The sequence below is a fragment of the Myotis myotis genome, unplaced genomic scaffold (assembly GCF_014108235.1).
Source record: "Myotis myotis isolate mMyoMyo1 unplaced genomic scaffold, mMyoMyo1.p scaffold_m19_p_20, whole genome shotgun sequence".
Taxonomy (NCBI): domain Eukaryota; kingdom Metazoa; phylum Chordata; class Mammalia; order Chiroptera; family Vespertilionidae; genus Myotis; species Myotis myotis.
The window spans coordinates 12,496,273-12,709,686 of record NW_023416325.1 but is presented as its reverse complement, the minus strand read 5'-3'; the positions used below and the strand labels follow the sequence as shown (position 1 = coordinate 12,709,686).

Here is a 213,414-nt window from a genome sequence, read left to right as displayed (position 1 = left end):
CTCAGAGAGGCAGATGGATGCACTGACCACCGACGGGATCTGGACAAAGCCCCCAAGGCAACACCCACCAGTGTCTACTTCTCCCTTTCAGTGAAAGGCCCGCCTTTCCACCAACCTGCCTGGGTAAACACACACCCAGACTCCTGGTCACCTTGGTAAACGCACACTTGTCTACCCAGGGAAGTGGCCCACCCACTCACCCGTGCACCTTGGTAAGCCTTCACCTGCCCCAGCCCCAGCGCTGCTGAAGCCTCCAACCCTCCAACAGTGCTTGGTATCTCCCTTGCGTCCCACCCCCACGCCCCATTTGTTCCATTGTCCACATCTGGACCTCCGCACTGCCCTCTTCTCAGTGCCAGCCACAGAGGCCTGCCACCTGTGCCCCCACCATGGCCGTCCAACCCACTCCTGGCCACTTTCTCCTCCTGACACCCTCTGCAAAGTGCCTGCTACAGAGGCAGTGATCTCTGCAAACACATCCAATCACGATGCTTCCCTGCTTCAAACTCTCAGGATCAGAGGATCAGCTGTCCATCTCTGTGGCCCCTCAGTCCTTGCACTCTGTCCATCTGCCCCATTGGGCCTCTGCCTCTTCTCTCCAGCCTCCAAGTCAGCTTCTCTGATTCGCACAGCTCACAGCCAGCTTGGCTCCTCTCAACCACCCTGGGGCTCAGTGCAGCCTCCAGAGGGGCCCGCCCAGCTTACTCCACCTGCCTTCCACCGGAAATCTCAGGCTTCCTCCATCTGCACACCCTCACTGACAATGCTAGCTGCCATCACTTCTGTTTCCCAGACTGAAGAGCAGGTCCAGCTGCTTCCAGGAATGGTCAAAGCGGGTCAGTGCCAAAAGGGAGGGGCAGGGCCTGCGGGGGGGGGGGGGGATGCTGGGTTTCGGAAGGGCTGGGGGACCACCAGGGGCCATGGAGGAATGGATGTGCAGTTTAGTCCTGAGAGACCACTGGCTTTGGACAGAGGCCAGGACAGAAAGGCAGGCCCAGCAAGGTCCAGGGTGGGTTTGGGGTTAGGTCCCAGCCAATGCAGGGGTGAGGCTAGAGGGGCGTGGGGTGTATGTGGTCCCTCAGCATCCAGCGGAGATGGCAGCCAGGATGGAGGTGAGGAGGGGGTCCTGGGTGCAGCTCAGGGCTGTGGAAGGAGCACAGACATGGGATGGAGGTGGGGAGCTAGGGATGCCCTCTGTTCTTGGGGGCCTCCTCCCTCCTTCTCCCGCCCCCTTCTTGGCCCCTCTCTCCCACCTTCCTCTGCAGCCTGCAGCAGGCGATGCCATCAGGATTCCCCTGATTGCTTTCTTTCATCCCGGTGCCTTTCTCTGCAGCAAACGGTCGGCTAATGCCTCCTTTATCACGGAATTAGGGGATTTAGGACCTATTTCACAAAGAGGCCCTCGATAGCGGCCCTAATCAAATGCCAATCAGCCCCATCTCCAGCGGGACTGGAAAGAAAGCGAGCCAGAGCTGGAGATTAGCGGAGACCAGCGGCCAGGCCCGCAGGGCGAGATAGCATCGCCCAGCCACGGGGCTGAAGCCGCCAGGGAGGCTGGCCGAGGCCTCGGAGAAAGGCCTGAGAAAGGCCGGCTTAGCTGCTCGGCGCTGGGGATTCTGAAGCCATTAGAGGGGATTAGCACCCGGGTTAATCTACTTTGGCCGCTCAATTGTCCGCAGGGAAGGGGAGGTAGACCCCTCAGCGGAGCAACCATGGGACCTGGGGCTGGTCTCGGTTTCCCCCTCTGCCACCAGCTAAGCCCTGTCCCGAGGACAAGAGGGAGGAACGGACACCACGGTTGGTCAGGCCAACGCTGACATGTGGACCCAGCCCAGCAGGTGTGAGTGAATCCTGGCTCTTGGCTCCAACCTTTGCAAACCCCGCCAGCCTTCCAAGGAAATCAGGGTTACCTCTGCCCCTCTGCCCAGGCACCCCTGCCTTCTCCTGGCCAGCAGGAGGAAGGACACCCCCCTCTCCCCACCCCACCGTTGTGGGTCCGTGTCAGCCTACCCTCGGAGCTTGGGCTCCTCAGCAAGGCATACACCCGTCCCCGTCACACGCGGCCAGGAAGCAGGTCCCAGGCTCGGGGTGCGGGAGGGTGACAGATACCGGCACGGAGCCACGGCTTGCAGACTCTCCGTCTTTCCCTAAGGGACATGTTTGGTGAGGACCCCTAAGGGGCACATTCTCTGACCCACTAGCTGACAGCTGATTAATGCTTCCTGCATCCCCCCCCTCCCCCACTTGTCTCCATCCACCTCTCACCAGGTGGGCTGTGCAAGCCTGGGCTCCCAGAGCTCCAGATGGGTCCCTCGTGTGTGCCTGGGCTTTCCCATCTGAGAAATGGGGCTGGCTGAGAGGAGGAAAGGTCTGTCCAGCAGGTACCGCTGTCCAGTTGCGCGGCCTGTGCTCACTGCTGCCTCCTGTAGGGACCCACCCGCCCCCACTCCTCTTGGGTGGAAATGACAGACTCCCACGTGGGGGACTCAGAGGGGTGACCCTGCACTACAGGGCTCCCCGGGCCTCCTCCGTGGGGGTGTGGCAAGCCCACTGTGCCTCACATAAGCCCACGGAGGGCAACAGGGGGCCTGCCTGGAGCCGGCCAGTCAGGCAGAGCGGGGCGGGTCCGCGGCGGAGAGGGGCTGATGGAGCCCCCTGGCCCCTGGCCCTCTCCGCTTCCCCCGGCTGAGGCTGGGGACACGGGGGAGGAGACACAGCTGGAGCCCTTCCTTCCCGCACTGAGCAGCCCAGGCCCCGTGGAGGGAAAGGCTGAGCCACAGACAGGCGCTGCCCGCTGGGAGCTTAGGTCCGAGGAGCAGGAAGGGGGCGGTGGGGGGGCTGAAGGCAGTAACTGCAGGTGAAAGGTCGAGGGTGAGGGGAATGCTGGGGGGACGGAACGGGGGCGTCGCGGCCGGGGAGCGGCGGCGGAGGGGGTGTCCCTCCAGGCGGGCGCGTCGGGAGGGAACCTTGGCGCGCCGGCGCGGGCGGGCGGTCGTCGGGGCGCGGGCGGGCGGTCGTCGGGGCCGGCGCCATGAGTGACGCGGAGAGCGGCTGGCGCTGGGGGGCTGCAGGAGGGGTGGGGGGCACTGTTGCTGAAAAGCGAGGACCAGGGGCTGGAGGCAGTGACCGCACCCCGCCACCCAGCCCAGGGCCCGAGCGCGCGTCCGTGACGTCATCAGCGCGCGCCGCCCCCGGCTTCCGGGCGAGCCGTGGCTCCCCAGGCTCCTCCCGAGCGGACCGGCCGGGGGAACGGCCGTGGAAATCCGGCTCCTTCCTCAGAAATGGCCCCGGGAAGCCTCCTGGGCACCTCCCGCGCCCACGGACCCCGGTTTCCGGAGCCCCGAACCGGGGGCTGAGAGAGGCTCTGATGGTGCGGCCTTTCGCAGCGGCCGGGGTGGGACCCTCCCCGCAGCCCCGACAGGCACAAGCCCTTTCCCGCCGCCCGGTCCCGCCCGCAGGATGAGCCTCAGGCCACAATCGCGGGCAGTGGATTGACCTTCCCCGCATCACAGCCCGGGGGGTCTCCTAGGCACCAGGGCAGGGGCGCCGCCAGGTCCCGGGCAGCGGAGGAGGGGGCTCGGCGGCGCGGGCTCCAGGCCGGTGAGCCTGCGGAACCGCCCGGGCCAGCAGCTCCCCGAGGCCTCGTCGCTCCCCGAGGCCGCGCTTCCCGCCCGGTGGCAGCAGCCACCGCAGGCACCCGAGTGGCGGAGGGAGTGGCGTGGTTTATCCCTTGAGGTCACTCCAGGAGAGGACACTCCTGTGGCCAGTGGGCCTCCAGGTCAGGCCCGGGCCAATGGAGGGTTAAGTGGCGGTGGGCGTGGCTGGCGGCGGAGGCGCAGGTGACAACAGGGAGGGTCGGAGGTCAGGGCCTGGCCCAATCCGAGCGGAGGCGGCGAGGTTGCTCTCAGGGATATTTGCCGGGTGGGTGTGGGGAGAGGGGAGCTGCAAGGCCACACCAGGGACCGCCTTGTTTTCATCGATCACCCACATTGTTGGCCTGGTAGGCTATGGATCCCGTGCCTCCCAGGGTCCTTTGCAGCCAGTTCTCCACTGTGCCTGCATCTCCATGCTTGTCCTGGTGAGCCCAGTCCCTCTTCCAGATCTGGAGGAGGCAGGAACTCCTTAGGCTCCCTAATTCTGTGCCTCTTACAACCCCCGTCCCTACCAGGGAATCTGTGAGAACCTGTAGAAAGTCCAGAGAAAATACTCTGGCATCAATTGAGATCATGTCTGCTGTGAAGGCTGAGGGCACAACTTGGAAAACAGAATTCTCTGTTGACTAAAAGCAGACCATCTGTCAGGAGCGACTGTGTGTGTGTGTGTGTGTGTGTGTGTGTGTGTCTACGTACTAAGCTCTGATTGCCATGCATCACCTACACAAGGATATGGGGAAACCCAGGGAACACCTGTGCAGCAGTGTCACCCAGGGAAGGAGGGGTCACGGAAGGTGAGGTGGGGAACTAGAGGGCAGCTGCCTGAAGGCCTTGCCTAGAGAGGAGCCACATTGCAGTGAGGACTGGGCTGGAGGCTGGCCAAGCCCTGCCCCAGAGGCGGCCCCCACCCACCCTCTTCCTTTGCCCTGTCTCTGCAGCCATTGTCCTTCCGGAGCACATTCTGTGATCCGAGGGGAGACTGCCAGATGGCGAAGGTTGCCTGAGGCTGAATGGAGGCTGGCTGCGGCTTCCAGATGGGCACAGAGGGTCTGGTTGTGGAAGGAATATGGTCTTCACACTCCTCAGCTCACAGCTCGCCTGATAGACACAGCCGCCCTGACACTGGCCTGTGACCAGGCTGGAAGTCTAGTTTGTTCTGTTTCCTGATAACTTGAAGGTCTGCCCACGTCTCTGCTCCTTTGCCCCTGTCGTCACAAGGGCAGGCAATGGTTCTAGTCCCAGTGGTCCCATGTCTACACTGGTCCCTGCCATTGGCCTCCTCTCTGCAGCCTTTGGGGTCGTGGCAAATGTAGCTAGATTTTCTCCAGGTCCTCACTTGCCTTTCCAGCTGCTCTCCCTCTGCTACTTCCCTCCAGCCTTTATGGCCCTCAGCCGAGACACAAGCTCTCTCCTGCACACAGGATACCTCTCCTGCCCCTCCCCCCTGCTTCCCTCAGGTCTCAGCCACAAGAACTGAGGTTGCCTAACTCTGCAGGCAGTGCCCAACAGGGAGTTCCAACAGGGCAGGTGGCAACTCTGCTCACAGCCCCAGGGGACTCAGACCCAGCTCAATCAACTTTCCTAGCTGGGCTGCCTACTTTCTGTCCACATTGTGGTGTGAGGCATAGTAGGGGACCCTGAAGCTATGGCAGAGTTCCCGCCCCTCCTGAGTACAGGTCCCCATGCCCTGCTGTTAGCCAAGGGTCGCCTTGGTCCCTTCCTCCCTGTGAAGGGGGAGAGGGACAGGACTCTGGGGCGCTCGTGAGCAATGAGTAAGTGGATACCATTCCAGGAGATGAGTGTTCAGGGGCATTCAGGCCCCTCAGGGTCCAGCTGCTGGGCTCTGCCCACTCTAGGGACTACTTAGAACCAGAGAGACTACAAACTACCTCTTGCAACCCAAAGACAAAGCTACCACATGTAGCTTACTGCATTAAGCGTTGTTCTAAGCACTTTACACGATTTATATAATTTCGTTCTCATAACCCACTGGAGTGGGTTCCTGTGTCACCTCATGTTACAGGTTAGGGAATTGAAGTTAGGTGACTTGCCTCAGGTCACACAGTGAGCAGATGAGGAGCCAGGGTCCTGCCCTCTCACAGGTCACAGATGCTGTGTCCTGGATAGCAGCTGCCTGGGCGCTGTGTGCCCCTCTAGCCTCAGTAGCCTGTGCTGTGGGTCAGTGCTGCCCATCACCTGCTTTCATGCCCACAGTAAAGCTTCTGAGGCTGACCTGGTAGCCTGAGGTTGAGGCCCCAGCCCTAGTGCTCCCCCAGAGTTCCTGCACTCTGGTGTGTGTACATGTGGGGGGACGGCCCTTGACCCATGTGGATAGGCAAGCTTTGCTGCTTGGGCCTTCTCCTGTCGTGGCAGATTGGTAAGACTCCTGTGAACACCAGGAGCACATGGCCCAACCCTTCTAAAATCTGTGTTATCTGTGTTCCTTGCTCTCCAAGCCCACACTTGGCCCTCAATTCTCCCCCAGAATTTTCAGACCCAGGTGTTGTGTGAGGTTACGAGGGGTGCACTCTCCCCCAGAAGCAGCAGTTTCAGGGAGAGGACTGTCCTATTGGGAGGCTTCTGCTGTCAAGTTATTGTCCAGCCCCAGCCTGAGCCAACCCTTTTCATGACATCTACCCATGAGTCACCTGGACAGGAAGGCGCCTCTGCCTCCACACAGCCAGGGAACTGGTTCACCCCATCCTGCTCTGGGTCTCCTCCACTTGGCTGATGGGTGGTGGTTCCAGCTCCTGATATGAGGGGGGTGGGAAGAGCCCTGGGGATCCTTCAGTTCAGAGCTCTGTATCCCCCAACCTGTGCCTGGATCCTGGGATTCCGGCAAGAGGCACACCTTCCTCTGAGGGGTGAGACACCCTAGGGCCCTGGTCAGGCAGCTCCACCTATTCCTGCTCCAGGCCTCCCAGTCCCAGTGGAGTGAGAAAAGGCCCCGTGCTCAGAGCCTCAGGGGACTACGTGCCCCACAAAGCCTTTCACCTCAGACCATTTCTCAGAGAAGCCGGGAGGGAGGGAGGGAGGGGCCTGATCACAGGCTGAAGGATAAGAGCCCAGGAGCACTGTCTCCCAGGCCCAACCAGCAGCATGGGCAGCTCTCTGTTCTGCCCACTCAGTGCTTTCTTCCAAGTGACCCTACAGGATCTTGGCCACAGGCCACAGGCCAGGCCTGGATGAGGCCCAGATGTTCCCTGGCCTGGTGTCAGGCGTGAGGGTTGACACTGGCTACTGCTGGCTTGCCCACCTGCCTGCCAGCTGCCTGGCTGCCCTGGCCCCCCTGCCTATATCCTCAGAAGGCCCTGACCTTCACAGAGGCTTGGCCATCACTGCCCACCCACAAATGGGCCCACACAGGGACAGGAGGCTGTGACAGTATCCGGTTTATTCTACCTTGGGAGGGTGGTCCTGAGAGCGGCGGGTGCCACCCTGTCCCAGGTGGAGGGAGGGCCCAAGGGCCAGTTAAGGCCAGTGGCAGGAGAAGCGGGGGGCATGCAGCCCCTGGAATGCAGTGAGGCCAGGCTGAGGCCCGGAGGCAGCTGTGGTATGCAGGGGTGGGTGCACCTGCTGCCCAGGGTGGAAGGCACCGGGCTGGGACCAAGCTGTGGTGACAGGGCTGTGGACCCAGGCAACACAGGCACCCTGGGAAGTGGGACATGGGGTCACAGAACACGAAACACAGGCACATGGCACTGAGTAAGAATATGGGCAAGGGGGCCAGAGGGACACCCAGCCTCTGCTGAACACAACACAATGGTGGTGTCATTTGGACCATGAGGGACACAGTACTATGGGACATATGGACTCAACGGCTGTGGGGAATAGGCCCAGGCCACGGAATGCAAGGGACAGGAGTAGGCCTTTTGGCACGACTGCACTGGAATCATGAGAAGAGGGTGGAGGGGGTTGGTCCGGAGATGCCTGAGGGCAGCCCCAATGCAGACCCTCGGGGCTCAGTCTGTCGGCCACACTTTGTTGAGCAGCTTCACCACTTCGTCGTAGATGATGAACACGATGGCCACATCCGCACAGACCCGGCCCAATCGGGGGACAGTGCCCTTGTAGAACCTGGGGTTGAGTGGGAGAAAAACCCAGGTGAGGAGGGAGATGGAGGACACTGCCCCTGGACAGGGTGGCTGGGTCCAGACATTGGAGGGGCAAGAACAGGGACCTAAAGGTAAGGACTTCCTAGGGGATGGCCTGAGGCAGGCAGGGGTTTGGGGGTGAGGCCTAGGGAAGCCAGGGAGGGCCTGGGGTGGGGACAACAGCCCTGTCTCTCCGTCACTCACGCCTTGAGCCCCTCATTCCTCAGAATCTGCATGCCGCAGTCCCACGTGTTCCGGTATTTGTGTGCCTCTAGGCCCTGCAAGACACCAGCACACCACAGGACTCAGCAGCCAGCCCCTGTCCCACACTCCCCTCCCCTTCTTGGCTCTACCCCACCTGCATCCGGGTTTTGATCACGTCCAGAGGAGTGTTCCCGAAGACACTGGCTGCACCCGCAATAGCTCCAAACACCCCGGTGATCAGCGGGTTCATGGGCTTGTTGGGGTTGTCCCCTGGATGGGGGTGGGGGTTGCATTCAGAAAGCGATGGGGAGGTAAAGGGCTCAGCTCTGAGGGCTGGGGAGGAGTGTGGACTAGGGCTGATGCGGTGGGGTCTCGGGGCAGCAGACACACCTCGATACCAGTTGCGCAGGGAGGTCATGACGAAGAAGCGGATGGCCTGGTTGGAGCCCTGCTTCAGCACGGTGGCTGTGAGGCCCTGGTATGTCCCCTTCAGCCCTGGGGGCAGGCAGGAGTGGAGGTTACACCTGCACACAGGCCCCAGTGGGGACTGGGGGAAGCTGCACACAGGAGGGCCAGGGCAGAAGGAGGAAGGGCCCCTTCATTCTGGCTGAGGTCCCTGATCCTACCTGAGGAGGAAGGCCCAGTGGCTCACCTTGTTCCCGCACAATCTCCCTGACCCCGTGGAAGAATCCTTTGTACTTGGGGTTGGGAGAGGTCTGGTCATGGATGAACTTCACCTGTGAGAGGGAAGCAAAGGTGCTGGCTCCCAGAGTGCCATGGGAAGGGCACCCTTGGCCGCTTGGCTTGCAGGTCCAGAGCCCACCAAAGTCAGGCCAGGGCTGTAGATACAGATCTTCATCTGGAAGCAGGGCCAATAAGGCCCCGGTGGGACTTGAGGCCAAAGAGGCAAGAGGGCCCGCCTCACTAAGTTGTGTTTGTGGTGTTGCCTGTATCTTAGGCAGCAAACATGCATTGTTTTGTTTATAAAAGTGTTTTTTAAAAATTTACCATCTTCCTACTGCTTTCAGGACAGAGTCCAGCCTCCACAGGAGGCCCATCCTGCAGGCCTCCCGCACTCAGCTCCCCACTCACCCCTTGCCCCTCCTGCTGAACCCTCCCACCCCAGCGTCTCCATTGGACACAGGGACACAGCACCCCCCAGGCCCCACCACCTCCTCCCCGCTGCAGGCTTTGTTCCCACGGGGAACCTCCCCACCTTAACGGTCTCCATTGGACACACGACCACCACGGCCTCGGCCACTCCTGCGCCCAGGCCGCACAGCAGCCCTCGAGTGCTGTCCAGCCGTCCCTGGGCGTCCCGCATGTGGTTGCTGAGGAACTCAAACATGCCGAACCTTGGGGCGGAAGGCAGCGGGTGAGAGGGGCCGCCGCCACCCCTGCCACCTTCCAGAGACCGCCCCCAGCCGGGCCCGCCTCACCTAACGGCCGCCTTGGGGATGGAGCCGTAGAGCAGGGAGCTGAGGCCTCGGTACAGGCCCAGGACGCCATGGCTGCGCACTGTCTGCCGCACACAGTCCCCTGGGGAGGGGGGTGGTCAGCGACTCCAGCCCCCCGCCCCCCCGGGGCTCCCCGCCGCGGCCCCTGCTCACCGATGCCCCGGTAGCGCGGCGGGTGTGCGCGCTCGTCCAGCTGCAGCTGCGTCTTCACGTACTCGGTGGGGAAGGTGATGCAGATCTCGATGCCGCCTGCCAAGCCGCCTGCGGGAACCGGGGCTCGCGGTCTGAGACCCCCGCCGCGCCCCTCCCCCGCCCCGGACTTTGTCCGGCCGGTCCCTACCCCACCCCCTGCCCCGGCGAGGCTCCGGGGGGTGACACGCAGGGCGAGCTGCAGACCAGCGCCGCGCCCCCCGCCCCACCCGGAAGTGGGGAGGGGCCTGGGCGTCCCGGGACGCCCGGAAGCGCGGCGGGACCGGCCGACCGGGGGTTCGCGCCCCCGGGGAGCCCACCTGCCAGGATCGCCTTCCCCGGATGCGTCAGTTTGGCCTTTCCGGGCGCGGGCGCAGCGGCCGCCAGAGCGCGAGGCGCCGCCATGGCGGGGAGGCGGGAGACGAGAGGCGGGCGCCCGGCGCTGGCCGCGGGTCCGAGCCTCCGGTGCTCCGCGCAGCCTGCGGAGGTGGCGGCGGCTGGTTATGTCCGGGGGCGGGGCGGCCGCGTCAGCTCCAGGGCTCCGCCCCGCGTGGTTCGAGCCGGGCCCCGCCCCCGGTCCGCCCCGTGTGGGCCGGGAAACTGAGGCCGGGGCGGGGACGGCAGCCCAGCCAATGGAAGAGCCCGACCCCCGGGCACCTCGCTCGGCGGGGCCGGGGTCCTCGGTAGGCGGCGCTGCGCCGGCCCGAGCTGTGGGTCAAAGTGCAGCCTCCGGGCCGGTCTGGGCCTGGAGCGCCGCCGGGCGCGGGGTCTGCATTCCCGACGTGAGCGGCAGGGCCCCGCGGAGGGCGGCGGGGAGGCGCGTGGGCCAGCCCCCTCCTTGCTGAGGGTTTGGCCTTCCCACACCTGCGGGCTCGGCGGTTACCACTCCCCTTCCGGGACCTAGAGCCCCAAGCAGTGCCCCCTTAGACCCCCAACACACCCGGCTGTATCTCCCGGGGCGGCTGCCCTGTGGGGAGGCAGGTCCCCCAACCCCAGAGGACCCAGCAGATTTCGTGCCCTCCGACCCACACCAGCACCAAGCAGGGAAGCTTTGCTTGATAAACCGACTTTAATGTTCATGATCGGCAGGAGGCTCAAGGCCAGATCAGACGGGTGGACTAGGGGCTCGCGTCAGCTGTGTCTGCGAAGTGACCCGGGAGGGCAGCTCGCCAGTGCCGGCGCCAATGGAGAAGGCGCCCCTCCCCCAGGTGCTGGGGGCTCATTGCAGACAACTCCTCAGGATGCTGGCGGGGCTGAAGACTTGAGCTGACCTCCCTGCCTGGCACCTGGGGAGCTGGTGGTCTTAGGGAGTCAAGGGTTACGTTGACACCCCCAGGTTCTGGGATGGCTCAGTGGCTGCAAGCATTGGGTCTCAGCAAAAATAACATCCAGGTGTCTCCACCTTGTATCCGGGTCCTCTGTGCTCCTTGAAGAGGTTAAATCGGTAGAGGAAGTGTTGCCACCAAGTGGCCACTACAGGCTGAGGCCATACACAGGAGGCTGGGCAATGGCAGGAACAGCCATAGGGGGAGCCAGGGGGCTCGTCCAGTAGGAGGGCCTGCTGTCAGCATAGCTGCAGGCTTGCAGAGGGAGAAGCCAAGGATGAGCAGGGCTCCTGCTGCCCCCAAGTGGCCAGGGTCCCAAGGAGCAGGGTTGCAGCCTAGCCCTAACGATCCAGAGCAAGCATGTCAAACTCGAGGCCCACAACGAATATTTTTGCAGGCCAGGCAATATAACAGTATGTAATGTGGGGCGCGGTTACGGTGTTCTGGCCAGGTTCAAGCCTCGGACTAATGAAAGGACAGGGTCCTCTCATTGCCACGTGCCAGTCCCAGATGGAGGGCAGGGCCCTCCCCCCTCCCAGCACAATTATAGCCAACGGCTGTGGTTGTAAGCTTGAACCTATGGTCCAAACACGTGGCCCCACGTGCCTTGTGGTAGAATTCAGGTGCATACAGTTGAGTGAGGTTGGAACTCACAAGAATGCTGTAAACAACGTGATCACGCCCCTACTTTGCCTCGTGGCATCTGCTATAAAATAAAGACACGGCTTGTGAGCGCTGTCATTGCCTCCTCATCAGGGAGGCAGAGTCCCACCGAGACCAAGCTACAGTGGGGCCTTGACTTACGAGTGTCCCGACTAACGAGTTTTTTGAGATACCAGCTCTCTCCTCCGATTTTTTTGCATTGAGTTGATAGTAATTTGAGTTAACCAGCTCCTTAACGAGGTCAGTCTCAGAACGAAATAAACTCGTAAGTCAAGGCCCCACTGTATTATTGTCTGTCTTTTCTCAATCCTTTCACACCCCCACTCAGGGTCACTGAACCAGGCTGAGCTGGCATGGCACATAAAGTGCCCTGGGGCTGAGTATGCCATGGCCGTGCTGGCTCCCCACAATGTAAGAAACGTTTTTCTTTTTAATATATTTTTGATTTCAGGAAGGGAGAGGAGAGAGAGATAGAAACATCAATGATGAGAGAGAATCACTATAGGCTCCCCACACTGGGGATCAAGCCCACAACCAGGGCATGTGCCCTTGACCGGAATCGAACCTGGGACCTTTCAGTCCGCAGGCTGACGCTCTATCCACTCAGCCAAACTGGCTAAGGCTGTAAGAACCCTTTGAATAAAAATTTCATAACTTAATTTTTATAATATTGTTATACATAATAACGGACTACAACGTTCACTAATGACTGATTACTATAATGGTGTTGAATTCATTTTCCTTACACGCTTTATGCACAGGTGCACCATTTCTCTCCACTAATACTAGCAGCGAATATTTTAGCAGCCGATTGCCACGTCATTTGTCTTGGACTGACTTGTTTGGTGTGCGTAACAGGAAATATTTCACTTTTGGAGAACAAGAAAAATAGGTTTATCTGCGTTATGCTTACTTTGTGCAGTTATTCAACGTCTGGTAAGTTAATGTTCAAGAAAAAATAATTTTATTAAAATGTTCTATTATTTCATGTTAATGATTAGTCATTTATTTCAGCCCTTTGTATTCAGCATGTCTCTATTGAAATAAACCTGTTTCCATGAAAATTAAAGCTTTTGTTTTTTTGTGGCCCACATAAACTTAAACCTTATTTGGCCCGTGTTAGCCTTTGAGTTTGACATGCTTGATCCAGAGGCTGAGGCTCCAAAAGCAGATGCCGGAGGCAAGGACTGTGGGAGCTGCTGTTGTAGGGCCAGCTCTGGAGGGTGAGCTCATCCCCAAGTAGGGCACTTACTTAGCTAAACTGGCTGGGTCTCACCAATGCCCATCGATATCTAAAAAAAACAGACTGAAAACAAACAAACAAAACATAACAGTTTGCTATTAATGCCAGGTGGGCACCATGACCCCCAAGGAGCACACAGTTGGTGGAAGACTCACGTGTTGCGTGCTCACATTATACCCTCAGGCCTATGTTAGTCCAGCAAATGCATTCTAGGAACCATTAGCCTCTCTGTGCAGTGGATACCAAATGACCTGTCTACTGAATGGCCAGGCCATCTAGGCAGGTTCTCAAGTGCAAAGGCAACAATAGCCTGTCAGGGGCCAGACAGGTGCACACAGAAGTAGCTCCAAACAGGCCAGTTGCCAGGCACAAGAATAGACAAGGGCACTCCCACCAGAAGGTATTTGTCCTCAGAGAAGGGAGGACAGTGGTGGTGCCTCTTCAACATTCCTGGATCACTGACCTTCTGCTTTCTCTACATCTGGTAGCCATTGTGGTCCTCATCCCCCATGCTGTCCATTCCCACCCCAATCTGAATCCCAGCCAGGGACAGGGGACAGGAGCTATGGGATGCCACCTACTGAACAGGAGAGGGGTGGGCTCTACCACATACTTCTTTCACTTGTGCAGACTCTCTGAGGTGTCTAGTCTGTCCCTGCAAAGCAGAGCAAGAGGCAAGAGCATGTGAGTGCCTGCCTTACAGGCCACATGCAGTCTTGGCCTGGAGGTGAACTTGGGAGGCAAGCACATAGCCTCGAGGAGATTTAGAGCTGAAGATAGGCACACAGAACACTGCTGCACTGACAGTGACCACCACTTCATTCCACAAAACGAAGCCTAACTGGGTGGGGATATGAGTGCCCATTGGGGCCTCGATGAACCCAGGTGCTATTCCATCCCTGTACTTCCCAAGTGGACACTAGACCACCAGGTGCACTGGAGCAGTGAGCTGTGAGTGGGCCATGACTCACAGGGCTGAGTCCTCCTCTGGACTAGGGACACTGCTGAGATAATGCAGCAGCTCTGCTTCTAGGGTCCAGGCTGCTCACCCCTTCTAAGGATACTGGTCACCTTACACCTGGGACCCTCCACCTGGCAAAGAGGATGCTCCATCTGAGAGGCAGGGCTGTGATAGCCATCTGAAGACACACTGCACTTTGCCTTTCTTTGAGGCTTCACCAGGTGCAGTGCCCACAGGCTGGAACAGACAGATGGAGAGGGAATAGAATGAGGTGGTGCCATGGGGGATGTACTGTGCTAGAAGGAGTGACAGCAACTGCGTGTCTGGAACCCGCCCCCCGCCCCCCCTGCAAACAAGCACATGGGTAAGAACGGAGAAACAATTATGTGCCCTGTGTGCACTCAGGTCTGGGAGAGCTCAGGCAAGGCACCAGAAACCTAGCAGAGACAGCTCTGATGCCAGCCCGCTGCTCCTTTTCCTCTTCCCTCCATGGGATCTGAGCTAAGGAAGGAGCAAGAAAGCTGTCCTCTCACAACTTGTCCTCTCTGCCTTCAGCTGGCTGTACTGGGAGAGCCCTGGGGAGCAGACGGTTCTCAGCGAGGGATGGCCACTGAGCTTCTCAGATGAGACAAGAGGCCTGGGACCAGGATCTCTAGTCAGGAAGGGGCTGTGGCATTCCTGTCTGGACCCCTCTGCCTCACAACAGTGTCCAGTCTGCTGGGCCCCAGCCCCCAAGAACCAGCTACACTCTACCACTGCCAGAGATCCCTCGTGAGCACCCTCCTCTCCCCACCAGGTGACAAGGCATCTGGCTGGGGGCCAGCAGAGGCATGTGGGGCAGGACTGAGGGCAGGCACCATGGCATCTCCTGCTTTCCAGGATTAGGGAAGGTGTCTGGGGACCCTGGGCCAGGAACCAGGGTCCTTCCAGCAAGAAGGCACACTTTGTGGGTCCCTCCTCCTGCAGCATGGCCATGGCCTTGAATGGCCCTGAGATGGCCCAGAGGAAGCCCTTGCAGGCCAAAGCTGGTAGCACCAGGCCTCACACCCTCCGTTGTTCCCTAACCCCCACACTAACCCTGGGAGGCTCCTCCCTTCCATGCACACTGGGAGAAGCCTTGGCCCGTGGCTTGTTGGCATTGTGGGCCTCCATCTGGCTGGAAGGAGGTTAGGAATGTGGCTCGATGGGCAAGTAGGCACTGCTGAGCGACTGCTTTTCTGCAGACTTAGAAACAAATCGGGCCAGATGACATGGGTCTCTGGAGATTGGCTACAGCTAGGCCCTAGACCAGTGATGGCGAACCTTTTGAGCTCGGCGTGTCAGCATTTTGGAAAACCCTAACTTAACTCTGGTGCCATGTCACATATAGAAATTTTTTTTTTTTTAAATATATATTTTATTGATTTTTTACAGAGAGGAAGGGAGAGAGATAGAGAGTTAGAAACATCGATGAGAGAGAAGCATCGATCAGCTGCCTCCTGCAAATCTCCTACTGGGGATGTGCCCGCAACCCAGGTACATGCCCTTGACCGGAATCGAACCTGGGACCCTTCAGTCCGCAGGCCGGCGCTCTATCCACTGAGCCAAACCGGTTTCGGCCACATATAGAAATTTTTTGATATTTGCAACCATAGTAAAACAAAGACTTATATTTTTGATATTTATTTTATATACTTAAATGCCATTTAACAAAGAAAAATCAACCAAAAAAATGAGTTCGCGTGTCATAGGTTCGCCATCACTGGCCTAGACAGTGACTCCTAGGGCTTCGACACACATGGAGTTGAAATTAGACACTGTCACCTCATTAAACAGCTCATCAACCTGCAAAGAAAGCCAGAATGGCACACTAGGGACACCAAGGGATATCTGGAGTGGCAGAAGTGATGTGCCAAGACATAAGTATGGCCTCTGGGCCAGGAAGACTTGTGTCTAAACCCTCCACCCCCTTCACCTGTCAGCTTTGGACCTGAACCCCAGTGTCTGCAGCTGTAGAGGGGATGACTGCTTCCCTCATTAAAGGCTTAAATCCATGTTCACATTCCTATTAAGTGCTCCTCCCATTGCCAATAGCTGGTGCTGAGAGGTAGCTGGGCCCTCTGGTGGTGGGTGAAATCACTGCATCCCCCTCAGGCCCCCCCCTCCACTGTGTGGAACAACTGTGAGGGCAAGTGCTCAGTTCTACCCAGCTCCCCACCACCCCACGGAGATTTTCTAGAAATAATAATACTGGGCAGAAAATCAAGTGTGAAGGCAAGAGGCTTCTCCCAACAGCAGCGTGGGCTGGTTGGGCAATCTGGGCTGGCCTCTGCAGACCAGAGCCAGAGTCACAACCAGGGGCCAAGGAGCCACACAAGGGCAGGCACTTACTTTGCTAAGGTACTCTCTCATCACCTGGGCGAAGCAGGTCATGGCCAGGTCCACCAGGTTGTGCCTCCAGGCCAGCTCCAACATCACATTCGGGGAGGCAGGTTGTAGCAGGTGAAGGGAGAGGCCGCGAAGCACTCCTGCTCGCCCTCCTCCGGGAACCACGGCAGCAACTTCTCAGCCATCTTGGTGTTGACTCTGCAGGGTGCTGCATGGCGTCCTGCAACTGAGGCAGATGCACAGCTTGGCCACCCTCCCTTTCTGGGCTGACAGGGTACAGGAGCAGTGCCAAGCTCCAGGAAGGCCCAGCCCTCATCCCCATAGGGTTCCCTGTGCTCAGTGGTTAGAGCATTGGTCCACAGACTGAAAGGTCCTGGGTTTGATTCCGATCAAGGGCGTGTACCTCTGTTGCAGGCTTGATTCCTGGTCGGGTCACGCGCAGGAGGCAACCAATCGATGGGGCTCTGTCACACTGATGTCTCTCTCTGTCTCTCCCCCTCCCTTCCATTCTCTCTCTTTTTTTTATATATTTTATTGATTTTTTACAGAGAGGAAGGGAGAGAGATAGAGAGTTAGAAACATCGATGAGAGAGAAACATCCATCAGCTGCCTCCTGCACATCTCCCACTGGGGATATGCCCGCAACCCAGGTACATGCCCTTGACCGGAATCGAACCCAGGACCCCTCAGTCCGCAGGCCGACGACGCTCTATCCACTGAGCCAAACCGGTTTCGGCTCTTCCATTCTCTCTAAAATCAATGGGAATGCCCTAGCTCCGTGGTCGGCAAACTGCGAATCACAAGCCACATGCGGCTCTTTGGCCCCTTGAGTGTGGCTCTTCCACAAAATACCACGTGCAGGCGCGTGTACCGTGCGATTGAAACTTCATGGCCCGTGCGCAGAAGTTGGTTTTCGGCCTGGGTGAGTCTATTTTGAAGAAGTACTGTTGACATTTGGCTCTGTTGACTAATGAGTTTGCCGACCACTGCCCTAGCTGGTTTGACTCAGTGGATAGAGCATCGCCTGTGGACTGAAGGGTCCTGGGTTCAATTCCGGTTGAAAGCACATGCCTGGGTTGCAGGCTCGATCCCCAGTAGGGGGTGTGCAGGAGGCAGCTAATCAATGACTCTCTATCATTGATGTTTCTATCTCTCCCTCTCCCTTCCTTTCTGAAATCAACAAAATTATATTTAAAAAAATCAATGGGAAAAATATCCTCGGGTGAAAATTATCCAAATAAATAAATAAATATAAAATAAAAATTTTAAGAATGGGCTTAGGGACAGTAAGTAGTTTATCTGAGAGAGTTACTGCTGTGTTTAAACAAGACTCTTGGTGAAAACACCAACTGACTATGGAAGAGCCAGAATACTTCAGGTGCACTGAACATCCCCCATGTTTTCATGCCTCTGCCTTTGAAGACGCTGGTCATTTTTCCTTTTGTATCTGTCTTCTTCTCAGGCTCATTCACAACCTTATCCCGGTGCCTAGCATGTTAAATAATTTACTAGGAAAGAAGTTACTTGTTTTAGGTAGTCAGATTTAGTTCATCTGAAGATATATTTAAGAAAATATATTTTTGCCAAAGCCGGTTTGGCTCAGCGGATAGAGCGTCGGCCTGCGGACTGAAGGGTCCCGGGTTCGATTCTGGTCAAGGGCATGTGCCTGGGTTGCGGGCACTTCCCCAGTGGGGGATGTGCAGGAGGCAGCTGATCGATGTTTCTCTCTCATCGATGTTTCTAACTCTCTATCTCTTTCCCTTCCTCTCTGTAAAAAATCAATAAAATATATTTAAAAAAAAAAAAAAGAAAATATATTTTAAACTTACCAGCAAGCTTTTCCTAGCTCAAAGAGGGAGCTTTGTAAATGAGGGCCTATGAAGAATGATGACACCAAGGTCTTTTATAGAACTTACTTAAAATTCTAGGACTAGAGGTCAATGGGGGAAAAAGGAGACATATGTAATCTATACAAATAAAAGTAATATGCTAATTAGACAGGGAGACCTTCCGGACATTCTTCCGGACAAAGCCAGGGGCTTGGCGGGCTTGCCCACTTCCCCCAAACGGCCCTAACCCCTCACCCAGGCCAGCCACACCTCCCGCAGGGACCCTCACCCCAATGGGGGCATGGCCAGCCTGAAAACAGCCCTCAGCCCCTCGCTCAGGCTGGCCCCACCCCCAGGAGAGACACCCCTCCCCATGGGGGTGTGGTCGGCCTGCAAGCCACCCAGGCCAGCCCTGCCCCCCAAGGGGACCCCATCCTGATCCAGGACCCCCTTCAGGGCAGACCAGCCGGCCCCCACCCATGCACCAGGCCTCTATCTATACTAATAAAAGGGTAATATGCTAATTAGACTGGGAGAACTTCTGGGAGCCCTTCCCGATGTCCTTCTGGACAATGTCATGGTGGCAGGGCTGAGGCGGTTAGAAGCCATCAGGCCAGCAGGGGAGGGCAGTTGGAGGCAAGCAGACTAGTGGAGGGGGCAGTTGGGGGTGAGCAGGCCAGCAGGGGGGGGAGTTGGGGGAGATCAGGCCAGCAGGGGGGGCAGTTGGGGGGGATCGGGCAGGCAGGAGGGGGCAGTTGGGGGCAAGCAGTCTGGTGGAGGAGGCATTTGGGGGAAATCAGGCCAGCAGGCAGAGTGGTTAGGGGCGATCAGGCAGGCAGGTGAGCGGTTAGGAGCCAGCAATCCCAGGATTGTGAGAGGTATGTCTGATTGCCGGTTTAGGCCCACAGGGATGGGGCCTAAACTGGCAGTTGGACATCCCCCGAGGGGTCCCAGATTGGAGAGGGTGCAGGCCTGGCTGAGGGACACCCCCCACCGTGCATGAATTTCGTGCACCGGGCCACTAGTACTTACAATAATAATAAAGAATTAAAAACACAAAAAATTATAGGACTAGGTTAGTTTAGGATAATTTAAAAACTACACTTTTATAGTGCTTTACAGAACCTCTCTCAAATTACACTACTGCAAGTTTTTTGTATTTTTTTTTTAATATATTTTATTGATTTTTTACAGAGAGGAAGGAAGAGAGACAGAGAGCCAGAAACATTGATGAGAGAGAAACATCGATCAGCCGCCTCCTGCACATCCCCCACTGGGGATGTGCCCGCAACCCAGGTACATGCCCTTGACCAGAATCGAACCTGGGACCTTTCAGTCCGCAGGCCGACGCTCTATCCACTGAGCCAAACCGGTTTTGGCAAGTTTTTTGTATTTTAAAACCAATACATAAGACCCTACCTATATTTATCCCTGTTAAATGTCAACTAGTTGGGTTCCAGCCTGTGAAAGATCTGTTGGGATTCTAATTTTGTCAATGAACTTTGCTATCCCAGCTCTGTGGCATCCTTATTGAAGCAGCCAAGAGTGATGGTAATCTCTCCCTGGCATGGAGGCCACCAGCAGGCCTCAAGCAAGAGCAGCAGCAGAAGAAAATGTAGAAGCAGAGACTGAATGCAGCACATTAGGTGAAGCAGCAAGGGGGAAAAATACAGGAAGACCAGGGGAAGCAAAGAAATACTTACAGGATGTGGGACAGGTTGACAACTATCGCCCCAGGAGGATATTAATAAATAATACTGTCAAACAGATGCTGTGATCTCTATGTGATCCTAAAAGAAAGATCTTTCAAACTATAATAAGTTACAAAGGCAAAGGGCAGGAGAATATTTATAGTAGGATTCTTTTAATCATTTTTTTAAAAATATAGTGGTGTCTACTGGAGAGAGAGACCCAGCATTTGAACAGAATTTATACTTAACTTATACTTTCTGTATGGGGCCATTCTCCCGTGTATATGTATTACTTGATAGTCTGTTCCAGATAGATTTTTGCCTCAGCTACAGAATGCTCAAGCTCAAGAACTGGCAGAACCCTAACCGGTTTGGCTCAGTGGAGAGAGCGTCGGCCTGCGGCCTGAAGGGTCCAAGGTTCGATTCCAGTCAAGGGCATGTACCAGTAGGGGGTGTGCAGGAGGCAGCTGATCGATGTTTCTCTCTCATCGATGTTTCTAACTCTCTATCCCTCTCTCTTCCTCTCTGAAAAAAAAAAAAAAAAATCAATAAAATATATTTAAAAAAAAATTAAAAGGAAAAAACTGGCGGAGAGGAACATTGCTAAAGATCTTCCTAGGACTTGAGAACCCAATTAACTCAAAAAATACTGGGAATCTTGTGCAGTTTAGGGATTTTGAACATTTAAACATGTTATATAGTGATGACTTGCTTTTCCAAGGAAGCCCTACTCAAATTCATTTAACATTTGGTCACACTCCATGCCACTGTTGTGGGCACTCTCACAAAGGCTCACCCTCCCACACATGCATGGTGAACAGGTGGTTCCTTTCCTCAATCCTATGTAATAAAGAGCTGATATGCTAATTCGACCAAACAGCTGAACGACCTTCCAGATGTCCTTCTGGAGGACCTTCCAGACACAGCCGGGGCTGCGAGGGCCGACCCGGGCTGTGAGGGGCTGCGAGGGCCGAGCCTCTTTTTTTTTTTTTTTTTAAATATATTTTATTGATTTTTTACAGAGAGGAAAGGAGAGGGATAGAGAGTTAGAAACATCGATGAGAGAGAAACATCGATCAGCTGCCTCCTGCACACCCCCCACTGGGGATGTGCCCACAACCAAGGTACATGCCCTTGACCGGAATTGAACCCGGGACCTTTCAGTCAGCAGGCCGACGCTCTATCCACTGAGCCAAACTGGTTAGGGCAGGGCCGAGCCTCTTGCATGAATTTCGTGCATCCGGCCTTGTAGTTTGTAAATAAGAAAATCTGAAGGTAAATGATTGGCCCAGTATCTCTTTCCAGAACAAGGATCATAAGTCTGCCAATAGGCAAAATTTCATAGATTACACAAGACCTTAAAAAGTTTTACATAGAGCCGAAACCGGTTTGGCTCAGTGGATAGAGCGTCGGCCTGCGGACTGAAAGGTCCCAGGTTCGATTCCGGTCGGGGGGGCATGTGCCTGGGTTGCGGGCGCATCCCCAGTGGGAGATGTGCAGGAGGCAGCTGATCGATGTTTCTCTCTCATCGATGTTTCTAACTCTCTATCTCTCTCCCTTCCTCTCTGTAAAAAATCAATAAAAATATATATATATATATAAAAAAAAAGTTTTACATAGAGAAGAGAGGAGCCAGGGACTGAGGGCGGAGGCCGACAGGTGGGGGTGACTCCCTGTTGCTTCCGCCTCTGGGGCGGATTTGGTGAGGTCTGCCTGTGGGCGGGAGGCGGGGACTGTGTGCCCCGGGGAAGCCCCCCTTGGCCAGCCTGTGTACCGGGCCCCTGTCGCACTCTGACCCGAAACTTTAATGTTTCTACTGAAGGCCCGACAGAGGGAGAGAGATCCAGAAGGTCATCATCACAGAGGCATTAACAACATCTTTAGCAAGCCCGTAAGGAGCAGGGCTCCTGACCCGGGCAGGAATGCAATTGGATGTGAATGTTGCCCTGAATGGCTGTAGAAGAGAAGCAGTATTGGACACTTTTTGAATTAGCCACAGATGATTAGAAATGAGTATCAGTGAATGGTAATAGTAACTAAACTATCTGGATTCTGAACTACTTTACTTCAAAAAAATGTTCCAGTTTTGGGTCAATTAAAAAAAAGTTTTACATAGATATACAACAATTTTAGGACATAATGAAACTGTTTGTCTCAGTATATCCAAAGCCATTTCACAAAATGAGATGCTACAAACACATACTGGGCTGTGGGTACAGTGTCACCTTTCAGAGTGACTTCCCAGGGGCCTCTACAGCAGACACAGGTGCTCAGGAACTGTTTTCAGTTCAAGCTCAAGCTACTCCTTAGAGTTCTGCCTTCCCCACTCACATGTAAGAGGGTTCAAACACCAACCTCTTTCTTTAATGATAAATAATGACCAACATCTAGATGACTGGCTCAACCCAGCTGCATGTGAAACTCATCTGGCAAGAAATGCCACAGTCCCACCCTCCCCTCTTAGAGATTCTGATTTAACTGAGGTAGGTGCCTGCGTGGGTGTTTTTAAAGTCCAGTCTGGCCTGAGAAGCACTGGTTAAGGCTAGTGACCACCTTGCTCCTATAATTTGCAGAGATTGCCTTGGAAGACTCTGTATCTATTTTTTTTTAAGACTCTATCTATAAAGAACAACATCTAAGAGATATGCTACATTATCAAACCTTAAGGGAACATGTTTATAAGTTCTCTGTGAATTGAGCTGTGCCATATTTCAGAACTCTTACAAACCAGCAGCTGCTTTTTGATATACCTGGGAGAAAATTCCCTAGGACTCATAAATGAATTTCTAGGCCACTGAATGGTTTAGCCATTCCTCTTCTGAATCAAGGTGTCATCAGTTCTTAGCTCTTTAGCATTTTTCCATTCTCAGATATCACACACAGCAACAACCTTCCAACTCAGATATCAGAATTTTTTTTAAAGTACCAATAATGTAAGAAAAAATATTTCTGCAGAACCAGCCCTTCTCTCAAAACCAGCATGACAGGAATAAATAAAGCTAATAAACTGCTACCATCTTAAACTGAAGTGGGAGGAATGTTGTATTACAGGGCACTATATTGTAAAAGTGCAGTTTCGCTCTAGGTGCATGCCTAAAAAGGTGATTGTAGACTAAAAATGTCCATACACTGGTTTCTATTTTCCCACTGGCCATTATAAAATTACTGTTTTTCTTCGGGGAGAAATCTGGCCTGAGAATTTTCACATGCAACAAACTGAAATTGAAATCAGAAAAATATTAATATTCTTGGAATGCGATTCACAAATGCAAAATGTCTAGAATTATTTTTCTATGCACGGCATGGGGACGAAGATCTAGAGAAAAAACAAGTTTAAATGAAGAGTACGGATGTTTTATCAGTCACTAGTTTATATTTCCCCCTTCCTAATAGTGTACAACTGAAGAACCGATTTCTACGTTTCTCAAGGAATTTTTGGTTTGGGGGACTGATCAGGTTGGACAGAGGAGAGGCAGAAACAAAGCAAAGTCAGTGATGGTCACAAGTGAGCAGTCTAGAGAGCCTGGAAAAGCCTACAATTCTTGTCAACAGACAGTCTACATTATAACTAATCAGTCACAAACATTTTATTATGAAATTGGCTTCAGAGATTTGAGGGCCTATTACATACAGGCCGTGTGAATACAACTGCAAGCAAGAGGAGATCCTGACCTCTCTGAGCTCACAATCCAGAAGGGAAAATGAGGGCCATCAAAATGGAAGTCCCAAAGGCCACAGGGACACAGAGGAAGGGCTCTGACACGTCAGGGACAGCTTCTGGAGAGAGTGTCATTTAAGCAGATACCAGAAGGCTAAGTAGGACTTGGTTGGGTAATGAGAGGGGTGAAGGGAGGATTGGGTTCTGGAAAGAGGCAACAGCATATTGAAAAGCCCATGAACAAGGGTATCGGAGTCCAGAGAAGGTCCTGGGGGACAAGAAGTGGGGCAGTGAGAGCTAAACACGTGCTGAATTTGGCAGAGCTTTTCAGAGCCTTTCACTGACAGACTAAGCAGCTGTTTATCTTTTGAGGTCTCTTTGCCTGTGTGCTAGAGAATGGACTGGAGATGGGCAGGCAAGCCTGGGGGCAGATTTCAGAGAGGAAGGGAGAGGGAGAGAAAGAAACATCAATGATGGGAGAGAATAATTGATCGGCTGCCCCCTGCACGCCCCACACTGGGATCGAGCCTACAACCTGGGCATGTGCCCTGACTGGGAATCGAACCGTGACCTCCTGATTCCTAGGTCGATGCTCAATCACTGAGCCACACCAGCTGGGCAATAAAAATATTTTTTTTTAAAAAGGAGAAAATATATTATTTTTAAAAAGTGCACTGTATTGTGAAAACATGACCTTTCAATCCATCACGTTCCTTGCTATACTGTCTAGTCAAAAAAGACCTGAGTCTGCCCTAGATGATTTTAGCTCAGTGGATAGAGCGTTGGCCTGCGGACTGAAGGGTCCCAGGTTCCATTCTGGTCAAGGGCACATGCCTGGGTTGTGGGCTTAATCTGCACAGGACGCAGCCAATCAATGATTCTTTCTCGTCACTGATGTTTCTATCTCTCCCTTCCTCTCTGAAATCAATAAAAATATATTAAAAAAAAAAAGACCTGAGTCTGAATCCTGCTCTTATTCAATGAATGACTGAAGACAAGTTACTTATTTAACATCTCTATGCCTGTTTCTTCAACAGTATCTTACGGACTGTAGTGATTTAACATAAAGCACTTGGGACAGAGCCAGTGGCTACTTCTATCCATCCAGCCCCATCTCACCCAGAAAATGAGAATTACAACACCCTTCACAAGTGTGACACATGCGTGTGATTGAGTGAAGCCCTGTGCACAGTGCCTGTACTGAACCGTTGTTCAAATACAGGCAGACCATGTTTATTTTTTCAAGGCAAAACTGTATGAGGACAGTTATAGGCAGAACAAACTAGAACCTCATTTAAAAAGCTAAACTTTGGGGGTGCTGTTGTATTGAAAGGATCTTATGATAACAAACCATAATACTTTGCCCTAACCAGTTTGGCCCTTGGATTGAAGGGTCCAGGGTTCGATTAAGGTCAAGGTCATGTACCTTGGTTGGGAGGCTCCCACCCTGTCAGGGCACATGTGGGAGGCAACCAATCCACGTCTCTGTCTCTTCCCCTCCCTTCCACTCTCTCCAAAAATCAATGGAAAAATTTCTGTGGGTGAGGATTAACCAAAATAAATAAATAATAAAAAAAAAAGTTGATTGTTGACCCTAATGAATATGCAATTATTCTATAATTAAAAAGGAATGATTTTCTTGTTTGGTCACGCAATTTGAAGATCCTTCCCCCATGAAGTCACCCTAGTGCAGTGGTTCTCAACCTTCCTAATGCCGCGACCCTTTGATACAGTTCCTCATGTGGTGGTGACCCCCAACCATAAAATTATTTTCGTTGCTACTTCATAACTGTCATGTTGCTACTGTTATGAATCGTCATGTAAATATCTGATAGGCAGGATGTATTTTCATTGTTACAAGTTGAACATAATTAAAGCATAGTGATGAATCACAAAAACAATATGTAATTATATATGTTTTCCGATGGTCTTAGGCGGCCCCTGTGAAAGGGTCGTTCGACCCCAAAGGGGTCGCGACCCACAGGTTGAGAACCGATGCTCTAGTGTAAGGATCACAAGATACAGAAAGGGAAATTTAGGACTGGATGCAGGTTTTGGAGTTACCAAGCTTGGGACAGAAATGTATGTGCATCTCTAGCCAGTCTAGTTCAGCGATTTTCAACCGGTGTCCCCACAAGAATTTTTAAAACACGCAACCCCCGACCAGTCAGGGGCACGGACCTCTTTTCCCTTAGATTGTAAAAAATAAATAAATAATAATAAATAAAATAAAAAATAAAATAGCCAATACAATAGCCGTCCCGTGTGAATGAAGCAAAGTTATACCTACTTTGTTGTCAGGTCGGCAAAAATATATCTATTGTGGATGTGCCGCAGAATTTATTTATTTTTTTAATATATTTTATTGATTTTTTACAGAGAGGAAGGGAGAGGGATAGAGAGTTAGAAACATCGATCAATTGCCTCCTGCACACCCCCCACTGGGGATGTGCCGCAACCAAGGTACATGCCCTTGACTGGAATCGAACCTGGGACCTTTCAGTCTGCAGGCCGACGCTCTATCCACTGAGCCAAACCGGTTAGGGCCGCAGAATTTATTAATTGATGTGAGCCAAGGCCTGCCAGCGGGTTTCGGGTCCCACCCCTGGAGCGCCCAGAGCGGCCGCCCGGACGCCCCGTCCCCGCCCCTCCCGAGCAGCACGTCTTGCGGTCCGCGTCTCCGGCCGCCCCAGCAGACGGGAACCGGCGCCGTCCCCACCGGGGTCGGGTCCAGCCGGGGGCTGGTCAGCGGCGCCCCCAGGTCCTCAGGGAGACGGGGTGGGGGTGGGGAGCGCGGCTGACAGGCGGAGCGCGCGACCTGCCCGAGAGCCCGCCGGGTCCCGGAGAATCGGTCCTCACCTGGCAGTGCTCCTGGAGCGGAGGGAGGACCTGCGCGAGGAAGGGCGCGGGGCAGAGGCGGCGGCGGCTCCTGTCGCGCGAGCGGCCCCGCGGACGGGCAGACGCGCAGACGGATGGGGTGGGAAGTGCGGGGGCGGCGGCGCAGGCGCACTGGCTCGGGCCGCGGGCGTTCCCTCCGCCGGCGGTGGCGGCACCCCTGCGCCCTCCGCCGAGGGTCCGCGCAAAGTAGTCCGCGTGTGGTCGCGCTTCCCACACCCCGAGACCCGGCGAGCGCGCCGCCCTGGGCAGGGCGCGGGGAGGTGGCGCGGAGGGGCCGGCCATGCTCTTGCTGCGGGTGAGCCTGGGCGCCAGACCAGGTGTGGGCTGCCCTCAGCAAGTTCGGGGAGTGATGGGGTTTTCAGGAGAGGTAAACTGAGTCACCGGCCGCCCTTGCCTAGGGCCTTGCATCTCTGCAGAAATCCCCTCAACTTCTGGGCAGTTGGGTTCAGGGACACTTTTCAGAAAGGCAGGGAGAGAAATAAAAACATCAATGAAGAGAGTCATCGTTGGGCTGCCTTCTGCATGCTGCACACTGGGGATCAAGCCCGCAACCCGGCATGTGCTCTGAACTGTGACCTCCTGGTTCCCAGGTCGATGCTCAATCACTGAGCAACACCGGCCGGCGGGTTCAGGGACAATTTCTAAAATTCAGTCAAAGATATGCCTAAAACTAAAAGGCGGCTTCCAAGTGTGTGTGTGTGTGACTGATGTGTTCCTGCCCCAGGCTCAGCACCTGCTCCTTTAGGAAGCATCCTTCATGGCTGATAGGATTTCTAGAGAATACTGTGTCAGAATATCAGTGTGAAGAGTCTGCAAAGATCGCATCTAGCAGCAGATGACCAACTGAGGGTCGCCTGGCTTGCTTGTGATTGCACAAGAATACATAATGGTGGCAGGTCCATAACTAGAAGCCACACCTTTGCCCAGCGGCCAGTTGATTTCAGAGGGACCACTTGAACATGCCTTCTGAATGCAGATGGCTCGGCTGCATAAAAGATGTTTGCCAGGGAAGGGGACGCCTTTGGCATTCTGCGTTGGCACTCCCACAGAGTGAGCGCTATCGTTCTTGAATGCTTCAGGTTGCTCACTGGCTATTTTCTACCACGAACAACACAGCGACGATGCGATTATCTGCACAATAGCTTTACAGTCTAGTAGCCAAAAATGTTAGAGAATAGACTGTTCACGTTCAAATTAAAATGGGTTTCCCTGTAGTACCTCTGCAGACTGCCCTTTCAGCATCCGTGTAGGCCCACCACCTAACAATAGAGTCGGTTTTTGCAGTCGTAGGGCTCATCTTGTTTGTTTTCCATCTCCCAGGGATCACTGTCCTTTGTTTTCTGATAACCAGTGTCTCAAGACCAGTAATTTGTTCTATGTATTTTGTTCCTTTGGTTGTTTCAGACAGGAGGGACAATTGGGCCCCTTACTCATCTCGACTGAAAGCAGAAGTCTCCAACTTTGTTTCTTGTCTTCCTGTCCAAATAGTAGTGTAAAAACACTGACTGCCCCAAGTTTTCAACAGAGCATTGCCAAGTGCCAGGATGTTGCCTACATGATCCCAGTTAGTTCTCACAACCATGTTTTCTTAACCTCAGCTCCATTTGACAGCTGAAAAGTAAGGCCCAGATTTTTGCTGATTCAGACCCCAGACAGGCCTGTCAGTTCTTCAGCCATGTGTAGCTTGTAGGCCCGAAGTTCTCAACGTCTCACTGCAGAGTTGTTAAGGGAGGTGCCTGGCCACAGAGCATCTTTGCTTCCTTACTCCTTGAAGAAAAGTTCACACTTGCAGCCTGGCTTTAGAGGTGTCTATGCCCATATCCGCCTGTGTGCTGGCCATGTCAGGCATGCATATGTGCCTGGGTCTCATCCAGCCACCAGACAGATGAGACAGGCAGGTAGATGGCCTCCAGGCAGGGAAGCAGTCAGAGAGATGCCAGTGGCCAGAGTCGCCTGGGCTTTCTGATCCCGAGTCCAGGCCTCCTTCCTCAGATTCAGGATCACACACGGCTGGCAGGGAGGTGATAATGAGGTCCATGACCCAGGGGTGAAGGTGCTCAGCCCTCACCAAATTTGAAGATTCTGTCATTCTAGCTCTCTCCTCTCCTGTGGGTCAGCTTCTTAGACCACTTCCTAAGAAACTCTCAGCTTCCAGATATAATACTTCAGAAAACATGAGTCTTTACTTACTGATATCCTTCCATGAAATCAGCAAGTCTGCCACAGTCCTTGGTGCCCAGCATGATCAGGGACCTGGGGCACAGCCCAGCCAGAACCAAGGACCTCGATGGCTGGTTTGGAAGAAGAATCATGCGAGGTGGACTGCCTGAGAGCCCCAGCTCTGTCTAAGATGCTGTATGACCAGGGGAGTGACCTCCCCTTTGAGAAATGAATTTCCAGAAGGAGGGGCTGGGGTGGGAGTGGTGGTATCAGATGACATCAGAGATCCCTTCTGACTATGATGTTCTGTCATGCTCCGTTTCAGGAGGGACCCACAGTTGTGGGAGAAGGTGGAAGTTGAAGGAAAGGCAGGGGAAATCAGGATGATTTGGTATCCAATGCGTGTTCATTTATTTTACACTTACAAAAGAAATCACCCACCCTCTGCCCTATCCCCCCAAAACAGTCTCTTTTTACAAACATTTAAAAATTAAAACCAAATGAAGATAGACAAGTTAATTTCAGTACAATTATTTTTCAATGTAGCTGTCATAATTAGAGTTTAAATTTTTTCCTACAAGTAACCAATGTTCAAGTGACTTATAGGGAAATCCTGATTATTGGCCAAAAGGAAAATTCCGTATTACAAGTTAGCAAATTCTAGTACAAAAATAGTCTTTGTGTTGGAATAGTCTTTCCTTTTACATAGGTCTCGGTCAGTCTACTGACTGCATAATACACTAATACATCTCAGGGCTCTCTCTTCACAAATGGCTCATTCGTCATAGCTGAAGCAGCACGGCACCTGCAGTGGCAGGGGCTAGTGTCCACCTCTGGACCGTGCTGAAGACGGTCGGTCTGGGTGTGCCTCGCTGATCCCAGGGCAGCAGGGCGGAGCCCCAGCCCCTGCTCGGCATGGGGGTCCTGGAGAGAGGGACGAGTTGCCAGCAGAGCTGCCTCCTTCCACGGGAGCAGCAACAGACCACCTCCTGCCAGTGTCTCCTTGTCCTACTATAGCCTGACAAGGTGAGAGGTGGCCCTGCCCTGGCTGCAGTTGGGGCAGATGTGGGCAGGCTACTTATCCCTTAGGATGTCGAGCTGTTCCTGACATTCGGTGAAGAGACGCTGGAAGCGGAGGTTCTGCCCGATGACTGGCAGCAGTTCCTTCAGCAGCTCCCTCTTCCGTAGACCCTGTGGGCACAGAAATGACGGCTCAGTGCAAGTGTAAGTGAGGAGACCTAGACTGTGGGTGGTTTCCTGGCCTAACAGAGACCCTTGTGCCTGCCCATCTGACCCCTAGGGACCCCTTGGAGAAACCAGAGATGGATGAGAAAAATTTCTCTGCATGCTAAGAAGCCCTGGGAGAGCTGAAAGGCTGACCTGGGCGTGTGGGGTGGGTGGCAGGGTGCAGGGGAAGGACACAGTGCAAGGATACTACAGAGAAAACCAGGGTGGGTCTGTGCCCCTTAAGTCTGCGGGCACAGTCACCACTAGCCTTCAACTGCACTGTTCAGTGACCACAGTAGCTTGGCCTTCCAGAGGTGGATGCAAGTAGAATATCAGGGTAGAGAGACAAGTAGATGGCCACCTGAGGGGGGCTGCTCCCTCATGCATATGCTCTCCAGGGGTCTGAGGTCAAGCCCAGGGGTGAGGTGGCACCTGGGAGTCAATGACTGGCTTTGGTTTTACAGTCCTGGGGGACGGTCTGCCCTTGGCTCTTGCCCACACCTCCTCCATGCCTGGGTGCACTGGTACCAAGGTCTGCCTGGACCCTTTGCAACATGCACTGCCAGGCAGGGTCTCCACTCTACAGAACCCCGAGGAGCACAGCTGCTGCAAAGGGAAAACCACTAACCAAAAATATTGACCATTAGAGGAGAAGGTCCAAATGTTAAAGCAGCATGGTAACCACACAAAGAATTTCAGAAAAGAACAAAGTGTAGGGATTAAGTTTGAGCAATACAGTGGCTAAAAGAGATGGAATTAGCAGGAGAATGGACCCTGCTGAAGACCGAGTCAAGTGGGTCAGATGGAAGAGCAGCCAGTGCTCGAGCAGGGGGGCATGCAGAGGGGAAACTATAAGGGAAGAGACTGTAAGATAAAGTAAGGGCAGATGAAGTATGGAAATGGGCCCAACATCTACAAGAATCCCACAGGAGAGAGACACAAAAGAGAGAAGGAAATATTTGAAGAAATAATATGGATAGATTTCACACAATTCAAGAAAAAGGAACTGCCTTAGGTTGAAAGGCTTCATTGAGTGCTGATGAAGATATGAAAGAAAAAAAAAAGGTATTTTAGATACATTAGAATGAAATACACAGAATCTATAGATATCAAACACAAAAAAATTCTGAAAAGTTCTAAAAAACAAGAGCATATCACCCACAAAGGAAGAGACACCAAGAGGCACAATATAGTATTTTAAATATACTGGGGGAAAACTCATAATCTACTTTTTCATCCAGCTAAGCAGTTATTCACATAAGAGGATGTAATAAAAAATAATCTTAGGCTTGTAAGACCTCAGAATGTTTACCACAGTAAAGATCCACCCTGAAAATGTTCTAGAAAGTACTCAAAAATAAGAAGAAATAAAGAGATGATGCTAAAAGAGATATGAAAAGTAATGTGATCAACCTCTTGCTAAAGTTTATGTTGGTCTTAAAAAAAAAGTAAACAAAAAATATAAATTATTTCAATTTGTGATTAAAAAATCCTCAGCTTGTCAGATTAAACAGAAGCCAGACACATGATGTTGGCAAAAAAACACATAAACATGGATACAGAAATGTTAAAAGTTAAAGATGGAGAAAGATTATGTTAGTAAATAAAAGTGTGTGTTTTACAATTATCAAAGTAGAGTTTGAAACAAAAACATCTTTGGAAAAAGAGAAAGTCAGGAGAGAGGGACAAAACTATGCTTATAGGGAGATTTAATACACACTTCATTAGGGATGTGTCCAGAAAGGTAATTCAGGTAACTCAAACCGAACATTCTGTAAACATGACCATTAGGGCATTAAGGCACTCAGAACTAGAGAACACAAATTCTTCTTTGGCACACATGGAAATATGAAAAATTGCTCTAAAAGCAAACCTCAACAAAATAACAGATCTCATGTAGATTGTGAATTGGCTTGGGCCAAATCCATCCTAACTATTTAGTGAATAATTTTATCAAAATGCAGACATACCTACCTATTTGTTTAGATATTATGCTACAATGCAGAGTTGAGTAGTTGTAAGTGATCATATGGATTTGCAAAGCCTGAAATGTTTATTCTCTGGTCTCTAATAAAAATGTTTGGGCTTGGCTGGTGTGGCTCTGTGGCTGAGCTTCAACCTATGAACCAGGAAGTCAAGGTTCAATTCCTGGTCAGGGCACATGTCTGGGTTGTGGGCTTCATCCCCAGTGTGGGGTGTTCAGGAGGCAGCTGATGACAATTCTCTTTCATCATTGATGTTTCTATCTCTCTCTTCCTCTCTGAAATCAATTAAAAAAAATCACCAAGAAATTAAAAAAACAACAAAAAAAATTTAAATTAAAACCTGAAAAACTCTATTTAAAAAAATGAAAGGAGCCCTAACCGGATTGGCTCAGTGGATAGAGCGTCGGCCTGCAGACTCAAGGGTCCCAGGTTCGATTCTGGTCAAGGGCATGTACCTTGGTTGCGGGCACATCCCCAGTAGGGGGCGTGCAGGAGGCAGCTGATCGATGTTTCTCTCTCATCGATGTTTCTAACTCTCTATCCCTCTCCCTTCCTCTCTGTAAAAAATCAATAAAATATATTAAAAAAAGAAAAAGAAAATGAAAGGATATCAAATAAACTGCTATTAGCAAGTAAAAATTTCAGATGGTCTATAGCACCAGGGTCAAGCTACAAGAGGGTCTACCTGGCCTGAAGGCTGGTTTCAATACCAACAGCCATCAAGTATCATCTCCTACCCAGGGCTCAGTAATAGGTGATGCTCCTCACTGTTTCAGGCAGCAGCCTGGAAACAGCTCATCACCCTCTCTCTGGCCAATGACACAGGTCCTACAATAAAGACCTTTGCAGAGGGGCTTCCAACAGCAGGCCCTGGCTGAAGAGATAGTGGTGAGCACAGAGCTCAGGCACCTGAAGGATGGCTGCTTAGTGCCAACCCTCTGTTCCCACCTCCCTCCTATGCACACTGAGTCATGATCCTTGAGGGAAAGAAGACTGGATCTTTGGAGGCATACTAGCAGCTCATATCACAAAGAGTAATTTCCCTAATATATAAGAATTCCCACAAAGCAATTTCTAGAAATTTTGTTGTGGATTTGCCCACGCACTATGAGCAGACCAGCTATTTTAAGCAGTTCACAGGAAAAGCAAGTGGGACCACACTGACAGTGCTTCCTAGGAAGGAAGCCACAGACTCTCCTGGGCAAATCCCTAATAAGGCATCCTACTCAGAGATAGCAAAAACCACCAGCCGGGAGGAGGAGGCAGGGAGAGTGCATGGCCATGAATCAGTGGCCTGTCTGTGCTCCCTTTTGCCTGCACCACACTGGCCTAGAAGGCTTACCTTCAGGCTGTGACAGAGAACTGTTACGTAGAGCTCTTGCTGACACTTTGCCCTAAGGCTCCCAGAGTGAAGCCCACAGGAGTGGTTGGTTGGGCACTGGCCTACCTGTCTCCCACCTCAGCAGATAGCCCATCAGCCTGCCTAGAGGTGAGGTGTTCTTATAGGGAATTCAGAAAAACCTTTCCCACTGAGAAAGGGGACAAAGCTGGAAAAAGAGAAACAGACCTCAGAGAGCTCAAGTGCTAGCGGATTGAGCTGGAGTGTGGAGAAGGTAGAAATCCAGAGAGAAACACCTTTGCCTTGGGAACACTTATTATTTTATTTTATTTTAATTGATTTCAGAGAAGAAGGGAGAGAGAGAGAGAGAGAGAGAGAGAGAGAGAGAGAGAGAGAGAGAGAGAGAGAGAGAGAGAGAAACATCAATGGTAAGAATCATTGATTGGTTGCCTCCTGTACACCTCACATTGGGGATTGAGCACACAACCCAGGCATGTGCCCTAACCGGGAATCGAACCTGGGACCCTTCAGTCCACAGGCCAACGCTCTATCCACTGAGCCAAACTGGCTAGGGCTTGGGAACACTCATTGATGAGGAAGAGGCTGAGCAGAGCAACTATTAGACTTGAGGGCTTAGGGGGACCAAAGCAGGGGCACAGGACTCATGAAAAGTGGGGTCCCTGATAAATCCCCCTTCCTTTGTGCTAGTCTCCAAAGAAATGCACTCTAGAATAAGGGTAGACTGGTAGTAAACCAGTCCGTGCACTAATTAGTACCCAGCTTTGAGTCCCCAGGTAGCCCAGAAGACTTCAATCCCTGAATTGGTTGAGGGAGCCTTGTAGGGCTAGGGCCAAGAGCAAATAAAAGTGCTCTGTTGAAGAAGGTAACATTACTGAGGCTTCAAAACACTTCTACAAATAATCATTCAAATACCAAGTCTAGCAGACAGTCAAAACCAACCAGGCACATAAAGAGGTAAGACAATATAAATGAGGACTAGCAGAAATATTTATAGGAAATACAAACAGATCTATAAGGGCTCCTCATAGTAGAACGATGCTCAAGTAGATAAAAGACTAAATTGAAAATATGGGGAGAACTGAAACTATAAAAATAATGTAACAGATTCCAAAAAGAGGATATTATATTTCTCATGATGGGGAAAATGGAATATAATCAAAGAGAACCTAGGAAAATACACAGAATGAATGAAAGACATAGACTTAGAGCTTTGTGAAACTTCAAAACACCAAGTAAGGGTCGATCCCAAAATAATTTACAAAACAATGGAAATCAGATTCCTGGCAGTTTTTAGCAACAACAGTGGATGATAAAAGTCTGTGGCACAGCATAATATCTTCAAAGCTCTAAGATTTTTTTAGCCAACCAAATTAAGATCTATTGTAACACAATAAAAAGGGAGCCCTAGCTGGTTTGGCATAGTGGGTAGAGTGTTGGCCTGTGGAAAGGTCCCGGGTTCAAATCCAGTCAAGGGCACATGCCTGGGTTGTGGGCTCGATCCCCAGTGGGGGGCATGCAGGAGGCAGCTGATCAATGGTTCTTTCTCAATTTTGGTATTTATCTCTCTCTCCCTCTCCCCTCCTCTCTGAAATCAATAAAAAATATTTTTTAAAAAAGGGAATAAAAAGAGGAGACCAAGTATACACAAAGGTCTTTAGAACCTCGTGAGACTGACTCTCTCACTGCCACTCTGTTCAGCTGTTCCTCTTATGCTGCAAGACGCCCAACCCCAACCTCAGGGCCTTTATACTTGCTGTTCCCTCTGCCTGGATATTCTTTCCCCAAATATCTGTGGGGCTTCATCTCTCACCTTTTCCGGTCTCTGCTCAGTCAATTAGGTCTTTCTTGGTCACCCAATATATAAAATTGCATCCTGCCAGTACTCCCTTACCCCCGCCCTATATATATTTTTTTCCATGGCACCCACCCCCACCCAACACTTTGAATGTACTTGTTCACTTGTTTTGAATCTGCCTCTCTCCACAAGAATGAAGATCATAAAGGTGGGGCCCCTGTCAGCCTTAGTCACTGCTGCCTGCCCTGTGCCTAGACTACGCCTGGCCAGAGAAGGTGCTCCATCAGTCTTTGTCAGTGACTGAATGAAGCACTGAAGCTAACTCTTGGACCCACAACTTCTCCCATTCCTCACCAACCTGCTCCTTTTTCAATTCAATCAATACACTAGCCAAAAGAACCTTAGACCACACATTCACTTTTCTCTTTTCCTCAACTACTACATATCCAACCACCCAAACACCAAGTCTTTTTTTGTTCTGCCTCCAAAACACACCCTGAATCTGTTTTCTTTTCCCTCTTGATAGCCATCATATTGATCCAAGTCACCTGCATCTATTGCCAGAACTTTTGAAAAAACAAAACAAAAAACCCCCCACAAAAAATAAGCCCTGATCAGTTTTCTTTTCTTTTTTTAAAAAACATATTTTTGCCGAAACCGGTTTGGCTCAGTGGATAGAGCGTCGGCCTGTGGACTGAAGGGTCCCAGGTTCGATTCTGGTCAAGGGCATGTACCTGGGTTGCGGGCACGTCCCCAGTGGGGGGTGTGCAGGAGGCGGCTGATTGATGTTTCTCTCTCATCGATGTTTCTAGCTCTCTATCTCTCTCCCTTCCTCTCTGTAAAAAATCAATAAAATATATAAAAAAAATAAAAAAATAAAATAAAAAACATATTTTTATTGAGTTCAGAGAGGAAGAGAGAGAGAGAGAGAGAGAGAGAGAGAGAGAGAAACATCAATGATGAGAAAGAACCATTGACTGGCTGCCTCCTGCACACCCCACACTGGGGATGAAGCCTACAACCTGGGCATGTGCCCTGACTGGGAATTGAACCGTGATGACTTCCTGGTTCATAGGTCAATGCTCAACCACTGAGTCACGCTGTCTGGCCTGACCAGTTTTCTATGTTAGTTCATGTCACCTCTGCTGACTGGTCTTCTATGTCAGCTTACATCACATCTGTGTAAAATCCTTCAATAACTTCCGCTGCCTAGACGAAAACTCTGGATCTTCATAAGCCTTCTATGATCTGCTTCCTGCTCACCTCTTTTGCCTAATCTCTTACCCTCTTCTGCCTATTATGTCCCAATCACAGTGGCCTCGATGTACCAAGTCCTCTTTGCATGTACTACCACCTCCACCAGGAAACTCTCCCCAGGGCTCTGCAGAGCTGGCTCATCCTCAAAGTCCTCTTCTGAGGTCTTCCCTGGTCACCCTTCCCCAGGCATGCTTGTCTTACTGATCTGCTCATTTCCTTCTAAGCATAATCCATGTCTAAACCTTTCTTGTTGACTAAATTGCCCACTGGCTTATATCTGCCTCCCTATCAGATTGCAAGCTCCATGAGGGTAGGGAAGGATCTTTCACCTTCATTCCTGAACAAACCCACAGCCCTGCGCAGGCAGCTTTGCAGCTTTCCTCAGCACAAGTGCATGGGTGAACCCCCCTGAGGCCTCATGCTGAGGGCCCAGCTCTTGCTGGATTGTGCAGTGCAGGCATCTCACCTGCTCACTGATGCTGGGACCCAAGGCATTGTGCTGTAGACATCTACTGAGGAAGAATTCCAAAGCACTTTGGCTTACTTTTTAAATTTCCACCTTCACTTTTCAAGAGAATTCTTGTGGCAAGAATGAAAGAAGCACCTACCACTACCGTTGACTCCCACTGGCTTCCAGTGGAGTAGTGAACCGGACCCAGTAAGTCCTTGCATATTTCTCGGAGTCGGTATTCAAACCCTAATTACAGAAAAAAAGAAAAGAACAAAAACAAAACAAAACAAAACAGAAATAGGAACACATTACAAAAAGAAATAAAAAAATCAAGAATATGCTAAGTTGTTGGGTATATCAAAACAGACTGAACAAAGGCTTATTGTGTTGCCTATAATGGGCAAAATGCCTCTTGCATGCCTCTCAGTTTGGGGCACTGAGACTCATAATGACAGATTCTCACTCACTCACCTACTCCCTTGACAATGCATGCAGTGGCCCCTCTGTGCTGGGCCAACAAGAAAAAATGAGATGTGGCCAGTTTTGGGATGGACCCCCCAAGGTTATGGGAAATTGTAGAAGGAGGGGAGAGGGCTAGTCAGATTTGAGAGAAGACATCTTGGCAGCCAGTGTGAGAGGAGATCAGCAGGGTCAGCAGGTAAGAGATGGCGAGGGGATGAGTTTAGATTGAGGAGGTGGTGACCAAGCAGAGACAGGAGAAGCAGGCATGGGCCTATCAAGTCAAGGGTTATGGGCACAGCCAAGTGGTGTGCCAGAAATGCCAGAGGCAGGTCTGGAGTCTGTAGGCGCTGGGGGCAGCTGAAGCCACAGGAAATGGATGAAATCACCCAAAGATGAGAGTGGAAATAAGAGGATGAAGCTGGAATCTGAGGAATTTCAAGGAAAGGGGTCTCCTTTTAAAACCTGAGTTCTCCTGTTACAGTTAGGAAGCAAGGGATAAAGGAGGAGGTGACTTATGTATGGACACCGGAACAGACACGTGAAAGATGAAGAGGAGCGAGCGGCAGAAGTGATTTCACAAACGGGTGCAGGCCCAGAGGAGGCAGTGGCTTTATGCAGGGCATCAGGGTGAGTCCTGATCAACAGCCAGGATGAAGGAAACCGGAGGAGCCAGAGGAGGCATTTCCCTAGCAGAATGGGGTGTGAGGAGCATCCCAGAAAAGGGGGGAGGGCTTGCGAAGACTGAATATTTAGAAATGCCAGTGACCACACATGCTGGGCGACCACACAGACTGGAGAGTAAATATCAAACTCATTACTGGAGTCTGCTGGGGAAGGGAGAGGGGCTTCGAGTTGGTCAGTCATGCTTGTCCTCGGAGGTGTGTGCGTGTGTGTGTATAATATATATATTTATTAGAGGCCGGTGCACAACATTCATGCACTCGGAGGCGGGGGTGGGGGTGTGTTCCTCAGCTCGGCCTGTGCCTTTTAGCAGTCCAGGAGCCCTCAGGGGGTGTCTGACAAGCCATCAGTCGGACATCCTTAGTGCTGTCTAGCGCTGTCGCAGAGGCGGAGAGGCTCCCACCACCACCGCTGCTGTGCTCGCTAGCCAGCCATCGGCCAGCTTGTGGGCGAGTGAGCGGCGCTCCTCTTGTGGGAGTGCACTGATCACCAGGGGGCAGCTCCTGCGTTGAGCGTCTGCCCCCTGGTAGTCAGTGAACGTCATAGCAACCAGTCGTTCTGCTGTTCGGTCAATTTGCATATTGCCCTTTTATTATATAGGATTATATAGGATTGCAAGGTATATAGAACATGTAGTTGCATCAGAGGAAACATGACATACAAATTCTGGGAATAAAATTTGTAGAGGTTTGACCTTTTTTCCTGTCTTTTCTAGACTTCATTTTTACCCTCTAAATCATAAACAAAACGGAGAGGGTGATGGCAAAAGCAAAGCCAGGCCGGGAGAGGCTGTGCGGGAGGCTGCTTGGTAACCTGCATGGTGACACAGGGAGAACTTAGGGAGGGCCAGTTCCCAGGCCACATCTCTGGAGGCCATGTTCAAGGGGAAGGGAGAATGGTAAGGCGGACTCCATGCTTGCCTAGCAGAGAGGATGAGAGACTTTGGGAGGTCACCCTAAGAACAGGATGGTCACTTCCTGTAACACACCTTGCTTTCTGCTGAACAACAGTGCAAGTGTGGGTGGGCATATGCTGGGAAGGAGATGCAGGTGCTGAGAGCCCTGGCAGGGAAAGCTAGGCTGGAGGGACAAGGGGAGGTGCTGGACAGCAGGCCAGTCCTTCCAGGGCATGTGGGGGCGCAACGAAAAGGAAGAGGAGTGCAAGCACATTGGATGCTGCAAGACACCCTCCCTGGGGTCACTGACCACTGATGCTCCAAGGGTGTGAGGGAAGAACAGAAGTCTGAGCATCACATTTGCATGTCTTTCCACATATCCTCTGCCCTCACCCTCTCCTGCTGCCAATCTTGCTGGCCCTCAGGGAACACTCCCTTCAGGGCTGGGAGCCTGTAATGGGCTGGATGCCTGCTGAGCCTGATCACAGCTCAGGCTAGGAGATGGGGGTGGGGAGGCTGAGGGTGCATCATGTTGACAGGGAACTGGAGGCTAGGGCCTCTTGGATGACCATGGTAGACAGGGAGAAAGGAATGTAGGGAGCCCTAGGCCACTGTACCTCTTCCCTGACTCACAGGCTTTTAGGAGGGTTATGTTGGGACAGGGATTGAGCTGGGCCCAGGAGAATGGAGGAACCACCAGGGACCTCACCTTCGTTCACAAGGTACCGTGCGTAGAGGAGGAGCCAATGGCGATACTCATGGCTGGACTGCAGGGTGAGTGCTGCTGCCACCTGGTTTTCTAGGTAGGCCAGGGTCGTCTCCTGCTGCACCACGTGAGGCACAGAGAAAAGCCGGGCCGCCTGCCTCCCTGAACTGCAGAAACACATCATGAGGCAGTGGGTACTGTGTGGGCAGGAGGCTACCACCATGCACTCCAGGGCACCAGCAAGAAGCCAGCAGAGGGGCAGATGTCAAGCTCCACACTGGCCTACCCATCCCCATGTCTCAGTTGCAGACGTCCTGGATGCTCTGGCACCCCAGGTGTACCCCACTCTGTACCTCCCATTTAGATCCCTGAGGTAACAGACCCCCAAACAAAATACATGAGTGCCCATGACATGTGGCACCTCAAACTGCATCTGGGACCTGAAGTAACAGGGCTTGCATCCAGCACCCTGAGAAATTATCTGATGTGGGCCCCAAACTCTTGGCACCTACAATCTGCCTGTGCTGAGCAGCAGCTGAGCACAGGGGACAGCAATCAGAGAGCTGGCCTGCGTGGGACTGTACTTGCACAACCCAGTCACCTCTCCCGGCATTTGGGTTACCTACGTGGAGGCACGGCCCTGGACTATGGCTAAGGGTCCTGAGCACAGCATGGCGTCCTGGGGAGGCAGGCTGCTCCTGAAGTCCGCACACTGGGCCAGGGAGTCTTGCTTGTCAGAAACCAGGTTCCTGGGGAGGTAAAGGCAGGAGCTGAGCTCAGAAAAACCAGGAGGTCCAGCAGGGTAGGCTGGCAGTGAGGCTGCCGAGGAGCAAGCACCACAGACCTGTTACCAGAACACCAGCGAAGGCTGAGGGTCATTGCATTCTCACCACAGGTCTCTCACAGACAGCTTTCATTACAAGGGAACATTAATGACAGGGAAGGTCACCGACAAGGCTCCTGGGGCCAGGAGGCCTATGTGTGAAGTGGTCTAGTCCACGTGGCCCAGCCCTTCGAAGCTTCGAGGAATGCCAGCATCCAGCCTTCATGTGCTTCCACAGCATCCGAGACAGTCAGCTCTTTATCTTCTCCACACCCTTCACATCTTTGTGAAAACTTTCTTTACGCACTTTAAAGACAGCCAGGTGCCTTTGTAAACATGCCCAAAATACAAAGGGCCAACATTTTCCTTCTTAAATACCCGGCTTGTTTCCATTATTACAGTAATCACATAATAATACACAACATCTTGCAATATGGAAGAGCAGGCAGTGGGGAGTTTCTTCTTCTTCTTCTTTTTTTTTTTTTTTTAACTCAGGAAAGAGATCTCAGTATGGGATGAATTTGTGCCTGGCAACTCTGAACAGAAAAATGCCACAAGAACTTGGGTTTGAGGGACCAAAAGGTGCAGGCAGAAGAATTTCTCAGAGTGGCTGGTATACAATGCACACAGTTTACATGTTGGGGTTGAGATCTCTGATGTAGAAAGGATTTTACAAATATAAAAATGGGCTCCAAATTCTAAATGGGTGGAGGAAAGGTACAGACCACCACATCTGCTGATGGTGCAACCTTACTAATTTACAAAGTCGAAACTGCTACTGGACTTCAAAAACTGCTATGTGCTGGCGAAGGTATTGTGAAGCTGACTCACCGATGCTGATGATGGCTAAGGAAGCCAGGCTGGAAATATATATTTGCAACCATAAGAACTTTCAAATGCCTATTCCAAACAAAGTGATATCAGCAGACAAAGCAAAGCACCCCTGCACACGGGCTCTGAGAGCAGAGAGGCTGTGGGCCTCTAGCCTCTAATAGGGACAGTAGGGCCTATACAGGTGGGTTTGAGTTCTGTCTCCTCCAGCAGAGAGGAGACCAAGCAGTCATTGTGACCTCTACTCCAGGGCCCAACTCTCAGGAAAAGCCAAGCCAGGCAGGTCTGAGGAGCAAGTACCACATGACCTGTTACCACCTGGGACAGACACCTCCTCTGGGGCAGGGCCAGGGAAGGGTGGCTTGCTTACCATGTAGAAAGTGACGGATTAAAGCAGTAGGCCTTTCCATCGGACAGGTTCATAACTGGGATTCCATGCTGTGTAAGCAAGATCTGTGACACCGTCATATCACTTCCTGGGGAGACACCATAAGAATGGATTCTGGGTGTGTTCTGATCAGCCAGTGCTTGCACATGCACCAAGGGGAATCTGAACATGGCACCCAGTCCCAGAAACAGGCGCCTTAACGCTGACTCAGCAACTAGGGAGTATCTTCCCTGTGAGTGCTGTTTTCACCACCACCCACAGGTTCTTTGTCACCACACAGGGAGCCAATGAAATGCACCCCAGAGAGGGTGCATCTCCCTGCAACATAACTGTGACCCCTTGTCACACTGAGTACCTTGGGCTGAGCCAAGAGACTGGCTCTGGCTCTCTGTCTAGGCCAGTGATGGCAAACCTTTTGAGCTTGGCGTGTCAGCATTTTGAAAAACCCTAACTTAACTCTGGTGCCGTGTCACATATAGAAATTTTTTGATATTTGCAACCATAGTAAAACAAAGACATATACTTTTGATATTTATTTTATATATTTAAATGCCATTTAACAAAGAAAAATCAACCAAAAAAATGAGTTTGCGTGTCACCTCTGACACGCGTGTCATAGGTTCGCCATCACTGGTCTAGGCTGAGTGGAGCTTGGGACTTGAGCTTCACTGTCCCCTCCCTCATCAGGGCACCAGGGGCAGCCCATCGCCAGTTACCTGCCAGGATAGAGTGTAGAGATTCTTCTTTTACCACAACCACCTGTCTGTGAACATCCCTAGGAGGGAGATAAGAAGCAGCTTACTCTCCAATCTGAGCAAATGCCTGAAAGTGCGCCGCGGTGCTCAGGCCCCTACTCTGTGGTCTCTGTGCACACCCTGCCCCGGCCTCCCCGAGAGGAGCTCTGGGCCAAAAGAGGCTTCTGCTCCCCATGAGCCAGGTTACTTTCTCCACACGAGGCTGTAGCAGAGGGCTCAGGCAACAGAGCTGTGGGGCTCGTCGCTAATGCCATCCCACTTTGGGAGAAGCGTGGTCACACTGTGGCAGCTGAGATCCCATTCTGATGAACACACACATTGTGTTTTGGACCCTGGCACATTGTGTTTTGTCATGTGGTTTGCTCTTATAAAAGTGGTAGCAGGGGTAGGCAGCCTGCCCCACTTCCGCTTGCATACCTGCCCCCTCCCCTCCACGTACACACACATGTGCGGTGGCCATCACAAGCAGTGTCCAACTGCTTGGGTCTCTTTGCCTGTAAAGACCCCCATGCCAGCAGGGCCCAAGGGCATATCTGCTAGGCGGCTTCCTCCACTGCCTCCCCTGTTCCTGCAGTGAAGAGGAACCTATACAGCCCTATCCTGCCGTACCTGGAGCCCACCTCACCCCAGGCCTGTCTCTCACCAGACAGATAACGTGGCCGCAGCAGTGAGCGCCATGACGTAGGAGCCTGTGCAATGCAACGTGGAGATTGGGGATGACAGGAGGATGGGAGGGAGGAGGCGGCGACCACAGGTGGAGAACACTGACAGCATCCTCTTTTCACAGGCGACACATACCACATCACTGAGAAGGCAGAGAGGGGATAGGTGTCATGATGATCAGGTGCTGTGGCAGAGGTAGGAGCCCCAAGGCACAGAGCCTTCCTTCTACCTGGGCCTGAGCCTGAGTGGGTGCAGCAGCAGGAGAGGCAGGGAGAGGGCCGGCCAGTAGGACTGGGGGACGGTGGGACAGCAGGGCTGACAGAACTGAGATCTCTCATTAGAGACTATGCTCTCCTCCCCCACTAGGCTGCTCAAGCTTTTCCGAATTCACCCTAATGTTAACTTGTGACGGGGGGTGCTTCAGAGGACCACTGATGGTAACCCAGAAAACACACCTCCCTTGTCATATGAGGCCACACAGCGTCCACTCAACAGTCTACTGGCTACAGCTAGCTGGACTAGTCCTGAGAAGGTCTCTGCCGAGAAAGGCCAGAAGTGTGGGAATGACAAAGTGTCTCCATAAGGGACGCCAGCTGTGCGCTCAGAAAGCCTTTCTGGCTAGGGTGGGGGTGAATACAGGGACAGCTTCAAAGGATAGAGGCCCAGAAGTCCATTGTGAGACCTTGCGTGACTAACACTGAATTAAGGTCTCCCCTCAAAGTGCAGAATCTGAAAGGGGCTGGGCTGGGAACTCAGGGGGGACAGTCAGAAATCTATCTTGACTTCCTTGGATTAAAATTTGGGATCCAGAGAAAGAACCAGCCCAAGTCAGAGCCAGGCAGAGCTCAGCCTGGGACCTGAGACTTCAGGATTCTGGCCAGACAAGGGAATCACAACACCTGGGTGAAAATCCTGGCATGGGTGAGCCTCTAGGACTCAGTTTTCCCAGCTGTACCATGGAGGTAATGACGCCAACTTCACTGGGTGTTGCAGGGACCGAGATGATAGCTGCACACACACAGCCTAGACAAGACCTGCAGTCTCCGTGGGAGCTAGCACTTGGGGGGCAGTGCATCAGCACCACACAACACACATGTGGTGCTTGCTTTACATGAAATGCTGGGCCAGGTGAAGACCCTCACCCTTACCAGCTACCGGCAGCAGTGAGGATCCGGCTAGTGAGTACCGTCTCCCACTCCTTCCCTTCCCGGTTACACTTCAAGCGGCTCAGCTTCACTCCCCCAACGGCTGTCACTTCATTCTCCACCTCAATGTACATGGAGGGGTCGGAGCTCACCTGAATGGCGGAAAGTAAACACAATGTTCTTTCCGTGTAGCAGAGCAGAGAACTGGTGTTCGAGCTAGAGACTCCAGAGCTTCCTAACCCTACCATCTCCTTTCACAGGGAACATGCAGAGAAGGCATGTGGCTTGTCTAAGAGCACACTGCAAGCGAGGCCCACAGCCAGCTGGACACAGCTGGTGGGGAGATGTGGCTCCTAGTTGAATGTTTTCAGAGATCACAGTGCTTGGTAATAACCGAGGAAAAGTCTAGAAAACCCGAAGTCCTCTCTAGTTCCTTGCGTAGTGAGCCTCTGTCTGCTCATCTGAAACAGACCAGAGACACCCATTCTGGGCTAGCACCCATGCCAGACCTTTGCACACCCTGCACAAGGACATGAGGGCAACAGCATGGCAGCTGGGCAGTGTGGGAGATGTGGGGCAGGATAGGGCTGTATAGGTTCCTCTTCACTGCAGGAACAGTGGCAGGAAAGGGCCGACACCCCATGAGGACCAGTCTGGGTTGGGGCCGTGTGCAGCCTGTGAGAAATGACCAGCATATGGAGTCTGAACAGCTGGTTGGGAGGGAGACCACTACCACACAGTCCGATGGGCACTGATATGTACAGAAACACATCATGAGGCAGTGGGTACTGTGTGGGCAGGAGGCTACCATGGTGCCCAATGATATGGGCACTGAGTCTGAGGCTGCTTGGGACCAAGTGTGGAATGAAGGAGGCTTCCGGAAGGGACTCCTGAGACAATTCTGGAAGGAGCTGGCCATTCAGAAGATGGCGGCAGGGACTTTGAGGGCCAGTTGATATTTATAATTACAGTGTCCAGCCTACCCTGCTGGACCTCCTGGTTTTTCTGAGCTCAGCTCCTGCCTTTACCTCAGAGCAGAAATGTCCCTGAGCCCCTCCCAGCACTGTCGGGCAGTGTCAGGTACAGGCGAGTCACCCAGAGTCGCTACTCCAACCTCACGGGAGTGTCCCTAGAAGCGCATGCATATGCATGGAAGCGCTTAGTTCAGTGCCAGGCTCCACAATGGGCTCAACTTTGTCTTTTGTGTATGGGGAGATGACTGACAATCCGTATGAAAAACCAGGCAGAATGGCTGAACAGTTTGCACTTGTGTAGCCACATAAATGGGTTACCTGGGGCAGAGGGCCATATAGAAACCAAGAAGGGCTCCAAGCAGCACTCAGTGGTGAAACCCCCAGGGGAAGCTGGAGGAGTTTGGGAGAGGGGGTTGTGCTCCTTGCCTCTGCTCACATCAGCAACAAGAACAAAGCATGTGGGTCCCTATTCTTAGGCTCAGAAGGACCTGTGGCAGGAAAGGGCCGACACCCCATGAGGACCAGTCTGGGTTGGGGCTGCGTGCAGCCTGTGAGAAATGACCTGCATATGGAGTCTGAAAGGGTTTCCTATTGATATGCACCTGAGGAACAAAGGGCATGAAGTGACTGGGTGTGCAAAGGTCTGGCATGGGTGCTAGACTAGTGACTACAGGGCCTCTGCATATAAAGGATTATTTACTCTACAATAATATTTAAAAAACTGTGTTTTGAACAAGCACATGGTTAAAAGAGCCCTGATGCAAACCCTGTGCTGGGCCCAGTAAAATGAATAGGGCCAGTGGGCTGGTTGGGAGGGAGACCACTACCACACAGTCCGATGGGCACTGAGTCTGAGGCTGCTTGGGACCAAGTGTGGAACGAAGGAGGCTTCCGGAAGGGACTCCTGAGACAATTCTGGAAGGAGCTGGCCATTCAGAAGATGACGGCAGGGACTTTGAGGGCAAAGCCACAGAGAAAGAAGCGTGGTGGTGGTGGGGGCAGGGGCTGAAGGGGCTCCTGGAGAACAGACTAGTACTCTTGCTAATAAGACTGGTGGTTGCCATGATCAACTACAATTTCCCTCAGAGTATGATGGAGAACCACTGGGCAACAGCCCTGTTTCTGACAATTCAGGGTTTACACAGGGGGTTGGGGAAGGAGTGGGGCTGGGGAGAGAGAGAGAGAGAACACGCTTGTGAGGGAGAGGCAGGCGGCCGGCTCACCTGGAGGGTGAATGCTTTCTGGGGGCCCGGCATGGGCAGCTTCAGTGTAGGCGCTGGTACAGACAAACACACAGTGTCCTTTTCTGCGGTCAGAGCAGCTGGGGACTGCAAGAGCAGAAATGTCCCTGAGCCCCTCCCAGCACTGTCGGGCAGTGTCAGGTACAGGCGAGTCACCCAGAGATAAGGCTGGGCCAGTTCCCCAGGGATTTCCACCCACTCTGGGAGGACAGTACAGATGACTGCTCCAGTGATCCCACTTGACAGATGAGGTAGGCAATGCCACGGAGCTGCTCAAGGACTCTGGGTAGGTCAAGAGCAGGTCTGAGGGGGAGTGTGCCTCCATGCTAATCCAGGGGAGTGCATGTCTAACCAGCTGTTCCCACACTGATAAGGCACACTGTGTTGTGCAGGGCCTCCCTTCTCCCACTTGGGCACAAGCAAGCTCCAGCACTGAACCCAACAAGTGGGCTAGGGAAGCTAGCACAGACCTGCTGGCCTCACCTGGACAGACAGAGACATGGGCATGAGCCGTGAGTCCTTCCGAGGTCGCCCTTTCTTCTTTTTCTCCACTGTTTCCACCTCAAGCTCCAGTTTTCGCTTGGAGAGGGAGGAGGACTTGGCCACAGGAACCTTCTCATCGCTGTCACTGCTGCTCTCCAGGAGGTCCCGGGGCCTCAACTCTTTCACAAGGTTCTGCTCTTTCAACCTGCACAAACACAGATACCCATGGCTTTTTCCATATGATTTTTTTTTTTTAAATATATTTTATTGATTTTTTACAGAGAGGAAGGGAGAGAGATAGAGAGTCAGAAACATCGATGAGAGAGAAACATCGACCAGCCGCCTCCTGCACATCCCCCACCGGGGATGTGCCCGCAACCCAGGTACGTGCCCTTGACCGGAATCGAACCTGGGACCTTTCAGTCCGCAGGCTGACGCTCTATCCACTGAGCCAAACCGGTTTCGGCTTCCATATGATTATTAACTTATAATTATCAATAAAATCCCCCCAAACTGCAGCATTAAAAAAGTAGGTGAGGACTTCTGGTTTCAGTTCGAACATTCACACAAACTGGGCTCCATTCACACACAGTTATTCTCAGCACATCTCCCACTGCCCAGCTGCCACGCTGTTGCCCTCATGTCCTTGTGCAGAGCTGCTCTGTTCACCCCACGCTCCTTCCAGCAACCTTCCCACTTGAAGCAGCCACTCCTTTCTCCTTGAAACAGGGGCTCCCGAGTACAGAGAGACTGACGCCTGCTCCCCCAGGGAGGGCAAGCTGCTTGGTAGGAGAGAGGACGCTGCACTGCTGGCCTGAGGCTGCACTCACCTGGTCACTCTGAGCCCCACAGCCACCACCTACCTTTCTACGGCCGTCGGTGTCACACTTGTCAGGACAGGAGCACCAGGCGTGGCTTTGGACCGCTCCGTGAACCGGGAGTCAAACGCTTTCATGGGTTCAATCTTGGATGGGGTTGTTAACACAGAGGGGGATGATGCAGCAGGAGCCGAGGTAGCGTTCACGCTGGGGTGGGGAAGAAGATGGGAAATCATGTCAAGCACAATTCGTCAGGGATTTGGGAGTCTGGGATTTACATTACCTGGAGCCAAGTGAAAAGGGCACAAATATAAAACTTCTAAAAACACAAAAATTTCGAGGTACGATGTACTACTCCTATTTTAAAAATATTTTCACATGTTAAAATTCTGGAAGTTTGCCATGGCCAGGTAGCTAGAGCGTGTCCCAATGCACCAAGGTTGTGGGTTCGATCCCCGGTCAGGGCACACACTATAAGCAACCAATGAATGCATAAAAAAGTGGAACAACAAATCAATGTTTCTATCTCTCTAAACCAAATCAATAAATAAAAATGGTAAATATGAAAAAAGTAAACATTTATAAAAAAAATTCCCCAAGTTTGGCTATCGGAGAATGCACTCACATTTGCCCCACTGCATTGTTCTGAGAGCTTCGGGGGTTAGCATGAGGCCTAGAAAGTGGCTCTTGCAACCCTTTTCCGCTCACCATACGGCCCCATCTCCACAACTTGAATTCAGCCACCCATACCACTCCAACCACCAGCTTTTCCCACTTTGACAATGGGTCCTAGGAGAAAAGCCCCATTTGGGGTCCTGAAGCCACTGTCTATTCCTGGCCTTCAACCTCCTGCCCCGGTGGCCCCTCAATGTAACAATTTCACATTCTTCACACTCTCCTCCCAGTGTCCATCCCACAGCCTTTGCCTTCTCCTCCGAGAAAGGAGAGCCCGAGCATGAGCCTGCCAGCTACCCTGTGGTCATCTGCATCCCTCACACTGGGTCCCCAAACCACTGGGCCTCCCAATGACCAAATCCACCGGACTGGACCCGACACCAGATGCCTGGCAGGTATCCTAGATAGCCTCTCCTCTCCAGGGAACTCTAGGACCAACTATTGAAACATTTTGCAAATCTGGGGCTTTCTAACTGGTCAAGCTGTTCCCATCTACCCTCACACTTCCCTCAGCCACGGGACACTTGATACTTGGTGATGCCTCCATGACCATGACATCAGAGCTCAGGAAGGAGGAGGCTGTAACCAAACATATGGAAAAAGCCATGGGTATCTGTGTTTGTGGAGGTTGAAACCAATCAACCTCGAGCCCACGCCCCCTACTGGGATCGAGCCCACACAAGACCCTGTCCCCACCGATGGAGAATCACTCTGACAGTAATAGTTTCGTGTGCTGGGTGGCAGCTGTATTTGGGCACCAGTGCCTCCTGGAGTGATCTGTCTAAGGTGCAAGACCAGAGCCTTCTGTGTCTCCATTCTAAGGAGAAGCCCAGGGTATGTGATTCAGCAGCGAAGCCCAGCTTTCCCCCCTTTACTGACACTCCTCAGGGACTTGGGGTTCTGCTCTTGCTGCTGTCCCCTAACCCTTCCCGGGGTGGCCTATACGGGCCCTGGGTAGGGCATCCTCCAATAACCCTTCCCGAGACCTGCCCAACAAGCCCTCCCCCGCTTTGGATGGCTAGCCATTTCCACACAGGAGACCCGAGGAGCCACCCCTATGCCTCTGTGTTTGCCCCTTTCTCCACCAGCTGACACTCTCTCTAGGGACAAGGACCCACCAATCAACCCCATGTGGATGCCTGGGCACTCGCAGTGTGTAACCGAGGGCAGGTACTGGGTAAATGTTCACTGAGTGAATGGCTCCTGGCTCTTATTCATGCTCCTCTGGTTCTTACTGACTTCTAACTTGGTTTCCAGGTAATGGCTGGTGAAGACAAAGGCTCCTGGAGCAAACGTAATTCTGAGAGTGAAAGATGACCCTGCCCCAGCACTAGCGCTCTGCCTGAGATGACTGGTGTGGCGATGCTACCAACAATGCAGTGGAGGCTAAGCCACCTCCAGTGCAGACCTGCCAGAAGGTGAGTTGATCCTCTGGCAGGTGATGTGCCCCTGGCTGGTTCCCACCCTTAGGAGCCGAATCCTGGGACTGCTCTTCCCCCAGGATGTGGAGTCCTCACAGCCCTGTGCATCAGACTCAGCTGAATGAAGGCCTCCCTTCCGAACAGGCCCTCATCTGAAATCCAGCATCTCTTTTCTTTCTTTTTATTGAAGGGGCCATGAAGTGTCCCTGGAACTGTGTCCAAACCCAAACTTTCCCCAGGGACAGGAGGAAGCCTTGGTGCCCACTCACCTGTCCTTATTGACAGAATTGCCCGCAGGCCTGGTGCCGGCTACTGCCGCAGGTTCCGTGGAAGGCTTTGAGGTGCCGAAGGAGTTGGGGGTACTGGCGTCCAGTGGCAGCAGCTGTGGACTACTGTGAGAGGATAGCATGCTGCCTGCCAGGGAGCCTGAGAGTGGGATGCTGTTAAAGAACGCCGTGGAGAAGTCCCTGTGGTCAGAAAGAACAAAGTCAGCCTCAGAAATCAGATACCACATCAAGTACTTTATACAATTCTAAGTAACTTTTTTTCTGGATCCAAAGATAATTTATTTTCAAAGAAGAAAATTTGCAAAATTACAAAACTAAAATCATTCCATACACTCTGTTTAACTGACTCTAAGTTGAACTGATACTTTATGTACCACTAAGAAAAAACTGTTACCAAATATAATTGTCAGATGCATCCTGGTCTTAGAGGTGTTAAAATGTAAAAACATGTGTCTGAGAACTAATGAAAGACAGCATACAGAGTGGACCTCCCTTTTCTTATGGGCTATATGCATGTACCATAATTTACCTAACCAGTCTTTACTGAGGAACAACTGGGCTGGGCTGTCTCCCAGCCTGTTCAGTAATAGACACTGCGGCAACAGGAGGCAAGATACTGCAGTGTTAAGACTGAGGGCCCTGGGCCAAACCAGCCAGGTTTCACTCCTCTGCCATGCACCAGCTCTGGGACCTTGGGTGCTTCAACCACTCTGTGCTTCAGGTTCCTATCTGCAAAACAGAAAGTGACAGGACCTTCCCCATGGGGTTGCTGTCAGGACTGAAGTTGTTAGTGTAGCAAACACTTAGAACACATAGTCGCTGCTCAAAGATGTCCACTGGTGTAACGGTCACCACACCTGCTGTTTCACTTTTCACATGAGATAAACTCCTAGAGGTGGAATTCCAGCAGCCAATGAAATGTTCATTACTGATTTTTGGCAAATAGCTCTAAAGTGCCCTCCTCAGAGGTTTAAATTACAACCTGTCTATAAGTGTCTATAACCCCACACCCTCACTGACAATTTTATCAAATTTCTTTTTTTAAAATATATTTTTATTGATTTCAGAGAGGAAGGGAGAGGGAGAGAGAGATAGAAACATCAATGATGATGAGAGAGAATCATTGATCGGCTGCCTCCTGCACACCCCCTACTGGGATCGAGCCCACAACCCAGACATGTGCCCTTGACTGGAATTGAACCTGGGACCCTTCAGTCCACAGGCTGACACTCTATCCATTGAGCCAAACTGGCTAGGGCTTATCAAATTTCTTGATAGCAGATAGATGAAAAATAGTATTTTACTATAGTTTTAATTTGCAATTATTTTGATGCAATTATTTTATAATATTGAAATTTTTTCATATAGAAACACCTGATTTCTTTTTGTGTGAAATGTGTGTTCATATTCATCTATTGTTCCACTTGGTTATTGGTCTTTATTATTGATTTTTAAGGCTATAAACATATAAAACATTCCTTATATGAGCAGAAAATATTTCCCCCCAGAATATAATGTTTTGATTCTTTATTGTGTAATTTTCTTTGCCAAAAAAATGTTATTTTTGTGTGGTATAAATTTTGTCATTTATAGAAAATACTTTTTTACCTCAGAGATTATGAAAATATTCTTCTATGGACTCTTCTAAAATTTTAAACAAAAAAGTTAAACATTAAAAAAAATCTCTCAGCTGTTCAGAATTTTAAGTGAGGCAGGGCTCCAATTCCGTTTTTAGAGTATCAAATAGTCCTGACTCCCATTTATTGAAGATACTGATTCACCATGGATGCAAAATATTATCTTTATAAAATTTTCATAAATACCTGAGCCGATATGTGGGTTTTCTATTGCATACCAATGTTCTATTTTCCACCCCCCCTCACTTGAGGATATTTTTTCCATTGCTTTTCAGAGAGTGGAAGGGGGAGGGGGGAGAGAGAGAAAGAGAGAGAGAGAGAGAGAGAGAGAGAGAGAGAGAGAGAGAGAGAGATATCAAGATCGACTAGTTGCCTCTCACATGTGCCTAGACCGGTGACAGGGAGCGAACCCACAAGCCAGGTACATGCCCTTGACCAGATCTGAACTTGCAACCCTTCGATGTGTGAATCAACACTCTAACCACTGAGTGAAACTGGCCAGGGCTGTTCTATCTTTTTTTTTTTTTTTTTTTTTTTTTGTTAATCCTCATCTGAGGATATTTTTTCCATTGATTTTAAAAAAATTGATTTTAGAGAGGAAGGAAGGAGAGATAGAAACATCAATGATGAGAGAGAATCATTGATTGGCTGCCTCCTGCATGCCCCACACTAGGGGTTGAGCTCACAACCCGGGCATGTGTCCTGACCAGGAATTGAACCATGGCCTCCTGGTTCATAAGTCAATGCTCAGTCACTGAACCACACTGGCCAGGATCCATTGATTTTAAGAGAGGGTGGGAGGAAGGGAGGAGTAGAAGGGGGGAGGGGAGAGGTAGAGAGAGAGAGAGAGAGAGAGAGAGAGACATTGATTGGTTGCCTCCCACATGCATGCACCCCAACTTGGGCCAGGGCTTGAACCTCCAACCCAGGTACATGCCTTTGACCAGGAATCAAACTTGAGATACTTCGTTCCTCAGGCTAATGCTCTAACCATTGGGAATACTGGGCAGGGCCCAATGTTGTTTGTTTTCATGGGTCAGTACTTTAGTACTTCACTGCTTTAATTTCTGGTAGGGCTAGTCTTCCCTGATTTTTTCAAAAATATTTCAGCTATTCCTATTTCTTTTTCCACTTAAATTCAGAATCAGATTGTCTTATTCAGAAAGCTCCTGTGGTTATTTGTATTGACTCATTTTATATTTACAGACTGAGAGAAATCTGTCATCTTTATGATGTTGTCATCCTAGCTAATACATGGTATGCATTTTGTGTAATTTCTTTGAATTTCTTTTTAGGTCTCTCAGTAGGGTTTAAATTTTTTTCTCATAAATATCTACATTTCTTCTTACATTGAGGTATTGCATTTGTGAAAGTGATTTCTTCTTATCTTCTAAAAGTAGTTGGTGGTACTTGATCTCATCATGTAGGTTGTGTACAGTCGCCTTATTTTCTTCTTTTATTGTCTATGGCAGTTTTCCCAGTTGATTCTCTCATAGAGATCAAATCAGCTTTAGATAATAATACATTTACCATTTCCTATCCAATTTATTGTTTCTCTTGACCGAGCAAGGATCTCTAGAATGATGTTAAATTATAGCCACAAGAGTAGACATTTTAGTTCTTTAATTTAATTTGAATAAGACAGTTTATCAAGCATCCATCTATTCCTGTTTAAATGAGTTTTAAATAAGAATGATGTTGAATTAAATAAAAAAGCCTTTTAAGCATCTCTAGAAATGATATCATTTTTGGGATATATTAAAATGTAGAAGTAAATTAAGTTTTCCAAAATTTGAACTACTTTGCTTTCCCAAAAGAAACTTCACTTGGTCATAGGGCATTAACATTTTAACACATTTTAAGGTTCTGTTTGTTACTATTTATTTAGGATTCTGCATTGACATTCAGAAATGGGATTGATCAATAATTTATTATGTTCTATCTGTAGGTTTTGATGTAAATATTGTGTTCACTTCAAAGATAAAGATTTTGTAAGCTTTCCTTCCTTTTCTATGCACTAGAATGTTTTCAATAGTATTAGAATGATCTGTTCCTTCAAAGTGTTAGAATTTCCCTTCTTAGTCTGGTGGCTTTTGGCAGATTAACTCTTTGATAGTGTCCTCTATTTCTTCTATAATAATTCATCTGTACAGATTTTCTTCAGTTTGCTAATTTTATTTTCCTCAAAAGTCATCCATTTTCAAATTTATTTGCATAGAGTTCAGCAAAGTTTTCATCCTTTTAATTTATTCTTTATTTGTAATTATTTCCCACTTATTTCTACTTTACACATTTGTGCTTTTTTTCTTTCTTGATTAGCTAAGCTGATAATTAGCTATTCTGTTACTACTTGTTTTAATATGGGTATGAGGAGGGAAAGAAGCCTTGGAGACCAAGAGAATCAGATTCTGGTGCCAGAAAATGAGCCCTCTAGCAGAAAGCTGGCTCAAGGCCAGGCAGGAAGCCATCTACTCCCTCTGCCCCCTCACAAGGTGAGGCCTGGAGGGATCTACAAAACAAAAATGCCACCACCACCACCTCCACCACTTCCACGACCCTCACTCCCACAGTCTTGCAGTGTCATATACTTGGTCTGACTTGGTCCTAATAAAAGGTAGGCAGCCGGTGGCATGGGGAAAAGGCTTGATCAAAGGAAAACCACCCTCTGGGAGGAGCCAGGAAACTGGTACAGGCTCCACTGGGTCAAGTCTCTGTCCTCCAGGGCCTCAGAGGTCAATAAGCACATCGTATGACTAAACGTCTCTTTAGACTTGTAAGAAGATTTGGAGCAGGCTCACGGATGAGCAGTTGCAAGGTGCAGAGGACTACAGTGTGTGGTTGCCCAGAGTAGGCTGACTGCATGAGTATAACCCAGAGTGAATCACCTTTATGGGGGGGGGATCTATTTCTTTCATACTGGGCTTTATCATTCTTTGAATCAACATCCATCATTTTGGGAAGAATGGCCCTTATAAAAGCAAGCCTGACAACAGATGCTAAGACACAGCAAATGGTGACTGAGTCCACTTTCCTCGCCCCTCTGTGGGGCTGGTTAAGTAAATCATGGTGCATTCACAGGCTGGGAACCTGGACAATCAGCAAGGCAATGCTTCAGAGGACTATTTATTAAAATGGATGCAAGGTCACGATATAGGAACAAGTCGAGAAAAGACTGGAGATACAGATACCAAAATATTAACATTGATTATATCCGAGAGACTGCATTAAGGATAAAGTTTATGTCCTTCTTTGGGCCTTTACTATTTTCAATAATAAATATATGTATTACGTTCACAATAAAATTTAAAAAAGAAGACTATACAAGGGAAAAAAGAAACGGAAAAAAAAATCAGTCCAACTTCTCTACCTCAAGTTTTGTCATGCCCTGGCAAGATGAAGCAGGGTTGGCTGCGTAGACACGCTGACCCTGTGAAGGTGCCCTTGGCTGCTGGCCTGTCACAGGCCCTTCCCAGTCCACCTTCAGCATAAGTTTGCATAAGGGCTCTGTGAAGAGCACTGGACTTTGAGGTTGGTGGGAAGTTGGGCCCAACTCACTCACTTCCAGATTCTATGGGTCAGATCTGCCCAAGAGCCTGTGAAGATCCTAATTATGAAAGTGCTAAGTGGTGAAAGGCGAGAGGAAGAGCTCCCAGACAAGGCCACAGAAAGCTCGGTGAATGAACGAGTACCCGGTGTCCAGCTGTGCTATGCAGAGAGGTGTGATTCTTCTCCGACCGTCTGCTGTCCGAGTCTCAACTTGTTTCTTCAAAAGATTCTGGCAAAGTAGAATGATATAAATGAATGGAAACGTTTATGTGAACCATCTCCAATTACCAAAAAATAAGGTTTCTAAGGAAATGTATTCTAAATTGCCTTTCTGTAGTCTTCTGGTCCAACTAAACTAAACCACTCAATCAAAGAACAAATGTTTTTATCAGGGTACATGCTCCACTTCCGGCAAGAAAGGACAGAAAGCTCCCAGCTGAACCAGCTCAGCCCCTTCCTCTTCATCACCAGTACGCAGGCCTGGCCCGGTTCCATGGGACAGTAAGTGGCCATTGGGGGTCAACAAGAGAACTAACACATGAGACCTGCACCCATGAGCCACACTTTTGTCTCTATGCTGTGGTTGGCAAACTTTCTTCCACTAAAGCTCATAACCAAGGATCACACAATGTCTGAATCACCTGTGGAGGTTCATCACCCTTCACAAACTCCTAAAGATGGTTTAAGCACCCTAAGAAATTCTAACCTTCCTGCCCCATCTCTACCTTCCACCCCTCAGGGAGAAGAAAGAGGAGCCCACAGATGTTCTTAAGGGCAGAGACTGAAACTAATGTTCTCAGCACAGTAAATCCTCACTTAACGTCATCGACAGGTGCTTGGAAACTATGACTTAACATGGAACAACATATAAGGGAACCAATTTTACCAGAGGCTAATTGATATAAACAAGAATTAAGTTCCTATGACATATTTCTGGTCACAAAAACACCATCAAACTTCTAAGTAAAGACCCAAAATACTTTCAATATTCAATGCTGAAATATATGTGAGTTATATATACATTGAAGGAAGATTAATAAAAACAAGTACGGTGATTATTTTCCCACCCACTATTCAGTCACGGGTGGCTGGAGCCTATCTCGGCAGCTCGGGCATACCTTGGGCAGTAAACCTATCATGCACATCTTTGGGATGTGGGAGGACACAGGGGGAGAACGTGCAAACTCCACACAAGACTCAATTTTTAATTTTCTCATCAAGGTTGTAATGACAAAATGATGCTATTCAAGGACTAGCAGTATATATAGTATATACAGAATTCCCTAGAAAGGCCAAATTCCTATAAGAAATGACCCCTTCAGGGCAAAAAGGCCTTTTTTAAAAAAATATATATTTTATTAATTTTTTACAGAGAGGAAGGGAGATAGAGAGTTAGAAACATCGATGAGAGAGAAACATCGATCAGCTGCCTCCTGCACACCTCCTACTGGGGATGTGCCCGCAACCAAGGTACATGCCCTTGACCGGTATCGAACCCGGGGCCTTTCAGTCTGCAGGCCAACGCTCCATCCACTGAGCCAAACCGGTTACGGCAAAAAGGCCTGTGATAAAGGTGGATTAAGCACCGCTACTTCCTCATGCAATTGAGGGTAACGGGCTGAGGGGGCCCAAACTGGCTCATTCCTGGGTCCTACACCAGACCAAGCATACACCCACCTCCCCACCACTCATGTCTGTACCCTGTCCAGACTGCCTGTTCCCCTTGTCCTTCCCTGGGCATGTGCTTGCTGTGTTCTCAGTGCCATCGAGCCAAACCCTCACCTTCCTGATGTCTTCCAGACTCTCCCCATTGACGACACCAGCGACTGAGGCAGCTGAGCCCGTCTCTCTGGCCACGGCACTCTTCTGGTCCAGCTGCTGCTGTTGCTGCCTCCGCTGGTACTTGAGCATCTCAGGGTTCTCGATGACAGCTGTAGACAGCTGGGCCTCGGTCATGATAGCCAAGCTTTTCCCATAGGTGGATTGGTGAATGTGGCTCTAGAGAAAGCAAAGTACAACAAACCAGCTGTGAGCAGCCAAGTGAACTTGTGCTAGCTCTCCTGGCTCTGGGAGCAGAAAGGGCCCTGGGCAAGGGTCCCAGAGCACCAGATGCCAGTTCTCCATTGCCTCCCATCCTATTCTGCCTGTTGCCAATTAGATGACTCTGGAGCAGTCTTGTATCTTTCCTAGATGTTTATAGTCTCCCATGTATCTATACCTGGGGACAAAAGTGAATGAGTAACCCACTAGAAAAAACCTACTACATGTCTGATGCAGAACAAATGGCAAATGTTTGTTGAACTGAAGTTAAGACACTCAAATTGCTAACTTAAGGCTCTTAAATCACCCCAAGGACCCCAAACACTCTTTAGGAATCAGTTACTGAAACCAGAGTCTGCTTTCATTGCTCTTATCTACAGCCATCAGCCCATGTGGTTGGAGGTTGCCATGGGGCTGCTAACAGTGTTTCTAAGAACAAGGGGAGGCCTCGAACAGCTGATCTAGGGAAATCCTCTGTCCCTGCTGTCTCGATCCTTCTGAGAGGGCCCCTCTCTCCATCTTCCAAGTCTCACTGGTCGCATGCCAAAACAAGTCGGATGGGACCCCACAAGGGCAGGATAATGTCCACAGAAAACTGGAGTGACTGCTGCGATAAAGAACAGATTCACATAAGGATGCGCAATGACCAATGTGGAGGTCAGTAGGACATCTGCCTCACAGCAGAAGATGCTGGGTGGGGGAAGTGGCATCTTGGGACTCACTCCTGCAGGGCATGCTGTGCCTGTATGTGGCCAGGAACCTCCCTCCCTTACCACTCTGGCTCCTGTCCCCTTTCTCCTAAATCCCTCCCCTGGAATTTCGAGGCAGAATTCAGAGTTTGACCAATGTTTCCCTAGTGTTCTTCATACACAGGGTCCCTGCCTGTCATCTGGGAAATGGTAGCTAGACAGGTTATTACATGGCTCCCATTGCGACTCTCCAAGGGGGAGGGGAGTGCACAGTGGATCCCAGGTTACCTGAGGACTGTGAAAGGTGCAAAGAAGACCTGAGGCCAAGACACTCACCCTCTCATTGACAAGACACTTCCAGGGTGCCAGGCCCTATTCTAGGTGCTGTCAACAACTCAGACTCTTACCCCCAAAAGATTTACCTCACAGTGGGGGTGGGGGGGTCCCCACAGTAGCTTAAGAGGAAGCTTCTACAGTAATTGAATCACTGCGGGGAGAGCTGCTCACCTACTCTGAGCTTTCACAGGGGTCCTTTCAGACAAAGGCCATTTGTAGAAACACTGGTTCTAAGTCTAGGGTAGTGAGAGCAGAGCTGTTCCTGAAACCCTTGAGGAAGGGCCCATGGCCACACTGTCCTGGACAGAGCTCAGGGAGGAGGCCTGGCACAAATCAGTGGGCCTGGGTCAGGCTTCTGTTCTTTTTTTTCTTAAATATATTTTATTGATTTTTTACAGAGAGGAAGGGAGAGGGATAGAGAGTTAGAAATATCGATGAGAGAGAAACGTCGACCAGCTGCCTCCTGCACACCCCCCACTGGGGATGTGCCCGTAACCAAGGTACATGCCCTTGACCAGAATCGAACCTGGGACCCTTCAGTCCGCAGGCCGACGCTCTATCCACTGAGCCAAACCGGTCAGGGCCAGGCTTCTGTTCTTGTACCTAAAGGTCCTGTATGGTCTTGGCAAAGAGCCATACTATTTTCCGTGGCTTAGTTACCTCATTGATGAAACGAGTAAGTTCTGCCTTAAAGGGTTATATATTTTAAATAAAATATATGCAAACATATGGTCCAGAGACTGGTACGCAGTAAGTGCTAAAAAATGGTCAATATTACTATTTAGTTGCTGCTCCATGGCAACCTTGTCAGTAAAAGACAATGGGGAAAGTGAGGTGAGTGGGGACCCTTGGGAGCTCTCTCTCTCTCTCTCTGGCTTTTTCCCAGGGTGAAACCTCCCAGTGTGTGGCTAATTATCAGTTCAGGAAGAGATGCCCAAAATTGTTTTATTCTTCATTCCAGAACTGATTTCTGACATGAACCGAGATTCATTTTTAAATTAATCTATTTTCTAAAGAAGACAAGGATTACAACCTATAAAAGATGAACACCCAATAATATGTTAAGAAACAAAGTACGTATTCAACAATAAAGAATTATTAAAAAAAGAAAGAAAGAAAAGAAACAATGTATCTGTGTATGTCACAAGACGAGGGTCCAATTGAAGGGGCCTCTCCGAGCTATCATGGTCATGTCTGTGGCCTCAGAGCATGTGCAGCACATAGGTCACTAGCCCGCAGTATGTTATTCTCCTACCTTTTCCTCCTCGCTCAGGGGGTCTCCAAGCTCATCCTGGGAGAAATCTAGGAATGCCACAGAGCCATCCATGGAACACACCAGGATGCCCAGCCCGTTCAGAGTCCTGAAAGAGATGACCATTAGCAGCCTGGGAGCAAGCCCTGTGGTGCTCACGCATGCCTCAATGTTGGCCAAGAGGACAATAGGGCAGAGCTCTAGGTAGACAGTGAGAATCTCGGATTCCCTTTTGTGGCCTTGTGGGGATGGGGATGTGGATAGGGCAGACAATAGAGTCCCAGAAGGTTCTGGCACCCTTTAGTTCTAAGCACATGCACAAAGTATCTTTCATCATGTACTTTGTAAGAATTTTATTTTTCTTTATCTTATTTTTGAAACCATTAAAAAAAACACCATGTGGGGGAGTATAAATCTAAATGAGGTCACTGAGAGGCAGACTGTGTCTCCACACCTATGCTAATCTGGTTCATGCAAGGACAGAGTGAAGTAGAACCAAGATCACAGCATTCTCCTTTTCCTAAATACCAATTTGTTGGAGAAGGCATTTTCCAGGGCAAATCCCAACAGAGCTAAGAGCACAGCAGTATACTCTCCCACAAGCAGGACCACGCTGCCCTTTCTTGAATCGTGTACAAACAGCACCCTGGGGTCTACTCCAGTGTCAAACCTGGGGTGGGTCCCTGGCTACCTGACGCTAATCACATCCGGGGGGCTCGTGTTCCAATGTGTGGCTTCTCCTTTCCTAGCTTAATGTACATCATTACAGGAATCCACCTTACCAGGAAATATCCATGATGGATTTGTCAAACAGCTCATGGATGACAACCAAAGGTCGTTTAAGACACGTGAGCTGGAAAGAAAGCAGCAGCAAAGGTTAATAAAAGGAATGAAAACCATTTTTTGTTCACTCAGCTCAGTTAACATTATCAGTCCTAGAAGTCTTGGTCAGAATTTCAAACAGCAACGACCAAGATCCCAAACTATAGAAACCAAAGTTTGCCGAAATATGCAAACTAGAATGCTTGCTATCTGAAGGGCTCATTGTTTTCTGGTGCGGGGAGATGACTTCATACACAGACAACCAATGACGGAGTAGGGGTGTCTAGAAGGCCAGGACCTGAGCGGAGAAGGTCTGCCAAGCAGGGGAAGGCATGCTAGAAATGAGGCAGGAAAATAGTTCCAGAGAAAACGCAGCATATCTTCTCTGGGCCCAAGGAACTATGGTACACATTTGTACAAGGCTTGGTGTAAACGGCTACGTATGTCACACAGGCTCATTCTACACTGTGTGCGGATAGTTCAGAAACACACAAAAACAGTTTATGTTGCCCTAATCCAGACCCAAAGTTAACCACTATTACTGTTGGATGAGTTATTTTCTTCTGGTTTACAAAATAAGGCACATGGTTGTGCCTGCCTTTTCATTTAATACCTACTGAGCATTCATGAAATATCCTGTAAACTTCTGTTTTAGATGACTGCAGAACATTCACACGTGCATATTCATTATCTAGTGATTCTAATGTTGGGCCCTGCACTGTCTGCATGCTCCCACAGTTACACTGAGATCCACCTGTTGACAGGTCCTGGGGCCACAGAGTGGTAGGCTGGGTGGGAACACCTTTCTGCAGGGCTCCCACCAAGTACTGTGGAAGCTTCCAGGAGACTGGGACTGTTTTTATGGAAAAGGAGTAGCTTCGACCATCCTAATCCTGAGGAGAGGGCTGGCATCTGAGCTACTTGGAATCCACAAGAAAAATCTTGCCCCTACCCTAATTGTACTTCCAGAAAAAAGAGCCCTGCCCCTCATCCCAAAAATGTGTCTACAGACCCCTCAGAAACCTGGACCTGTGTGAGCAACTGACCTCAATTTTATAAGAAACATGAGCACACGAGCAGTGATGTTTTGGTCAAAGCACCATGAATGGAGCCCCAGGCCAGGAAGAACATGCCTGGAACTGCCTATGGCACTAGGGTCAGGTTCTGGAATGGATGTAACATGAGTACTGGGCCTGAAAAAATCACAGTGTACACAGCAATCAATTTCTGTGACAAATGACCACAATAAATGCATCAGAGGACAACCTCCAAACCTCTGCTTCTGGGGACATTAGTAAGGAACAAACTACCGTTTAATGTAACAGCATGCACGACAACACTGCCGAGCGAACGCAACACAAGAAAAAGTAAACACTGCACAACTCCGTTCAAATAAAGCTTAAAAACAGGCAAAACTTATCAGTGTGACAGGTGTCATTAGAATGGTTGCTCTGGCAGAGGGTTCTGGGGTGGTGGTGACATGTGTAAACATGTCATGACAATGCTCTGAGTTGTGTACTTCATCTAGGTTACATGTCGATACAGGGTTTTTAAATGAAGCAAACACAACATGCCAACTAAAGTGTTCCCTGAGTCTGGACACAAGAGCTGCTCTGGCTGGGCTGAGCCCCAGTCTTCAGTGCTTCCTTTAGGGGTAATAAGTGGGCCTGACCCAGGTACAGGGTGGAAGCAGGGGCCCTCTTCTTGCAGGCTGCCACACCTTCACCGGCCCTGTCTCCTGTCACCTTTCAGGAGCAGCAAAAGCTCATGATGGGGGGCTCACCCAGACAGAGAGAGAACGGTCCTTGCTGCCAACAGCACAGCAGCAGTACGGGCAGCTGGGCTTCGCAGAACTCCCATTCTTCTGCTTCTTTTTGAAGATTTTTGGGTTGAATTTCTAAAGCCAAATAACAAATGCTAAAATAATTGATCAAGCATCAAGCATGTACCCCATGCCAAGTATTACAAATATACCACAATTGCAGTCCATCGATCGGCAGTCCACACAGACATCTTCCAGGCCCAGGCACTCAGCATATGTAATTTGATCTTTACAACTACCCAGGAGGCATTTTGCTGAGGTTGAAGTGAGATTCAGAGAGGCCAAAACACATGTGCTGAGTCACCCAATGAGTAAGCGGTGAGAGGAGGATTTGAAACAAGCTCTACCAAATCTCCAGGCTGGGCCTACAGTCAGGGCCATGGCAAGGGAGCTACTGAATCCCTTGGCCTGGGCAGGACCAACTCTAGGACATGAACTTTAGGGACAAGGTCCTGAGGGGAGGCTGTTCAGGGTTCCTTTCCTTTCACTTTATTTCTTGCTCAGTCAATACTGTCTTACAAAGACTGATCAGCCCTGCTTTGACCTCAGGGCTGCTGGGCTTCGCAGAACTCCCATTCTTCTGCTTCTTTTTGAAGATTTTTGGGTTGAATTTCTAAAGCCAAATAACAAATGCTAAAATAATTGATCAAGCATCAAGCATGTACCCCATGCCAAGTATTACAAATATACCACAATTGCAGTCCATCGATCGGCAGTCCACACAGACATCTTCCAGGCCCAGGCACTCAGCATATGTAATTTGATCTTTACAACTACCCAGGAGGCATTTTGCTGAGGTTGAAGTGAGATTCAGAGAGGCCAAAACACATGTGCTGAGTCACCCAATGAGTAAGCGGTGAGAGGAGGATTTGAAACAAGCTCTACCAAATCTCCAGGCTGGGCCTACAGTCAGGGCCATGGCAAGGGAGCTACTGAATCCCTTGGCCTGGGCAGGACCAACTCTAGGACATGAACTTTAGGGACAAGGTCCTGAGGGGAGGCTGTTCAGGGTTCCTTTCCTTTCACTTTATTTCTTGCTCAGTCAATACTGTCTTACAAAGACTGATCAGCCCTGCTTTGACCTCACAAACAGGGATGATGGCTTCGTCAGGCTAAGTGTAACCAGGGCATCATTTTTTGGAAAGGTTAGAAGCACACACTGAGGTCCTTGCTGCTTTCCTGAACTGAAAAGGATGGGGAGCTCTAGACTCAGAGTTGAAATCTACTAAGCCAGGAAAACTGAAAGGGAAGGGTATGCCAGGTGGTCCAGAAGGGTTCTAATTCCAGAGGGCAGGCAAGAATGGCCAGGGGTGCACAGAGACTGGAGAACATGGAACCCAGAGGCATGTATTCTGGGCTTGAATTTTCACAACCATCTCACACAGTTGCTCCATGAGGTTCACTTGAGAGAGTCATGTGGAAGCAATATGCTAACTACGAAGCAGTGACTTTCAAACATTTTAGCAACATGGTCCTAGTTTCAAACAAGATCTTTCATGGACTCCAATACAAAAATATTAAAGAAGTGATATTTTATTTGTATAAATTTAAGTCACACTATACGGTATATATTATCACGTTAAACAATGGGAAGAAGGAACCCTTTTTTCATAAATAAAAAAACTGAGATCAGGGGCGTGGATAATCCTTCACATCTATCAGCCTTCGCCCATCAATCTATTGACTTAGTTGTGGTACCCAGTGTTGAGGAAATTCTGGTCCTCACAGTGTTTGCCTTGGGCACTCTCAAGACACTCTTCAATGAAAGTCATCCAAAAGCATAAAAAGAGTGTTATTCTCTGAAGCCTGAGAGAATAACAGTAGCTCACATCTTCTGGCACTCTTCCCCCCTCCACATCAAAACTGGGCAGACAGCTCCAGAATCAGACAAGGACTCCAGTGATCCAAAGCACAGCCTTGAAGCTACAGTGGCCACTGGTGGAGCCCCGGGATAAACGCACAGGCTCGATGGATGCACAAACTGCACCTGTGTCCTCCAGAGCCTGGTGGGTGGGGCACTTGTCAGGACCATGCGGGAGCACCCACCAGCAGACCCGAATGTGTAAAGAGGCTAGTGCAGAGCTAGTGTTACTAATCAAAGACTGATTTTGGTGATATTCATCATGTAAAGTTTGCCAATAAACACATGAGTACATATTCTATTTTTTAAATTGAATTTTTAAACACTGAAACATAAGTATTTAAAGTGAAACAAGAACATGACATGTGCTGAATCTCGGCCTTGGTGACCCAGCCTTGGTGAGCAAGGCACTGCGCAGGCTCTGAGGGGACCACTCTGAGCACACTCACCACGACAGTCACAGCTTTCCGGTGTCCGACAAAGTCCATGTTGGTCTTCCAGCCCTCCCGCTCGATGATTTGGGCGGTGGGGCCGGAGTTGTTCATGGCATGGGCAGACACCAGGTAATGTCCATCAGGTGACCAGCTGAGCCGCAACACATGGGTTGTCCCTCCACACTGAAAGAAACATCTGTGCTTAAAAGGAAATCAAGGCCAACCTTGTGACCAAAACTGGACTCAAGAATAAATTTGAGAATTGATTACAGGACAAGTGAGGCCCAGGCTGCAGGCGATTCGCGCCCACCTGCCCGCCTGGCTGCATTACCCCCATCCGGCAGACCCCACCCCAAAAGGTGACCAGGTGGTGGTGTTCTCTTTTTAAGTAAGATGTGGAACAATGGTCTTATTTTCTCCTGTTGACCTAGATTGGACTACGAAGAAGCAAGGAAGCCAGAATGGGAACCATAGTTTCAAAAAAAAAATTCTAAGATACCAAAAACTAATCTACACTAATAAAAGAGAAAGATGCAAATTGACTGTACCTTCATGACACCACCAGCCAATCAGGAGTGAGTATGCAAATCAACCCAACAAAAGATGGCGGGTTAATTTGCATACTCAGGCGCCCAGTGGCGGGGGGTGGGGCAGGACAATGTAGGCATTCCACACTGCCCCAGCAGCTCCAGGCCTTTGGGCAGCATGGGAAGGTGGAAAGGCGCTCCAGTCAGAGCGAAGGCGGTGCCAGCAGCCAGGGGAAGGCAGGCCCATTCTTGCACGAATCTTCGTGCGTCGGGCCTCTAGTAATAATAATAATAATAAATTTGAACTCTGATTTATAAATGTTTGATGGTGGAGCCTGTACCCAAGCTTCTGGCTACACAGACAGCTGTAACTCCAGCCTCTCCAGATGACATAACTAAAAAGACTGTCAGATGAGAGTTGGAGCCATGGCATACTCCACTCCCACAGGAGCTGAGCACAGCACAGTGGGGTAGGCCCTAAGGGGGTCTGCAGGACGGACAACTCTCTTCTAAAAAAAATTTAGTAATTCTTTTTTTTTTTAAAATATATTTTATTGATTTTTCACAGAGAGGAAGGGAGAGGGATAGAGAGTTAGAAACATCGATGAGAAAGGAACATCGATCAGCTGCCTCCTGCACACCTCCCACTGGGAATGTGCCCACAACCAAGGTACATGCCCTTGGCCGGAATCGAACCTGGGACCTTTCAGTCCGCAGGCCGACGCTCCATCCACTGAGCCAAACCGGCTAGGGCAAATTTAGTAATTCTTTATTGTTGAAAGTATTACATATGCCCCCCTTTCCCCTAATGACCGCCTCTAACCCCCCATCCCAGGCCTTCAGCACCCTATTGTCTGTGCCCATGGGTTACGCATATATGCTTACAAGGTCTTTGCTTGATTACCTCCCACCCACCCACCCTCCCCTGCCCTCCCTCTGAGAGTCCACTTGGATGGACAACTCTTTTAACCACCAACTCTGTATGGGCCAAATCTATCTGGCCACTGACCCCTTTTTTCCTGCTCAGCACCTTTTAATTACACTCCATGAGCTCTGTTAAGTCAGCTGGCCTGCAGTGGAAGTCAGTGAGCAAAGCCACAGCAGTCAGGAAAAATACAAGAGAGAACCACCTCCATCCCCTTGTCCTCCCATACATCCCATGGGCAGTGCAATATAAATGTCACATGATGAAAAATAGTTCCATCCATGTCTGCGGCAGCCAGCTGTATGGCACAAGGTTGTGGGGTATCTCCTTAGCTTTAAATTTAAAACTTTTAAATTCTTTTCACTCCAAAGGTGGACATTTGATAACATCTTTCATTTGAGAAATGAAAGATTTTCATCATCTGACTCTTAGGGCCAAAGTGTCCACCCTCTCCGAGAACCTTGACCAGTCTGCTCAGGCCACCGAATTCTGATTCACCCACAAAGCCCCCACCCCAGCCAGCTCCTCTGTGCACGGAGGCCAGAAAGGGTACTGGGCCTCATGAGCTCTCTAGGCTGTCTCATTACCTCATCAAAAGGCTTGGTGATGCTGGTCTCCAACTGCCAGTCCAGCGTCCTCCACACCTTTAGGCTGCGGTCATCAGCTTGAGAGGCAATATATTTACCAACAGGGTCCCAAGTCAACCCCTTTACCAAGCCAGAATGACCTCTCAGAGTAGCTAGAATTTCTGTGAAGAAAAATAAGAGATTGGAAAGGTGTTACCTAGAGAACAACGATGACTCTATATAGAAACATGAACTACAATCCATGGGCTATGGAATGGCAAACCAAGAGAAGGAACTTCAGGAGTGCAGCTTGGCCAGCCCTGCTCCTGTGCACAAGCAGAAGAGCCCCTAATCTAATTTCCACGAAGGCAAAACCCACCTCAAGACTGCACCAAGGAGGCGGGCATCATGATCACCCTTCACTCACAACTAACACTTGTGGGTTGGGCTGCATATGCCCCTGGAGGGGCAGGCAATCAGGGGCCTCGGCTTGGGCCAGAGCCATATTCTGCCCCTTTATCTTGTCTGTAGTTGGCGGTATTGCCTGTGGTTTGCCTTTCTAGATAGAAGCCCATGCTCACCTGGGTCGTCATATTGGCATTTCTGATGTGAACCTTCCTGTCAGCACAGGGGACTGGGCACTGCACTGAGTCCCCTGTAAGTCATCACTGAGGACAGTGTGTGAGACAGTACCTCCTAGAAATCCTCCCCAGCTCTAAATCTGCCACTTGGTGGCCAGGTTGAGTGTCACCACACATACTGGTGGTTTATAGGGAGAAAATTACTTGGATTAAGTCCATGGACGATGCTTTTCAGCCCATGAGGAAACCATATCCAGATATGAAGCAGGAACATAAGCAATATCTTACTAGGTATAAACTGCAGGTTATGCCATCTGTCATGACTTCAAACACATTAATATGAAAAATTAATCTTTTGCAAAACTGGATTTGCTAGCCTGCATCTGCTCAAGGGTGTCACAGAGGAGGTGGCAACTGAGCTGAGGCCAGAGCCCAGTGGTGGAACTGATACCCTTGAAGGCATATGTGTGGAGGAGATGCTGGGGTGCACATGAAGGCACAGCATGGGTGGGAGTGTCAGGGCAAGCTGAGCACGGTCCCCAACGCCAGTTGTCAATGTACAACCCTCATGATTTGTGGCACATCCATGTTAGCACTCAGTTACTATTTTTCTTTAACATAAACCTCTAAACAAATATAACTGATGAAGAAAAATAACTGAATATCTGACAAGACACATGAATCCCTGCCCACTGTGAGACACATGCTGCCACCAGCCAAAAGAGAGCCATCCTGCTCCAGACACCAACAGACAGCACAGATGATGAGCAACCCATTCCTGCCGCCACCCAGCCAGAGGAGCCCAGACCTGGGAACTTCACTGCATTCCAGATGACGACAGTGTTATCCACGCTGCACGAAGCCAGCCAGGCGTCATGAGGAGACCATGCTACGTCCATCACATCTGGAAGACAGAGGGCTGGCGTTGAGTCTCTTACCTGGAGTGCAGACTCGGCAAGGGGGTCAAAGCAGTACCACCCATTTGCCAGCTGGTGTCATGTTTGAGGAGACTTGACCTAGGACCATCATAAGTAGATTCTTTTTGTAACCATTTTGAAAAACTTCCCCACTAATGATTTTCAATTGGTCATAAATTTTGAAGGATCTAATTGATTCCTCGCTACCCCTTTCATACATGAGGCAACTAGGGGCACGGCTGAAAGCATGGCGTCTTGTGGCACTGCACCCACGTATTAAAACCACGGCTCTGATACCTATCGGGCCTGTGGCCTGGGGTTCGCTCCTCAACCCTGCTAAGCTTGCTTCCCCCATTCTAACTGGGCCTATCTCACACAGCCCTTTGAGCATTGCAGGTTCTACACTTAGTAGAGTGCTTGACACACAGTCAGAGCTTAATAGCTGCTGACTGAATGAGAGAAAAGCCACCTTCAGACCCTTTTCCTCATTAATTAGCTCTCATCTCCAAGATCCTGACAGGAATACCCCTTCCCTATGGAGCCCCCAAACACAATCAATCATGCTCATTTCTTTGTGACTCAGTTTTCACATCTGTAGAATGAGGATTTAAAATAGCACCTATGTGAAATACATGCATACATACATACATAAATAAGCAAGCAACTATCCTTAGAGGGTTGCTGTGAGGATTAAATGTGAGAAATTGCTGTAGGAAGGCATCAGGCACACTCCAAAGCATCTATAAAAATCAACGTGATGGTGACGATGCCCATCTCACATGCAGGTGTGACGGGCAAGGTCTTACTGATTGATCTACTCTCATTGCCTGATGCAGCGCTAGGCGTACAGAAGAATAGCTGGTGAGATGAAGAGAAACACAGCAGCAAGTTATTAGCTTTCGAGTCCTTTCCTCATAGGATTTTTAAAAAGAGGTGTAAGCAAAATATTCAAAATTTCTATTGTATTTTTTTTTCTAGTTAAAAAATCTTCAGTGACAGCTGGATGAATTTTCCACATTGTACTAACATTCCCATTTCACGCTGCATGCACTGGTATGCTGTTGGAACATTCTAACAGTGTATGTGATCTTCAGGGGTTATTTTGATTTGTTCTGCATTCTATGTCGTTGAGAGCATTCGCTACCATAAACAGACCTAATTTAACAATGAACTTTGACTGGGTTCCAGTTTTTCATATTAATGAGCATGTGGGTATGCCACTCTCCACATCCTGGATCGTTTGAGCCCATTACCCCAAAGTGGGAATCTGGGAAGAAAACTGAACATTTTCCTAAGCCTGGAGTCTCTTAACTCTGCAGACTGCTTTTCAAAGACCTCTATGACTTCACAGTTCTATAAGCAGAAGGTCCATTTCAAGACTCCCCTAATAACTTGAGGATTATGATCTTTTCCCTTTTAACTCGTTATATTTTAAATTTTACTTTGACTAGTAGTGAAATTGAAGGTTTTTCACATGTTTGTCTAGAGTTGTCTTATCCTTAGGCAACACTGCTCCTGTTTTTGACGAGCTCTCCTGTGCAGTGGTCTAACAAATACAAGGACCGAGAACCTCCTCTAGGAGCTGAGTCCAGGAGGACAGACATGTGAACCCCAGAATTTCACCGTGGTGCCTAAGTCCTAGAGCAGAGAAGTGGTTAGCTGGGAATCCAGAAAGGAGACGTGATTTTCTTTGCAATTTCCATGGACTATTTCTAAAAAATGTATTTTTAGGGATTTCAGAGAGGGAGAGGGAGATAGAAAAATCAACGAGAATCATTGATCGGCTGTCTCCTGCATGCCCCCTACTGGGGATTGAGCCTGCAACTCAGGCATGTGCCCTGACCGGGAATCGAACCATGACCTCCTGATTCATAGGTCGACACTCAACCACTGAGCCACACCAGCTGGGCTACATGGACTACTGATACTATAGGCATTAGCTGCAAATTCTATCAGTTTGCCTTCCTATATTGTAGAAGACTCACGTAGCAAACTTATTCTTTGAGACATCCTTTACTGCCTGTTAACCTTGAAAAACATTCCTTCTGCTAGAGGTTTGATACATATTCAATTGTTTTTCTTCTGTTTTAGTTATTTAGAATGTTTCTCTTTAATATCTGAAGTTTATTTTGGTGTATGCTGTATTTAGTGAGCTCTAAATTACTTCCCCCTCACCCAGGAACTGCTAATGGTTACTCTATCCCAATGGGGAATAACTCTTTCTATTAGGTACACTGTAGCCTACTTCAATGTTGTTAGTTTTAACCAGAAACTCACTCTGTGACAGTGTAGCTTCCACAACTTTAATTATTTCTTTCAGATGCCCTTTTGAGTCACTGCTGAGGTCTGCAATCCGGGACCCTTCGGGGGATGTAGGAGAGCTGGTTTCAGCCTGAACCCTGCAGGCCAGGCCAAGGGACCCCACTGGTGCATGAATCTGTGCACAGGGCCTCTAGTATGCATATAAGATCTTTGGTTAATATCTTCCTGCCCTCCCCTTTCTCCCCTCCCCTCTGAGATTCATCAGTCTGTTCCATGTTTCCATGCCTGTGGTTTCCGCTCCTGCGTTGAGCATCTGCCCCCTGCTGGTCAGTGTGCATCATAGCTACCAGTTGGACGGCCAAATGGTCGGCAGGTCACTTAGGCTTTTATATATATAGATATTCTAATAGGCTATTACTAGTGAAAGATAAATAATTACAAGTTTTCTTATATGAGGCCAATTCAATAACTCATTTTTATTAGCTCCAAGTGTTTTTCAAGGTTTTATGAGTTCTAAGAGCTTTCTTCCTTTGGGTTTTCTTGATATACAATACCATGCTCATATCGTTTCATTTTTGTCTTTTTTTTTTTTTAAATATATTTTATTGATTTTTTACAGAGAGGAAGGGAGAGAGATAGAGAGCCAGAAACATCGATGAGAGAGAAACATCGATCAGCTGCCTCCTGCACATCTCCTACTGGGGATGTGCCCGCAACCCAGGTACATGCCCTTGACCGGAATCGAACCTGGGACCTCTCAGTCCGCAGGCCGACGCTCTAGCCACTGAGCCAAACCGGTTTCGGCTCATTTTTGTCTTATTTCCAGTATGTTTATCTCCTTCTCATTTGCTTCATTGTGTTGCAGAAATTCCAAAGTAACAAATTAAATGATAGCACCCATCCTTGTCTTTTCTCAATATAAATGGGAACAAGGCTCAATTGTGAACTGTAATGCTTGCCACTGGTTAGAAAAAGACAGATGATTTTTATCATGTTAAGGAAATAACTTTCTATGGCCATTTTTTAAAAAGCATTTTTATTAGGAAATGATGCTGAGTTATCTGTCTTTCAGAATACCTCATCAGATGACTCCGTGCTTTTTCGCATTTAACCTCCTAGTATGCTGAATTATATTAACAGATTTCCTTTATACAAGCCTTCCATTATAAAACATATTTAGTCAAAATGAATTAGTTTTCAAATGTTATGAACTTGTGAGTATTCCCCTTCTGACTTTTCTATCTTCATTCATATTTGTCTATGCTTTTGTTTCACTGTTATTTTTATTACATTTGGAAACAGGGTTAGAGTTTCCAGAATAACTATTTCTATGTTTCAGAGTCATTATTCTTAAAAGCTTAAAACAATGCATCAAAAAATAATTTAGGACTAGGAATCATTTCTGAAGGTAGCTTCCAACTTCTTCATTGGTTACTACTTTGTTCAGTTTTTCCTAACCTTATGATATTAATTTTGAAAACATTTATTTTCTAGAAAATTATATCTATTTTAGTATTTTGTTTCGTTTTTTAAATTTTATACTATATTAACATTACATTTTGCACTCTTTGATGCTATTCTTCCTCTAGGTTAATTGTTTTTTGTTTTTTTAATCCTTACCCAAGAAGGATATGTTCTATAACTTTTTTTTTTTTTTTTTTTGAGAGAGAGAGAGAGAGAGACATCAATGTGAGAGAGAAACATTGATCAGTTGTCTCCTGTACACACCTCAACCGGGGATCGAACCCGCAACGTAGGCATGTGCCCTGACCAGGAATCAAAACTGCAACCTTTTGGTGTATGAGATTGATGTTTCAACTAATTGAGTCACCCAGCCGGGGCTAGGTTAAATGTTTTTTAAGACCTCTTACTTCTTTTTTTTTTTTTTTTTTTTTTTTTTTTAAATATATTTTATTGATTTTTTACAGAGAGGAAGGGAGAGAGATAGAGAGCCAGAAACATCGATGAGAGAGAAACATCGATCAGCCGCCTCCTGCATATCTCCTACTGGGGATATGCCTGCAACCCAGGTACATGCCCCTGACCGGAACCGAACCTGGGACCTTTCAGTCCGCAGACCGACGCTCTATCCACTGAGCCAAACCGGTTTTGGCATGACCTCTTACTTCTAATTTCACCTAGGTCTTCTTTTTTACCCATGGTCAAATATGCCAAGTGTATGTTTTTCACACTTAGACCCAGTGCTCTCTATTCATTTATTTCTTTTTCACTATTTTTTTCTTCTTAAATGGTTCTTCCCATACCTACTATCAGGACCACTGATTAAGAAGTGGCAGGTACCCTGTTGAAGGTGGGCAATCCTACCTGCCTGGTAAAGGAGAACCCTGGGGTACTGGGCCAGGAGAGAAGTCAAGGTTATGGCTCAGCCTGAGTCTCAGGTTAGGAGCCCCATAAAAGCCTGAGGCCCCACCACATGCTTGAACACCCTCATAGCCATATGTGCCAAAGTTCCAGAAACCCATCTAGATTCCACTGTGAGCAGCAAGAGTAAGTTACAGATTTTTACTATTATCAACAATAACAATAACAATATCAGCTTTCACAAATTTAGAATCAATCTGGTCACCAAGAGGTGGGTTTGTTCACCTTCAAAGTGTGTGCAGAGTATTTGCCGAGCATACACTGCCAACGGGTTATAGCTGATGCTTTCCAAGCCTCCCACTCCTGCCCCATGCTCCCCCAGAGCTCCAGGCTCAATGTCTCTTGACATTCTCTCCCCAGCTCCCTCAAACTTAGCCTACCCAACAATGAACTGGTGTCCATCCCCCTAAGCCTATTGTTCTTATGATTTCAGTAGAGTACAACCACTGGCTATTCATGCACCCAGCTAGGACTCTACTTCATCACTCCCCTTGCTCTATCCTAAGAATTTCCCAAATAGTCTCTTCCTCTCTGTTCCCATTATCATAGGCCTATGTCAGGCCCTTAAAGTTTTCATCCGAACCACTGACACAACTTTCTTTCCCCACAGCTGTCAGAATGATTTCCCTCTTGGCTTCAAAGCTTTTAATGACTCCCTGCCTCTTCCACAACAAAGGGCATCCTCATTAAAAGGTCCCTGCGCACTCAGCTAGCCCCACTCCGTGCTGCTTCCTGCCTTGTATATAAAGATCCAGCAGTAGTGAAGTGCTGCCTACTCCTTCACAGCAAACCTCTCACTTCTGCTGTCCTCCCTGCCTGGGAAACCCTCCAGGATATTCCTGGGCTAGACCACAGGCTTTCTGAGGTAAGACTAAGTGATATTTGCTCTGGCATCCCTCGTGCCTAACCAAGTGTACACCACATGGTTTTAGACTGCTATTGACTGACTGACCTTCCTCCTCTCCAGTTCAAATTGGCACAATGTGTCTTTCCATTCTAAATCTATTTACAACACTTTGCAAACATGCTCAGGGCCCCTGTATTCTAGTTTCTGTGGAATAAATAAAGTGCGCTTACGGACTTAGTGATCCACTGATGAAGGTAGTGACTCAGTTCACCAGGATAAACAGCAGAACGTGGGGAGTTCTACATTAAAAATATAAACATATACCCCATGAGGGCAGGAGTGGGGGCACTGAATGCAGCTGGAGGCAGGCAGTGGGGACGATGACTGCACAGACCTTGAGGGACAGGCAGGGTATGACCGATGGTGATGGGGAGGGGTGACCCAGACACAGAGCTGCTGAAGGTACTGCTGCTGGTCTCAGACAGCTGCTGGGGCCACCCAACCCAACAGGCAGCCCCACTCACCGCCTGAGTGACTCCGGAGGATGGAGACACATCGCCACTGCTCCACGTTGGCAAGCTTACCACTGGAGCCGAAGACAGTGCTGGGGCCGATGTACCTGTGTGAAAGAGGAATCAGAAAGGCACTCCAGGGAGGCTCTGGCACTGCACAGAGATGCTCACTGCAGCATGGCGTATCATGGCAGACAGAACAAAGCAGAAACAGACAATGGCTGGAAAGCACTGAATTGTTGAACAGCAGGAGCTGATTGGTAAATTATTTGCACTTGATGAAATACTACACAATTATCTACAAAGCTTGTGGTAAAAGACTATCCACTGCATGGGAAAATGTTCACAATATAAAATTAAGTGAAAGAAGCAGGTCACAGGACAGCATATACAATATATCACTATGTAATGAAAAAATTACATGTACGCATGGAAATGGATCAGGACACACATAAATAACACCAAAATATCAACCATAGCTTTCTTTAGGTGGTGGGATTATCATATTTTTCTTTTATATTTTTTTAGTTTTCCAAATTATATACTTAATATTATTTATGTTGGTTAAAGTAGCAGAATCAACAGTTTTTAAGCCCTCTTATAAAGAATTGAAGGCCTCAGCCTTAGCACCTGAGGCAGAGAAAGCACTCGAATCATAGGTTCTAGCTCCTGGCACTCAAGCAGTCACGTGGGCTCCCATGGAGGTGGTGCCTATACCACTGACATGCCTCTGTTGACAGACTTCGCTCCTGTAGAATTCTTCACAAACTCACAGAAAGACCTTGCTGGGGCAGCTGGGTGGGACAGTGTGCCTCTGCTCTCAAAGCCACGGCCATAGGGCCACTCTGGCTGAGCAGTGGATAGGTCTGAGTCCCCAGCTTGACTGGCCCCAGTCACCTGGGGAGCTGGTTATGGAAGAGTCCCAGGACCCCCCCTGAGAGAAGCTGCCTGGGTGTAAAGAAGAAGAGTTTTCTAGGTGATGGTTAGCTCACTATTGGTGCAAAGAAAGGGCTTTCAAGTGGGGACTCCTTAGAGGTCAGGGTTGAGCCAGACAGAAAATGAGGTGAATGGCTAAGAGGGTGGGCTCTGGACCCCTCCTCAGATCACCCTGACTTTTAACCACATTGCTTGTTGGGAAATCTCATTTGAAGAACAAAACAAAGGAAGCCACCAATGTCAGCATTGGAAGGGATTCGCCCTTAACCTTGTTGCCTGGCAAGGGACAGTTGAGCAGGTCACTAGGGAGGTTGGTGGCCTTCTGACTCCCTGGTCAGGCCCCAACTGCTCCTGGCCTGTGTGTACTTCCTGTTTCTTATGAAGCTGGGACTCTGGGAACGTCAGTGCCAGGGTAAAGAAAGTGACTGTGATAAAGACCAGCAAAGAAGCTTCTAAAAATAAAATGTGAAGAAAGGAAAATGATGCTTACGTAGCCCGCTTCCACACCATAATCAGTTTGTCATCTCCCCCAGAAGCTAAATACATCCCACTGTTTGACCACCGCACACAGTTCACACATGCTGGGAAGAAAAAAAAATAGGGTGATGAAAATCCAATAGTCATTTGTTTAAGCAGAGTTTGGCAAGATGCAAAAGGTTTATAAAGTCTAATCTATCTAATCTATTCAAGGCATCTACTGTGTGAGAGCCCTAGAAAAACAATTCAGTTCAAGCACTAATCTACTTGTGCTATAACAAAAAATGACCAGAATAGAGCCTGGGGGGTGAAAGCCTACATAACCTGAGAAGTGTTAGTGCTGGATGAAGTAGTCAGTAGGAGGAGGCTCACTGCCATGAAAACTGGTAAATACCTAAATCTCATTATTTAAAAAGGGCTGTCTAATGATGAGATGTATTTCTGAAGAGGGATAACTCTTGACCGGAAGACATGTGCTAAATAGGCCAAGATGCCTTCTCCAGAGCTTTCAGGGAGCAGCTTGGGTAAAACATAAAACTCTGACTTCTTTCCACCTGTCAGCAATTAAATTCGGATTTTTCCAAACTCATCAGCACTGCAGGTTGATTGATCCTGCACTCATAAACTGAGACCAACAGAAATCCCTCTTGGATCCTGTTGTGCTGCAGCCTCTGGGAGCACTCACAGCTCAACCTTTGGGAGCCCAGCAATATGAGGGACACTATCCAAGTTGTGGCCCACACCAGGCTGTGAGTGACTTGCGCTCCAAGTTGGAGGACGCCAAGAGACATGTTGGGAGAGCAAGAACATAATAGAGCAAAGGCAGGGGATGTAACCGTTATTGGAGCATTTCAGGGGAAGCAGCCAAGTACAGTCACCCTGATGCTCAGGGGCGGGAAACTAAGGCACTAATGCAGGAAAGAAAACCACATACTGTCCAGCAACCAAAAGGGTCCTGGTAGAGGGTCTCTGAGTGACACATTGGCAATCTGAGACATTTTGTAAGTTGTCTTTTACACACCCTTCCCAGAACCCTACTGCTTCCAGGTTGCTGGCCCCAAAGCCCCATGGAATCAGGCAGTAACGACTCATGAGCAGGAAATCACCAGAGGTACCTGCAGACTGTCCAAAGATGGTTCTGTGGGCGGGCCGAGTCTTCTGCCGAATAACTCACCCAGGTGTGCAGCCAACATCTGTGCCTTCAGACAGCAGGCCGAGGGGAGTTACCGCCGCACGGGGCCTTATCTTTCTAATTACAAACACATGTGCTAACCTTGGGCACTCTGCCAACACGAAAAGCCTGCAAAGGGCCACTCTGTAATACCTAAGTGATTGTCCATCTGGCAAAGCATCTTGGGAATATTTTCATCCTTCTCGTCATCCTCCTGGAGGACTGGAGACATATTCCAGATCACAACCTTCCCAGAATCCTGTCCTGGAACGAAGGGGCAGAAATAACTCAATGCACAAGGAGTAGACTATTAACTATGAGACACAGTCCTCACTTAGCTTTCATAAATCATAACTAACTAGATTGGGGGAGACTGAATTTGAATTACGAATATAAGTTACAGGAAAGATTAAGAAAAACAAGTGCTGATGGGGACTCAAAAAGTGTGGATTTAGTACTATGCAGAGGCCAACCTGACTTTATGAAAAGAACTCTAGACCAGAATCAAATGAGGACCAAGTTCTGGTCTGGCCTCTAACACGGATCCACCAGATACCCCCTAGAAGGTCCTCATTCCTGCCCAGTAACCACAAGGGACCTGGTAGAGGGCCTCCAAGTGACACAGGGGCCATGTGAGACATTTCATAAGTTGTCTTTTACACCCTTCCCCCAAACCCTACTGCTTCCAGGCCGCTGGCCCCATCTGTAAATGAAGAGGCTGGAAAAGCCTAGGCCCCAGCACCCTTTCAGGCCTCTGCATGGGCTTCTCTCCCTTTTCAGGTGCTGCCTGCAGTCCATGGCTGTTCTCACATGGGTGCTTTAAGACCCCGGTCTGAAATGTGCCTTAAACACTAGAAAAGGTCCTCATTATCTCACCGGCTCTTTGCCATCAACAGATGAGAGATCAACCAAAAGAGGGCATTTCGGGTGCCTGTGGTCATAGGCTGATGTAGTATTGGGCTAAAAAATATATCTATGCATTTCAGTAATGATTTCTCTTTCTAAGATTTCCATTACTGGTAACTAACAAAATCCAGCCCCTCATTTAACTTTCTGTTATAGAGGGGCCGATGCTCTATCCGCCGAGCCAAACCAGCTAGGGTGTAAACATATTTTTAAATCAGCTCTTCTAGAGTGTAGTATGCCGAGTAGGTCAGGAAGGTGTGCCTCTTCTTGTGGATGAGGAGAAAACTCTGTCACCCCAGCTAGGTCCACTGGTCCTAGGTGACGCCTGTGGGCACCTCTCGGGTGCAGCCGGCAGCACGCTGGAAGGAGATCAAGGCTTCCCTGTAAGCCCCAGCAGCAGGAAGTCTTCAGACAACCTGCTCTGCAGCACTTGCAGACCTGGACCTCCCAGGGGCACTCTCCAGTCCTGTCCAGGGAGGCCTCAGCCAGAGGGAGACCATGCTCTGTAGTGGAGCTGCCGGGGACTGGGCTCTGCGGGAATGCTACTTTGTGTGACCATATATACATCTTGGTGTCCTGGCCTCAAAAGTGACTTTGCCTTTCCAGAGTTGTTACTGCAATATTGCAGCAGGCACTGGGTAAAACACACCGACAATACCATGGATCATCTTTTCAAATGGTGTGCACATTTGTACTTGCGCTCTAACCCACTTGACTTGCTTTGAGCCTGGAGAATGGGCCTGATAACTACATGACTGACTCCAGAGGTTAACCATCTCCTCCCCCTTTACAGATGAGAAAACACTGCCAGAACCAAGATGAGGACCAAGAGCCCTTGCCTCTGGGGCTGGAGCTTTGTCCAGGAGACTACCTGCCACTTTTCATGCTCAATAAGCTTGGGCTCGGACATGCAAATTGATTCTAATATCAACCCAATAAACAGAAATTAGAAAGGTAAACCTGCTACCGAAATATCTATACAGAGCACACTCTAGTGCCAAAAACGGATTTTGATGTGACTTGTTCAGACTTAAACTGAGTCACATCTATACTGAAACCAGCAAATATTCTTTCTATAGCTCAATGGGTGGCCAGGAGAAGCAGAGTTAGGCGCAGGGCTGTGAGCATTCCTGTTATTCCATGAACATACCTTGTCCTCCAGTTGCGAACTTGGTCCCGTCAGGGTGAATATCAACTGAAAATATTGGCTTGCCTGGAAACAAAGAAAAAACACACACAACATCGCCTTGGCTTCTATTCACTTAAGAATAGCAACAGACTCAAACTTTTAAAATATTGGTTATTCAAACAATATCCCTAATTACTGATCCTAGGAAAAATACTAGTAATATACTATCATGTACACTCACCTGACAGTGAGGGCGGAGTGATATAAGTTTTAAAGTATAAACTGCTGGAACACTGTCCAAGTGACATTAACTAGATGAAAGTATAAAAGTGGGACTAAGCAATTCACCCCTAGAATGACTGAGCCCATAGGTCACCTCGGCATTTACACAGAGGTCTACTGGATAAGAGCTTGACACCTTCCGAGGATACATGTTTGTAAAGGCTATTCATGACAACAGCTCTGAGTCACAGGGGCTACTAGGATATACTAGTACATCCAGCCATCAGCCTGGACAAGGGATGCATGCCCTGGCTTTTCTGCTGACTGAGAGCTGGGTAGGGCCAGTGGTTGTCTGCAACACACTGCTTCCCTCATCATGCTTCTGCTTCCAAAAAGCTTCACCCCGATACATTTGTACTGCATCAATGTCCATGGAGAGTCGGCCTTCTCGGCATCTCTTTTTGCTGATCCTCCTTCCATGGTACGTGCCCGATGTCCAAATAGCTGTTCACTGGTGAGTGGTAGCTCAGTAATATTTGTTCAGTGACAAATTTAGATGGTGCGACAATGGATTGAGCACGAGCAATTGCTGTTGCCAAAGAGTCTCTTAATCAAGGATGCTCTATCGCTGTCACCCAAGGAAAGGTGGTATGGGCACTAGGACAAGAGTTACCGGCTCTAGAACTACAAGGTAGCAAGTGTGGGCAGTGGTTGCTTAAGAGCTGAAAGTCTTGCCAGGGCTCACATCCATGTGTGGAAATCAAAAGGCAATGCCAGCACTAGTCCTGGTGGCACCCTCTTCCCTCACTCTGGAGCCAGACCTCTCTGTCCAATCATGCAAGAGCTGCCACAGGCCAGGGGAAATGTGCTCCCTTCTCACTGGTCATTACATGCTAGTGGGAGACACAGCTGTGCCAAGCCAACAGGAAGCCGGTATAAGCACCCTATTTTGTCTTAGGGAGCAAGTAGAAACCTAGGAAAATTTGAAGATCACACCTCATGCTATTTCATCTCCAGTACTTACTGAATTCCAAAACAACAAAGGCTACCACAACAGGCCATGCTAGCAGCTCTGGCCTGGTCTCTGAGCCCCTTAGTTACTTCCAGGCCCACACCCAAGAGCCAGAGTTCTATAGCGACAGCCAAGTAGCGGCGGACTGCACTCTTGGAGCACTGCAGCGTGCTCAAAGCTGTCCCAAACACATGAAATTGCAGCCCTGGTCTTGCTCTGAGCTTTCATTCCAAGAGTTCACAAGACAAGCCCTGACACAGCTTGGTACTGCATGATCTCTGAAGGAGCCAGACCCAGCAGTGGAGTGCACTCACAGAGACCTGAAGAGGAAGCCTGCAAGTTATTATTCTCCAATAGCCTGGACAGGGCAGACCTGACCACTCCCACCTTCATCTTCAAGAAAGGACTCCAGAAAACGACTAGACAGAGTGGGCTAAAAAGGCAGGTGCTGAGAACACAGGTAAGGACTGAAAGTGCTCCAACTGGTCCTTCCATGCATGTGCACTCAGGCCCATGCTGGCACACCCACACCCTTCCCGGGCTTGGTGGCTGCCATGTGTGATAAGCCAGAGAGTCCCCACGCTGTGGCTGAGAATGTGCCACCTTTTTCCATAGGCTGAGGGTCTGGGAGGGAAACAGTTGCAAAAAAGGTGGGTTTCTTGACCATCTCTGGCTGTGAGAAGTGCCTCACAGGTGAGCCTCAAGAAACAAGACAGGACAATTGGGGCTGTGGGCCCAGCCTTGAGTGGTGCAGATGCCACTCCTCCAAAGGCTGTAAGAAATGCTGAGACCATGGCTAGTGCTAAGACTGAGGCTTGGAGTATGGCAGACACCAGAGGACAGTGACCAATTAGCACCACTAGGAGCCTTGTGAACTTTAAAAGAGCAGAGATCTCTAAGTGTAATGAGTACAGCAGCGGGAGCCTAGACCTCATCAGTGCTGCCATCTCCACTTGGAGCCTCCTGGGGCATCTGTGGCAGGCCAGCCCTTAGAGGTGCCAGCCAGCCACGCCTAGGAGAGCCAGAGCCATGCTGGGGGATGTCTATGGAGCTCTGCCTTTCCAAGGCCAGACCCTCACCTCTCCCGCTCATGACATGCTCTCGAGGATCTCAAAACCTGCAGGCAGTCCAGTCCAAGCCATTCTATAAATCTCACCTGGCCCTCTGAGCTAAATACTTCTGACATCCTCATTTTACCATGAGAGGGGAACTGAGGCATACAGAGATGTTAAAAAAGTTGCCCAAAACCCTACAGCTGCCTGGTAGAGTCTAGGTATCTGGATCCAGAGCCCAAGGCATTAAATACTGTGGTTTGCTGCCTCTCTAGGGGATTAATGTCCAGAACATATAGAGAACTCCTAAAATTCAATGGCAAAAATAGGAAAAAATTCAATTAAAAAATGGGCAAAGGACTTCAACAGACATTTCTCCAAAGAAGACATACAAAATGGCCAACAAGCATATGAAAAAAATGCTCAACATCATTAAACTATCAAGGAAATACAAGTTAAAACCAGAATGAGATGTCATCTCACATTTATTAGGATGGATACTATCAAAAGAAGAAAAAGGAAAAGAACAGTACTGGTGGGATATAGAGAAATTGGAACACTTATCCATTGCTAGTAGGAATGTAAAATGGTGCAGCCACCATGGAAAACAGTATGGTGGTTCCTCAAAAAATTAAAAATAGAATTACCTAGGATCCAGCAATTCCACTTCTGGGTATATATTCAAAAGAATTAAAAGCAGAGTCTTGAAGACATATTTATACATCCATGTTCACAGCAGCATTATTCACAATAACCAAGAGGGAAAGCAATCAGTGTTCTTTGATGGATAAATGGATAAGCAAGTTCTGGTATATCCATAAAATGGAACATTATTCAGCCTTAAAAAGGGAAATTCAGACATGCTACAACATAGATAAACCTTGAAGACATTATGCTAATTGACATAAGCCAGCCACAAAAGCACAAACACTGTATGATTCCACTTATATGAGGTCTCTAGAGTAGTTAAATTCATAGAGACAGAAAGAATAGTGGTTGCCAGGAGCTGGGGAAAGGGAATATGGAGAGTTGTTGCTTATCAGGTATATAGTTTCAGTTTTGGAAGATGAGAAAGTTCTGTAGATATTTTACACAACAATGTGAATATACATAACATTACTGAACTATACACTCAAAAGATTAAGATGATAAATGTTATATGTATTTTTTTAAAAATATATTTTATTGATTTTTTACAGAGTGAAAGGGAGAGGGATAGAGAGCTAGAAACATTGATGAGAGAGAAACATCAATTCAGTTGCCTCCCGCACACTTCCTACTGGGGATGTGCCCGCAACCAAGGTATATGCCCTTGACCGGAATCGAACCTGGGACCCTTCAGTCCGCAGGCCAACGCTCTATCCACTGAGCCAAACCAGCTAGGGATATGTTATATGTATTTTACTACAACTTAAAAAATGCTAATCAAAACTAATCCAAACATATATCTATAAGGTAGAGGGGTATGGAAGGGTGGTAGGTGTGGTTATAGGTGTTGGAACTGCTCAGTGTCTTGACTGTGGTGGTGAACACACAAACCTAGACAGGTAAAATATTGTATAGAACTAAATACCCATCTACACACAAATTAGTACAAAGAAAAGTGGAGAAATCTGTAAGGTCGGTGGATTGTGTCAATGTCAATGTGGTATTATACTCTAGTTTTGCAAAATGTTATCACTGGGAGAAAATGGGCAAAGTGTACAAAAGCTCTATTTCTCATTATTTCATTGAATTGCATGTAATTCTACAATTATCTCAATGAGAAACACACATATACACATGGTCTGGTTTTTTTTTGTTGTTTTTTTTTTAAAATATATTTTATTGATTTTTTACAGAGAGGAAGGGAGAGAGATAGAGAGTTAGAAACATCGATGAGAGAGAAACATCGATCAGCTGCCTCCTGCACATCTCCTACTGGGGATATGCCCGCAACCCAGGTACATGCCCTTGACCGGAATCGAACCTGGGACCCTTCAGTCCGCAGGCCGACGCTCTATCCACTGAGCCAAACCAGTTTCGGCGATGGTCTGTTTTTTAAAAACCAAATATATATGTTTTTGTGTGTGTGTGATAATATTAAGATAATCAAGGTAAACAGCAAACAACCTGTGGTTGTCATAACAAAACAAATTACTTTCTTTTTTTTTTTTTTTTTTTTTTTTTAAATATATTTTATTGATTTTTTACAGAGAGGAAGGGAGAGAGATAGAGAGTTAGAAACATCGATGAGAGAGAAACATCGATCAGCTGCCTCCCGCACATCTCCCACTGGGGATGTGCCCGCAACCCAGGTACATGCCCTTGACCGGAATCGAACCTGGGACCTTTCAGTCCGCAGGCCGACGCTCTATCCACTGAGCCAAACCGGTTTCGGCCAAATTACTTTCTTGTGCAGGTGATAATGTACATACTCTACAACCAGCAGTCTCTCTGGAGATACTCTTGCACCTAAGCATTCTTTTTTTTTAAAAAATATATTGTATTGATTTTTCACAGAGAGGAAGGGAGAGGGATAGAGAGCTAGAAACATCGATCAGCTGCCTCCTGCACACCCCCCCACTGGGGATGTGCCCGCAACCAGGGTACATGCCCTTGACCGGAATCGAACCTGGGACCTTCCAGTCCACAGGCCGACGCTCTGTCCACTGAGCCAAACCGGTCAGGGCGCACCTAAGCACTCTTAATATGCAGTGCACACCTCTAGCCAGCTGCCTACCAGACATCTCATCTTTAACTTCTCCAAGACAGAATCCTGACCTTCACACCCATACCTGCTCTACTGGCTGTCTGCCCATCACAGTTAAAGCCATGCCTTAGACAGAAGAAGCCAACAGGCCGGGCACAACAGCCATACTGCCTATGACTTTTCTGGCCTCATCTCCTGGTCCCCTTCCCTCTAATCACTGGTCTAGTGCCCTGGCCTCCTCGCTGTTCCTAGACTGCACCAGGTGCACTCCCACCCAGCGTCCTGCACTGGCTCTTTCCTGAGCCGGAAGCTCTTCTCCCAAATAGTACAGACCATGGCTCCTCCCTTGCCTTCTCCTAGCATTTACTCAATTTGCCTTCTCACTGAGGCAACCCTAACTAACCGACTTGAAAGTGTTACTTCCTCAACCGGGCACAACCCATCCCGCTAATACTGATCTATTTTTTTCTTAACTAATTTATTACATAGTATATAATTTCCTTTATTGTATCTCTGCTCACCCTGCCCACCAGAATGCAAACTCCAAGAGCTCCACAATTTTTGTCTGTTTCAGTCATGGAGTCATTCACAGCTATGGCTTGGTACTTAGCAAGCACCCAATAAATACTTGCTGTTGTTAATTGCTGGAGAAAAGTCCACAGCAAAGGCCCAAAATTCAAACACATCTTCACAGTATCAATAGCATCCCAGTCTTTGGAAGGTAGGCTTCTCATCTACTGAAGTGGGGACACAAATGTCACCAACCACTTCACAGAGCCACCTGCTGCTATTATCTCTACTGCTTTCAACCACAAAAACTTCTCCAGCCTTAAGTAAGCAGTACCACAATGACATCTAATAGGTGTCAGGTGGCCGAGACTCAAAACACAGCACAGGAAGGAAGCTGTAGCAATCATGCAACCGTTACCCCTCCCCCTCCCCCTAACTAAGGTAGGAGAAAGTGACAGGTATATCATTTATAGACCTTAATCACTTCTCCTGGAGCATTTGCCAACATACAATCAAGTTTTGGTAACACTCACTACTCTTGTTTCTTCATACTCTTTTCTCCTCTAATTTTGCAGAACATAGATATTCCTTAAAAGTTATCTGCAACATGGATTTTTATAAATATAATAATCTCTTCCAGTTCTATTAGAAAATTAAGAACCACATTCCCACTGAAGGGCAGAGATATATGTTAGCTTGACAACCATAGCTAAGAAAATAACACTGCAGTTTATGATACTGTGTTGCATATTTGAAAGAAGCTTAGAGAGTAAGTCTCAAAAATTCTCATCAATGAAAAAAAAAAATTCTGTAACTATGTTTGGTGAGGAATGTTAACTAGATATTTGGTGATCATTTTGCAATATATAGACATATTGAATCATTATGTTGTAAACCTGACACTGATATAATGTATTTCAGTTATACTTCACTTAAAAAAAGAAAAAAGAACAAACTTACCATATTAAATGGAAACTGCACAGCAACATGTTAGCTATTCCAGTTCTATGTGCAATGCAGGGTCTGAAGGGAGGCTACGCAATTAAAACACTGAATTTGCTATGATATCAGGGATTTGGCTAAGGTCTTAAAAATTTAGATACTTTTTAAACAAATAAAAAATAGAGACACTCTTATAATGTGGTATGTAAACTAAGTAAAATGTTTTTTTTTTTAAAAAGCACCAAGCCGCCAAAACCGGTTTGGCTCAGTGGATAGAGCGTCGGCCTGTGGACTGAAGGGTCCCAGGTTTGATTCTGGTCAAGGGCATGTATCTCGGTTGTGGGCACATCCCCAGTGGGAGGTGTGCAGAAGGCGGCTGATCGATGTTTCTCTCTCATTGATGTTTCTAACTATCTCTCTCCCTTCCTCTCTGTAAAAAATCAATAAAATATATTAAAATAAATAAATAAATAAATAAATAAATAAAAAGCACCAAGCCGCCAGTTATTTTTTTCTAAATGGTCTGAAAGACAATTTTAACAATGTATTTTCTTTTTTGCATTTTCAAAATTTTTCTAAATTAAACAGGTATTACTTTTATAATAAGAAAAATAATTTTACATTTTAGGAATTAAAAATATCAAATCACAATATGCTTCGTTATCCATATCCACACATATACCATAAGAAGTATCCTAGTATAATAATATATGGCAATTGTCATGCCAAAAATAAAGGTATTTGTCTTGTCCTTAATAGCTCCAGGGTTTTTCGAAAGGGAGAAGGCAGAGAGGCTACTCATCAAACAGACGCTTGGGGAAGGCCCTGTGTAGTGGCCTCACCTGGGCCCCCTAATTGAATCTGGGCTCTCCATCTGCTTTCGCAGTCTTACTGATCTCAGTGGACAGCATGGGAGTCACCCTTCAGCCCTCCCTTATCTTATACCCCACATTCTACCCTGGCAAGTCTACCTTAGCAATATATCTGTAACTCAAACTTTCTGGGGAGGTGTAAATGTTCCATATTTTGAGTGGGGAATAGGTTACAAAGTGTATTTGTCAAAAATTCATCAAATTGCACACCTTAGGTCTGTGCTCTTGCCCTGGTGTTGCTCTAGTCTCACTCAAATCACAAGACACCCTTGCTGTTCCTCAAACCCACTAGGCTGTTCTCTGCCTGGAATGCTGCTCCCTCAGATGGCTGCCTTCCTCACCTCCAGGAGGTCTCTTGTGAGTGGATGCCATGGTACCCTGTCCAGGTCCCTCCCTCCAGGAATGAAGCACATTTCCGCAGCTGCAAAGTGTGTTTCCCCCACCCCACCACCACTTGCTGTCTATTCTGTTTCATCTCCTCCCCTTCCTAAAATGGGAAGCTCTAGACACAATTATATAAATAGGCTCCTTGGATTAGGACTTGGGCAGAATGCTTCCCCCTTGCCCTAGCCAGTTTGGTTCAATGGACTGAAGGGTCCTGGGTTTGATTCTGATCAAAGGCATATACCTTGATTGCAGGCTCCTGGCCCTGGGTGTGCGGAAGACAACCAAATGATGTGTCTCTCTCACATTGGTGTTTCTCTCAGTCTCTCCCTCTCCCTTCCACTCTCTCTAAAAAAAAAAAAATCAATGCAGGTGAGGATTATTAAAAAAAAAGAATGCTTCCCTCTCATTGTTGGAATCCCCAGTAAATTCTATCACAAAGTGTGACCTATTAGAAAAGCCAGCCAGGACGAACAGCAAGTTGGTTGAAGCAAATCAACTCTACCAGCCAAGGGTAGCAGACACTGTGGGCTGCCCGTCCACCAGCCACCTTCCATCAACCTTCCTCCAGTATTCAACACTCACCTGACATTTACTGAGTGCCTACTCTGTGTGTGCCACACACTGTCCAAGGCCCTGGGAATAGAGCATTAGCAAACACAAAGCCTCACTCTTCAAGAGCTTACTTTTGGTGGGAAGGTCTCTAACCCCAATTTTAGACGAGTATCTCACCCTCCCCTATGTAAGCCAGCAGGCAATGATGATTAGTGTAAGAAAAGGCAAGAGGGCTCTAGCTGGTTTGGTTCAGTGGATAGAGCATTGGCCTACGGACTGAAGGGTCTCAGGTTCGATTCCGGTCAAGGGCACATGCCCTGGTTGCAGGCTCAATCCCCAATAGGGGGTGTGCAGGAGGCAGCTGATCAATGATTCTCATCATTGATACCTCTCTCTCTCTCTCCCCCTCTCCCTTCCTCTCTGAAATCAATAATATATATATATACATACATATATATATATATATATATATATATATATATATATTAAGAAAAACAAAGAAAAAAGAAAAGGCAAGAGGAAGATTCAAATACAGGCCTCTCCCTGAAAGCATTCTGTTGATACCCCATGACCGAAGAGCTCTTAAAAACCAAATGCCAGAAGAGCTGCCAAGCACACCTCAAGAGCACTCTGCCAGGTTAGAAGCCTCAAGGCCCTGTGTGGCTACAGAAGCAGCCATAGAAAATATCCGAGCACAAGGGACTCCTGGTACCAAGCTGAACCATGTGGTTTCTGGAAGCTCTTTGCAAGGGGGAAATGGGTACTCTACCTCCCTGGGACAGAGGTGCCCAGCACAGAGACCAACGCTTGGTAATTAGAAAGAGTAAGCCTGGGCTCTGACTGGAATCTGGGTGTGACCCCTAACTCACCCTCTTTACATTTAGTAGGTCACCTCATTTTATACAGCCTGTTTCCACCTGGGAATTCTGCTGCAAGTCATAGAGAATTTCAAGGGTAATCGATATAAGAAATCCTGAGATGGGTCAGCTTTGGGTGTGTTAATTTAGCATCTTAAGAAGCCATGTCCTTCCACCTACCCGTCCTGTCATCCTCATGGTTGCAGGCTGACTGCCACATGCAAACCTAGTGAAGTCCAGCAGAAGAAAGGCCTCTCACATAGCTCTTCTTACCTGATTCCAGAGGAGCCCCCAGCACACATCCCCGCCCAGTCTTATTGGCTAGCATGGCATCAAATGGCTGTTCCTCAACAAATCTCTGGCACTCGCCCATATACCAGCTTAGGGCTATCATGACTTGTCCCTGCAGCTTGGCCTGCAGAAGAGGGCAGACACCTGAAAAACACTGGGATTCTGCTGGACAGAAATAGGGGCAGACAACCCACTATGTGTATCACTCCCCTTTTGCTATTTAATAATGTGGACACTACCGATGGACCCACTCACCTCTCTAGGAGTTGTTGCTCATCTTGGTAGGATAATAAAATGTGGTTGCATCGATTTTTGGTCCCAGGGCTCATTCCAGACCTGTTTCATGTGCCAGACACCTCGGCAGCCTACAGGCAAACACCCTGATAAACGGAGAACCTAGCAACCTCTGAGGAAAAGGGGAGGTCAAAGGAGACAGCCCTCTCTCCATGGTCACTGACAGGACCCACGATCAATGCAAAGGCAGTGGGTTCCCTCAGTGGCCAAAGCCAGGTGCTGCCCAGAGGTCCCTCCAAGCTGTAAATTACAATTCTGTTCATGAAGTGAAAACATCTTTTCAACCACTTCTTAGATAAAACCCCATTTTTTAGTCCTCATTCTTGCTTTCTCTAGCATACTAAAGAAATAAACTCAGAGAGTGACCCAAATCTACAGTCACCTGCCTTTGCCCTGTTTTCAGTGCCTAGCCATTCCTTACCTCCACCACTCCTGACCTCCCTCATCATCTCACCAAGACCCAGGGAACAGCCTCTGAACTCCTCTGGGGCCTTCTGGAGACAGCCTCCTCAGAAACCTCAATGTGCCCCTCCCCCAGCCCCTGGAAGGAAGTCTAAGCTTCCATCAAGGTGCTTACGGCTCCGCCTACCAGCCCCATTCTCCCCTTCACCTGCTCAGTCATGCCCTAACATGCTGTCTCCTCTTCAGTGCTCTCAGCGCCCCCTGGGCCTTTCCTCCTGATGCTCTCACAGCAGTGGGGCCTCTTCCACCATCACAGTCCTCCTGTGGTCACGGTTCAGCCCCAGGGCACACCACAAGCCAGGCCCCCCCACCTGAGGCCGTGGCAGCTCACTCATTTAGCTCTGGTTTCCCTCTGCCCTGCATTCTAGAATGTGGTATAGGTCCCTCTCCCACCTACTGCACAGCTTTCCACACATAGGGATAACCTTATGTACCATGAACTTCTCTCCAGAAGGGTTCAATGTTTGGTGTATAAATCAGTGAAAAATCCACGTGTATTATCCAAGGCAAAATCCCACCCAGTTTTCGTCTGAATCCTCTTGCAGTGTATTCTGGTTGTATTCTTAAATCGACCTGTTGGCATCAGGTATAAGCCAGTGAGAGACAATGTAAAGAGAGCTCACATTTCCTGAGCCTTCACAGGTAGAGGGAGGCAGGTGTTACTGGCTTCATTTAACAGATCAGGAAAAGAGATCAAAAGGACTTTCCCTGACACATTTGGTGAGCAGTAGAGCACAGAGACTCAAGAACAAGACTGACTTCAAAATAAAAGGCAAAACTCTTGTCCTCAAGAAACAATTTAATTGGAATGATGAGACAAATACAACAAAAGGCAAAAAACAATGAAGATATTCTTATCTAGAGCAGGTTTTCTCAACCCCAGCACGACTGGCATTTTGGGCCAGAAGATTCTTTGTGGATGCATGTGCTATACGCTGGAGGGCTTTCAGCAGCAGTCCTGTGCTCTACCCACTAGATACCAGTAGCTCTCCACCCCCCTCAGTTGTGAGAACCAAAAATGTCTCCAGACATCGGCCTGTTTGAGAACCCCCGATCTAGAGCACTCTAAAGTGTACCTTAACAACCACTGCACTCATAAATATCTCTATTAGGATCCCCCTAGCCTGTTCTGAGAGACAGGTCTGCAGGGCCCCTCCAGTAGCTGTGCACCATCCTCCCCGCATTTCCCCTTCAAGCTGACTTATTTTCACCCAGATGCAGAAGATGTCTCAATAGGATGTCTCAAAATCCTTTCTGGGATGAGACAGGGTAGGGGGAAAATAATGCAATCACAGGACAGGAGAGAAAACCACCACAAAGCAATGTGACTAACTGACAAATTATCCCATTATTGAACATTCGCCAAACACCTTTTACAACACTGCCATCAAAGTGTGAGCCAGAGGCCAAAGGAGGATGAGCGGTCTTCCAGTCCTGGTCCTTCTGAAGAGCTGAGCATGAACACTGTCTGCCCAGGAGTGAGAATTCCAGAAAAACTCTTAGGAACAAAGGCCAAGGGATGGGAAGAACCCATCTCAATGAAACTTCCTAAACACACAAAAACAGACTACAGAGAGTAAAACATTTGAGTATGAACAACGCTGGGCACCTAACGTCTAAGTAAGTTATAAATATTATTAGCTATTATATACCTTAAGGCACTCTTTGGGTCCGGTATGAAATGACAGGGGTGAATTTTTATATTTACTCAACTTTACCAAGGTCCAGAAGTGAAGTCACAATCCCAAGAATTTACAGCTAATAAATGATGGCATCTTGAACCCAGTCTGATTCCATTTTCAAGGCTCATTTCACTGGAATATGACAACTTCAACATTTATTTACACGTTAAGTGCCCAGCCTGTTTTGTCTTCCGTCGGAAAGTATAGTGTCAGTCACTGGTGACTGACTGGGCACTTAACGTGTTAACTTACCACAGAGCAGAGATTCTCAACTGGGGGTGATTCTGGCCACCAGGGGACATTGGCAATGTCTGGAGACATTTTTTATTGCCACAACTGGGTGCGTATGGGGAGATGTGTGCCACTGACATCTGGGTAGAGGCCAGGGATGCTAAAATCCTACCACAACAGAACAATTATATGGCCCAAAATGTCAACTGTGCTGAGGCTGAGGAACCTTATCTTAGGAGAAAGGTCTTACCACCTTTATCAGCCGGGAAAATGAAGACTGAAAGTATGCCTGTACCCCAACATATAATTCTCATTTTGCATTAAACCAGCCCTATTCTAGCTGCCTTTTCCGCCTATCTGAATGGATCCTACCAACACAGGGAAATTCCTGAGCTCTCTTGCTCCATCCCTCTTTGGACTCTCAGACACCAGAAAAAGTATGTTCAAGCTGTAAGGAAGCCAGAAAGTAAAATGATGCCCTCTCCAAAGCACCATGGTCTTTTTTGTTTGTGAATCTAAAGTAAGCACAACCCACCACTCTGGCTTCTGGCCAAGCAGCTCCCACCCCCAGCAGCTCTCACTATTCACCAGTTTTTAAAGGGCTGATCAGTAGGACTGGTCAGTAATCCAGACAATGACTATTTCCTTCAGGATAGTGCTAATTTACCCTGACAATTCTTCTGAACACTTGATAAGTCAAAGGTTGATTTTAGGAGATTTTAAAAGGAAATTTAACAAGGAACAAGTTTAAAATAAGTTAAATTCCATCCCTCCAGAGTCTCAATTTTTAAAAAAATTATGTCTTAGGTTTCTAAAGTATTTTATAATCTGGGGTGCACTTTTGTGTCTTCCTTCCCAGCCAAACATCATAATTGTACTGTGAATAAGGCGGAGCAGATATCATCAAGTTCCATCCTGACTATGGAGCGGCCACACCAACAAGAGGCCCCGCCCACTCTGCCAGGGTGGGAGTTTGGCTGTTGTCCCCATTGCAGACTCTCACTTGTTTGTACCTAGATAATCACTTAAGCACATTGACTTATTCTTACACAGCACAGAACTTGTGTCCTACAAAGGAGCTTATCACAAAGTTAGGAATTACATGGCAGAGAGAGAGACTGGAGAAGGGTAGGCTGACTATACACACAAACTGATTTGGGCAACATTTTTATTTTAAAATAAAAATTCCTTCAGATCTTCATTTACACAACAAACTAGTTCATAATGAAATATTTCATTTCCTAATTCACAAGCTCCATAACTTATAATTACCGAATATTTCCCCAGGTCTCCAGGGAGAGATCTGCATACTACACATCAGAAAATGCTCTTGGGAATCAACTTAGGAGAAATGAAACTATAGTGCACAGCTTTTGGTTTTATGCACATAAACCTAGTGTGTCTTCATAAATTACAGAAACCTCCTCTTTCTCACTTGTTTCAGCCAATATTTATCATACATCCTTTATATGGGAGACATTGCCGAGGGTGGCGGGGAATTTGGAGGGGAATGGGGCAGTCTCTGCCCTGGGGGCATATGGAAAGGACACAGGGACAGAGCACATAGAGTGGACTAACTCAGGAGGAATGGTAAAAGGAAGAGGTGGCCCCGGAAAATGACAGAGATATCACACAAGGAGAGAAAGGGAGAGCACTTCTGCCTGAAAGAACACAGATGTTCAGTTCAGTTGCAGTAGCAGAGAGCAATCGCCAGATCAGGTTCAAAACGGAAAAGCGACATGTATAAAAAAGGCAAAGGCATCTACTCTACTTGCTCTAAAAGAAAACGGTAACTCATTCTAGCTGCATGCAAGGCAGAAATGAGGAACAAGGGGTGACCCTTTGCCTACCAGTAGCCAGAGGCAGGCTGGCATCGGGGCTACAGGCCTTACGCTGGAGGAGCGAGCGCTCCTTGGGCTTCGGTGCTGTCAGCCAGGGGATGGGGGACGCTCCTCCCTCACCCCCCTGGGGCCTGGGGACAGGGGTGGTGAGGAGGACCAAGTCCTGCAGTTGTGCCCACAAGGCAGAACTATGACAAAACCGCTCGTGACTAAAGGCTTGTCCGGGCCGAACACAGCCTGTTCCCAACCAGAGGAGTGGAAGTCAGGTCCCCCGGGGTGTGCTTTAAGGAAGCCCCTCTCCTAGAACACACCTTGTCGGATGGGCCCCAACCCAAGTCAGTCATCATGACGCCCCAGCTCAGAATAAACGGGGTTCCTTGGGCTGGGGGACCTCAGCGCTGAGCCACAGCCCCCCAACTCGGGGCACAGTCACCAGATCCAGGCCTCGGCCGGAGCAGGGACAGCCCCTCCCGCAGGGCAGAGACGTGCCGATGGCAGGTCTTCACCCCGCCAATCAAAAGCTACACGAGGGGTCGCGCCCAGGTTCCACGCACATCGAGCCGTCCGAGCACATCCTGGCTGATGCAGACGAGTGGCAGGAACTGGCCAGCGCCCAAGGGCCGCTCCCCGAAGCCAGGCCGCGGCGCCTCCACGGACCACGGGTGGGTGGCGGAGGGCTCAGCGCAGGAGCTGGGGGCGGAGGCGGACTTGGCCGCAGCCGGGCGGGAGCACGTGCCGGGGCTCGCCGGTCTCCCCGCTCCGAGGACAAAGTCCGTTACCTCCCGCTCCGCGACTCTGGCACCGGGCACCAGGCGCCGGGAGCGAGGCGGGCACGGCCCCGCGCGCGACTCAGACCCGGCTCCGGACCCCGATCTGACGCCAGGCGTGGCCTCCGGCGACCCCTGTGTTCACTCACCATTGTGGTTGACCCAGGTCGGCTTCAGGAGCTTCATTGTTCGGCCGCCGCCGGGCTGAGGCGAGAGCCGCGTCCTTCAACGCGCGCGGGCCATGGGGCCGCCGCCGCCGCTTTCTCCCGCGCCGCCCGCCCTCCAGCCGCCGCCCGCCCCGCGCCCTCAGTGCCGCCAGGCCATCGCCGGCTCGCGCCCCAGGCCGCCGCCACAGCCGCCCCCCGCGCTCGGCCGCCACCGCTGCCGCCACAGCCGCATCCCCTGCGCCGCTCCTCCTCCGGCAGCTCCCGGGCAACGCCGGAAGTCACGGCGCGCACCTGCCAAATCGCCCCGGCGGGAAACCGCTCCCTGCGCGGACCGGGCCGCCCTGGCTCCTGTGCGGGTCGGGGCAGCGGAGGGAGGCTCCGCTTTGGGTCCAGCCCGGTCCCAGCGATGGGTGAAGGGGAGGGTCTGCTGGGACCGTGGCTGGCAAGCGGGGCCTCGAGTGGCAGCTTAGGCCGGTGGTGCCGCACCGGGTCGGAGTATAGCGTGGACCGCCTCTCCAGCTCTACGTCGCTGGTGAGCAGTCCGACTAATTAGCCAGCTTCCGTCATTCATCAACTCGCGTTTATTGGGCATCTCGTGAGCGCCAGGCCACGTGCCGGCGCCCAGGTGCAGCCACCAGCGGGCGGGCGGCCGCGGCCCCGAGTCTGAACGAATGCAGGGGGATAACCAGCCCCATTGAGCGCCACCGGGGAAGCCGAGGCGGCGCGTTTACTGGAGGATCGGGGACCGTTTTCACAGATGTGGACACTTAAGACCCGGAGTAAAGGGACATCCTCTTGGCCACTCCGGCCGCACTGCGGAGTCTTGATGCTCACAAGGATGCAGGCCAACTAAGTGAGGGGGGGCGGGAGAGGTGACGTGTGCGGTCGCAGCGCCCGGCGGAGGCGGAAGAAAGGACCCACACCGGCGCAGGGGGCAGGGCCAGGCGCGATCCAGCCCTCCGCTGGGGGCGGGCCCGCGCGCCGTCGCTGCGGCCGGGCGGGGCCGGGCGTGATCCAGTCCTCCGCGGCTTGCACCCCAGGCCGGAACGCGATCGCGTGAAGCGACGGGACTGCCGGACCGTAGCGCGAGGCACCGTGGGCCGGACCGCCGAGGTGCGCGCCCGGAAGCAGCCGGCGGCTGCCTTGGAAGCCATGGCCACCACGGTTTTGGGAGCTGCCGCGCGTGCTCTTCGTTCGCCGTGCTGGTGAGTGCGGACGTCAGGCCGTGCGCAGGGTGTCCGGGGCGCGCGCGCGCGCGGGGTTCCGCGCGGGCTGGCCAGGGCCTGTGCTTCCTCCCTGACCGCCCTTGTCCACGGACATCTCAGTTACAAATGGGCTGCCCCGCCTCTACCTGTGGATGAGAATTCGGAGCCCCTAGCGAGCCCCTAGGGACCCCGCCCAACTGCTGCTCTCTGTTGTGAACGGGGGATTTTGAAAAATCTCGCATTGACCTTGCTGTCACATCTAGTACAAGCGCCTTCGATCTTGAGGGCATTGTAATTTTTTCCCCTTCTGTTTAGTGGGGGGAATCGGATATTTGTACGTACTCATCTCTTTCAGGCGTCTGGGGATTTGGCAGACACAGGTTAGAGACACCCACCAGCGAGCTTCATTGTTGTCTTTCTGGGAACTCATCCCCACGAGGTAAGCTCCAATGTGGGCCTGACCTCTTTGGGGGCGTCAGCGGGAGGTAGGTGTGCACTGGAACAGAACAAGTCAAGACCACGCTTTGGTATGCAACATTAACAGCTTACAAAAATTCTCAGTTAAATTTAGCTGGATGTTTTTCTGTCTCTGTATGGAATACTGGTGTGCCTGTAATCAGAAAACAAAAATTGAATATAAAAGTAGTTTAAATAACTACTTTGAATGGATTGTGTTGGTTTTTTTTACAGGGCAACGCATACACGTCTGTTCTTCATGGGCCTTCCCTTTCTGACTCCCTGGAGAAGTGGGGGGGGGGGGGGCGGGGGGGGAAGGTGTGAGGACTAGTTTTTCCATCTGGAACTCTGGATACTTTCTAGGGACTTGATTCATAAAATTTGGCTTTGATGCTAGAGGATTTGATTATTCTTAATACTAGATTATCACCATAGGAAATGTGTTCCTGAGAGTAAATAAGACTATTGTTAATGCTCTAGGATGGGAATATTTGTTAAGAAATCCCCCAAAGTAGGGACAGGCCAGTCACTTTTCTTATGCTTTCTCTTAGTCTTACTGAAATCATTTTTTATCAATCACAAATCGGTCTAAGATGTAATTGGCTTCTAATTCACCAATTTGGTATTTCCACTTTTCAGTGCAATCCCAAGGCATACCTGCACTCCAGCACTAAAGATGAGCACTTCCCTTTAATTTATACCCGGATGCCCCATGAAGCTTTCCCACCCCTTCCTGGGCTGACAGTGCCCAAACAGTTCTCACAAGGACCCTGGGTTGGAAGCCATCCATCTCCCTGCCACTCTCAGCTAAGGAGGTTAGGGCCATGCGGTTCATTCCCCAGTGGAGAGTTCAGTACAAGTTTGGGGTGCTTTACCTGGCGCCCTGCCTCTCAGTATGTTTGTGAAACTGAAGAGGAAAATTTTTTATGTTTGCTTTATCCATCAGAGCAGAACCTCTGAGAAAGAAGAAGAAGGTGGATCCTAAAAAAGACCAAGCTGTAAAGGACCGCTTGAAAAAGAGGATCCGAAGACTAGAAAAGGCTAGCCAGGAGCTAATTCCCATTGAAGATTTTATTATCCCTGTGAAGTTCATGGATAAAGTGAGGTAAGAGTCCTCTAGGGTTGAGGTCCTCAGGGCGAAGGAGTTCCATCACCTAAAGCCAGTTCTACTTGCTGTTTATGCCAGTAATGGGAAGGGGGTCAGTGGGCTTGGGCTGACTTGGCCCTAGGCTGAGTCCTTTTCTCCTTGATTGTGTCTCATGGAAGTTGGAAAACATTCCTTCCTGGGTGGTGCTCTTGGATGGCTGAATGTGGGAAAGAAACTCAGAATAAGTGTTTGATAAGCCAGATCAGATGCTTGAGTGAGTTTGTATCCGCATTGCTCAAAAGTTCCTATCGCTGCTCTTTTGAAGTTGTAGTTGTGACAACTTGGGCCTTGCCCATCCTGATGGTAGAAAACCCTTAGCCCTTGCGTTGTGAGGCAAAATGCTCGTAGTTGGGATGTGTTGTGTGCAGGATTGCTGTCTTAGAAAAGCGTATACTATTTATAAAAATGCACCTTGCCATACAAGCGGGACATGGCAGGTGTTTGGCACTCCAGGGCTGGTAAGAGGCTCTTGACTCCCTGGGATTTTGGTGTTCGTTTTCATTATACCATTTCACTTTTCTCCAGTCACCTCTCACCAAAGGCAGTCTCTGCCTGGGAAAGAGGAAGTGCTACTATAATCTCAGGATCACTGTCTCCTATTTCCACATAAAGCAAATGGCCCCGGTTCCTAGTGTCAGCTGCAGCTGCCACCACATTCAACATGCCATTCCTGAATTTGTCCCTTTCTTTTCTGAGTTCCATGTCTGGCAGGGAGGATGCCTGGGCCATATGCAGTCCCCGACTCTGTGGTCAGTGAGGGCAGTGCTCCCAGCTTCACTTTGGATTTGTGTTCCCAGACAGCGGCCTGAGGTAGAGCTCTCCTTTGAGGAGGCAGAACGGAGAGCTTTGCTCCTGAAGAAGTGGTCCCTGTACAAGCAGCGAGAGCATAAGATGGAGAGGGAAGCCATCAAGTCCATGCTTGAGGCCCAGCAGGAAGCTCTGCAGGAGCTACAACTCACATCCCAGGAACTCTATGCGGAGGCCATCAAGCGGGACTGCCGTTTGTTTCCCTTTGAGAGAGAAGGGCCAGCTTACACACCACCCATCTCCAACTACCAGCCCCCTGAAGGCAGGTACCATGACATCACCAAGGTGTACACGCAGGTGGAGTTCAAGAGGTAGAACTGCAGGCAGCTGTCTGAACGCGCTGCCCTTGAAAGCCAGAATGACCAGAGCTTGCTCAAGCCTGCTTGTCACGGAATTAGGCATGCTGGGAATAAATGTGAGTTTAATCAAGTGTCTCTGTCTTACGTAAGAGTCAAAAATAATTCACCTAAGGATGGACAGAGGTGAGATATGCTGCTCTTCCTTTAAAAAATTTTATTTTCACTTTATTTTGATTGTTTACACAATTACAAATGTCCCCATCGCCCCCCATGCCAGGCACTGGGGAAAGGATGATTGAGACCATCTCCCCCCCAGCAGGAGGCAAGAAACAAAGGTGAAGGATGTTCAGGCTGTATGCGCTGTGTTGTCTGCACAGGTGGGACAGACAGAGCACATGAACTTCCTCACATCACCAGCAGGACCAGCTTAGCATTTTAAGATGGGGAGGGAGGCTAAAGAGCGTGCAGCAAGCCAGAGACACACTAATTAACAAAACTGCTGTGTCCCACAGGAGGGTGGGACAAGTGGGGCTGAGCACTCGTTTGAATTGCTGTTACACTGGGATGGTGATTGTATTCGTGTGCTGGGGCTGCCAGAACTAAATGCCACTAAATGGTTGTGTGGTCATGAACACCTTGTGGGGTCTAAGTGCCATTTAGACTGCGTGGCTGAAACACACTTCTCACAGTTCCGGAAGCTGGAACTCCTAAGACTGAGTTACCAGCAGGGTCGGTTTTTCTCTCCTTGGCCTGTAGATGGCCACCTATTGGCTATGTCCTCACAAGGTCATGTTGGATTACGACCTCATTTCAACACAGTCAGAGTACGTCAGATGAAATTTAACAATCTCAACAACTCTGACAATCTCAACAACTCAACTGTTGAATTAATTTTCAGCTCCTATTTGGAATCTAATGTGTAAAATGGCTTTTGACATATTCCACATTTTCTAAAAATTTTGAGGAGAGCAGACCAAAATTCCATGCGTCCTGGGTTTGGGTTTCTTCAGCCAAGAGTCCATGAACCCTTTTTATGCAAGGTGGTATATTCTGTAGCTGTGTGAATTTCTGAAAAACGGGAATCTCACCTCCTGTGAGCCTAGAAGGTGCAGCTTGCTGGTCCAGAGGTATGCCCCATCTGTGTGTGCAGAGGAACTGAGCGAGTGGGCCATAGCCAAGTGTGAGCACCAGTGGCTGGCAATGCATGGTCATCACCCAACCAGGGTGGCACAAAATGACCCCACGAGGTGTTCGTGACCACACAACCCTTTAGTTAACTCTACATGTCCACATGGGTCAGGGCTACTACTCAAAAGTTTACCTGAGAATTCTAGACCTGAGGATGGCCATCTCCTGCTAATGTCCTTGGTAGGAGAGCATGAGACAGCCCAACCTGGCTGTTCACAGCAATATGCAATGGTGCTTGGCTTCCCGGAAGCTGTGCAGTGGACAAAACTGTCTCCCAGAGCATGGCAGCAGTGGGGCACTCTGAACGCAGGTGAGGGCTGAGCAAGTGGCGCTGGAGGTGTGGGGCTCCGTGTTCCAAGCCAGGCAGAAGCTCCCAGGTACCTACTGGAATACTTGGGCCAAGCGGAGTCCTTAGGGCCGTGCAATAGCTTCGCTTCAAACAGACTGCAGGAAGCCGTGTAGGGGTGCTTGTCACTCGTCTTTGTCCTCCAGAGGGAGAAGCCAGTCTGCAGCGGGCTCTGCCTCGGGGTCCACACCAGGCTGCGCTTTCTTGCAGCCTGGACTCTCCCACGCTCGCTCTCACAGAGGGATCGCTGCGCAAGGGAGACCCCGGTCACTTCACACCTCACATAGCCCTTGTACCTCCCTCCTCCTCAGCAGGCTCCCAAACACAGATGGACCAACAGCGTATGGTACATACTACTCTGAAACTCTACTTCCATCTAATACACCTTGGTGATGGTCCCATATTAGCACACACATATCTAGATCATACTTTCTCCCAAGCTGTTGTGAAAAATGACAATTGATCCGCGAATATGGGTTTACAGATGCCAACCCACCACACAATTGAAAATCTGTGTAACTTAAGTTGCCCTCTGCACAAATGGATTCCCAACTATGGGTGGAAAGTACAGCTGACCTTTGAAGGTCACAGGTCCACTTAAAAATCCACAGGAAGTGGAGGCACACAGTTCAAGTCTATTTTGTTTAAGCGTCAACTACTGTGTAGATCGCCATAATCTGAGGAAACTTAAAAAATATCTTCCTGGCCTCAGAGCTTATGCCCTTGGTTGCCCTGATCAGATTTACTTCCTAACGCTGGCTGGAAGAAGACATAAGTCGGAAAGAGTGGCCAGAGGGAGGAAGATCAGGCAAGAGATGCTTGTTCTGGGAGCCCTGGATGGGGAGGGAGTAGGAGTCCAGACCTCAGATGCCACTCTCCTCAAGTGAACACAGGGCAGCACATCACAGCTGTCAGGGGGCTCCTTGGCAGGTGGCTATGCTGGCCTCTACACACATTAACTTCACCTTCTCAGTCTTCTTCTTAGGCTCTATTGTCTCAAATAGATGTTTCTGTTCTTGTTAAAAAGTGATAAGAAATTCAAAGTAGAATATAAAGACTCCCAGACCTCCATCCCTGAGGTGAAGTGAACAGCTTCCCCAACACAATTTTAGGCCTAAATTTTTTTAAAATGTATTTTATTGATTTTTTACAGAGAGGAAGGGAGAGGGATAGAGAGTTAGAAACATCGATGAGAGAGAGACATGGATCAGCTGCCTCCTGCACACCCCCTACTGGGGATGTGCCCACAACCCAGGTACATGCCCTTGATCGGAATCTATCCTGAGACCCTTCAGTCCACAGACCAACGCTCTATCCACTGAGCCAAACCAGTTAGGGCTAGGTCTAAATTTTTGAGTCATCACAGGTTTCCCTAAAGATGGAATCTTCTAGTGGCTAGTGTATACTTCCCGCTTTTTTCACTGAGGCATCTTTCCATGCCAGGATATGTTGCTATCTATTGTTTTTAACCAGAATATGTTATCTATTCTTTTTAATGGCTATGTAATACTCCACGGTGTGGAAGAAGTTATTTGGTCAAATGTCTATTAGTGGAATTTAGGACACTCAGTTTTTGCACTATCACAGTGACAAAATGGACATTTTTAATTTTTAAACTATGCTCTGTTACCCAATTATTCCCCTAGGACAGTGGTGGGCAAACTCATTAGTCAACAGAGCCAAATATCAACAGTACAATGATTGAAATTTCTTTTGAGAGCCAAATTTTTTAAACTTAAACTATATAGGTAGGTACATTGTTATTAACTTAATTAGGGTACTCCTAAGGCTTAGGAAGAGCCACACTCAAGGGGCCAAAGAGCCGCATGTGGCTCGAGAGCCGCAGTTTGCCGACCACGGCCCTAGGATAAACTTCCAGAAGTAAACCGGGTCAAAGGGTATGCATTTGACATTTAGACAATCAGAACACCTTACACTCCACCAACAATGCACAAGGACCCCCGACTCTCCAAACCCCTATCAACACTCCTGACATACTGCTAGGCAGAAACCACCTGTTATCATTTTAACTTCTATACCAGGCCATTGGTTTTCCTTTTTAAAGAATTCCTTCTTTGTGTCCTTGGTCTACTTTTCTATTCTGAAATCATCCCAATTTTTTTTACTGATGTAAGCGCTCAGACATATATAAAGGTTACTAGTCTCTTGTCATATAGGCTGTAAGTTATCTTTTTCATTTTTTGGACTTCACTACTAGGTATGGAATTGTCAGATTTCCTTTTATATGGTAGCTTTGTATCCACATCAGTTTGTCTGCTTCAATAATAACATACATTTAACAACGTTGAAGCAGCCACCAGTCAGTCCCGCGGGCTCCCCTTCCCCATGAGCACTGCACCCTCACAGCTTCTCTCCATCTCCCCACCCACAACAGCTCCAAGGCACCACTGTAGCCTAGACTAGACTGAAGGTGCTAAAGGGCAGGTGTTCTGTTCTCATCATTCCTGTACCCTAAGAGTGCCCAACATGACAAGTATCTGCTGGATGGATGGACAACTAGAACCACCTCCTTACTGGTCTCTGTGCCTCTCCCTAATGTACTCTCCCACTTTGGCAGCCACACTGATCTTTTAAAGGTATAAAATAAGTCATGCTTCCCTAGCTGGTTTGGCTCAGTGGAGAGAGCCTCGGATTGCGGACTGAAGGGTCCCAGGTTTAATTCCGGTCAAGGGCACATGTCCAGGTTGTGGGCTCCATTCCCAGTCAGGGGTGTGCAGGAGGTAGCTTGTTCAATGATTTTCTGTCATCATTGATGTTCTTAACTCTCTCTCCCTCTCCTGTCATTTCTGAAAACAATAAAAATAAAATAAAAACATAAAAAAGTTGAATTTAAATATATAAAAAAATAAAACAAATCATGTTTCCTAGCGCATGTTTAGACTACAATCTAAGCTCCTTTTAAAGGTCCAAGAGATCCCTGGTACCCCTACAGCCTCATACCCAACCCCTCGCAGCTCACCCTCCTTCTGAACCTTGTTCCTCATGTAAGTAAGCCCCTGGGACTGGGTAAAGGCTGCTAAGGCTGGTTCCTGGTCTTTCAGGACTCAGCAATATCACCTCCTTTGCAGGTCAGCTGACAACCCTGACACTGTCTTCTCAAACCACTCTCCACTCCCCTCTTTGTCTTCCAGAGTCTGAAAACCCAGTTGATAAACTAATTTTTAGTATTTCTCGAAAGAAAAAAAAGCACAGAAAGAGGAAGGCCCTCAGCAGTGCTCTCCCAAATCCCGGGACCTGGAGCGGGGGCAAGGGTGGCCTGGGCACTAAGGCGCCCAGGTGGCTCAGCGCCCCCCCCCTACCCACCCCGGCTTCCCGGACGCACCTGAGCCTCCGCGCTCCGGCGCTCCTCCCACTCGAGACAGCTGTCCAGGTCGCGTCGCCATTGCTCGCACGCCGGCCGCTCTCCGTGGACGTAGTAGTGGTGCAGGAAGTGCCCGGCGCTGCGGCAGAGCTTCCACTCGGCGCGGTAGGCTTCGCAGGGGCGCGGCGGCTGCGGCGAGAGGGGCGCCTGAGCCGGACGCCGCAGCGCCGCCCGCTCCGGAGCTCCAACCCGGATCCTCCCGGGAGAGACCTCGCTTAAGGCGGTCACACGGTCCGACGAGGTCCCCCCAGGTCCCTGGCGCCCACCGCACTTACCTGCCAGCCGCCGCCGTCGGCCATGTTACGGCGAGCACCTAACCCGCCTTCCTCAGCCCGCTAGCCAATGACCAATGAAGACCGACTAGGCCAGCTCCGCGCGAGACACCGAGGAACTCAGAGATCTGACGATTTAAATCCTCGCCACCTCCTTGGGACACGCCCATAAACAGGACGTTCGGGTGCGGCAGCCAATAGCAACCGTGAGGGGCGGGGCGCAGGCGGGAGGGGTGGAGCCCAGAGGGCTGGGGGCGTGCCCGGCGGGTAAGAAAGCTCCGCCCGGTGTTGCGTGGGCGGCCGGGTCTGCAGTCAGGCCAGTTCTTTTCAGCGGCTATTTCACAAATCTCAAAGATCGGGCTTACTGTCGTTAGCACACACTGTGCAGCAACCACCGCGAAGCTGCCGAGTCTACTGCTGCAGTGACCTCTCGAGGACGGAGATGAACTCACAAAATAACGGGGGTTGGTGTGGAGGGGTAGGGTATCTATGGTGCGGGACAACCTCCCGAGGGAACTCAGGCTGGAGGTGGAGGCGAGAAGGGCATTCTGAGCAGAGGCGGGGTGGTCCGAGGCATGGAGGCTGCGAGTGGCCTGGCGTACAAGTCCAGGGCCGCTTGCATATCTGATTAAGAGTGAAAGCTTTCCTGAGACAGAAAGCCCTGCAGTACCAACGCAATGGTTCCCCAGCCTATGCAAACCTGATCATATGCAGGGGAGCCCCTTCTATGATTGAGACTGGGTCAGAGGCCCTGCAGGTGGTTCAGAAAGCTGCAATTTTATCAGGAGTCCTGCCAGATTGGCTCACAGACCCAGCTTGGAGAAGACACTGTGTGACAATAAGGTTGCTGACCAGGGTACAGCAGTAATAACCAGGACTTTTGCTCCAGGTGATCCCACTGTATCACCAGGAGCCCCACAATTGGGTCCAACCTTGGCCCAGGCAGGGGAGTGTGCCTCCAGCGATTTCATTACATGTATAGTAGGTGATACCTAGGGAAGACAAAAACCCAGGGCCAGCGTCTTTATTATGCATAAAATGACAATGTCAGGCAATCTAATCTTGCCAATGAAGGTTGCCTACCCACCAAGGGCTTCTACCTCTGTAGTGAAACTGAGACTCCTTAGGTCAGGGGTGGGGAACATCTGGCCCACGGGCCATATAAGACCCACAAAATCATTTGGTCTGGCCCTGCCAAGGCCTTAGGGGTGAGTTAATTAAATGTTTGACCAAATAGAGCAGGCTAATTTTTAAGTTGGTAATTTTGTATGGCCCACAAATGTTATAGCCAATGGCCCTTGGCAGGGAAAAGGTTCCCCACCCCTGCCTTCAGTGGAGCCAGGGAGATCACAGTGGTACTTTGTGCCTTTTGAAACCACATCCATCACCATGATGGATGAACAGCCCTGGTCATCATGACAATCTTCAGTGCTCATTCTCTGAGGATACATGGGTGGACCCTGGGCTGTTGTCCTGGTGTGGTGCAACCTTTCCTCTTCTGCGTGTTGGGAGGAGCCTTGTTCAGAGGACCCTTTGCCTACAAGCAGGAGGAGACCTGGTACAAGGGGAGATCTGGGCCTGACCACCCTCACCCCAGGGGTCAGAGAGCCTCGTTTCTCTATATATTGTCCAGGAGCCACTCCCCTGTCCCCAAGTTCTTTTCTAACAGCACTATGGAATGAGGGGTACCTGCAAGCAAGCCTTCCTCCAACTCCTGATCAGTGGCCCAAGCATCAATCCCTGTTGACATCTAATCAAACATTTAGAGGCAATCCAGGTTTTAGTCTTTCCCTGTTTTTATTTGAAAATTTAATTTGGAATTACTCTCAAGGAACAAAAGAGATGAGAATAATTGGGTTAACATGTCAGAAGATCTCACTTTATAGAAATTGAGGATCTGAGACCAATACAAAATATGCAGGCCAGCAGAACATTGGATAATACATTAAACTGCGAGTGGGAGATAGGGAAGGAGAAAGAGGACCATCTTTAGCGTTTATTTATTCTAATATTCACATTTGTGTTTCACCATGAAGTTTTGTTGTTCTCTTCCTCCCCCTAATAGAATAGATTCATGGAGCCAGTTATTTTGAAATGAAAACTGAAAGTATAAATGTTTTCAGATCAGGTTTTCCTTCTGAGGAATGGTTCTTTTGTTAAAAAAAGAAAAAAAAAGTAAAATAAAAACAGAAAAACCCATCCTCAAATACTTAATTGTAGCCAGAGTAATGGAATAACTATTTATAGAGCACAAATCTATTTAAACCACTTTTCTTTAGGCCAAAGGCAACATCTAAGCTACAGATCCACAAAAAGAAAGGATAAATAAAATAAAAAGAACATCACAAGTTAGAGCAATTCAACCCCTTCCTTTGATTTTTATCAGGAACTGGGGAACTCAGCTCCTGCTGGGTCAGTGGGAGTGCTCCCAAGGGCTGAAAGCAAGAAGTGGTGAGGCGGCTGCCTATGGGACCCAATTCAAGTACATAACACGAAGTCCTGCATCCCACTTCCAGACTAAACCAGATAATTCTCAGGTAGCTCTAAACAAACCTAAAGTGACAGAGCATCCTTTGCAATAGTTTCATTCCTGTCAGAGCCAGTAACTAAAAGCCATTATGTTGCAATTGAGTATTTTATTTCCCAATCGGCTAACTTATGGCTTTCTTCCCTTTTTACGCAATGACTGTCCTTCTCCAGAGAAAGCGACGAATCTGCCTCCAGCTTCATCCTGTGTGAAGATAAAATACTATTTTCAGAAATTTCTTGGAGGTTTATAGAAAATGCTTTATTCTGCTGACTCATGTACCATCCATCCATTTTCCTTACGCCCCATTATTGATAATAAGAAATGTTTTTGAAATATAAGTACAAATCATAATCAACTGAATTGAACACATGACCACACAATCACAACTATGTGTCTACCACTGCCTTTATTCTAAGGGTGAACGTATATCCTTTTGCAGAAGCATCACATTTTCTATATATAAGTATAAAATACACCCCAAAAGAAAAGTCACCTGGAACTCCACCACCCCAAAATAACACTTTTAGTCACTTTTCTGTATGTGCTTATATAAACTATTTCAAACGTAATTCCCAAGTCTCAAGACAATGGATTTCTTATCTAGTACATTCTAAAACCTACAGAGAATTCCATCACGTGGGAGAGGCAGTCTCTACCACTGGATATTACTTCTAGGTTTGCAGTATTTTAAATTGCTGTGGTGATCAGCTTAATATGTTTGCACACAGCCTGATATTTCTTAGAAGTGGAATTCCTTAGTAAGCTAGTCTCCCACCAGCAGAAAGAGGGCTTGTTTTTTCTGAACCCTCAAAAACAGGTATCTTTCATGCATTCCTTTTGTTAGTCAGCCAGTGGTGTTAGCTATAGAAGATGAAGGTTCTGAGCTCCTGAACACACACCTCTACATCCAGCCCCACACATTCCATACAGCCTCAATAGGCCAACCAGGCCACCAGAGGGAGGAGGGCCCCAGGAATGAAGAAAAATATGACAGAAATATCCTGATTCAAAATGGAAAGAATTCCCCCACTCATCACTAAAAAATAAAACTCACCTCTTCAACCTTTTTGATCAGTGGACGTGAATTTCTGATGAAAGTGATCTTACCAAGTTTAAATTCATAATTGGGAATTCCTCTGTAAAGATGGAAGAGGAGAAATGTTAGCTCCAGAAGAAAAAGACTCAAATTCTCTTTTGACAAACAAGAGGAAGGCAAGCCAAAGGGAGGAAGTGTGTCCTCTTGGTGATTCTCATTCTGAGGTATGCGGCTGTCAACCACCCTGGCCTTGGGCCAGCCCTCTGGTGCTCCCCAGCATCCCTACAGGAGAGAATCAGAAGGCAAATGGGCAGGGGCCTTCAGACTTGGGACCTAGCCTGCAGTGAAGGGTCACCTAGGGGATTCGGAGGCCCTCATCAAATCCATCCTCCAGCCTCACAGATCAACCTTAAAGGGGTACACTTGTACCAAATTCAGAGAGTGGGTAAAAAATCCATTATAGCATTGTTCTTCTGCTCCAACATATAGTAGAAAGGTGACATATGGCAGGTGACACATCTCATCCCTGCCACCAGAGCAGGGAATCTGCTCTGAGTCCCTGGACCAAACACAAACACATCTGTGAGGCAGCTCCTGCCTCCTATTTGAAGGAAGCTGAGATACTGTGACTTGATGAAAACACAGATTAGATAGGAACTAGAAAGGTTTTAAGTAAGAGAGATCTGATGAGGGGCCATTGGAGGAGGGTGGAGGCTGGACTGCAGTGGTCCTGGACTGGAGGGAAGATATGATACACTTCCACTGAGAAACAGCAACTCCTCGTCATGTTCCAGTCGCCCAAGGAGAGCTGGTGGGGGTGGGGGAGGGGATTTCATCCACTCTGCTAGATTCTTTGAGTCAGGCTTTATTTCCAGAACTGGAGTGAGGCTGCCCACCCCAGAGGTCTGGCACAGACCCTCCCTAGATGATGATGAAGCACCAGGCTGGAGCAGAGACAGGGCAGTCCCACCTTTTGATGTCTCCAGGCTTGATTGGGGAGGGACTGGGCTCTACACCTTTCTTCTTCCCGTCCAGTCTATTCCCGGAGCCGGAGAAGGCCTACACAGGCAAGCAGGAGGGTGAGCACATGTATGCGCTTTTCTGAGACTGCTGCAGGGATATGTTCTGGGGGCGCCACCCAGTCCCCCTCAGGAATGAAGCCCTCCCTCCCCAGCTGCTGAAGTGTGGGCAGCTGAGAACTCTGTCTCAGGACTGCAGTGAGATGAAGGGAGTCTTCTGGCCCAAGAGCAACCACCGCCAGGGGTAGCCAGTAGCCAATAGCCAATGACAGGTTAAAAGGTCTGGCCTTGGCCTCTGCAGGACCAGTCTGGGGCCCTGTAGATGGACTAAGCCCTCTGTTGGAACTGCTGCAGAGCAGAGCTCAGCTTTCCGTCCTCCATTGCCTCCCAGTGCCCTGATACTAGTCATCCCTTTTTCCCGAGGGAGTCGGACTGGCAGCAGTGCTGAAGGGTCATGTTGCAATTTATTTTTAAACAGTGTAGGCCAAGAAAAGAAGAACATATTCTTAGAGATAAAGCAAATGTGGCCATATTGGTGAATCTAAGTGAAAGGTATATGTGTGTCCACTGCACTATTCTAACTTTATGGTAGGTTAGAATTTTAAAAAGAAGAAAAAGCCGTGGCGGCCTTACAGATTTGTTAGGAAGATTCCATGAGAACGTGGAAGTCAAGTGCTATGAACTGACAGAGTGGCAGATACATGTATGCACAGATACCCAGAGGCCCAATCCCTGCTGATGTCCATGGAGCGTTACAGAGTGGCTGGGAGGAGCAGATGGCACGGCAGGGGCACAGGAAGTAAAACACGTGGCCTGGTACTCACACGGAAGCCCAGCTCTCCAGCATAGCCGCTATGGTCAGCTTCGCCTTCCTGATGGGACAGAAAAATGAGAGATAAGCTTCCCAGCAGGGATACCCCAACTTTTCCCTTGGGCCCCTCATTTCTATTGCTGTCTCTGCACCGGAACAGCTGGGCCATCCCCTGGGAGCAGGGCTGGGAGAAAAGCAGGGAATGTGGCTACACTAGCACCAGTAGAGGCCAAATACAGGCCGGCAGTCAGGACAGACCAGGACACGCTCCCAAAGACCATTACCAAAGAGGCCAAACCTGCCAGGCTGGGAGGGAGGAACAACTTACAGTGGACTCCTCATGCTGGACTTGTCTTTCGGGTTCTTTGTAGCCCAGGGGAGCATCAAAATCCACCTGTGTTCCCAAGGTGAAAGGGAAAGTTGAGAGACATGCTGGCACTTAAGATTCTTTAGCTTTTCTGTTTGTAACTGAGGCAACTGTAGATTCACATGCAGTTTTAAGAACCTACACAGAAAGATGCCCTGTACACTTTGCCCTGTTTCCCAATGGTGATATTTTACAAACTATAGTATAATATTGCTACCAGGATATCGATGTCTACACTATTCAGAATTCCTGTTTTACAAGAACTCACTTTGTGTGTGTGTGTGTGTATGTGTGTAAGTTCTCACAATTTTATCACCAGTGTAGGCCCACAGTCGAGATGCTGAACAGTTCCAGCACTACAGGATCCCTTCATGTTTTCTCTCTACATCCCATCCACGTCTACACCTCTGCTGGCCACTTTCTCCACCACCCAGGGCGCCTTGTAACCACTATTATGTCCTCCCTTTCTGAAGTATTGTCATTTCAAGAATCAGCCCTGGCCAATGTGGCTCAGTGGTCAAACATAAGCCTGTGCACCGAAGGGTCGTAGGTTCGATTCCTGGTCAAGGGCCCATATCTGGGTTGCAGGTTCAATCCCTGGGCCCAGTTGGGGCGCATGTGGGAGGCAACCAGTCGATGTGCCTCTCTCACATCAATGTTTCACTCTCTCCCTCCCTCCCTCCTTTCCACTGTCTCTAAAAATCAATGGAAAAAATATCCTCAGGTTAGGGTTAACATACACACACAAAAAAACAAAACAAAAAATGGAATCAGTTTGTAACCATTTGGGACTGCACTTATTACTCAGCATCATTGTCTGGAAAGCCACCAAACTATTCAGCGTCCCAATAGTTCCTTTCTACTCAGGAGCTGAATAGCCTTCCTTAGCCTTTTTAAAAAATTGAGCTTCCTGTCCTGGCTGGTTTGGCTCAGTGGATAGAGCATCATCCTGTGGACTGAAGGGTCCTGGGTTTGATTCCGGTCTAGGGCATATGCCGGGTTTGTAGGCTTGATCCCCAGTAGGAGGCATGCAGGAGGCAGCTGATCAATGATTGTCTCTCATCACTGATGTTTCTATCTCTCTCTCCCTCTCCCTTCTTCTCTAAAATCAATAAAAATATTTTAAAAAATTGAGCTTCCTTAGTGTTTAAGAAGATGCACTTCTTGGCAGGTCTGAGATGCCAGTAGATTTAGCCATCTCAGAACAGGAGGCAACTGTGCCACCTCCACTGGCCCTGAGAAGGATCACAAGGTCAGCGGCCTTCTCATGATGCTCTGGCAGCATTTTCCTCCTCTCTCACCCAAACAGTCCTAGGGACTGTGTGAGTGACATCCTCTTGGGGCACTGGCCTACAGGTGCTACCAAATGCCCGTCTCCCCCAGGTGGAACGCACTATGAGCAGCAAACTTACTCACATTCATGTCACACTCAATGATGGACACGGCTTTGTCAGGCTTGGTCTCCATCACCCGCAGTTCATAGATCTGTGAGAACACAGAAATCAGTTGGTTAGTTTCATGGCAGCACTGGGAAATGTCACTGTTACTGTGACTCCCTACTGGGCTCTTGCAGACACATCATTCACCTCCACAACACCTTCCTCAGCCACACAACTTGCTGCAACAAGGCCATGGGGGTGGACATCACTCAACAGAAGCTACTCCCTAAAAGTAGTTCAAATCAGACAAGGGAATTATGAACCAAATTGGAAAAGACACTCATAACCTTATCCCAGAATGTATACATCTAGGAATTAATTCTAAGTAAATAATTAGCTTAAATATGCAGAGAGAAAACTCTAAGAATGCTCATTCCAACATTGCTAAGAATAGTATATAGCCAAAACTTATTCATATATAAATTATAGCCACCAGGGGAATAGAATGTAGCCAAGAGAAAAGAAATTAAACCAGTTATGTTGCTGCACGTTTAGGATAATCTCAAGTACATAAAAACATACATTAAAAGTGGTGGAATTTATTTTTTCAACACTGCTTTTGGTTCAGAGCCTGGGACAAGCTGCTGCTGCCCACTCCCCCCTGGTTTCAAGTCTTGTGGTTGCCTCATTCTTTTTTTTTTTTTTTTTTAATGTATTTTATTGATTTTTTACAGAGAGGAAGGGAGAGGGATAGAGAGTTAGAAACATCGATGGGAGAGAAGCATCGATTAGCTGCCTCCTGCACATCTCCTACTGGGGATGTGCCTGCAACCCAGGTACATGCCCTTGACCGGAATCGAACCCGGGACCTCTCAGTCCGCAGGCCGACGCTCTATCCACTGAGCCAAACCGGTTTCGGCGGTTGCCTCATTCTTTAAAGAAGGCTTGGTGAGTTACTTTCTCTCAGCCTCTAAAGATATTCTGCTATTTGGGGACTATAAATGGTTGCTATTTGCTCTTTTCCTGGAAGTATCGTATTTTCTCTCTGTTCACCTCCCTGTATCTGGTATTTGATATCTGTAACTTCTCCTGTTTGATGTACATCATACTTCCTGTAACTATGGGCTGATGGCTACTTGTAAAACAATTTCACTTATTTACAATATTTCCATTCCCCTATTCTCTCCTGCTGGAATTTTTACAGAGCATGTTTGACTTTCTTAGTATCTCCAAGGTCTCATAAGTTCTATCACCTTGCCTCTCAGTGCAGAATTCTAAGCCACTTTTCCAGACTTAACTTTCATTTCATTCTTTGTCAGCTATTGTTTAACTCTTGTTTTTCAAATCTTCCTGTTTTTTCTTTTCTTTTGTAGCTTAATAAATTTTATAATTCCACTTTTTAATTTCTTTGAATATTTTACACATAATTATTTCATATTTACACCTGAAAATCCCAATGCTGATTTCCTTAAGGGTTTAAGTCTGCTTTTGTTGTCTCTGCTTTGTGTGTCCGGTGGCTGTATTATGAGGTCCTGCTTGCTTGTTCAATCTTTAGCGGTCCTGAGGGCTTAAATAAACGGGGCCTTTCCCAAACAGAATCTGAGTCCCTTCTTTTGGGATGAGGATAACACCCACCTCTGGGTCTATTATGGCCCCTTTAAGAGTTCCAGTTTAATGTGGAAGTCTCTGATTCAGATCTCCTACTATATCACTGAATGATACAGTCATTTGCCATCAGGATGGCCCTGCTGAGAGATTCTTGAAAACTTCTTATATTTCTTGCCAACCTAGTTTTTATAATCTGGGTTTTATCCTGATTAAACTGGGTTTTATCAAAAGGGCCCTTTAAGAGTACCTAGTCTTCTATATTTCCAAACTCTATGTAATTCACCTTCCCTTTCAGTGCAAAAAATATGACCTTTTTAGTTATATTTAGCATTACTACCTTAATAAAGAACAATAACATTAAGGCTACCTGCAATTAATTATGGAAGCTTATAAAGTATTCAGTTAATGTAGACAATACTTAAAATGTTCCCCACAAAGCTAAAGGCAATAGGATTATTTCTTAGTTTTATAGAAAATTGTGATTTAAGACTCAGAAATTGAAAAGTAAGGATTCTCAATATCAGATGCTGCAAATAGAAGGAAATTACTGGAGAACATTGGATTCCTACACTGACACCAAGGGAGTAAGTGTCCTCTTGGTTCTACAGGAAGGGACTGGATGAGACACAGACTCCTGTTCATGCATGAGGGCCCCAGGCCATGAGGGGACAAGAGAGTGTATGAAGGAGTTAAGAGCTGGCCTCAGGGAAAGGCACGCCAGGGCTGGTCACTCCTGAGGACTAGGTGGTCGACCCTGACAGCAACTCTGTGAAGGTCAATCCTGGTCACTGTCACAGTGGACACAAGGTACTCACATTACTGTGCTCCATGCCTGTGTTAGGATGGCCTATCAATAGGGTTAGCAACTATTTTATCTTTCCTCAGACATGTTTCCACCAATAATGGGTAAGTGGATGCTGTTGTGAATTCATGGGAACTCATGTCACTAATGCATGAAAGAATGAGAAATGAAAGATGAAGTGTGGTATTTCACTTCACAGCTAAAGTGTTTAGATTCAGACACCTAAAAAGCATGGAATCATAGATGAACCTAAGTGGTGTTCAGACCTGAAAGACTGTGTCAAGATGGACAAGCCCAGAGGAGCTAAGAGAAAACCAAAGTAAAAGAAAACATAAGAGGATGTGGCCAGGCTCTGCTTCCAGGTGCCCCACAGCACTTGGAGCGCACCGCATGGCCAGCTCCAGGAGGGCCTGTCTGCTTCCAATGGAGGAAATCATAAGGACAAAGTCCTAGGCTGGCTCATTTCTGACAGCCCAGCAAAGGGCTTATCTGAGATTTTAGGTGCAATGCAGACCTTTCTAACTGAGGCATAATTGGCAGGCTCACAACCATGATACACAGATATGTGATTAATAAGTATAACAAACCCTAGCCAGTTTGGCTCAGTGGATAGAGTGTCAGCCTGAGGATTGAAGGGACCCGGGTTCAATTCTGGTCAAGGGCACATACCTTACGCCCTGGTCAGGGCCCATGTGGGAGGCAACCAATCTCTATCACACCACTGTTTCTCTCTGTCTCTACCCTCCCTTCCACTCTCTCTAAAAAAGTCAAGGAAAAATATCCTTGGTGAGTATTAACAAAACAAAACAAAAGGATAACAATGTTAAGCTTATTCACCTATTTTTTAAAAAAATATATTTTATTGATTTTTTACAGAGAGGAAGGGAGAGGGATAGAGAGTTAGAAACATCGATGAGAGAGAAACACCGATCAGCTGCCTCCTGCACATCCCCTACTGGGGATGTGCCCGCAACCAAGGTACATGCCCTTGACTGGAATCGAACCTGGGACCCTTCAGTCCGCAGGCCAATGCTCTATCCACTGAGCCACACCGGTTAGGGCAGCTTATTCACCTATTAATGTAATAAATCAATTACCAAAACTTAGCTGAATTATTAGCATAGGGCTCTATAAAGCAAACAGTAGGCAGCAATTAGTGGACAAAAGTCAGGTATACACTGCTTAAAAAAGAACCCCTCAAATACCAGAATGGCACTGCAGGCCCTGTTTAGGTGTGACCTGCCCTGAGCTGGGCTCCTGGCCCTGCTGGCCCTATAGCCGACACACTTACCTTCTCATTGTAGTTGATGGCAATCACATCCCCAGTGGTCAGACAGGCAAAGTTTCTCAATGCGTTTTCTAATCTGCAGACACACATTGTCAAGGCATAAACATAAACTATAGCTCCAGAATCCACATGGCATATCCTAGAGCAGTGGTTGCCAACTTTTCAGACGTCACGGACCACTGGTTGGCAACTGCCGTTCTAGAGAGGCTCTCAGAGTTTGAGGGGGAAAAAGGCAGGCTGTCTAGGTTCAGTTTTCTTGGTCACAAATCCTTCCAGGGTGACAGCAACTTTGTGAAAAGGGCCTTGTGTGGGATGCTGTTTTCATTCCTTGCGTGAAATGCCATGCTTCAGGAGTACCCTGCCCTTGACGCCTCCTGAGGACATCTGAGTTGTCAGACCCAATCCAATCAGCCTCTGAGGATGGAAATGGCTCTCCCATCACTGCTCTGGACACCCCCCATAGTCTCTGCTCTATGCTGACTTCCTTTATCCAGACTATCAGCCAGACAAGGGAACACTGGGTTGACTCTAGCTGATGAAAGTAATGCCCTTTCTACGAGAGAAACTGCTTCTGAAAGCAATCCAGTAAGTATGCATTGCAAAAAATGTAAAAACCCCAGAGAAAATCATGAGGGACTATGGTCAGATGCAGGCCTCACTCCTAGGCACTGACAGTCAGACAAGCACCTCCAAGCAGAGCTTTGAATGACAAGGGACCAGACCTTGCCCCAGGACACTGACTGCTATGAGCAGAGCCTAGCACTCCTGCATGTCCAGGACCCAGCTGCAAGGGGCACAACACACCAGTCCACAGACACAGTCAGTAGATGGCTCAACATGCCCACCCACATAGGACACGACTGTCAACAACTTGCTCCTGAGCTCCTGCCTGGGAAGAGTGTGCAGGGAGACAGGTGGAGGCAGCTTTTCTTTTACTGTCCACTTATCTGTATTTTTTTCAAACATGCATTTTAAAAAACAAATAGGAGATAGAGTGACCACTCTACCACATGACCTCAATGAGCCAAACTGGGGCCTCCAAGCTATTGTAGTCCACACACAGCACATCCCTCACCCACAATGGTCACTCCTTAAATTATGAACATATACATCTGGCTATTATTCAGAGAAAACACACACACACACACACACACACACACACAAAATCACTAGAACCTAAAACCTCTGCTGTCCTCTTGCTAAGAGAAAGAAAACTAAACCAATGCTCCCCACTGGTTTGGAGTGAAAAGCCCTAAGCTTGAGTGGCAAGTTTATGGGCACCAGAGGCTTGGGAGCTGAGAGGCAGACCCCCTGGCTCCCTTCCACCAGAACACACTGGGCTTGGGGCTAGGTGTCATAGTTCACCTGAAGGAAGGGTTCCACGTTGCCCATGAAGAACACAGAGAGCATACAGAAGAGGCCCACAGAGCGTCTAGCACACTGTCCAGGAGTCATGGCAGATGTGCTGGCTAAACGTCATTATTCTCAAATTACAATGCCAATCACAATAAATATGTGCTCCTCAAAGTAGGCACACGCTCAACAAAGCGCCCTGTAGACCGTCTGCCAGCAAACCCCTCTTTTGTCCAGAAGAGCCATCTTACACTGCTTTTGGGTTGGTGATGTCCAAGAAGTCAGGGCTCTGAGGCTGAAATTTGGAGTATGTGGCCACTTGAAGGTTGACACTTTCCACCTGAACCAGGCCCCCTTCTTCCAACAGCAAATTCTGCATCATCTAAAGGAAAAAGAAGGCCCCATGAGGTTTCTGGAAATCAAGGACCGTCAATGACCCATACGCTGGGCAGGCTACAGTCTGACATTCAGATGGCCTCGTGGAACCTTGTTCTAGGATGACTCACCCTGAAGCAGCCCGGGAGCCTGAGGTGAGATGGAGCCAGCCAGTCAACCAACACAGCGCGTGAGCGTGGGGGCTGACTCAGCGGCAACACCTGGGAAACCCCAGGCAAACACCTATTCTTGCCAGGAGCTAGAAGACCAGCTCAGGAAGAGACAGGCCAGCAGCTCCATGCTACCTAAAGAGGCATCCCAGGGGATGTGATTTTTCTCAGAAAAAAGGATTCAATTAGTTTTCTGATCCAAAGTGGTCTAAGAACCTAGACAAGGGGCCACCCAAACTCCAAGTCTATGGGTAGCAGAGAACCTTTGAGGTACAGTGTATCCCAGTATCACCACCTTTTCTCTCGCTTCTATAGAGGGGTCTCTGCACATTCAGAGTGACCTCAGGAAGCTGTCACGGTCCGACACTTCAGCCACCCACAGTGCTCTACTGCAGCGGATCCCAACCTGTGGGTCGCGACCCCTTTGGCGGTCGAACGACCCTTTCACAGGGGTCGCCTAAGACCATCCTGCCTATCAGATATTTACATTATGATCCATAACAGTAGCAACATTGCAGTTATGAAGTAGGAACGAAAATAACTTTATGGTTGGGGCACAACATGAGGAGCTGTATTTAAAGGGCCAGAAGGTTGGGAACCACTGCTCTACTGGATTAGCAGGATAAGGCCCCAAACCAAGAGGGACCTCCAGATACACAAGAGAGTGAGGCACCAAGAGGCAAGTGCTGGAAAGCAAGTTGGGTCTGGGCTTTGAGGTGTAAGAGCTCTCTATGGGACCAAGATTGGGAAACACCACGAGAGGCCAGGCAGCAGGTGTGAGGGAGTGGAGGGCTCCTGTGGTGGAGAGGCTGGCTCCGCTTAGCCCTCAGGAAGGAAAAAGGCTTAAGGGAAAGCCTAAGAGCTCTAGAGAAGGTTTGTTTTCACAGCAACAAAATTGAGTGGTTTAAAAAGACTCAGTTATAGGCAAAAGAGTAAACGCATAACCGCTGCAACAGAACTGGGGGAGAAACTACTGAAAATGGGGAGAAAATGTATAAAAATCTAAAATTTTGTACTTAGATCATTTCAAATATACTCCTGCTTCATTATGGTGAACAAGCCTTACCCAGGAGATCACAGGTAAATGGCATGGCTGTGGTATCTAGGCTACCAGTTGAGCAATTAACAAAGAAAAGGATATTCCAAATGCCCTCCCTCATTCTGAATCTGGGGTAAGACACTTGCACATGCTGGGCGGGATGGTGTCCCTGCCTGAGGTCCCACCCGAGACAGGCTCACAGACTCTCCAGAGACCAGGACAACCCCACTCACCCAGTGTGGCAGGTAGCAGATACCCTCATCAGCCACAAATTCCAGCACACCGCAGTGCGTCATGCGGTCCGAGTTCTTGTTGGTCAGCTTGAACAGCATGGGGTAGGTAATGTTGAGTCGGCCTAGAAACAAGAGAGGTTATGAGACAAAGCTTCTGCAAGGGACAGAAACGCTGCTCCCCCAACATGCTCCCCTAAAAAGCGGCCTCCTGGTACCCACTATGGCTCCACAGAGCCTTGCCCCCCAGAGTAGGTCCTCAGACCTGTGTGGTGCTTCGCCCTTCAGAGTCTGCCCATCCACAAGACCCCACATTCCCTGCGATAACACAGAATTTGGCCCAGAACTGGGAAATGTTCAGTGACTCAAATTCTCAGCAGCAGCTTACACTTGTGATTTTCTGAAATTCTAACTTTAAAAAGTGGCATGCTCACTCATTTATTTGCAAATATTAAAGTGCCAACCATGTGCTGGACAAAATTGCCACCTTCAAAGGTTTCTAGTGAGCAATCCAAAAGAGAAAACAAGCGCACCCTGATGCCGTGGTGCTGTGGGAGGGGTGGAGTAGGGCGGGAGGAGGCAGGGCTCCTGGAGGATGTCCTCCAGGTGAGTCAAGCTGGGAGGGCCAGGAAGGGAATTCCAGGCAGCGGAAGCAGCCTGAGCAAAGGCATGGAGGGAAGGGGAGCCCAGCCAGTTCAGGAATGGCTGACCATTAGGTGAGACTGGAGCAGGGTACAAGGGATGGAGTGGTCGGGAGAGGAGGCTGGGTGGGACACCATGGAGGCTGACTGACACCAGTCAGCAGTGTGGACTCTCAGTAGGGTCACGGCACAGTACATCCCCACATAGAGAGCCATAGGCAGGCAAACAGGACTGCTGGCAGCCTGACCCAGGAGTGCAGGGGGCACAGAAAGGAGAAGCTGTCAATGGAAACCAGAACCCAGGAGAGTCAGGGACTGGGACAATTGACATAGTGACAGTGTTTGTCACATGCCAGGCCCTCACTCAGTCTTCCCAGAACAGTGAGGCAGGTACTGTCCTTGCAATTTTATCTACGGGGAACAAAAGAACGCAGGTTCAGCAACATGCCCAGGACCCACGGCCCAGGAGTCATGACACTGGGATTCAACCTAGGCTACTGGCCTAGGTCGGGGACTTAACCATTGAGGCCCACTTTAGCCTGTCAATTTAGGAAGACATGGCAACAGAAGTTTCGGTCAGCAGTCAGGAGGTATGGCAGACTCATTTGGGATCTCCCTAAAAATTCTGATAAAGCAGACCAAGAAATGAGCTCGGGCATGACACCACAGATAGGGAAGGAGAGCTCCAGAAGTGGCTCCTCACTGCAGAGGTAGTGGTGGGCGTGGGTGTTGCCCCTGCACCCCTGCACATCACAAAGAGTGACTTGAATGCTGACAGATTTCAGGGGGACAGTTTCTCCCACGACAGAAAAGGTCTGAACAGCACTGATCTAAACACTACAGTCCCAACCCCTAAGTCTCTTCTCAGCCACTTGTGCCAAGGGTCACACTGGTGCTCAGCTCCTGGGTGAGCTCAAATGGAAAGGGAGGCTCTCTGGGGGCCCTGACCCCTCCTCTGCTATGACAGGGACTTGTCTGAGGATGTGAACCGCTCAGCTCCATCCACCCACTGGCTGAGCTGAGGCCAGGGTTAAAGGCCCCACTGGGTATGGCCACTGCTGCTGTTGGCACTGGGGAAGCCCTGCTGGCTAAAGGCTACCACCTCATGCCTCTGACTGGTGTTACCTGGGTTTAGGCTATTTACAAATACACCATAGGGCACTATTTAAGAGGTGCTCCTGCCACACAGCAGCTCTGATGGACAGGCGCCGTGAGTCCCCATTTAAAAATGAAGTCACTGAATTTCAGAGGCAAGTCATGAGTCAAGAGCCAGGCTAGACAAGGTGCAAAGCCCAAGCCAGAGCGACACCAGAGCTGGCACCCTTTTCCAAGTGTATTGAACGCTATGTATGGACCCTCCTGCTGGTGGCCTCCAAGCCTGCTTCAGGTGGGAGGATTCACACCAGAAACACCACTGAATCTCAATAGGCAATGACTGTGCCTGTGCTCAGGGCTTTGTGTCCAGGTGGAGTGGAGTCGGGGTATGAAGTCTCTAAATTGTTCTTATGGGTTGAGGGGGCCAGGGAAAGAGGCAGGAGCCACTGAGAGGAACAACTTCTGGGGCAGAAGATTCTGTTTTTGACATGCTGCAGATGTACTAGGCAGAGGGGGGAGAAATGAGGGTCTGGAGCCGAGGAAAGATGCTTGGGCTGGAGATGAGAGCCTTGCCCCACAGCTCCCTCTTGGGAGCTGACCATCGTCCTCTAGGAGAAAACCTAGGGAATCCAGCAACAGTATCAACTGCCCAGGCTGTGTGACAAACACTGATGCTCCAACCGTCCTTTAGTCCTGATGGGATCAAAAACAGTGGGCGGGTCAGGGGAGAGCCCCTTCACAGGGGAGAGACCTGGAGCTGAATACTCACTGGCCCCAGGGCCACTTCACCGGGTCATCTGTGGCCCCAGCTCTCCCAGCTTAGCGTGCATACTCCAGGGACAATTCCTGGCCAGACATGGCATCCATCTTTATATTACCTCAGTTCTCAAGTCATGTAGAAAATACTTACTGAGCTGATCGAGGGCTGAGGGTGGCATAATTACTGTGGAAAGAACATTTTAAAAATATTAGTAAATAAAAAGGACAGAAATCAAAATGCAGTTGCAGTTAATCTTTAAAAAGTACTAGATGATACTTATATGGTAGCCAGAATTTAATAATGATCTTTCATAACGAATTTTACTTGCTATCATTTATTTTGGGGAACTGAATGGCTACTAGCCCTAAATCTAATCATAATTTGGACCCCACCTCAGCAAATCTGGAACAAGCAATATTTTTAGTGTAAGTAGCTACTGTTACACACGTAAAATAAGAACTGTTGAAGACTATAAGCACTGCAGGCTGAGGGCAGGAAAAGTTACTATTCAAAATAAAAGTTACTATTCAAAATAAAAACAAGCACATACTCTTCCCGCCTTTCTCCACATCTGACCTGTCATTAGGCCCTGCAAGCATGGACACGGAGAAGCAGCGGTACTGCGTGGAGAAGCGGTTCTGGAAGACCCGGGGAATCGGGTGGTCAAACATGTTGAAAGAGAACTAGAAGGAGAAAAGAGATGCCAGAGTTAGAACAGAACAAAGACACATTTATTCTCATCAAAAGCCAAAACAGATCAGGGTAGTTAATGCTGCTAAATGTTGTCAAAGAACAAGATAGACTCCCAAAATCCTGATGGACCACAGCGGTCTGCCTGAAGCACTTTTCGGTACTACAGTGAACCTAAAATCTGTTTCCACCCTTTCCTTCTTTCTTTTTAAAAAAAAGAGAGTTGAGCCCAGCTGGTGTGGCTCAGCAGTTGAATGTTATCCAGGAACCAAGAGGTCCCTCCCTCTCTCTCTAAAAATCAGTAAAAACGTGTTTTTAAAAATATGTTTTTATTGATTTCAGAGAGGAAAGGAAAGGGAGAGATGGAAACATCAATGATGAGAGAGAATCATTGATCGGCTGCCTCCTTCACACCCCACACTGAGGATCAAACCTGCAACCCAGGCATGTGCACTGACTGGGAATTGAACCAGTGACCTCTTGGTTATGGGACGACACTCAACCACTGAGCCACACCAGCTGGGCGCTTGTCTCTTAATTTTGTTCAGAAGTTTCCCCACAGAATATTTAAACTTTGAATTAATTATTTTTTCTCTATTTTTGCTTTCACGGTGTTTTCCTTTTTTTTTTTTTGACGAGGGAACTGTTACACAGCAACCTGGAGTCTTCTCAAAGTACTGCAATTATTATGACATTAAAAAAAAAAGAATATAATAGCACAACCAGGTATATATCCAAAAGAATGGAAAGCAGGGTCTTGAAGAGATATTTGTACTCATGTTCAGAGCAGCACTATTCACAATAGCGAAGAGGTAAAAACAACGGAAATGTCCATCATGCATGAATGGATAAAGAAAATGTGGCACGCCGAAACCGGTTTGGCTCAGTGGATAGAGCGTCGGCCTGCGGACTGAAGGGTCCCGGGTTCGATTCCGGTCAAGGGCATGTACCTGGGTTGCGGGCACATCTTCAGTAGGAGATGTGCAGGAGGCAGCTGATCGATGTTTCTCTCTCATCGATGTTTCTAACTCTCTATCTCTCTCCCTTCCTCTCTGTAAAAAATCAATAAAATATATTAAAAAAAAAAGAAAAAAAAAAAAGAAAAGAAAATGTGGCACATACACAATGGAATATTGTTCAGCCCTAAAAAGGAAGGAAATATTGACATATGCTATAAAATGAATAAACCTTGAGGATATGCAAAGTCAAGTAAGCTGAACACAATATGACAAACTGTTTGATTCCCCTTTATATAAGGTCCCTCAAATAGTCAAATTCCTGAGAGACAGAAAGTAGAATGTTGGTTTCCAGAGGCTGGGGCGAGGGGGAAATGGAGAGTTGTTTAAAACATAGATTCAGTTTTACAAGATAAAAAAGTTCTGTAGATCCATTACACAACAATGGGAATATTATTCAACTGTACACTTAAAAATGGTGAAGATTTGTTTTTACACCAAGTTCTTAAGAAATTTCAAAATTCCAGAAACAAAGAAGCATAGAACAGACTGGAATCTCAGAGGGAAGGTGGGGGAGGGTGGGTACGTGGGAAGAGACCAACCAAACTTGTATGCAATATGCACAATCCATGGACACAGACAATAAGGTGGTGAAGGCCTGGGGCGGGGGTGGGGGCAGGCTAGAAGGGGTCAGTGGGGGAAAACAGGGGACCTATGTAATACTTCCAACAAAAGATTTAATTTAAAAAAATAAAGAAATCTCAAAATAGACAAATATTTCTTGACTTGATTCCAAATATACATGAAGTAGAGGGAAAGCCATCTTTTGATAAGGTAGTTATCAAACGCAGCAAACTGAATCAGCCATCTTCCTAAGATGCAAATACAAATCTCAAATGATTCTTCATGCCCCTGTGTTCTGGCACAGTAGTTTAAAACCTTTGGCTCTTTTAACCAACAGAACTCTTGTCTAACAAAATCTTGGCCAGAAACCTAACAAAAGAAAGCGTGCCTGGGCTAAAAGGAAGAAAAGTGGGGGCCTCCCTGAGCGCCTCTCACTACACCACCCCATCTAAGCCATTTCTTCTCTTTGCGACATGAAAGAGGAAAATGTGCGAGGTATTTAACACCCATACCAACCGGCCTTCAACCCACTCAGGAACCCCAATTTCTGCTCCTCCCCACTGCTCCCCACCCCAAATCCTACTTTCCTTTATAACCCCAAAGCCTAGCACATTGCCAACCACATATCAAGTATTCAAGGTCTGTTCAGTGGATAAACTTGAAAATGGAAGTATGACTCGACAACAACAGGATAAAATCTAATCATCATTCCTTGTTTTTTACAAGAACGAACGGCCAACACGGAGGCAATGCTGTTCAGTAGTAATTAGACTGAGCTTCGCAGCCGGCTAGCCAGTCTCGGTTTCAAATTTTCACTCCCCACGTTTGTGACCGCTTTAAACAAGTTTTCTCATGGTTAAAAGCAGCGGTTCTCAACCTGGGGGTCGAACGACCCTTTCACAGGGGTCGCCAAAGACCATCGGAAAACACATATATAATTACATATTGTTTTTTTGTGATTAATCACTATGTTTTAATTATGTTCAATTTGTAACAATGAAATTGGGGGTCACCACAACATGAGGAACTGTATTAAAGGGTCGCGCGCGGCATTAGGAAGGTTGAGAACCACTGGAAACGATAATTATCATCCTTGTCTCCAAGGACACTGTAAGGATTAAATGAGGTAAGGTGTAAGGAGGGACTGCAGGTGTTAAAATAAAAGCTGTGTATCGGGCAAAGCACCAGCAAAGGTTAGCTAGGACCGTCATGTTTACTGACTCGCTTACGCAGCCGAAGGCATGACCACCACCCAGGCCTGACCCAGGAGGTACTGGGCTCCAGGAACTGGGGCAGGAGCGGAGTGTTCCCGCTCACGGGGATCCCCCCCTCCCCCACGTGTATTCTTCCTAGGAGGCCCCTCCTTCTGTTTCTCCCCACAACAAGCTTCCCATTGATTCGGTATTCACGGGACCCGTTAAACGTCTACCACTTGCGAAAACCATGGGTGGACACGAACACGGAAGGAGCTCGAGTTCAACGAAAGGAAATGGTGGGGATGACCCGCGACCGTTTGTAGTCAGGGGTCCGGCTCCTGCCCGAGGACTTAGGCCGGGTGACTCGGCATCTCCGCAGCCATCAGGTCCGCCTCGCCGGGCCCTAACCACCCTCCTCCCCAACTCCGGCCCCAGCTCCCGGGCCCTGCCCTGCCGCGCTCACCATGATGGCACTTCTGCCACGCAGACACCGCTCTGCCGGGGAACGTTACGACCCGAGCCCTCGAACTCGCTCTCCTTACAGCCGACTCGCCCTTCTGACTGCAGCCGCCGCTGTCGCTTCGGCTCTGACGTCCCGGAAGTCTCACCGGAAGTTCCGGACTACAGCCTGGGGGGAGGTGCCGAACACAGGGCTGGGTTGCAAAGGAGAAAAAGCCAAGCAAAAGCTCCAGGGTCTACAGTTTCCCCGGAATGAACAATAAAGTACCTTTTTTGAACTTGTTTCCACTCTAAAGGAATTTTAAAAAGTATTTTAAATTACATTTTGATAGTACCCCTCCCCGCCCTAGACGAATTTACTAGGGCCATTTTCCTTATTGACTACACTACCCAGAATGCAGCAGACCTGGAAGACTCGGGCGGAAGTAAGCTACTCATCCGCCTTCGAAGTAGACCGAGAGCCTATTGAAATAAACTTGACAACTCCGTTCGATGTATAAATATATTTAACTTAATGTGATATTGAAATAATAAACTGACAACTTCATTCGATGTATAAATATATTTAAGGTGAGATGGCTTCTTTTTCCTCGAGTTCCTGTGGGAGAGTAATAGGCTTCTCTGCCCAAAGTAAAGATGTCCACCGACCGAAGCGTTTCAGGGCAAATCTGTTTTCATCCTGCTCGTCGATGACGCGTTGGGGGCGGGCCAGAATTTCCCAGCAGCGAATGGCGGAGCGCTGCAGCCGTCGCAATGTGAACGAATCATAAACGCAGAAAGGCGGGAACTAAGTAGCTATTGGTTGGCTTGTGGGCCAATTGGAAAACCCCCGATTTGGCGGGAGCCTTGATCACAGTCGGGGCTCCGAGTGTCTCTGCGCGAGCCCTGGGTGTCCGGCTACCGTGGTCATGTTCGTGTCCGATTTCCGCAAAGAGTTCTACGAGGTGGTCCAGAACCAGGTGACCCCCCCCCTCCCCATTCCTTGGACCCTGAGGCCTTCTCGCGAGGAAGGGATGAAGGGGAGCGGCCGTGGGAGGACGGGAGGGGCCCGGGTTAGGGGCGCTGCGCTCAGCTCTCTCTTTCTCTTCCCCCGATAGAGGGTCCTTCTCTTTGTGGCTTCGGACGTGGACGCCCTGTGCGCGTGCAAGATCCTTCAGGTGCGACTGCGGACCCCGGGAGGGTGGGGCCGGGGCGGGAGGTGGGGGCGTAGCGTCCGGAAGGAACTTGGTGGGGTAGGAGCAGGGCGGGCGGCGAGGAGCAGGGTAAGGAACCCCTTCCCAGGTGAGAGCTCAGGTTGGGGTGGGGGCTGCAGCAACAACTGGAAGCTGGGAGGAGGCCTCTGGAAGTTGCTTCCCTGGCAGGATGGTATTGGGTGGGTTAGAGAAGGTTCAGGCAAAAGTCAGGGAGACCAGTTACTATGTTTGCAATAACCTAGGCAAAATGTGGTTGCATTAGAGAGACCTGTAGACCTGTAGTGGCTTTTCGGACGTGGGGTTTGAGACAGAGAAATCTGACAATTGAGGACATAGTGATGCCATAAATGATGCTGGAAATACAGGATTCCTTAGTCTATTATGGATGATCATTGCTTCGGTTTTTTTGTACCGTACAGTGGATGTTTACATGAGCTTTGGTCAGGCCCTTGGTTCAGGAACTACTTTTCAGAAGAACTATAAGTCAGAACAGCTTTCCTCCCAATGTTTTCCTTTGGTAATTTTCAAAAATTCGGCAAAGTTTACAGAATCGTGTAGTGCACGCTCACATTCCCATCCCCTAGTTTTTCCCATTAATATTTTTTTCTTTTTTTAAAAAAATTTCTTTGTTGGTTAAGGTATTACAAATGTGTCCTCATTCCCCCATTAACCCCCAACCTCCCCCGCCCCCCCCCCCCCCACTCATGCTCCCATCCCCCTGTTGTCCGTGTCCATTGGTTTGGCTTATATGCACGCATACAAGTCCTTTGGTTGATCTCTTCTCCTTACCCCCACCCTCCCCTACTTTCCCTCTGGGGGTTGATAGTCTGATCGCTGTTTCTCTGTCTTTGGATCTGTCCCTGTTCATCAGTCTATGTTGATCTTTATATTCCACAAATGAGTGCGATCATGTGGTATTTACCTTTCTCTGACCGGCTTATTTCACTTAGCATAATGCTCTCCAGTTCCATTCATGCTGTTGCAAATGGCAAGAGTTCCTTCTTTTTTACCGCAGCACAGTATTCCATTGTGTAGATGTACCATAGTTTTTTAATCCACTCATCTGCTGATGGACACTTAGGCTGTTTCCAAATCTTAGCTATGGTGAATTGTATTAATATTTTTTCTAACCTTATTTTATCACATGTCATTTGCCTCTCAACCCATCTTATTTTATTTTAAGTGCATTTCAAGGTAAATTAAAGACATTCCAGATATGATAGGCTTTGAAAATAATCTCTCTCTAGGCCCTGTTCCAGTGTGACCACGTGCAATATACACTGGTTCCCGTTTCTGGGTGGCAAGAACTTGAAACTGCATTTCTTGAACATAAAGAACAGGTATGCGAGATGTATTTTGGAGTACTTAGGCTTTTTTTTACTCAATTGTAATGTCTTATTTAAGTATCAAATAGGTTGCACACTATGAAAGAGAAAAACAAGCATTACATCTGGGTGACATACCCTCAAATATGGGCAGCTTCTAACTTTGAATTTGTGTTGCAGACATTTCATTGTAAGGTGCTTGGAGTTTAGCGGTTTGTTTTAGATATGGCCTAGTTAAAATTATTTTAGATTAGACTACTATTCCCATTATCTCTCCAAGAAAATGTGTCCCAGTTTCCAATTTGGGATCCGGGAACATAATTTAAACAGTGGAAGTCAGGATTCCTCCCACCTTTGCATGGGGCTATAATGAGAGTTGGGGTAGCTGAGACCCCACTGTGAGGGGCTGGAGTAGGGAAGAGGGTCCCTGGAGTCTGGGGCCATATATAGGACAGTCTGGCAGCGGTAAATTCTCACCTGAGGCTCTTGTCATGATGGGACGGACCGCTGCCAGTTCTATATTTATAAGGAAAGGATTTTCTATAGTGACGGGATGTAATGAAAACTTAGTATTTAGGTGTCCGTTAAGTATGGACTACCCAAGACTTGCTAAAATTTTTAACCTGTAGAATGCTATTAGCATGGAAAGGCAGATAAGCAGAGTAGAGTGACTGAGGTCTGAAGAGGCCCAGTTACGCCTTTAAATATATTTTATTGATTTTTTACAGAGAGGAAGGGAGAGAGATAGAGAGTCAGAAACATCGATCAGCTGCCTCCTGCACATCTCCCACTGGGGATATGCCCGCAACCCAGGTACATGCCCTTGACCGGAATCGAACCTGGGACCTTTCAGTCCACAGGCCGACGCTCTATCCACTGAGCCAAACCGGTTTTGGCCAGTTACGCCTTTAAAGTCTTGGTCTGCTCTTCATCAGCTTCTCTTTTGTTTTGTTTTGTTGTTTTGTTAATCCTCACCCAAGGATATTTTTCCATTGGCTTTTAGAGAGAGTGGAAGAGAGGGGGAGAGACAGATAAAAACATTGATGTGAGCCCTAGCTGGTTCGGCTCAGTGGATAGAGTGTCGGACTGTGGACTGAAGGATCCCAGGTTCGATTCTGGTCGAGGGCACATGCCCAGTTGGGGGCGTGTAGGAGGCAGCCGATCAATGATTCTCTCTCATCATTGATGTTTCTCTCTCTCTCCCTCTCCCTTCCCCTCTGAAATCAATAAAAATATATTAAAAAAAAAAAAAAAGCAATACTGATGTGAGAGAGATACATCGATTGGTTACCTCCCACATGCACCCTGGGTTACCACCACATGACCAGGGCTGGGGATGGAGCCTGCAACCGAGGTACGTGCCCTTGACCAGAATCGAACCCGGCACCCTTCAGCCTACCAGCTGATGCTCTCTCCACTGAGCCAAACCAGCCAGGGCCCTCATCAACAACGTGACTCCATGTGTGAGACTCAAGCAGGCTGAGCCGCTGCAGGCTCCACAGTGAAGCAGATTCAGCCTCAGGGCCTACCTCACAGTGTTGTTATGGAAGTGAAATAGTACATGGAGTGTATGAAGGCACTTAGCACAGGCCAGCTGTGGGCTGATTTGGAGCCCCTTATTGTCAGGGCCTATTAGGGATTTAATGTATCTCAGCGGAAGGACTCAGAGGCCTAGTGCAGTGGTCGGCAAACTGCGGCCCCTTGAGTGTGGCTCTTCTCCAAAATACCACGTGTGGGCGCACACGTACGGTGCGATTGAAACTTCGTGGCCACACTCAAGGGGCCCCAGAGCCGCATGTGGCTCACGAGCCGCAGTTTGCCGACCACTGGCCTAGTGTGCCCTGTCGATGTATTTACTTCACAATGTCTCTTCTTTTTTCAGTTCCGTTATTTTATCCTCATAAACTGTGGAGCTAACATAGACCTATTGGATATCCTTCAGCCTGATGATGACGCCATATTTTTTGTGTGTGACACCCATAGGCCAGTCAGTGTCGTGAATGTGTACAATGATACCCAGGTAACTAGGCCTTTGGGCCCATGCATCTCCTGCATTCTCTCCTCTAGCTGTCTGTTATGCCAAGGACAGCATAGCACCTGGTGTCCTTAGCAAGACAAGAACCTGGTTTTGTCCATCTTTGATGAGAAACATGACACCTAACCCTTGCAGTTGCCTGGCATGCATTTGTGGGATGTGCATGACCTGAAAGGTGTAGGGACCAGAACCCTCGGAGCTCAGGCCTAGCCTCATTAACTATCAAGGGGCCTCAGAGGTATCTGCCCTGCCCATCCAAGGGGTGGCATGAGGACCAGCAAGGCGGCGGTGCAAAAGGCCACTGTTAACTTAAAATGGCTCTGCTGCGTTTACTTTTTGAGCTCCTGAGCAGAACACGGAGCCTGGTGCAGAGCAGCCACCTAACCTTTCTCTGAGGTGATCCATTCCCACCCACGTTAGCAAAGTCGGCCCGGAATTCTCACGTGAAATCCGCCGGCCTGGAACTGCTTTTACGGACAGGACTTTTCCTCCCTTTGGGGTTGCACATCTTCGTGTCCTCTGTCAAAGGCCAAGTTGTGGAGAGTTTGTTTTGTTGGCTTGGTGTGTGGCCTAAGAGGGAGCTTTTTCCAAGACTTAGTGACTGTAGATAGTTTTCAAGTTTTCTTGTAATTTCTGCAGACAGTGTGGTATAACCCTAGCACCTCACTCAATGGAAATGGAAATTTTAAAATGCCTGAGAAGTTTGGAATTCTCAATCACGTGGCTATTTGTGTGTGCAGAAAAGTTATGAGTCAACCAATTAGGAAATAAGATTCTTCAAGACACAAACATGTGGTGGATAGTTTTCTGTCAAGAGAGAGGAGAGACTTGATTGTTCTTTGTTTTAATCTTAGATCAAACTACTCATTAAACAAGACGATGACCTTGAAGTTCCCGCCTACGATGATATCTTTAGGGATGAAGAGGAGGAGGAAGAACATTCGGAAGATCAAAAGGATGACGGGTCAGAGCCTTCTGAGAAGCGCACACGGTTAGAAGAGGTGGGTTTGGGCCTCTCACCAGCCTTAGGGAACCTGTCACTCCAGGGGGTCAGAGGTGAGTCTGGAGCCTGCTGGACCCAGACATAGCTGGGAGGTAGCCGGTGTGGGCATGTACAGGAGGTAACCGATCAATGTTTCTCTCTCACATCAATGTTTCTTTCTCTCCCTCTCATTTCCTCTCTAGAATGAAAAAAAACAAACCACATTCCCTCAAATGTTGATTAAAAAAGATTATTTAGAATAGTAGGTGATGCATAATAGGATGTAAGAAACATTAACTCTTATTAATCTGGTGGGGAAGCCAGTATGAGGCAGCGGTGGGTTATCCCCGATGACCTGGTGGTGGGGGTGTTGGAAAACGGAGGTAGACAGAGCGTACCCTGAGCAGGCATTGTGGAAGCAGCACTCTTGTCCTAGTGTCTTCAGGGCTGATGGGTCAGAGGAGTCCCGGCCATCCCTCGCCTCGTCGCTTCCCTTCTGCGGGAGCAGACTGTGCTCAGGGCACAGCAGTGACCCCTATTTTGGATCTGAGTCCAATGGCTTCTGTCAAATCAGAACGTTCTCGGGCTGTGGCGATAAATTCCTGGCTCATTTGCTTACTTTTGTCTTCTCTGTCCCTGTATCAGGAGATAGTAGCAGAAACCATGAAAAGGAGAGAGCGAAGAGAGTGGGAGGCCCGGAGGTGAGTGTGCACTGCAAGCAGCACCTTGCTCTGCCTTTGGGTCTGTGGCGTCTGTGTTTTTCCCTGGGAGCCGCATGCAGTTTTCTCCCTTTGAGGATAATTTGTTTAGTTTAGAGCCTCTGGGCCTTTGGCTCCTCGAGTGAGCATGTGGTCCCTGCATTGGAGAACTTGGGGTCCTTTTTGTAGTCCTGGTCCCAGGAGTGACAGGAGCAGGCCCAACGGTCTCCCAGATACATCACCAAGCATGACGGCCTCTGGTTCTTTTGTTTTTATTGTTTTCCAGATGGAGATACTTTTACTTACAGACTTTTACAATTGATTTAGATTCCAATCGTGTAAAACTTATCATAGAAATAGAAGTACTATGTACTTAATTGGCCATTCTGCTCCTTTTTGAACTGTATCTTACTTCAGTGTCGCCATGACAAGTCAGGCTGCAGTGAACAACCTTGTGCACATAGCAAGTTTGGTCTTGCTTGTTCCTTTGAATTGTCTTGGGATAATTTCTCAGACGTGGGGTTCTGGGACCGTTCCGTTGTACATCTCCCATTGCCACAGCGGTTTGTATTTCTATCACTCCCTTCCCAGCCTCCTGCCTATACACTCCGAGAAAGGGTCAATAAGTGAAAACAGAGACTACCATGCCCTTATCTGCATTTCTTTGAGAACTGTAACATTTTAGCACCTTCCCCAAATGTTTGCTGTTTCCTGCTGAAGACTCTCGTTTTATGTCACACTTTATTTTGTTACAGAAGAGACATCCTCTTTGACTATGAGCAGTATGAATACCATGGGACGTCAGTGAGTATGGATAGGTGGAATTCACCACAAAGTTCTGACTCGGGGGTCATTTTCCTGGAACATGAGGAGGAATGAGCGTAGAGCCACAAAACTCTGGTCTGAATCTGAGCTCCATAATTTCCTACTGTGTGAGCTTGGGGAGGTGGTACAGTCTCTGAGCCTTAAATCCTCCACTAAAGGAAGAGAACAATCATTTCAGAGGCAGTTGTTAGGATTACCCTTGGTACCCAATCCACTCACGCACTCTGGTCGGGCAGACTCGCTGCAGGAGTTCAGCTGGGCCCTGAGCAGTTCAGGTCTGGACTAGCTGTGGCCTGGCCCAGTGTGTGCCCCTCCCATGAGCATGGCTGCCTCTGGACTCGGGCTTTCCTCCTCTTTCTTTCAGTCGGCCATGGTGATGTTCGACCTGGCGTGGATGATGTCCAAGGATATGAATGACATGCTGTGGTATGTAGCCTCTAGTCAAGGCCACTCCCATTCGTGGCTTCCTTCTAGCAGCTCTGTCCGCCCAGTGAGGGCAGGGTCTGGAGGAAGATGTCACCATGTGCACCTCCCTTGTTCCCACTGGGAGCATTGGATGCAGACCCCTTTCTGGGAACGTGCATGGCCCTGGCTTTCTTTCTAACTGTGAGGCTGTCAGGGAAGCACGTGAACTCTCAGGTGTGGAGGGAGCATGGCCAGTGCAGAGGTCGGACGGTGGGGCTTGTGTACAGCTCCTCCCTTCCTAATCTACCGCTGAGCCTTACAGAAGGAGCGTGAGATTTGAACAAGGCAGCCCTGCTAGGCATCTTTGCAACCCTGGCATGTGACCCCTCTGCGTTTGCTTTAAGCAGGAACTCTTGGTACACTGGGGTGGAAAAGTCAGAAGGAGGTGGGTGGGGTTGGTCCCAGGGATGACACCCCAGGTGGCATTCTCTGAAGAGGTCCCGGTGAGGTGGGCGCATGCTGCACTGAGAGATGTGGGTGCTCCAGTGGCCCGTCTTCCACCCCCAGGGCCTCTCTTGTCTCACTTTGTGCCCAGTGCCAGCTGTTTTCAGCTGTGGCCCTGGAGGGGTGTCTTGAAGACACTGCCCGGGACCAGCAGACAGCACACACCTCGGGTCTTGGTCCCTCCTGCTGTGGGCCGGCTGAGACCCCATGGAGGTCAGTCTAGCCCAGATCTCCATGATCCCATCCACAAAAGATAAGCTTGGAGAAGGAACCTTGAAAGGTTACTACGGAGCCTAAATGCTGTTACTTTATGCCCCGTCATTTTACACGGGAAGGACAGGGAGCTGTGGACGTGACAAGGGCATATCTCAGAGAGGGGTAATGTGAGGGGCTCAGAGGTAAAGTGAGGCACCAGTGCCTGAGCATGGTGTCTGCTGCAGTCCTGCACTGGCAGGACGAGGGCGGAGAGTGGCGGGCGAGCCAGGATACAGAGAGTGGTGCCCTGCGCCCTTGTTCTTGATCTCCCTCCTTGTGTATCAAAAGTTCCTGCAGTGGTAGCGCTGAACCAGGAGCCCTGAGTCTCCCCCATCACCTCTCCACCCCGAAGAGGGGCTAGCTGTCTGAGGGTGGGCCTGGGTCTGGCCATGATGGCAGGACGCTCCTGCCTGCCCCGCCCTGTGCAAGGCCTCATTGCCCTCTCCTCTTTTTCCAGGTGGGCCATCGTGGGACTAACTGACCAGTGGGTACAAGACAGGATCACTCAGTAAGGATGTACTCCCTCGGGCTGTTCAAGGTCAGCCTGTGCTGGGAGGATGTACACGGCCCAGCTGCAGGCTCTGAGTTTGCATCACTGTAGAGCCCCACTGAGGAGGGGCCGGCATTGGGCCTGAGTCCTTGTCACCGAGGAAGGGCTTAGGACAGGAACTCTGTCAGAGTAGCATGTGGCCTTACGTGGACGTTTTGTCCACTCTCGGGGACCCCAGCAGGTGGAGCCAGAGGGGAGAGGAGGGAGCCGTCTCCCCGAGCTGGGTGCTGTTTCGCCCTGTGCTATAAAGGTGTGGCCCATGCACAGCGGACACAGGGCAGGAGACGGAGGTGAGGGCCCCAGGAGTCCTGCCAGGGAGGGTGGGTGAGGGTTGCAGGGAGGCCTGGCATGGAATGAATCCTTTTTTGCCCCTCAGTGGGCAGACTTTGGTGCTTGCCATTGGAATCGGACAGACAAGCTGAAAGGCCACCGAATGCAGGTGCCAAGGAGGGGCAGGGTGCTGTGCCCTCTCTCATCCCTACTCTGGTAGCCGGCAGGTGGGGACTCCAAGGGAATCAAAGGGACCTTGGCCCTAAGACGTTAACCCTTTCCCAGGGGACCCGAGTCTGTCACCTGGCACTGCCCCAGGCACAGCCTCCTTGTACAGTTTGCAAAGGTCCCCGTGCCCCTATTTTCTGCCTCCCCTACCTTTCTAAGTCTGCAGTGTGGCCGAGGGAGTGGGAGGGTCCTGAGTTTCACAGGCCCGGGGGCACTTCCTGGATCTGTTATCTGGGCCCAGCCTGCTGCCCTGCTGGTCCTCACTCCCTCTTCCCTGTTAGGTTAGCATGGGGTGTATGCAGTGCTAGGCGCCATCCCTGGCCTGTGGCTTCCCCTTAGGTGAGGCCACACTATTACTGTCCTGTTCAGTGGCCCCTTTAGGTGGACCTGGACTCCGGTCTCTCCTGTGCTCGGAAGCACTTCCTGTGCCTGGTCCACACCCCCTGCTGCGGATCACTGTCACCTGTGGGGTCTGTCCACTTGACTGTGGCTGGCAGGCAGGGCTGCAGCCCACTCTCAGAAGGCCTCAAATAAGTAATGGCAGGGCAGCTGATGCCCAGAGGAGAGTGCAGGGGAGGTGGGGGCCTGAGCTCCCCCCGCCAGCTCTGCTCAGCTCCCCCAGCACCCAGGCCTGCCACCCCCTTTGCCATGATTGCTTTCTAGGCAGAGGTGGTGGGCTGGCCTTTGAGCCTGTGAGGGGAAGCCCTGAGGGAGGGGGAAGCCGTGGCAGGCTGCACGTGAGGAGAGGAGGGAGCCCACCCAGGCCAGCAGTGCTTCCTTCCCAGGATGAAGTACGTGACCGACGTTGGCATCCTGCAGCGCCACGTGTCCCGGCACAACCACCGGGACGAGGACGAGGAGAATGCCCTCTCTGTGGACTGCATGCGCATCTCCTTCGAGTACGAATATCCTTGTGGCTCAGGCCTTCGGGGTGCAGGCAGCGCCTGCCCTCAGATACTTTGTTCTGTTGTGTATTGTCACCTCTGCAGACCCTAGCCCATGTCCTCTGTGTTTGGCGTGCTTGCTGGCCACAGCCCTTCAGGTTGTGCAGCTGTGGCTGCCATGTCCCCAGGCTGGGCATCAGATAAGAGGCTTTGAGAAGAGGGGTCCCCTGTGTCCCTGGGCTGGGCAAGGCACCAGGTACTAGGGACGCAGGTTCTGCCTCACCTTGTCTGTGTGGCTTTGGCTCCTAGGCACCACAGCTGTTTTAAGAAGCATCCCGTGTGTATTTAGAGCTCATTGTAGGCCTGGTGCTAAGTGTATGCAGGTTAAGGGCTTGAGGGACTGCCTGTGTGGTGGAGGCAGTTTAGTGACATTTGCAGACTCCTGTCAAGTCAGGAAAAAAGTGAACCAGCATGTGATTACATAGTTGGCATTTCATGAGATCTTTTGGGGGTTTGATGGAGTAAGTGGCCCTGTGAGCCCAGGGCAGTAACTGAGTTCACTTTTTAGTGTGTAAAAGGTTCCTGAACTGCTGATTGGAGGAAAGGAGACAGGATGGTGGCTTGGGTCAGGCCACAGCAGTGAGTGTGAGGCATGATGGGGTAGCTGCTTAGGTGGCAGAATAATGGCAAGGACAGTGCCTTCCTTTCCCAGTGCCGAGTTGGCTGGGAATGAGTAAAAACATGGACTTGGACAGGCCATGTAGAGGTGCTGGGTGCGGGGCGGCCGAATTCCTGGGAGAAGGGCCACAGTGTGCAGGAACCCACTGGGAATTGAGTCCAGACATGTGACATTCAGGACCAGGGCTTGCTGGGGTGTGGGCAGAGAGGTCGGTGGCTATGGAGCTTAGCCCTCTGGAGGGGCAGCAAAGAGAACACGGCCTGCCACCTGCTCAGAGGCTGGCCTGGGGGAGGCAGGTATGTTGGCAGGAGTTGTGTGACTTCGATGCAGACAGGGCCACCCTGGCATCCTGCCTGAGACCCTCCAGTGAGAGGAGAGGCCTTGGAGTTGGGAATACCCTTGCACACAGCCTCACTATTGACCCCATGAGCAGTGAGGGACGTATTCAGGAAGAGAGGTGAGGATGGGGCCTTTGCTGAGGGAGTCCAGGCGGCAGGAGGGTGGGTGGGGTGGAGGGCAGGGTCAGGTGAAGGATGCAGGGAGTCACAAGGTTCTCTCTAACCACAGTAAAGCTCTCAGAACCCCTTAAGTTTCCCTGTCTGTCACACAGAGGTAATGGTGTACACCCACAATCTCACAAACTCTGTATATGGGTTAAATTAAGCAAGAAGGACAAAGGGCTCCAGTGTACTCAGGTGTTAACTGAGTACCTGGTGAATGGAGCAGGCCATCTACTGGAGCATCAAAAGGGGGCCCTCACAGGGTTGGGGGGCCCCAGGTTACGGTGTAGCCTCCTTGACTGCAGGCCCAGCCTCCGCCTGGTGCTCTACCAGCACTGGTCCCTCCATGACAGCCTGTACAACACGTGCTACACTGCAGCCAGGTTCAAGCTCTGGTCTGTGCACGGGCAGAAGCGGCTCCAGGAGTTCCTTGCGGACATGGGGTGAGTGACCCCTTGACCTGAAGTCCCCTAAGAGAAAAGCCCCTCCCCTTCATTGTGACTGACGTGGTTGTAATATTTAGCTCTGTCTATTTCTGCCATAAATTCCTCACTCTGAGTTCCCAGAATATCATCTGAAGGCCCAGGCTGAGATATCCCTTGTTTACAAACACTGGGGCCCTTGCGGGGTTCTCCCCAACACCCCACCTTTGGTGTTTAGCATCAGCGTTCTCTATTTGAAGTCAGGTTGTGTATGACTAGTGCTTGCCACCTTTCCAGTCTCCCCCTGAAGCAGGTGAAGCAGAAGTTTCAGTCTATGGACATCTCTTTGAAGGAGAATTTGCGGGAGCTAATTGAAGAATCTGCGAATAAATTTGGGTAAACACATGTTTTTCTGTACTAAGCTTTGTGAAGGTTTCAGTTTTAACCACATTTCCTAAAATAATGTAAAAAAACAGGAATGCACAAATGGGCATGACCTGCCGAGCCTTTCCTGAAGTTTTCAGTTCTCTCTGGGTTACAGATAGGGGCTTTGTGAAGTGCCCCAAAGGTCCAGAATCCTTAAATCCCAGGGCTGAGGTCGACCCAGTGTGTCCCTCTCTGGACACAGGGAATGTCGGGGAAGAGCCCACTGGGTCCAGACTCAGGCGAGTTCTACCAACCACTGCCGCTCTCCAGCACTGCCCTCCTGGCGTCCTGGGACGTGGGAGAGGACCATGCACAACCTGGCCTGACAGCTAGTTATTCTGCTCCCAACCAGCTGAGCAGCTTTGGACCAGGCGTTCAGTGCCCAGGTTACAGGGCTCTGTATCAGGCCTTCTAACCCCCTTCATTCTCTGACCAAAAGAGCCATACTGCTGCTGGGGGCTGGAGAGGGGGGAACAGCAGCACATTTTGCTGTCCTGCCTAGTGGTAAGAGCTCACCCACAACTTGATACTCCCATGTGCCCCTGCGGTGACAGCCATGTTGCGTCCTGTTGCAGGATGAAGGACATGCGTGTGCAGACTTTCAGCATTCATTTTGGCTTCAAGCATAAGTTCCTGGCCAGTGACGTGGTCTTTGCTACCATGTCACTGATGGAGAGCCCCGAGAAGGACAGCTCGGGGACAGATAACTTCATCCAGGCTCTGGACAGTCTCTCCAGGTAGTGGACATGGCTGTGGCCTCTAGCCCCTCAGGCCGTCTCCTGCCCTCAACCTCACACTGCCCAGGGAGGCAGGTCTCAGGGACCCCCGGGGTGTGGATGTGACTTTGGCCTGCAGAAACTGCTGACATGCAAATTAGAATCACATATAAGTTGTGTGTACTTATGGTTTCGTTTCTCTTGCGTATATGCCTAGGAATGGACTTGTTGGGTCATACACTGCCCTCATCCCAGGATTGATGGGTCAGTGTTAGACATTGTCTGCTGACTTCCTGCTATGACAAAAGAGCATTTTTCTCACCTTTGTGCTCCTTCCCCTCCTGTTGTTACAGTCTGCCACTATTTTTAGCTCCTTTGTGACTTCAACATACTTACATCTTGTTCTATCACCAGTGTCTCCTGTCTCCCTTCTTTGTAAGAAAAGGATATCAGCATTCCTACTTTTCACCTTCCCCTCCCCCCCAATCAATCTAGGCTTTTACGTTTTCAAGGTTGAGAACACTTAATCTTGAGTGAGAGAAGAGAATGTGAGTCATCTCGTTTTTGGCCATAGGTTGATTCTGAAAGATGGAAATCAATGAACAGCGTTACTTCACTGCGCTAGTAAAATACTTCAGAGTCGGTAATGAGCAGTGGTCACATTATGTTCTGCCCTAGCGCTTTGTTTTTCCTGGAGCTCTGATTTGCCTTTTATCACATCCAGTTTCTTCTTGGCTCTCCTTTCAGCAGGTTTTCCCCAAGTCCCCTTTGTCCGTGAGAGCCTGGGTTCTGTCTTTTCACTCCAGCCTGGACCTGCAGCTCCCGACGCCTGTTGTCTGCGGCCATCGTGGATGGCCCTTAACTGCGCCCCTGGTTTGGAGCCAACATTTCTCGGCATCCTCATCTTTTGTCTGTTTTTTTTTTTTTTTTTTTTTACTCCGTTTTGCTAGAGCACAATCTCGAATAACTTTTAAAGAAAGAGCGCTTGAGGAGTGTAAATGTTCTGAGTTGCACTTCTGACCATATCTCTTTCTACCCTCTTCTGACTGCTGGTTTGTCTCGTATAGAATTCTAGGTAAAAGGTAGTTCTTGTTGAAGGTGGATTCCATTGCTCCCGTCTTCCAGTAGCCATAGCCAGTGGTGCTAGTTAAGTCTCAGCCATTTTGGTTTTTTTTTTTTTTTTATAAATGTGTTCCCAGCTCATCTGAAGAAGCTTACAGGGTCTTTTATTCTCAGTGTTCCAGAATTTCCTAGTGATGTGTCTAGGGTGGATCTTGTTTCATGTATTATATTGGGTTCTCAGTGAGCCCTTTCAATCCGAGGTTCTGTGTCTTTAAGCTTGAGAATGCTTTTGTGCTATTTCTTTTTTTTTTTTTAATTGTTGAGAGTATGTGCTATTTCTTTACTATCCCCCAACACATATATGTCAATGTTTTTTATTTTCTTTCCAGACTTCCTAGAATAATGCTCTAGCTCTTATTTTTGTCTTATATTTCCATGTCTTTGTTTTGTTATTGATGTTAAGGAAGCTTTTTTTTTTATCCTCTTGTCTTGGAAAGAGAATTTTTTATTTTTTGCTATTATTTTACTTTCCACAAACACTTCCTAGTATTAAATTGTTCCTTTTTTATAGCATGCAGTTCTTGGTTTATGAATATACTAGTTGCCCAAATCTCTCTGAAGACATTAGAGTTCATTTTCTTTTTTTCTCCAAATTATCTCATTTTCCTCTTGGGTCGTTTTTTCAGGCCCCAGGTCTTTCTCAATGTCTGATGGTTCTTCACATTCAAGGGGGGGGGGGGGGCCTGTTGAGCCCTGGGTTTTGGGCACAGCCTGCTAGCCAGAAGGCATCGCTTCATCTTGAGGGGTGGGAGTCAGTGTGACACTTGGGGAACCTTAACGTCTGGGTGCAGAGGCTTTGCTTGAGGACCTCACTTCTCCACGAGGGTTCATTTTGATGTACTCAGAGGGGAACCTTCCTTTTTGTGGCAAAAGGTAAAAACCCATTTGTCAGGTCCTTCCTGTAGCCCTTGCCCAGGGCTCTCTGATCAGAGCCCTCCAGGCGCCTTCCAAGGCCCACTGGGCAGGGCCTTCTCCCGCTATTGGCTTTTAGTTTCCTGCCTTCTGATGCCAGCACCCCTTCCCACCTCTCCTGTCCATCACTATGGGCTTATACAGTGTTTACTCCTTCCTTTCCCGTGAAAGGAAACTCAGGAGGGCGAGAAATCAACGGTCATCCCTACCTTCTCTCCTGACCCAGGAACCAAGCATTCTGTTTGACTCTGTGCTGAAGCCATGTGTCTGCCGTGTTACAGGGGTAACCTGGACAAGCTATACCACGGCCTGGAGCTTGCCAAGAAGCAGCTGCTAGCTACGCAGCAGACCATTGCCAGCTGCCTTTGCACCAACCTCGTCATCTCGCAGGGACCTTTCCTCTACTGCTCCCTCATGGAGGTCAGGCTGCCTCGGATACGGACGGGCACCAGCCACATCTGCTGGTGGTCCCCTCTGACTGTCTTCTCCCTGCAGGGCACTCCAGACGTCGCGCTGTTCTCCAAGCCAGCCTCCCTGAGTCTGCTCAGCAGACACCTGCTCAAGTCTTTCGTGTGTTCGGTGAGGAGTAGGGTGGGTGGGTGCCAGAGGGCAGACTTGTTGGAGCAGCGCTCAGATGGGCACTAGAAGCTGGCCTTGGGTGCCTGTGGCTATTCACCAGCTACAGGGTCTGGGCAAACCCTTCCCTTTTTCTGAGCTGTGTTTTCCTCAGCTGACCCCCAGGAACCTCCCAGTTCCCATAAGCTCTGATTTTGTTGCTGGCCATTCTGGTCACTCAGACAAATGGGGAGGGCCTCAGGGAGCATGTGGGACTAGGATTTGTGTTCTGCTGTTGCAGATCAGGGAAAGATGAAGTTGGTTGGAGCAAACTTGCTTCCCAGCACAAGTTTGTTTTCTGGGCTTACTTTCCCATTGCTGTGTGTGGTTCTGTCTTCCCTATGACCTGACACCCTTCTTAGCCTTGGCCTGGGACCCCCCCCCCCCCCCCCCCATAATTCAGCTGGCATTGGAACAGGGACCCTACCCTGATAATGTGAGCACTTTCCCAGGTGTGTTCAAGGAAAAGATTATCCCTCACATTTCAGCAATCACTCTTCTTCCAGGATGAGGGTTTACACTGGGGGCTACTTTAGACAAATGTTGAATAGACGGTTGAGATGACCTCATATCAGTCAACTGACGAATAAAATTACTTGAAAACAGTCAAGTAATAACAAAAGGTATACTAGGGACAAATTCTGAAGTTCTCTAGGCTGTGTTTAAATCTCAGCCTCTTCATTTACCAGTTGTGTGATGTGAGGTCTATTATTCGACCTGAGCCTCAGTTTCCCTCTCTGTAGAATGGGTGAGGTCCATTCATTTTTCAGATGTTTATTAAGCATCCACTGCCTGCTGGGCTCTGATGTCATAGGGTGGCCATCCATAGGTTCAAGTCCCAGAACGGCCCTCACGTCTGGACAGACCAGGACAGTTGTCACCTTGGTTGTGGGACGTGGGTGTCATGGACATAGCAGCGAAGGAAACACTCGAGTCTCGGTGTGGAGGAAGCACACATGCTAGCGAGAGAGACAGACGAATAAGTACATGCAGTGTCAGGTGGTGGCACACACTGTGGGGAAGATGAAGCAGTAGGAGGGAGGGGGCTTGATTGGGGAGGGCTTCCTGGAGGAGGTGGTAACTGTGTCAGGACCTAAAGGAGGTGAGGGAGGAAACAGCTAAGGGGTAGTGGGGCCTTGACCATCAGCACAGAAGGAAGCTGAAGCAGCGATGGATGTGTGAGCGTCTCTTCTGGTGAAATGGAGCCCCTGAAGGCTTCTGGGGAGTTGCAGTGGCTCTGTCAGGTCCTGGGCACGGACTGCGGCACTCATCCTTCAACACCGTGACTGGGGATGTTTTGCCTCCACAGACGAAGAACCGGCGCTGCAAGCTGCTGCCCTTAGTGATGGCTGCCCCACTGAATGTGGAACAAGGCACAGTGACTGTGGTGGGCATCCCTCCAGAGACCGACAGCTCGGACAGAAAGAAGTGAGTCTTGTTCTACATGTCATGGGAGCTTGCGGGGTTTGGGAGGGTGCAGGGGTGTCATTAGCTCGTGAGCCCTTTGGAGTTGGATGAGGTTTGTCCTCAAAGCCACACCAGGAAGACCCTTATCTTCGATGAGGCAAAGCTTTGAGGGCTTCAATCCACAGGTGGCAGGTTACCCCCTCTCCTGTTGGACATTCATGCTGTTTCCAACTCTGTTGTTATTATTTTTTTTAATATATTTTTTATTGACTTTTAGAGAGAGAGGAAGGGAGAGGGGGAGAGAGAGAGAGAAACATCGATTGCTGCCTCCTGCACACACCCTGCAACCTTTCAGTGCATGGGATGATACCCAACCAACTGAGCCACACCAGTTGAGGCCAACTCTTTGTTGTTACTAATAACTAGTGGGTTTGAGCCAGGCTCATCTTCTTGCACTTCTGCAAAGCTTTCCTCACATCTAAATGTATTTCTGGCCCTTCCCTGCATCTTCTGCACTGTGTTCTTGCCCTTCTCTTGCATCAGTGTTAGGTCTCCTCCTGGCCACTCCTTCCAGACCAGGTGTTGGCCAGCAGGCAAGGCCAAGGGCTCCCTGGCTCTCCCTGCTGCCCCTCCATGCTGTGCAAACTGGAGAACTTTTGCCTCCTAAGGGCAATCAGTGCCCTGGGTTAAGTGCTCCCCAACAAATACCATAAGGCGACCTTGGATGGATGCTGAGTGACAGCAGGTAGCAGGAAGCTGCCACCCAGCTTCCTGGTAGGGCAGCTTGGGTGGCCAAGGACCAACCAATATTTTGTGCCCCTCATTTTTCCCAACTAGCCTTTGTTGGCCTCTGCCATAGAGGACAGATCAATCATAGCTCCACTGTTGTGAGCTTGAACCTCCTGTGTTTGCAAAGGCCATTTAGTAGGAAATTGGGTGAGACAATGAACTTTTTTAGAGAAGTGCTTCTAAGTGGATAAGCTGCTCTCCAAAGCTTCTCCATGGGTCTCCAATTCATGATCACACAGGTTGTAGCTGGCCAGGGCTCGTGCCTGGGTTCCAGGCGACCAACAAGCACTCCCTCATGGTGTCATCACAGTCACCTTCATTCTTCCTCCAGTCACTTTGTCATTGTACGTCATATGTGTAACCATGCTTAGTGCTAGCTCTGAGTGTGCACAGTCCCTTGTGAGAGTTGCCATGGAAGTTTGAAGCACATGTCCTTCCTTTTGCCTCCACTCTGTGGTGGGCCCAAGAGCCCCTTCCCCACAACTCGTCTGCTGCCAGCCCTTAGCTGCCCCAGCCCTGAGCCCCCAGGGGGTGGGCCCATGTTCTACGCTATCTCTCTGCTGCCCTGTGCTCTCAGCAGCTTGGTACTCCTGCCTCCTGCCCTTGTTGGCCAAGTTCCGGCCGCATGCCAGAACCCAGCTCTGCAGCCTCCTCCCAGTCCTATCCTACTGTGTGTAACCTGGTCTCATTTGAGACCCCTGTCCCAGCAGTTTTCACTGAGCCTCTGCCTCTCACCTGCTCCAGCTGCCAGCACAATGACAGGCATGAAGGAGGCTGCGGTCAGAGCCCTGAGCATGAAGCCCTGGGGGTTACAAATGGACATTCACTCCCTGAGGGCTGAGAAGGGCTCAGTGGGGTACAGATGGGAAGCAGCAATGAGAGCTGTTGCCAGCCCAGTGAGTGGTGGTGAGGCCTCAGAGGGCAGTGGCCCAGGAAGGGACATGAGTCCTGATGGGAGGAACTGGCAGCTGGGAAAGAGTTTGGGCTGAATCTAGTATGTGTCCAGAGACATGGGAAGGGTCCGTCACTGTGGCAGGGCTCCCAATGTGCCTGTTATGTGTCTGCAGCTTTTTTGGGCGGGCATTTGAGAAGGCAGCGGAGGGCACCAACTCCCGGACACTGCACAACTATTTTGACTTCTCAGGTAAGAGTCCAATGTATTGGGGCCCATTCAAGGTCAGCACTGGCCTTGGAACCAGGGAAGCTGGCATCACCTGAGATACCTTGCCAGCAGCCCTCTCATCCTGCTGGAACCAGTCCTGAGCCTGGCTTCTCTAGGCAGCTCAGGGAGCTCTGGAATGCTTCAGACCGACAGGCTCCCAGGAGAAGAAACAGGTGCTGCCTAGAAACCCATAGGCCTGGCCCTTGAGATCACTTCACCAACGAGCCTAGAGGACTGGCCACTCACCAGAGCCTCCAGGGCCCAGCCTCACCCATCATGGTCTAAACACCAGAGCCTAAGCTCTCAATCCCCAAGATGGCGAAGTAGGTACCCCTCCCATGACCACGTCAAAATTCCAACTAAACTACAGAGCAACCATCATGGAGAACTGCCTGAAGTCTCGCTGAACAGAAGTCCTATATCTAAAGATATGAAGAAGCAGCCACGTGGAGACTGGTAGAAGGGGGTGGAGACAGAACGGCTGGTCCCACACCCACCTGTGGCAGTTAAAAATCAGGACTTAGATGGTATTGTGCTGAGTGAAATAAGTCTGACAAAGAAAGACAAATACCATATGATTTCATGTATATGCAAAATCTAAAGAACAAAAGAAACAGCATAAACACTCATAGATACAGAGAACATTTTAAAAGTTGCCAGAGGGTATGAGGAACAGTTTGGGGGCTGGGTGAAAAAGGTAAAGGGATTAAGAATCAAAAATTGGTTGTTATAAAGTAGTCCTGGGGATGTAAGTATAGCATAAAGAAAATAGTCAATGGTATTAATAATAACTATGTATTGTGCCAGATGGGTACTAGATTTATTGGGGGGAATCACTTCATAAGTTATATAAATGCCTAATCACTGGGTTGTACATCTGAAACTAATTTAATATTGTATGTCAAGAAAAAGAACCAGCCAGGCTTGTGGTGACTCGAGGGCACCACTTCCACCATTGTGCAGGCCAGCAGCTCTTGTCTGTGTTGTGAGGGGCCCACCTGAGGTTTCCATGTGGTTTGCATGATAGCTCAGGTACTGGCCCCACCCATGTGTTGCACGAGCCCAGAGAATGGAAGAGCCCTGCCCAAGTGGTGGCTTTAGGAGAATCATACCTGTATGCCAGCCAGTGGTCCCTGCACTACCCTGAAACTTCTCTAGACACCAGCATAGAACATGGCTTACATTTGGCCATATTTGCTTTTTATTCTTGCTGACAGATTTTAAAACAGATGCGTTGACATTTCACCCCTGTATTAGTCTGCCCAGGCTGCCATAACAAAGTACCATAGCCTGGGGGGGTTTAAACAACATAAATGTATTTCTCAACCTTTACGAAGACTAGACATCTAAGATCAAGGCATCTACAGAGTCAGTTTCTTTTGAGGCCCCTCTCCTTGGCTTGTAGATTGCCATCTTCTCCCTCCGTGTCCCTGTCCAAATCTCTTATAGGAACACCAGTCAGACTGCATTAGGACCCACTATAACTGCCTTGTTTAATCACCTTTTTAAAAGCCCCATCTCCAAATATGTAGTCGCATTCTCAGGTGCTGGGGGTTAGGCCTTCAACATATGAATCTGGAAGGATATACTTCAGCCCTTAATACCCATCTCTTTTTCATTTATTTTTAAAATATATTTTTATTGATCAGAGAAGTAGGGAGAGGGAGAGAGAGATAGAAACATCAGTGATGAGAGAGAATCATTGATTGGCTGCCTCCTGCATGTCCCCTACTGGGGATCGAGCCTGCAACCCAGGCATATGCTATTGACCGGAATCAAACCAGGACCCTTCAGTCCACAGGCCAACACTCTATTCACTGAGCCAAACCCACCAGGGCTCACCACCTGATTTCTTAATGACGATGATCACTATGATCAGAGACCCAGTCTTCATTCCAGTTGCCTCAGTGTCTAGAGCGGCTTCTTCATACTGGGCCCTCAGGCTGTGGCTCAGTTGGGTGGGTTCACCTCCAGCAGCAGCCCCCCAATTGCTGTTTCGTGTCTGAGAGGTGGGAGAGATTGATGCTGGCTGACCTGCAGGATGCCCTAGCTATACCTGGAGAGGGTTTGTGGGCCAGGAGCTGCTTGGCTTCCCCTGTGGATGGAGATCATGGGCAGCCCTGGCCAGTATGCCTGGGTAGGCTGAGCTTGAGGCTCCTGGAGCTGTGACTCATGGCACAGACAGCTGCAAGACCAGGCCAGGCCAGTTTGCCCTCTAATGAGGGCCCATGTGTTTGTCTGAGCCTGATGCCCTCCAGAAGTAAAGTCAATTCGCATTGTGTCCCCCTTCTACAAGAGAGGACACTTAAGCTGAGGGACTGGCCAGAGCAGGACGGAAGGCTGGCTTCAGGGCCTCTCACAACCCACTGTGGGGCAGCACTCTGTCCAGCAGGGTGGAAGGCCTATCTGTGCCCAGGACTATGGTGTTAAAAGTCATCCATGTGTCACCTCTGTTGCCTGTCAGTGCTGTTCCCCTGGCTGCCTGGAGGGTCCTCACCAAAAGGGCAGCTGGAGGTTTCTGAGGATTAAATACAGTGGGATGGGGAAGTATAACTTCTTAGTCCAGAATATTCCAGGCCATCAGGGAGCCAAGTCCATTTTGGAATGTACTGGAGGGTTCCAGCCCTGGGTGGTTGGAAAGAAGTTAATGTGCTGTGGCTTGTTTTTCTCACGTCTCCCTCCCGTCCCTACTCCTCCCTTCTCACAAGATGTTTTTCTTTCATTACTGCAGTAATTGAACTGAAAGCGGAGGATCGAAGCAAGTTTTTGGACGCGCTTGTTTCCCTCCTGTCCTGAGGGTGAGTGCGGGGGCAGGGTGGGAGCTCTGCCACAAAACCAGAGCTGCTAACGGCCCCGCCTGACTCCTGCTGTGGTTTCCCTGCTCTCTTCCTCCTTCTACTTGGGTTTCAGACCATAGTGGGGCTCCTGAGGAGAACTGGGGCCAACACATTTTTCCCAAGAATGTCTGTCTCTGTGCTGGGGGCCGTGCCCACAATGGGGCATTTTGGGGAGCAAATTGCATTAAGTTCCTGAGGCCCCTTCAGAAACAGCCAGCATTTGCCCTCTTCCCAACCATACTGTGGGTTGGGCAACAGCCAGGGACACAGGCCACCTGGAGCCTTGTTGCCCCTTCAGCCTGGCTTCAGGCCCTGGGCTGGAGCCCACAAGGGCCTCTATTCAGGCTCTGAGAAAGCAAAGCTGTTGTCAGCAAAGCTGCTGTCAGCCAGTCAGCTGAGAATTATGAAATGGTGGCTGTACGAGGGCCTGCACCAGCATGTGGCTGTAACTGACGGGCTCCTCGGGAAAGGCCACAGCTGACCAGGTCAGGGGCTGCTCTGTGTCTAGTGACCACTTCTCAGCACAGGGTCCCCCATCCAGTGGATGCCCACACCTAGTCCTGCATCTCCCTGAGCCTGAGCTGGGGCTACTGTTGTGGCAGATGAGCCTGTCAAGGCTCTGACATAGGAGTGGGTCCTCATGCCGGTCCAGAATCCCCCTGTTCCCCCGTCCATGATAAGCTGGGAACTAGGAGCAGATGATCCAGTCAAAGGTTACAGGTGGGGCTCCCGGGCAGTGAGGCTGGCATTGAGGCAGTCCCTCTCCTGCAGTCTGCTCAGTGATATGTCTTTCCACAAAGACAGGGTGCAAGGTGGCTCAGCTAGGAAAGGTGAGTAGTAGTGTGCTGGGGGTGGCAGCGAGACACTCCAGGCAAGGGGAGGGTCGCCATGGGGCTGAGGCTGGACAAGCCACTGGGTAAGATCTGCAAGTAAGAAGGTGCTGCGGGTCCATAAGGCCTTCTGGGGTTCTCGAGCAGATAGCAGCCTGGACCTGGGTAAGGGGTACAGTCAGGAGGGCGGGGCCAGTGAGTGGTGGGGGCTACTCAGAAGCAGCAACCTGGCATGTCGGAGGAAGGCCCAGCAATGTATTATTTACTTTGGGGGAGACATAATAATTGTTTGATATATTTTTTTTTCTTTTTCAGAGTTGGATATCTTCAGAAATGACCTCCTTCTCCTTATTTATATTGATAAGCTTTTTATTTAGATTGTAAGTTATGGGTACAGTTTTAAATGCAGGGACAGTGGTTTTTAATGGAATAAAAGGCTTATTTTAGGTTCAGTGTGCCAACCTTTGCTCCAGTCACAGGGCAAGCACTTAGTTGTGCTCTGAGCCTTCTGTGGATGCATAGAAGCCTTGATCATGTGCCTTGGACACCCTCAGGCCCCACAGGAAATCAGCACGGGTGGGGGGTATGGGGACAGCAATGGGCAGAGGCCAATCATCTGGGTGTCTATATAGCACTGCGCCAATCACTGCCCAGCAATGCCAGCCAGAACCTGGTTGTGTCCACTCCCCCACCACTTCCTCTTGGCCTTGGCAACATCTCAAGTTCACTCTCTTGACCATGTCCCACTCTCGTGATCAGCCACCCCAGGACTGTCATCTCACACCTCAGCACCTATGTGTCCGTGCATCACCAACCCCACAGGCACACTGTGAGGCCCAAGCCAGAAGGGCTGCTGATAGAGACACGATGCCCCCAAGGTCAGCTTCACCTGCGTCTTTGTCACAGAAGGTCCGAGCTAGACAGGACCTTGGTGACCTCCTAAGTCTTCAGAGCAGTGAGAGTTCTCCAGGAGCCATGGGATCCCCTGGGCCCACTCTCCCAGGTGTCTCTGGAGCATGATCTGGAGGCGAGGATGCTCCCTGCTCCCATCTATTCCTGCTCTTTGGGAAGTCTGTCAGGTACCTCACCAGTTTTAGGGGAGGAGAGAGTTCATACAAGTGGCTGAGCTTGTCTGTGGTTACCACCTGGAGCTTGGGTGCCAGGGGGGCAAGCAGGCTGGAGGGACGTGGCCACCTGAGTGCAGCAGCTGGGGCCGTGGGCAGGTGGAGGCTGAGTAGTTTGAGCAGGCTCTAAGTTGTGGAGGGGAAAGCTTAGAGAGTGGCCTGAAATTGAGGCTGTGGGTGGGTGTGGCCAAGACTCAAGGCAGCCCTTAGGAAAGGGTAGTGGGCACAGTGAGGTTGGCTGCAATGGGGGCCAGCTTCTCTCTCCTGACCTCTGGCAGTGGACTTTGCACCCTGCTCTTGGCATTGGTCAGGTAGCAGCAGCCTGGCTCTCCAGGGCTTGCCCTCAAGCTGCCCACCCTGGCTGTTTGCAAAAGCTGTCTGTGCAGCTGGCTTCAGAACCCCAGCTGAGACCTGAAAGAGTTGGAGAGCTATGGGTTTGTGTGGGATGCAGACTGCTCTTGGCCAAATACCCTGTGGCCAGCATTGGCTGGCCCCAGCAGCCAGGAGCAGCAGTGCAAGAACCAGAATGACAGACTCTCTCAGGAGCTGTTTTTGGTCCCTGCTGCACAGGCCATGGCAGGCTGCTGAGGTCCTTTGTACTGTGGGGCCCATCCTGCGGCAGCTCATCCCATTGTTGGGAGCTCAGGCCACCAGATGTTGCAGCCTCCTGGGAAGTCCCACTCACTGGCTCTGCCGTGGCCACCCTGAGCCCATGTCTTCAGGTTTTCCCTATCAACCGCCCCCCCTCCCCAAGAGGCCTGACCAAGCCTGGGGGACTCCTTGCTACTGGACATGACACTGGCATTTCTGGACAGGGCCAGGGTTGGGGGCAGATGCCAAACCTTCCTGCTGGCCAGGCTTGGAACACCTCCTTTGCTTCTGTCCACTGCTTTCTTCTGCCCTAGTCTGGCAGAAGGTAAAAATACATTAATTTCAAGTGCCTAGAACAGGGCTGGAAGCAACGAGCTTTCAGTTGCTGTAATAGCTCTGGTTTGCTCTGCTCTTCTGGGATCCACAACCACCCCCAAGTGCCTGACCAGGGACAACATAGCTCCCAGGGGTCCCACCTACAGGAGGAGGGTCAGACAGGGGGCTCCCAGCAAGTGCTGATGGCACAAGTCTGGGATGGTCATCGGGTTGGGCACAGTGGAACAAGACTGGCAGAAGAGCCAGGATGGGCTGGAGCTGAGCCTGACACTCTCCAGGCCACTGGCCATGAGGCCTCCTCCCATGGCAACAAGCTTGTTGACCTGCAGCTAGCTCTGCCGGAGCCCACCCAGCACACATCCTGGATTCGCCCCTGCTCCCACTGCACCCAGCTGATAGGCCCAGTTGGTGTATAGATGTCTGTGGCCATTTAATGTGACCCAGAGATAGATGAGCCTTGAGAGGGCAGGTGGAAAACACCCACCCTGTGGAGCCCAGCCTCTTCTAAACAAAGCCAGCAGCAGCCTGGCAGCCCACCCTCAGCACTTCCTGCATCTCAAGCCCACCACTCACTGGCTTGAGGGAGGGGGGGCAGTGTCTACCCTTTCCTCCCAGGTCCCATGGCTCAGAGAGGCTCTTCTGACTACAGGGTGTTCCTGGGTTGCAGCGAGCTTTGGCTGTTTCCTACCCAGCAGGAAGGTGATCGTGTGGCAGAGAGGACCGAAGGAAAGGCTGTGGGTGGGATCTATGGGCTCCGAGCTAGCAGTGGAAGGTCCCCACAGGAGCCTTTCAGGGAGGAGTCCATGTGTGGGTGGATGAATGGGGGCTGCTGGGTACAGGTGGTAACAGCACAGACAACAGAACACAGGTGGGAGGGTTTTCAAACCATTTACTAAACAAATTCTTACCCTCCCCCAAACGGCGAAGGAGGACAGCACCCCAGCCCCACACTCAGGATCTTGGCCTGGGGAGCTGCTGGGTTGAGGGAGGGGAGGAGGGAGGTCCAGACCAAGTCTCTTGGGCCCCCTAGGCTCAGGGCCTGCTGATGGCGGTAAAGGCCAGCTGTACATATCCTTCATGCAACCCAGGCTGGGGGCCCCGGGCCCTCAGCCTGACCCTCTGGAATCAGCAGAAACCGCTGGTGGGGACGGGGAGAGAAGTGGCATCTTCGGTCCAGCGCCCACACAACCAAGGAATCTGAGCCCCACCCACATCGGAGCCAACAATGCCCCCAGAAAAAGAAACCGAGCAAGTCCTCCCAACTGCGTGTCGCCTGTTCAGGGCAGGGCACCGCCCAGGACCCAGCGAGTAACGGTCGGAGTGGACGGGCTGCGGAGCTCCATGGCCAGTACTCCGGCTTGTGAGCGTCGCTGACACGAGGGGCCCCACCGTGCCTGGCGCCCTCAGACGTAGTTTTTCTTGTCGTAGTCGCCGCTGGCCGCGGGCCGTCGCGGCGCCGAATACTTGACGGGGAAGCTGAGGTCCCGGCGGCCGGCGCAGACCCAGGCGCCGCAGCACACGAGGCCCCCGCCGCACATGAGCAGTGCCGAGGCGGCCCAGCCGATGTACAACGCTGCTCCCAGTTCGTACTTGTTTGACACGGATACATTCGGGTCGTAGAATTCGCGGACCACGATGTTGGCGAACCAGCAGAGCGGCACGAGCGCCAGCAGCCCGCAGAATGCGTAGAGCGCGCCGCCCGTGAGAGCCACGCGCGCCTTGTTGGGACCCGGGGCCACGCAGGTGGTGCACTGCGCGCCCGCCAGGGTCAGGCAGAGCGCGAGGAGCGCCAGCAGTGCGGCGCCCACGGTGAGCGCCCGCGCCGCCTGCACCTCGGCGCTCAGCGCCAGCACCGAGTCATACATCTTGCACTGCATGTGCCCCGTGCTCTGCACCACGCACGACATCCACAGCCCCTTCCAGGTGGTCTGCGCCGTCACGATGTTGTGGTCCAGGAAAGCGGTCACCTGCCACATGGGCAGCCCGCACGCCAGGATCAGGCCCACCCAGCCCATCAGGCACAGCACCAGGCCGAGGATCTCCAGCGCCGCCGACCCCATGGCTGGAGGTGAGACGCGCGCGCCCGATGGCCCCGGGACCTCCGCGGGGGGCGCGGCGGTGCCTTCGCCGAGCAGATCGGCGCCCTGCGTGGATTCTGGTGCCCTTGAGCCCGCGCACAGACCTCTCAGCTTGCTCCACTGGCCTGAACACAGACTTCGCGTCTGCCGGCACCTCCCGGGGTCCCTCCCCTTTGAAAGTTCGGGGGGCGGACTCGGGTCCGGCCTCCTGGCCCGAGCAGCCAATCCGCGCTGAAGCTGTCGGCCCGCAGCCAATCATGACGCCCCCCAGTAGCCGGCAGGTAGTAAAATTACCGTGAGTGAGGATAGCCGAGAGCCCGGGGACCGCTCCCGGCACGGCCTCCACCCCCCAGCCACCACCGCTGTCGGTTGTCTAATTGTGGCCGAGCACTTTCTGGGTTGGCCTGGGGTGGCTGCTAGCGCGCTCCTCCTCGGCCACCTCCTTGCATGTCCCCGCCTCGCCATTTTAGGAGCTACATGATCCCCAACTTCCCCCGCCACTTCCCGGAAAGAGCCCTGATGGTCCCCACCCCCAGGGCAGCTCCACTATTCCCTGGCCAAGGTCTGAGGGAGTCCCCACCATCACCACCGCGTAGAGGCCTGCGTGTGGGACTCTCGTGGTTTCTTCCCCAGCTCGCCCTGGAGACTAAGCGGATCCAGACCCTTCACCGCATCCTTACTGCTCGGTGCCCCTCCGAGTCTTGGCGCAGTCTCTCCCACAGGCGGAGAGGCCAGGCAGAATTGTGCGAGTCGGGCTGGCCTCCTGCGTCGTCCAAGGTCCTTCCCAGCACCATGCCCACCCAATCACTGCCTCCCTGGGGCCTGAGGCCCCAGCACGAAGCAGGAGGCACAGATGATCTCTCGGAAACCCCTCCTCCCATTCTGCTGCCGCCCTGGAGACTTTCCAGACCTCCCAACCTTCGCAGACTGCTCCTCTTCCTAAGATGCTGCCCATCCCCCATCGTGAGAGGCCCAGCTCAAGCGACACCCCTTCAGAAAGTCTCCAGTGTTCCCCAATGACCCAGCATACAGGCTGTACTGCGGTGGCCCAGCTCCAAGGCCTACTCTGGCCTCAGACAGGAGAGACATAAAGGGACAGAGGGGCTGTGCTCTGCCCTTCCACCAGTGGTAACTCTGATACCCCAGCCCCCAGACCAACCTCCGGAAGCCAACTTGGAGTTTCCTGGCCAGGAGGAAGAGCCTCCATCCTCACTAGAGGAGGGAGGTTCGGGATTTCCGGGCATTCTTCTGCACAATGGCCCAGCAGTTTCTCGAAAGGCCTACCAGGATGAACACAGGAGCCCCACAGGTGGGGCACCAGGCCCTGCAGCCCACAACCCATGGGGGCACCAGCCCTTTCTGGCAACCCCCTCCTCACTCTCTGTCAGCGCCCTTGTTTCCAGTAAAGTCTACTCTGTCCTGGACTGGGGCCCCTGGTATGCCTGTGCTTTCCTATGGCCTGAGGTCCTTGCCTCTGTTAGCCAGGGCCCTCCACAGAGGAGACCCGGCATTCTGAGGTCAACCACAGCGGGGGAGCTTTCCTTCTCCTTCCTCAGGTGGCTCTGAGGTAAGGCCAATACCCTGTTCCTCCAGCACCGGGAGGAAGGCATGTTTGCTGGGCCCTGCAGGCAGGGGTGGGATGTGGAGGGAAGTTTTACCCCCTTCCTTACCCCTACCTTACCTCCCAGCACCAAGAACCACAGTCTCTTCCCAGCCACCACCTCACTGGCTGCTACCCTCCTGCTGCAAACTATCTCCACCTCCCCTCCCCCAATACCCTGCAGACCCTCCTGGACATCCCCTCTGCCATCCACTCCAGGAGGCCCAGCTACAACACTCACCCCACCCTCTCAGTCCTGCTTCCCCTAGTCCAAGTCCAGAGACTTTGCCCAAGGCCCCCCTCTACATCCACACTGCCTTCTTCCCAGGACGCCCTCTGCGGCCTCAGACTGTGTGGGCCCCACCCTTGCCCACTGGGCTGTTCTCAGGGTAGTTGGGCCATCCCAGCAGGCCCCTCCCTGACTCACACTGCCTAAAATCCTCCATGGCTTTCTTCACTGCCCAAGAACAAAGTGCTGATTACTGGGAGTGGCCTAGGGTGACGTGTGCCTGGCTGTGTTGGGCCCGGTCTAGTAGCACGCACTCCATGCTCCGCCCAGACATGCCTCCCTCTGGGCCCTCAGGCTGGTCTGTCTCCCGTCCACAGCCTTTTCTGCCTTCAGTGCTTGTCCCTTGGCTTGGGGCCTGCTCATCTTCTACATTGTGTTGCTGAGGCCACTTCCACTCAGAGGCCTTTCTGCCTCGTCCCCTAGCCTTGCTCCCAGAGGTCCAAGCTGGAACTGTCCATCTGCTTGTTGGTTTTCCCCACCAGTATCCAGGAACGAATCTCAACACAGTGGCCATCTTCATGCATCTGTACCAGGTAGGGGCCTGTTTGCTGCTCCTTCAGCCAGCTTGGGGTGCAGCTGCATGAGGCTCTCCCCTTCACCTGCCCACCTGCCTCCCTCCATCTACCACTTTGGAGCCCATCCTTGGGCCCACCTCCAGCCTGGCAGCCCATGGTGCCCCCAGCAATCTCACGACTCTTTGGGACAGCCCCACAGTACCTTGGGGATCACAGTATCTTGGGACTGACAGGTTCCACCTATTACAATCTGATTTCTACCTCAACACTACAGTGGAACCAGAGCCACCACAGACAGGCCAGCTCATACCAAGGGCAGGGTGGAGGAGGGGCTAGGGAGGGGAGGCATGAGGACAGCCCACCCTTCCTTCCACTCAGGGGGATCTCCTGACCTATTGCACGCTGAGCACATTCTTTAGTGGAGCACAACCCAGGGAGCTCCCACCCTCAACCAGCAACTGGGTAAGGCCTTTCAGGTGTGCCTGTTGCCTGGGGAAAGAGACAGCCATGTGATGCAGTGATGGCCTCTCTGAGGAGCTAAGATCTGGGAAGAAGTTCTAGCAAGAGCCCAGAGGTAGGAAGGGGTGAAACCCCAAGAGGGAGCTTGCTCAGGCAGATGGAAGGGGGAGGGCCTGGAAGCCCAGTTCAGAGAGGGTGCAGGGCTGGGCAGGGACGTCAATCCCTGATTTGTGGCAAGGGGCTCCCACCAGCCAAGGCCACCTGCTCATTCACAGCCATTGTTCTCTTCTCTCCCAGGGGAAGTGTGGCAGGATCTCATTAATTGTCTGAGGGAAAGGCCCGAGTCAGCAGAAAAGCAAAATTATCTTGAGCAGCTGCTGGCTGACCCCGAGCCAGGATTATCCGGTGACCTTCCAAGGACAATCTAAACTTAGGCTCCAGAGTCCTTGGGGTTGAGTTTTGGGAAGCTCCTAGTTAAGGGATTTCATTTCAGGGGAAGTGAAAACCAACATTTCTTCTATCTTTCGGCTCTGAAATAGGTAAGGATGTTTTCCTCCAATGCAGATGTTTCTTGGAACAAGACAGTGTTTCAAGAAGCAGCTCTGGTTCCAGGAGTCACTCTGCCCTGCTCTGGGGGCCTGAGGCGCTTGCATGGGAGGGGCACCACCTGCACTCATGCACAGAACACCCTTTGGCAAACAGCCAGTGAATTCACCCTTCAGACTAGTGAGTTGGCCTCTCCTTGCCTTAGTTTCACCATTGGTTACAAAGTCCTCCGTGGTGAAGGCTGCAAGATTGGAGAGGAGGCTATCACTGATCCTGGGTCCTCTGCTACCTTTCCTGAGTGCCCTCCAGGTTCCTGAGACATCTTCCTGGCTCCCTTGACCTTCACAAATCATCTGACTTCAGTCCCCTCCCCGAGAGTGGGCACCACTGGCTATTTGTCAGATTGGAGGGCACTGTGGCTTTACCTTCCCTGGTTGGGGCAGAGAGCTCTGGTTGACAGAGCCCCTGGATGCTGTAGACCCTGTGCCTTCACAACTGCACCCCTCCCCCCTCCCCAGAGCCTGGAGGAGGCCAGCCAAGGCTCTCTGAAATAACAGCAGTGCCCTCACTGCTCCCCACCCCCTCACCCCTTGTGCCTGCACTGCCTCTCCAAACCTTTTCCTTCTCAGTTTCCTTCCTTCCCTGCATTTTGCAACAATTTTATACTCTTTGCACTTCATCATGGACTGATTCTGGGTCCTCCTTTTTCATTTTGCATTGCACTGTAAACATGTTCCTACTTTGTTACAAACATCCTCTTTTTTTTTTAATATATTTTATTGATTTTTTACAGAGAGAAAGGGAGAGAGATAGAGAGCTAGAAACATCGATGGGAGAGAAACATCGATCAGCCGCCTCCTGCACATCTCCCACTGGGAATGTGCCCGCAACCCAGGCACATGCCCTTGACCGGAATCGAACCCGGGACCTCTCAGTCCGCAGGCCGACGCTCCATCCACTGAGCCAAACCGGTTTCGGCCAAACATCCTCTTGACTATGGTTTCTAACTGCCTGCAAGAGGGCCAGGATGCAGCGGTCTGTCTCCATCACTCCGGGGCGGGGCGGGGCATGGCCAGGGAAATCTGTTCTGAGGTTCTAGAAATTGGGGATGCAAAGGATTGTCAAGGGGCTTAGTGGGCATCACTTTGTGGCTCAAGGTAGACAATGGATTGATTTTGATGATGATTATTTTGGTTATGCAACCGTCCCTCAAGACAGTTTTATAAATGACAATTTTTTATTATAAATAATGCTGCTATGAATGTCATTATTCATAAGCCTTGGTATTTTGGATGATTTCCCCAGGAACAATTCTTGATGTAAAATTTCTGGCTCACACCCAACACCTAGACCAGTGATGGCGAACCTTTTGAGTTCGGCGTGTCAGCATTTTGAAAACCCTAACTTAACTCTGGTGCCGTGTCACATATAGAATTTTTTTGATATTTGCAACCATAGTAAAACAAAGATTTATATTTGTGATATTTGTTTTATATATTTAAATGCCATTTAACAAAGAAAAATCAATCAAAAAAATGAGTTTGCGTGTCACCTCTGACACACGTCATAGGTTTGCCATCACTGACCTAGACCACTTATCTGAGTATGTATTTTCACTGCCTGTCACCAGTGATGGGTATTCACAGTTTAAAAATGTTTCTAATTGGATAGGTAGAAAGTGGTATCTTACTTTAATTTGCATTTCTTTGTATAGTAATGAGTTTATATTTCTTTTTCAATTACAGTTGACATTTATACTAGGGGCCCAGTGCACAAATTCGTGCACTTTGAAAGGAACTGTGGGCTGCAAGGCTGCGGTAGACACAGGGGCGGGTCTTGGCCCATCCTCCTCCCTGCCCCCGCCTGGCCACTCCTGCTGTGGCCCCCGGTCCCCTTTCTGTGGCCCCTGGTCCCCTGTCTGCTGCCCCAATCGCCCCTCAGGAGCAGGGGGAGGTGGAGAAGCCTTCAGGTGTGATCAGGGCCAGCAGCCACTGCTCGCACCCACTGATGGTGCTGAGTGATCGGGATCGGCTCCAGCTGCGTGTGTGAGCGGGGCCGGCGCAGGCAACAGGTGGGAGCGCTGGGTGGGACCACGGCCCGCAGGAGCAAAGAATTTTCAGTAACCACCAGGGGCTCGCCCCGATGACAGCAACTGGCACCCTGCCGTGACCTAGCACACCCACTCACCTGCTCCACCATCCCACTGTGGCCAATGCCCGCCATGTTCCACACATGCCGCCTGGTGGTCAGCACATGTCATAGCGACAGGTTGTTTAGTTGTCCCAACTTTTGGTCTATTTGCATATTAGCCTTTTATTATATAGAATTAGTTTTAGGTGTTAAATTTTATTTTCCAATTCAAATGGCTCATTTTTATTTCCTCTTTAATGAATTGTCTATGTACCCACATAGAATATTGATGTTTTTCTCACTATTTATTTATTTATTTTTTAAAAATATATTTTATTGATTTTTTACAGAGAAGAAGGGAGAGGGATAGTTAGAAACATCGATGAGAGAGATCGATCAGCTGCCTCCTGCACGCCCCCTACTGGGGATGTGCCCGCAACCAAGGTACATGCCCTTGACTGGAATCGAACCCGGGACCCCTCAGTCCACAGGCCGATGCTCTATCCACTGAGCCAAACCGGTTTGGCTTTTATCACTATTTATGTTAGAAACATTACTTGCTGTCATATATGTGGCACATCCTTTTGCCATTTGCTACCTAATCTATTGATTTTTTTTTCAGGATGTTATAGATGTTTAAATTTCTGAATATTTAAATCTATTAAGATTTTTTTCTGTGTGATTTCTATCTTTATTTTTATTTGAGAGAGAAAAAGAGAGGGAAAGACAGACAGACATTGATGTGATAGAGAAACATCAATCGGTTGCCTCCTGCATATGTGCCCCCACCAGATTAAATCCACAACCTGGGAATGTACCCTGACTGGGAATTGAACCCCCTACCTTTTTGGTGTGTGGGATGACACTCCGACCAACTGAGCCACACTGGCCAGGGCTCTATCTTTATTTTTAATAATAAAAAAGTCCTTCTAGCCCTGGCCGGTTTGGCTCAGTGGATGGAGTGTCGGCCTGGGGACTGAAGGGTCCCAGGTTCGATTCCGGTCAAGGGCATGTACCTTGGTTGCGGGCACATCCCCAGTAGGAGGCGTGCAGGAGGCAGCTGATCGATGTTTCTCTCTCATCGATGTTTCTAACTCTCTACCCCTCTCCCTTCCTCTCTGTAAAAAATCAATAAAATATATTTTTAAAAAGTCCTTCTATATCCAGAAGATAGAAATTAAGTTACATTTTCTTATAGTTTTCTTCTGCATTGCCTCATGTCAAGGAGAGCTTCCGATTCTGACCGAGCTGGATGGAACTAACAGCAGATTAGAGTTTTGCTCAACCTCAAAATGGGGGAAGGGCAGAGGAAATAATCAGTAAACTTGAAGATAGAATAATAGTATTATCACATATAAACAAGAGAGAGAATGTGAACTAAAAAAAGAACAAGAGCCTCAGGAAATGTGGGATCATAACAGAAGATCTAGCATCCTTGTCATTGGAGTTCCAAAAGTAGAGGAGAAAGAGGATGGGGCTAAGAAAAAGAACTCAAAGAAATAGTATCTGGAAAATTTCCTAAATTTAGCAAAAAGAAAATTAAAAAAAAAACCCCTTCAGATTCAAGATTTTGCCCAAACCTCAAGCAGGATAAACCCAAAGAAATTCACACTAAGATACATCATAAATTAAAAACTAAAGACAAAGAAAAATATTGAAAGGAGCCAGAGAAAAAGGACACTTCACAAATCAAACAACTAAGAATTTCTGATCAGAACATGGAGACCAGAGAAAGTAGCACTTTTTTTTAAAAAGTACTGGAAGGAAAAAATGTCAACCTAGAATTTAATATCTAGTGAATATATCCTTCAGGAGTGAAGGAAAAATAAATATATTCTCAGGTGAAGAAAAACTAAGAAAATTTGTCATAAGCATAAGAATGACTAAAAGATGTTCTTTACACAGAAAGGAAATGGTAAAAGGAGGAATCTTGGAACATCAAAAGAATATGATAAGCAAAATCTTGGTAAGTACAATAGACTTTTCTTCTCCTTGAGTTTTCTAAATAATGTTTGATGATTGAAGCAAAAGTTATTATACTGCCAAAAGTTGTTCTCAGTATATGCAGAGGAAATATCTAAGATAATTACAATAAACAAAAAGGAGAGTAATGGGACACAAATGGAGGTAACGTTTCTACTCTTCATTCCAAATGGTAAAATGTCAACACCAGTAGACTTAGATGAGTTTTGTTTATATAACATAATCTTAGCGCAACCGCTATAAAGCTATGCAAAGAAATACACTTAAACATACTATAGATAATTCAAAATGAAATTCTCAAAGATGTCCAAGTTAACCACATGAAGGTAGGAAAAAATAAAAAGAGAAACAAGAGGGAACAAACAGAAAACAAAAATAAAATGGCAGACTTAAGCCTTACTATATCAATAATTACATTACATGTAAATGATTTAAATACAATAATTAAACAACAGATATTGGTAAAAAAAAAAAAAAAAAAACACGACCCAAATATATGCTATTTAAATGAAACTCACTTCAAATACAATGACATGTGTAGGTTGAAAGCAAAAGGATAGGAAAAGATATATTGTGCAAACATTAATAAAATAAATGCAGGAGTGGCTATATTAATATCAGATAAAATAGGCTTCATTAAGAAAATTACCAGGGACAGAGAAGACATTACATAATGATAAAAGGGTCAACCCACCAAGAAAACAGAGCAATCCTAAAAGTGTGTGCACCAAACAGAACTGGAAAATATGTTAAGCAAAAACTGATAAAACTGAATGGGAAAATAGACAAATTGACAGTTATAGTTGAAGCTTCAACACTTCTTTCTCAGCAATTGATAGAACTAGATGAAAATCAGCAAGAAGATAGAATCAACACCATTACACAACAGGATTTAATAAACATTTATATAACATTAGCCAACAACAGCAGAATACACATTCTTTTAAGTGCCCAGAGAACCTATGCCAAGACAAACCATATTCTGGGCCACAGAAATCTCAAAATCAATGAAAGCAAAAATTGGTTCTTTGAAAAGTCAACAAAATTAACAAACCTTTAGCTAAATTGATCTTTAAAAAAGGGAGAAGACAAATTAATGAAATCAGAATGAAATATGAGATATCACTAACGACATCTTGCTAATAATAAAAGTGATGATAAGGGAATACTGTGAACAATTGTATGCCAACAAAGTAGATAGATGAAATGGACAAGTTCCTAGAAACACAAACTACCAAAACTGACTCAGTAAGAATCAGGAAATCTGAATGGATATATAACAAGTTAAGATATTGAGTTAGTCATATTAAAAACTTCTAACAAAGAGAAGTCTAGGACCAGATGTCTTCACTAATAAGTTCTACCAAATGTTAAAGGAATAACAAACATCAATCAATTTTAAACACACACAAAATAGAGGAGGGAGGGGAGGAAGGAATACTTCCTAACTCACTCTACGAGGCCAGAATTGCCCTCATCCAAAGTCAGACAAAGATATCACGAGAAAACAACAACCAATAATTCGTATAGAGATGCAAAAAGACTCAACAATATATTAGCAAACTGAATTTAACAACATATAAGAAAGATGATTTAACATGACCAAATGAGATTTATTCCAGGAATGCAAAATTGTTTTAACATCCAAATATTAACTAATGCAGTACACCATTTGACAGAATCAAGAACAAAAACAATGATTACCTCAACAGACACAGAAAAAGCATTGGACAAATCCAGCATCCTTTCTTTTTTCTGTTTTAAAATATATTTTTATTGATTTCAGAGAGGAAAGGAGAGGGCAAGAGAGATAGAAACATCAATGATGAGAGAGAATCACTGATTGGCTGCTTCCTACAAGCCCCCCTCCCCCACTGGGGATCAAGCCCACAACCCAGGCATGTGCCCTTGACTGGAATCAAACCCGGGACCCTTCAGTCCGCAGGCTGACGTTCCATTCACTGAGCCAAACCAGCTAGGGCCAGCAGCCTCTCTTGATAAAACACAGCAAACAAGGAATAGATGGGCTCTTCCATCTAATAAAGGGCAGCTATAATGATGAAAGACTGAACATTTTCTCCCTAAGATCAGGAACAAAACAAAGATGTCTGCTCTCATTACTTCTATTTAATTGTACTAGGGATGTGCCTGCAACCAAGGTACATGCCCTTGACCAGAATCAAACCCAGGACCCTTCAGTCCACAGGCTGACGCTCTATCCACTGAGCCAAACCAGTTAGGGCTTGTTGCTATTTTAGATTGTGTCTTTTAAAAATTGAAATCTTCTGATTTTTGCTAATGTATAAAATGCAAATTAATTTGACTTTGAATCCAGCACCCTTAGTTAATGCTAACAATTTATTTGTAGATGCTTTTGGGTTTTCCATGTAGATAATCATATCATCTGCAAATAATGAGAGTTTTGTGTTTTTCTTTCCAAATCCTGTACCTTGTATCTCCTTTTCTTGTTTTACTGCACTGGCTAGGATGTCCAATGGAGCACATTGTGTAGCAGTCTCCCCACCTGCAGGGATAATTCATCATTATGTTGTTTGCTGTAGTTTCTTAATAGATTCCTTTATTCTATTAGCTTTTTTTTTTTTTAAGTTTTTTTTGTTTGTTTGTTGTTTTTTTTTAAATATATTTTATTGATTTTTTACAGAGAGGGAGGGAGAGAGATAGAGAGTTAGAAACATCGATGAGAGAGAAACATCGATCAGCTGCCTCCTACACATCCCCCACTGGGGAAGTGCCCACAACCTAGGTACATGCCCCTGACCGGAATCGAACCCGGGACCCTTCAGTCCGCAGGCTGACGCTCTATCCACTGAGCCAAACCGGCTTCGGCTCTATTAGCTTTTATTCCTATTTTTGTTCTCTGAAATTTTTTTATTATGAATGAATTTAATTTTATTGGATAGGTGTGGTTTTTTTGCATCTATTAAAATATTACTGTGGTTTTCCTTCTTTATTCTGTTAATATGGTGAGTCACATTATGTGATTTGATGCTACACCAACCTTGCATTCTAGGGATAAACCGACTTGGCTATGATAACTTATTTTTCTATAATTGGATTCAGTTTATATAAATGTTCATGAGTGAGATTGACTAGTAATTTTATTTTTTGTCCTGTTCTTGTTCAGTTTGCATATCAATATTATATTAGCCTTGTAAAAATGAGGTATGTATTTCCTATTTTTCTATTTTCTGAAATAAGTTGTACAAGACTGAAACGATCTGTTTCTTGAAAGGTAGAATTTGCAAGCAAAGCTATTTTTAAAAAAATATATTTTTATTGATTTCAGAGAGGAAGGGAGAGGGAGAGAGAGAAACATCAATGATGAGAGAGAATAATTGATCAGCCACCTCCTGCACGCCCCTGTGGTTGCTCCGTATACTCAGGACTAGTGTGCAGGGTGTATGGGAGAGGATCCCCCCATCCCCTCCTCAGACGGTGGCCACACCCAGCTCTCCAGACAGAGAGCAGGAAGCAGCTGTAAACACAGACCAGGCACCCACACTGTTCCCAGGAGCTGGTCCTCTGATCCTATCTCTGCTTGACCTGCCTTTGTTAAACCCTGGGGACTTGGCACTCAGGCCAGGGTTTGCCCAAACAAGGAGTGAGTCAGAGCTGGACATCCAGGGCCAGGCTGACCACGCCAAGGATGTGAGGACACTGCCCTGGCCCTTAGCTCTTCCCAGAATCAGGAGGATGTCATATTTCCCGACCTACCTGCCTGCCCAGGGAGACTGGCAGGGTCTAGACTCTAGTCTAGAGTGTGCAAACTCACTCCTCCACTGCCCTTGTTCACCCCTGCAAACACCCTCTTCTCTTTATACTTTCATCAAAGAGGCAGCACCAGAATGCCCTTGTGACTGGCCATATGACTGGCCTTGGCTGGGTCTGACTCCTGCAGCAAATGCTTGCCCAACTGAACATCCACACAGCTAAGGATGCTGCCTCAGACTGTGTCTTCTCCTGCTCTCATTCCAGACTCCACAGACTGAGTGATGCGGTGGGGAAGAGCTGGGCAGACAGGAAACTGCCATCTACCTGGGAGACTGGGAAGTTGTGGAGAGGGGCTGCCCTTAAAGAGAGTGCAAGCATGCCCACAACGAATGTTTTTGTGGCCCAGCCAATATAACGGTATGTAAGAAACGTTTTAATAAAAATTTTGTAACTTAATTTTTACAATATCCTGTTATACATAATTATTAATAACAAACTACAATGTTCACTAATGACTGATTACTATAATCGTGTTGCATTCATCTCCCTTACACACTTTACATGCAGGTGCACCGTTTCTCCCCACTAATATTAACAGCGAATATTTTAGCAGCCGATTGCTACGTCATTAGTCTTGTACTGACTTCTTTGGTGTGCGCTTTCAGAGAACAAGAAAAATAGGTTTATTTGCATTATGCTTCTTAATTTGGGCAGTTATTCAGTGTCTAGTAAGTTAATGTTTAAGAAAAACATTAATTTTTATTAAAATGTTCTATTATTTATGTTAATGATTACTCATTTATTTCAGCCCTTTGTATTCAGCATGTCTCTATCGAAATAAACCTATGTTTCTATGAAAATTGAAGCTTTTGTTTTTTTTTAAGCCCACAGAAACTTAAACCTTGTGTATTTGGCCTGTGTTAGCCTTTGAGTTTGACATGCTTGGTTTAGAGCAGTGGTTCTCAACCTGTGGGTCGCAACCCCTTGGGGGTTGAACGTCCCTTTCACAGGGGTCGCCTAAGACCATCGGAAAACACATATATAATTACATATTGTTTTTGTGATTAACCACTATGCTTTAATTATGTTCAATTTGTAACAATGAAAATACATCCTGCATATCAGATATTTACATGACGATTCATAACAGTAGCAACATTACAGTTATGAAGTAGCAACGAAAATAATGTTATGGTTGGGGGTCACCACAACATGAGGAACTGTCTTAAAGGGTCGTGGCATTAGGAAGGTTGAGAATCACTGGTTCAGAGGAATGAGTAGAGTTCACCGGGGTGAGGGTGGAAATAGGCATTCCTAAGCAAGAGCAGTAACAGTAGCAGTGAGGTGGGGGGAAGGGAAGGGATGGGACACAACAATAGAACAACTGAAGCCCCACCCTAACCCCCAGATGCTATGTGATGCTGGGAAGAGATCTCACGGGAACAAAGCCAAGAGCCCAGGTTTTCAGGAAGTTAATGTTTCCCAGAAGCGACCATTCCACTGTGGTCACATGGCCACATCTAGCTGTCAGGAAAGATGAAATGTAGTCTTTCAGCTGAGTGGCCACAGACTCAGAAGTCAAGGGGCCTCCTATTCTCAGAGGAAAGGGACCATCCCCAGCCACCTGCTGGGCTCTGAGGGCCTGTGGATCTCAGGGCCAGAGAAGCAGAAGTGAGTCAGAGACTCTGGACCTAAGATAGGGTTCAAGATGGCGGGCAGACCCTACCTACAGCACTCTTCTTCCTTCCACTATAGAATGTCCCACTGCATCTAACAGTAAAGATGTTGAAAGCTAATAAACCCATTCATAAGTTTTAAGAGGCTTTGAAGAGTTTTTAGAAGAGAGGAAGGAGACAGGGTGAGACGGAAAGATAAACCAGGATGGAGGTAAATGCTAACCCTGAGTGCAGATGAGGAGCCATGACCCGGGAAGAAGGAGGGCTGCAGCTTCCAGTTGAGCCTTAGCAGCCACTTTGTCCCTCCTCAGTACATGCATAAATACATCATGGCATGTCCACACAGGGGAATATTATGCAGCTGTAAAAATGAGCAAAGGGGAGCAACACACTTGTGTTAATTTTGTAGATGCAATGTTGGGTGAGAGGTACAAGATCCCAAACTGTATTTATACATGACTCTGTAGTAGACTGCTTTCCAAAGATGTCACAAAAGCAGATCTAGCCAATGTCCTATTGCGCATTCTCTTCTTTTAAAAATTAAATTAAAAAATTTAAATTGTGGTAAATTCCACATCTTAATCATGTTCAAGTGTACACTTCAGCAACATTAAGTATATTCACATTGTTGTGCAACCATCGCCACCATCCATCTCCAGAACTTCTTCATCTTCCCAAATTAAAACTCTGTACTCATTAAAAAAACCTCCCTGTTCCTCCTGGCCCCTGGCAACCACCAATCTACTTTCTGTCTCTATGAATTTGACTGCTACATTCATAGGGATCTTGATCTATATTTTTCTTGTGAAGTCTCTATCTTTGGTAGCAAGGTAATTGGCTTCTTAGAATGAGTTAGGAAGTGTTCCCTCCTCTTCTATATTTTGGGAAAAGTTAGAGAAAGATTGGTGGTAATTTTTTAAACACTTGGTAGAATTCACTAGTGAAACCATCTGGTCCTGGGCTTTTTTTGGTATGTGTGTGTTAGAAAATTTTTATTACCCAAATTCATAAAATTTGGGAAGATTTCAGCCTTTAGTTCTTATTGAGAATCAGCTGTTTTTCTTGGATAAATCTTCCCCAGTTTGCCACAAGCTTTTGATTAATTTCCAGACTTCAAAAGAAGTTGATCCTGACAATTTTTGCCCATGTTTTAAAAAAATATATATTTTTATTGATTTCAAGGAGGAAGGAAGGGAGGGAGGGAGAAACATCAATGATGAGAATCATTGATCGACTGTCTCCTGCACACCCCACACTGGGGATAGAGCCGAAACCCAGGCATGTGCCCTGACCGGGAATCGAACCATGACCTCCTGGTTCATAGGTCAACCCTCAACCACTGAGCCACGTCGGCCAGGCACACTCATGTTTTTATTGTTTTTATAGAGGGATGGAATGTGGAGTTCCTTTCTCCTCTATTTTTGTTGAAATCATTCCTTGGTTCAATACATACAAGAGCATACAATAGCATCTTACCTGATAAGAGATTTATTTAGTTACTAGAGGCCTGATGCATAAAATTCGTGCAAGGGACTCGGCTCTCGCAGCTGCGGTGGCTGCCTTGGCCCTTGCTGCCCCGGCTTCGTCCAGAAGGTCATCCTTATGGTCGTTCCACTGTTCAGCCATCTGGTCTAATTAGCATATTGTGCTTTTATTATTATAAATAAAGGGAGACATTAAGATGATGGTTCTTTTTGTAAAAAAAATATATTTTATTGATTTCTTACAGAGAGGAAGGGAGAGAGATAGAGTTAGAAACATCGATGAGAGAGAAACATCGATCACATGCCCCTGACCCGAATCGAACCCGGGACCCTTCTGTCCGCAGGCCGACACTCTATCCACCGAGCCAAACCGGTTTTGGCAAGATGATGGTTCTTAAACTGTAAGGCACATATGAATTAACTGGAGGTGATGATTATAAGTACATATTCCTAGGTCCCACCACAAATTCTGATATTTTTGCCAGGGCCTGGGAATCTGCATTTAAGACAGTCTCTCAGAGGGCCCTCTTTGGAAGCACTGGATTCGCAGGACTAAGTGTAATAACAAGACAGTTGGGAGGTTGAGAGGAAGAGAGGTCATGTAAATGTGTTCGTTTCACATTTTTCATAGAATAGAGCCAAGAGAAACTGTCCAGCAGTTGAGAAATCAAGACATGGGGTTCATGCTTTAGATTTATGGAGGTAACCATAGTAAGAAGTGGAAATAGAAATGGTGAAGAGAGGAGGCCTCCAGTGAGAGGACTGAGGAGACATGGGGCCACTTTGACAATTTATAGTTTGAACTTTCTTTATCAAATACAGCTGTTATGTTTATAATAAAACAAATGCAAACAAAAGAATTGGGAAGTCAGTAGGAGGGGGCTACTGGCCAACAACCCTGGCTTGCCGCCTTGGCACCTCAGCCAGCCTGGCCCCAGCTACCTGCCATCTACCGGCTAACAGCTGTGGCTGCACTATGCAGCCTGGCCCTCAGGAAAGGTGCCACCGAGCAGGCCTCCTCTCCTTTAGCTCAGACCACACCCTGGCCACCTCACTGCAGAGAAGTAAGCCCTGGCAACAAGATGACGAGAACACTATGATCCAAGGAAGTCAAGAGCTGCAACTTGGAGTTGTAGAGGTTGCAAGAATCTTCCCAAGGTCACAGAGTGACCCAGTCCTTCCCCAAACCGGTAGTCTTTGAGGCTTAAGAACATAAGCATAAAATCAAAAGCAAACTTTGCTTGGAAGCTGGCTGTGGGCGGTTGGCTTAACTTACACCATGGATTCACCAGCTAACTGTTTCAGAGGTCTGGGCAGGGGGCCACCTGACAGGGTATGCTGAAGAGCCGAAAGGGGATGGCTACTTCTGGGGGAGGGGTGGGCGATGACAACCGTGCCCCTGGACAGTGGAGAGATGTGGTTCAGGGCTGTTTTCGGGTGAAGTTATCTGGACTGCGCAGCTAAAGCTCTCCGGTCCAAAGCAAATGCCAGAGACTCATTGTCCTTTCCACAGTGGAGGTATTTCTCCCTTCCCAAACATCCTGTGCCAGCATGGGAAATGCCTCCAAACAGAGATGTAGATAAAGCTCTTCTCCGTGGAGCCCAGAATCCACACCAGGGCAGGGATGGGGAGGAGGGTATCAGTGGAAGGTGGAGTTCTGGGACCCCAGCCTTCTGATATCCCAGGCAAGCTGACACCATGCTCAGATGAGCTGGACAAAGGACTTAGGGAGTTGGTGTTTGGGGGTTTCTCACAGTGCCATGAGTGCCACTATAGCAGGAGGCTTCTCAGAAGAAACAGCACAGGAGCTGGGCCTGCACTGGGCAAGCTTTGGATGCAGGAAGGCAGAGGAGTGCCCCTGCCTTACTTTAATGGGCAGGAAGGTACGGTGACATACTCATCTCTCAGGCTAACCTTGCCTCTTGCTCTCTGGGTTTCCTGAAATGAGCTCTGGGAGGGGGAGGAACCCCACAGGCAACACCAAAATTATGACCCCACTTGGAGGCTCTGCCAGCTCATTGTCCACAAGCAAATGCTATGTATATTTAAAAAGGAATTCACACCTTTGCTAGTGTAAGTTCTGCTTTCACCCCTGGCTTCGGGAGTGAGGAGAACCAGCTCTGTTCTTCTTCGGTTCTTCGCGAGGTGGGGGCCAGCATCTCCCACCTTTAGCTTCTTTACCAACTGCCAAATGGGTGGGTAGATGTGTCCCAGGTGTCATCAGCACAGTGACAAAAGGAATTCAGGCTGAGCAGTCAGTAATGTAATGACTGCAGCAGCAAACACTTGGCACCTCATGGTGTGCCTGGCATTATTCAAGTGATGGACATATTCGACTCTCCAATTCTGCTCTCTGTTCTGATGTGTGGGTTTTCCCCCCGCCACTGAGCAGTTCTGGGACACCAGTTGGTGTCCTACAATTTAATTCAATTCTGACACTATCTGCCTGTAAATAGCACCGAATTCCACAGGTTGAGGGCTCAGTCCAAGAAGACTATCCCCACTTCAGATGCCAATCACAAGTCCAGGTTGTCACCTTTGCTTCTGACCATCTGGATATAAATGAGAGGCTCCCACGATTTACTCCTTGAGTTTGATTAATTTGCTAGAGTGGCTCTCAGAACTCAGAGAAACATTTTGCTTACAAGGTCACTGGTTTATCATAAAAGGCTATAGCTCAGGAACAGCCAGATAGAAGAGATGCACAGAGCAAGGTATTGGGAAAGGATGTGGAGCTTCCATGCCCTCTGAACACACCACTCTTCTCTAATCCCCACGTGTTCACCAACCCAGAAGTTCTCCTAACCCTCTCCTTTGGTTTTTCATAAAGGCCTCATTAAATAGGCATGACTGATTAAATCAATGGCCTTGAAAAATGCATTATTATGTATGAGTGATGCATTATATGCTCTGCAAGTGGTTTGTTTATTATATTAAATTTAATGACAAATGCAATGATAATGACTAGATTATCTCATCTCGGAGGTATAAATTGTTCTAATTGTTGCCTTCAATCAATACCTGTCAAATTCTCCATACCTCCCTTTAATCATATTTTGGGCAGATTTTCTAACTTTCCAATGCCTAGCAGTTATACAAAGTACAGCCGGTTCAGTCTCAAATACCAGGTAAAACTCTGCCCACTCCCATCACCAGCTGGGTATACTGCATAGGACACAAGAGAAAGGTGAGGTGTGACTGCCTCTGGATCCACAATCCTACATTCCTTTTTTAGGATTTCACTTCTCTGATCTTGGGTGATGCAAGATGAATTAGGGAAAAGAGCAAATATATCTATACCTAAAGGCTCACTGCTTGTAGTTTTTTCTCAGGCCAACACTAATTGGCTTTTTAAAAAATTGAGGTATACTTCACTTACAACAAAGTTTGCCAAGTTTAAATGTACAATTCAGTGAGTTTTGACAAATATGCAGCCCTGTAAACACCACCACAATTATGATATAGAGTTCACTCTGTGCTCCTTTGTACTCAGTCCTCTCCCTCCACTCCCAACCTCTAACAACATATCTGCTTTCTATTACAATAGTTTTGCCTTTTAAGAATGTCATTATCAATGGAATTTTATAATATGCAGCCTTTGATTTCTGGCTCTTCCACCTAGCTTAACCAATTTCAGATCCATCCATGTTGTTGCATATATCAGTAGTTTCTGTTTTTGAGTAGGATTCTATCATATGGCTCTATCACAATTTGTTTACCTATCCATTAACTGATAGACTTTTAGGCGGTTTCTAGTTTTTGACTATTATTAACAATGCTTCTATTAACATTTTAGTACAAGGCTAGTATGGAATGTTTTCATTTCTCTTGGGTAAATAACTAGGAGTGGGAGTGCTGGGTTGAATGGTACGTGTATGACAACTTCATAAGAGACTACCCAAATGCTTCCAAATTGGTTGTATCATTTTGCACTCTTACCAACAGCGTATCCCAGTTGCTTTCCATCATCACCAATACTTGCTGTTGTCAGTCTTTAAAATGTTGGCCATTTGGGTGGATGTGCACTGCTTTACTGGTGTCTCACTGTGGCTTTGTGTTTCCCTAGTGACAGATGACAGCTGAGCATCCTGCATGTACTTATTTGCCATTTGTGTATCTTCTTGGTGACATCTGCTTTGTTTGTAGTTTTATTGTAGGGTTGAGTGAGCGCTTTATGAATTTTGGGTAGAAGTCTTTTACCAGATATGTGTTTTGATTTCCTCCCATTTTGTGACTTTGCCTATCATTTTCTTAATGGGGTCTTTTTAAAAATTAATTTTCTTCAGATTTACTGAGGTATCCTATATAATAAAAGGCTAATATGCAAATTGTCCCCTCCACCAGGAGTTCTACAGGGAGTTTGACCAGGGGGCTGGCTGCCAGCCAACCTCAGGCAGCCCTTTACATAAATAACATTCACCATTTGGGGTGTAGAATTCTACCACCACAGTCAAGATAGGAAACATTCCCATCACTCTCGGCAAATGCCCTCCCTACGCTCTTCTGGCAGGTCTGGTTCTGCAGCCTTTTAATGAGCTCTGGGTGCATATATGTAAGGGATTCTCTTTACTGCAGGACACCAAGTGCCTCCAGGTCAGCTTTGTGCCCTGACTCATAAATTCCATGGTAACAGGAAGAGGCCCATTAAACGCCTTGTCACACACAGCTCTCATAAAAACAGCAATAATAACACCAAACCCCCACAGTGCCTTCCAGGCACCCATCGCATTCTCTACTAACAATAACGCATTGGAACTTCACTCCATTCCCTGTGAAGTGTGCTCACTAGCCCCAAGTTCCACCTGAGGAAACCGAGGCACAGAGGAGGTAAACTGCTCGGGCTCTCAGGGCGAGGGGGCCACGGAGTAGTGACGCTACCTCGGGGGGTCTGGCTCCTGGGCACACCGCCAGGCTCCCCGCGGGAGAGGCCGACTGAAACCACCCGCAAAGCCCTCGTTCCCGCCCTCCGCGTGTCGGGTGAAATGTATACGAATCAGGAAGCCAGTGGTCAGGGAGCGAGGAGAAGGTATATGTCGTGCCTGCCGTCTCGGTCACTACCGAGCGCCTCACACACCCTTTGGGGGGGGGGGGGGTAGAGCGCGTGCATCCCTACCTTCAGGCACCGGTCCACTCGCGGCTGCAGCGTTGGGACACTCCGTGGCCTGTCCAGCTCCCGCCCAGGGGCGCCGGCGCCACACATCATGGCGGGTGCTCAGGTCCCAGGCCCGCCGGGCCTGAGCCTTGCGGGGAGCCTGTCAGCGCTGATCAGGATCCTGTAGCGGATGCCATCAGGCGCGCCAGGCCTCGAGGCCGCCATAAGGCTCTGGCGCATGCGGCATGGGGGCGCGAGTGTGGAAGCGCGAGCCACGCATGCGCAAGAGAGGGACATGCATGCGTGAGCACAGTCCACGCATGCGCGTGGCGGGTGGACAGGGGGGCCGCGCCGCCAAGTTCTCCTATGGGCTGGGAATGGAGGGAGTAGTTCCCGATCTTCGTCCTTCGAGTGTGGAAGGAACCGAACGTTGCTGGGCTTTGGCTTGGACGGACTTGAGTTCTCACGAACTTGGGGCCCAGGCGGAACAGCTGGCGACCACTCCAAAGCCCCCTGTGTTTCTCATCGCCCACTGTCACCGCCTTAAGTGCGGGGGTTTTGCTTAACGTGGGTGAATAAGATTTCTTTTCTTTTTAAAAATATTTTTATTGATTTCAGGGAGGAAGGGAGAGAGAGAAACATCAACGAAGAGAGAGGATCATGGATCGGCTGCCTCTTGCACGCCCCACACTGGGGATGGAGCCCACAGTCCAGGCGTGTGCCCTGACCCGGAATCCAACCGAGACTTCCGGGTTCATAGGTCGACCTCAACCACGGGCCACGCCCACCAGGCCTGTGGATAAGGTGTCTCGTCCTGTGGTCGCGGTCCCAGCTGTGTCCAGCACCGTGGCTTTGGGCCAGGCACGTCATATTCCTGGAGTTCTTTATTCCCATTGTTAAAACGAGCAGGGTGCGCAAGTGTTCAACACCGCAAATTATTAAATTGAAGGAAACGTGGTGGCCGCTTGACCAACTCATGCACACGCTCGCATTGGGTGCGGCAGCGTGTGTCTGGCCTGGCTCACCTGCGGGGGTGGCGTGAGGGACAGGGTAGCCGGGACCTCGTCCAAGACACATGCTGAAATGAGCAGTGTGCACAGGGCAATAGAGGGCAGAGTGAAAGCCAGGCCGTGAGTGACTTCTGCGTGGGAGGAGGGAGAGTCAGTGCAGGTTTCACCCATGACCTCTGAACAGGGCCTGGAAGGATGAGATGGAAGTGGTGGTGCTCCCGGCAATGGGGATGCCCTCAAGCCTGCACAGCCTACTGATGCGTCTGGAGAGTTCTGGGAATGGCTGCCAGACTAGTGTTGGGCGTGTGGGGAGACACCAGGTCGACTTGGTGGGGGTGGGGAGGAAGAGGGCGGAGGGTCTTCAGAGCCCGGGTAGGCAGTGGAAGGCTGCAGAAGGTCTTCAGGCATGGAGCTCACAGCAAATGAGTGTTTCAGTGAAGTGACTTTGTCAGGAACCAGACAGGAAGGGTAATTGTACAAAGGGGATTTTGGAGGAAGGAAGTTAATCTCATAGTCCCTGGAGTGATGAGGGCCTGAGCCTGGGAGTGCAGTGGGGATGGGGCTGGAAGCAGGATTTCAGAAAGATTTTAGAGATAATAACTGAACACTTCATTGGCTCCCCATCACAGCTGAGTCTCTAGGATGACTCCTGGGTCTGGAAAACCCCCCAGGGATTGAGTCATTAAGACATTTGATTTTCTACCAAGTGTAGACCTTGTTCCAGGCACTGCGATCAGAAGATAAAACAGTCCTAGCCTGGTGACAGTGTGCTGGCTGGCATGTGTCTGAACGGCCGTGGCAAAGCCATGTTCCATCATGATGTTTGGGACTGGACCATCTCTAAGCTCTTCCCTGGTGCTATAGCTTCTGGCGATTGCCTGAGTGCTTCCATTTCTGTGTATAGACTCTGTGGGGCTCTGCCAGGAGCCTGCCTTCTCTCAGTACACAGTGCGTGTTTTCAGCGTAACTGGTAGTAGTTAGGTGCATAACAGCAAAACAGTAACTTTTATTGTTTCTTATCATCATTCTTCAGAGAAGACTAATTGTAACCTCCTTTTATAGTTGAGGAGATTAAAGTGCGATGATATGAGGTGCCTTGCCAGAGGCTACACAGTTATCTGAAGGACTTTTTCTTTTCCGTAGCTGTAACCCAGAAGTATTCCGTAGCTAGTCAGATCAATGTCAATAACAAATTACTGTTTTTGTAAAAAGGAAGTAACAACAATTTATCCAAGGGTAACTTATCAGTAACCTTGGAGTTTTTCCATCATAATTTTAAACTAAATTTAAAAACTTGGAAGGCTAATAAAAATAGTTGTTAATGTTTATTGAGTACTTCATAGTAAGGTGGAGTAAGGTGGGAGTGGAGTGGGGTGGGGTAAGGTTAGAATGAGGGAGTAAGTTGGAGTGGGATAAAGTGGAGTGAGGTCGGAGTGATGTTGAAATGAGGTTGGAATGAAGTGGAGTAAGATGGGGTGAGGTGTGAAGTAAGATTGGAGTGAAGCCCTGGCTGGTTTGGCTCAGTGGATAGAGCATCGGCCTCTGGACTGAAGAGTCCCAGGTTCGATTCCAGTCCAGGGCACATGCACAGGTTGCAGGCTCAATCCCCAGTAGGGGGCATGCAGGAGGCAGCCGATCAATGGTTCTCTCTCATCATTGATGTTTCTATCTCTCTCTCCCTCTCCCTTCTTCTCTGAAAGCAATAAAAATATATTAAAAAAAAAAAAGATTGAACTGAGGTGGAGTAAGGTTGAAGGTGAGAGAGAGTGAGGTTAGGGAAGTTGGGGTGAGGTGGAATAAGGTTGGGATGAGGTGGGTTGAGGGTGGGGTGAGATGCAGTAAGGGTGGTGAAGAGGAGCGAGTTTGGGGTGTGGTGGAGTAGTCTTGGAATAGGTTGGAAGGGGGTTGGGGTGAGATGGAGTGTGGTTGGGGTAGTTGGAATAAATTGTAGGTGAGGTGCAATAAGGTTGGAGGAATGTGGAGTAAGGTTGGGGTGAGTTGGGGAGAGGTGGAAGAAGTTTGGGGGAAGTGGAGTAAGGGTGAGGAGGAATGAAGTTGAGGAATGAGGTGGCGTGAGATTGGGGTGAACTCGGGGTGAGGTGGAATGAATGGCCCAAGAGCTGTTGGTCAGTGAGAAGCAGAACCCAATTTTGAACTCACTATGTTAGGTCCAGAACCTCAGTTCTTTTTTTTTTTTTTTTTAAATATATTTTATTGATTTTTTACAGAGAGGAAGGGAGAGAGATAGAGAGTCAGAAACATCGATGAGAGAGAAACATCGATCAGCTGCCTCCTGCACATCTCCCACTGGGGATGTGCCCGCAACCCAGGTACATGCCCTTGACCGGAATCGAACCTGGGACCTTTCAGTCCGCAGGCCGACGCCCTATCCACTGAGCCAAACCGGTTTCGGCTCTGAACTTATTAATGATTTTTTAAAAACCTTTCATGTGCTCCAACATGTTGACTGTTAAAAAAATCTTATCAGTGGAGGGGAGCTATGGGGATAAAAAAAAAAAAAGAGGAACATCTGTAATAATCCGAACAATAAAGATTTCTTTTTAAAAAATCTTATTACTTAAAACCTAGTTTTCCCTCAGACAAAGATGGGCCTCTGGCATGTGGGATTCTTGCCCGAGGGGATAATGAAGACTCGTGCCGTAGCCCTCTCGCCTCCAAAGTGGCGGTTGCCAAGACTAACAGCTGCGAAATGACTTGTGACTCTTGAGGGTAAACATATTTGTCCCTTTTCGTTGTACGACCGGCACGTGCTCGCCGGACCTCTTCGTCACTGTGCGTTACTCTCCCGACTGTATTTCTGAGGCTGGAGGGGGACTGAGAAACCATGGCGTCGTTTGTTTCCTTTGGAGTCTGGGTTATGAGTTTGGGCCCCACTTTCGGACAGACCTCGGCCGCTCAGTCTCTGCGAGCTCGGGCTTTCCTGTTTTTGTCCTTCTCGGGTCGTTTCATGGGCCCGCTTTGTGAGGGAGAAAAATACCCGCGAAGGAAGCTTCCCGGAGGGTGACCAGGTGCACAGTTCAGCCAAGTAGGTGACTCTGCGGGGCGCTTCTCTTTGTGTTTGTTCGCGTCGGGAAGGGTGTGGCAGCGTGCCGGGAGAGGCTCGGCTCGCAGCCAAATAACTTTACCACCTGAGGTTCAAGGCGCCTATTCTGAGGGGTCCAGCCTGGGCTGCTTGAGAACCCAAGCCCGTGGGGAGCACCCGACCCCGATGGCGCTCACAGTGTATGTGTTCCTCTGAGTTGATACACAGAGCTCCTCCCATGTGTGCATTGATGTGTGTAAGAGCATGTCTGTGTCCATACGGAAGGTTTTTGTGGGCAGAACAAGAGAAAACAAGAAAGAAGAAAGGTTTGAGGGGTGGAGAGAAAAATGGCAGCACATTGAGAGTTATTGAAGCTGGATGATGGCCACATCGGGGTTCATGATATTCTTCTCTCTTGTGAGCTGGGATCCCACGGCTGAGTCCAGGGCCAGGCGTCTGGGACCGGACACCCAGCAGACGAGACCTGATGAGTCACAGCCGCCTCAGAGCTCAGGTCAGGCTCAGATGGCAACTGAGCAGAGGACAGCAGTGGCCAGGGATGGGAGCTCGTGAGACCTCTGGGTCCTGCAATCTTGAGAGACCTGGAACTTGAGCTCTCCGTGTCTGTTCTGGGCCTGGACACCCTCCTTCTTTGATGCGATACACGGCCTGAAATTTCTACTGCTGGAAATTTTACCACTTAGACCAGTGGTTCTCAAGCTTCCTAATGCCACGACCCTTTAAGACAGTTCCTCATGTTGTGGTGACCCCCAGCCATAAAATTATTTTCGTTGCTACTTCATAACTGTAATGTTGCTACTGTTATGAATCGTCATGTAAATATCTGATATGCAGGATGTATTTTCATTGTTACAAATTGAACATAATTAAAGCACAGTGATTAATCACAAAAACATTATGTAATTATATATGTGTTTTCCGATGGTCTTAGGCGACCCCTGTGAAAGGGTCGTTCGATCCCCAAAGGGGTCGCGACCCACAGGTTGAGAACCACTGAGTTAGACGCTGGGTGCGTTGGCACCTTCTTAAGCTTTCCTGGAGGGTTTTGACATTTGTCTTCATTCATTCACATCTCAGGGTGAATTCTTTTCATTCAGGCACCTTGTAGAAATCAGTGTAATGTGCCTGGAAGTGCCCAGCCACCTTAGTTTTGATAACTGGCCTCAGAACATAGTGAGAACCTTGAATCTCTCAGTTGTCATGTCAGGGGCTGTGCTAGGGAAGCCCCGTGGGAAACATGAGCAAAGCCAGACAGAGCTTTCATCCAAGGACCTTCTCTCCAATTGTGTGTGAGATTAGCCATGACTAGGATCATGCTGCTCTTCGCTCTGCTCTGGCCCACATTTGCCCAGTCACAGTCAGAGGCCCCAGGTGGCCATGGCCTTGGGGACCTACTGCTCTCCCCCTCCCACTGGCCCCCTTCGTCCACAGCAGACCAGGCACGCTCCTGCTTTGGGGTCTTTGCCTGGCTGTGCCTGCTGCCTGGCACGGGTCCCTCTCACTCCCCTCAAGTCTGTGCAGATTCTGCTTTCTCGTTTCCTGGCACAGGGCTTGATGGTGGTAGGCACCCAGGAAGTATCTGCTGGCAGAAGGAGTAAATGACTCGCCCTAACCAGTTTGGTTCAGTGGATAGAGCGTCAGCCTGCGGACTGAAGGTCCCAGGTTTGATTCTAGTCAAGGGCATGTACCTTGGTTGCGAGCACTTCCCCAGGAGGGGGTGTGCAGGAGGCAGCTGATCGATGTTTCTCTCTCATCGATGTTTCTAACTTTCTATCCCTCTCCCTCCTCTCTGTAAAAAATCAATAAAATATATTTTTTTTTAAAAAAGAAGGAGTGAACAACTCTATTGTGAGTGTGGAAAGTCAGGGACCCAGTGAAAGAGTTTCTGATCTTGCCCTGGCTGGAGTCACTCAGTGGTTAGAACATTGGCCTGCGCACCGGAAGGTTGCAGGTTCAATTCTCAGTCAAGGGCAATTACCTGGGTTGCAGGCTCATCTCCGCTCCCAGTTGGGGCAAATGAGGGAGGCAACCAATCAATGTATCTCTCACATCGATGTTTCTCTGTCTCTCTTCCCCTCTCCCCACTCCCTTCCACACTCTCTGAAGAATCAATGGGAAAAATATCCTCACTCCTTGGGCGAGGATTAAAAAACAAAAAAAGAGTTGCTGGTCTTATTGTGCCTCAGGTTTCTTTTGCCAAAAGGACTGTTTGGCTTCTTTGTGCACCTGGCAGTTCTACCGCTGCTGCAGTTTGGGAGGAAAGGGGCCCTGAGAATTGGCCTCTGCCTCCTGGAGCCTCCGGCAGGGTGTGAGCCCTGGGCAAGGGGCTGGAGGCTGAGGGCCCTTCTCTCTGCTCTCCAAGGACAGCCGTGCTGCCGCCTTCCTGGGCCGGTCACTTGGTACCCGTTGCCTGCCAGCCTGTGCAGAGGGCCCCAACTAGGTTCTTCCTGTTTTCCAGTTGGGGCCTCAAGGCCCCAGTTGGGTGGGGTTCTTTTTATCCCGTGGCAAATGGCAAGCTGTGGTTGCATGTGGTTAGTAATTAGTCAGGCCTGTGTGAAGGCAGGTGTCCACGTCTCGTGGGTCCAAGCCGCAGTCTGTCTTAGGCCTGCAAAGTCTCCTGCCCAGCCCAGCCTGACCCAGCCACACCCTGATCTCAGAGAGCCCCCAGCCTCCGAGGCCCACCCTCCCTCGGTCCTGCTCTCTGCTCTGCCCACACTTTGTGCCCCTGCCTCTCCCTTGTCTGACACCTGCTCCCTGCTGCTCCTTGGTCACAGAAGAGGACCTGGTGCAGTGTAGTTTCCCAGTAAATATGTGTTGAGTGAGCAAATATGTAGAGTTCGTATGTAAGACTTTTCCTGGCCTAGTTCAGCTAGAGTAGGGTTGAGTCCGTTCTGCTGAGATGATCACTCTTGTTTTTGTTCAGAGAGAGCATTATTAACATTTGGATGTTTGGAAAATACCAAGGAGGAAAAGAGGAAGGTTTTTGTCTTTTAAAAAATCACTTTATGCACTGACCGGTTTGGCTCAGTAGATAGAGCATCGGCCTGTGGACTGAAGGGTCCCGGGTTCGATTCTGGTCAAGGGTATGTACCTTGGTTGCGGGCACATCCCCAGTGGGGGGTGTGCAGGAAGCAGCTGGTCAATGTTTCTCTCTCAATGATGTTTCTAACTATCCCTCTCCCTTCCTCTCTGTAAAAAATCAATAAAATATATTTTTTAAAAAATCACTTTATTATAGAAAAATACAAATGTAGAATAGTGTAATCACTTCCCATGGCCCATTCCCAGCCCCAACAGGTCCCAATTCACGCACATTCTGTTTCATCCAGCCCGCCCCTCCCCTCCAGCCCTCACTCTAGATTAATTAGAAGCAAACCCCAGATGTCATGTCATCTGCAAGTATGTCAGCTTGTATCCAAAATGAGCCTTCAGGAAAGAAAGGCCGAGGGAGAGACGTAATGTGGGAGTCTGCACTGTGCCAGCCTGGGTGGATGGTGCCTGGCGTGCTGTCAGTTACCCGCCCTGTGTGTGTGCGTGTGCGTGTGTGTGTGCGTGTGTGTGTGCGCGCGCGCGCGTGCTGTTTGCATGACATCCGAAGAGGCAAGCCTGCCTCTGGCCGTTGCACAGGTGTCCTCATGGTCATTTCCTTCCTGTGCTGGTCAGGCGACTATCACCAGCTTGCAAACGCTGAGGTGTTTTCCCTTTTTCCATTTCCTGTCACTGTTTTGAAACGGAGAGGAGGGAGAGATACCTCGATTTGATAACCGCTCATTTACTATCTTAGTTGGTGCCACATATTTATAAGAAAGTGTGGTTAAAATCACGAATGTCAGTAATTTGGGGAATGCTAATGTTTCAGTAGGGTAGGAAGAAACAGATTTTCATTTTGGGCTCTGTACAAGTTGTTTTCTGCCACATTGCTAAATGTGGATTATTACACGAATGGTGGGGAAAAAATAATAGATAACTGAAATCAGTGAAATAGAAAACAGACAAACAATAGGTAAAAAGCAATAAAACCAACAGCTGGTTCTTTAAAAAGATCAATACAATTGGTAAACCTCTAGCTAGACTGATTAAGAAAATGACCTCTCAAGTTATCAATATGGGCAATAACAATAATAACAGAACAGATTCTACAAACATTAAAAGGACAATAGAGGCACATTATGAACAACTTTATGCTTTTGGAAGAAAAGGGGTTCAGTAGATATAGGGTGTTCCCAAAAATGTGTACATATACTTTAAATAATTATAAAGGCAGTGTTTAGTAAAATACATTTCATTTTCAAAATTGAGCTATCAGCTGTTAAAGTGGGTATACATTTTTTGGGGGGATACCCTGTATACATATTCTAGGACTTTTTTATCATCCCACCTGAAAATCTGTATCTATTGAACAATCACGCTTCATTCCCCTTCTCTCAAACCTCTGGTAACCTGTGTTCTCCTTTCTGTCTCCCTGAGTTTGCCTATTTGAGGTACCTAATATAAATTGAATCATACAGAACTTGTCCTTTTGTGACTGGTTTATTTTACTTAGCATGTTTTCAAAGTTCTTCCACATGGTAGCACTTGTCAGAATTTCCTTCCCTTTATGGCTCAATTATGTTCCATTGTATGACTAGACCACATGTTGTATATCTATGTATCTATTGACAGACACTTCGGTTGTTTCCATCTTGGCTATTGTGAATAGCACTGTTGTGAACACGGGTGTGTGAGCATCTGTTCGAGTCTTTGCTTTCAGTTCTCTAGAGGAGCAGTCGCCAACCTTTTGGACCTCCGTGGACCACCAATTGGCGACCGCTGCTTTAGAGTATACACCTAGGAGTGGAATTGTTGGGTTATATAGTAATTCTATGTTTGACTTTTTGAGGAACCACCAAAGATCTTTTCCATAGTAGTTGAACCATTTTACATTCCCACCAGCAGTGCACAAGGGAACCAATTTCTCCAAAATCTCTGATGTGGTGAACCACAATTTTGAGCAACGTCAGTTCTCTGTGCCTCAATTTCCTCACCTCTAAACTATAGATAACCATAATATTATCATTCTTAAAGGTGGTTGTGAAGTTTAAATGAGCAAATATATGTAAATGAGTTAGCAAGGGCCGGGCAAATGTGAATGCTGTAACAAGTGCTAGCTGGTATCACCATTGTCGTCACCAGACATCAGTACGTCTGACACCTGCAAACTTCGCAGTCCGCGCCTCTCGCCTGTGTTTCCGAGGGCTCTGAGGGCTGCAGTAGAAAGGCAGCAGAGTGACTCAGTGGCCCGAAGCCCCTGGGGACGTGCGCAGTTGCATGCGCACAGCAAACAGATGGGGGCTGTGAGTGTGTGGAAGCGGCCACGTAGAGCAGGGGGGGCGGCTGCACATCAGGAAGGGGAGGCTCACAGAGGCTGAGTGAGTCCTGCAGCTCACACATCCGGTGATGGCGTTGCCGGGCCTTGGGAGTGGTCCTCACTCCTGCCCTTCTCTTTTCACATGTGCTCTGGGAAGCGAAGCAGGCAGCAGAGCACATTGCTTCTCTGTGTGCCTGGAGTATGCAGGCAGCCTGGTGGAATCACCTTAATGGTGAGAGCAAGCCTGTGATGACGCTGCAGGTGTCCCTGCCTGGGACCTGAGCCAGGGGTTCACACACCTAGTTTTCGTCAGGGCCGTTTCCAGCTGTTAGTTTACTGAGCTCACAGGATGTGCCTGTTCTCTCCAGATTCCTTGGAACAGCGTCTGGCCCAGTGTGAATGCTCTACGTTTCCTGGTGCCGTCACCCGATCATCATTGCTGTTCCTACAGGGTGGTTCACGTGAGGGTTTGTGGCCTGTTCATACGACGTAGAAAGCCCTCAAACGGTCAGCTGACAAGTCCATGGCAATCTAGATTTTCCCTTTCTTAAAACCGGCATTGACAAGGAGAAAGTGTATGAGTGGTGAGGGGTCTGAGAGGCACTTCTGCAGCTCTGCATTCCCCATGTGGCAGCTCTTCCTGAGGACCCGGGTGGCACGGGCTCTGCCCGCTGGGCGCACAGGAAGTCTGCCCAGAAGGGTTCTGCTCTCGCCCTTATGGGAGTTGGTGGGTCACTTCCTGGTTCTTTCCTATTATTATTGTTTGTTAAGTTTGAATAGTACTGATAGCTGGGCGTTAGGTAGTTTTTCTAAAACCTTTGTGATTATACAAGGGTTATTACAACAACATTTTTAAAAATGAGAGAACATTTCACTCATATTCCCACCATCCTAGGATAATAGCTGCTTTCATCCCCCGGACTTCCTTCTGGACTTTAATCACACTGACACACATTTTACATCGTTGGGGTCTTCGTGTACAGGCAATTTAGGTTCTTTCTGCTCAGCTTTGCTCGTAAACATCTCTTACGTGTCGCATCAGTCCTTTTTTAATAGCCATGTGATAATCTGTCAGGTTAATATATCATAATTGATTGAGACATTCCTCTGTAATGGGCATTTAATTTCCCCCAATGTTTCACCATTGTGAATTTTACTTTATTTCAGGAAGCTCTAGTGGAGAGGAGAGTGCTCCAGCCACACTAAATATAGGTTTGAATTTTAAAGGTAAAATAAAAGACTCAAATCTAAAATGATTCTAGCCCTAGCCAGTTTGGCTCAGTGTATAGAGCTGGGGTGGGCAAACGTTTTGACTCGAGGGCCACAATGGGTTCTTAAACTGAACCGGAGGGCCGGAACAAAAGCATGGATGGAGTGTTTGTGTGAACTAATATAAATTCAAAGTAAACATCATTACATAAAAGGGTACGGTCTTTTTTTTTTTTTTATTATTCATTTCAAACGGGCCGGATCCAGCCCGCGGGCCGTAGTTTGCCCACGGGTGGTATAGAGCGTCAGCCTGCAGACTCAAGGGTCCCGGGTTCGATTCCGGTCAAGGGCACATGCCCAGCTTGTAGGCTCAGTCCCCAGTAGGGGGCGTGCAGGAGGCAGTCAATCAATGAGTTCCTCTCATCATTGATGTTTCTCTCTCTCCCTCTCCCTTCCTCTCTGAAATCAATAAAAATATATTTTTTAAAAATAAAAATAAAATGATTCTAAAATTTATTTGGATTCTCTTCAATCTGAAAGAAATCCAGAATTCTTATTACTTTAAAAACAGATATTTTTATTGATTTCAGAGAGGAAGGGAGAGGGAGAGAGAGAAACATCAATGATGAGAGAGAATCATTGATTGGATGCCTCCTGCACGCCCCCTACTGGGTATCAAGCCCACAACCTGGGCATGTTCCCCGGCCCAGAATCGAACCATGACCACCTGGTTCATAGGTCAACACTCAACCACTGAGCTATAGAGGCCGGGCCAGAATTATTTTGAACAGCGGTAATCTCTTTAAAATTTGTGGGTGTAAGGTCTTCGAATGTATGCGAAGGACCAATATCTGGGGGGCTCTGCTTATGAAGAGACTGACTCTTCCTTTCAGTCACCTGGTATTTTTGATCTTCTGTACCTTCCTCTGAACAGGAGGAAATATGGCTGCCAGTGTGTTTAATTTATTTTAAACAAATCAAAGCACTGATTTCTGCTTCCTGCCTGTGTAATTCTTGAACTGCAGGAGGCTTCAAAGGGCGGAATAACCGTGTTCCTGCGCGATTGTGCATCTATTGTATGATTATAAACAGTTCAAAGCTCTGCGTTGTATAGGAGCAACTGGTATAACGCTGAGACGCCATTTTCTGTGTGAGTAACTGCGCAGTAGCCCTTTGATTTGTCTTGTGCTGGTCAATAGATTAAATTTAGATTTTGGTAGAATACATATTTATGCAGACTCAGAGTTTATCTTTCCTGTTTTCTCAAAAACGGCTTGTTCTCTGAAATGTTTCTCACAAGTGGCAGGATGTTGCAAAAGACTGTGGAGAGAAAGCTATATACAGTGGGGCCTTGACTTACGAGTTTAATTCGTTCCCAGAAGGAGCTCGTTAAGGAGCTTGTTAACTCAAATTACTCTGTCAACTCAATGCAAAAAATCCCCTGAGAGACAGCTGGTGTCTCAAAAAACTCGTTAGTCGGGGCACTCGTAAGTCAAGGCCCCACTGGATATACTTCTTTAGTGCTTGGTCTTCCAGGTGCATTGGGTTTAGGAAACTCCACCTCGATCAGCCATCTGTTTGGGACAGGCCTCTTCCCTAGAACTACGTTTCTAGGGCTACAGGTGTAGGGCAGTGGTCGGCAAACTCATCAGTCAACAGAGCCAAATATCAACAGTACAACGATTGAAATTTCTGTTGAGAGCCAAATTTTTTAAACTTAAACTATATAGGTAGGTACATTGTTATTAACTTAATTAGGGTACTCCTAAGGCTTAGAAGAGCCACACTCAAGGGGCCAAAGAGTCGCATGTGGCTCGAGAGCCGCAGTTTGCCGACCATGGGTGTAGGGACTTTGGAATCAAGTGTTCCCAGGGCTGCACCGGGCAGGACCCGTCATGAGGATTGGTATAGCCAAGATGTTACCATCTGCAGATTCCAGCGAGTTCATTTGTTTTATGTTGTTATTTTTTGTTAGAGAGGAAGGGAGGGGGAGAAAGAGATAGAAACATCGATGAGAGAGAAACATCAACATCGATTGGCTGCCCTCTACACCCCCCACCCCCCAACCTGGGGCATGTGCCCTGACTGGGAATCGAACAAGTTTACTTGTTTTAAGAACAGTTCCCTGAGCCCAGCCAGTGTGGCTTAGTTGGTTGGAGTGCCATCTGGGATACTGAAAGTTTGCAGGTTGGATTCCCAGTCAGGGCACATACCTAGGTTGCTAGTTCAATCCCCTGTTGGGGCACATATGGACGGCAATCCATCAGTGTTCTCTCTCACCTCTCTCTCTTTCTCTTTCCCTCCCTTCCCCTCTCTCTAAAAAAATCAACGAGCATATCCTCAGGGAGGATCAAAATACATACATACATACATACATACATACATACATACATAGGTTCTACTGGGGCTGCTCAGCCTCCTTGTCCAGCCCCTGCTGCCGCCCTGTCTCCTGGGGCCTGGATAGACATTAGTCATCACCTGGGTGCAGGGCACACACATACCGTGCTCCTTGGCTGGACACCCAGGGGAGGAGCCAGCATCACCCTCTGGGGGTCGGCGCTGTCAACCAACCCTGGATGTGCAAGCTCAGCCAGGGCGTGTGGCGTCTGCTTCCCAGGAGCTGGGTTTGCAGAGACTCTTGTGAGGGGGGTGCCCTCTGATCTGACATGAGTTAGAGAGAGGCTGTGCGACCCCTGGGCAAAGGCACACCCCCCACGCTCTGATCAGTGACCTGAGGACTGGCTGTGTCCTTGTCCTCAGACCATCCCAGACCAGAGCGGCAGAAGCAGGCCTGGCGGGAAGCAGGCTGGCAGGCCCCGGTGGGTGCTGGACACTTTAATCTTTGCTCAGGGACTGTGAGAGCACCAGTTCCCGGTTTTTGTCTTTGGAAATGCTGATAAGATGGGAATAAATCAAAGGCAAAGTTACATATTTCCTGGCTTAGGAAGCAAAAATCTAAGTATAACCTTGGAAGTGCTTCCGGACACTATTCTTTTTTAAATTTCTCCCCCAAGTGATCTATCCTTGTTGTTTTTTTCTAGTAAAACACACATAAAATGGACCCTTTCCACCATTTCTGAGTGCACAGCTCAGTGGCATTAAGCATATTCGCATAGTTGTGCAGCCATCACCACCACCTTCTCCAGAAGTTTTTCATTCTCCCCAACAGAAAAGCTACACCCATTACACACTGACTCCCGTCTCATGCTTCTCTCAGAGCTGCCCGTGGGCTGCTTCCCTCCGGATTACCCAGGAAGTGGAGCTTCAGTGGGGCCTTTACCTCCCCAAGTGCCATCTTGACGGGCATGCTCTACAGCAGCGGTTCTCAACCTGTGGGTCGCGACCCCTTTGGCGGTCGAACGACCCTTTCACAGGGGTCGCCTAAGACCATCCTGCATATTAGTTATTTACATGACGATTCATAACAGTAGCAACATGACAGTTATGAAATAGCAACGAAAATGATTTTATGGTTGGGTCACAACATGAGGAACTGTATTTAAAGGGCCAGAAGGTTGAGAACCACTTGTCTAGAGCCAGGTGGGCTCCATGTGCTGGCCCCTCAGTCCTCCTGGGCTGGGCCAGGAAAGGATGCTGGGGGCAGCGGTCACCTGGGCCCGATGGAGCTGAGGTCAGTCTTTATAGTGGCCATCGCTGGCATTGATTGAACATCTGTGTGCCAAGCACTGTCCTAAAGCCTGCTGCATGCAGTTCTTTCCGTTGAGTCACTTTTCCGCCAGTCCTTACAGAATGGGTGCAGCAGGGAGCCAGTTTAATTGACCCACACCCCTGACTGGTGTGGGGCTTGGGGCTCTCTGAGTCTGGGCTTGCTTTTATTCTGTTTTGTCCCAATCCTGACTTGTATGGGGCAGAGATATTTCGTTCCCATTTTGCAGGTGAGAGACAGGCACTGAGAAACTAAACCTAAGGATGTGTTTCTGGATCCCGACCTGAAAAAGGGTCGTAGAGGAGATTCTGTCGCACTTGGCCATATGTGTGTGAGCCGAGAGCCCATGGAAGCGGCCTGGCCCTGAGGTCCCGCTGCACCTGCTGCAGGTGTGCACAGATGGCAGGACGGGGGACAGGACAGGGCTGTGTCACCAGGGATGGGTTGCAGTCTGTGCATCTGCATCAAGGCCCAGAGTATGTGTTGAGTGTGGCTTTCCCTCCTTGGGGACAGTGACTGGCTTGTACCATTTCTGGATTAATTTTCTAGTGCAAAGGTCTGCAAGGATATGAATCGGTTCGCAAGTGTTTTTCGAGCAGCCTTGGGAGGGGAAAGAGTGATGTTAAAGACCTCGGAGATTGAGTGACTCTCTGAGTGATGACATCAGTGCTGGGCACGGGTCCAGGCTGCTGGGTGCGTGGGCTTTGACCCTTTGGCCCTGCTCTCTCTCTGTGTTTATCCACTCTGCTTCCTCTGCAGCTGATGTCATTGTGGCTTCAGATTTTGCCCTAGGCTGATCCCCGGGGAGAGGGGCGGTGAGGGCCACCTGCAGCACACCTGCCCCCGGAGCCCACCACCCACCTGAACGAATGGCTCAGGAGCTCAAAGTGGTTGCTGCATTGTTACGTGGTTGAAAAAAACAAAAAGAAAAAGATTTTGTGACCTGGGAAAAGCACATGAAATTGCAATTTCCATGTTCATACAAAACTTTATTGGAACACAGTCCCGTGCATTCGTTTACCTGTTGCCTGTGGCCGTTTGCAAGCGACAACTGAGACCCTGTGGCCTGCAGAGCGGAAAATGTTTGCTCTCAGGCCCTTTCCAGGCAGAGTTCTCCTTCCTGCGATGACAGAAGTTCAGGTCGTACTAGCATTTCACGTGGTCAGCTTAAACCGTTGGCTCTCAATCAGAGTGGCAGAAGCCGTGTGCTGGGAGTGACCATCGTGTTTCCTAGAGAGAGGGCAGTGGTCACGCTGTGACTCATTGTCCTGTACCTGTGGCTGCTCAGGGTCTGAGACCTCTTAGCCTGTACTTGATTGAGGGGACTTGAGTCTGCTGTGGGCCCCTGGTAGGCAGGCAGGCCTCTGTCCAGGGCTCACAGGACGCCCCTCAGAGGACACTGATTGGGGACACTTCTCCCTATGCTGCCAGAGTGACTCCAAGAGAGAGTTGCCTGCGCTGGCCCATCTGTGTGACAGCAGCCTGTGTGTGTGTGTGTGTGTGTGTGAGTGACAACAGTCCATTCATGTGACCATGGCACCTGGCCTTTCTCAGCACTGTCTGCTCCACGGGTAGCAGTTCTAGATTTGCTCTGGGAAGCGACCCCAGGCGATGGCAGGAGGAGCTGAGAAGCCATGGGAGGGCTGTGCAAGGCCCAGCAGGCCTGGGGTTGGCCCTCGGTGACTTGCGGGCCGCTAGCCCACAGCTGGGTTCAACCAGAGCGCTAGCCTGCTCCACCCAGAGAAGCACGCTTTGTGGGAACCAATGGAAAGGAGCCTGGGCTGCTGGACCCCATTTCTTACCAATTCATGGCATGATAAATGTCAGAAAACAAAAGCCCTCTGTACTGGTAAAAAAAAAAAAAAATCATAGCAGCCATCCTAATGGGTGTGGGGTGGTTTTACTTTGTTTTGTTTTGAAATAAGGCACAGTCTTTCTCCACTGAAATGCACAGACCTTGTTTCCCATTAGAGGAACCCACATCCCATGAAGAGGGAGCATTTCCAGAACTCTGGAAAGTTCCTCACGACCTTTCCCATGAGCCCCACCCACCCGGCCCCCAGATTGCCATCACCACGGAAGAGCTGTGCCTGTCCTTGTACTTGATGATGCAGGTGAGCTCCCACAGTGGGGCCGTGGAGTTGAGAGGGCCGGCCTGTGCCCCATGGGGTCTGGGCCCCTCTCCCCGCTGGGGAGCGAGGTGCCTGCCGCGTGTCCTCCGGAGCAAGGAGAGGGGCTTTGTTTGCAGGGCGCAGGGTTTCCCTTGGCACAGAGCGGTGTCCCGTGTCCCAGCGCCTGGCGCCTCCTGGAGCCGCGCCGTGTTTGCTTTGGGAGGACCCAGCACAGGATGCCCCGTCCTCTGCTGGATGACAGGAGAGCAGGAGAGTGATGTCAGTCCAGGTGCTTCCTGAAGAGAAGGTTCCTGAAGAGAGGGCCGGGACGCTGAGCCAACCATGCGTCAGCGATGCTTACAATAGCTGTTCCCCAAGCGTGCTCAACTTTGAGAACGGTGCAGTTTTTATGAGCAGCAGGTTCCTGAAAAGCTTGTGTCCCCCAAGTCCAGGCCGGGGCCCTGGAGGGCCCGTCTCGGGGAGGGAGGGCACGCCAGCTGCGTTTGGTTTTCGCGTGGATGTGCCAAGTGACAGTGCAGGAGTCTTTTCATCTTTCAGGGCCGCCCTTTTTCATTTCTCCTTCAACAAGTGGCTACTTCTGCCAGGCACTTACTTGGGGAATGGAACCGATAGGCCAGCTAGTGGGGGAGAGGGGCTTGAGCAGGTGATAGCCCCGGATATAAATATTTACGTAAGTGTGGGGAAGGGGCCACATTCAGAATGGGGGCCGGCAGGAAGAGTCCCTCTGAGGAAGTCACACCTGAAAGCCTAGTAGGACTCACCAATGACATAAGCTCAGGCTCAGGTCTCCAAGGCGATGCGTGTGACAGCCACCAACAGCACAGGGACAGCAGAAGGGGGTGTGCCAGCCCTGAGCTGACTGCTCCTGGGGGTGCAGGCCCCCGGTGGCCTGGGCGAGAGCTCCTGGGGGCAGGGACATGGCCTGGACCACAATCATCCTTTCAAGGCTCAGGGGCCAGATTCCGGGGCCTCTGGTGGCTTGGGCGGGAAGAGACGAAAGTTTCTATTTTTATTCTCTTCCCCGAAGCGGCTTTCCTATCTCTGGTTTTGATGGTTATGCTGGGGTTTATGCTCTTTTCTCCCAAGATGTCAGGTTGGACTCAGGGCCGGGGGTCACGATCTTGGGCAGCGCCGAGCCCCGAATCAGCAGTGGACCCCGCTGGTGAACTCTGTCCCCTCACTGACCGGCTGAGTGTTCACACGGCCAGCCCGCCCCCTTCACTCTGTCACATAGCGTCCCCTCTGTGCCCGGCGCCTCCCGGCCTGGCTCTGTGGCCACTGGTGCCTCCAGATGATGGCTGGCGACCACTTCGTGCATTCCTCAGGGATCTCATGTTTAAAGTGAGGGTCGCACCCTAGCGGGCTTGGCTCAGTAGGTAGAGCGTCGGCCGGCAGACCAAAGTGTCCCAGGTTTGATTCCGGTCAAGGGCACATACCTGGGTTGCAGGCTCCTTCCCAGCCCTGGCTCTGGTCAAGGCGTGTGCAGGAAGCAACCAATCCATGTGTTTCTCTCACATTGATATTTCTCTCTGTCTTTCCCTTCTCTTCCACTCTCCCTAAAAGCCAATGGAAAAATATCCTCAGGTGAGGATTAAAACAAAATGATAAAAATTAAAGTGAGGGCCAGTAAATGGGAGCAAACAAAAATAGGATGGGATGCAGACAGCAAGCTGACTCTGCTTCAGATCTCAGGCATCCCCCCGTTTTCCTTTAATGTGGTTAAATATATATAACACAACACGTATCACCTTAATCTTTTTTAAGTGTACAGTTCAGTAGTACTAATTATATTCTCATTGTTGTGCAACCAATCCCCGGAACTCTTTTCATCTTGCATGAATGTTAGGCATCTTTTAAGAAATAAACAAAGTAATTCTTCAAAAATCAACTGCCAGAAGCTGGCTTTATTCTCTTCTGTCATCGCCTCTCCTGGCCACTTCCCGCCTCGCCTCATGTGCGCGGTTTCGGCCTGTCATGGCCCTGGGGCTTCCATGCGGCCAAGGTAGATCTGGCCAGGGGCTGTTCCCCATTCCCCGCGGGCTTGGGAGTCGCCGACTGCCCTGAGAACTATTATAATGCTGGGGCGTCAGGAGGGACCTGGCATCCACACAGCCCCAGTGGGCACCAGGACTGCGGAAGGCTCAGTCGCTGGTGGGGGGTCCTCCACACCCTACCACTAGCAGAGTCCCCCGCCCTCCACTTCCGGTTCTTAACACATCTTTCATCCTGAATTTTGCTTCTCAGTGGGCTCTACGCTCAATGTAGGCTGGTGAGCATGAAAGATGTGAGCCCCACGTTTATCGGCAGTATCAGCACTTTTCATTTTGGTGGTTTTCCATTCATCGTAAAATAAGAGGGGAAAATGCAACAACACAGTGGCTTTTGGTTTGTTTTGATATGTAGTAGCAAAACCCTTTCTGTTAAGGAAATCTTTCCTGGCAAGGGTGTTGGAGGAGAAACCAGCAACGTTTCTCTGGTTGAGCAAGCCGGGGCGTCCTCGTCCCCAAAGTCCACGCACCCTGAGGCTCCTCTGATCCACGCAGACCAGTTTTCAAACCCTCATCAAACTGCGCAGGCGCCTCACAGGGGGCAGGACCTGGGCCCCCACCATGCTCACGCTGATGACCGTGAGGTGAGCTCACACGTAAAGGTCCGGATTGGAACCACAGGTTGGGGGTGACACCGTGCAACGTAGGAAATAGGATGTGTTTAACGCAGGATGTGTTCGGTAGGCACCTATGACAAGTTAGGAATGGCCTCTCCATTCGGAAAAAAGAAACAGGAACACGTCCAGGTTCACATGGCAGGGGGCAGCATAGAATCTCTTTCCTCATAGCTAGCAAAGTGAACAAACACTAGCAAAATAAACTTTCCAAAAACGCACCAGCAGCACCCAGTACAGAGTAACCCTGTGGACTTTAAAACTTCAGAAACGGATGGCCAGAAAGAGAGATGGGAGATGCCGGCGCACCATGTCTTGGGACTTGGCTCCCACCCTCCTGCCATAATGCCACGGAGGCAGCAGGAGTGAAACCCAAGTGTCCGCAGGGCCTTGAGAGGGCTGACGTGAGCCTGCCAGTGTGGAAAGGGTGGACTCAAGGGGTGAGAGGCAGCCCGGGGAAAGGGGGGCGGGTGTTAGGTGGAGGGACCTTGGGGACTGCTGTTCTCCCGCCCGGTGCTGATGGCTCAGCTGCAGGTTGTTTTTGAGCTTCTCTCTGCTGCCCTCACTCCTTGTGCCCGGCTTTCCATCCTCAATCCTGTCTCCTTGCAGGACTCTTGTTCTGGGCCTCCTCTCTGCATCCTGGACTTCCTGCCACCGGGAGCTTGCCTAGGCACCGACCTCCAAGGCCTCCACCTGGCGTCCCAGCCTTCCCTGCGCACCCTCTGCCTCTTGTGCCCTCCCACGACCCACCTGGTTCTCCCAGGCCTGCTGCTGAGGATGGTCCCAGCGTGACAACTGAGGGTCATGTTTAGGAGTAAAGTTGAGGGCCTGCACCCCCAGCGGTATTTTTTAAAATCATTATTTTTTAAAAGTAGTTCTGATTAAAAAACAAAAAGACCACAAACATTCTGTGCTCATCATCCAGCTTCAGAAGTAAAACATTACAGATAGAATCTACATCCCAGAACTCCTGAAGTGATAGGGCCTGCCTGGTGTTAACATTTTGTGTGTGTTGTACTTTTTTTAAAAATATATATATTTTATTATTTTACAGAGAGGAAGGGAGAGGGATAGAGAGTTAGAAACATCGATGAGAGAGAAACATCGATCAGCTGCCTCCTGCACACTCCCCACTGGGGATGTGCCTGCAACCAAGGTACGTGCCCTTGACCAGAATCGAACCTGCAACCCTTGAGTCCGCAGGCTGACGCTCTATTCACTGAGCCAAACCGGTTAGGGCTGTTTTGTACTTTTTTATGTGGGTTCATACTAAGTGATATATACCACTGTATCTGGGAGCACATATATCTGTGTCGACACTCACATCTACACCTGTGTCTACAGCTGCACCTATAGCCACATCTATCTTTCTGCAACTCCTTTTCTTCACCCACAGTGTGCGAGTCCATAGTTGACATGTGTCACTCTATCAGGGGTGGGCAAACTTTTTGACTCGAGGGCCACAATGGGTTCTTAAACAAGACCGGAGGGCCGGAACAAGAGCATGGATGGAGTGTTTGTGTGAACTAATATAAATTCAAAGTAAACATCATTACATAAAAGGGTACGGTCTTTTTTTTCAATAGTTTTATTCATTTCAAATGGGCTGGATCCAGCCCGCGGGCCGTAGTTTGCCCACAGCTGCTCTAGTTCATGCCTGCGTGCTTATAGGGCTGCCGATGTACCACTCCCGGGGCATTCCACCTAGAGTACAACAACAATTTTCATTGTATCTTTTCCCCTTTTATAAAGGAAAATAATGCAGGGTAGCAAAAAAAGTGTGTGTGTTGGGGGGGAGGGCGGGAAATTCAGTACGGGCTGAATTGTGTCACCCACAAAGTCATATGTTGAAGCCCTAACCCCCAGTACTTCAGAATATGACTGGATTTGAAGATGAGGGTCTTTAAGTAGGTGATTAAGCTAAAAATGAGATTTTTAAAGGGCGGACCCTAATCCAATTGGACTGGTGTTCTTCTAAGGACACAGGCAATTAGGACACAGACAAGCACAGAGAAAGGATCATGCGAGAACACGGGGAGACAAGGGCCTTCTACAAGCCATGGACAGAGGCCTCAGAAGAAACCATCTATCTGGAAGAAAGTACATTTCTGCTCTTCACGCCCCCCAGGCTGTGGTACTTGGTTATGGCGGCCCCCCGTGAACTGACCCAGCCGCCCCATTTCACCCTTCTCTCTCCCAGTAGAACAGCATGAGTCACTCATTAACTCCAGCAGCAGTTCGTCATGTCTTTGTTAATGCAAAACTCCCGAGACGTGTGCTTGTAATGTTGGCAAGTGGTTGTGAGCTGTGAGCCCAGCATCCTGTTGCAAATGGGTACGTTCCTTATTAAAATGCCCCTGGGAGCCCTCTGTTTCCCAGCGCCCTTGGCAACAGCCCAACTTTATGTTCCAAATAGGAAAAGGTGGGCTGATTTAGAGACTCGGCCGTCCTTAGGCGTTACCTTGATTTATGTAAAAATAATATTCACCAGTCGAACAACAATGGCTCGCCGTTCACCTGGGGCCTGTGAAGCTAATAAAACAGGCACATTAATCTCTATTGTGCTGACATCGATTTGTACCAGCAGCTCTTCCAAGTTGAGAAGCGTGTCATGTTGTTCCAAACGTACGTTTTATTTGGGTCGGGATTGTGTTAAGTGGTTCCAAAAAAATGAACTTGTATATTTTCTCTAAGGAAACGCTTGTGTATTATTTCAGCTGGAAAACATCTCTTGAACACAATTGCTTAATCAGGAATCAAAATCAGCATTTGTCGGGGCTGGCTGGGCCGGAGGGCCTGCTGCCTGCGATGCAGCTGCCCCTGGGGCACACAGAAGGAGCTCTTGGGGTGCTGCAGCAAGAAGCCTGGCCGGGGGCAGTTCCTGTTTTGACTTGCTGGAATTCAAAGATACCTTGAAGCCTTTGCCCCCACTTGAGTTGAGAGGGTCCAGAACGCAGTTTCACGGAGCTGTGCATGTAGAACCCCTGAGGAGACCTGCTCCAAAGAATGACTTCATGAGAGGGAAACGAAAATGGGCCTTTTCTTCTTTTTTTCTCCCCATTTCCCAAGGGAGGGCTAATCTTTAGAAACACAGAATCTCTGGAGGCCAAGAACACGGGAGTGCAAGAAGCAAGATTATTTCATTGTTGCCACCATGAAATGGAGTTTGTTTTCATTGCATTTCTTTTTCCCTTCAGGAAAGCGCTGGGTAGGAGCCCTGGTAGATTATTCTTGCACCCCTGGTTCTGACTTTCCCCCCATTGTTCCAGTTGCCTTGTTATCACCGAGATCTCTGTCAAGTTCAATGCCATTCTTGTTTCATGTACTTGTTCCCACCGCCGGGCTGCCTGCCTGCCTCTGCCCGAGGTTCCAAGGGTGATGGCATGAGGCCCCGTTACCACCCTTTCACGTTGCAGACCTCCTCGAGTGTCCCTGAAACCAGCTCGGGGTGTTGGCAGGACAGCAGCATGGTGGCCGCTCAGCTGGACTGTCCCCCTCCCCGGGTTTTCCGGCTCAGCAGTGGGCAACAGGGCTTCTGCCTGGATCCAGCACTTCTCTGTGCCCTTGCGGGTGCCTCGGTGGTGGGGTTCAGAGAGGAGCTGGCCTGCTGTGAGCACTCGGGCCAGGTGCTGTGCGTCTGATCATGAGGAAGCGCTTGTGTAAAGAAACATGTAACCAGAGGCAGAGATAATGCCATAGCGGGCCTGGGGCGCTGCCTCAAATGCCAAGTCAGGGGGTGGGGACCGTAAGTATCGTGCATGGAATTGCAGTGCTTTCATGTGCACAACGGCTGTTAAATGTGTGGACTCTCACTGTCTGGGTGCAGTTCAGGCAGCGGGAGAGTTTAGGCAAGGAAAAGGGGTAAGGGGCCGGAGCTGGGTGGGGTCCCGTTCCCTCCAGCTCCCAGATGGAGCCATTAGGGGCCTCAAGGGAGCAGGGACCGAGGCCTGGGGAGACTGGAATTCTGCAGCAGAGGGTAGTGATGTCAGAAACAGATGGCTGGCTGAATAACTCTTGGGGACTCAGCATTTGTATCGCTCTGGAACCTCCCAGAAACAGGTGTCCGGGGGTGCATAGGCCCTCCATTGACAAGGACCCCAGAAAGCTCAGACACCCCCAGCCTGGCACTAGTGTGTATCTGCCCCCACCCAGACCTCCTGAGATGGCTCTGGGCAGCTGCACCTGCCATCGGCCCCGGAGTCAATGCTAACATGCTCTCCGAAGAGTGTGGAAAGTTCTGTTCCTCTGGAAGGAGTGTTTTGCCATCCTTGTCTGTGGTGGTTTCAGCTGTCAGCAATGCCCCCCTTTTGCTTTGGGCTTATCTTTCAATCCTTGGAGAAGAAGAAAGATGTTGAGTCCCTCCCCATCTGGCACTGGGACCCAGACCCGCTGCAGCCTCACTTGTCACTTGGGAGGCTGGAGGGCAGGGCAGAGCACTGGGCTTGGGGAGTGTGGCCACAGAGCTCCAGGAATTCCGTGTTAGGAGTGTTCCTTATCAGAGATGCGGGCGGCACACTTAGGAGCATTGCTCAGGACTATCTTGTCCCAATGCTTTTTTTTTTTTTTAATATTTTTAATGATTTTAGAGAGGAAGGGAGAGGGAGAGAGAGAGAGATAGAAACATCAATGATGAGAGAGAATCATTGACCGGCTGCCTCTTGCACACCCCCTACTGGAGATAGAGCCTGCAACCTGAGCATGTGACCCTGACCAGAATCGAACTGGGGACCCTTCAGTTCACAGGCCAACGCTCTATCCACTGAGCCAAACCAGCGAGGGCATTGTCCCAAGCTTTTAACGGAGAATATGGAACTGTTGCTCCCAGGAGAAGTACTGGGTAGCCTCTTATTAGCTCTGGTCACAACATTTTCACTTACCGATTCGCACATAACTTATGTGTGTTTCTGTCTAAAGACACCATATCGAATACATAGAGTGTCCCCCCAAATGTATACACACACTTTGAATAATTATGAAGGCAGTGTTTACTAAAATACATTTTATTTACAAAATTGAGCTATCAACTCTGAAAGTGTGTATAGATATTTGGGGAAACAAACCAAGAAGTATATTGTTGCTTCTTTAATATTGAACTCACGGCCAACGGTGCTAGCTTGGGCCTCCTGGTTCTCTGCCAATGCGTGAGGACATAGCAGTCCTTACCCTCTTTAGGGACCACAGACCCCTTCAGTAGCTTGGTAAGCCCTACGGACCCCTAAAACCATCATCAGTTGTCTACATTCACAGATGTGTGGCGAGCCGGCACGGCCATGGCATACTCAGCCCCAGGTTGGGTGCCGTATGTGCTGAGCCAGCTCAGCCAGGTTCGGTGAGCCTGAGAGGGGGCAGTGAAGGATTGAGAAAAGACAGACAAGGGAAGAAAGCTGGGTCTGGGTGGGACGCTGTCCTCTCTGATGGAGAGCTAGCAACAACACCACGGCCTGAACGCCGAGTCTTTATTTTATAGCCAGTTTCCACGAGGCAAAGTAAGGGCGTGGTTACAACGTTCTCGTGGGTTTCGAATCTACTCAATGACATGCACCTGATCAAGCTATGTTTACTTGCTGCACCTCCCGCCGCCCACATCACTCAGCCACGTGGGACCACAGGTTCGGACCATAGGTTTGGCTATAATTGTGCCGGGAGGGCTTTGCCCTCCAAGCTGGGACTTGCACGTGCCCTCTCATTAGCTCTCCACATAGATGGATGCTAAGTCTTAGTTAGAGGTCAGAGAAAACACCCATTTTTCCATACAAGCTCATGGATGCCCTGAACTCTCCCCATGGGCCCTTACAGAATTATGGGCCCCGGTAAGTAGCCCTGGGACAGGGATGTACAGACGGACTAATGGTCCAGAGTTGTACACAACCGCCTGGGAGAGGCACATGCAAAAGTGTGGGCTCTGCAAACAGGGGCCCACCTCCTCCATCTCCCAAGCCACCCCCCCTCCCTGCTAAGACTCTGCCTGACCAGGGGTGGGGCAGGACTCCAGATGGAACCATTGGTTAGTCGGGTTTCACGTTTGGTCAGAGGCAGAGCCCACGTCAGGATTAAGTACATTCACGGTGCTGTGCAGGCATCTCCAGAACTTTTCCATCTTTCCCAACTGAAACTCTGTCCTCCTTAAACAATAAATTCCCATTTCCCCTTCCCCTCAACCCTTGGCAACCACTATTGTGTTTCTATGAGTTTGAAAACTCCCTAAATATCTTATATAAGTGGAGCCATACAATATTTGTCTTATTGTGACGAGATTACTTTGCTTCGCGTAATGTCCTCAGGTTCACCCACATTGTAGCATGGGTCAGGATTTCCTTCCTTACAGAGAGTGCAGAAGCCGGAATCATGTTCCATTGTACATTCTGTTATCCACTCATCCCTCGGTGGCCACTGGGTCCCCCCCCCCGCCCCCCCTTTGGCTGCTGTGCACATGAGTAAGTACAAGGAAGGGTGCTTTTAGAAGTTTAAAAAATTCCTACCTCTGTGAATGTTAGCATTTCAGATTTTTTTGCACTTGGATGAAGATTGGCAGTGACCCCAAGTCATTTTAGCTATCAGGCTCCATTTCATTTCCCTCCAGCTCCCAGCACACTCGTTGCCTGGGTACCATCGTGGTGCCCTGCCGCCTCTGTGCTCACTCAGGCCACTGCTCCATCTGCAGCCAGTATCCCATCAGCTCAAGAGGCAAAGGCCAGATCGAGGGCACCAGGTGGAGGCCCTAACTCCCAGACCCTGCAAGAGTGCATAAAACCAGCCAGGAATTCCGTCCTCGGAGGAGAGGGTGCTCGGAATAACGCAGGGTGGAAAGTGGCCTCTTGGAGAAAACTAGGGTTACAGGCTGCTCTGCCCAGTCCCAAAGTCACCACCGGGCAGTGGCCATCCTTGACTGCACAGCAGAAAACGTGTGCTCCGAGAGGTTGAAAGAGAGGTGGCATTCAGAAGCCCTTGGCCAGAGCGGGGAGGGCGGGAGTGGCTGGGCGTGCAGAGAGCTGGGACAGGAGGGCGAAGAGGAGAGGCCTCCTCCCGGACTGATCGCCAGGGCTTGCTAGTCAGTAACAACGCCACTTTCACTATCTTCTCTGATTCTTTCTAGAATCTGTCCTGCGTCTCCCTTAAGCCCTGACTGTCCTGCAGGCTGTGTGCACAGAGGTGACCTCTCCCCTCACTGAGAAGGACCCCGGGCCCGTCTTAGTGATCCTGGGTCTGGAGGGACCTTTAGTCATGTCAGCAAGACACGGAACAAGAGAAGAGAAAAGAGACTCAGAAACCAGCCATCTTCCCCTCACCCAGGCAGGGTGCGGTTGACTGTAATTTAATGCCCCGTGGTCCTGGGTTCTGTATTAGTGAGCGCTCCCTGCCCTCTAGTGGTGACATGAACAAGGGACACGCTGTGTTCCATACCTTGGCCAGGAGAGGACTTGGCTGCAGTGTGGTCACTGGCGGGCACACTGTTTTAAAACACACATAAGCTTGTACGTGCTATGTGTTAGGTGCTATGGGTGAGTGAGGTGAATTACATAAGTTTGTACAATTTATGTGTTGGGTGCTATGGATGGATGAGATGAATTACATCGTCTTATCACTGAAAATTCCTATGTTCTAACCTCCAGTGCCTCAGAATGTGACGCTATTTGGAGATGGGACTTTAAAAAGGCAATTACATTCTTCTCAAGTTCACATGGAACATTCTCCAGGAAAGACCATACATTAGGCCATAAAACATGTCTCAATACATTGAAGAGGATTGAAACAGTACAAACCATCTGCTATAACCTCAATGGAATAAAATTAGAAATTACTAATGGAAGGAAATTTGGGAAACTTACAAATATGTGGAAATTAAACAACACAGTATGAAATAACCAACGAGTCAAAGAAGAAATCATAAAGGAAATTAGGAAATACTTGAGATGAATGAAAACAAAAAACACACCACATTCCAAAAACTTACGGGAGACAGCTAAAGCAGTGCTCAGAGAGACATTTAAAGCTGTAAGCACCTATATTAGGAAAGAAGAAAACTTTCAAATCAATAATCTAAATTCTCACCTTAAAAAACTGGAAAAAGGAGAACAAACTAAAAGCAGACAGAAGGAAATAATAGATTAAAATGGAGGTAAGGAAAATAGTAAAACAATAGAGAAATCAGCAAAACCAAAACTTGATTTATTAGAAGGTCAACAACGTTGACAATCTTTTGCTAAACTAACCAAGAAAAAAAGTAAGACTCCAATTAGTTAAATCAGAAATGAAAGAGGGGACATTACTACCAATGTTACAGAAATAAAGAAAAAGATGAGAAGGGAATACTACAAACAGTTGTATGCTGTGGTGACATGAACAGTGCTCCCTGTAAGATGTCTGTGTCCTATTCCATGGACCCCTGTATGTGCTACCTAACATGGCAAATGGAATTTTGAAGACGTGATTACGTGAAGGACCTGGATATGGGAGTCTTACTTGGATTACCTGGATCGGGGGTCCTCAAACTACGGCCCGCGGGCCACATGCAAATACAAATACTGTTTTTGTTCCCGTTTTGTTTTTTTACTTCAAAATAAGATATGTGCAGTGTGCATAGGAATTTGTTCATAGTTTTTTTTAAAACTATAGTCCAGCCCTCCAACGGTCTGAGGGACAGTGAACTGGCCCCCTGTTTAAAAAGTTTGAGGACCCCTGACCTGGATAGTTCCCATGTAATCACAAAGGTCCTAATAAGTGAAAGAAGGAGGCAAGAGAGTGAGAGTGAGAGTCTTGAAGATACGATGCTGCTGGGTTTGAAGCTGGAGGAAGGGGCTACGAGCCAAGGAACACAGATATCTTTCAGAAGTTGTAAAGGCAAAGGAACAGATCCCCGCCCCCCGCCCCGGGAGTCTCCAGAAGGAATGCAGTCTTACTACCACCTTGATTTTTTAATCCCAGGGAAATCCATCTCAAACATCTGACCTCAGAAACTGTATATTAAATCTGTGCTGTTTTAAGCCACCGATTTTGTGGTATTTGTTACCGTGCAATAGGAAACAAATGTATGTGCCAACATATTAGAAAACCTAGATGAAGTAGACACCTTTCTAGAAACAGGGAGTGATTACTGGTGGGCACAGAGCTTTGTCAGGAGGTGATGAAGATATTCTGGAATTAGACGGTTTATGATGTTGCACAACTTTTAAAATATACTAACAACCACTAAGTTGTACACTTTAAAAGGGCGAATCTTATGGAATGTGAATGACATGACATTTTTAAAAAGCATGAAAGTCTGGCCCTGGCTGTTGTGGCTCAGTTGGCAGAGAGTCGTCCTATTCGATTCCTGGTCAGGGCACGTGCCCGGGTTGTGGGTTCAATCCCCGGTTGGGGTATGTGCAGGAGGCACCTGATTGATATCAATGTTCCTCTCTCTCTCCCTCTCCCTTCCTCTCTCTCTAAAGTCAATAAAAACATATTTTAAAAAATCATGATAATCCAAACCAGAGAGAGAGAGAGAGAGAGAGAGAGAGACTTGATCCCCCTGATTAGAGGGGTTGTTGGTGTGTTGTGGGTACAGCTGGGGAAGTGAGGGGGCCTTCTTCATCAGGAAGCCCCATTTGAGATGTGTCTTGCAGAGTGTGAGGGTTCGAATATCAGACCAGTAGCGTAAAAATCAGTTGTTTGCTTGAAGTGCTTTGTCTTTCTTTCTAAACTCTTCTTCCAAAGTAAAATAAATGCCTTTTTGATTATGAGTAGGTTTACTGGAGTGTATTTGTGCTGGTGGGGCAGAGTTCTGCCCTTTCTCGCTGGGCAGAGGAGCCACACGGGGGCGAGCTGATGTTAGACGACGGAAAGGAATTGTGTTGCCTTGTTTTTTGTTTTGTAAGATGTGATGGTGTTATTGTAATATTTAAAAACTCTTATCTCTTCATGTCTCCTGGAATAATTAGGGATAAAATATGTCTGGACTCTGGAGCAAAATATTTTAGCAAAAAGGAAAAAAAAAGAGATAAAGCAGATATGGCAAAATGTTAGTCATTTTAAGATCTAACTGATGGGCATAGAGAGGGTCCATTTAATATGTTCTTAGATATAGAGATGATAGAGAGATAGGTACCTCTATAGAAAATAGAGAGATAGGTATCGCTCTATCTCTATCTATCTATCTGAAGAATTTCCATTTAAAAAGTGGCTGAATGGAAACGCACAAAGATGTTTTCTCCTCTTACTTCATTTCTATCATTTTGTTCTCTTTGACCAGAAGTACAGGCTATTGAGGTCTCATAACTTTAGACATGAAATAGAATACTGAGATTTGGAAACACTGGAGATTATTAAGATGAATACAAACACCAGATCAGACCAGACCTGCCCTAGTGTTTTGTGCAGCGGCCAGGCCCCTAGCCTGAGCTCATCACCGGCTTGTGAACGAGGCTTTTCACCGTCGGATCATCTATCCTGGCCGATCTTGGAACCCTTCTGACACCCCTCAGAAGGGGACTGGCAGAATCCCGCCACTCCCCTCCCTCACCTGCTTTCCTGTTCTCCTGACCTTTCACCCTCTGACCTCACCGCACCCTGTGTGTGGTAAGGACTCACTTGGCATTGGGTCTGTTGCCGCCCCCACGTGAAGGCAGGTCCAGCAGGTCGCTGGGCAGCCGAGCCCGGGAACCTGCCCGTCAGGATAGACACTCATTCATTTCTTGAATAAGTGAAGGGTCAGGGAGTCACCAGTGATGCTCATTTTTTTTTTTTTTAAAGTTTTCCTTTTGGTTTCCAATTTTTATGTAATGAAGATATTTTATTTCTTTTATATTTTTAAAAGAAGATATTTTATACTAAAATAAAACTATGGCGTTAAAAATAAATGTGTGTGAAGCAACAGGAACTCTCATTCGTTGCTGGTTCCCATTTATGTCAAATGGCATAGCCGCTTAGGAAGACAGTTTGACAGTTTCTTACAAAACTAACCAGACTCTTACCAGGCGCTCCAGCAACCGTGCTCCTTGGTGTTTGCCCAACAGAGTCAAAACGTGTATCTGCAAAAACACCTGCACGCATATGACCAAAGCTTGGAAGCAACCAAGACGGCCTTCGGCAGATGGATTGGATAAGTAAACCGCGGTATGCCCAGCCAATGGAATAGTGTTCGGCACTAAAAAGGGATGAGCCATCAAGCTCTGATAAGACAGGGAGGGATCTGAAACACACATTACTAAGTGAGAGAAGCCAGCATGAAAGCAACTATATGACACTGGAAAAGGCAAAAGTGCAGAGGATCAGTGGTTGCCTGGGATGGGGGTGGGGGTGGGGGTGGGGGTGGGGAAGAGAAGAGATGATCGAGCAAGAAGGACCTTCCGGCCAGTGAAACCACCCTGCTGCCGTCCTAATGATGAGCCCACGCCGTCACACAGCTGTCCACACCCATAGGAGGTGCGACACCGAGAATGAGCCCTGACGCAAACGTCCCACTCCCGGGAGGATGCTGATGGCGGGAGGCCGTGCGTGTGTGGAGACCGGGGGGCTGTGGGGAATCTCTGTACTTTCTGCTCGAGGTTGCTGTGCACCTAAAACTGCTCTCAAAAATAAAATCTATGAAGACGTTTTTAAAACAAGTAAACGTGAGGCTGAGAGAGGCTGGATCGCAGCGTGGGCTTGGCTGCGGAGGTTCCGGCACAAGCTGGCCCCCACCCCCCATGATGGGAGGGAGCAGGTTTGCGGAGCCGAGGGCGCGGCTCAGAGCAGCAGACAGCCGCCTGCGAGAATGTGCACGTGCAGGCGGGTCCTGCTGGCCCCTGGCACGCACAGGGGCCCTTTGCTGCCTCACCCAGGCGCTCCGACAAGGTCACCTGCAGGCACATTCTTCACTGCAGACCAGCAGGAGATCCCACCTGAAGTTGGGGGTTGACGAGGGGGGTGGGGGCGGGGAGCAGGCAGAAGACACTCTGCCCCTTTCCTGCAGGACAGATTCCCTCGGGGGCTTTGGCTGCGCGGTGTCCCCGGGCCCCTGAGCGAGGAACGGGGGAGGAAGAACCCAGCAGGGTCGGAGCGCCTTCTGTGGACAACGGGAGGGAGGGAGGGCACAGCCAGGCCACGGGGCCACCACCCTGCAGCGCACAGCCTGCCTGCACAGCCGCGGGCGGAGCCCAGGGTTTGAGAGATGGACTCAGCCTCTCCTTCACAGAGTCCTGTAGGGGCGGCCCCAAGGTTGTGTGTGAAAGTCACCACCCGCCCACGGGCTGCCTGGTCCCGTGGAGCACCTGCTTCCTGTGCCTGTGATGCTGCGGCTCCGGCCCCGCTGACCCAGTGTTTGCGGGTGCGGGCGGGCGAGGAGCAGCCACTCTAAGGCGGGGTGATCTGCTTTCTTCTCGGGGCGTAAGGTCCAGGGGCCCATCCTGAGCTCTGGGGTTCCTGGTGCCTGGATGAGGGTGCTGCCAGGCAGAGAAACAGCCGATGTGGGCTGAGTTCCGGGGGCGGAGGCACCTGAGCCTGGAGGAGGCCGGCCTGTGTCCAGAGAGGAGCTGGGCTCGGCTGTGGGGGCCGCTCGCGTTCCTCTTCTGGGTGGAAAGCCCTGTCTGTCAGCCATACATTGTGTTTGACTCGGTGTGTTTTTCTTGGCTTCGGTGAGCAGGGTTAGTTGCACTCTTTGTCATTTTTGGAATCGGAGGTATTTTTAACAAATGCAGCCAGTATCGTGGGAACATCCTGAAGTTGCTGGCGTGTCTGGAGTCTAAAATCAACCCTGTCCCACCCCCAATCTTTCTCTTTCACCAGCCTAAGTCACTCAATGGGTGTCTATTTTTGTGCATTTAGGTTTCAAACTGAAGCGTGGCTGGAGCTGAGGAAATCGGTGTTTCCCTGTAGTTGTTTCTTCTTCTTTCTCCGGCTCCTGGTCTGTGAAAGCAAAGTGGAGGTGCAAAGGGCCAGACTGTAAGGCATGTTCCAGGAAAGGAAGGGCAGATGGAGGTAGTGACCCTGCCCCTGCCCCTGCCCCTGCCCCTGCCAGCTGGACCGCCATTCCCATTCCCACCCCCACCCCCACCCCACCATCATCTGTTAGCTGCATGCTCCAGTGGGGAACAAGAAAAACAAAGGTGAACTACATCGGCAATCATTGCATTAGACAGCCGTGGGCAAACTACGGCCCTCGGGCCAGATCCGCCCGTTCAAAATGAATAAAACTACTGAAAAAAAAGACCGTACCCTTTTATGAATGATGTTTACTTTGAATTTATATTATTCACACAAACACTCCATCCATGCTTTTGTTCCGGCCCTCCGGTCCAGTTTAAGAACCTATTGTGGCCCTCGAGTCAAAAAGTTTGCCCACCTCTGCATTACAAAGTGCAAAGTATTAATTACTTACTGCTGTGTGACAAATTACCACAAACTCACTGGCTTAAACCAGCACACATTTGTGATCACACGGTTTCTGTGGGTCAGGAGTCTGGGTACAGCTCAGTGAGGCTGCAATCAAGGTGCCAGCCAGGGCTGGGGTCTCACCCGAAGGCTCCTCTGGGTGGTATCTCCTCCCAAGCTCACTCGCATGGTTGTTGGCAGCCCTGTGGGCTGCTGGGCCCCCTCAGCACAGCAACCTGCTTCAGGCAGCCAGCAAGGCAGAGAGGCTGAGCCTTTGCGATCGAATCCCAGAGTGACGTCCTCCATGTTGCCGCATTCTGTTGGTTCTGAAGGAAGCTACTCAAGGATCGGGGATCCCATGGGCCGTGCGTTCCAGGAGTGGGATCGTGGTCCATCTTAGACGCCGTCTCCACGAAAGGATGTATGAGTGATCACGCCTTTTGCTGACGTGTGAATTCATCTCGCGGGTTGTAAGTAGCACAATTTTTGCAGGAAGTGCTTTGGCTCCTGGTCCAAGGGGGAGCATCCGGGAGAAGTCCAGCAATCCACTTACTGCCCCTGACCCTCAGTCTCCCCCTCTTTAGAATGGGGGTCATGGCAACCATTGGACCATTTTGTGACCTTTTTATTTATATATATATAATTGATTTTTTACAGAGAGGAAGGGAGAGGGATAGAGAGTTAGAAACATTGATGAGAGAGAAACATCGATCAGCTGCCTCCTGCACACTCCTTATTGGGTATGTGCCCGCAACCAAGGTACATGCCCTTGACCAGAATCAAACCTGGGACCCTTGAGTCCGCAGGCCGACGCTCTATCCATTGAGCCAAACCGGTTAGGGCCATTTTGTGACCTTTTTAGATTCGATGTGATAAGAATTAAAGAGCTGGTCAAGGCAACCGGCTCATAGCAGGCACCCAGAAATTCTTGTGGAATGAATGAATGAGCTTCTTGTTACCGTTTAGAGACTTTGGTAACAAGAAGTACGTGAGAATTCCTTCCGAATATTTGCATTCCCGAGGACGTGAAACCCACCCCAGTCCCTGAGTGGTAGGAGCAGAGCGGGCTTCTTCTACCCTGGGCAGGGGCCTTTCACGTTAGGGAATCAATAAACGTGCATCTGGCTGGTGCTGCTGATTACAAAAGTGGTGCTGGGTGGGGGCAGACCTCTAAAGGAGCAGCAAGAAATCAGAGTGACCCACTGCTCCAAGGATGGGCCTAGGTGTGCCAGGACTGTGGGGTGGCGGTGAGCTTTCCCGGGTACAGCTGGGCTCACCAGACAGCTCCCATAAGAACCTCAGGGGGCGGGACTGGCAGGAGGGGCTGAGGCACTCGTGGGCGATTCTGACCTCTACCCTGGTCACCAAGCCTCTGGCTGCATCCTCTCCCCCAGGAGGCCGTACCCTGGGTGCAGTCTTCTGCACCGGCTTTGCCCCAGGGAACTATGTGGAAACATTTCCCAATGACACTGAGTGCTCTGATGCCCAGCGCCCCTTCGCCAGCGGCTTCGGGTCGCTGCATGGTGTTCTTGGCCCTTTCTCTGCATTTCCGAGTCTACATATTTAATGACGATATAGTTTGGGATTTTTTATTATTATGTAAATGGCATCTGCCACACATGGCATCGTGTGGCTTATCAGTTTTCTACTGAGTAATATGTCCTGGTATTTTCCATGACTGGACATGTCTCTGATGCACATTCTTCCCATTGCTTCAGGATGTTCCAGGCGATGGACGCACTGTTTCTCATTTGCCTCCTTTCCATCTTCGGACTTACAGATTTCATGCAGAGAGAATTTGTTCCTAAAGCAGTGCCGCCACAATCGGTGTTTTTCTTCATACACATGTGAATGTTCCTGTAAGGCAACAATTTTCTATCAGTGTGCCCCAAGAATTTTTAAAATATATGTGTATTGATTTCAGAGAGGAAGGGAGCGGGAGAGAGAGATAGAAACATCAATGATGAGAGAGAATCATTGATTGGCTGCCTTCTGCACGCCCCCTACTGGGGATGGAGCCGGCAACCCAGGCATGTGCCCTTGACCAGAATCGAACCAGGGACCCGGGACCCTTCAGTCTGCAGGCCGACGCTCTATCCACTGAGTCAAACCAGCCAGGGTTAAAACATACAATACCTAACTATTTAGTCAGGGGCACTGACCTCGTTTCCCTCAGATTGCCAAATAAAAAAAATTACATGCCCTTGCTGGTATGCTCAGTGGTTAGAGGGTCAGCCCGCACACTGAAGGGTCATAGGTTCGATTCCTGGTCAAGGGCACATACCTGGATTGTTGGTGTGATCCCCAGCACTGGTCACGGCGTGTGCAGGAGGCAACCAATCGATGTGTCTCTCTCACATCGATGTTTCTCTCCCCACTCTCTCTGTAAAGCAATGGAAAAAATATCCTCAGGTGAGGATTAACAAAACAAAACAAAACAAAAGACAACAGGCAACACAACAATAGCTGTCTGGCGTGAATGAATTAAAGTTATCCCCATGTGTGTGTGTTTTTGTCAGATCGGCAAAAAATTATATGTTTGATGTGCCGCAGAACTTTAGTAATTAGTTTGTGTGCCATGAGGTGAGAAAGGCTGAACATCGCTGCTATCGGGGAAAGACAAGAAGCAGGATTTCTGGGTCCCAGGGGATGCGTGTCTTACGTCTTAGTCACATGATTATGCCGTGTTGCCCTCCAACGGGTCTGTGTTAACCACCCTCTTACCTGCATGTATCTGAGTACCATTTGTCATCACCCTGGCAGCTACTCGATGCCAGGAAACTGTTTACTGTTTGATAATCTCTTGTAATATGTTTATTGGTCACGGGTGCTTCCTTTGTTGGGTGTAAATTGTCCGTCTTTATTAGGTACTCAGTCTTCCTGTTACTAAGGAATGATCCTTCATCAATTCCTCTGCTTTTGCCTGTTATACGTGTTTCAAACACTACCCCCCCCCCCCCCCCCGCCCCAGCTCACCAGTCCTCTTGTAACTTAGGTTTCGGTGTCTTTTGTCATAGAGAAGTTTGAAGGTTTATGCAGTCAGATTTATCAGCATTTCATTACAGCTTCTCAAAGCTACCATTTGTGTACCCTACTCTTTTGTCTCACCGGCATCGATGTCCCTCAGACAAAAACGCCCAGGGACCGTCTCTAGCCAACAGAGTCGGGTCCATTGCTCTATGGCAGCAAGCAGCCCTCCCTGGGGACCTGGGTGTGCATCTCCACGGTGGGGGCAGTTAGGGAACAGCACTTACAGGGCTCGGGACTAGAGTTAGTCAGAGGACGTACCGGCAGGGAGAGGACAGAGTTGGTAAAACTGGGGGTTGCTGGAACAGCGAGTGAGTGCTCTTGTCTGTAGAACACACGAGCTCATGTGGAGTCACTGTGGGGCCAGTTTGTCCAGGGCTGTCTCAGGCCACTCTGGCTGCCACAACACCACAGACTGGGCGGCTTATAAACAACAGAAATTTGTTTCTCACAGTTCTGGAGGCTGGAAGCCCAAGATCAAGGCCCCAGCTGTCTTGCTGCCTGGTGAGAGCTCGTTTTCTGATTCATAGCCGGTGCCTTCTTGCTTTGTCTTCACATGGTGGAAGGGGTGAGGGGGACCCTGGGGCCTCTTTTAAAAGGGCACTAATCCCACTCATGAGGGCTCCACCCTCATGATGTAATCTCCTTCCAAAGGCCCACCTCCTGAAACCATCTTACTGGGGCTTGGGATGTCAACACATGAATTTTGACACAAACATTGCAAAGGCTTCTCTTAGAACACAAGATTCTGAATGAACTTGCATTAAAAGGTGATGCCGAGGCCCTGGCCAGTGTGGGTTAGTTGGCTGAGCGTCCTCCCATGCACCAAAGCCTGGCCCATTCAATTCCTAGTCGGGGGACATGCCCAGGGTGTGGGCTTGATCCCCAGTAGGAGGCGTGCAGGAGGCAGCCGATTGATGTTTCTCTTTCTCCCTCTCTCACTCTCTCTCTCTTTCTTTCTTGCTAAAAAGATAATGAAAAATTTGTGGGTTTTTTTTCCTCTTAAAAGGGGATGCCCACACCCTAGCTGGTTTGGCTCAGTGGATAGAGCGTCAGCCTGAGGACTGAAGGGTCCCAGGTTCGATTCCAGCCAAGGACACATGGCTGGAATATCCCCCGTGGGGGATATGCAGGAGGCAGCCAATCAATGATTCTTTCTCATTATTGATGTTTCTATATCTCTTTCCCTCTCCCTTCCTCTCTGAAATCAATAAAGATATATATATATATATATATATATATATATATATATATATATATTTTTTTTTTTTTTTAAAAGGGATGCCAAGTGTGGCTTTGTGGAGCACAGTTTATCATTTTGTGAGTAAGAGTATGTTGCAAGCTGTGATTTCTGTTTCAATTCTCAGTCCCCCTAGCAGCCTGGGTGCCAGCAGGACCCATTTTTGCCTGAGCAGCCCCTCTCTGGGCCATGCTCCTGGCCACCCTGGGATAAAGGACAGGCTGCTTTCCTCTGGGCCATGTCACTGGACCAGCATCCCTGTTCATTTGTGCATTGCGTTAAAATGGTAGCTGTTCTGACGCCTGTCACCAGCTCCCTTCTCCTTTTGCTGGGATCCTTTGGTGGGACAGCAGTTACGTGGAAGCATTCCAGAACCTGGAGCTCGCACGCCTGGTGACGGCTACGTGGACCAACACAAAGACAAGGGTGTCACTAAACGCGTGAAACGTGTCTCCTATGTTCCACGATCAATGTGGATCTCTTAGATGCCCCAGGGGTTCTTCCCTTGGATCCCGGGATAGTTAGCCCAGCTTTCCTAGAGTTTGCAGAATCACTCCTACACCTGGTGACTGTCGAGGGGTAGGGTCTCAGGTGCATTATCACTAAACAACAGCGGTGCCCACTAGCAATGCGGTGCCCGAGCCAGCAGAGAAGGGGAAATGGCCAAGAAAATAAAGAACAGAAACAGCCCTCACCGGTTTGGCTCAGTGGCTAGAGCGTCGGCCTGCGGACTGAAGGGTCCCAGGTTCGATTCCGGTCAAGGGCATGTACTTTGGTTGCGAGCACATCCCCAGTGGGGAGTGTGCAGGAGGCAGCTGAATCGACGTTTCTCTCTCATCGATATTTCTAACTCTCTATCCCTCTCCCTTCCTCTCAGTAAAAAATCAATAAAATATATTTTTAAAAAAAGAAGGAGAACAGAAACACACAGAGAAGCCGTGGCGGTGGGCGGGAGTGTTCTCCGTGCTCTCCTCTGCTCATGGGCCACACGGTCCTGGGACCCCTGACCCAAACGCAGGTCCGTGGTGGTGACAGATTTCCAGGACAGTCTGTTATGATGTCTCTTCCACGAAGTTCCATTCCCGAGCTTCGCGTATAAACAGGAGCCGTGAGGCGAATGTGAGCTACCATCAGACACCTTTGTCAACAGTGAGACGAAGTGACTCAGATTCATTTATTATAATAGCAGCTCGTTTCATGGGAACAGAGAATCCTCAATCGCAACACCACACAGCGACTAATTCATAGTCGTTGTCTTGGGAATAAGAAAATCTCTCGGTCTTTGATGTTCGTGGGAGGTTCAGTTTTGCAAGAGGAGAAGGGTTCTGGGGCTGGAGGGTGGTGATGGCTGCTCACCAATATGACTGTACGCAACGCCACTGAACGACACTTAAAAATGGCTAGAATGGCAAATCTTATGTTATGTATATTTTACTGCAGTAAAAATAATCAGTAAGAGACTATTCCTTCCAATGTTGATCAGCTAATGCTATTTCCCTTGCTGTGAGTTTTCTCTTCATTTTTTGGTGCCCACTATGCCGGAGCTGGTAGTTATCTGGACCAGTAGAGGGGGTGGGGGACATTTGGGCAATCTGAGCTGTGGCTGGACCACGCCTTCCTCAGGCCACTTGGCGGAGTCCCAGGAGGCTGGTGAAGGAGTGCACCGGAGGACTACAGGGAAATTGAAGAGGCTCCTGGGCCGTGCAGAGAAGGAGCAGCCCCGGGAAGAGGCAGGGTGCTGAGGAGGAGGCCTCCTCCGAGAGGGCCCTGCCCCCCAGATGGTGTCCACAGATCACCCAGATGCCTGGCCTCTGAGGGTCAGTGCTGCCCCTCTTTGGGCCCCAGCAAGGACTCTCAAACTCCCTGTGTTCTGAGAGAGTTCTGGGGTGATAATGAACTCTTGCACCTGGGCAGCTAATCTCTAAGATAGGCTGGGTGTCACAAAACCTCGGGGAGCCTTTCTAGAAAGTACCCACACTTGCTCTGTATACCTTCCCTCCCCACTCCCAGCACCTGTGCCAGAGGTCACTGGGCCTGTGGGATGTCCGTTTCTGGTCAGGCCCTGCCACCAGGGGGCACTGTGGCCTGCAGGAGGCTACTGTCCCTGGAGCCTCTGTGTCCCAGACCAAAACCCAGTTCCCTGGGTTGACTGGCCCCAAGGCTCCAGGGGGGATACTCTTAGTTCAGATCTCCAAGTGGCTCTCTTTTGTCCCAGTCATCTGAGAGACTGGGTGTCTGCTGATGGAAAGGCCGCCAGAGTGGGTCAAGGCACAACTCCCAAGCCCACCCACATAGCCTTGCAGAACTGGCTGTGTTAGAGTCCTGCAGAGGAAGCTGTTAAAATAATACAGGACTTCTGCTTCCAGAGGATGGAGTAGACAGACTTTTTCCTGTTCCTCCCACTAAATGTAACTGAAGGCCGTGGACATCAGACATGAACAAACACAAGAAGACTCTGAAAGATGGAGAGAAGGCCTTAGACCACTTGGGGAAGCCTGGGCTTCCACCCCCACCGACCAGTAATAGGGCACCATTTCCCCTCACTGCTGTGGTGGTCAGGGGGTCAAAGAGAGGGCCAGGCCTTTGGCCGCCCAGCAGCAGTGAGGCCATCCCTATGTGGGGAGCCAGCCGGCCCAGAGGAAAGAGGAGAGGGTCTTGTCTTGAGTTTCAGTGGAGATTGACTGAGGAACTCGGACTTTACCTCCAACTCCCAGCAACGAGGTGCCAGCGCAGGGTCAGAAAACAAAACAAAACGAAAGGCAGGAGGACGTTATTGGAGGCGATGAATATGCTTATTACCTTGGTTGTGGTACTGGTTTCGCAGGTGTATCCATATGTCAGACTCATCAAATTGTATACCTTAAGTATGTGCAGTTTCCTATATATAAATTATATCTCAATAAAGCTGCTTAAAAAAACTAAATAACTAAAACAAAACATTTTAAAATAAGATCTACAGTATTGTAACATGAGAATTTCCAAGTTTCAATAGAAAATCGTTCATCACACCAAGATGAAAGTGTCTAATGAAAGTGAATGCGCAAGGGCCATCCATAGATGCTAACACAGAGTGACAGTGATGTCAGAAAAAGACATCATCGCTGACAAAGAGCTCAAAGCACCCAAAACACGCCAATGGTACAAATATGCTTGTGCTTGAAACAAATGAAAAGAAAAAAAGAAAGCTTTGATTTCTTAGGAAAGTAAAGAAATAGAATCTTAGCAAAGTAAACATTATAAAGAAATATTAAAAGATGGAATGGGCATTTTAAAAGAAAAACACAACAACTAAGATATAAACCCAGTAAACAGGCTCAAGAGCAGAACTGAGTGAACAATAACAACACAAAGGAATGGAGACCCCGGGGCCTGTGGGATCCAGTGAAAGACCTAACATTCATGTCATTGGAGACTTGGAAGAGGAGAAGAGGGAGGGCTGGGCTGGTAAAGTACTCAAAGAAATGATGGCTCAAACTTCCCTAACTTAGCAAAAGACAGAAACCTACAGATTCAGGGAACTAAGGGAGCCCCAATTAAGATAAACCCAGAGAAATCCATTCCAAGGCACATCACAGTTAGATTTCTGAAAACTAAAGACAAAGACAAAAGGAATGAGATGTTGATCTGTACAAGGAACTGAATGAATCTCCAGAGAATTACGAGTGAAGAAGTCCAATCCCCACAGGTTACATGCTATATAATTCCATTTCCATTTATACAACACTAGAGGCCTGTTGCATGAAAAGATTTATGCAATAGGCCTTCCCTTCCCCTGGCTGCCAGCACTGGTTTTCCTCTGGCACCTGGGACCCAGGCCTTCGCTCCGGCCGGAGCCGCCTTCAGTCTTCGCTCCGCCACTTCGCGCCTATGTATGCAAATTAACCGCCATCTTTGTTGGCGGTTAATTTGCATATCTCACTGATTAGCCAATGGGAGGCGTAGCAAAGGTACGGTCAATTACCATGTTTGTCTATTATTAGATAGGATTGCTGAAGTGACAAAACTATAAACATGGAGAATGGATTAGTGGTTGCCAGGCGTTAAGGAGGAGCTGGGGGCAGGAGGGAAATAGGTGTGGCTATAAAAGGGTGAGGGGAGGGGTCCTCATGGGGAGGGATCTGTCCCGTGTCCCGATCATACCAATGTTGGTATTGGGTTGTGACGTTGTACTACAGTTTTACAAAACGCTACCATTGGGAGGAACTTGGTAAAGGATACAAGGGACCTCTCTGTGTTGTTTCTTACAACTGCATGTGAATCTACAATGATCTCAAACACAAAACATTTAATTTAAAAAATTTTAGGTACACAACGGGGAGTAATGTGTGATTTGGACCATGCGGAGCAAATTCAAATCATGCAGACCGTGAGCCTGGCGTTTACTGACCTGCGTGTCTGGCGATAAACCAGTGTCTGCACTTTAAGAGAATTAGAGTCAGGGGCACCCTAAGAGACCCCGTCAGGAGCTCTAGCCAGAACCAGACATTGCGTTTTTAAGCTTTGAAGCTGGACTCTTGGGGAACAGCCAAGGGTGTATATTCCTTTGTGCTCAATCCTTGCTCCTCCTTCCCTGCCCCCACCTGCCTAGAGCCACCTCAGACTCTGCTCTCTGCCCCCTCCTCTCTGTGACCTCCGTGCCTCAGGCTCCCCTCACAGCACTGACCTGCGGGCAGGGGCCTGTCCTTCGGGGGCCCATGGCATTAGGGAAGTTTGAACCGTCATTTCTTTGAGTACTTTACCAGCCCGGCCCTCCCTCTCCTCCTCTTCCAAGTCTCCAATGGCAGGAGTGTTAGGCCTCTTATTGGATCCCACAGGCCCAGGATATTCTATTCCTTTGTGTTGTTATTGTTCATTCAATTCTGCTCTTGAGCCCACTTACTGGGTTTATATTTTAGTTGTATTTTTCTTTTAAAATGTCCATTCCATTATTAATATATTTTTTTTATAATTTTTACTTTGCACGGTACCTGGGTTCCCCATGGGGGCCGGGTGACCACCCTCCCGCTCTGACAAGGACATCCTAGCCAAGGAGTCTTGTTTATCTTCTGCTCTCAGTTCAGGCCAGGTTCCCTTGGGGTCATAGTTGCCAAATAAATGAATTGCGACACAGCTCTTGGGGTTTCTACACCTCTGGGGAGGGCGCTGGCCCTCAGCCGCAGAACCTGTTGGGGAGGCTGGCAGGTGCTCCTCCGCATCCCAGACCTGCGCATTGCAACAGGCGCCTGCAGGACAGGCCCTCCTTCGGCCGCGTTAGAATCCCAGCCACCCCCCTGCCCGGGGCACGGTGGAGCCGGGCGAAAGTTGTGCATGGGAGGGGCCCGCGGCTGGGACCTGGTGGGTGGAGTGGCATCTGGCAGGAGGCTGGAGAAGTGGCGCGTCCCAGCGACAATGCCCTGGCTTTGGAGTCTGCAGTTTGCTTTTTAATTGTGGTCACAGTCAGCGAGTGTGGAAACCACAGAGGGACCGGCCTGATGGGAGCCGGCTGCTCGAGTTGCTTCACTGCTGTGTCCTCACTCTGCATCTCAACATCCATCCCTGCCCCGCCTTCCTGCCCCGCTTCCAGGCTCCTCGGCTCCTCGCTCTGTCCTTTCTAACTGGCCTCTTGGGGTCCCCGCCTACACCTCCACATCATCCCCCCTAACACACCGGGCTGCCCATGCCACTCCCCGGAAGTTACGGCAGAGGCCCTTCGCCTCCTCAGCTCCCCGCAACCAAACCAGGCGCTCTGGCCGTGTCGCTCCTAACCTCTGCTTCTCAAACCTTCCCCGTCTTTGGCTCACGTGCTGGACCCAGAGCCCTTCCCTGCTGGCTCCCCGAGAGCAGCCACGGCCCCCTGGGGCTGGGAGGCAGGTCTGCTGGCCACTCAGAGCCCCTGGGCCTCGTAGTCATCACACTGTGCTTGCTGCGTGTCTTATCGCCCAGAACCCAGGCCTTCGAGGCGGGGGCCAGGATGGGCGTGCTGGGTTGGGTTTGGGAGCACTGTCCTCAGCCACACTGCCCCTGGGCCATGGCCCAGCTCCCCGCTGCTGCTCTGGGGGTGCCTGGGCCCCCAGCTCCCCTCACTCTGTCACCACACCGCAGCCTCCAGGAGCTGCTCACATGATCCTCTTCCTCTGGCCCCTCTGCTCACAGGCAGCCAGGGACTGGCTTGAAGAGGAAGGACCGGGGGCTCTGAGGGCTCTCAATGCTGTTACTTGGTTGGGGGTGGGAGTCAGGGGTCACTGTGACAGGACATGAGGTCCCTTTCCTCCAAGACAGGGGACAGATCAACTGTCACATGCCTCGTACGTGTCCCCCCAGCTTGTCCAGATGCAGGAGCAGGCTCAGTTGCAGACGGGGTGCACTGTTATTAAATACATAGTCCGTATTCAAACTTTGCCACTGGTACCAATAATGTCCTCTCTAGCCCTTTCCCGCCATCCAAGACCACACCCTGTGTTTTGCCTCCAGGTATCTGGAGTGGCCGCGTGGCCCTGCCTGTGCCCCTGACATTTGTCTGTGGACACAGGCACCCGCGCTGCAGCCTGTCCCTTGCTGGCTGTGCTGACCATTTCTTCCAGACGGGACGTGCAGGGCCCCGCCTTGTTAGTGCCGCCGGGTTTGTCTCTAGAGGCTGTGCTGCTGCTTGGAGCAGTGGTTTCTTCCAGGTGCTCCCACCCGTGCCGCGCTAAGAGAGCCGTGGGAGGAACTCGGCCGAGTAAGCCTCTCTCCCCCAGGATCTCTTGCCCAACCGTTTCCTAGCACACAGGCGATTCCTGCCTGAGTCCGTTATTACTGTGGTGGCTGCAAGATAATGATTCTGTAGCTCCTTCACTTTTTCTCTGTGTATCAGCTGGCCTTCTTCTGCAAGGAAGAACTATCCTGTCTCCCCATCCACTTACTTCTCTATCAGGAGTGAGAGCTTATAGCTTTTCATTCTGTTCAGGGAGTTATACCCCGTTACTGTCGTGGTCATTTATACCCTGTTACAGAACTGTCTCAGGGTGGCTTAATTAGCACTTCTCTCATTGAGCATGAACTTGAGCATCTGGTTGAGGGTTTAAGACCATTTTTACTAGTATATTGTTTTGTGTGTTGTCTGTGTCTTTTGCCCATTTTCCTCTTTTCCCCCCTTGACTGTTGAATTCTTTATATATTAGGAAACGTTGAGTTCTTTATATACTAGGAACATTGGCACATAACCTGCAGGTACTCTCTCCCCACTTGTCATATTGCATCTGTCTTGTTAAAAACAAAATTTTTGCCCAGGTGGCCTGCCTGAGGGATGAAGCATCAACATGTGAACCAGGAGGTCACGGTTTGATTCCCAGTCAGGGCCCATGCCCGGGCTGTGGGTTCGATCCCCAGTGTGGGGCATGCAGGAGGCAGCCGACCAATGATTCTCTCTCATCATTGATGTTTCTATCTCTTTCTCCCTCTCCCTTCCTCTCTGAAATAAATAAAAAATATTTTTAAAAAGCCACAAAATTAACCCAAGTAAATTTGAAAATCTAATTGGCTTTATTGAGTGATTCGCCATGTTGGGCCCATGGCTTTCTCTTCAACAGTCTTCACTCATGCCATCTTCTACCGCGGGCAGTGTTTTGTTTTCATGTAATTGAATTTCAATCTTTTATTTAAATTGCATGTGGAGTTTTGACTCCCCACACCAACTACCTGTCTTTTTTTCCATGTAGGTCTTTGGCACACGTGTAATTTGTAAAGGTGTGAGCTATGTGTCTAATTCCCCTGTGTCTAGATGGCTTCCCAGTTGTCTCAGTGTCACTTACTGTGTCAAAGTCCCTCTTTCCCCTGCCTTTGTGATCCACTGAATGTCCAAATGAGCTTGGGTCTGTTCCTGAATTCCCTAGACCAGCGGTTCTCAACCT

The 213,414-nt window shown here is 49.2% G+C and overlaps 7 protein-coding genes and 1 long non-coding RNA gene across 18 annotated transcripts; 3 read left to right on the top strand and 5 right to left on the bottom strand.

Annotated features, from left to right (window-relative positions):
• Positions 1–7,028: 7,028 nt before the first annotated feature.
• On the bottom strand, positions 7,029–10,115 carry SLC25A1 (solute carrier family 25 member 1). The gene is made up of 9 exons (XM_036354274.1): positions 9,918–10,115; positions 9,562–9,669; positions 9,391–9,490; positions 9,168–9,306; positions 8,604–8,688; positions 8,342–8,446; positions 8,106–8,221; positions 7,952–8,025; positions 7,029–7,730 (listed from the first exon to the last, which is right to left on the bottom strand). The coding sequence occupies exons 1-9, from the start codon at positions 10,000–10,002 to the stop codon at positions 7,616–7,618; spliced, it is 927 nt and encodes a 308-aa protein (XP_036210167.1). The 5' UTR covers positions 10,003–10,115; the 3' UTR covers positions 7,029–7,615.
• An 18,851-nt stretch (positions 10,116–28,966) lies between these two features.
• Positions 28,967–93,245, bottom strand: LOC118678284 (protein HIRA). Of its 9 annotated transcripts, none has more exons than XM_036353763.1 (25): positions 93,108–93,245; positions 78,314–78,376; positions 76,360–76,521; positions 75,100–75,190; positions 73,686–73,780; positions 67,562–67,657; positions 66,194–66,354; positions 64,170–64,337; positions 61,821–61,934; positions 59,998–60,068; positions 59,219–59,324; positions 56,681–56,896; positions 55,042–55,127; positions 49,698–49,895; positions 47,378–47,539; positions 46,515–46,719; positions 46,014–46,118; positions 43,820–43,968; positions 42,652–42,813; positions 41,970–42,028; positions 41,236–41,341; positions 39,838–39,960; positions 39,215–39,378; positions 36,625–36,713; positions 28,967–29,583 (listed from the first exon to the last, which is right to left on the bottom strand). In XM_036353763.1, the coding sequence occupies exons 1-25, from the start codon at positions 93,142–93,144 to the stop codon at positions 29,467–29,469; spliced, it is 3,105 nt and encodes a 1,034-aa protein (XP_036209656.1). In that variant the 5' UTR covers positions 93,145–93,245; the 3' UTR covers positions 28,967–29,466. The 9 variants fall into 9 exon arrangements, with proteins under 9 accessions (XP_036209656.1, XP_036209658.1, XP_036209657.1 ...); XM_036353765.1 differs by having other exon boundaries at positions 76,411–76,521; XM_036353764.1 differs by having other exon boundaries at positions 76,360–76,516.
• Positions 92,279–97,170, top strand: MRPL40 (mitochondrial ribosomal protein L40). Of its 3 annotated transcripts, none has more exons than XR_004974849.1 (4): positions 92,279–93,657; positions 94,166–94,330; positions 95,738–95,891; positions 96,459–96,724. XR_004974849.1 is itself a non-coding variant. In XM_036353772.1 (4 exons), the coding sequence occupies exons 1-4, from the start codon at positions 94,278–94,280 to the stop codon at positions 97,053–97,055; spliced, it is 621 nt and encodes a 206-aa protein (XP_036209665.1). In that variant the 5' UTR covers positions 94,101–94,277; the 3' UTR covers positions 97,056–97,170. The 3 variants fall into 3 exon arrangements, 1 of the variants encoding a protein (XP_036209665.1); XR_004974848.1 differs by having other exon boundaries at positions 92,281–93,657; positions 95,733–95,891; XM_036353772.1 differs by lacking the exons at positions 92,279–93,657; positions 96,459–96,724 and adding exons at positions 94,686–94,769; positions 96,731–97,170 and having other exon boundaries at positions 94,101–94,330; positions 95,733–95,891.
• Positions 97,171–98,548: 1,378 nt separating this feature from the next.
• CUNH22orf39 (chromosome unknown C22orf39 homolog) lies at positions 98,549–102,373 on the bottom strand. The gene is given in 4 exon segments (XM_036353774.1): positions 98,549–98,739; positions 98,742–98,820; positions 101,917–102,084; positions 102,231–102,373. Coding segments are annotated over 4 exon segments (312 nt in total). The 5' UTR covers positions 102,255–102,373; the 3' UTR covers positions 98,549–98,698.
• A 1,632-nt stretch (positions 102,374–104,005) lies between these two features.
• UFD1 (ubiquitin recognition factor in ER associated degradation 1) lies at positions 104,006–122,814 on the bottom strand. The gene is made up of 12 exons (XM_036353773.1): positions 122,660–122,814; positions 119,281–119,413; positions 118,881–118,913; positions 116,238–116,359; positions 114,672–114,802; positions 113,071–113,143; positions 109,407–109,475; positions 107,952–108,017; positions 107,637–107,684; positions 106,764–106,852; positions 105,812–105,893; positions 104,006–104,958 (listed from the first exon to the last, which is right to left on the bottom strand). Exons 1-12 carry the CDS (start codon positions 122,660–122,662, stop codon positions 104,884–104,886), a joined length of 924 nt encoding a protein of 307 aa, XP_036209666.1. The 5' UTR covers positions 122,663–122,814; the 3' UTR covers positions 104,006–104,883.
• Positions 122,815–123,493: 679 nt separating this feature from the next.
• Positions 123,494–145,672, top strand: CDC45 (cell division cycle 45). Its single transcript, XM_036354126.1, has 19 exons — positions 123,494–123,614; positions 123,753–123,812; positions 125,096–125,188; positions 127,056–127,193; positions 128,063–128,209; positions 128,836–128,891; positions 129,644–129,692; positions 130,078–130,139; positions 131,335–131,385; positions 132,711–132,830; positions 134,300–134,431; positions 134,708–134,806; positions 135,412–135,573; positions 137,868–138,006; positions 138,082–138,165; positions 139,511–139,629; positions 141,465–141,541; positions 144,291–144,357; positions 145,542–145,672. Exons 1-18 carry the CDS (start codon positions 123,564–123,566, stop codon positions 144,353–144,355), a joined length of 1,704 nt encoding a protein of 567 aa, XP_036210019.1. The 5' UTR covers positions 123,494–123,563; the 3' UTR covers positions 144,356–144,357; positions 145,542–145,672.
• A 2,476-nt stretch (positions 145,673–148,148) lies between these two features.
• On the bottom strand, positions 148,149–149,824 carry CLDN5 (claudin 5). The gene has a single exon (XM_036354127.1). It carries the CDS (start codon positions 149,335–149,337, stop codon positions 148,681–148,683), a length of 657 nt encoding a protein of 218 aa, XP_036210020.1. The 5' UTR covers positions 149,338–149,824; the 3' UTR covers positions 148,149–148,680.
• A 1,650-nt stretch (positions 149,825–151,474) lies between these two features.
• Positions 151,475–161,313, top strand: LOC118678428. Its single transcript, XR_004974896.1, has 3 exons — positions 151,475–151,777; positions 156,800–156,860; positions 160,874–161,313. It is a non-coding gene; the product is annotated as an uncharacterized LOC118678428 (long non-coding RNA).
• Positions 161,314–213,414: the final 52,101 nt, after the last annotated feature.

Coding starts and splice junctions, on each gene's coding strand:
- SLC25A1 (XM_036354274.1), bottom strand. CDS start 10,002: ATGGCGGCGCCTCGCGCTCTGGCGGCCGCTGCGCCCGCGCCCGGAAAG. Junction 9,307..9,390: donor ATCCCCAAGGCGGCCGTTAG/GTGAGGCGGGCC, acceptor TTCCGCCCCAAG/GTTCGGCATGTTTGAGTTCC. Junction 8,026..8,105: donor TGATCAAAACCCGGATGCAG/GTGGGGTAGAGC, acceptor GGTGTCTTGCAG/GGCCTAGAGGCACACAAATA.
- LOC118678284 (XM_036353763.1), bottom strand. CDS start 93,144: ATGAAGCTCCTGAAGCCGACCTGGGTCAACCACAATG. Junction 49,896..55,041: donor ATAGCACAGCTGGACACCGG/GTACTCGTTCAT, acceptor TTCTGACCACAG/GGACTTCTCCACGGCGTTCT. Junction 29,584..36,624: donor AGTGGGAGTCAACGGTAGTG/GTAGGTGCTTCT, acceptor CTGTGCCCACAG/GGTCTACGGAAGAGGGAGCT.
- MRPL40 (XM_036353772.1), top strand. CDS start 94,278: ATGGCCACCACGGTTTTGGGAGCTGCCGCGCGTGCTCTTCGTTCGCCG. Junction 94,770..95,732: donor TGGGAACTCATCCCCACGAG/GTAAGCTCCAAT, acceptor TTTATCCATCAG/AGCAGAACCTCTGAGAAAGA. Junction 95,892..96,730: donor AAGTTCATGGATAAAGTGAG/GTAAGAGTCCTC, acceptor TTGTGTTCCCAG/ACAGCGGCCTGAGGTAGAGC.
- UFD1 (XM_036353773.1), bottom strand. Junction 114,803..116,237: donor TCTGCTACCTGCCACACTGG/GTGAGTGGGGTT, acceptor TTTTTCCTTTAG/ATGATGCAGAATTTGCTGTT. Junction 105,894..106,763: donor AAGCCTGGAGACATCAAAAG/GTGGGACTGCCC, acceptor CCATCTTTACAG/AGGAATTCCCAATTATGAAT.
- CDC45 (XM_036354126.1), top strand. CDS start 123,564: ATGTTCGTGTCCGATTTCCGCAAAGAGTTCTACGAGGTGGTCCAGAAC. Junction 123,615..123,752: donor ACGAGGTGGTCCAGAACCAG/GTGACCCCCCCC, acceptor TTCCCCCGATAG/AGGGTCCTTCTCTTTGTGGC. Junction 132,831..134,299: donor CGCATCTCCTTCGAGTACGA/ATATCCTTGTGG, acceptor CTGCAGGCCCAG/CCTCCGCCTGGTGCTCTACC.
- CLDN5 (XM_036354127.1), bottom strand. CDS start 149,337: ATGGGGTCGGCGGCGCTGGAGATCCTCGGCCTGGTGCTGTGCCTGATG.